The sequence below is a fragment of the Sturnira hondurensis genome, unplaced genomic scaffold (assembly GCF_014824575.4).
Source record: "Sturnira hondurensis isolate 20B ecotype Veracruz unplaced genomic scaffold, ASM1482457v3 Scaffold0002039, whole genome shotgun sequence".
In the NCBI taxonomy this organism is placed as follows: Eukaryota; Metazoa; Chordata; class Mammalia; order Chiroptera; family Phyllostomidae; genus Sturnira; species Sturnira hondurensis.
Window position 1 is genome coordinate 1,353,583 of NW_028074670.1, and position 288,358 is coordinate 1,641,940.

At 39.6% G+C, this 288,358-nt stretch overlaps 3 protein-coding genes, 1 long non-coding RNA gene and 4 pseudogenes across 8 annotated transcripts; 3 read left to right on the forward strand and 5 right to left on the reverse strand.

Moving 5' to 3' along the window:
• Nucleotides 1-9,543: 9,543 nt before the first annotated feature.
• On the reverse strand, nt 9,544-20,093 carry LOC118982575 (60S ribosomal protein L4-like; annotated as a pseudogene).
• A 43,286-nt stretch (nt 20,094-63,379) lies between these two features.
• Nucleotides 63,380-85,638, forward strand: RNF103 (ring finger protein 103). Of its 2 annotated transcripts, XM_037038946.1 has the most exons (5): nt 63,380-63,487; nt 63,600-64,049; nt 66,224-66,363; nt 78,646-78,761; nt 83,501-85,638. In XM_037038946.1, the coding sequence occupies exons 2-5, from the start codon at nt 63,824-63,826 to the stop codon at nt 85,071-85,073; spliced, it is 2,055 nt and encodes a 684-aa protein (XP_036894841.1). In that variant the 5' UTR covers nt 63,380-63,487; nt 63,600-63,823; the 3' UTR covers nt 85,074-85,638. The 2 variants fall into 2 exon arrangements, with proteins under 2 accessions (XP_036894841.1, XP_036894844.1); XM_037038949.1 differs by lacking the exon at nt 83,501-85,638 and adding an exon at nt 76,099-76,183 and having other exon boundaries at nt 63,380-64,049; nt 78,646-78,754.
• Nucleotides 63,900-107,177, reverse strand: LOC118982076 (uncharacterized). The gene is made up of 2 exons (XR_005065479.1): nt 106,926-107,177; nt 63,900-64,202 (listed from the first exon to the last, which is right to left on the reverse strand). It is a non-coding gene; the product is annotated as an uncharacterized LOC118982076 (long non-coding RNA).
• CHMP3 (charged multivesicular body protein 3) lies at nt 106,672-168,637 on the forward strand. 2 transcript variants are annotated; one of them, XM_037038971.1, is made up of 6 exons: nt 106,672-106,841; nt 125,297-125,357; nt 135,308-135,487; nt 157,383-157,504; nt 160,467-160,581; nt 167,445-168,637. In XM_037038971.1, the coding sequence occupies exons 1-6, from the start codon at nt 106,797-106,799 to the stop codon at nt 167,591-167,593; spliced, it is 672 nt and encodes a 223-aa protein (XP_036894866.1). In that variant the 5' UTR covers nt 106,672-106,796; the 3' UTR covers nt 167,594-168,637. The 2 variants fall into 2 exon arrangements, with proteins under 2 accessions (XP_036894866.1, XP_036894856.1); XM_037038961.1 differs by lacking the exon at nt 125,297-125,357 and having other exon boundaries at nt 106,673-106,841.
• On the reverse strand, nt 117,792-118,439 carry LOC118982071 (zinc finger CCHC-type and RNA-binding motif-containing protein 1-like; annotated as a pseudogene).
• Nucleotides 124,030-124,431, reverse strand: LOC118981765 (40S ribosomal protein S16-like; annotated as a pseudogene).
• A 13,373-nt stretch (nt 168,638-182,010) lies between the features above and the next one.
• LOC118982585 (40S ribosomal protein S28-like) lies at nt 182,011-183,220 on the forward strand (annotated as a pseudogene).
• Nucleotides 183,221-211,289: 28,069 nt separating this feature from the next.
• Nucleotides 211,290-262,316, reverse strand: KDM3A (lysine demethylase 3A). Of its 3 annotated transcripts, none has more exons than XM_037039005.1 (26): nt 262,227-262,316; nt 261,458-261,673; nt 254,897-255,052; nt 253,935-254,045; nt 248,700-248,802; nt 247,865-247,989; nt 247,329-247,401; nt 247,136-247,224; nt 240,696-240,859; nt 238,728-239,245; nt 235,592-235,796; nt 231,479-231,693; nt 228,445-228,597; nt 228,212-228,307; nt 227,720-227,847; nt 225,836-226,031; nt 224,414-224,586; nt 223,796-224,032; nt 222,528-222,699; nt 218,203-218,290; nt 217,414-217,544; nt 214,593-214,712; nt 214,372-214,511; nt 212,966-213,142; nt 212,749-212,883; nt 211,290-211,994 (listed from the first exon to the last, which is right to left on the reverse strand). In XM_037039005.1, exons 2-26 carry the CDS (start codon nt 261,641-261,643, stop codon nt 211,914-211,916), a joined length of 3,972 nt encoding a protein of 1,323 aa, XP_036894900.1. In that variant the 5' UTR covers nt 261,644-261,673; nt 262,227-262,316; the 3' UTR covers nt 211,290-211,913. The 3 variants fall into 3 exon arrangements, with proteins under 3 accessions (XP_036894900.1, XP_036894907.1, XP_036894915.1); XM_037039012.1 differs by having other exon boundaries at nt 262,183-262,275; XM_037039020.1 differs by lacking the exon at nt 262,227-262,316 and adding an exon at nt 262,013-262,136.
• Between the last annotated feature and the right edge of the window lie 26,042 nt (nt 262,317-288,358).

Consider the following 288,358-nt stretch of genomic DNA (forward strand, 5'->3'; position numbering starts at 1 on the left):
TCCAACCCCTGGCCTAGGTGTAAACCTCCAGCCAATCCGGTCTAGAGGCCAAACCAATAGTCTCCCTGTTGGAGGGGGTGACTTCGAGAGCTTACCGAAAAGCAAGTCATTTGTGGAAAACCATGAGATAAAACAAAACAAAAATCTGAAAGTCTAGTTTTCATAGAACTTGTCCCTGGCCATAAATTATTTCACCTGTCTATCACTCCAAAGTACGGTCATTCAAAGTTTTGAAAGACGAACTCGCCGCCGAGGTCGAAAAGCCCAGGCAGGCCGGGCGCCTACTAGAACTAAAGGCGGGTGGTTCCGGGAGCGGTGACGAAAGATACTTGCTGGCTGAGCGGTCGTCGCCCCAGGGAGCTGGGGCGTGGCCGACAGACCTACCCTGATGCCAGCGACACGGCTAGGGCACATCCCGCACCCCCAAACCCCGGGCAGGCCTCTGCCCTTTGACTCCGGTCCTGGAACCTTTCCTGACCCGTTGCCTCTCACCTCTGCCATGCCATGTACAGGCAGCTTCACGGAATGGATATTGGTCCTATAGCCAGACAGCCTAGCTGATCCCTGCCTCTTAGGCGCCTTATTGCATTGAATCAGAACGACTTGACCCCGTTTATGTAACCCCTTCTCCTGATTTGGTGGTTTCAAGTGGCCTATTTGAAGGCCATTTGGCCTCCAACCTGGCTCAAAAAGCTTCATTCAGCTGCACAAGCCTTAGCATTGCTTAGGTGCCTTGGGGCCTCTGAGCACCCAGCCTTTTTCTTGGCCTATAAAACTTCCACCTTTCTCCTAAAGTTCTCAGCTCACTTGTCCTCTCAGAGGGTTCACCCCTGACCACACTGATACAGCTTCCACCTTCCAGCAACACCATCCTCCGTTGCTGTATCATATTTATTATAATATCACTTATATCACTAGTTTTATTATTTTCTCAGCACATTAAATCTGAAGTGATCTGATTTATTTACTTGCCTGCTTTGTTTTTTCCTGTCTGCACCACATCCGTAAAAGCTCCATGAAGGTTGTTGGCTCCTGGCATGTATTGTTCTGTGCCCAGAACAGAGCCTGGCAGCATAATAGGCAATCTCTTTTTAATTACAACAAAAACTTTTGATCTCCATTTTCCTTTTTTATAATTGGAACTATTAGTACTTCATTAAAGTCTTAGGAAAATTAAGTGAGATAATGTATGTAAATGCCCATATTAAGCACACGGTAGTGACATGATAGATGGTGGTGGTTGTTACTGTTGTAAGCTCCCATTTAGCCTTTCCTGGATATTTCTTTCCCCAGGTTATATCCTCAACCTTCTCTTTTCCCTTTATCTACTGGACTGGGAGAAAACATTATAATTGCCCCCTCCAGCCCTGATTTGCCTCATAAATTCTAACTTCACATTCCCTTCAACGAGTAAGACATCATCACCCAGAGGACTCTTTTCCTCCAATCAACATGACAAAAGCACTATTTATATTCCTTTTCCCAAACCGACTTTCCTTAACTCCTCAGTTTTTGTCAGCATACCTGAACTCTTCCAGGCCTTCTGCCACTTCCCCATCCTCATCTTTAACTTACCTGTAGGGTTCTTGAAAACCTTTTCTCTCTCAGACTCCTTGACTTCACTGAACTATTTCCATTGCCACTGATCTACATCTTTCTCAAGATACTTTTGCTAAGTCAAGTGCCTTAGCAAAACCCCGGAATCATTGGTGTTCTGCAGGATTTTGTCCTCATCAGTATCCCTAAAAATAAAGATTGTCTCACTCCCCTTTTCATTCACCCTCCCCATATAGTCAGATATCAAGTTTTATTGAGTCTAACATCTTCAGTGGGGCTTTTTAATTTCTACATTTTCACCTTCATTAGTACCTTTGACAAGTTTCCAACATTATAATTGCTTCACTTATGTGCCTTTGGTCTCTTACCCTTACAGGGCCACCAAAGAAATCTTTATTTGCCCCAAAAGGTTGTTATAATAATTAAATGAGATAATCTATGTAAGGCATTCAGCATAATTCCAGGCACACAATGAGAGCTATCTGCTGATCAGAAATTTGCTGATTATACAGATACTAAAATCATTACACTGTACTCATGAAACTACTATAATGTTATACATCAATTATACCTCAATTCAAAATAAAAGAAAATAACCAATGACTCCCCATTACCTACAGCTTCCAATCCTAACTCTCAGATGCATGATCTATACAGTGTAGCTAGCCATCATGTAACAGGATGCAGCCAAGAGAGCACCCCCCCCAAAAAAAAGGGGGGGATTTGGAATAGGGTCCAGAACTCAAGGTGTCCAGAAATACTAAGATGTCCTCATCCATTTCCCCCCTACACAGGTGTGAGTTGGGGGAGGGACAAATGGAGCAGGGCCATTAAGAGCTGTTTTGTACAGCAAAGGCTTTGCAGATAACCTCTGGCATGGTTGTTTAACATATCTATAAACTTTAACTGGTTACATAGATACGTTAAATAGCTGTGGTCATGCCCTGAGCCAGGGAGGATGGAAGTGACTTTCACCCAAGACTTAACTGCAGGGAGGTCCCCTGAGTTACAGCGCCTGTGTAAGAACTTGGAGTTGATTGGTTCCATGCCATGGGGCCGTACCTACCCAAACTCACTATGGCAGCCCTGTAAAGCTGGAAGGATATGGGAGTGCCAGCAAGTGTAGCCGATTGTAGGAGGAGTCGGAAATGGGGTTGCAAAGGAGGACTGGTGTGGGGATTTAAACCCAGATGCAGCAGCAATTAAAGGAGAGAGAACCACATGGCTGTGGCAGTCTAGAGCGAGAGCCACGCGCTTTTGAACAGAGTGGGGACCCCCGCAGCTGGGGGTAGAGAGAATCACCATTCGGCTTCGCCAGTGTGGCAACCCTACCCTCTCCATAGCTCTGGTGGAGGAAAAAAACATGTAGTTTTGGCCAGCGTGCAGACCCCTGCAGCTCTGGTAGAAGAGGCCCACGTGGCCTTGGGGTGCTCCCTTTGGCCACGTGGCCTGGAAAGCAGGAGAGACTTTGCCTGGAAAAAGGGTAAAAGAACTCTTTGCCAGTAGACCGTGAGAAGGTGCCACATGGCTTCAGAGTAATTAGAGATCCTGCCTGGACGGCGACACAGCTGATGGTGCCAGCAGCCTGAAACACAGACATGTGCTCTTTTCCTGAGTTATGGTACCCTGAATTAGGGCAGGGGGAGAAGGAAGCACTGTGGGTGTCTGTGGGTATCCTAAAGGACTTTGATATTTTAATGGGGACATTGGGTCACTACTTTAAGTCTGTATAGCTTTAAATAAACTTTTCCTTTCCTTTTCAGAAAACTCTGGCATTGAGAGATGTCTTTCCTCTGGCGGCAGACAGACGAGCCCAGTAGGTGGTCCAGACAGTATTAGTATTCCAGAGTCCAGGCCCCTGTGTGTCTGTTCTGTAACAATCACAATCCCTCATCCAAACACTGGGTACTTTCATACTTTGCGGTGTGAATTGAGCACAACTCATTTATGCTTTTTCTTCTCCCTGAATGCCTTTCTTTATTAGTTATTCAAATCCTCCTCCTTCTTAAAGTAACAGGACAACACCTCCTTTAACTTTAATACCATCCAGAGTTTGGCCTGCACTCTTGAATATGATAATTACCAACTATACAAGGAAGAGACATCAAAAAAACATGGAATCACTTCCTGGAGGGTGGGCCCCTTGTAGTACAAGCTTCCCCTGTTAGGCGAGTGTTCTAGGAGCCCATCTGTATCAGTGTACCAGCTGGCATTGTTCTGAGAGACTGCATTTGGCTTCAGAATTTTTACTTGGAAGACTGTTTCAGCACATTTGCCCATTTCACGATGGCTGATTCATGAGCACACAGGCCCAACAACGCGGAGTGTTCAGCAGTTTTTGACCCAGATGGCATGAACCCCCCTGCCCCACCCTCCCTATTCACCTAATCTTTCCCCAAGCAACTTTTTTTTTTGTTTCCCTGAATGAAAAAAAGTCCTCATAGGGAAACATTTTGCCAAAGTGGAAGAGGAGAAACAAAAACACAGCAGAATTACTAAAAGGCATCAAAATCAATGAGTTCAATAACTGTTCTGAGCAGCGGAAAAAAATGTCTCAGTAGGTGTATTGCATCAAATGGAAAGCGCTTTGAAGGTGACTGAAGTTTAAACATGTAAGAATGAAAACACAATTTTTTATAAATTAATTCTGTTTTTGTGGATCCCCCTCATGTATAGCCATTTAAATCAAATTAAAAATTCATTTCTTCAATCATACTAACCATACTTTACTTAGTAACCACATATGGCTAGTGGCTACTGTGCTAATCAGCACAGAAGGAACATTTCCATCACTGTAAAATGTTCTATTAAGAGGTGCTGCCCTGGCTAGTATAGCTCAGTGGATTGAGCGCAGGCCTGGAAACCAGAGGATCGCGGTTCAATTCCCAGTCAGGGCACATGCCTGGGTTGCAGGCCAGTTCCCAGCAGGGGACCCATGAGAGGCAACCATGTATTGATATTCTCTCCCTCTCTCCTTCCCTTCCCCTCTAAAGAAAAACAAATAAAATCTTAACCAAAAAAAAAGAAAGAAAGAGGTGCTGATCTAAACCATTATCACACAGTATAAACTAACCAGCCACTCCTTAAACTGCTTATAAGACTTCTCTGTGTTGTCATTTAACGCTTAGGTGCACACTGCCCCTCTCTTTTTAAAATATTTGCCTTATTAGCTCAACTACATTGTTAGCTCCTAGGTCAGGGCTACTTTTCTTTTTCTCCCCCAAAATCTAATAGCATAGGAAACAAGTAAGAGAAGGGGCTTCGAATTCAACTGAAGGGAGAAAAATAGTGCTAGTGTGGAAAGGGGTCTTTGTGTTCTCTTCTCACTTTGTATTGGCCTTTCTACCCAGTGCGTAACTGTTTTACGCTTAAACCCTGATTTGTCAGCAAAAGGTCTCTAGAAGCAAGAGGAAAACAATTCAGTTTTCAGAACTATAAATTCAGTTGTTTTTTTATGATTGTATTTCAGCACACAACAAAAACAGAATTTACACACACAAATGCCACTCCAGTATCAGATGGACTCTTGCCCACATTTGGTTGACTCTGGAGAACCTTTCATTTGCAATCATTCTGGACCTTGCTCTTCTCCTCTCCTCTCCAAATTGGATTCTCTGTAACATTTAAGTAAACATTTTATTTTTAAAAAGGGGACCAAAATACACATCCACTGTAAAAAAAATTAGAAAATGCAAAAGAGTAAACAAATGATCCCATGAAATCCCAAAACCCAGGGGAAAAAATCAGTTTTAACATTTAGGGTGAATTTCCAGAGTTTTTCCTGTGGATACACATCTATATGTGCATTTTTATAAATGGTAACTGTCACTATATGTAACTACTTCACAGACTGTTATTGATATTCACTTCAACAGCATTTCTCTAACAAAAAAACCTCTATGGAACTGCTTTTGACATCTTTTTGAAATGTTAAATAGATGTTACACATAACTATCTTAGCACTTACCCTTACTCAATATATTTCATGTATTCTTTGCACTTTGGTTTATTTTTAGAGCCCTGAAACTAGGCAGAGGCAAGACAGAAAAGATCAAAATTTTATCTTTTAAATTTGAGAATTTATTTAAAAATTACTTTAGAACTGCACCTGTATGCAAAATACACTTTCAGATAAGTGTAAAAAAGAGTATGTTTATAATTATAATGGTTAAAAAAAGGCCTTGTGGAAAAGACTTTGCTAATTTACGAACTATTCTAATTGACAGAAAACATAAAACCAATGGTCACCTGACAAAATGTGTTCTTATGAAATACTGAATTCTGAAAAATGTCATTCATTCTCATCATTATTTAAAATTTTCATTATTTTCAAGCCAAAAAAACAATCTCTACTTGAGCCATTTGTGGAAATGTCTCATGTGGAGACATTTGCTACTTGCTACTAAGAGCAGTTTAAGATTTGGATGAAAGCACAAGTACTGCTAAAAATATTAATCTAAAGGTTTTCTACTACTTTTTTAATAGACATTTTGTATTTTCTTTTTTTAAGATCCTATTTATTTATTTCTAGACAGAGGGGAAGGGAGAGAGACAGAGAGGAAGAGAAACATCAATATGTGGTTGCCTCTCACGTGCCCCCTACCGGGGACCTGGCCCACAACCCAGGTGTGTGCCTTGATTGGGAATTGAATCAGTGACCCCTTGGTTCACAGGCTGGTGCTCAATCCGCTGAGCCACACCAGCCAGGGCTGTTTTCTACTTCTTTCACATCTCCTGTGTGGTTTGGGGCATGTTGCCACTTAAATGACTGTTTGGTGGCTGGCTGGATGACACTTGCCCCCATTAAAACCTACTTTTAGGGAGTGGATAGGCAGTGCTAACAATAACACCTTTTCTTCTGCATCTACTACCCCCTTCCTTTGGCCCCACTAATGTTTCTAGAAGACACCCTCTCTCACCAGCAAAGCCCTCCCAGTGTAGCCTTCACCACTTTTGAAGGCCAGGGCACTTCTAATTGGATACCTATCAGTCAATCTACTCCCATATTTTTCACATATATATATGGATGGTATATAGGCATTTCCCTCCTATGTGGTGCTCAGCCTGTAGGGCGGTATTTATACCTTTTGGGTCTGCTCCTTCAGGGTCTCATTGATCTGAATCTTTTCCTCTCTGGAGTCTGGGGTGTCTTTGTACATTTTTTGTTTTCTGCTTACTCATTTATGTGCTTTACCAGGTGTAGCAGGAAGGGTATTGCACTGTAATCCTAAAGTAATTCATTCAACCTCGCCCAGCCTCAGTTTCCTTATCTATAAAATGAGAAGCTTGAAATAGATGACCTTTAAGTCCCTTCCAGTTAAAATTACAGAGATGGCAATGTCTATTAAGCAACACGTGAGGTGCTACACACCAAACAGGAATGGACAGATGCACCCTCCCTGCTTCTGGAAGTTTTGAGTCTGAATCATTACTTCCTCATTGTGGAAATGCAGTGGGGTTTTTTTGCTTTATTTATTTTTAGTAATAATAACAATGATAGCTACCATTTATTAAGCCAGGCACTTTGCTTTAAATGTGTGATTATCCAATAGAACCTTTTAAGGTAAATACTGTAATCATCGTTTTACAGATTAAGAAACTGAGGCACAGGTGAATTTAAGTAAGTTTTCCAAGATTATACAACTTAAACACGGTGGAGTTGGAATTTGAATTGAAATCTCTGACTTCGGAATCCATAAGGTACTGTACCTCAGAAAGACAAAATCACGCTCCATAATGACTTGTCAAGCATGAGATTTCTAATAGAACAAAGAATCATTTCCCATAGGTCGTATGGTTTGGTAATAGGATCCCAGGGCCAAAATCCACAAAACTCGTAACACTTCTACTTACCAGCTAGCTCTGCAACCTTAGGCAAGAAATTTAACCAAACAGCCCCTCCCGTTTTAAAATAACAATACCTACTCCACCTATCTTGTAACATTGTTGAGAGTAACTTACATATACATATAAATGCATGCACTTAATTAGTAAATGTTTGAAGTATATTTATATAGAAGGTGTGTATTAAATAGGATCCAGAGCCTTATCTGTAAATCATGAAGCCCTACATAAATTTAGAGTGCTGTTATTCCTTTTATTAGGAATGCATTTGATTCATCTGTTTGTGTATCTTACTATGCATCTGTTCAGGACAGAGTCTCAGCTGTAAATTACTGAAATACAAGGTTTATGGCTTTGGACAACCTGGAGGAGACTCCAGGTGGTAAATTAAGCAAGCGTTTAAAAAATGGCTTTTTGAGGGGACTTCCCATTCCACTAACATGAAATAGTCCCATTCCACCCTTAAAACTCTGGACACACACACACACAAAAGCGTGGGGTTGCTGTGAGGTGTAGAGAGAAGTTGGGCTACATAGGGATCTTGGCACTTGAGGAACGGCATAGTGGTAAGTTCCTGGGTTTTTTATTTTCTGTCTTATCTCAGACAGGGCCCTACAAAAGCCTCAAATCCAGCACCATAAACAGACACAGATAATAAAAGCTCCAAAAAACTTGTTTCCCCTAGCCAAACGATGGGGAAAAGGTTGGCATTACAATAGACAACCTTATTTGGCAATATCTGTCTTATTCCAGTCAAACACATAGAGACTGCACTCTCTCCCACAGCATGATTTCAGCAGAACTAAGAAGGGAGTCATTTTCCCACTTAATTCCTCTAATGCATGGATGAGACCATCAACATTCCAATTCTCCTGCAAAATGGTTTTGGAAGGGCTGAGTGGGGAACTGACCTCCCACCTTCTGCCTGGCAAAAATGGGTGGGACGCCAATTCCCCCAGCAGGTGGGATCAACAGGTTGAGCTCAGTGCTGAGTTTATACCCTGACTCAGAGACCAGACAGTGGGAGTCTGTGCCCCACTTTCACTGGGAAATTGTCGATGGAACAAGGGGCAAACTGAACTCCCACCTCGTCCATTCACAACAAAGCAGTGTGATTCAGTGCTCTACGTTCGCCAAGGTGGTGGTGGTGGAGACCAGAGAAAATCTAAACATACACACCCAGCAGCCCATGTGCTAAATCTCAACAGGGTACTACATCCTAAAAGAAAAATAAGATTAAATAAAACCCAAAGCCATACAATATACTACCCAAAATGTTCAGTTTACAATTTTTATAAGTCAAAGCATGAATGAGAAAAGACACTTGATGTATGATAATGATGAGACGAATCAAAGGTTGAGATTATCTGACAATTACGTTAAAGCAATTGTAAAAGACTTCAACAATCATTTACAAATTCTCTTGAAACAAATTAAAGATTAACGATTCAGCAAAGAAATAAAAATGATCAAAAAGAACTGAATAGAAATTATGAAACTGAAAAATACATAAATAAAATATTGCTGTATGGACACAATCATAGGGTAAAAATAACAGAGATAGAATCAGTGAACTTGAAGAATAGACCAATAGCACTTACCCAATCTGAACAACAGAGAGAAAATACTATGAAATAAAAGGAACAGAGTCTCAGGCATTATAGGATTTTTTTGAGGTAAAAATCATATCATTGTAATCACAGAATGAGAAAAATGTGAGAGGAGAACTGAAAATGTATTCAAAGAAATAATAGCCAAGAAGTTCCCTAACTTGACAAAAACCATTAACCTACAAATTCAAGTTGAACAAATCTCAAATAAAATAAACCCAAAGAAGTCTACTCCAAGACACACGGCAATTAAACTTCTGAAAACTAAAGACGAGAAAATAACTTGAAAGCATCCAGAGAGAAACGATGCACTAAAGGAGAACACAAGTAGGAGTTACAGCATCTTTCTCTCCTGAACTGTGAGGGCCAGCAGGACATGGCACAACTTTTTTAAGTGCTCAGAGAAAAGAATTGTCAACCCAGTATTCTATATCCAGTGAAAATAATTTTTTCTCACTGCCATTGATTAGGTTTTTATTCAAAATTAGCTGTTCAAAGTAATTCAACCACTAGGGAATAAACAAATTTAACTTTATGCCACAGGCTTCTTCTCTTCTGTGGTAGGATTTCTTTTCTGTGGGCTTCTTTTCAGCTTCTGATTTCTTGGCAGTGGCAGCTTTGTTCCCCCACTGAATGCTTCTTCTGCTTCATAATGCCAACAGTCTTTTCCTTTCTTCTCCACCCTAAGCTTCTTGTTGGAACCCATGTCATCCCATTTGGCTTCTAGAGCTGCTGCTGCGTTATCCACCTGGAGCTCAGCCTGCCAAAGATTGGTGTTCTGGCACCTGGTCTTTGCGTATGGACTTAGCTTCAACATGATTCTCAGGTTCTTCAGTGGATTCTTCTTCAGGACTCTGCAATAAATCTCCTTGCATAATGCTCAGAAGATTCTTCAAATCTCTGGGGTTTTCAAGATTCTGCTAATGTCTGTATTGAACATCTTGTGCATGGGAAGCTGCAGTTACTCTTGAGAGAGGCAGTTTATGCCAAGGTCTGTCCAGATTATTTAACTTACAGAAAGCACTTTCAGTCCAAATGGAGAAACAGCCCACATGCCCACCAAGGAGCAAGCTTCAAAATGATCAGTTTGCTTACATTAAGCAGAGTAATTCCATGATTAAATCTCAGCATTATTTTTCTACTTTCTCAGCTTCCTATTTTCTATTAAAACCTTGTCAACATAAGAAACACCAAAACCTGTAAATAATTTTAGGAGTTTATTTGAAAACAAAAAAAATTAATTTAAACAAACAAAAAAGAGTTTGTTTGAGCCAACTGACAAAATATGCATGGGACCAAGATCACAAATGCTCCCCTGGGGATGTTTCTGGAGGCTTCGATGATATTATTTTCCTCATTACAGATGATACAAGGTCCTCTGTACTGGATACAATGACAGTTTCTCATTTTGCCCTTCACAGCTTTTATTCACTGAGGCTCATAGACCTTTCTGATATTATTCCAGGCCTTAAATTTCTTAAGAAGCAAAACAGCCTCTTGGTCACCTTGCGGCCTTCAACTTTACCTTTAACTGTGAAAGGAAGTTCAGGTAATGTTTTCATATGACGACCTTTAGACATGACCAGCACTAAGACCAAGCCTGCCAGGGCGGAGCAGATGGCATATCGCCTCCATGTTGTGTTCACTCTGCAGTGCCAACAGCACCAGTTTGGTGGTGCAAATGTGCAGCCCCCACGACACATATGTCCAAAAGGACCATGGCCAGAGTGATGAGTTTCCCTACCTGGAACTCTGGGAATTGGACCCACAGCTCTGCCTATACCCCAAGACTCAGCACTGGTTTGAAGACCTGTGATTTCTCCGACAGCACAGGACTGTCTGTTGTTTTTGCACAAGTTGGTGTGAGCAGAGTTCATCATATCTGATTGAGTGGGAGCCTTGCACACAGTAGGCAAAGTGACACTTTTGTCAGATGATTCCCTCTGCTCAGAGCACACTGATGTTTGTGGCCACACTCCTCTCAAACTGGTGGCTCCCACAGGAAAAGGGAAAATATTCTTTAATAATGAAAGGGAAATCAAGATATCCTCGGAAGAAGAAAAACTACGAGAATTTGTCATAAGCAGCAGACTTATCACAAACAATGTTTTTTAAACAGAAAGAAAATAATAACCAAAGGAGACTTGGAACATCAAGAGGAAAGAAATAACACAATAAGCAAAAACATCAGCATATATAATTGACTTTCCTTTCCTACTGAGATTTCTAAATTTCTAAATTAACGGTAAAAGCAAAAACTATGAAAATGTTTGATGTGGTTCTAAATGAGGTTCTGAATGTATAGTAAGTATGTTAACATAAGAATGTTCAAAGCTGTAGAAAAATCTTATAAGACTTTATTTGAATCAAACAGAGGATACACATGGAAGCTAGATCTCAATGGACTGAGATAAACGCTACCAAGAAAATGACAGTTGCCAGCTTCTTCTGTGCATTTGAAATTAAGGAAGGAATGAATGTAAGGAAGATTACACGGAAGTGGTAGAAAACAAAACAGGGATCAGAAAACAGGAAAGTTCAGATTACTGCTCTCTTGAGGACAGTCAGGCTTTAGTAAGAGGTGTCTGAAAAAGAGGTATTTCAACAGTGTGTCAACCTAGATGTGCAGAAACAAAGAGATTCTGTGGCAATTAACCTCATGGAATTAATGTCATTGCAAATAGGGACAGTATTAGCTCCTCCTTTGCAAATGGTATACCATACCTTTTATTTCTTTTTCTTGCTGTAGTGGACTGGCCTGAAGTTCCAGGTACCTAACTATAGTGGTGATACTGGACATTCTAGGACATCTTGAGGGAAAAGCATTCAGTCTTCACTGGTATGAGGTTAGCTGTAGGTTTTATAGGTGTTCTTTAACAAGTTGAGGAAGGTCCCATTGATTCCTAGCTTATTGAACTTCTTGTCATGAACAAATGTTGGATGTTGTCAAATGCCTTTTCTGCATAAATTAATGTAATTAATAATTTTTCTTCTTCAGCCTATTTATGTAGTTTTTGAATTATCTTGTATTCCTGAAATCAACCCTACTACACCATGTTATATAAAGTACAAACCTCTTTATATGTTGCTAGAATTGATTTACTACTTCGTGAATATTTTTGCAACTAAGTTCAAGAGAGATATTGGTCTATAGTTTTTTTTTTTGGCTTCCTGTCTTTGTCTAGTTTTGGTATTGGGGTAACACTAACTTCACTGAACAAATTGGGAAGTATTCTCTTCTCTCATTTTCTGAAAAGAAATTGTATAGAATTGGTGTACATTCTTCATTAAAAGTTTGGCAGAATTCTCCAGTGAAACCATGTGAGCCTAGGAATTTATTATTTAAGAGTTTTAAAATTATAGACTCAATTTTCTTAATATAGGGCTATTCAAATTATCTGTTTTATATTGAATGAGTTGTGCTAGCTTGTGTTTTTGAGGATAGGTTTATTTCATCTAAGTCATTGACTTTATATGTTTAGAGTTGTAGCAGTATTTTCTTATTATCTTTGTGATATCTGCATGGTTTGTATTGATATGCCCTGTTTCATTCCTGATATTGGTCATTAGTGTCTTCTCATTTTTATTCTTTGTCTAGAGGTTTGTTAATTTTTTATCGATTTTCCTCTAATGTCTTCATACTTAAAATTTTTTGGATATCTGCTTTTGCATTTATTATTTCTTTCCTTCTGCTTGTTTTAAATTGATTTTGTGCTTCTTTTCCTAGTTTCTTTTTTTTTTTAAGATTTTATTTATTTATCTTTAGAGGGGAAGGGAAGGAGAAAAGGAGAGAAACATCAGTGTATGGTCACCTCTAGTGAGTCCCCTGCGGGGAACTGGCCTGCAACCTAGGAATGTGCCCTGACTGGAAATCCAACCGTGATTGTGTGGTTCGCAGGCCTGCGCTCAATCCACTGAGCTACTCCGGCCAGGGCCTTTTCCTAGCTTCTTGATGGGAGACTTCTTTGACCTATGCTTTATTTAGAAGGTGTTTAGTTGCCAAGGATTTGGGCATTTTCTTGTTATCTTCTGTTATTTATTTGTAGTTCGATTTCATTATACTTGGACAACATACTATAATTTTATTTCTTTTAAGTTTAGTGAAAATTATTTTATGACTGATGAGATGATTGATCTTGGTTTATGTTCCATGGACATTTAATAAGAATGTATATTTTGCTGTTATTGGTTGGAATATTCTGTAAATGTCAATCAGGTTGTTAGCAGTGGTGAGTTCTTTTATATTCTTGATGATTCTCTAACTAGTTGTTCTAAAAATTGTTCAGAGAGGGGTGTTGAAGACTCCAACTATTATTGTGAATTTGTCTATTTCCTCTTCTAGTTCTATCAGTTTTTTAGAGATATTATTTATTCATTTTTAGGCAGAGGAGAAAAGAGGGAGTAAGATAGGGAGAGAAACATCATTGTGTGATTGCCTCTCACATGCCCCCAACTGGGGACCTGGCCCGCAACCCAGGCATGTGCCCTGACTGGGAATTGAACTGGTGCCCCTTAGGTTCTCAGGCTAGCACTCAATCCACTGAACCACACCAGCCAGGGCTAGTTCTGTTAGTTTTTATTTCACATATTTTGCTGTTATGTTTTCTGGTACATACATATTTTGAATTGCTATGTCTTCTTGGTGGATTGGTTTTTTTGTCATGATGATATGGCCATTTTTATCTCTCATAATTTTCTTTGCTCTGAAGTCTTTTAAATGTAATATTAATATAGCTTTTTCTGTTTTCTTTTGATTAATGTTTGTATGATAAGTGTTTTAAAGTTATTTTGCCCTGGCTGTTGTGGCTCAGATGGTTGGAGTCAGGGCGCATATAAGAAGGCAACCAACTGATGTTTCTCATTCTTTCTCTCTCCCTGCCTCTCTCTCTCAAAAAAGTGATGAAAATATGTCCTCAGTTGAGGATAAAAAAGAATTATTTTACATTCAACCTGCTTTTTCATTGTATTTGAAATAAGCTTATTGTAGACATCATATAGTTAGGTCAGGTTTTATTTAGAGAAAGAGGAAGAGAGAGAGAGAGAGAGACAGAGAGACAGATAGAGAAACATCAATGTGAGAGAGAAACATTGATCAATTGCCTCCCACACATGGCTTGACCCAGGGATGGAACCTGCAACCTAGGTATGTCCCCTGACCAAAAATTGAACCCCAAACCTTTTGATGTGTGGGACCATGCTCCAACTGACTAAGCCAGAATGAAGTCATGTTTTTTAATCCACCCTGCCAACCTTGCCTTTTAATTGGCGTACTTCGACCATTTACATTTAATGTAACTATTGATATGTTAGAGTTTAGGAGTGCATTGTATTTTTTGTTTTCTTTGTGTTTTTGTTTTCCATTTCTCTAGTGTGTTTTTTTTCCTGTCATCCTATGGGTTACCTGAACATTTTTGAAGAGTCCTGTTTTGATTCATCTATTGTTGACATAAGAAACCTCCAATAATTCTCCAAATAGAGAATTTTAATGAGTTTGAGCAAAACTGATGACATGTGGCAGGGAGCAAATGCTCCTGAAAATAACGGTTTTGCAGCTTCTTTTATGCACTTAGAATTAAGGAGGAAACGTGAAAAAGATTACGTGGAGGTGAGAGGAAACAAGGTGGGAACTGGATTACAGGACAGCTGAGAACATTATTTGTTCTCTTGACAGGTGATTACAGGTTATTTCAGAGGTATATTAGCCTAGATGCACAGAAACAATGGACAGGGCTTGCTAAAGGCAAAGATAAGCCTTGTATTAAAAAGTTATATGCCTGAGGCATGTCTACACACAGACCTGCCCAGTCAGGAATTGACAAATAATCACCCAACATTTGTTCATGACAAGAAGTTCAATAAGCTAGGAATCAATGGGACCTTCCTCAACTTGTTAAAGAACACCTATAAAACCTACAGCTAACCTCATACCAGTGAAGACTGAATGCTTTTCCCTCAAGATGTCCTAGAATGTCCAGTATCACCACTATAGTTAGGTACCTGGAACTTCAGGCCAGTCCACTACAGCAAGAAAAAGAAATAAAAGGTATGGTATACCATTTGCAAAGGAGGAGCTAATACTGTCCCTATTTGCAATGACATTAATTCCATGAGGTTAATTNAATACAAGATCAACACAAAAACCAATTGCATTTCTACATACTAACAACATATGGGAAAAAATGAAATTTAAAACACAATGCCATTTAAAATTGTTCCAAAAATACTTAGGTATAAATATAATAAAGCACATACAGTATTTGTAGGCTGAAAATTGCAAAATGCTGATGAAAGCAATTTAAAAAGACCTAAGTAAGTGGATAAACAGGCTACATTCATGAGTTGAAAGACTCATTATAATAAAGATGTCAATTCTCCACAAGTTGATTGCTATAGATTTAATACAATTCTGATAAAAATCTCAGCAAGATACTTTCTAACATAGACAAGCTTGCTGTAAAATTTATATGAAAAGGTGTAGGACCTAGAATAGCTAAAACAATGTTGAAAAAGAAAAAAGTGGGAGGACTCATTCTACCCAATGCTGTCTTAATATATAGCTACATACATAATACATGGTGTAACATGTAACCAAAACTATGATAATGGAGCAGGAATAGACAGATAGATTAATGGAATAGAATAGAGAACCAAAATCAGTCCATGCAAGTATGCCCAAGTGATTGTTAACAAAGGTGCAAAAGAAAGTCAGTAGAGGAAAGATAGCCTTTGTAGAAAATAGGGCTGAAAGGTAATTGGGCATTAGGCATTCATTAGGAAAGAAAGGAAGGAAGGAAGGAAGGAAGGAAGGAAGGAAGGAAGGAAGGAAGGAAGGAAGGAAGGAAGGAAGGAAAGAAGGAAGGAAGTAAAAAGGGAGAAAGGGAGAGAGAAAGAAAGAAAGAAAGAAAAAAAGAAAGAAAGAAAGAAAAGAAAGTCAACCTAAATTATCTCAGAAATGAATCACTGACTTAAATGTAAAACAGGTAAAATAAAATGTAAAATAACAACAACAAAAATATAGGAAAAAAATCTTTGGGACATAAGCGAATAATGCTTACATTTGATAGCAAAGGCACAACTTATAAAATGAGAAATCAATAACTTGAACTTGAGAGAATATTTGAAAACTACATATCTAAGGAATTGTATCTGTATCTAAAATACATACAGAAAACTCACCAGTAACAAAAAACAACACAAAAACAATCACAGAAAAGCAAAAGGCACAAATATTTATGTCACTGAAGAGGAAATACACATGGCAAATAAGCACATAAAAAGCTGTTCAACAATCATTAGCAGTCAGCAAAATACAAATTCAAACCACAGTAAGACATCACTACATACCTATTAGGATAGCTAAAATAAAATATAGTGATTTATCAAAAAGCAGCTGAGGATGTACAAAAACTGGTCACTCATACATTGCTGGTGGGAACATAAAGTGATACAGGCATTCTGGAGCAGAGTACGGCAGTTTCTCACAAAACTAAACATTCACTCTGGCTGGTGTGGCTCAGTGGACTGAGCATCCACCTTTGAACCAAAAGGTCTCAAGTTCAATTCTCAGTCTGCACACATGCCCGGGCTGTGGGCCAGATCCCCAACTGCGGGTGTGTGAGAGGCAACTGATTGATGTTTCTCTCAGACACTGATGTTTATTTCCAACTCTTTCTCCCTCCCTTCTCTGCTCTCTAAAAGTAAATAAAACTTTAAAAAAAAAAACTAAACATGGATCCCAGCAATTGCACTTTGGGCATTTATCTCTGAGATTTGTGTACAGTTTTTTTCACACATAAACCTGTCCGCAAATGCTCACAGAAGTTTTATTTGTGATGGCTCCAAACGGAAAACAACCCAATTGTTCCTCAATGGGTGAATAGTTAAACTGTGGTAATCCATACCACATAATACTATTCAATAATAGGAAATGAACTATTAACACACACAACAACATGGATGAATCTCAAGAGAATTATGCTAAGTTGTGGGGGAATCGTAAAAGGTTCCTTTTATATAGCATTCTTGAATGCCTAAATTATAAAAATGGAGAACAGACTGGCTGTTGCCAGGCATTAAGAGCAATAGGAGGGACAGCAGTGGCCGTAGCTTATTGCTCATAACAAGCTCATGAAAGAGTAACACGAGAGATCTCTCTGATGGGCTCTGCTGTATTTTGGTTGTGGTGGCCACGTAATTCTACACATAAGTGATAATATTGCATAGAAGTAAGCTTGAGCCCCTGGGTGTGCACACGCATGTGAGTGCACATAAAGTTGGTGAAAACTGGGTAAGTTTGACAGGTTGTACCAACGTTAATTTCCTGATCGTGATATTGTACTATGTAGGATCTCTCTGCATTGTCTCCTACCACTGCGTGTGAGTCTACAATTATCTCAGAAAATGTTTTTAAACTGGTCTTTTGAGGATAGTTATGATAATGAGGAGGAAAGGCAACCACTCTCTTTTTGTCCCTAATTATTATATTATAAACAAAAAAGTTTCTTCTCTTTGTTTATAATTACCTGGTTTACTTTTTCCAGTGATTAATTCTAAGCTTTGTCTAATCACCCCTTTATGTCCTCTCCATTTTTCCTATCAAATAATCAGTAAGTTATTTGTTCTGATGCAAGATTATTTCAAGTTACATTTAAATATAGAAACTTGATTGCAGTGTTCAAACTGATGACTCATCTTCCTCATCAGCCCAAGGGCAGGGACAGCATTACGGTTTTAGATACTCTCTAGTGGGCAGCACATGGGAAGTCTGTAAAAAGTCTGCTTCTGTTGCTACAAAAGGCAAATGCCCCATTACTTGTCCTATGTGTGTTGAAAGGGGTTTTCTGCCAAACCCATTCTGAGCTCCTGCCTTCGCCCTTGGTTGAGAACCAATAGTTATTCTTTTCTAAAAAGAGTCCTGGCTTACTAGAATTCAGAGAGGATAGTGTTTACCAATAGAAATAAAGGTCAGAATATGAAAAAGGCCATAAAACGGATTACAAACATTTGAAAGGAATAGTAACATATGTTGCCCTAGCCAGACAGCTCAGTTGGTTAGAGCATCATCCCAGTATATCAGTGTGGTAGGTTTGATCTCCCATCAGGACACACCCAAGGATCAACCAATGAATACATAAATAAGTGGAACAATAAACCGATGTTTCTTTCTCTCTCTCCCCTCTCCTTTCCTTTCTTTCCCTAAAATAAAAAACAATTATATATGGTAAAATATGTCCTTGGCAAGTATAACATCGTTTTGTGACCCATACCTTAGCATATACTATTCCATCTTCCCAGAATGCCTCCTTTCCATGTTATAAATCCTGTTTAGGTGTCTGTGTGTCCTTCTCACCCCTTTGTTCTACAGATATCATCATTCCCTATGTTGCACTGCATCTATAAAGTGTACAAACTTCTATTGTGGTATATAAAATGGAAATAAAGAGTACAATATAGTGATTAAAAATTTGAACTCTGGCACCAAACAGAATTCGAATCCCAGGTCCACTAGCTGCGTGAACATGAGCAAGTTATTTAACCTCTTGTTGCCTCATCTGTAAAATGGCAATAGTGGTAATACTTAACTGATAGAGTTGTTGTGAGGATTAAATTAATCACATGTATGGTAAATACTAAGTGCTATATGTGTTAGTCATTATCTTTATTTATATGTTTATTTCACTTAATTAGATCATAAGCTACTTGACGGCAATATAAGTTATCTATTGCCCTATTCATATTACTCCAAAACTTAATGACTAAAATAGCAATCTTTATCTCATGGTTTTGTGGATCAGGAATTTTGGAGCACTTGACTGGGTCCTCTGGTTCAGGATTTCTCACAAGCTGGCAGTCAAGGTGTTGACTAGGCTGGCAGGTATCTGAAGGATCAACCAGGGGAGGGTCAAAGGGTACTGGCAGGATTAAGTTCTCACAGGTTGTTGGACTGAGACTTCCTTAGTAACTGTTGGCCAAAGGCCACCTCAGTTCCTTACCACTGGGCCTTTTCATAGGAAACCCCAAACACGGCAGCTGGCTTCCATCAAATGGATAAGTGAGAGAGAGGGGAAGCAAGACAAAAGTCACACTATTTTTATAACCTAATCTCAGAAGTGACACCCTCATCTTTTCTATGTTCTGTTAGAAGCAAGTCACTAGGTCCAGCCCACTTTCAAGGTGGGAGGATTACACAAAAGGAAGAATAAGAGGAGCTTGGATCACTGGTAGCCAACATAAAGGCTGCCGCCCCAATGACTGACATTCCTCCCACATTCAAAATAGACTCCTTGCCTCCCCAAGTCCCCAGAAGTCTCATCCCATTATAGGCCGGGACTGTGTCTTACTCATATGCATAACTATAATCACTTTTCTTACTGATTTAAACAAAAGGAGAAGGGTAATGTTCTTGTTATGAAAGAAAAGTGTAGAATATCATGTCATTAAACATAAGCTATATGAATAAAATTTTATAAATAAAAATATAATAAACAAGGTTCATTACAAATGTAAGGCTTTTCTTAGCCGTTATTTAGAATGCTGTCAAATTTTTGGAGAATTTAATAACTACAAATTTTAAGCATTTATTATTTTATTCATTTTTGTGTTTGGTTTGAGTAATCTTGTATCTTAAATTTTGATAAACTCACCCATATTATGTTTATCTTTTCTATTTATACTTGGGTCCATGATGCTATGGAATATGGATAATTTAAACTTCTCCTATCAAATCAACTGCTGGTCATGGTTGTCCAATAAGGTACAACCAGCTAAAAACATCATTGTATTGAAATAGAAGTCTTCTCATCAAACCATCTCTTAGGGCATTTCTCTGATCTCTGACTATACCTGCATTCACCTATGACATGAAAGGAACACAGTAGGTATATGCCATACCATGTGACCCTTTGCTGTCTCTCCCTCCTCTCGTGATTTATATTACCTTGAAGCATAAGCAAAATCCACAGGTTCTGTGGAGCCTCATTACCATGGAGCCTCTGGTTGGATCTGCAACAGCCCATAGGAGTAGCGCATATGGGGGCTGAGGGGAGGAGACTGCTCCTCATGAAGAGCTGAGACTGACGCCATGAGACGAACCAGAAGAATTGAATCTGAACATGACACTTCTGTTCAAGGTGTATGTTTTAATGGCATAATAATTAAAATGTTTTTTCTTTTTTCCAAACCAGTTGAGCAGAAAACGTGTTCTTCCTTTAAAACATTAGGATTTTTTAAATCAACTTAAGTTTTTAGGCTTAAATTATTGAAATAAAGTTACGTATTCAAGCTACGTCATCTATCAGGGCCAAAGATGCTGGTACTCCTGTTCTGATCTACTACTGCAGGTGGAGGGAAGCATAAAAATTCCTGTACAGACCTTTGGGATAATAGTGTTATTTTTCATGAGAAATTCTGGAGGATATTATTCACAAAAAATTAAACAGCATATTATAAATAATAAATATTTCTGTCCATGGACCACCAGCCTTTTGAAATAACACTTCTAGGGATTTCCATGTACTGCCCACTTATTAAATTCAGTAACCTTCCTTTTCCTGCTCACTATGGATGACCCATTAATCCTCAAAAACTACTTCCCAGCATGAATCTTCAGTTCTGATCTCAATCAGTCTCATTTCCTCTGATCACATTGTTCTTACTGCCGTCCCACCCCTCTGTAAATCTAATGTCCTTCTCCCAATCCCTTGAAGTCTAATCCTATGCTTCATAGCCCAACTTAATTCATTATTTTTCCTTGAAGCTTCCTCACTTCACGAGAGGCCCCATGGATTTCTCCTTTCATGGACTTCTCTTATAGATAAAATTGTCAGCATTTAATTTGTTTCTTAACAAAATACTCTATTTTTACTTAACATATGTAAAATATGATCTCCAAGGGATGGAGAAAGAGAGGGAGAGCAATATAAATGTGTGGTTGCCCCTCGAGCACAACCCAGGCATGTGCTCTGACTGGGAATTGAACCAGCAATACTTTGGCTCACAGGCCAGTGCTCAATCCACTGAGCCAGCCACACCAGCCAGGGCTGTTTTTATACCATTTTACTAAAAATAATGTGTGCGTACACATGCATGTGTGTCTGTAGTATTCTATGATCCATATGGTTTCCTTCCTCATAGTTTCTGTTTACATTTTTTAATTTTTCAATTACAGTTGACATACAATATTATATTAGTTTCAGATGTACAACATGGTGACTCTAGATATTTACATAACTTACAAAGTGATCACCCTGATAAATTTAGTACCATACATAGTTGATGCAATATTATTGACTATATCCCCTGTGCTGTGCTTTACATACCCATTACTATTTTTATAACTGACAATTTATACACCTTAAGCCCTTCCCCCCTTTTTAAGCCCTTCCCCTTTTTCATCCATCCCTTAAACCCCCTTTGGTTTGGCAACCATTAGCTTTTTTCTGCATCTATGCATTTGCTTCTGTTTTGTTCATATTAGAATCAATATACAAATGAAATCACATAGTATATGTCTTTCTGTCTTACTTATATTACATAGTATAAACCCTCTAGGTCCAATCATGTCACTATAAATGCCAAGATTTCATTCTTTTTTATGACCAAGTAATATTCCACTTAATATATGTAGCACTTCTTTATCATTCATCTATCAATGAACATTTGGGTTGCTTTCACATCTTGGCTATTGTAAATAATGCTGCAGTAAACATAGGAGTGCACATGTCTTTGCAAATTAGTGTTTTGGATTTCTTTGGGTAAATACCAAAAAGAAAAATATTGCTGGGTCATGTGGTGATTCTATATTTCATTTTTTGAAGAATCTCCATACTGTTTTCCACAGTGGCCGCACCAATTTACAAACCTAACAACAGGGCACAAGGGCTCTTTATTCTCCACATTCTCACCAGCACTTGTTGTTTATTGATTTATTGATGATGGTCATTCTAACAGGTATTGGATGCTATCTTATTATAGTTTTAATATGATAATTAGTGGTGGTTTGGGCATCTTTTCATATGTCTATTGGTCATCTGTATGTTCTTTTTAGAGACATATCTATTCAGGTCATCTGTCCATTTTTAACTGGATTGTTTGTGTTTATGGTGTTAAGTTGTATGAGTTCCTTATATATTTTGGATATTAATCCTTTATTCACTAATATATCATTAGTGAATATCTTCCCTTTAACATTACTTGTAATTCTGGTTTTGATGAACTCCTTTAGCCTTTTCACATCTGGGAAGCTCTTTATCTGCCCGAGTCTAAAGGACAGCCTTGCCGAGTAGAGTAATCTTGGTTGTATGTGGGGGGCTCTGCCCACAGGGACTGCCCGCCCCAGTCACCATGGATGAGAATGAGTCTACCAAGACACAGTCTGCTTGGGGAGGAGAGGTGGCCAATCTCAAAAGACAAGGGCCAAGAGCCTTCTCCTCGGTGGGCTTTTATTGGGTTCAGTTTGCACAGGAATACAAGTAAAACTCATCAATTATTGTCAGGCAGTAAGGATCAAACAATAGATAACATGCAAAGAACTACGAAGGTTTATTCTGAGTCAGGGTCTGTTAGCTAAGGTGCTACAAAACTTTGGGAAACAAACTTATTTCCTGCTCAGACTCTTATCATTTAATTGAGAGCATTCTTAGCAAAGCAGGTTACACAGGATTTTATGCATTTTTTCTTAGCCCTGATCACCCTAGGGAACTCACCCTTTCCAGCACAGGGCTGCACTGCCTTCTGTCATTGTTTAAGGCTTAAGTCAGGCAGGTGAAGTAAGGCAGCCAAGAGATTAGGAGACTTCTCCCAGACAGAATGAGGACTCAAGCTATGTCAGAGCCCCGGGGCAAGGGTCCATCACCCCTTTTTGCTATAGTCTCCCAAGTCCTTCCCTGGGGGCCCCCGCGATCATGCCTGTCTTATGTCATCCCTCCCTTGAGGAATCTTACCCGTCGTTGGCTAACCAATCATGCATTGAGGGCCAGGCAGCGTGAAGTAAAAGGGCTAGAGGCAGTGCCCCTGCCAGGGCAATAAGCTTTGTCTCCTTAATGGCTTATGGTCCCAAGGTCACTCACTCAGCCTTAGCCATGGGGTGGGGGCGGGGGTGGGGGAAGGTGAAGGTACACCTGAAACTAGGCGGGGTGGTTCCCAAAATTGAAGGTCCTTGTTTTTCATTCTTTGAATATTTTGTGCCAATTCCTTCTGGCCTGAAACGTTTCTGTTGAGAAATTGGCTGATAACTATCAGAGCTCCCTGATAGTTAACTAACTGCTTTTCTCTTCTTTTAAGATTTTATCTTTGTCTTTTTTTCATCTTTATCTTAATATTTGGCACTTTAATTATGATGTGCCTCAGTGTTGGCACCTTTGGGTTAATCTTGTTTGTGATTCTCTGTGGTTCCTGGGCTTGTATGTCTATTTCCTTAGCCAGGTTAGGGAAGTTTTCTGTCATTTTTCTTCAAAAAGGTTTTCAACTTCTTTCTCTCTTCTCATCTGGTACCCCTATGATGCAAATGTTGTTACACCTGATGTTGTCCCTGAGGCCCCTCATTGTTTTTTTTTCTTTTTTCTTTTTCCTATTCTAGTTGGGTGTTTTTTGCTACTTTGTATTTCAAATTGCTAATTAGATCTTCTGATTTATCTAATCTACTGTTGATTCCCTGTAATGTATTCTTCATTTCAGTTATTGTGTTCATTTCTGGCTAGTTCTTTCTTATGTTTTTTACTGTAACCATGGAGAAACTCTATTTTTTTAAATAAGACCCTTTTTTCTTTCTGTTTTCTTGATTCAAACTTGCCTTGTTTGTTGAATGGCACCATCACTCACTTGCCTCCTCTCTTTTTTTCCTTATACCTTTACAGCCCTTGGAACATTAGGTTCTGGTCAGTGTCAATCTGTCTTTAGAAAAAGCCTCAGGTCTGTTGATCAAGGAAAAAGAATTTCAGTCAAACTAAAGATAACATCTTCACCTCCTTGTGTTTCAGCCCCAGGCTCATGAAACCAGCATGGCCCCATTGGCCACACCCACATGAACCTGGACAGAATGGCACCGTGGCTGACAGCAGGACCTGATACAACAACCAACTGCTCCCTACCCTAACAAATCAGTACAGCCTATGACCCTAACTCCCTTAATCACCATGAATCACTTTTTCCTTTATATAATCTGTGCCCATGTAGGCCAGGGGGGAGCCAGGTTCTACACCACTAGTTCATCCGTGACTCCAGGATTGGTGCTATTTCCTTAAATAAACCCTTACTTTCTTTGCTGCAAACTGTTGTGTGTGCTTGACTGAACCTGATGCAAGCCGGCAAACAAACACCTTTAGTTTCGTAACAGTATTTCCATTTTTATGTTTCCTATCTCTTTGTTAATATTTTCACTGAATTTATCTACTGTTTCTTCTAAGCCCATTGAACATGCTTATAACCAGTGTTTTGATCTCTGCATCTGGTAGATTGCTTGTTTCCATTTCATTTAGTTCTTTTTTTGGAGTTTTGTTCCATTCTTTCATATGGGACATGTTTCTTTGTCTCCTCATTCAGGCTGCATCCCCTTCTTTGTTTCTAATTATTAGGTAGAGCTACTAAAGCTCCCAGTCTTAATGGAGTGGCCTTATATAGTTGGTGTCCCATGAGGCCCAGTCTCTAGTCAACCGAGCTAAGTGCTCTGTGGTGTCTCTTGTGCGTGCCCTCTTATAGATGAGCCTGATTGCTGTTGGCACAAATGGGAGGGGTTGCCCCTCAGGCTGATTGGCCAAGAGGACTGGTTGTGACTACAGTGGAGGAGCTGTTGTATAAGGCTGACCCCACATAGCAGGATTCGCTTTAGCAGGGCCCTGGTGCATGTCTAGTCTGCTCTTTGGGTGTGTCATTTGTGGAGGTGATTGGTTGCTGTTCTGGTGTGCTCTGAAGCTGCCCACCCAGTGTGTTGGTTTGGAGACTTCTTGGGAGGGGCTCTGGTGCAGGCCAAGGTAGGCCACTGCCTATGCCCTGCTGGGGCCACTTGGTATGAGCCACAGAGTGATCTGCAGATGGTTGCCTCTAGTGCTGGGCTTGGAAGCATCTGGGAGGGGCTAAGCTGTGAACTGAGGCTGGCTACCACTAGCCACAGGCTACCACTAGTGCTGGAATTGGGGCTTTAGCAAGAGGTTCAGGGCATGCTGAGGCCATATGCTAACTGTTTGGGGTTTGTAAACCTTTGAGAGATTTTAGGAATGCCTAAGGCCTGAGCCAAGAAGGCTGATTATATGGAAAAGCCACTGGAAGTGGCTTGGGTCGGCCTGTAAGTTGGGTGTGGCAAGGTCTCAGGGAATCACAGAGGGGTGGGGATGGGTTTATGGAAAGTGACACTTGCTTGGTACCCACCTGTGCCTGAGAGCTGGGTGCGAGGGAGGCCCAAAGAACAATGGCTTCTGCCACCACTTCTGTTTGAGAGAGAACTGCCCCCCAGCCCTGGCCCTGAAGCTGGACTACATATATTCCTGGTGCTTTTTAAACTGCTGCCCCAGCACCAGAGCTCAGAGAGAGCAAGTCCCTGTGTGGGCCCTTTAAGAGGAAAGACCTAAGTCTCTAGCAGCCCTCTGTCTCACCTGGATGGAATCCCCACTGATTCTCACAGCCAGATGACATGTGGGACTTCTCTTCCCGGCACTGTGCTCTGGGCTGGGACGCCCATTGTAGGGCTGGGTCCCCTCGCTCCTCAGAGTGCACCTCCACAGCTGAGACATCCCTCCTAATTTTTAATCACTACACATAAGTGTGGGACCAATCCAGTTCAGTGTCTGTGTTCCTCCTACCAATCTCCACGGGCCTTCCATATATCCTTAGTTACAGGATTTCTGTTTAACCAGACTTCATGAGGTTCTCAGTGACGGTTGTTCTGTAGTTTGGTTATAATTTTGAAGGGTCCTGGGAGGAGGTAAGTGCAGTGTTTACCTAATATGCCATCCAGACTGGAATTCTAGCTCTGAGCACTTTATATGTATTAATGAGTATTATTCCCAAAATCCATCATTCAGTGTGTTGCCACCCTTCAAGGCCAGGCAGGTTCATGGTATTCATGCAGACAGAAAAATATTCATGGAGCCGTTGGGATGCCTGGCATGCCTTTATTCGTGGGTGGGTGAGCCATGCACACTGCAAGCTACGTGTCTATCTGCATGTCTCATGTCATGGGCCCTGTGCCCAGCATGTCGCCCACCGTGGCACCTGCCCCCTTGCATGTCTCTCATCATAATCACCTCCAGCAGGGAGTCCCTACCTGTTTAAGTACTAGAGGGGAACAAAGCTGGAAAACTGCCAAACCCTTATATAACATACTAGTTCTGCACATGCGAGCCACTGTGTGTTATGGGAACAGTCTGTCGGATCCAGTCTCAAGGCTGTGAGAACACTGGTTATCAGGCCCTTTCTATGCTATGGGAACACTGCTCCCCTCAGCTACCCAGACACCTGGGTGAGGAAGCCAGACTGCCTCCACTTACCCTACATGTAGGCACTACTATTCACCCTACTTTATAGATGAAGGAGCTGAAGCAAAAAGAAAACAGGAAGAAAATGAAGCAAAAAGAGAAAAAAGGAAAAAAGTTTAGGTGACTTCATCAAGATTACACAGACTTCAAGTGAACTAGCTCAGACTCAAATATCAACATTCTGTCTCCAGCATTTATAATACATAAAGTATTTTAGGTATAAATGGATTAAGTACTGCAATTAAAAGGCAGAAGTTATTAAATTATATTAAAAATCAAGATTCAATTAAATGCTCTTTACAAGTGATAGACTTTACATTTAAATACACATGTAAGTCAGTAGTAAAAGAATAGGGAAAAATATACCATGCAAACATTAATATTAAGAAAGCTGGAGAGGAGGAATTAATATCAGACAAAATAGACTTTAAGACAAGGACTATGAATAGAAATAAAAAGCGACATTTGAACAATAAAAGGGTCAACTCTTCAACACGACATAATCATTATCAATGTGTGTTGCACCCAGTAACAAAGTTTCCCATACAGTAAGCAAACTGCAGAACCAAAGGGAGACGTCGAAAAATCCGCAATCGTGCTTAAAGACTTTACGCTCCTTTTCCTAGTAATTGATAGAACAAGGAGTCAAGAAAATCAGTAAAAACACAAAAGATTTCAACGATACTATTAAGCAACTTGATCTCATTGACAGTGATAAAACATTGCCTACTAAACACAGGGTACGCGTTATTTTAACATGGAAATCATCATCATAAAGAAAATATTGTGCAGGTTCATTTTTTATAATAGTAAAACACTGAAACAAATAAGACTGGAAGATTAAAAAATTGTAGCATTTTTATAAAAGAATAATCACACAGCAGCTAAATAATCAGAGCCAATTCATTCACATTGATTAATATTGATAAGTTTCAAAAATCTAATGAGTAAGAGAAGCAAGTCACAGAATGAAAAGTGAAGCACCAATTTATAAAAAGTCCTTAGGCACTCTCCCTCGGGGAGCCCGCTGCACCTTTCCCTCCCCCACCCCCCACCGCCGGCACATTACCTCTGCCTTCCCCTCCCCTAAGCTCCATTCAAGGGACCTTCTTTTGCTTCTGTAAATTGTTACCTGGGCTTATGCAGCCCAGCTGGCTCAATTCTACTACATCTGTAACTTTCTAAATAGACCTTCTCTTATAATTTGAAAAGAAAATAAAAGTATCCAACATACAAAACAATGTTGTATATAAATTATGGATACTAACTACTTAACAAAAATGCATTAGATGTGTGGGGATGACATATTGCCAGTTCAGGACAGCGGTTACCCCAAAGGAAAGGGGGAGAGAAAGTATATCAGGCTTTCAGGTGTATTAGTAATATTTTTTAAGAACAAAGAAACTGATGAAAAATGACTTTTGCCAATATTTAATATGCTGAAAAACTAAAAACTATCTCAGTGATCAACAGTAAGCAAATCCAACATTCCACCTACACCCAAGTTGCAGAAAACTTCTGGGACAGACCACACCAGGAAACCACCCCACAATTGATTTTCATTTTCTGTTGCAGTCTTAGCCTTCTGGTCTCAAAGGACAAGATGGCCTTCTTCCTATCCAATCCCTTTATCACTGCATTTAATGCGTATCTCCTACTCCCAACTCCAGGGTCCCATTCCATCAGTTATTGCCTCCCTCCAATGCTTGTTCAATCTCTTATTCTCTATAGCCTGCCAACAAGCTCAAATATTTATCACTTTAAGAAACAAACAAACAAACAACTAGAACAGGAATCTTAGAAACGGAGATATCATGGAGGGTTATCAGCAGGGATGGGGAACGGGGAGAATGGGGGAAAGATATAGGGAATAAGAATCATAAATGGTAGGTACAAAATAGATGGTAGTGGGTGGGTGGGGGTTGTTAAGATTAGTATAGGAAATGGAGAAGCCAAAGAATGTATATGCACAACCCATGGACATGAACTAAGGGAGCTGTGTTATGCTCGAGGGGGTGGGGGTATTTGGCGGAGGGGGATAAAGGAGAGAAAAAAATGGGACAACTGTAATAGCATAATCAATAAAATATACTTTAAAAGAAAAGAAACAGAAACAAAAAAACAAAAAAACTTCACCTCACCTTTCATACCATCATCTCTCTTTTTATCTGCAGCTAAATTTTTTGAAAGGAAATTTAGTCAACTTCCACCTATTTTCCTCAACTCTGCAATCTGGTTCTCACTCCTATTATTCATTTGAAACTGCTATGGAAAGTGTAAGGTTACGACAAAATGGAAAATGCAACAAGGTGTAAAGCAGGATGTTATTGCTTAAGGCTGTACTCCCCGCCCCCAGAATGTTCCAGGAAGATGGGATGAGTGGTTAGCCAAGTAAATAGCCAAATAAGGTAAATATGTGGAGCAAGGCAGACCGCCAGAATCTGCCCGCCAACGAGTAACCCCGCCAATCAAAAGAAAAAGCTGTGTTCAATCGCACCAATTGCTAACAGCCACATCTGCTTCTGGATACTGCTTGCTTGCTGCGCTCTATAAAACCCCTGTAGTCTGTAAGCCAGGCGCGACTTCCATATTGCAGCTCTGAGGAGCTACGTGACTCCGGTCACAGTTGGGGAAGTTCGCCCCTGCGCAGGTAAAGCTTTTGGCCAATAAATAACATCACGAGCTCTAAGTGCCTGGACATTTGGTTTCTCGCCATTCGAATACAACAATAGTCCACCTATTATCTAATTTCCAAATCCAGAGGTTACTTTGCAGCCCTCATCTCCTCACCTACCTCTCTGTAGGTTCTCCCTCTCTGAAACTGTCAACCATGGGCTTCTGAGACCCACAACTTTCCCATTTGTCTTGAGCCTTTCTTCTTCAGCCTCCTTGTTTGACTTCCCTTCTCAATGCCCACGCCTTCCACCTCAGTTATTATTCTGACTAACCTTATTTACCTTCTACAATCTTCTTCCACTTTTGTGCTGTTGAGCTCCCAAATCTCTATCTGTAGCAGGACCACTTCCAGAACTCTACACTGACATATCCAATTGACAAATAGTCCTTTCCACCTGTACATGCCATAAGTATCTTAAAAATGAACCAGTTGTCTTTTCCATGGTGCTATATCCTCTTGCTCCCATCCTCATTCCTTATCTTAATGCATCCGTTGGGAGCCCAGTTACCCAGCAGAAACCCTTAGTTAGACCTTCCTACTTCCTTTTGCCGCTATGTTCGTTGAGGCCCAGCTCATGTCTCACCCACGCTACTGCCATAGTCTTTCTGCCCACACACCTTTTAACCCTAGGTTTTCACTCAAACCATTTGTTCTCTCTCCTGCCAGATTTATTTTTCCAAAATGCACATTTATGTTCCCTTCCTTACTTCAAATCCCTCAGTGACTTCCCTCTGTCCATGCCACACAGTCCAAGCTTCAGCGTGTCTAACAGAGTCCTTTGTAATCTGGTTCTCACTCATTCAAGCTCATCTCTAGTCCCTCCTCTGCTACACTCCAACAGTAGTTGAAGAAATTAATATTGAAACACCTCTAAGGTACCATTTCACACCTATTGAACTATTAATGTAGGTGAATAGCACCAACCTGAAAATTATCCCAATGTTCACAAGTGAAGGATGGATAAAGAAATTGGGGTATACTCATTTAATGAAATAATATTCATCAATAGGAAGAATAAGCCACTGCCACACACAAAAAGAATATGGATTAATTTCGTAGATATAATGATGAGTAAAGGAAGGCAGGCACACAAGAGTGCAATCTGTAAGATTCTATTTATACAGAGTTCAAGATCAGGCAACACTATCTATAGTGATGGAAACTAGAATACTGGTTACTTCTGGGTGAGGTGGTGACTCCGAGGGGCACAGAGAAACTTCTGGGGGGCTGAAAATGTTCTGAATCTTCATTGGAAGGTGGTGGTTACAAGGAGTCTGTCTATATAGCTCTTTATCTGTATCTATCTGTAAATGTTAATCAAGATATATAGTTACTATTTGTATACTTTGCTCTTTATACAGTACACCTGTATAAAGCAATTTAAAAATTGCTAAGTGTATAGAAAGTTTGCTAAGCAGATATGGGAAGATAGGTATGCTGCTGGCTGCACTGTAAATTCATAATAATGTTTTGTAAAGCAGTTAGACAATATGTAATGAGAATTAATATGTGGCATCCTTCACTTACTGATTTCACTTTTGATAAGAAAATTTCCTAAGAGAATAACAGGGGAAAAATAGCAACCACCTGTACAAAGATGCCTAGAATAATACTACGAATAACTTCCATTCAAGGTGGTAGCCTAGGTAAACACAACTTGCCTCCTCACACAACCACATCAAAATTACACCTAATTTATAGAACGACCATCATGCAGAACTGTCAGAATCAAGATGAATGGAAGTCTGACAACTATGCTATTAAAGAAACCACATCCATCCAGATCACTAGGTGGGGCAGATATGCAAAACAGGCTGGTACCACATCAATGTGTGGTGGATAAAAATTTGAAAGGGATATCTCAAGAGCCAGGGGTACCAGCTCCACAACAGGCCCCTCAGCTCAGGGTTCCAGTGCCGGGAAGATAAGTCCCTATAACTTCTGGCTGGAAAAACAAGCAGGCATTGAGTCAGTAGAAGAAACTTCTGGAGTCCCAAGTAGTTCCTTTTCAAGAACCCACACATGGACTTACTCAGACTCACTCCCTCTGAGCTCCAGCACTGGAGTAGCAGCTTGAAAGGCACCAGTGGCATACAGGGAGGAACTGAAGTGTCTGGCATGAAGGTGAGAGCTGGGGGACAACTTTCTCCCTGACAGAATGCATTCAGAGGCCATTGTCCATTTTGTGAACCCTCCTCCCACAGAGCCACAGAGCCACAGAGCAGGCAGGCAAGTGCCATATCTGTTACTCCATCAACCAGGTTAACACTGTTCACCCTGCCCTGGAAATTCCCTGAGACTCCATTCTACCCAACTTAGGGACCCACTCAAGCAGTTAACAGTGACTTTTCCGTATGAATGTCTGGTCTTTGCTCATGCTTCACAACTTCCTAGATCCTCTCAAATCAGCAAAAGCTGACCTCAATGAGCCTCCAACCCTAATTCCTCTTGCTAAATATCCCCAGGCCCAGCACTAACCACAGCCAGCCTACACTCACAGTTTGGCTTCACCTGGGAATCTATAATCCCACAGCACAAGTAGCAGCCATTTCAGATTGCTTTATAACTCAGGCAGAGTGGCTCCAGACAGAACACGGGTGGGGGCTGACCTTGGCCAGCACCACCCAGGAAACCCTAGAGCCCATGCACCCAGTGGGCAGCTACAGGCCACATTGGAGCATCACTACCTTGCCTCTGTACAGCTGATCTCATGCAGGGTGGAGGTTGGTGGCCACAGCCAGTACTCACAGCTGGCTAGCCTGGCTAAATGCCTCCCATTGATCTGCCAAAAACAATCAAGGATTAACTATAAGAGGAGGGTGTCCTCAGCCCACATGAAGGGCATACCTCAAGTACCCAACTTGGGTGATAGAAGAGGCTGTGCACTGGGCCCTACAGAACACCCACTACATTAGGCCCTGATACCAAGACAGGGAGTCATAGCAGCTCAATCTAATACATGGAAACAAACACCGGGAGGCCGCCATAATGAAGAGACAAAAATCATCATCTAAATGAAAGAACAAATGAGAATCCAGAAAAAGCAAAATGGAGATAAGCAATCTATCAGATGCAGAGTTCAAAACACTGGTTATAAAGATGCTCAAGGAACTTAGTGAGGACCCCAAGAACATAAAAAAAGATCCAGTCATAAATGAATGATACACTGATTGAAATAAAGAGCAATTTACAGAGAAACAACACTAGAGTAGATGCACCCAAGAATCAAATCAATGATTTGGAACATAAGGAAGCAAAAAATAAGCAACCAGAAAAAAACAAGAAGAAAACAACAAGAAGAAAAAAGCATTAAAAAATGAGGATAGTATAAGCAGCCCATGGGACAACTTCAAGCATTCTAACATTAGCATCATAGGTATGCCAGCAGGAGAAAAGAAAGAGCAAAAAATTGGAAATCTATTTTAAAAAATAATGAAAAAAATTTCCCTAATTCGGTGAAGAAAATAGACATATAAGTCCAGTCCCAAACCAGATGGATGCAAAGAGGTCCACTCCAAGATATATCATGATTAAAATGACAAAGCTGGAATCTTTGTCATTTTCTCTCTAAAGAGAGAATCTTAAAAACTGCAAGAGACAGAAGTTAGTACCTATGGGGGAGTTCCCATGAGACTGTCAGCTGATTTTTCAAAAGAAACTTTGTAGGCTAGAAGGGATTGGCAAGAAATATTCAAATTCATGAAAAGCAGGGACCTACAGCCAAGATTGCGCTACCCAGCAAAGATACTATTTAGAATCAAAGGGCAAATAAAGAGCTTCCCATACAAGGTAAAACTAAGGGAGTACATAATCACCAAATCATTATTTATGGTATGTTAAAGGCACTTATTTAAGAAAATGATAATCAAAATTATGAATAATAAAATGGCAATAAATACATGTCTATCAACAAGTAAATCTAAAAAACAAAGTAAGCAAACAAGAACAGAGACAGAATCATGGATAAAGAATGGTTTTTGATGGCTGCCAGATGGGAGGGGGTTGTGAGAGAATAAGTGAAGAGGTGAGGGGATTAGGAAGTACAAATTGGTGGTTACAGAATAGCCATGGCGTTGTAAAGTACAATACAGGAAATTGAGTAGTCAAAGAACTTTGATCTGTGGACATGAACGAGAGTGTGGGGATTGCCTGAGGAAGTGCGGGGTGCTGGATGGAGGGAGGCAAAGGGGAAAAAATTGGGACAATGGTAACTGCATTATCAACAAAATATAATACAAATAATGAATAAAAGGGTTTATAAAAATAATAATATTACCACCCTAACTAGGTATCTCACCTGTTTAGGGCATTGTCCCTATATGACAAGTTTGCAGGTTTGATCCCCAGTAAAGGCACACACAGAAATCAACCAATGAATGCATATATAAGTATTAATAAAACAACAAATCGATGTTTCTCTCTTTTTCTGTCTCAAATCAGTAAATCAAAAAATTTTAAAGAATAGTATTATCCATAAGATGGAAAATTGTATACAAACCAAATGTTTAATTATTGGGAAAAGTGTAGATAAACTATGGTAAAGTAATAAAATATAACTGCATATGGTCATTTTAAATTGTTATCTCGCAACTCATCAAAACACATCAAAATTATAACCAATATAATGACAATTCCAAGTTGCAAATATTATGTACCCAATTATATCAATTAAATATTATTGCATACAAATTACCTAAAACTTAGTGTCTTAAAAAAACAACCATAATTTTATTTGCTTACAATTTTGTGGGTTAGCAATTGGGCTGAGTTCAGCTGCATGGTGTGTTAGCTGGCCTTGCCTGGGATTACTCATATGACTGTAATCTTCTGGCAGCTTAACTGGGGCTGGACGGTCTCGGATGTCTTCATTCACAAGTCTGGATTTTGTTACTGAGTGAAGGATGGTTCTTTATATCTATACATGGTCTCTCCTAGGAGGGAAGATAGGTCAAACTTCTTTGCATTTTGGTGGCAGCATTAAGAAGGCAAGAGAAGATACTACAATCTTTTGGTCAAAGCCAGTCATAGGCCAGCTGAGATTCAGCAGGAGCAGCAATAGGCTCCATATTTTTTAAAGATTTTTTAATTTATTTATCTTTAGAGGGGAAGGGAAGGAGAGATGGAGAGAAGCATCAATATATGGTTGCCTCCCGTGTGCCTCCCCATTGGGAACCAGCCCACAACCCAGGCATGTGCCCTGACTAGGAATTGAACCATGGTTGTTTGGTTCCCAGGCCCGCACTCAATCCACTGAGCCACACCAGCCAGGGCTAGGCTCCATATTTTGATGGGGAGAATATCTAGGTCACATTGCAAAGAGATGGGTGCTCATTAAACAAGTCACACACCAATGATTCACAGCCAGTCTCACAAGGCACATTAAGTCATGTATATGTACACTATAGAAATTGAACAAATATCCAAAAGTTCTACCAAATTGTTTCATATGTATTTTTCTATAAAATTGTTAGCAAATTTTTAAAAAATAGAAGAGCAATTTACATTCCAAAATAAATTCATTTGACTGTATCACAAGGGAACACAGAGGACTATTTTGTGTATAAGGAGCGCTCATAAAAGGCACCAGACAAATAACTTCAGTATCTTAGATTCCAATATTAAAGCAGATAGGGCAGGGATGAGATTGACATTCCTGGTAGCTGTAAAGTTTTTCTGAAAGATTTCCCACAGCTCGTTACAGAAGAAAATGCTACATACTTTTGCTTATGAGCAAAGGTTTTTATTGAACCCAGAACTTCTTTTTTTAAAGTACATTTTATTGATTATGCTATTACAGTTGTCCCATTTTTCTTCCCCCCTTTCTCCCCCTCTGTCCTACACCCCCACTCCCTCCAGCATTCCCCCCTTTAGTTCATGTCCATGGTTGTACATATAAGTTCTTTGGCTTCTCCATTTTCAATACTATTCTTAACTTCCTCCTGTCTATTTTGTACCTACCAATTATGCTTCTTATTCCCTGTACCTTTCACCCCTATTCTTCCCTCTCCTCCTCCCCACTGATAACCCTCCACATGATCTTCATTTGTGTGATTCTGTCCCTGTTCTACTTAATTTGTTTTTGTTTTTTAGGTTCAGTTGTTGATAGTTGCTTGTTGTCATTTTACTGTTCATAGTTTTGATCTTCTTTTTCTTAGATAAGTCCCCCTAACATTTCATATAATAAGGGCTTGGTGATGATAAACTCCTTTAACTAGACCTTATCTGGGAAGCACATTACCTGCCCTTCTATTCTAAATGATAGCTTTGCTGAATAGAATCATCTAGGTTATAGGTCCTTGGTTTTCATGACTTTGAGTACTTCTTTCCACCCTTTTCTTGCCTGTGAGGTTTCTTTTAAGAAATCAGAAGATAGTCTTATGGCAACTCCTTTGCAGATACCTGTGTCCTTTTCTCTTGTTGCTTTTAAGATTCTCTCCTTATCTCTAATCTTGGGTAACTTAATTATGATGTGTCTTGGTGTGTTTCTCCTTGGATCCAATCTAGAACTTCTTAGTGGCATTGCCTGCACTACTAAAATAGCCCTCGCCATTGTTTTTAGACTTCTTCCACTCAATGAACATGTCCTGACATCCTTATTTCTAAACACTTTTTACTTCACACCCATGTTCATTTGATACTCATTATTGTATTTATACTACCATTTTGTTCTGATCTAGGATTTCTGCTAGATATATGGATACACAGCTCCTAAGACTTAGGGTGACTGAAACTGAGTTCATATTGCCCCGCAAGCTACTGGACTTCTTGCCTCTCTCTGTTAATGGCACCCTTATCATGCTCATCCAGGCTCATAACTCTGGAGTCACCTTTATTTCTTCGCTCTTTCTCTCCTGCTGACATCAGTTTGGCTTCCTCAGCCAGCTGACTTGACCTCTGAAAAGTCTCTTCTGGCTGCTTCTATTATCATCTTCAAGAACCCTTGTCAACTCTTGCTTGATATAGCTTCCTCTCATCTCTTCATGATTGTTTTCTATGACTCATACTGACATATGTGTTATCTTTTTAAAATAGATCCACAGGTAACCTGATGAGGAAATAAGTACCAGTTGTCTTTTAGGTCATCATACCCTTGTGTTTTGTGTACTTAAATCTTGGACACCAAGTCTGAGCTCTTGAAGAGACAGAGGAGAGGCAGAGGGTTGAGGCTGAGATGCATTTACATCATGGGGTAATGCTTTGTGGATCAAAATGTGATCTGCAGACCCCAGCACCAGCAGTACCAGGGAATTTGCAGAAATGCAGAATCTCAAGTGCTACCCCAGATGTAATGAGTCACAATATCCATTTTAGCAATATCCCGAAATGATTTATGTGCACAGTAAATTTTGGGGAAAATTCCAAGGAACACCCCTTACACAACACTTTAATCCTGCTGTCTTACTGGTGGCCTCATGTCTTACTCCAACAATAGGTAGGAGTGATCAAGTGTGGCCAACTCACCTATTTATCTATATATTGCCTTGGCTTCTTAAGCTCCCTGTTTCTCCCACTCTTGCTTCTAGGTCAACTTTCTACATAATTACTGCACCCAAGTCCTTGCTTCAGCTTCTACTTTCAGGAAAACACAGGCTCAGATAATAAGAATGTTGAGGAGGGCCTGAGCAAGCAGGGCAGCAGTGCTCTGAAGGTGGCAGAATCACAGCTGGTGTGATGAGGGGAAAGCCCAGAGCCTCGGCAACAAGCAGCAAGCTCTGAGGGAGACACAGTGGAGACTCCTGGAGCTTAGTTTGGCAAAGAAGTGTATGCCGCTGGAGGTTGCCAGCCCTCAAGGCAGGGACAGCTTTATGGGTCTGAGATCTGTGCAGTCACACAGAGTCCCAGATGTAAAAGGACCCTGCCCTAGGTTTAATGCTCTGCTGTCACTATCTTGAACTTCTTCATTTTTGAACAATGGCTCTTCAGTTTCCTTTTGCACTGTGTTCTGCAAATTATGTAGCTGGTTCCAGGGTAAAAAGAAACAGCAAAGCTGAGGCTGGTTGATTTGTCTTTAGGTCACCAATAAGTTCCCAGAACTTTTACATGATCCAGAGTTGGGAGGGTGGGGAGAATTCCTCCCCAACACCACCATTTCCAACAAATCTGGGGCTTCACCAATTGTGGTAAGTGGGGAATGAAGCAAATTTGATATCCTTTTAAAAAACAAAAGGATGTAACATTTCTTGCACTTCACACGTTACAGAGAAAATTCTTACCCTTTCCATGAAAATTTTATTTCAATCTTCTGTTTAAAATTCTGTAGTTGTTCTTTCCCTGACTGGGTGGCTCATCTAGTTGGAGCATTGTCACATGTGCCAAGAGGTTGTGGGTTCCATCCCCCGTCAGGGCACATACCTAGGTTGCAGTCTGATCCCCAGTTGGGCCACAGTACTAGAGGCAACTGATTGATATTCTCTCATTCTCTCTCTCTCTCTCCCTGCTCCCTCCTTCCTCTGTCTCTAAAGATCAATAAATATATCCTTGGGTGAGGATTTAAAAATAAATAAAATAACATAAAATAAAATTCTATAGTGGTTCTCCATTTCCTAGAAACTCAAGTACAAAGCCTGTAGTAAAGCATTCAGGGTGTTGCACGATCTAACACCACCGTAGTACCACTGCCCGCTGGATTCTTCCTCGGACCTTAAGCTCTAGTCCCAGCAGCAAGTCTTCTCTACACCCTCGACCGCCATCCACCCAGATTCCCTACCCAACTCCAAATAGCCAACCGCCGAGATCAGTTTCTTGTAAGAACACAGGAAATTTAAGCAGTTATACACTCAGACAATGCTAAAAATGTAAACATTTAGGTACTTTATTTTCCTTTTGTATAAAAGAGGTGGTATGCTGCATCCACTGCTCTATCCACTCTTTTATTTATGCTGCTGCCCCTGGCCTGGGATGTTTTTCTATACTATCTTCATCGGTAAGTCAAGCCGTCTTCAACACCCATTGCAAACACCTCTTCTTGAAGCATTCCCAAATCCCAATAATTTCAATGAAAGATTAAGTTCCTGGAAAGTTAAACAGGAACTTTATAATTAAACTGCATTCAGCTGTTTAATATCTCAAAGTATCTTGTTGTTATTCTGCATAACAAAAGACAGACTCTATATATTAAAGAAAACCATATGAAATTGCTGTTATTTGACAGTTTTGACTTAAAAATGGCAATTCATCTGGGTAATCTAATGGATTTAAGTTTAAGTAGGACTTTTCCCTCACCTCTTTAGTTTCCTATAAGATTCTTTCTTTCCCTACCAATAAGCATAGCATTTAGTGACCTATATTCTTTTATTCCAATATTCCTATATTCTTTTATTCCAGCACTAATCTCATTCATGAGGACTCCATCCTCATGACCTAATCACCTCTCAAAGGCCCAACCTCCAAATACCATAATAATATTAACTTTGTAGGAATCTAAGGCTTCCTAGGTTTATAACTGCCTTTTATTTTCATATTACATGTGGCTTTTACTGAAGAGTAATGACCCTTCTTTCACTAACTCCACCATCCTTTTTGCTAGTACAACCTGTACTCTCTCTTGTCAACTTTATAACCCACTGTTTCACTGAGCAAAGCATGAAGTCACTCAGACATTGCAGGCTGGTATTGCCTTCCCCTATGTTTCTCCTGCTCTGCTTGCTAGTTCCAGATGAGGATGTAAAAACAGCAGTTGATGCATCAAACAGATCATGCTCTCTATTAATTCATCACCTCATAACTAATTCACATCGAGAACATTTGTGCTGAAGTCCTGCTCTTGGACATGGACTCTCAATGCCCAGCAGGGAGCATGCCCTCCAACAATTTTGGGTTTATAGAGAAAAAAATCAGTGACCAAAAGAGAAGAAATGAATATCAGTCCAATTAGAAAATGTTTGGGCAAGCATTCTGATTAGTTTCTGATTCTGGGCAAGAATTTCTGATTGTCCTACCTAGCATTATATGCCCATCCCTGGACCAGTCACAGTGGCCAGAGGGATAGACTATTTCTGCCCACTGTTATAACCAAGGACCAGGTTACCAACAGAAGATGCTGGGGAGGATAAGGCATTCTGAATAGACAACAACACATTACTACCCCATGTTGAATTTGAACCAGATTCTCCTATCTGCACCTTCAGTGCTGGGTTTTGTTTTACCTCTTGTGTTACATAAATACTTGTCACATACTTGCTATATAAAACAAGCTTAATCCCTTTTCCATAAGAAAATGCTCAACTATGTTAACAGTGCAAGTGCCCTCCCTGTGTCTTCGCTTCTCCAGCCAGTGACCTCACTGCTGGTTTCCTCCTGGGTATTTGGCCATTCCTTCTTTTTTACCTTCTCTGGCCCTTCTTCCTTGGTTGTTACCCGGCCTTCAGGTGTTGGCCTTTTCCCGATTTTTTCTTAGCCCTTCTCTTCTTCACTACGGACTTTCTCCCTGGGCCAGTTAGACATTACCATCAGCACACTGCCCCCACCCCTCAGCATTTTGGACTCTTTAATACTCCATGTACTTTTTTTTCAGATACAAGCAAAAGTTTATTTAGAAATCAAGAGTAGAAGAAATGAGCCATGGAAGAAGTGAGTCTGCTGGGCTGCATGGGCTCAGAAAATAAGTTACAGAGGCAAAAGAAGGGCCTCTGGAGCTCCGAAGAAAGGCAGCAAGAGACATGCCTAAAGGAAGAAGGATCAAGAGAGAGGGTGGATCAAAAGCACCTCATGCTTTTGCTGACAGGGCTTACTTTGTCACAGTTACATAAAATCTTGCAACCCCGGCCCCTTAACAATTTTATAAATTATTTCATCATTTGTAAATATTAGGATTGCATTTATCACATAAAAGATACATGGCGTCTTAGTTTGTTTGGGCTGCTATAACAAAAATATCATTGTCTGGGTGGCTTAAACATTTATTTCTCACAGTTCTGGAGGCTTGGAAGTCCAAGATTAAAGTGCAGACTGATTTGCTGTCTGGGGAGATTTCTGGTCCATAGATGGCAATCATGGCAGAAAGGGCACTAATCTCATTCATGAGGGCTCCATCCTCTTGACCTAATCACCTCTCAAAGGCCCAACCTCCAAATACCATCACACTGGGGATTAGGTTCAACATATGAACTTTGGGGAACACGAATATTCACTCCAGAGCAGCTGACTGCTGTGGTTGAAAAAGTAAGTGTTTTCTATCCCTCACATCACAAGAAGTTAGGAGGTGGTCAGTGCAGTGCTAGTGTAGAAGTCCCCCAGCACCATCCATGACCACGGTCTTACTACAACAGATGCCCGACTATTCTCTGCACTTCATTAAGTGTACAATCATACCCCAATATTTGTTGACTTCAGAACACATCAAACTCTGTACTTGTTGCATTTTGACAAAACAAAAAATGTTTCAGCACCTACTTGGGACTCAGCCTCACACTTCCTAGAAATTGTATGAGTCATGATGCAGCCCCACAAAAGAAAATGCTTTGTCACTCATCATTTTCTCAGTATTCATCAGTTTCAGCACTCATCATGAGTTCCAGAACGAATTAACGATGAGTACTGAGGTACCACTGTATTTTGTAAACTATAAAGTGCTGTGTAAGCATGAATTGCTAACAACCAATCCTTAGATTTTTCTATCTGGACTTCCGGACATCCTCTCTCTTCCACTGGCTTCTGAGCCTCAAGTCCCTTCCTGGCTCTTTTGCCCTCCAGCCTTGGAATGACCCCCTGAAGCCCCTTTGTTCTTTTGTAAAACATATATTGATAAAAGCAATTTTACAGGATAAGTAAAAATACACTATTGATTGCTTCACCTTTCCTTTAGTAGGCTTTTCCTTTCTTCTTCTATTTTTATGCATTGTTTTATGTTTCAAACTCCCAACTCTGGAGAAATCCATCTGCCTAGCCCTGATTATCTTGAGCTACCTACCCTATTCCCACTTTAGATGTAGAAGGCCATTCCATTTGCACTGTATTTGACTCACAGATGAAAGGGACATACATGAGTTTATAACAATCTTCTTTTATGGAGCTTGTCTTAAAGTAACACTGGCAGGTGTTACTGTTAGGTATACTGTTAGGTACACTGGCAGTGAGAATGATATTTCAGTGCAAGTTCTTTGAAGGGCAATTTGACAAATACATCAAAATATCTTTTAACTGCTCACATCCTTTGAGAAGGCAATTCCTCTTTTAGAAAATTTCTCCTAAGGAAATTACCACTGAGGGTAATATGTACAATCATGTGGTAGAATCAAAGATGGTCAACAAAGCCTTATTTGAAATTTCAAAATTAGAGCATTGATTAAATTGATGATTATATATCTACATAAAGACTACTGATGTTATAGGAATGCATCAACTAAAATGAAAAAAATTTCAGAATATACTGCCAAAAAAGCAATTTATTTAAAAAGTGTGTATTATGATATTATTCTATTTTTGTTTCTTTTAAAAATGCATAGGAGTTCTAGAAAGGTTTCCACTAAGGTTCTTATAGATAAGTAAGATCACAAAGTTATGATTATTATAGTCTCTTCTTGCTTGCTTGTGTTTTTCTGTTTCTCTGAAGATCACCAATTATGGAAAAACAAGTCTTCTCATGTTACACCCTGACCATCTCTGCTCAAACAGCTGCAAAACTATCCAGAATTACAGGTTTCACAGCTTAATGCTTTGATGGACAGTTTGCCCCAATTTCAACAGATTCATGTATTTGCTAAAGGAATGAAGACTGTAAATCTCACTGTCTCCACAATCCAGTAGTATTTTATTAAAATTTGATATTGTTTCCTTAAAAAAAGAGCTCTCCACTTTTACTTCTCTAAGATACATGACAAAATATGGCAGAGTGTTCTGTGCACCCTAGATTTTCTCAATTATAGCCTCTCTCTACACAGTTTTTGAAATAACATTGGCCTACAGTAAAATCATTATTGTCACCCTGGCTGAGTGGCTCAGCTACTTAGAACATATTCTTGTACATCAAAAAATGCTGAGGGCTCACGATCCCTGGTCAGGGCACATGCCTGGTTTTCGGGTCTTGTCTACTACTGGGAGGCCACCAATTGCTGTTTCTCTCACATTAATCTCTCTCTCTTTCTGAGCCCTCTAAAATTGATAAACATATCCTTGGGTAAGGATTTTTAAAAATCATTATCATCAGCAGTCACAATATTGAGTACATACAATATGCTAAGCATTATACTATGTACATTATACGCATTACTCAGTTTAAACTTCCCAGCCCAGTTGGAGCTTTGAGGTAGTTCAAAATATATTTGAGTCAGGTTTTATTATTGGCCTCTGTGGTGGATAAATATAAATGACCAACTCAGCACTTCATTTCTCTCTTTTCTATCAATACCCTGAAAAATGGGGATAATGAGAGTATATAACTCAGGATATTTGTGAGTTTTAGCTAAGTGAATACATGACGATTACAAATAAAGCTGCTATACACATTCTTGTACAAGTCTTTGTAGAGATATATGCTTTCTTTTCTCTTGGGAAAATAGCTGAGAGTGGAATGGCTGGGTGAGCTTTAAATCTTAGTCTTTCTAGTGAGTGTTAGTGGCATATCATTGTAATTTTAATTTATCTTTTACTAATGGCTAATTACATTGAGCAGCTTTTCATATGTTTACTTGTCAAACATATATCTTCTTTAATTAGTTGTCTATTTAAATTTTTTGCCACCTTTTGCCTGGGTTGTTGGTTTGTTTATAATTGTGTTTAGAGAGTCTTTATATATTCTGATTCAAGACTTCTACCTAATATATGATATGAAAATATTTTCTCTCAGTCTGTGGCTATGCCTTTCATTCTCTTTACAGTGTCACTGGAAAAACAGAAGTGCTTAATTTTTATTAAATCTAATGTATTAATTTGTTTTTTATGTACAGCACTTTTGATACATATCTAAGAAATTTTTAATTCAATTTACCAAGGTTAATGCCTATCTTTTAAGAAGTTTATAGTTTTAGATGTAAGATCTACTTTGAGTAAATTTTGTATATAGTGTAAGTATGAGTTGAAGTACAGTTTGTGGGGGCTTTTTGCATGTAGTACCCAATTGTTCCAGCTCCATGTGATAACAACACTATTATTTTTCCACTGAACTGCCTCACATCTTTGTAAAAATCAGTTGTCCATATATGTATGGATTTATTGCTGATTTCTGTGGTTCATTTCACTGATATAGTTTTCTAATTTTGTGCCAGTACTACATTGTCTTGATTACTTAAGTTTTATTTTTGTAATATGTTTTTTAAAGATTTTATTTATTTATCTTTAGAGGAGAAAGGAAGGAAAGAAGGAGAGAAATATCAACATATGGTTGCCTCTCGTGTGTCCCCCGCTGGGAACTGGCCTGCAACCCAGGCATGTGCCCTAACCAGGAATCGAACTGCGATCGTGTGGTTCACAGGCCCGCACTCAATCCACTGAGCTATACCAGCCAGGGCTGATTACTTAAGTTTTATAATAATTTTAGAATTAGATAGTGTTAGTTCTCCATCTTTGTTCTGCCTTTTCAGTATGTTTTCACTTTTTCAGGTTTTTTGCATTTCCATAAATTTTAGAAATAGCTTGTCGATTTCCACCATAAAAAAAACTAATGTGGTTTTGATTAATATTGCATTAAATCTATGGATCAATATTAAGTCATCTGACCCATGAACATACTATAGCTCTCTATTTTATTAATTTCTTTGGAGAAAGAAACAAGTCTGTGACATGCTTAGACAGACATGCTTTGTAGTTTTCACTGCATAGGTCTTTCATAATTTTTGCCAGATTTATCACTAACTATTCAATATTTTTAGTGTTATTGTAAACACTAATTTTTATTTCAACTTCCAATTGTTTGTTTCTAGTATATAGAAGCACAATTGATCTTTGTCACTTCAGCTTGTATTTCACAACCCAGCTAACTAAACTCACTTACTCTAAACCCACAGTAGAATTGAGAGATTCCATTGGATTTCCCACATAGACTATCATGTCATTTCCAATATATAAAGTTTTCCTTCTTCCTTTCCAATATGGATACCCTTTATTTCTGTATCTTGCCTTACTGCACTGGCTAGAACCTCAAGCATAATGCTAAGTAGAAAGGACAAGCATTCATTTCTTCCACCGGTAAATGTGATGGTATTTGTAGACTTTTTGTAGATTCCCTTTACCAGGTTGAGGAAAATCTAATGAATATTAGATTTTCCCATGTGCTTTTTCTGCACCTTTTGAGATAAGCAAATGGCTTTGTTTCTGAGTTTATTAATATGCAAATTACATGACTAATTTAAAACCAATTTTGTATTCTTGGGATAAAACCAAAGTCTGTTTGGTTCTGATATCAGAGAAGAATTTGTATAATATTTATTTCTTTTTTTAAAATATATTTTATTGATTATGCCATTACAGTTGTCTCATTCCCCCCTTCACTCCCCTCCACCCTGCACACCCCTGCCCCACCATTCCCCTCCTTTCGTTCATGTCCATGTGTTGCAAGTTCTTTAGATTCTGTATTTCCCATAGTATTCCTGCCCTCCCCCCTGTCTATTTTCTATCTATCGTCTATGCTACTTATTTTCTGTACCTTCTTCCCCCTTCTCCTCCTCCCACTCCCCTGTTGCTAACCCTCCATGTGATCTCCATTTCTATGTTTCCACTCCCAATCTAGCTGTCCTCTTAGTTTGCTTTTGTTTTAGGTGTGGTTGTTAATAACTGTCAGTTTGCTGTCCTTTCACTGTTAATATTTTTTATCTTCTTTTCCTTAGATAAGTCCCTTTAAAACTTTCATATAATAAGGGCTTGGTGATGATGAACCCCTTGAATTTGACCTTATCTGAGAAGCACTTTATCTGTCCTTCCATTCTAAATGAAAGCTTTGCTGGATAGAGCAATCTTGGCTGTAGGTTTTTGGATTTCATGACTTGGAATATTTCTGTCCAGCTCCTTCTTGCCTGTAAGGTCTCTTTTGAGAAATCAGCTGACAGTCTGATGGGCACTACTTTGTAGGTGACTGTCCCCTTATCTCTTGCTGCTTCTAGAATTCTCTCCCTCATTTTCATCTTGGCTAATGTAATTATGATGTGCCTGGGTGTGTTCCTTCTTGGGTCCAAGTTCTTTGGGACTCTCTGAGCTTCCTGGATTTCCTGGAAGTCTATTTCCTTTGCCAGACTGGGGAAGTTCTCCTTTATTATTTGCTCAAATAAGGTTTCCACTCGTGGCTGTTCCTCTTACCCTTCTCGTACCCGTATAATTCGGATGCTGGAGCGTTTAAAGATGTCCTGGAGGTTCCTAAGCCTCTCCTAATTTTTTTTTGAATTCTTGTTTCTTCCTTCTTTTCTGTTTGGTTGTTTTTTCTTCCTTCTGGACCACTTCCTTGAACTGAGTCCCAGTTTCCTTTCCATCACTATTGGTTTCCTGTGCATTTCCCTTCATTTCAATCAGTTTAGCCTCCATTTGTTCCTCTAATTTGTGGCTAAAATCAACCAATTCCGTGAACATCCTGATCACCAGTGTTTTGAACTGTGCATCTGAGAGGTTGGCTATTTCTTGGTCACTTAGAATTATAGGCTCTGGGGCCTTGAGCTGTTCTTGAGACATATTGTTTGGTCTGAACCCACCTGTTATGTATGAGGGGTGAAGCCGTAGGTGTTCACCAGGGTGGGGCGACCCAGGTCACTGGGTTATGACCCTGTGTGTGGGGGCGAGGTCAGAGAGGGAAAAAAAATGGCGCTTTGCTCCACTCTGCTCTCTCTCAGATTTCTGTCCCCTCTGCGGCTTCCCACAAGCAAATTGGGCCCCTCTGGTGCTGGTTCCCGGGTATGTGGGCCCGTGTACTCTCCAGGACCCTGTGGGTCTCTCCAACGAACTCTCTGTGACCCTCGGAGCCTCTCCCGGCCCCTCGACCCCAAGAAAGTCTTCCCAGTTGGTGCTTTCAGGCTCTAATTCCCGTCCCTGGGGCCCTAGCCTGAGCGGTCTGTCTCACTGTTCGCTCCTTCGCTTGGTTTATCGGTCTGGCTGAGTGGTTCATTGTTGTTGGACTTCTGTGCAGTTCAATTTTCACTGTTTTGGCTGCGTTTTTGTTTCTAAAACTTCGCTGTCTTTAAATTTAGTTGTGGGAGGGGGCGCAGTGTTTCCACCTACGTCTCCATCTTGGCCAGAAGTCCCATTTATTTCTTAAATATTTGGTAAAGTACACCAGTGAAGTAATCTGGGCCTGGAGTTTTCATTGTGTAATGGTTTTTAACTACAAATTTAATTTAATTAGCAGCTATAGGGATATTCTAGTCATCTATTACTTCTTGAATAAACATTGGCACTTTGGGTCATTCAAGGAATGGGACCATCTCTTCTAAGTTGTTGAATTTATTGGCACAAATATGCTTATTATTCCTTCATTATACTTTTATTATCTGTAGAATATGTAGTGATGTCACCTTTCACTATGCTATTGTTGTCATATATTTTACCTATATATGTGGCATAAACTCCATAACATAGTTTTAATTATTTCATAATTATTTTCATTAATTTTATTTTAATTGATTTCTTTAGAGAGAGAGAGGAAGGGAAAAAGAGAGGGAGAGCAAGAGAGAGCAAGAAACAACAATTTGTCGTTCCACTTATTTATGCTTTCATTGGTTGATTCTTGTATGTGCCCTGACGGGACTGAACCTATAACCTTGGCCTTTTGGGATGATGCTCTAATCAACTGAGCTATTCAGATAGGGTATTATTTTCATTGAAAAAGTTGCCTTTTAAAGATATTTAAATAATAAGAAAATATCATGTATTTACCAGTTATCATTTCCAAAGCTCTTTATTCTTTCATGTAGATCTAGAATATATTTCCATCTGGTATCATTTTCCTTCATTTTGTAGATTTTTTTTCAACATATCTTAGAATGCAGGTCAGTGCATGATAATTCTTTCATCTCTTGTATGTCTGAAGTCTTTGTGATTTTTCCTTTTCCTTTTTGTTTCTAAAAAAATTGAAACAGAATTCACATATCATAATATTCACTGTTTAGACGTACACAAATCAGGCACTGGCAGCGTGGCTCAGTTGGTTAAAACATCATTCCATACACCAAAAGGTAGTGGGTTTCATTCCTGGTCAGGGCACATACCTAAGTTGCGGTTTCAGTCCCCGGTGGATGTGTGTAAGGCGGGCAACATCTCACATCGATGTTTCTCTCTCTCTCCCTCCCTCAAATCAATAATAACATATACTCAGGTAAGGATTTTTTTGGTATATGATTCATTGGTTTTTACTATCTTCACAACATTGTGCAATTATTGTCAGTATCTATTTCCAGAACATGTTATCACCCCCTCAAAAATTTCCATTCCCATTAGTATTCACTCCACATTCTCCCCTCCCTCCCAAACCCTGGTAACCACTAATGTACTTTCTGTCTCTATGTCTTTCATTTTTTAAAGATATTTTTATTGCTTAAAGAATTCTAGGTTGAAAGGACTTTTATTTACAGTTCTTTAAAAATATTTTTTCACTGCTTTCCCATATTATTTTATTTTTTAAATTTCAATTACAGTTGATATTCAATATTATTTTACATTAGTCTCAGGTGTACAGCATAGTAGTTAGACATTTATATTGATATAATTTACAAAGTGATCACCCTGGTAAGTCTAGTACCTAGACTTGGTGATCTAGTATTATTGACTATATTCCCTATGCTGTACTTTATATCACCAAGATTATTTTGCAACTACCAATTTGTACTTCTTAATCCCTTCACCCAGCCCCCAACTCTCTCCCCACCAATCTGGCAGCCATCAGTCTATTCTCTATCTATGATTCTATTTCTGTTTTGTTTGTTCATTTCTTTTGTTCTTTAGATTCCATATATAAGTGAAATCATATGATGTTTGTTATTCTCAGTCTGACTTACTTCAATGAGCACAATACCCTCTAGGTCCATCCATGCTGTTACAGATAGTAAGAGTTAAGTTTAGGACCACAAAATAATACTAACTCTTCACAAACAATTCCAAAAATATCAAACAGAAGACAAGGGCTCCCAACTTATTGTAAGAAGCCAGGATTATCTTTAAAATGAAACAAGACAAAAACATTATAAGAAAAGAACACTATAGATGAAAATCCCTCATGAACGAAAGTTCTATACAAAATTAAATTCAACAACATATTAAAATCACAAAACATCATATGACCAAGTAACATTTATCCCTGGAATGCAAGGTTGGTTTAATACTTGAAAACCAATCGATATGCATTAATATATGAGCTAAAATTAAAAATCATATGCTCACCTATATAGATGTCAAAAAAGCATTTAACAAAATTCAACATCTACTCTTTTAAAAAAGATTTTATATATTTACTTTTAGAGAGAGGGGAAGGGATGGAGAAAGAGAGGAAGAAAAACATCAATGCCAGGGGATCTGAACCACAACCCAGGCATGTGCCCTGACTAGGAATTGAACTGGTGACCTTTTGGTTTGCAGGCCAGTGCTCAATCCACTGAGCCACACCAGCCAGGGCTCAACATCTATTCTTGATAAATACTCTCCAGAAACTAAATTAGAAGGGAACTTCCTCAGTCTCGTAAAGGTCATCTAAAGAAGTCTATTGTTACTGTTATACTTAATAGCAAAAACTTAAATATTAATACTTCCCACATAAGATGACGAGTCAGACAAGATGTCTTTTCTTATCACTTTAACTCAAGACTGTTCTAGCCAGTGCAATCAGGCAAAATAAGAAATGAAAGCCATCCAGAATGAAAAGTACGAATTTAAACTGTTTTTATTTGTAGATTACATAATCACCTATGTAAAAAAATGATGAAATCTTTAAAAAAAGTTAGACCTAATAATTAATACAATAAGGTTTCAAGATACAAGATCAGTATATAAAAATCAATTGTATTCTCTGTACTAGTAATAAGTAATTAGAAATTTGAATAGAAAAACATTAGCATATACCATAATATAGAAATATGAAATACTTAAGAGATGAACTCAACAAAGAAAGTAAAATATGTGTACACAAAACCTATAAATATTGCTAAAGAAATGAAAGAAGAGCTAAATAAATGGAAAGATATACCTTGTTCATGAATCAGAAGATTCAATATTATAAAGACATCAACTGTCCTGAAATTAACTTACAGCTTTATGCAATGCCAATCAAACAACCAGCAGGGCTTTTTGTAGAAACTGACAAATTGATTCTAAAATTCTTATGGAAATGCAAAGAATGTAGAATATCCAAGTCACTCTGAAAGACAAACAAATCTGGAGGCATAACACTCTTGATTTAGAGAATTATTATAAAGCATTATTAACATAAAGTTAGAAAAATAGATCAATGGAATAAAACAGAAAGTCCAGAAATAAACCCAATTGTACGCATATGTCTGGGAAACTGATTTTTGACAAAGGCATGATAAATGGTAATGAAGTGGAAGGGGGGGTAATCTTTTCAACAAATTGTGCTGTAACAGTTACATATACATATGCCAAAAAAAGAACATTGATCGATCTCAGACCAGATGCAAAATTTAACTCAAAATGGGTCATAGACTTAAATGTAAAAAACATAAATCTATAAAACTTTTGGAAGAAAATAGGGGGTAAATCTTTCTGACCACGGGTTAGACAGACTTCTTAGATATAACATCAAAAGTACAATTCATAGCCCTGACCAGTGTGGCTCAGTTGGGTGTCTTCCTGCAAATCAGACCACTTTGATTGATGGTCAGGGTGTGTGTCTGGGGTGCAGATTCCATCCCAGGTCAGAGCACGTACTAGAAGCAACTGATTGATGTTTCTTTCTCACATCAATGTTTCTCTTCCCATTCCCCTCTCTCTAAAAATAAATAAATAAAATCTTTCTTTAAAGTACAATCCATAAAAGAACCAGTTGATCAACTGGGTTAAAATGTAAACCTTTTATTCTTTAAATGACACTCTTAGGATAATGAAAAGACACAGGCTAGGAAAAATATTTGCAAAACACATACCTGTTAAAAGACTTGTAATAAGAGTACATATTTTCGAAACCCAATAATGAGATAACAAACAATGAATAAAGAACTGAGTAAAAGGTTTGAACAATTTAAAACATACAGCAAATTAACATAAGAAAAGATTCTCAACACCATTAGTTAATAGGTAAATGCAAATTAAAACCACAGTGAGACAACACTAAATCGCTATTAGAATGGTTGAAATTAAAAAGATTTACCGTACCAAGTATTGAGGAGGATGGGAAGAACTGAAATTCTTGTGAACTTCTGGTGACAATGTCCATATTACAACCATTTTGGGAAACAATTTGGCAGTTTCTTAGGTTGAACATATAAGGAACATATGATCCACTCAGTCCACTCTTAGGTATTTGCTCCATATAAAGAGTTGTACACAAATGTTTACAGAAGCTTTATTTACAATAGCCCCAAGCTGGAAACAGCTCAACTGTCCATGAAGAGATGAAAGGATAAACAAACCAGCCAATTCGTAAAATGGAATACCACTCAGCAATAAAAATGAATGAACTATTGGTATCTGTAGCAACACAGGTGAATCTTAAAATGATCATGCTAAGTAAAAGAAGCCAGCCAAAAAAGAATACATGCTGTATGATTAAACTCTAGAGAATTCAAAACAAATCTATAACAACAAAAAGAAGAGTGTTGGGTACTTAGAGATAGGGGATGGTGGGGGGTGGGAGGGAGGGATTGCAAGAGTGCAAGGGAAAAGTTTTGGAGGTGAGAGATATGTTCATATCTTTAGCGATGATTTCACAGGTGTATACTCATATAANTTAGAGATAGGGGATGGTGGGGGGGGGTGGGAGGGAGGGATTGCAAGAGTGCAAGGGAAAAGTTTTGGAGGTGAGAGATATGTTCATATCTTTAGCGATGATTTCACAGGTGTATACTCATATAAAATTGTACATTTTAAATACATGCAGTTTATTATAAACTATATAAGCTTTAGTAAAATGTATGTGCATGTAAACTTTGTATATAAAATTATACCTATTTATTGAGATGTAAATGACTTGTAAAAAACTATATATAAAACTTTTGTTTTCAAACATGGTCTCAGAAGTAAAAATGTTACTTCCTCTCTTGTTTCGTTGGCCAGTGAAAATCAAATGTTCACCTCTCACTATAACTATAAGGGGCCAGGAAAGTGCATTCTTAGCACATGCCTGGATAGAGTTGAGTATTTGTGTTTGTGTATAGTTCCAATGAGTCCTAATGACTCAGCAGTAAGCATGCTAGTTTTTACAAATAGAACACTTGCCCTAGTTATTATGCAATAGAATTCACATTTATTTGTACAGCCAACAAACAATAGTAGACTTAGCAGCCCTCACTCAAAAGTCCTGCAAAGGTTCAGTTGTTTTGCTTATACTAGTAAGGAACATGAGTCAAATCATACTGGCCAAGTAACCTAGACCTTTACCTACTAATCCTGAAATTAGTGTTTCTTAGAATCTAAAAAATAAATAGAACTAGGAGAAAACATGAATAAGCATTTGGCCCAGTTCCTGTCCCAATGGGATTAAATTTAATGCCATAAAAGAGAGCTGGAGGGTCAGATATTTTATAATGATAAATTCAGTCTCCTAAATTTATTCTCTTTATAGTCAAGAAATTGCTTCTCATGTCCAACTAAAAATGTTTTTTTCATTTAAACTAATTTATTTTGGTTCTGTTCTTATCAGTCACCATGATGAGTTGGTCAGAAATATTAAAGCAAAAGTTCTGTGGCAGAGAAAAGATTAACACCTGTATTGTACAAAAGTCTCTCGCACATCAGTAAGGAAAAAATATAAACAATTTACGCACATCAGTAAGGAAAAAATATAAACAATTTACTTTTTTCTAGCAACTTCGCACATTGTATTACTACAGCCTCTGCCTCACTCACCCCTAACAGGCCTTTTTTGGAAAAACACATAGAAATGCGGCACCTGCTCTAATATTTCCTGTAGTTTTTCATTTATGCTTTAACACACTTTTAGTTTTTTGAAAGAAAACAAAAATCTTGATTAAAAGTGGTCCATGGACACAGGCAATTCTGAAAGGAAAACTTATATGACGGTAAACATATAAAATGAGAAAAGAAGTAATTTATTATTCAAAATAGTAATTTAAATAAAAATAGCAAGGAGATGCAATCTCAGCTGTAAAATTAACAAATATATGTTAAAAATGAAAATAATATTCTTAAGGGTATCAAGCCCATACCTACAGTAAGATAATCAATTGGTACAAACTTTTTCATTGTGTGAGAATGAAGGGAGCATGCATATTTATAATTTTTGGCTAGTACCATATTTTTCAGACTATAAGACACACTTCCCCCCCCCAAATTTGGGAGGAATATGGTTGTTAATGCTGCTGTTGAGTACTGTTTACGTTTACATTGGTAAAATATTATGTTATTTATGTTATTAAATATTTTACCACATTTTTTGCTTCAAAAAATTTTTTCCTATTTTCCTCTTCTAAAACCTAGGTGTGTCTTATAGTCTAAAAGTACATTATATACTTTTTAAGTTTTCTGCAATAAACATGTCCTACTTTTGTAACTAAATACATACTTTTAATTGAAAGCAATATTGCTATTTTAAAGTTCTCTCTGACCTTTCTCTTCCCCAAGCTCACCAACTCCAATTTTTTTCATCTTTCCTTACAAGGCTTATGTTCATACTGAAAAAAGTATTTTTCAGGGGTTTCAGAACTTTTTTCATTTTCTCCATGTTCTTAATTCAATTGAGCTGAATTTCTGAATTCGTCTACCATTACAGGTTTGAATTTTTGAAAAACACTTTTCTGGCTTCTCTTTTAGATTGTAAAGTTATATCTGCATTGCATATCACCTAAAGCATCTATTAGCTAGATTGACATTTAAAAATATGTTCATACTAACTTTATTCTTTTATTCAAAAATACATATTAAATACCTTTTATATACTCTGGTACTGTCCCTCTGCATGCCAGCAGAGATGTATGGGTATCCGTGTATGTGGGTATATAAATTATATGTGTATATCCAATATGCGTGTATATCCAATACATGTATAAAACATGTGCCAGTCACTGGGCCTAGTGCCCAATAAGCTTTACTTCATTAAGTCTTCACAGCAATCTTATGAGATCATTATATTATTTCTATTTCATGGATAATGTTTAAGAAGAGCTGTAATATTCCAAAGAATAATTGGTTAAAGTAGAAAGCTCAGCCTCGCAGATGGTATCCAGGAAGGGAAAAAGGTAGAGAAATGAAACTGTATACGAGGCCATATGAGAAATGCCACAAATGTGATTTAAAACAAAAAACAAAAACAAAGAACTTTCTGGACCTTCACTGGTTTCAATAATTTTATCGCACATGGCGGGCTTCAGGGGTGTGTGAACAGAACCGTCAGATAGACCCCGCATTTGGTGTTTAATGCCACCTTGAAATTCTAAGTATTTTTTCTTTAAATTTCTGCTTCGTAAATGAAGTCTGGCAAATATTGGAAGCCTGTGCCCAGAGTCTTCAGCTCCCCAGCCATCTGCTGGCCACAGCTCCCCACTTTCTGGCAGCCAGCTGTCCATCACCTGGTGCCTGGGGCTTTGCCCCACCTCGCCTTCCATGCCGGGACTGTAACCACTGCTGCCTTTCACCCAGCCTGGCAACCGGGTTGTGTTGTGCTGTGAGACCCATGTTATGAGGTCCATGTTCTTTTGTGACCCTCTGCCTCCAGTGGGGCCCAGGAAGGTCAGGGTGGGTTACATGCACCCCAGGAATGCTTTTCGGCAAGGGTGGGTGACAGCAGTCATCCCTACCAGGGCTGATAGGACCACAGCTGTTGAGGAGAAAGGGGTGGACTCGCCAGGGAAAGGCCTCTTACCTGCCCCCAGCCCAGGTACTGAACATGTCCTGGTACTGAGGTTGCAGTGGGCTTTGAGACTCACCGGCTGCTGCAGGGGGACTGCGGCTAGAAGGAGGGGTCCGTGGCTGGAGGGACGGGGTCCAGGTGCCTGGTAGCACCTATACTTACCCTACAAGTATCCCCTGTCCAAGGAAATTACATTAAATAGCAAATTGAAAAAAACATGACAGGTCAAGAGAGCAAGTGGAAAACAAAGGAAAAGCTTCACATAGTACCACTAACAGTGCATTTTTTCCTGTTTTTTAAACAAGGGGAGTGTATTTTCATTTTACACTGGACCGGAAAATTATGTAGCCAACCCTGCTGTCCTATGGTCAGACCACATGTCGTTGTAGCTGCAGATGCCAGAGAAGGGAACAGTTTACTCTAAGGAAAGGTGACTTATTTGATTACTCCACCCTTATTTACCTTTGTCTTCAAAATGTTTATACACAGAGTCCTACTGCTTGCTGTTCCTGGTATTGGAAGATGACGTACTGGTGACTGCTATCTGGCTGGCCAGCCAGAGGAGAAGGCCTGTTTATTATATGGACGGCAGTGTACTGGGTAGAGCTGCCCCAGGGTACATTCCTTTCAGCTTTCTTGAAAGCCACTTTCTGTAGGGATCTCTCTGATGAAAAGAGGTTTTCCCTTTGAAGATGCTTGCCTGAGTACCAAACAGTTCCCTGAGCACTGCTTCCCCAGCATTGCTCATTCCTGCAGATAACTGCCTTAATGCACCGGAAAAAGCAACCTGGTACCGATACTGTCATGACAGTCAGTCAACAGGATCATCTCAGCATAGAAAGGACAGATGGGACAGACAGTTCCCAATCACAGCAAGGCGCGTCCCTGAAGAAGGCACTCTTGGGTTAGTTGGATTTTCTAACACAAACAATGTAATATCGTTATGTAGCTACATACCTAAGGGTTAATCTAAACTCTTCTATTTTAATGACCATAAATGCCATATTCAAAAAAGTGGTGAATATAATTATATGCTGTCCAATAGTAAACTTTTAGAATGTAAATCAGTCTGATAATAAGAAAATACATCTTACAAATTTTCGGTTAATTTTGTTTCGCTATTTAGGAGATTCCTCCAGAAGGGAGCTTATGCATGGATGCAAAAAACAGGGAGGAAGGGGCCATAAAAGGATGGAGGAGCTATGGGCAGGGAGGGGAGAATGCAGGGGGCAGCAGCCTCCAGGGGGTATGCGCTGCCTGGCATCACCCCGTAACAGTGTGTACCTGGCAAAGAGCTCCCAGGAGAAATTGCTGAAGAGTGAGCTGCTCTAGGTCAAAGGCTACCCTGTCATAATTTTATTATTAGTTATTAAGAAACAGGCATTTATGGCCTTGAAGTGAGAAATCAAATATGTTTTTATGCTGGAGATCAACTTAAAAATCACTCTTTTACCTGCCTCAAATCTCTGCTTAGCTGGGTATAACCAGACATAAGATGATAAACACCCAACTTATCTACATAGGACTTAGATTTTTTGTCATTTTTAACCCCTTTCTAGACATTTCAACCCACCCTCATCTTTATTATTATTTTTTTACCAAAATGTGTGCTTGATAATGCAGTAAGAAAGAAAGGTAAAGAAAATGGTGTTACTCCTTTCCATTTATCAGCCACTCTCTTTGTGCCCATCAGAAGGCAAAGTGTGAAATGTTGGGATGCCTTTTCCTCTGCTCCCTGACTATCATTCTGAAGTTTCTGTAGATCCCACCCTTCCTCCTCTAGCTCTGTAGAATTGGTTATGTCTTAGATGAAGAGAGTTCTATGGTTAGGAAAAAAAAAAAAACAGAGGCAAAAAAAACAGAACAAATCCCAGGGGCAAATCCCAGGGGCCCTAGGACCTGCTGTAGGACAAAGGTCTCAGGTCCCACTTCCTGGCCACCCAGGTCAGAGAAGACTGGTGGCTGTTTATAAGGGCCAGTCCTGAAAGGGGCACATACACATCACTACTTGCATCCTACGGGCCACAGTTCAGTCACTTGCAGAGCCTAACTGCAAGAAAGGCTAAAAGCTGTGGTCCGTGGCACTGCCTCTGCCACACTAAACAGTGGTGCCACAACACCCCGGAAAAGTTCAGAAATTGGAAGAACACCGCTTTGGAAACCTAGAGTGATGGGTGGGGCTGAAAACTGGAAGATTTGCTAACAGTTTCATTAGGTACAGTTAGACTCTGTGGAGCTAGGCACTTGCCCTTCTCCCTCCCCAGAAGCAGATGGAAAGTTTCTCCTCTGAAGTGGACTTGCAGGCTGTGGACTTGGAAACACCAGCATAGCAATGTGAAAGAGATAAGAAACCCTACTGAAAACCCTGGTATTAAGGGTTCAAGCCTAATGACTAAGACTTCATATTTCCAGCCTCTTTCTCCCACTCAGTTCCAGGATGCTAAAAGCCATACTTGAACTTTCCAAGCAGCATTCCTTTTCAACAAAAGCAAATAGTCTAGGACTTACAGACTATAAGGACTTATAGATCCTCCTGGTGAAATGGCTGCTCCCTGACCATTCACCCGACAGTGAGCCCCACGCACACTCAGAGAACCTTCCACTGAGCTTTTTAGTGCCTCGCATTCAGGAATGTGTGAACAAAGAGAAAGCCAAGAATTACCAAGTAATTAAAGAGAGCCTCTAAAATGAAAGACAAAGCCTAAAATACACAAATAGAAAATGAATTCATATCTAAGAGGAAATATAAAGAGCAAAAGAAACCTTAAGGGGGAAAACATTATTAATTAATATCTTCAGAGAGATATGAGAATGTATTGCATACACAAAACAAAAAAAAAACAGGGTTGCTATTAAAAAGCTCATCCTTGTGATAAGCAAAGCTTTTGAAAATTAAAAAACAGGATAGACAAAGTTAAGAATTTAGTAGAAGGGGTGAAAGAAAAAGTCGAGAAAGTCTCTCAAAGAGTAGAACAAAAGGCAAAGAAAAGAAAATAGGAGAAATAAGAGAATAAAATTATAGGATCAGTTTAAAAGTTTCAACATCTCACTGATGAGAATTACAAAAGAGTGAGATAATGGACAGGAGGTATTATCAAAGAATTTCCCAGAACTGAAGGTCATGAGTTATACTGAAAGGGCCCACTAGGCATTCAACACAATGAAGGAAAGGAGACTTGCAGTAATGCACATCACTGTAAAAGTGCAGAACACCAAGAATGTTGAAAAGAGTTGAAAAGCCTACAGAGACCACAGACAAGTCACAGCAGAAGCCAGGAGATAATGGCAACACAAAGAACAAACAATCCAATAAAAATGGGCAAAGGACCCAAATAGAAACCTCTCCAAAGAAGGCATACAGATGGCCAATAGACATATGAAAAGATGCTCAAAGTCACTAATCACCAGAGAAATGCAAATTAAAACCACAAGATATCACCTCACACCTGTCAGAATGGCTATCATCAATAAATCAACAAACAACAAGTGTTGGCTAGGATGTGGAAAAAAGCGAACCCTCACGCACCATCGCACCATCGGTGGGAATACAGATTGGTGCAGCCACTGTGGAAAACAGTATGAAGATTCCTCAAAAAATTAAAAGTGGAACTGCCTTATGACCCAGCATTTCCACTTCTGGGTATATTTCTGAAAAAAACCCAAAACACTAATTCTAAAGAATATGTGCACCCCTATGTTCATTGCAGCATTATTTATAAGAGATGAGATTTGGAAGCAGTCCAAGTGTCCATCAGTAGATGAGTGGATAAAAAAGCGATGGTACAAACCCTGGCTGGTGTAGCTCAGATGGATTGAGCGTAGGCCTGTGAACCAGAGTATCGGGGTTCAATTCCCAGCTAGGGCACATGCCTGGGTTGCAGGCCAGTTCCCAGCAGGGGACCCATGAGAGGCAACCATACATTGATATTTCTCTCCCTCTCTCCTTCCCTTCCCTTCTAAAAGATAAATAAATAAATTTTTAAAAAAAGAAGTAACACTATTAAAAAAAAAACTATGGTACATTTACACAATGGAATACACTCTGCTATAAAAAAAAGGGAAGTCTTACCCTTTGCGACACCATGGATGGACCTGGAGAACATTATGCTAAGTGAAATAAACCAGTCAGGGAAAGACAAATATCATATGATTTCACTCATATGTGGGATCTAATGCTCATATGTGGGATCTAATGAACAAAATAAACTAACAAACAAAATAGAAACAGACTCATAGACAGAGAACACACTGACAGCCATGAGAGGGAAGAATGGTCACAGGGCTAAGTGAAAAGGGTGAAGGGATCAAACCAAAAAAACCCCTCATAAATGTAGGGAACGGTGTGGTAAAGACCAGAGGGGAATGAGGTGTGGGGGAAGGGAGAGGTGGGTAGGCGGGGGAGAGTGGCGAAGGAGGTAGAGCTGGCTTGGAGTGGTGAACACACAGTACAATATACAGATAATGTAGTATAGAATTGTACACCTGAAACTTATATAATTTTATTCACCAATGTCACCCCAATAAAATTGAAAAGTAGAAAAAAAAGATAATGGATGGATGCCTTCAAAATTCTGAAAGGAAATGATTCCCAATTTATAAATCTATACTTGTCCAAACTATCATTGAAATATGAAGGGTAACTGCAACTAACTCTTAAATGGTTCAAGAAAAAATAAGCATATACAATAAAGAGAAAAGCCGTGATAAAGTAAATACAGCACAAATGTTAAAAAATGGTGAATTGCTAAAGGTGTTAAGGAGGTTTGGGTAACAGTCTTGTAAGTTTTTAGGTTTGAAAAAAAGGATAAAGGTAGAATAAAGGAATTTTGAGATGTGTAAGGTCTCTACACCACTGTAGAGTGGGATGTGTTCCACGGAAACAAGGAGGTAAAAGAACAAAGTACAACCACGGGATCGAGAGAACAGAATCCAGCTGTGTAGTTTGTCTGGAGAGTGACCAGTCTAGCCCAGAGCAGGAGGGCCAGGGACAGGGGCTTATTTCCAATAAAACCTGCATTGATAGATTAGCCATCGGGAGGAGTTTTATAGTTCAGACAGAAATGACTAAGTGGACAGGACCCTAGAAAATAGAATAAAGCAAAATTCGAGTTAATTATTAACTCCAGGGAAAATGAACAATTGCCTAAGAATGGAGATATAAATGATGTGGTTCAGCCATGAACAAGATTTATGTGGTCATAATAACATAAAAATGAATATATAATATAATCACAGTGGAGGAAAATGGTATATTAATGGTGGTATAAAAGAGGCCATTCCTCACCCTGGCTGGTATGGCTCAGTTGGTTGGAGCATCGTCCTGCAACAGAAAGGTTGTGGGTTCAGTCCTTGGTCAGGGCACACGCTTAGGCTTCAGGTTCAATTCCCAGGCTGGGCATACAAGAGGCAACCAATAGATGCTTCTTTCTTGCATCAATGTTTCTCTCCCTTCCCCTCTCCCCTTCACTCTCTAAAATATCCTTGGGTGAGGATTAAGAAAAAGAGATTATTCCTCATATTCCACAGAAAGAAATCAATAAATAATGTATAAAACGGAAAAATCAAGACAAACAGTAGAAACTTATTGTTGGAAATACAGGGGTAAACATGACAAAACAGTTAAAGAATTGTTTCTGAGAAATGGGAAACATAGTGGGTAGGGATAAGATCTATTTTTGAAATTTAACCTTGCCCAAGGATGTTTTTATTAATTTGAGAGAGAGAGAAGGGGGACTCAAGGGACAGAAATATTAACGTGAGAAACATGGATCGGCGGCGTTCCATACGCACCCCGACTGTGGGGGTCAATCCTACAGTTCAAGTATGTACTCTGACTAGAGCTGAACCCACAACTGTTTGGTGCATGGGACAGCACTTCAACCAACTGAGTCACACAGGCCAGCGCAAGGATTTTTTTTTTTAATAAGTAGGGTTTTTCGGGGACAGACCTAGTTTAGCTTTGTGAGTCTAGCATAGTTTTATTATTATTGCCCATTTTGCTCTCAAGAGCATCCTAATTTGGAGGAAGCCTTGAAGTGTAATTTGACTTTTAAAACTATGTATGGTTAAAAATTGGATAAAATATAAAATAAAAAGAGAGGGTTCTTTGGATCCTAAATAAAATAAATCTCTCTCATCCAGCTCAGCCAAAGACTTTAATTTTATTTTCTTCTAAAACTAATTCTTCATTTAAAATTAAATACAAGCAGTATGTCTGTTTCAAAGTACTTTTTACATTCACTGCCTCATTTAATCCTTACAACAGCTTCATGGGGTAAACATCCTATCCCATTTTATAGATGATAAAAGTGTGGTTTAGAGAGGTCCTATGACTTCATAACAAGGTGACACAATGTATAGATAATAGCCCACACTGGCCGGGGTCCGCTGATGACAGCTCTCATGCTCATGCCAATTTATGAAACAACACGGCGTTTAAGCCATCCCACACATGAACAGAATCTGAGGTGGAAAACCAAGAATCCAGATTAATAGCCTAGCTGTTAGAAAAACAGATTATGAAAAATTCAAACATCCTTTTGTCAGCCTGGTCTTGCAACAAAAATTCTAATTAGTTTACCCAGTTAGGCGTAGTAGAAACTGAATCACCGTTTTGGGAAGACAGCCCATACCTCTCTTGGAGTCCCAAAAAGGATGACTCTCTGCTACCAAACCTCCAGACCAGGGAAGCAGTTCTAATGGTTGTCTTATTTTTAGAAACACACTTTAAAATTATCAAAGTGGTACATAATTAGTTCAGAAAAATAATAAAATAGAGGTAAAGTACAAAAGAAAAATAGAAATCATCTAAATCTCCTCACCTAAAGATGAATATGGTGACTATTTTAGTGTATTTCTGTCCTTTTCTTATACAAATGCAAAAATAGGATCATATCATGCACACTTTTCAGCAGTCTGCTGCTCCCCCCAAAAGCTGCATTTTGGATGTGGTTTCAAGCCCATAATCATGTGTCTATATCTTTCTTTTTAGTGGCTGCCTAATAGTTCATCTTTTGGATTACGCTCTTTGACCAATCCTCTATTGCTAGATACGTGGATTGCTTTTGTTTTTTTCTTTTTTTTTCTATTATTAACTTTACTCAACAACAAAACTCTACATGCACATGTCTGTGTACACATCCAATTATTTCCTCAGGATAGCTTCCTTGGAGTGAGACTACTGTGCAAAAGTGTAAGAATCTTAGGCGCCCTTCTAACTCACATTGTAAATTGCCCTTCTGCAGGTTACACATTCCCATCAGTAGAGGATGTAAATGTCCATATCTCTATATCTCTCAAACCCCACAAACAAGAACTGTCACGAGTTCTTTAATTCCTTCTTTCTCTAATATTTTTCCTACCTGACATCAGGCCTGACTGGTTCTATCTTCAGCTCACACCCCAACTTTCCCCATCTGCCTCTCTTATATTATTTGAATTTGGGTCAGTCTTTCCTCACTTGAGAGTACATCCCTTTGATGTGAAGAACTTTACCCTGTACATCAAGGTCTGGACAGCAACATGCCCAGTAACAGGGGCACTGTGACATGCCCAAGAATTCTGAAATTTCAGAACCAGGTTTGTTAGAATTAACTGTTTAATATAGTCTCCCACATTGATTTGCCAGTCTTGGAAACAAAGCCACATTGAAGCTAGTTAAGACATAGGAGCAGAGGCCAAGAGCTGCTTGTACATTCCTCCACCTCCTACTCTGATTCTTTCTCCCTGCCCCAGGGGCATCCCGTCCTAAGTCCTCCTTCGCTGGCTGTGCACTGAAATGCTTTTGTTTGCTTTATTTTAAAGGGGTACCATTCAGAGACTGGTACATTCACACAGTCCATTCTTTGTTTCTCATTGCTCATTTCGTCCAAAAGTGAGGATCACACCTCCATGCTTCCTAAAACTTTCACTCCTCGTTCAAGATATTTGATAGCTTTGCACAACGTTTGCCTAACGTTTCTCTTGTAATTCTTGGGTCTTTTCCTTCATGATCAAGAGGGCTGGTAGAACCAGCCGTGTTTAGTTTGTGTATGCAACCCTCTCCTCCGTCAGGACTGGCACAGAGATTGTCATAACGAATATGCTCCAACGGGGTTAAATACAGAACCAGGTACTGCATGCTCTCTCACACTACTCATTTTATAGAAGTTGCTCTCGCTGGCTTGCGGTGCTCACACTCAGGAAGGGTAATGAAAGAAAACACAGGTTAACTTTGCACTGGGACATATTAACATACAACAGTCTTTATCTTGGGAACTGAGCGTTTCCGTCCCTGGCTTTTAAGAACCCTCAGCCCGAAGAGAGGAAGGGAAGAAATTGTAGGACGAAGGGGACCAGTGGACCTAGTTCTAGCTGCTCTTTCGGGCCGAACCTTTTCTAACACACGGGTACAAACTACATTCTCACCTAGAGACTGAAAATCACTGTTTTCTGGGTTTCACCCTCTACTACCTCACACCAACCATGCCCAAATTTAATCAATTCACCAGGACCTTGTATAAACATACTTTTCTATTTTTACCGATTTTAGGAGGATAATTAAATGACACATTTGTACAAAAAAACACACAAAGCGATACAGTCCAAAGTCCAACACTCAGAGAAAATCAATTACTAAACATCTGCAGGGCAAAAGGAAAGAGGGCGGAGACTTTGGAGAGACACCTCTGGGAGCTGTTTGGAAGCCCAGTGAAAGCTGTAGTTCTACCGCACCCCCAGCTAGGCAGCCGGAGCTAGGCCGCCCGGGTCCTCCCTCCGCTAGCCTGGAGAGCACTCACGCTGGGCCCCGCCCAAGGCCCCGCCCCTCCTCCGACGTCACTTGTTATGTCTCGGCTAGGGTTGCGGCCGAAGCCGTCCTCTGCTCAGGAGACGACCGTCGCGGCCTCGCGAGGTAACCGCGGCGTTGGGTTCCCGGGCCGAGACCCGCGGCGGCCATCCGAGCTTGGCGGGCGCAACGTGGCTAGGGGACAATCCAATAGCCACCCAGTGAGCCATCTCGGGCCTGTTTTTCCTTTATTTCTCCAGGACCTTCGCTGTGCGCGCCCCATTGCCCTCTGCAGAGACCGCGACGCTCCCTCCCGGGTCCGGCCGCTGTGCCCGCCCGCCTGAAAGGCGCCGCCCGCCGGCCGGAGCGAACCTGGAGCCGCCGCCGCCGCCGCCGCCGCCGTGCCTGCCGCGCCTGCCGCGCTTCTCGCGGAGCCTGGGTGGCCAGCGGGGCCTGGGCCCTGGGCACCGGGCGCGGCGCTGCGGCGTCCACTCCTCTCCGCGCGGGGCCCCGGGCCAGGCCCTGCCGAGTGCCGCGCCCTCCTGACTCTCCGCCTCGGGATCCCCGCCTGCCCCTCCGGCCCCGCCTGCAGCCCCGACCCTGTTTCCTTTGTGGATCGGAAATATATTTTTGGCTTCCCCGTTCCTCTTGATATTACGGTGCTGGAAGGACGACCCCGCCACCTCGGTCAGTGCCCCCTGCCTGGGCGGGCTCTCTCTGCGCTCCTCTCCTTTCGGTGTTTAATTGATGGGGCTTTAAAACTTTTTTCCTTTTATTTTTCTCGCCTTTTGACTGGAAGGCCTGGAGTGAGGCTTTGCGCCTGTGCCCCTCGTCGTCTGGCCCTCACCCCCCAGATACCCAAGTCCACCTGCCCCGGGCCGGGGATGTTCCGACAGTGACGGCGGCGAGGGCAGAGCCGCACTCTCAGATCGTGTCCTCACCCAGTCCGGGGTGAACACGAACTCACCCACCCCCCTGTTTTTCCCAGTCGGAGCTCTCTGCAAAGAGAAGACGCCGGGAAAGATGTGGCTGAAGCTTTTTTTCTTGCTCCTCTATTTCCTGGTCCTGTTCGTCCTGGCCAGGTTTTTTGAGGCCATTGTGTGGTATGAAACTGGCATCTTTGCCACTCAGCTGGTGGATCCGGTGGCGCTGAGCTTCAAGAAGCTGAAAACCATTCTGGAGTGCCGAGGACTGGGGTACTCGGGGCTGCCCGAGAAGAAGGATGTGCGGGAGCTTGTGGAAAAGTCAGGCGAGTATCGGGCTACGCTGATGTCTTGTCCACCCGGGGTGGCGAGGGACCTGTACTTCCTCGTACCTGGTGGTACCCCTAGAATGAGGCCTTAGCTGGAAAAGTTAAGCGAATTCCTCCGAGAGCTGCCCAGTTTTTCTTTGTCTAGGTTTTCTACCAAAAAAAAAAAAATGCGAATCCCCGTTTTGAGAAGGAGTCGAGTTATTTGTAGGGATTTGTGTGTCTTTTCAAGGTTATTTTAAAGTATAACAGTTTAAAGTGCACCTTCTTAGCATTGTTTAATACGTTCACTGATTTTCTCAAAATTCGAGAATTTACAAACTGGAAAGCATTATTATTTGTCAGTTGAAAATCATAAGGATATAAGAAAAACCACCGAACTTGTCTGTAAATAGCAATATCTGTGACTTTAATAATAGCGAGTTATCTACAGGGAACATATCATTGAAATACTTAATGTCAAAGAGGCATTTAGGCCTAAGATTTAAATGTAAAATAATGAGTTTAAATAGAATGTGTGCACTGTACAGTGTTAGTTTTTCATACTTTAAGCGTGGTGAAAATGAGGTGAATTTTTTTTTTTCGTGAATGCCTACCTTGTTTGTTTTACATTTCTGTTACGACTTTTTTAAAAAATACCATGTATTTTGGACGTAAACTTTTTTCCCCCTTCTGTGTCACAGGGTAGCAAGGTACTGCTACATCAACTTAAATGAGCTGGGAAATAGAATTGAAATAGTGCTAAGAGAATACCATGATAAAGAATGCATTTTCAATTACTGTTGGTTTTGGGGTAGGATTGGATAAAAACTATGGTTAATTTTTTCCACCCCTGCATAAAGCATATCCTTGTTTAGATATACTTTCTTGAAGGGGAATGTACTATCATTTAAGAAAGGCATTCTAGATTGCTGTAGATAACAGTTGAAACTGATAGTTATCTTTTTTTGTTGTTTCAGGCATAGCTGTCAGCTGTGTCTTTCGCAAGAAAAATATTTTCTTTATTTAGTACCCTATAGCTATACAGTATGATGGGCAAGAATATTAACTCCAGAGGATTTAGCACTCACATACTTGCAAGTTAAGAGTTATCAAATTCATATATTCCTACTGGGATAGGGGAGGGAACCCTCTCTGTAAAAATGATATATTTTTCTTCAGAGGAAACATAAAATTGTCTATTATTCTTGCCTCCTGTTTACTAACTGGTTGATGGTGACTTTTATATCTGGGTGGGGAGAATGGAATAAAGTAGAAGATCTCTAATAACTCTCTAGGTTTATAAATGTGTCTTAACTGCCAAAGCCAAATCATCTTTCATGGTACAATAGTTTGATAACACAGTTTTTTTCCTTTTGACTTTTATTTAATGTTGCCTTCCTTTCAGCCTAAAAATATTTGTCACTTTTCATGGTACAAGGGTGTGCATATCACTTAAGTAAAAATATAGCCTACAAATATATGACTCAGATTACACATTGTATAGCAGAGAGGTCTTGGTGTAGCAATTTAATTTTATAATTTAAATATTTGTTGTGTGTGGTTTTGCTACTCTGATGATAAAAGTGCTTATTTTCTCAGGTTTAAAATTTAAGGCAAAGGTTAAAATGATTTGACATTAGTGTTTTTCTTTACTTTTTATTAGATGATGTAAGCTCTAAATTTATAGTTAATTTGTGTTTGAATATGGAGTTTGATCTTATAGGTGATCTTTTTCTCTAACCTCCAAGTCATATAAGCTCTATTGCTATTTTAAGCATATGGTGATGGCAAATTCTGGAGACTCATTGCTAAATGTAAGTCAGAAGTATATAAATCATACTGTTTAAAAATTACTTGAAGCCTGGATATGTTACATATAAAGCTAAGTAATATTTTGTTAGCTTTTGGATCAGTAGAAATTTAGTAATTTCCTAATAAATTATGTGATGACCCTCCCCCTCCCAGTTTATAAACCCCACGAGTAGATGGATTTTGTCTTTATCCAATTTTGCCTGGCACGTGATGTAGTAGGTTCTTATTATATATTTACTGAATGTATGGATCTTAAATGGAAGTATTCATGTTCTACTCATCAGTAGAGTACAATGAAAGTATAATAATGAAATTAATCTTTGGACTTGAGGAACGAGGGATTTTTGAAATCTTACTACTGTTGTTTTTTTCGTCTTCAGGTGACTTAATGGAAGGTGAGCTCTATTCTGCACTCAAGGAAGAAGAAGCATCTGAATCTGTTTCTAGTACCAATTTCAGTGGTGAAATGCATTTTTATGAGCTTGTAGAAGACACAAAAGATGGCATCTGGCTGGTTCAGGTATCAGAAACAATGATAAGAAGTGAATTTATTTTTACCAAAATAGCATTCCCCACTTGGTAACACTTCTGTGTACTCATGTCAGGTTTCTTAAACATAACTCATTTCTCATAGGGATGCTCCAGTGTCCCCTTAAAGAGGTGACGGAGACCGAGGAAAATGAAAATTGAAGAGTAGGGGATGGGAAATGTTGGGGAAAGAGGTTTGACTGCTTTGTAGCATCAGCAGAAGCAAATCCATTTTAGTTGTTGGATCTGCATTAAAGTAAGAAGCTCACATATATATTCCTTTAAGTTAGTGAGTTGTACTATTTTTCTTGATTTTGTTAAAATCCAGTTTTTAACTCTGCGATACAAATAATTTTTATATCTAAAAGGAAGAACCTAAAGTTTAAAAAAAAAGGTAAGAGAATCCTTCTGTAATGAGATAGCCAACTTTTGTGAAACTATTGTAGGGAATGGTGGGGGTGCTCATTACTTTGCTTATGAAATTCATGATACTATAATTTTAAGCCCTAGCTCCATGAAAACTATGAGGTTTAATTAGCATATTAGACTTTTAGAGCTTTGAAGGACTTTAAAAATAATTTCTTATGTTCCCAGAGTATAGTTTTTGTACCATTCATGGTAAATAAGTAGGCACATATTATCTATCATTTACGTATTTTAATGTAAATTAGAAAAATCAATATATCGAACATATAATTTCCTAAATAATCACTTAGGGCTAGGCTAAAGTTATTTCAATTTTTAAAATGTAAGTTTCTTAAAGTATGATATTAAGTAAATAAACAGCATGAATTCAGCTAAAATTATGATTTTGAACTAGGATCAAATCCCAGGTCCCCTCATTTCTTGTCTAATGCTCTTGTCATTGCACAGTGGTGCTGGCAAAGTTTGATTCAGGGTATTAAAAAAACAAAATAGCTGTGTTTTCATATATCTTTCAGTATGGGAACAGGACTGTAAAATGTGGTAGAAAAGCTGAGTTCAAAGACCTTCGTTGCAGATCTGGTTCTCTCACTAATTTCTTTATAATGGTGAATAGCCTTTCTGTTGCACATGGTCTCAAATAAATACATACATATCTAAAGAGAATGGAATAGTACCACAGTTCACTAGGCTACTGGGCAAAGGTTTGAGGATTCTTCAGGTGATTACATTGGATATCCATGACCTTTCCCTTACTTGCAATCTTCCTCTTGTGTTTGACTTACTACCCTCCAGATAATCTAATTCAGTAATTTAAAGTGAATTTATTTTCCAATTACAGTTGATATACAATGTTAGTTTCAGGTGTACAAGATGGCGATTGGGCATTTGTATACTTTACAAAGTAATCACCTTGATAAGTCTACTATCCATCCGACACCGTATGTGGCTATTACAATATTATTGACTATATTCCCTATGCTGTACTTTACGTCCCTGTAACTATTTTTATAACTGGCAATTTGTACTTTTAATTTTTTTTTCTTAATGCCTTTCAACTTTTCACCCGTCCCCCCACCTGCCCTCCCATCTCGTGACCATCAATTTTTTTCTCTTTATCTGTGAGTTTGTTTCTGTTTTGTTTATTTTATTAGATTCTCTATATAAGTGAAATCATATGGTATTTGTTTTACTCTCTCTCTGACTTATTTCATTTAGTATAATACTCTCCAGGCCCATTCATGTTGTTGCAAATGGTAATTTTTCATTCTTTTTATGGCCAAGTAACATTCTATTGTAAATATGTACCCCATCTGTGTCCAGTTGTCTATCCATGGACACTTAGGTTGCTTCCATCTTGGCTATTGTAAATAATACTGTGTGGACATAGGGATGCATTTTCTTGTCAAATAAGTGTTTGGGATTTCTTCAGATAAATACCCAGAAGTAGAATTGCTAGGTCATACGGTAGTTCTGTAATTTTTTGAAGAACCTCCATACTTTTTTTTCAAAGTGGCTGCACCAGTTTGCAGTCTTACCAACAATTCAAACAGGTTCCCCTTTCTCCACGTCCTTGCCAACAGTTGTTTACTGATTTATTGATGGCAGCCATTCTGTCATGTCAGGTGTGAGGTGATACCTCATTGTGGTTTTGATTTGTATTTCCCTGATAATTACTTATGTTGAACATTTTTTCATGTCTTTTGGCCATCTCTGTTTCCATTTTGAGAAGTGTCTGGTCAGGTTTTCTGCCTATTTTTAAATCAAATTGTTTGTTTTCTTGGGTGTTAAGTTGTATGAGTTCCGTATATTTTGGATGTTAACCCCTTATCAGATGTACCATTGGTGAATGTCTTCTGGTTAGTAGGTTGTCTCTAGTCTTTTTGTTTTGTTGATGGTTTCCTTTGCTGTGCAAAAGCTTTTTGTTTGATGTAGTCCCATTTGTTATGCTTTCTTTTGTTTCTCTTGCCTAAGGAGATATATCAAAAAAATACATACTAAGAGTGATGTCAAAGAGGTTACTGTTTATACTTTTTCTAGTTTTCTGGTTTCAGATCTTATTACTGGCTAGTTCATTTTGAGTTTATTGTTGTATATGGTATAAGAAAGTGAACCAGTTTCATTTTTTGCATGTATCTGTCCAGTTTTCCCAACACCATTTTTTGAAGAGGTGTCTTCACCTAATTGCATATTCTTGCCTCCTTTGTCATAGATTAACTGACCATATTGGCATGGTTTAATTTCTAAGCTCTCTCTTTTGTTTCATTGGTATGTGTCTGTTTTTATCCCTGTACGTATCAGGGAGTGTGATACGTACAACTTTGTTGTTCTTTCTCAAGATTGCTTTGGCTAGTCAGGGTTTTGTGATTCCATATATATTTTAGGATTATTTATTCTAGTTCTGTGAAAAATGTCAGTGGTATTTTGGTAGGGATTGCATTGAATCTGTATATATCTTTGTAATCAGTAATTTTTTCAGCAAAGGGAGAACCTGGGAGGGTATAGTTCATGCCTTCTCCATCAAATTCTAGTTATTTCTGTGTTAATTAGTTGGTATTAAAAAATAAACTGTAGCACTTTTAAAGTTTTTTTTATATTTTTTTAAAGATTTTATTTATTTATCTTTAGAGGGGGAGGGAAGGAGAGAGGGAGAGAAACATCAATGTATGGTTGCCTTTCATGCATCCCCTACTGGGAGTTGGCTTGCAGGGAACTGGCCTGCAACCCAGACATGTGCCCTGACTGAGAATCAAACCGCAATCGTCTGAGTCGCAGGCCCGCGCCCAATCCACTAAGCTACACCAGCTAGGGCTCCACTTTTAAAGTTTTATAAGTAAGTTGTTATTCTACTTCTTTTCCCAGATATTTATTTCTGATAGTCTAACTAAGGAGAACTTACTGAGTTTGATAACTTTAGTTTTATGACTGAGGTTAAGTTGAATAGCCAGTCCTACTGCCCCGTGTTCTGTGTTTAAATGTTTGTCCACACATTGAATGTTACCATAGAGATAAATGATAAAAATGCTGAGCGCCTTCCAAACCCGGGAAAGCCAGGTCAAAAGTCTGGAAATCTTTTGGTATGTATATTGGGCGTTGTTACCTGTACACAACAAACGTATCCTGGTTCGCTAATTAGCAATTTATTCTTGGCTTATAAATTATCTAATATTTTTTAATGCCCCATTAAAGGTATCCATGGATTTAACTCCCTTATTATGTGACAAAATTTACAAAATATGTATATGCAAGACCCTCAAGATGTATCAGGAACATAAACCAGGCTGAGTCCTTGCTCATTCAGGCAGCTTGAATTCCATTTGGGAGAGTTAGGCTCTGAATACATAAATACTTTAATATGACATCAGTTTGGGGAAAGTGCTAAGAAGGAAATAAGCTAGGTCAGTTCAGGTCAGAGGATGGGGAGTGGCAAAGAATTCTCTGATAAGGTGACACTTGAATGGAGGGAAGATGAAATAATGAATGATGGTGAATGTTAGCGTTATAAATTCTAATCACTAAATTGTTATTGTCTGAATATTTTTAAACCTCATAGGTATTAATACTTTCAAATGATTTCTTAGAAAAATGGAATGTATTTATGTGGTTTTCGGTGTGTTAATGATGTAGTAGGAGACAAACATAAACACACTTAATTCTTCCAGTGACCTTCAGGATTTGAATTTACCAGCAGTGTCTGGTTTGTAGTCATTGGGCCGAGTGGCTTTTATCTGTCAAATGGCTGAGCTGGGTTGAGAGAACAGTCTCTGGTAGGACACTGAGAAGACTGAGATTGAAACCCTGTCTTTTGTACTCTGAACTTACCAGCTTACCTATCAGCACAGAAATGGGTGTAAGATCTTAAAAGGAAGCTTTTTTTTTTTTTAAATTAAAAATATCTGCTAGAAATAGAAAGGAGATATTGTCTTGGTTGCTGGTCATTCAACTCAGGTGATACTTATCTAATCTCTTATAAAAGATAACTTTCAGCCCTGGCTGGTGTAGCTCAGTGGATTGAGCTTGGGCTGTGAACCAGAGGTTCACTGGTTCAATTCCCAGTCAGGGCACATGCCTGGGTTGCAGGCTGAATCTCCAGTGGGGGCCACGTAAGAGGAAACCACAAATGGATGTTTCTCTCCCTGTCTTTCTCCCTCCTTTCCCCTCTCTCTAAAAGTAAATAAATAAATAATTTTTAAAGATTTTTAAAAAGATAACTTTCAAAAATTTGTTTTTAACAGTTTAAATTACTGTTCTTTCATTATTTTAGAAGAAGCTGTGTAATTTGCCCTTTTTTGAAGTATATTTTAATGATTATGCTATTACACTTGTCCCATTCTTTTTTCTCCCCTTTATCCTCCTCCACCCAGTACCCCCATTCCCTACATCATCTTCCCCCCGCCCTTAGTTCATGTTCATGGGTCATACTTACAAGTTCTTTGGCTTCTCCATTTCCTATACCATTCTTAACTTTCCCCTATCTATTTCATACCTACCAATTATGCTTCTTATTCCCTGTACCTTTTCCCCCATTCTTTCCCCTTATCCTCCACCTCCCCACTGACAACCCTCCACATGATCTCCATTTCTTTGATTCTATTCCTGTTCTAGTTTGCTTAGTTTGTTTTTGTTTTTAGGTTCAGTTGTTGATAGTTTTGACTTTGTTGTCATTTTATTGTCAATAATTTAGTCATCTCCTTTTTCTTAAATAAGCCCCTTTGACATTTCACATAATGAGGGCTTGTTGATGATGAGCTCCTTTAACTTGGCCTTACCTGGGAGCACTTTATCTGCCCTTCCGATCTAAATAATAGCTTTGCTGGATAGAGCAATCTTGGCTGTAGGTCCTTGCCTTTCATGACTTGGAATACTTCTTTCCAGCCCCTTCTTGCCAGTATAGCTGATAGTCTTATGGGAACTCCTTTGTAGGTAAGTATCTCCTTTTCTCTTTCTGCTTTTAAGATTCTCTCACTGTTTTTAAGATTCTCTCATCTTTAATCTTGGCTTATGTGATTATATGTGCCTTGGTGTGTGCTTCCTTAGGTCCAACTTATTTGGGACTATCTGAGTTTCCTAGACTTCCTGGAAGTCTGTTTCTTTTGCCAGATTATGGAAGTTCTCCTTCATTATGTTTTCAAGTAAGTTTTCAATTTCTTGCTCTTTCTCTTCTTCCTCTTCTTCTGGCACCCCCGTGATTCGGATGTTGGAACATTTAAAGATGTCCTGGAGGTTCCTAAGCCTCTCCTCATTTTTTTGAATTCTTGTTTCTTTTTTCTGTTCTGGTTGAATGTTTATTTCTTCCTTCTGGTCCAAGTGGTTGGTTTGAGTCCCTGTTTCATTCCCTTCACTGTTGGTTACCTGTGTATTTTCCTTTATTTCACTTTTCATAGCCTTCACTTTTTCCTCTATTTTGTGACCATACTCAATCTTCTGAGCATCCTGATTACCAGTGTTTCAAACTCTGCATCTGATAGGTTGGTATCTCTTCATTGCTTAATTCTAATTTTGGAGCTTTGATCTGTTTTTTCATTAGTGCCTTTTTTTTTGTCTTGATACAGCCGTTATGTTACAAGTGGGGGAGCCTTAGCTATTCACCAGAGTGAGGCAACCCACCTCATGGCATTGTGGCCCTGTATGTGGGGGAGGGGTCAGAGAGGGAATAATGCCCCTTGCTGTCCCCTGCTTTCAAGAGACCAGCAGTTTCTCCCACTGCCACAACCCCCTCAGGTTTTTACGGCCAGAGATTCTGAGGCTTTATTTCCCCCAAGTTGGAACCCAAGTTTCACTGTCTGTCTTGCCACCCAGTTGGTCCTCCTGGTTTATCTATCCCCCACCCCTACCCCTCTGCCCAATGTGGCCCCTAGTCCATCACCCACAGCCTGGTCTTCCAGCCACAGCCTTGCCACATGTCCTCTCCACCCTGGCTGCCTGTGTTCACCCCTCCTACAAGTCAGGATGAATATTTCTTCTTTAACTCTTGGTTGTTGTTTTTGGTTTTTAAATGGGTTGTTTCTTTTGATTGTGCCAAGAGGCAAAGAGTGTCTACCTACTCCTCCATCTTGGCCGGAATAGGCCAAAAAAACTCCGCTTTTTTTAATCTGTGAGGATGCAAAGATCCCGGCCAGTTCAGTCCTCTTCAAACTGCTTTTATTTTAGATATTCTGTATAAGAAATAGCTAAGCATACCCCGGTTCTCTCTTCTTTTGCTCCCAGTTTTCTAGTATCATCTCTGTCATCCTGACACAGATGAATTATAGTTAGTTTTTTTTATTTATTGAGAAAAAATGTAATTAAGTAGCATACAACTGATAATTAGCACTTTAAACTTCATATGTTATTTTACTGAAAGGATGTGTGGATTTATTTATTTAGGGAAAATATGACTTTGATAAATGAGCATATGAGCCCTGGCTGGTGTGGCTTGGTTGGAGTGTAGTCCCGTAACTGAAAGACTGCAGGTTCAATTCTTGGTCCGGTCACAAACCTCGAGGTTTCAGGGGCTGTCTCCGGCCTGGGTGCGAATGGGAGGCAACCAATCAGTGTTTCTCTGTCTCCCTTCCTCTTTCTCTCAAAAATCAGTGAAAAAATGTCCACAGGTGAGGATTAAAAAATAATTAATAAATGGGTGTGTGACAGCTATTCTATTATTTGTCCAGTTCTTTATTTTTCTGGAATGGATTGATTGATAGTCTAGGCTGACTGTCTTTTTTGGTGACACTTCATGTGGAGTGACACTACAAAAGGAAAAATGCATTTCAATTGATCCTATATCCTTATGACATCTATCTTCTCTACAATTCATGCGTCTGTTTTCTGAATAGTACATGTTAAAAGATCTTTATATTTCCTCCTCTTAATTGTTTGAAGATTCGTGCTCATGAATTATCCTTTTGTTAAAATAGAGTATTAGGGTACCCCTCTTCACATTAAACTTTTCTGTGTCCATCTTACACTCTCTATAGTGTGAGGTGAAAGGAAGTAACTTGTTTTCTAACAGTTCTTTCTAGCATTGTTAGTTCCTGCTTTGTTTCTAGACCAAGCTTATTTCATTAGCTGTTTTTCAGTTTTGTGGATTCTTTGATTCTGTTGCCATCCAATCTTCTTAGCATCACAAAACAGAAGACAATTACTTTTTCTTTCAAAATATTCTTAGGCAGATAAACAGTGGATATACTTCTGAAATGGAAAAGTTTGCATAGTTTGTGGGTTTTAGGGATGTATCCTTATCTTAACATTTCTATTTCTGTGTTGTGACTTTTGTTCAAAGAAGTGCAAAGAAAAATTGTGATATTTGTTCCCTACTGGCTTTGTCATATTTTAAGGAATTTAACATCACTGGAATTGAGATAGCAGTGAAAAGCATCATAGTATTTGAAGTAAAGCTTTGGGTCAGTATCTACTGAAATGTTATGCTAATCTATTTTCTCTTGGACTGGAAAGAGTTAATAGCTGTTTTAAAATTTGTTCATCTTTGCTCCTAGATAATAGTTGTCCAGGGAGAGTCTAACCTGTTTATTCCTTTCTTGACACTACTATAAATGCAAAATACAGTCAAACCTCAGTTCTCGAACATCTTTGTTCTTTCTTGAACAGCATGGCCCTTGACCGAGTTGTTCACATACACAAAACAATGCCTCACTTGTCCAACAAAATCTGGGGTCTCAATTATCAACCCTGTTAAGCATAAAAGGGTACCTGTATGATCAGCCGTGTGCCTCTCAGGCTACACACAAAGGAGATTCAGTTTTCGAAAAAGTCACTTATCAAACAGTTTCCAGAATGAATTAAGTTCGAGAACTGAAGTTCCAATGTATATGGCCAGCCATTTTATCCTTTATTTTTTTTAGTGAAAAACTTTTGTTTTTACTCATAAAGAGAGTTTGTGAGAAAACCAAAGAAACAATTAAATGACATTGAGTTTTGTTTTTGTCCATCACTTTTCTGCACTTTTAATGTTTTCATAAAATTTGGGTATATTTAGGTGATTCTATGATTTTGAAAGAAGAAATTTCCTGTTAAAATGAAATATTGAGAGATGCAGAATAATTATTGCACAGCACTCCTGTTCTGTGCAGTGATGTTATTTAATTTAGCCTAGATGTTGTATGGGGATTAATAATAATAAAAGGCATATGCCAAATGTTCTGATTAGTAATAAAATCCACCTTTAAAATCTAGGCAAAAGGGTCTGGCTTTTTCTTCCACCAATGTAACACCTACAGTACATGTGGAAGACAGTAGGCAATAACCTGAGGTCCAGTTTTTCTTTGTGAGTTTAACTGGACTACACAGGTTGACATCAGAAGATACGGGCACTTGGCATCACACACTCTCCAACCCAGTTCCATTGGGTGATATGCTGGCGCCAGCTCATACTGTTTCACGAAGGGCGATTGTTAACATGTCTTCCCAACTCCATATTTAGAGATGTCATGTTGCTAACTTGAAGTCGACCATCTGGGCATATTTACACTAAGGAAATCAGCAAATCAGAGCCTCCTGCTTCTTCTGGAGAGCTAGTTAAACATTTATCAGCAAACCACTGGTTCCATTTATTCATTCAGCTGTCTAACAGATATTCAGATCTGATGTCTGCCAGTCGAACCTTGAGGTGAGCACTGAGGGCACAAAGACGAATAATGATAGTCTGTGCCATAAAACAGCTTGTAGTTTGGTTAACTGAAATGTGTGGGCCAGCAAAAATCTTAGTGTATGGATGACTATCTTTCCCATCTGAGTTAGGTGGTGCATGGTGGTGCTAGCATCTTAAGGGGTCCTAAAGAAGTATATTAGACAACGAAGTGGAACCTAGGAAAATTGCAGTAGTTTTGCAATGGAAAAAGTATATTTTTAAATATACTAGATAGGAAGTCTTTATGTTTGGGATTAAAAACACTGATATACAGTTGCATAGCAAGATACTATTTATGATAATGCTTGTCCGGAAAACATTCTAGATAACAGGTCATTGGGATAGGGACTTTTGTTGTAACAGTAATTAAAAACTTGGAGACTTTAGAGAATCTATATAATCAGAAGTAGAAGAATGAGTTACTAAACCATAAAAAGTTAAAATTGTTTGATTCAATATAAATATTTAACGAGTACCCAAATGAGTTAGGCTAGCTGCGTTACACTGGCTGCAGAAAATACAGTGGTGAGCAAGTGTCGGGATGCCAGCAGATACGGTGGGGGTGGGGGAGTGAAAAGATTGCTTCACTTGTAGCCTTTTGCCAAATCTGTCCCAGACTTGGAACTTAGGCTATACTTTTATCTAGTTTTTTTCCAGTCTCTGATATTATTCCCATAGAGAAGTCAACTGCCAAGAAAGATGCCTCGTTTCTTAATAAGACCAGAGTGTGAACGCCTCTGGGAATCACTGTGCATTCTGTTGGGTATGAGCCGGAGTTGGGAACTCTTACTGGTGCAACACAGTAGTAATAGACTTAGTTTTTGTTATGCCATGTGACTCAGATAGATGAGTTATTTTGTGAAAATTAAGATTTTAGTGGCTGTTTAATTCAGCCTCCACCACATTTAATTTATGCTAGCCCTTTAGTTAAATGATATGACTATTTAGGACATTGGACAAAATAATTTCTAATTGCATAAACATAACTCTAGAGTCAAGTAAAATGCTTTTATGCCATGCCTAGTAGATCTTTCATTTTTGTGTGGCTTTCCCAGTCAGGGATCATTAAACTCTTCAAAAGCATGTGTTGGAACAGCTTGCTGAAAGATAGGCTCTAGGGTTAAACATTGTCATGTACTTGCCACAGGGGTGTTCCTGCCTCTCTTCACTCACGTCTGTTGTCTGTGCTGCAGCCTGAGTGCCTGGGAACAACCCCGTCTCATTCTTACTTTCCTTTCCCAGTGCTGGAGCTCTTGTAAATCTGAAAGGCACCTGTGCATTGATCAGAATCTTTACTGAAAGAGGCCCCTAGACTTATGGCCATAACTCATATTGATTAAAGCACCTCTTGATTAATCCCTTGATGCAATATCATTTTAAATACAGACCTGAAACATTTGGGTTATTTGCAGCCTTGAAATGGGAGTGAAAGGGAGTTCCTTTTGTTGTTGTTGACACTATTAAAGATGTCCCCCATCCCCCCACCCCTTTAGGTAGGAAGGCAGAACAGGCAATGTGGTGATATGATTGCACAGACACTTCTTAACCCTGAGCAATTGAAAAATAACTTCAAGATTTCTTTGATTACTTGACAGAAAAAACTGTTATTGACTCTTGAATGGTAGAAAAAAAAAGAAGAGAAATGCCTGTCTTGCTTGATCTCTCTTATTCTTCAAGTAAAATTTATATAGCACATTTAGACTGTGAAAAAAATGCAAAGCTAGGGACTCAAATGTAACCAGCATAAACCGTCTCAGAAAGAGCTTTCATCTCCTAAAACCATGTCCTCAAATTGCCTTCTTTCTGGTTACCTCAGCCATCTGAGCATTTGAATAATAACTTGTGTCTCCCTCAATAAGATCATTTATTGTCACTAACAAGTACTAACAAAACCATTTGTTTATGTCCTAAATTGTGTGTTTATTAAGCATCAAAGTTATGTTACAAAATGTTACACATGCATGTATGTCTGTAGGTTTGAGGATGATGACATCAGTGGTATATGGCAGTGTTTATTGGACTGTTGGCACATGTGGTGTTTTTCCCCACCGTGTGCTCTCTCTCCTGCTGTTGCCCTTGCAGATCTGTCGGACTCCCAGCAGAGGGGCCAGAGATGAGGTGGCTGTACCAGCTCCTGCCTCTCCCTGGGAGTTGACTGTTGGCACTTGGTTCACACACACCCCTGCAGTGTCTCTTCCTGGAGGCTTTGTGAACATGAAAATAGCCTTTCCTTTTAGAAAGATTAGAGGCCCTCAGAGTATTTATTGTGTTATAGTTTTGAATTAAATAGTACTAGTAATATAGCATTCATGAAAAATAAAGTAGAGTATATACACCCTAGGCTTAAAATAAATCAAATGGATGTTTTCACGAGGATGTTTTTGGCTTTCCTTTAAGTTCCTATTTAGTTATTTTTGTTTGTGTTTTTGTTTTTAATAAGTATTCTTTTATTTTTATTTTTTACTGGTATCTTTATTGCAATTCTGCCTTCATTTAAAGCAGGAAAATTACAGAATAAAGGGAAAAGGTATAAACAAAGGCTAAGAAAAAAACTCATTATATATTTTGAAGGTTAATTTACTCAAGTTAATTTAGTTTAGGTTTTTTTTAAGAAATATTTTTTCTTATCCCACTCTTAATTGTGTTTGAAAGCTATTTGCAAGTTTGAAGTAGCAGTTCAAAAATGTAGAATGCATGATGGTGTTTTTTTTTTTATCTGTTAGAACCGTTTGTGATTGTTATGAAAGGAGAAGTATTGATTTTAGTCAAAGCACCATTTAATAGAAAACATGTGTTTGACTCTGGCTCCATAACCATACTTATAAAACAGTGAAATGTGAACTCATCAAATCCACATGTGATCATGTTAAGTGAGCTTTACTTGGATTATTGTTTTAAATTTTCAGAGCAAAGAAATGACTTCAAGAGCCATTTTCTTACACCGTAGGGTGGAGAAAGGATGTGGCTGGCTTTTCAGTATGGCTTTGACTCCCCTTTGTAACTGCCACAGAGTGCGGGGGTTTAATGAATTGTATTCAGTATGGTAGGTCTTTCCCAATTGGACAATTAGTTGCTTCTTCTGCAAGATTTTAATGATAATGTGATACAGTAAAAAAGAGCTAGGAACAGAATATCTTTTTCAAAGAAGTGAAGTAATGTTATAAATGGTTGTTTTGACTCTAGTTTAGGTAATTGAAATTTCTGTTTTTCTTTTGCAAAAAATAGGTCATAGCAAATGACAGAAGCCCCTTGGTGGGTAAAATCCACTGGGAGAAAATGGTGAAAAAGGTGTCAAGATTTGGAATACGGACAGGCACTTTCAACTGTTCCAGCGACCCCAGGTAAGCTGATGAGGCAATTTTTAGAATTTGAGTTCTGACGAGAATTTTTAAAAATAAAGACAATGGTACTAGAAGCTTCTTTAAAATGAAAGCTGTTTACAACATTTTGCATACTGTTAGTTACACAGGTGCTTGATTAATAGTTTTTGATAAACTGGCAGTTATTTACTTTTTCTCTGAAATCTCTTTTTTTCCTACCTGATTCTTCTGTGTTCTTTCTAGTGGGAAGACTCCTAAGGGCACACCTTCAGTCCGTTTTGTTTCACTTTTCTTTCCCAGAGGGACTTCAGCACATTTATGGCTTTAGGTGACACCTTTGGGCTGACCTAAGTCTTCCGTAACTCAGATCTGTGGTTTGCATTGTGGCACTCATTTTCATCTGCCTTATTCCTAACATACCCTGTTGGCTAAACCCAGGGTTCAAATTCACATTTATTCTCTCTTTCTTTTCTTTAAAAATTTTTTTTAATTTGTTCATATTTAGGGAGAGAAGGAGAGAGTGAGAGAAACACCGATTTGTAGTTCCACTTATTTATGTATTTATTAGTTGATTTTTGTGTGAGCTCTGACTGGGGATTAAACTTTCAACTTTGGCTTATTAAGATGATGCTCTAACCAACTGAGCTACCAACCAGGGCATCCTCTTTTTCTTTAATAAATCCTATGCCCTTTCTACCTTTCCTTTTCTGTCTTTTATTGTTTATTTGTTTGTTTTTTCCATTTTGTCAGACAGGAATCCTTGTAGGCATATTTGTTTTTCTTTTTGTCATCTCCAGTATTTAGTCTGTCAGATGATTTCTTGTTTTATTATTCCATTATTTGTTCTTTATAATGCATTTTATTTCATTTTCTGGTGCCACCAAGTTATAACTTCAATTTGTCTATTTATTAATTATCCATTTAATAAATAGCATGGATAGCATGTTTTATTTAGTGCTAAGGAAGGGGTATATGATGTGTATGTAGAAACCCCCACAACATAAGGCAACTTCTAGTGTAGGTAGATATGCCCCATTTATCTCCCAGGTGGTATAACATTGATTGTTCTCAATTAATGTCCCTATTTGATCACTGTCAATTTCCTGTGGTCTACCAGAGCACCTTCCAGCATGAAATCTCTAGCATGAAACTTCGCAAACCACTTCCGACTTGTTCAATCAGTCACAGCCCCTTCTCCATACACTACACAAATTTTTTTTTGCATTTGAGTTGTGTTTTTACCTTTCTTGAAATAATAAAGCATATATGCCAAAACATTGCATATTTTCTTCCATCTTCAATATTAAAGTGTCTACACAAAATTTCACTGATTTTGTTACCTTGTTTTAAGTGCACGCTGACATGGCAGCTGTCAACAATACAATCTAACAAAACTGCTTTGAATAAAACTGAAGACAACCAAGTGCTACTAGAGCCATCTTACAGAAAAAATCAAATGGACTTTTTGGCCAACCCAATGTATTAGAAATATCAAGTAAAAACAAAATTACAAAAATGTGAAGTTGAAACACATATTACAGTCTAACATTTAAAGTTAGATAACATTAATAAAGAGTTCAAAAATAAAGTAAGCACAACATAAAATGAAGATAATCTATTAAGCATGAGACATTGAAGGAAATAGTAATATTTTATTTTTCTGGTGTCATCTTAATGAAGCAGAATATATCAGAAGCATCATAATTGAGGCCAGTGGATTTTAGTACAGATTTTTCCAGCTTCTTTTGGAAAAGTTTTTTTTGATTCTGTACTAGCTGAAGAATGGTGAAGACACATGTAAGCTACCTCTGTACATTTTCCTCTAAATCCTTCATTTTCAAATAACCCCACCTTATTTATGATAAAGAGATATATTTTTGAGAAACATTTTGCTGTTTTGTAGGTTGCAACTATAATTTTTTGTTATTAAAGAAGCACTTTATCTTAATTTTCATCACAAAGGTAAAGATTTTGATGCACAGTTACTTGTTTCGGTTCTAATAATGTCATATTCATGTTTCCTTTTATTCAGAAAGTCTTCCAAGATAAGAACTGTTCTTGCTATGGAAGCTGTGCTTAGTCGGGGTTTTTTCTTTCTTGCTTCTGAGGATTGTGGAAATACAGAAGAACAAAATAGTAAGAAGAACTGGCCAGGGAATAGTGTTATTCAGCAAGCATTTTAATCATGTTTTGAATAATCAAGTCATCATTTTGATCCCAGATTCTTAAAAACACCAAATCTCTCTACTCCACTGTCCTGTTGCCTTCTTTACTGTAGCTCCTTCTCTGGGTCGCTTCCGGGACATCCTCCTCTGTCTAGTGGGCCAGCCCATTGCACAGCAGTACTTTCCTGACCTGTTTCACCCCCTTAAGCCCATTTGGGACCACCACCTCCTGGCAGTGTCTGACTGCCATGGCAGAAGTCCTCATTCCTCTACCTACGCATCCAACTTGCCTGGCAGTAATCTTGTCATTCCCCAGACAAGCGATCTAGCTCAGACAGTTGAGCCTTTCAGCCATCTATTCTCTGCTCTTTTTTTAGAGAAGTAGTTGTATAATCTTGTGGGGGTTGGAGAGATCAAGGTAAATGGGTTGGGGGTACCAAATGTGAGAGCCTCGGGTAGGGGCCCGTGGAATAAGCAGGGTAGGAGAGATTGGAGGAAGGGCCAGGAAGGCCAAGGAGGCTGGTGACTTTGTCTAAAGAAATCGTATTATATAAACAATATCAAGCATGCCACACCAGAAACCGGAGGACCAAAACTCACAAGCCATGTTTTCTATCATTTTTAGTCTTCACATTCTCTAAGAGATCTCAGAAGATTTACTTTAAAAACTAGAGGATATTTTCATGGTATTGTTACTGAATTTATTTAGGCCTTTAAAAAGCTTTTAAAATTTGACAGTGAAAGTTTTTATATGGGTGATGAAAGGTAATATAACATTCTTAAAAATAATATGTGCATTACTCTTTATTTCTAATGTTTAGCAGTAAGGTTTAAATTAATATGATATACTTTTTTGTATTGGATTTCTTTAGAAGAAAGATAAATAAGTTTAGATAAATGTGTAATGGTAGCCTGGTGTTTTATAAGTACTAGAGTGTTTTCAAGTCTGGAAGACATGATTTAATTTGAAAGATACATGATAACATACAGGCTTATTTTTTTCTGGCTCTTAAATTCTGTCTGGAATGATAAACCTTAAAAACTATCACTTAGCTCTGAACTGAAAAGAAAGCACATAGTACTTTCTACATAGCACATTGTTTGGACTCCAAAAAAGAAAATGTATCCAGGTGGTAGATTTTTCTCAACTTTTACTGAGGTAAATTTTCGTAGCATAAAATTCCACAGGGTGGGTTTAAAAAAAATAACTTTTTCTTAAAGATAACTATTTCATTTATAATCTCACCACTGTAATCCAATGACCATTTTAATTTTTTTAGTATTTCTTCATTTGTCAATTAGAGGGAAAGTAATGTCACAAATATTATAGTAAGAATCAGTCTATTTCCTAAAGGACTAGAGTTGTGACCCTACGGGGTAAATCTAAACAAGTGATTTAATTTTAGATAGTTCTTCTGTACTTACTCTTATAAAATGGGGTCATCATTGGACTGAATCTCTTCTTAAGTCTTACTATTTTTGTTTCTTCTCTGTTAAATACTCTTGTTCATGTTCTTTAATAAAGAGATGAGCGAATAAAAGACAATGTGGGACTTGCTGTTTTGTAGGTGAGCTTTTGTGCACAGTACTCTGTAAAGTGCCTGCGTGCATTAGGCATTGTGGTGGGTGCGTAGGTTGGTATAAATAGACACAGCATGGCACCTCTCATCACAGAGCCTGCACTCAAGTCAGGGACCGAGGCTGTAGGATAATCTGTTTCCTTTTCTCTTCGCTTATCTGCATCTAACCATTCTTAAGACCTAGTTTTGTTTCTAAACCTTTCAGGAAATTTTCACCAGTTCAAACTTAACAATGATACTTCCCTTTTTGAACTTTTTCTTAACATTATTTAGAAATAGAATATATACAGTTTTATACTTCTTTTATTTCCTTAATAAGATTTTAAATTCCTGGTGATCAGGAATTATTTTCCTATTATCTTCTGGATCTTTGTCTGTTGTATAAGTGGCTTTTTATTATTATTTTTAATTATTTTACCATTGTTCAGTTACAGTTTGCATTTCCCCCCACCCCAGCCAAACCCACCTCCCTCCCTTGCTTCCACCCTCCCCTTTGTTTTGTCCGTGTGTCCTTTACAGTAGTTCCTGAAAACCCTTCCCCACTCATTCCCTCCCCCTTCCCCCCTCCCCTCTGATTATTGTTAGATTGTTCTTAATTTCAATATCTCTGGTTATATTTTGTTTACTTTTTTCTTTTGTTGATTATGTTCTAGTTAAAGGTGAGATCATATGGTATTTGCCCCTCACTGCCTAGCTTTTTTCACTTAGCATAATGCTCTAATGCTGAAGTATTTGCTGATTTCCTTGAATTTTCAAAGTACATTTTTCTTTTTTTAAAAAAAAAGTAGAGATATAAGGCATAATACAAAAACAGACCTTGCTTTTCCTCATGTACAAGCTGCCAGATATTGGTACTGCCTTTGATTTTGTAGAGGTTATTTGGTTTGGGGGAGAGGGAATCTTAAGCACTAAAGAAATTTATCAGGGGAGGAGAGATTGTTCTCACAACAGTGAGGATGAGCAAGCTATCTTAGCTAGCAGCCTGGCTGTTTACTTACAGTTTACTTTTTTATAGATACTGCAAGAGAAGAGGCTGGGTACGATCCACACTCATTATGTCTGTTCCACAAACGAGTACTTCTAAAGGGAAAGTCATGCTTAAAGAATACAGTGGACGCAAGATTGAAGTAGAACACATTTTTAAGTGGATAACTACTCATGCAGCTTCTCGGATCAAAACTATTTATAATGCTGAACATTTAAAAGAAGAATGGAACAAAAGTGATCAATATTGGGTAAAAATATACCTGTTTGCAAACCTTGACCAACCCCCAGCTTTCTTCTCTGCATTGAGTATAAAGTTTACTGGAAGAGTTGAGTTTATTTTTGTTAATGTGGAAAATTGGGACAACAGGAGTTCCATGACAGATATCGGTGTATATAACACGCCATCATACATACTTAGAACTCCTGAAGGAATTTACAGATATGGGAATCACACAGGTGAATTTATATCTCTTCAGGCCATGGATTCATTTTTGCGCTCATTACAACCCGAAGTAAACGATTTGTTTGTTTTGAGCTTGGTTCTAGTTAATCTTATGGCTTGGATGGACTTATTTATCACACAAGGAGCTACCATAAAGCGATTTGTGGTTCTCATAAGCACTTTAGGGACATATAATTCTCTATTAATTATTTCCTGGCTACCGGTGTTGGGCTTTTTACAGCTCCCTTACTTAGATAGCTTTTATGAATATAGCTTAAAACTGCTGAGGTACTCTAATACAACCACACTGGCTTCCTGGGTCAGGGCAGACTGGGTGTTTTACTCTTCACACCCGGCCCTGTTTCTCAGTACGTACCTTGGACATGGTTTACTAATCGATTACTTTCAGAAGAAGAGACGGCGCAACACCACTGAGGAAGTCAATGCCAATAATTTAGAGTGGTTATCAAGTCTGTGGGACTGGTACACCAGCTACCTCTTCCACCCGATTGCTTCTTTTCAGAACTTCCCTGTAGAATCAGATTGGGATGAAGAACCTGACTTATACTTGGAACGATTAGCTTTCCCTGACCTTTGGCTCCACCCTTTGATACCAACTGATTATATTAAAAACTTGCCAGTGTGGCAGTTTAAGTGTCTGGGAATCCAGTCTGAAGAGGAGATGTCGGAGGGTTCTCATGATACCGAAAATGACTCAGACATCGAGAGCACAGACACTTTTAGCAGTGAGAAGGATGTTTTTGAAGATAAACAGGGCAGAGTTCACAATTCCCTAGGAAGAGCAAGTCACTGTGGTGCTGAGGCTTGTTCATGTGCCAATAAAGACTGTCAGACCAGCCTATATGAAAGGAAGAGGAGGTCATATGGGTCATCCAACACTAATGAAGATATGGAACCTGATTGGTTAACTTGGCCTGCTGATATGCTGCACTGTACTGAATGTGTTGTTTGTCTAGAGAATTTTGAAAATGGATGTTTGCTCATGGGGTTGCCTTGTGGTCATGTGTTCCATCAGAATTGCATTGTGATGTGGTTGGCTGGTGGCCGACATTGTTGCCCTGTTTGCCGGTGGCCTTCTTATAAAAAAAAGCAGCCATATGCACAGCATCAGCCCTTGTCAAATGATGTCCCATCTTAACCATGTGCAATTTGTCCTTTATAAGCTTTGAGTATCTTACAGCTTGCCTTTTTAATGTTAGTCACAATGTTTTTGTGGTTTGAAGTTTAGTTTAATGTTAGTGCAGTGACAGGAAATACACATTATGCTAATGTTGATGAAATTACTTGGCTGTGTGTCAATTGAATGCATACTTAATTGTAAAGATTTTTATTTACAACATTGGCAATTGAGAAGTTAATGTTTTGTTTTGTTTTGTTTTGTTTTTGTAAGCACAAAAGAAGTATGGTAGGAATTTATCCTAGCAAGACTTTATAAAGTAGGATCAAATTCTAATGGAATTGAGGCAATTTCTTATCCTAAATGTTTCCCTTTTTACAATCTCTGTCCAGCATCTCTTGGTTAAATAATGTATGCTCTGAGACATGAAATTAAAACGGATCTATGAAATAAATTATTTTAAAACCAGAAGATTACAGCTTTTCTAGTGTTAAATTATTTTTGATAAGGTGTCTGAATTCTGTAGGCATTTTATTGATTTATTAGTTTCACAGATAAGTCAAACATGATTCATGACTCATGTGGGGAAAAAAAGACAAAAATTATGTTGCTAACTCTGGCCAGAGGTGACGTTAAGTCTGTCTTTTAGGGCTGGTTAGCTTTAATGGGAAGAAATTTAATGGTGGGCTTTTTTTTAAGTATTAAATCATTTGTGACTATTTAGAACATTCATCTAAGTCAACCAGCTATAGCAATTAGCCACCTATAGATTACTTTATATCTTTTTCCTGACTTTTTGTTTTGAAAAAGTTCAAAACTACAGAGAGGTAGGAAACACAGTATAATGAACACTCACTTCTTTACCTAATTCACCAAGCATTTTACATTGTTAGATTTGCTTTCTCTCCTCTGTGCATATTGATCATCTTTCTTTTCTCTGGTTTTCTTTTTCCTAATCCCTTTGAAAAATCTTAATAAATTTCAGTATTCAGATGCTAAATATATCACTACATAGCTCCCAAGAATAGGGCTTTGTTTTTTTTTGACACAATCAACCATACCATTATCATTCCCAACAATTTTAACATTGATTTAGTAATATCTAATATATAATCTATGTTCCTCAATTTCTTCCAAAATATGGAAGCAATTTTGTATTTTTATGTGTTTGTTTTGTTTTCATGAACTCAGGCAAGGTTTATGCATTGAGGGTAGTCTCCTTCCATTCTTTAGAGCAGTTCTCTGCCTTTTTTAAAATTTATTTTTCATTTTATTTTATTTTTTTATGTCTTAACTAATACTAACATTGTTGAAGGGTACAGACTAGTTGACTTACAGACTGTTCCACATTCTGGGTTTGTTTGAATGTTTCTTCATGATTAAATAAAAATGAAAGATTTTGCCTAGATAAAAATGTATTCCATCTGCTTGACATCAGGAGACACAGGCCACTTTATAATTAAAAACGAACTTGTGTGAATATCCTGTTTCTCAATGACCTTTAATCCAATGCTTTTAATATCCACTGTTGATTATTAACCCGAGTCAGTTCTTCAACAGTTGTAACATGGTGTTTTCTAATTTCATCCTATATTTATTAGCTGCGTATTTGTGTATGTGAAGAAGAGCTTTCCATTTTCCACTTTCTCACACTTTAATATCACTATGCACTTACAGATTCTTTTTATATCCAATGTGCCAAAATTCATTTTTTTTATGTTCAAATTATCCCAGATTTGGTGAGAGCCCCCCAATCCAGCTTTTATGCCCTATTGGCATGTCCTTTTCAATCTTGAAGAACTTCCTTGCTTTCATTGTAAAGTATTTCAGCTCACTTAGAAGTTTCCCTGGCCCAGTCCTGTAATGAAATCATCTCTTCAAAATGTTCAAGTTTCATGGTGGACTTCCATTGTCTGTTCCCCAAAACAGTGAGAAAATTTTTCATTACAGATTTCTGCTGGGTCACTACCAGAAATATTTCTTTTCTTCATGATGCATTTGGCCTCATTTTGATACACTAATGGAAATAATGAGGACTAGCAGTTACTTTGTATTGATATTTGGGAGCTTTTAAACATTTTTTTAAAAGGCAAACACTTCTCCTTGTACTCCAATTTTCCTTTTGAAAAAAGAGTCATCATTATTGTAAATGTCAGTGTTGCTCTGAGTTCTACCTTTGGTCACGGCTCTTTTCTGTCGTGCATTCAGTGGATGTCCCAAATCCACATGTCCAGGTGGATGGAGGCCTGTGCCCAGGTCTTCACTTTTATTTACAGCTGTCTGCTGAACAGCTCCTCCTGGATGTTTCTAAGTACTTAGTGAGTCTAAAACAGCTTTTCATTCTCTCTGTACCCCAGTCCTCTCACGGTCCTAATTTCACTTAGTGAGTCATATACATAGAAAAATGTCCATTATGAAATATATACAAAATATAGACATTTTAAAAGACAATTAAAATTTCTCCTCCATCGCTGGGCATACCAAACTTTGGAAACTACTAGCCTAGAAGATAAACCAGTCTCCCTAATAGTGACTTTCAGGGCCCTTCATCATCTGTTAATGATCCACATCTTAGACTTAACTGGGACACTCTGTACTGCTTGTCACTCCAGGGCCTTGCTTTAGTTTTTCTCAGCTTGGTGCTTGGCTAGATCCCCTCTGCCTGGTATTTTCACCCCTTCCACTATACCAGAGATACCTTGTCCTTTCCTGGTGTGTGCACACCCTTAGGTCCCAGGGGTACCTTGGACATGCCTGTCATGCTTGGCCGCATTGCATTAAAACCGCATGCATCTTTTTATCGGGTGACGCTCCCTTAGAATAGGAACTGGGCTTTATTCACCTAAATATCCACAGTCACAGCATAAAGTAGAGATAATACCTTTTGTATGTTAGACAGGCAAAAATATTACGTGAGGTCACAGAGAAAATAATTGCCAAAGGTTCAGTTCCCCAGGGAAGCGTGACTCATCCCTTAATTATTAAGCATAGCAAATAATGCTTTTATCAGATTTTCCTGGAGGTGGACAATTGGAAATATTCAAAGTTGACAGACTCTAAACTTTAATTGTGTTTAAAAGGAGACTGAATTCTAATTAAAGAATCCTAGTAGATTTAATGAACTACACATTCCAAGCTGTGGGCTTTGACATTACTGAACTCCATGGTCAACTGTAATAGTAGGACACACAATTGTTCTGCTCAAGAGTTTCTTTACTGTCTAATTATTTCTTGTGTAAGTCTTTTGTTTCTTTAAGGATGATAAGTTCCCTGACGTCAGGAGTAATGCTATAACCTATTGTAACATCCTTAACATGTTAGACTCAGAGTAGATTTTCACTGGTGGCTTACATTTTTAAAGTCTATTTTAATTTTTCCCTTACCAAACTTTTTACCACCCATCTAGTAAAGTAGGTAAGTAGTGTAATGTAGAAAAGATAAAACAAAAGAGATTATATTTTTAGTACCCATTTGTAGTGATAAAGATAGCAATATTTTTGGTCTGCTCCAAGACAAAAATTGTAATTTTTTCCTTGTAGTCACATACTTCTTTTCATCTCTTCTTTAGATTATTTGAGAGCCTGGAATATTAGTCATATAATCTTCCTCCTCGCTTCTACATTTTTTCCTCTTGGCTGTTTTATTATTCCCTAAAACTCTACCTAAGAAACAAAGGTGGAGAGAGGTAGAACATTGGGTTGTTTTGCTATTGGATCTGATAAAAATTTTGGAGTAAAAAAAGTGGAAATTTAATTGTTTAATTAAAATTATATTTTTAATCTGTGCTTGAACCATTCTATTCTTGTTCTTTATAGTTGATAATTTAAGTATATTGGTTTACGATCAATTTAGGTAATTTATTAATTTTTTAAATACTATTTTTTACCAATTTTTATTGTTTCATATATAGTAGGTCATTTTTCTTCCTAATAACCCTGTATAACTGGTAGAACAGAAGGAATTTNACTCCCAGCAGGGGACGCATGAAAAGCAACCATACATTGATGTTTCTCTCCCTCTCTCCTTCCCCTCCAAAGATAAATAAATAAATAAAATCTTTAAAAAAAAAATTTAGGTAATTTATTAATTTTTTAAATACTATTTTTTACCAATTTTTATTGTTTCATATATAGTAGGTCATTTTTCTTCCTAATAACCCTGTATAACTGGTAGAACAGAAGGAATTTCAACTTAATGTAGAATCAGAACTCAGGACAACCAAGATATATAAATATGTGACTAGGACACAGCTTTCAAGTTTGAACGTCTTCAGGGCCCAGGGAAACTGTTTGAGTAAGGAGTGGCGGGAGCAACCATATATATGCTCCACCTAAAAAGGAATTTAGATAGCCCTGGCCGGTGTAGCTCAGTGGATTGAACATGGGCCTGCAAACCACAGAATCGCAGCCCTGACTCCCAGTCAGGGCACGTGCCTGGGTTGCAGGCCAGTTCCCAGCAGGGGACTCACGAGAGGCAACCATGCATTGATATTTCTCTCCCTCTCTCCTTCCCTTCCCCTCTAAAAATAAATAAATAAAACCTTTTAAAAAAGGAATTTAGATAGCATTTTAGAAGATTGTATCAGCAAACCACAGTTGGTGGGAGCCTCTTTGTAGTCTCTGGATAATATTCTGTTTTCCTCAAGGCTCTTCCTACCATATTTTTACTTAGAAGTGTGTTTTTGGAAAAGGCAACTATAGGAAGCTGCCTTGTGTCAAAATTATGTTACCCTTTATACTGGTACTAAATTGCGTACTTGTTATTGTCAAGTTCTCTTAGTTTACGTGCATGATGAAATAATAGACTTTACATTAAACAACTGGTGCTTGAATATTCTTATTTATATCTGTTTTAAAATGCACTCAGTATTGGCACAGAGGATATCTAACTGAATTTATAATGTACTTAATGAAGAGTAACAGTAAGCTTAAAAAGAGAAAAACATGTCAAAGTTCAAGCACTAGTGTTTTCTTTTTTTGTCTGTTGTTTATTTACTTTTTCAAGCTTTATTGAGATGTAATTGAAATATAGTATTGTGTAGGTTGAAGGTTTACAATGTGTTGATTTGATGCATTCATATATTACAATATGCTTGCCACTGTAGCCTTAGCTAACACCTCCGTCATGTCGCATAATTAACATTTCTTTTTTTGTGCCAAGAACATTTAAGATCTACTCTCTTAGCAACTTTCAAATATATAATACAATATTGTTAACTAAAATGACAATGTTCTGCATTACCTCCCCCAAATATATTCATCTTTTAACTGGGAGCTTGTACCCTTTGACCAACTCCCCATTTCTCCCTTTGGATCTCACATAGAAGTGATACACAGTTTTGTCTTTCACTATCTGACTTATTTTATTTAGCATAATACTCTTAAGGTCCATGCATGTTGTCACAAGTGGCAAGATTTCCTTCTTTCTCACAGTGAATAATAGTCGTGTAGTGTGTGTGTGTGTGTGTGTGTGTGTGTGTAGAGAAAGAGAGAGACAATATCTTTTTTATCCATTCCTCAGTTAGTGGACACCTAATATTTTCCTATAACCACCTTCTGAATGAATGAAGAGCAATGCAGATTCTTAGGGAATATTTATTCTTACTCTCCATAGAATTTGAATGAGCTTGGTGATCTAACTTCCTAGTCTATAGAAGAAAAGCTCCACTTAGAGACTATGGAGTAGGGGTGGAGGCTTCTTTGCAAGCCAGGCAAAGAGTTTATTACAATAGTTTGATTGTAAGGGGTAGAAGGGATTAAGGGGGGGGAGGGGGAAGGCCAAAACAAAAAACAGTAAGTAGTTCATGGCCATGGAGTGCAATGGCAAATAATTTTCTGAGAGGATATCACTCTCTCGCCAACCATGCCTCTGTTGTCACACACAAAAAAATTTACCAGTATTATTTGCACAAGAAGTCAGGAAAAGTCATTTATTCATTCATTATTGTTAACTTTAATAAAATATTTTAATAACATGAAAAGTTTCTGTTTCTTGGAAAACTTATTTAGGGGCATGGAGTGGGAAAGACAGAAATCTTGTTCTTTGTCTCCCTTATAAAAGATTAATGCTTAACAGCCTTACTTGTTTTGCCATAAACCATGCCATCAGCTACGTAATGACTTTTATAGACAGTGTATCTAGTCAGTGTCACGACTGTTAGTAAAATCTGCATTCATTTAATTTGGTTAATGTACTTTGAGACCATTGTCTACTAGTTGATAGAACAGAATCTGGTGAGCTGTTTCAGAAGGATGACTCATTTGGAGTTTTGTGAAGTCCTTTCACAGAAACAAAGTAGGGTTTAAGACACAGCAAAAATGAAATTACAACTCTGATATTATCAGGCTGCTTCAAAATTATAACTCTAATGTTTTCAGGGCTGCTTCTGTTTTTGTTGTTTAGTTTTACTTAATCCTTGAGCCAAGCGGCTAAACAACAGATTTCTGGAACAGAATACCTCAAGCTGACTCTTGGCTTTGTTGCCAGAGGTTTGTATAGGAGATACCACCTCCTAAATGCCAAACACAGCAATAGCTTTAAAAACGGTACTGTTCAAATTGTTAGTTTTGAATGTGGTGAATTGTGACCAATTTTGATGTATATTGCTTTACTCCACTTTAAAACATTTCATTTTGTTTGATAAGAGAAAAAGTTTTTTACAGTTTTTTTCCTATTAAAATAATAGGAAATCTAAGTGTCAGAAGCAAAAACTGTCTTCTCCAATCTTCTGCCTTAGATTGTTGATGACCCTGTTAATGACTGAATCGGCATGCTCATCACCTAACAAAAAGCATGCTACATTTGCAAAAATCTATAAACAGTCCACCTGCCAGGATCCACAGAAAAGCATGTAGTTAACTGACAACATAACAATAGCAGGTGCCGGATGGAAGCCAAGATTTGGACACTTAGTTGGACACTTTCCCTGTCACCACCTTTGGGAAAGAGAACAAATCAGGAGTTCATCTGTTGAAAAAGCTACTCCTAATGTAACCTACTTGATTTGGAATGTAAATAAATATTTACATTCATTCACCAAACATATACATATTTAACCAGGATTTTTATTTAGAGAGAAACCTGTGAACTGTATGTACAGTATTAAAAACCATCCTCGTGAGTTGAGGTCCAAACTCATTCCATTACCCTGGATACCTCCAAAGCAGGGAACAGACATGAGAGCAGTTTTCTTCTGGGTTAGCCAAGCATATTCTCTGCTGTGACCTAATGAAGGCAGATCTACACAGACTCTGCTATCTTTTCTTGACTATGGAAAGGATGAGAGGTAATAGGACCAAAGCAAAAGACAGTTTATAGCATAAAGTGCACAAGATAGGATTATACAGAAATTGGGTAAACAACCCTTTACATTTTCAAAGTTTTCTAGGGCTAAAAAAGACTGTAATAATTTAATTAAAAAGACTGCAAGTAATTTAGTTACATTCCTTTAAGGAAAAATGTATCTAACTGACTCATTTGGGAAAAAATATGTAACTTATTTAAAATCTGGTAATCAGAAACCTAGAGTTCAAATAGCTTAGTGTTTTTAGTCAAGGAGACTGTGGTGTTAACTATGTTGCTTATTTATCGGGGAATTATTCCATTGTTTGAATGTAGAACTAGAGTTTTCTGAAATACTATCCCTATAGGGCAAACTAATGGTGGGAAGTGGAAAAGGCTCTTGATGCCTCATAACATGTACTCCTCAATTAAAAAGGAGAGGAGTACTGGCTTGTGCGTGTGGCACAGTTGGTTGGAGTGTAGTTCTGTAATGAAAAGGTTGCAGGGTTGATTCCCTGGTCGGGGCACAAACCAAGGTTGCTGGTTTGATCCACGGTCTGTGTGTGTACGGGAAGCAACTAATCAATGATTCTCACATCGATGTTTCTTTCTCTTCCTCTCTCTAAAAGCAGTGAAAAAACATGTCCAACTTATATTTCTCAGCCCACATTGTAGTTAGATGGGAACAATGCAATTCTTGACAATGCAGTGTAATGCATTCTTGACAATGCAGTGTAAGCAAAAGTGATGCATGCCACTTCTGGATTTTGACTTAAAACATTGGTTAGCTCTGGCTCGTGTGGCTCAGTGGATTGAGTGCGCCTGTGAACTGAGAAGTTGCCAGTTTGATTCCCAATCACTGCACATGCCTGAGTTGCAGGCCAGGTCCCCAGTTGGGGGTGCAACTGGAAGCCGATCTATGTATCTCTCACACATTGATGTTTCTCCCCCTTCTCCCTCCCCTCTCCTCTCTCTAAAGATAAATAAACTAAAAAAAAAACATTGTTTATGTGTATTATCACTCTCTCTTCTCTACTTCCAAACCTGCACGATATGGTGGTAACTGATGCAACCTTCAAAGTTGGACCAATACACAGAACTACCTCACCAGCTTGGGTCCCTGCATTACCTGGTAGAGCAGACTATGGAGATCACTGGACTATTCCAAAAATAAAAACAAACTTCTATTTAAGTCACTGTATTTTGGGGTCTCTTCATTAGAGCAGATTATTCTTTAACTATTACAGCATTTCAATCATATCATATCCAAGTTTTACTCTCATCCATCCACCTAAATAACCTGCATCTATAGTTCCAGTATGAGTAAAGACTCATGCAGTTACCTACTCATCTATACTCAACTCCTACACCCAATTTTCCTAGGTGCAGTTCATATGACTTCCTGAAAACAATTCAGGATTTCTACTTCTGGCATGATTGGGTAACTGGTATTATACCAGCTCTCTTATAAATAACTGTAAAAATAAACAAAAATATGTGGGGAAATTGTTTTCAGGCTGTGGACAATAGGCAGTAGAAGACTGATCCCTAAAAGAAGGGAGATTAACAGGGTTAGCCCCATGATTACCCAGGGTTCTGCACAGGGCAGTTTCCTGTTTGTGGCACAGAACGCTCTAAGCGAAACACAATGGTCCTGCTGAGATTCAGCCATGATGTGGCATGTACCTATAGTTTATTTTTGTATTAGTGTGTAATATATCATTGTATGGATATATTACAATTTACCCATTCATTTAGTTGCTGATAGACATTTGTTTATACTTCTTGCTATTATGAATAAGCTGCTGTGAATATCATTGTACATGTCTTTCAGTGGACGTAAACACTTATTTATACTTAGTATATAGCAAGGGATGGGATTGCTGTATCGTAAAGTCTGTATACATTTACTTTTAATAGATATTACTAAAATATTTCCCAAATGAGTTGTACCAACATACACCCTCACCACCAGTGAGTAAGAGTCCTGGTTGCTCTATATCATTTTCCAGCATGTAATATTGTCAGTGCTTTTAATATTAAACATTTTGTGGGAATGTAGTGGTATTTCATTATGGTTTTAATTTCTATCTCTATAATGAAAAATTATGTTGATAATCTTTATTTTTCTGAAATTTATTTTTAATGTTTCAAATACAGTTGTCTTTCAATATTATGTTAATATAAGGTAAACAGGACTTCCACCAAAATGGAGGTGTAGGTGGAAACACTGTGCCTCCTCGCACAACCAAGTTTAAAGTCAACAAAGTTTCAGTAACAAAAACACAGCCAAAACACAGAAAATTGAACTATACGGAAGTCTGACAACAATGAACCGTTCAGCCAGACCGGTAAGAGGGGTGGAGCCAGCAGCAGAGTGGGGTCAGGCAGGAAAGATCTCCAGACACAGGTGCGTAGGCAGCCGTGGGCGGATCCCAGGTGTGGGGTAGCAATAGGCGGACCCAGTGAGGGCGCAAGGTGGCAGGCTGACCGCAGTCACACATTCACGCGCGGATAAACCAGCGAAGGAGCCAGCAGTGAGAGACTGTGCAGGCCCCAGTGGCAGGAAGCAGCAGAGGGGACCACCATTTCCCTTCTTGGACCCCACCCCCACATACAGTGTCACAACCCAGCCACCTGGGTTCCCCTGCCCTGGTGGACACCTAGGGCTTCGCTCCTCATACGTAACAGGTGCAAATAGACCAAAATATGGCTCAAGAACTCAAAGCACCAGAGCCGATAACTCTAAGCGACCAAGAAATAGCCAACCTATCAGATGCAAAGTTCAAACACTGTGATCAGGATGCTCACAGAACTGGTCGATTTCAGTCACAAATTAGAGGAACAAATGAAGGCTAAACTAATTGAAATAAAAGGAAATGCACAAGAAACCAATAGTGATGGAAAGGAAACTGGGACTCAAATCAAGGGAGTGGACCAGAAGAAAGAAAAAAATGACCAAACAGAAAAATATGAGGAAACAAGAATTCAAAAAAATGAGGAGAGGCTTAGGAACCTCCAGGACATCTTTAAACGCTCCAACATCTGAATTATAGGGGTACCAGAAGGGGAAGAGGAGCAGCCACTAGTGGAAAACTTATTTGAACAAATAATAAAGGAGAACTTCCCCAGTCTGGCAAAGGAAATAGACTTCCAGGAAGTCCAGGAAGCTCAGAGAGTCCCAAAGGAGTTAGACCCAAGAAGGAACACACCAAGGCACATCATAACTACATTACCCAAGATTAAAATGAAGGAGAGAATCCTAGAAGCAACAAAATAAGGGGAAAGTCACCTACAAAGGAGTGCCCATCTTATTTTATTTAGCATAATACTCTTTGGTTTTATGCTAATTTCTCAAAAGAGACCTTACAGGCAAGAAGGGGCTGGAAAGAAGTATTCCAAGTCATGAAATCCAAAGACCTACAACCAAGATTGCTCTATCCAGCAAAGCTTTCATTTAGAATGGAAGGACAGATAAAGAGCTTCTCAGATAAGATCAAACTCAAGGAGTTCATCATCACTAAGCCCTTATTATATGAAATGTTAAAGGGACTTATCTAAGAAAAAGAAGATAAAAAATATGAACAGTGAAAGGACAGCAAACACAATTATTAACAACCTCACCTAAAACAAAAGGACAGCTAGATCAGGAGTGGAACCATAGAAATGAAGATCACATGGAGGGTTAGCAACAGGGGAGTGGGAGGAGGAGAAGGGGGGAGAAGGTACAGAAAATAAGTAGCATAGACGGTAGGTAAAAAATAGATAGGGGGGAAGGCAAGAATAGTAGGGGAAATATAGAATCTAAAGAACTTGAGACATGTTGACATAAACTAAAGGGAGGGATGGTAAGGGAGGGGTGTGCAGGGTGGAGGGGAATGAAGGGGGGAATTAGAACAACTGTAATGGCATAAGCAATAAAATATATTTTAAAAAATATAAGGTATACAGCATAGTGGTAAGACACTTACATCATAAAGTAAACCTTCTGATAAGTCTGATACACACCCGACACCTTACACAGTTATTACAATGTCATTGACTATATTCCCTATGTTGCACTTTACATCCTCATGACTATTTTTTTTAACTGCCAATTTGTACTTCTTAGTCCCTTCACCTTTTTCACCCAAACTTTCAATCTCCTCCTATCTGGCAACCATCAGTTTAATCTGTGTATCCATTATGTTTTGTTTGGTTATTTATTGTTTTTTTAATTCCACAAATAAGTGAAATTATATGGTATTTGTCTTTCTCTATTTTACTCAGCATAATACCCTCTAGATCCATCACTATTGTCCAAAATGATAAGATTCCATTCTTTTAAAATATTCTATCACATATATGTACCACATCTTCTTTATCCAGTCATCAATATATGGAAACTTAGGTTGATTCTGTATGTTGGCTATTGTAAATAATTCTGTATTGAACATAAGGATGCCTATATTTTTTAAAATTAGTAGTTTTGGATTTCTTCAGATAAATACCCAAGAGTAGAATTTCTGGGTCATATGTAGTCCTATTTTTAATTTTTTGAGGAACTCCATACTGTTTTCCACAATGGCCACACCAATTTCCAATCCCAACAGTACAAATGGGTTTTCTTTTCTCTACGTCCTTGCTAAACACTTGTTTGTTGATTTACTAATGATAGTCATTTTGACAGGTGTGAAGTGATACCGTGGTTTTAATTTGTATTTCTGACAATTAGTAACTTTAAGCATCTTTTCAATATGTTTATTGGGAATCTGTATGTTTTCTTGGGAGAAATGTCTATTTAGGTTCTCTGCCCATGTTTTAATGGATTATTGTTGGGGTCTCTTGGTGTTAAGTTGTATGAGTTCCTTATACATTTTGAATATTAATCCCTTATTGGATGTATCATTGGTGAATATCTTCTCCTATTCAATAAGTTGTCTTTTCATTTTGTTGATGGCTTCCTTTGCTGTGTAAAAACTTTTGGTTTGAAATAGTCCCATTTGTTTTTTTTTCTTTTGTTTCTCTTGTCTCAGGACATATACCCAAAAAAGTATTATTAATAGCATTGTCAGAGGGTTTACTGCCAATATTTTCTTCATGTCTTACATTTAGGTCTTCAATCCATTTTGAGTTTATTCTATTATATAGTATAAGAAAGTGGTCTAGTTTCATTTTTGCATGTATCTGTCCTGTTTTCCCAACAACATTTATTGAAGAGGCTGTCTTTACCCCGTTGTATATTCTTGCCTTCTTTGTCACAGATTAATTGATTACATTGTCATAGGTTTATTTCTGGGCTCTTTATTCTGTTCCATCGATCTATATCAATCATCAACTGCTTTTTTTAATCAAATGCTTTTTCTGCATTGACTGGTATGCTAGTACCATGCATTTTTTATTTCTCCAGCCTTGTAGTATAAGGTACTTTAATATATATAAGCCTTTAATATAAGGTAGCATGGTACCTCCAACTTTGTTCTTCTCTCTCAAGATTGCTTTGGCTACTTAGGGTTTTTTGTGGTTCTATATAAATTTTAGGATTATTTATTCTAGTTCTGTGAAAAATGCCATTGGTATTTTGGTAGGGATTGCCTTGGATCCATAGATCACTTTGGGTAGTATGGACATCTTAATAATGCTAATTCTTTCTATCCATGAGCACAGGGTATGCATCTATTTATGTGTATATTCTTTAATTTCTTTCTTCAATGTCTTACAGTTTCCAAGTACAAGTCATTTACCTTCTTGGTTAAATGTATCCGTAGGGTATTTTTATGCAATTGTATATGAAATTGTTTTCTTAATTTTTATTTCTGATAGTTTATTGTTGTATAAAAGTGCAACAAGTTTATGAATAATAACTTCATGTCCTGCTGCATTACTGAATTTATATGTCAGTTCTAATAGTTTTTTGGTGGAATCTTTAGATTTCTCTCTATAGAGTATCATGTCATCTGCAAACAGTGAGTTTTACTTCTTTTTTCCAATTTGGATGCCTTTTATTTCCTTTTCTTATCTGATTGCTGTAGGTATGACCTCCAATACTATGTTGAATAGAAGTGGTGAAAGCAGCCATCCTTATCTTGTTCCTGATCTTAAGGGAAACACTTTCAGCTTTTCATCATTGAGTATGATGTTAGCTATGGGTTTGTCATATATGGTGTTTATTATGTTGCAGTATATTTCCTCTATTTCCACTTTGCTGAGATTGTCCATCATAAATGAGTGCTGGATTTTATCTAATACTTTTTCTGTATCTATTGATATGATTATATTATTATTATCTTCATTTTGTTTATGTGGTGTGTCACATTAATTGATTTGCAGATATTGGATCAAACTTGAATTCTATGAATAAATCCCACTTGATTATGGTATATTATCCTTTTTAATACATTACTGAATTTGGTTTGCTCATATTTTGTTGAGAATTTTTGCATCTATGTTTGTCAGGGATATTAGCCTATATAGTTTTTAAATGTCTTTGTCTGGTTTTTGAATCAGGGTAATGCTGACCTCATAAAGTGAGCTTGGGAGTCTTTTCTCCTCTTGAATTTTTTTTTGGAATAGTTGAGAAGAATAAGTGTTAATTCTTCTTTGAATGTTTGGTAAAATTTCACAACCTTTTGCTTGTGGAGAATTTTTTTCATTATTTATTCTATTTAGTAGTTATTGGTCTGTTAAGATGTTATGTTTCTTCTTTTGCAGTCTTGGAAGATTGTAGGTTTCTAGCAATTATTTCTTCTAGGTTGTCCAACTTCTTGGCATATAATTTTTTGTAGTGTTTTTAAATAAACTTTGTATTTCTGTCATGTCAGTTGTCACTTCTCTTCTGTCATTTCTGACTTCACTTATTTGGGCCCTCTCGCTTTTTTTCTTGATGAGTCTGGTTATAAGGTGATCAATCTTTTTGTCTTTTCAAAGAACCAACTCTTAGTTGCATCAGTGTTTTTTAATTTTTTAATACTCATATTTATTTCTGCTCAGATCTTTATTATTTCCTTCTTTATACTCACTTTGGGCTGTGTTTATTCTTCTTTTTCTAGTTCTTTTGCAGATTTGTGTTTTCTTCTCTTGAGGTAAGCCTAGTTTGTTATGAATTTCCCTTTTAGAACTGCTTTGACTATATCCCATAATTTGGGGTCATTGTATTTTCATTATGATTTGTCTCAAGGTATCTTTTAATTTCTACCTTTATCTCATTGTTAACCCATTAATTGTTTAGTAGTATGTTATTTAGCCTCCACGAGTTTGTGCATATTTCACTTTTCTTCTGGTAATTCATTTCTAGTGTCATACCACTGTGCTTGGAGAAGATCCTTGGTATGATTTCAATATTCTTAAATTTATTGAGACTGGTTTTGTGACCTAACATTTGCTCTTACCCTGGAAAATGTTCCATTAGGGCTTGAGAAGAATGTATTTTCTGTTGTTTTGGAGTTAAATGTTAAAAATGCCAATTAAATCCATCTGATCTACTATGTCATTTAAGGCTGTGGTTTCCTTTTGCTCTTCTGTCTGGATGCTATGCCTATTGATGTCAATGGGTATTCAAGTTCCCTGTAAGTACTGTATTACTCTCAATCTCTCGTTTTATGTCTGTCAGTATTTGCTTTATGTATTTAGGTGTTCTTATGTTGGGTGCATAAATGTTTCCAAGGGAAAGTCTGTTACAATGTTTCCAATGTTTAGTCTCTTGTTGGATTTATCCTTTCAAGTCTCTGTGTGTGTGTGTGTGTTTTCATCTGAAGTGGGTCTCTGGTAAAGAGCATATGTGCAGATATTGTTTTTTTATTTTAATTTTTATTTAATTCTTGTTCAAGTACAGTTTTCTGTCTTATATTCCCAGCCCTGCCCCCAACAGTGCTCCCCACCTCCCTCCCATTTCCACCCCCCCCACCTTACTTATTGTCCATGTGTCCTTTATGCTTGTTCATGTGAGTCCATCCCCTTTTCCCCTATGATTCTCTCCCCTCTCCCCTCTGGACCCTGTCAGCCTGTTCTGTATTTGAGTGTCATTGGTCATATTTTGCTTGCTTGTTTGTTTTGTTGTTTAGATTCCTGTTAACGGTGATATCATATGGCTTATTCACTCAGCATAAGGCTTTCCAGTTCCATCCATGATGTTGCAAAGGGTAGGAGTTCCTTCTTCCTTTCTGCAGCATAGAATTCCATTGTGTAAATGTACCATAGCTTTTTGATCCAGTCATTTACCCATGGGCATCTAGGTTGCTTCCAACTCTTGGCTATTGTAAATTGTGCTGCTATGAACATTGGGGTGCATAGGTTCTTGTGGACAGATCTTGTTTTTTTCCCATTCAGTCATATTTTCCTTTGATTAGAGCATTTGTTTTTTTATTTTTTATTTTTTAATATATTTTATTGATTATNTAATGTAATTATGATGTGCCTTGGTGTGTTCCTTCTTGGGTCCAACTTGTTTGGGACTCTCTGAGCTTCCTGGATTTCCTGGAAGTCTATTTCCTTTGCCAGACTGGGGAAGTTCTCCTTTATTATTTGTTCAAATACGTTTTCCACTCGTGGCTATTTCTTTCCCCCTTTTGGTACCCCTATAATCCAGATGTTGGAACGTTTAAAGATGTCCTGGAGGTTCCTAAGCCTCTCCTCATTTTTTTGAATTCTCATTTCTTCATTCCTTTCTGGTTGGATGTTTTGTTCTTCCTTCTGGTCCATTCCATTGATTTGAGTCCCAGTTTCCTTTCCATCACTATTGGTTTCCTGGACATCTCCCTTCATTTCAATTAGTTTAGCCTTCATATGTTCCTCTAATTTGTGACTGTAATCTACCAATTCTGTGAGCATCCTGATAAATAGTGTTTTAAATTGGGCTTCTGAGAGGCTGGCAATCTGTTGGTCGTTTAGAGTTATTGGCTCTGAGACTTTGAGTTCTTCTTGCGCCATCTTTTGGGCTGTTCATGCCTGTTCTGTAGCAGGATCAGAGCCCTAGGCATTCACCAGAGCAAGGCAACCAGTCGCTGGGTTGTGACGTTGTATGTGGGGGCGGGGTCAAAGAGGGACAATGGCTTCCCTCTGCTGCCTGCTGCCCCGACCCCCACCGGCACCACCGCAGCCACCACCGTCACCAGGGCCACGCACCCCGCTCCACTGCACTCGAGTGTGCCACCGCTGTCAGCCCTCCACCACTGGGTTCGCCCCCTGGGGCCTGCGTGGTCCGTCTCACTGTGCGCGAATGTGGGACCTTGGTCAGTCTGCCCCACACCCCGACTGGTTCCGGGCTGCCTGCTCGCCTAGGTAGGGGGATCTGTCCTGCCCGACCCAGCTCCGCTGCTGGCTCCGCCTCTCTTACCGTAGCTGTCGGACTTCCATATAATTCCGTTTTCTGGTCTTTGGGTGTGTCCTAGTTCTCCAAAACTTTTGTTGTATTCAAACTTGGTTGTGGGAGAAGGCACAGTGTTTCCACCTATGCCTCCATCTTGGGGGAAGTTCCTGATTAGAGCATTTAATCCATTTACATTTAAAGTGGTTATTTAAGATATGTAGTTATAGCCATTTCATTATTCATATTTATGTTCTTTGAATAAAATTCCTTTTTCTTAAAGAAGTCCTTCTAATTTTTCTTGTCATGCTGGTTTGGTGGTAATGTACTCTGGGATCTATCTCAGTTGAATGTTTTTGTAGTGTAATGTGGATCAAAGGTCACTTTTTTCCTTACTGATAACTAAATTGACCTAGCAAAACTTAATGAAAAGATCGTCATTTTCCTCACTGATTGATTGTGATGGCATTTGTTGGAAATTAGGTGACAACATATATATACAGTTCTGCTACTGTGCTCTCTATTCTGTTCCATTAGTCTCTGTAATAATTATACAGCATCACCACACTTATTTTATTTTGTTTTTTATACCTTAAGGTTTTACTTATTTATTTTAGAGACAGGAGAAAGGAGGGTGAAAGAAAGGGAGAGAAACATCAATGTGTGAGAGAAACATCAAGTGGTTAGCTCTCATATGTGCCCCACCTGGGAACCAAACCCGCAACTCAAGTGTGTATCCTGACCAAGAATTTAACCGGTGAAGTGACCTTTTGCTTTGTGGGACGACACCCAACCAACTGAGTCACACTGCTCAGGATGCCACTGTTTTAATTATTAGAATTTTATGATACAGTTGATTTCTGGTAGCATAAGTCCTCCAACTTTGATATTTTGTACTTCCACATTAAATTTGCAAATTTGCTTACCAAAATCCACCACAAAATCTTTTCTGGGGGGTTTTAGTTGGAATTACATTAAATCTATTGATCACTTTTAGAGTCAATTGATAGCATTACAATATTGAGTTCCATTTCATGAATATAGTATAGTTCTACATTTATTTAAATATTATTTAATTTTTATCACCAGTGTTTTATAGTTGACTGTAAAAAGGTCTTATACATTTTATTTATCATTAGGAACTTTTCTCATGCTGTTGTATAAATAATAATGTTTTATTAATTATTGATTTTATGTAGAAACATAATGTATTTTTCTATATCAATCTTTTTTGTTCGAGTTTTATTAAATCTTTATTTTCATGTGGGGAGCACTGACTTATTCACTATGTTGTCTTTCTAATTCATAAACATTGTATATGTTTCCTTTTATTTAGATCTTCTTTGATTTCTTTCATTAGTGTTGTATAATTTCCTGCCTACAAGTACATATTTTCTTAGATTTATACCGAAATTTTTTATTTTTTATTACTTTAAAGTCTATTTTGATAATTACTTTAATGTACTGTTAGATTTGGTGTGCTAATATTTTTTGAGAATTTTGGCATCTTATGTTCATCAAGAACATTGGCATGTAATTCTCTCTCTCTCTCTCTCTCTTTTTGTAGTGCATTTGTCCCATTTTTGATATCATGGTAATTCTGGCCTCACGGGATGAGTTTTAAAGTGCTCCTTCCTCTTCGATTTGTTTTGGAATAGTATGAGAAAGACAGGCATTAATTCTTTAGTGTTTGGTAGAATTCACTTGTGCAGCCATCTGGCCCTAGGCTTTTGTTTGTTAGGAGCTTTTTGAGTACCACTTAAATTTCATTGCTAGTAATTGTTCTGTTCAGATTCTCCTTGTTTGCCTGATTTAGTCTTGCCAGGGTGTATGTTTCTAGAAATTTATCTATCTTTTTCTAGATTATCCAATTTTTGGCATATAATTGTTCATAGCATTCTCTAATGATCCTTTGTATTTCTGTGGTGTTTGGTTGTAATCTCTCATTTCTGATTTTATTTGTGTTCTCCCCCTTCATTTTGCTTGATAACTCTTACTTGAGCCTTGTCAATTTTATCCTTTCAAAGAACCAGCTTTTAGTTTCAAGTGATTTTTTTTCTATTTTCTATTTTATTTATTTCCTCTCTGATCTTCATTGTTTCCCTCTTTGTACTTACTTTGGGTTTTGTTTCTCCCTCTTTTTCTAGTTCCTATATATGTAAATTTTTTCACTTACAGATTTTATCAAATACATAGTTTATTATTATTTTTGGTGGCAATATAATGTTATAGAACCCAAAATTTGAGGATACTTTAATAATTTTTAATTTTTTCATATAAATTTGACACAAAATATTAGTTTCAATTGTACAATCCAGTGATTAGACACTGTATAACTTACTAAGTGATCATCTTGATAAATCTAGTACCCTCCAATATTATTGACTATACTTGTATGTTCCTCTAAGTGTGGAGCCCAGATGTACAGTGCTCTTATAGTTACTGAGAAGCAACTACATTGATGCGTTTATAGGTTTCTGTATTTCACTGACATGCCACAGATCAAATCAAACCTTCCTCCACACTCTGTTTGGCCTCCACTTTTGATGACCAACTTTAGAAATTCTAGAGTTCACCTTTAAGATTAGAAATGCCTGTGGTCCAAAACTCCCATCTAGAAACCAGGAAGGCTTTTCTATGTGCTCTTTCTTTTGTGCTACTCTTCTCTCTGCTAGCTCATCACTCAGGTCCCACCTGCCCAGGAAAGATTCCCTGATTGCCATATTCTTCTTAATTGGCAGAGTTTTGCACATTTGTAGTAACTCACTCAATTTTATTACCATTGTTTTTATTTATTACCACTGTCCTTCTCCCCAGATTGTATGAAATCCTTTTTTGCTCACTATAGTTTTCCTAGAGTTTGTAGAATGCCTTACACATAGTAGACATTTTCATAAATATCATTGAGTAACTGGAAGTACGGTGTCGTCCAATCTGCAAAATTGCTGCTTTATAGTTCATTCTCAAGAGAGAGAGAGAAGTACTTAAAAGTTCCACAGAACTCTCATTTCAAAGAGCTGCTTCCCATTTAAAAAAGAAAAGGAAGGAAGGAAGGGAGGGAGAGTAAGAGGAAGGGAGACGATTCAATGGAAAATGGGCAAAGAATATAAAGAGGCAATTCACAGAAGAAATTCAGAGAGCCAACAAATATGCAAAAAGGTGTTCACTTAGACTATTACTCATAGAAATGAATATTAAAAATATTTTATACCATCAGAGTGGCAAAAATGTAAAATGTTGGTAACAGTCATTGTGAGGAAGCATTTAGGGAACAGGATGCTCTCATAAACTGTTGGTAGTTCAAAACTCTGCAACCTGTATGAAGGACACTTGTAGGGCATTTAAAATTGAAACTATCTATATAGTACTTAATACGGAAAAATGATAAATCACTTATTATCCAATAAATTGTTAAATAACTTTTAGGACACTCCTGCTATGGAACCATTTAGCTATAGATAATTAACATCAGTTAAAATCGATGTAAAACTTTTTAAAGAGGGAGATTGCAGAAAAATATATATAATATGTACAGTATTAAGTAAAAGTGTATTCTGCAAAGGAAAAGGTCTCAAAGGATTCACACTATTTATAATCATAATATTATAATTTTGACACTAACTATAGTGAATCCTTTGAGATTTTACCCCTGAAGAAGTGTAAATGGGAGGGTTATTTTTTTACAATGAGCATGTACTGCTATTTTAAAAAGAACTTTATTGAAGTACGATTGACATAAACTGCACATATTTAGTGTCCAGTTTGTTTTGTCATTGCATACATTTTTTAAATCATCACAATTAATTTCCATCACCCCTAAAAGCTTCCTTTCGTCTCTCTGTAGTTCCTCCTTTTCTGAGCCAACCTCTCTACCCTAGCAACCACTGATTTACTTTGTTACTATAGATTAGTTTCCATTTTCTAGAATACTATATAAATGAAATCATACATTATGTAATTTTTTCTGGCTTTTTTCACTTAGCATAATTATTTTGAGGTTCATCCATGTTGTTGCATGTATCAATACCTTGGTCCTTTTATTGATGTATTCCATTGTATGGATCATACAATGTATCATAATTAGTTTATCCATTCAGCTGTTGATTGACATTTGAATTATTTTTAGTTCTTGTCTATCACGAATCAAGATTCTATGAGCATGTGTGTACAAGTCTTTGTAAGGCCATATGCGTTTTCTCCTGTTGGGTAAACAGTGGAATGACGTAAGATAGGTGTATATTTAGCATTTTAAGAAGTTGCCAAAATATTTTCAAAGTGGTTTTGCCATATTACCATACATTCCCACCAGAGATGGAAATATGGGGTTAAGGCGCTAAATGTGTGGTCTCTTCACCATCACGATGTGATTTAATGACAGCAACCATCAGCTCACAGGTACAGTTCAGAGTTTGGTGTAGTTCAATCAGAGATTGGCGTCCTAAAAGGTGTATAGTTCATTTTTGTCAACGATTCTTCTGAGACTCATTAAGGTCATATTCTATTTGGAGTTTAGGAACACACACACAAACACACACACTCACAAATGCCATCCACTTTTGAAATGGCCGTGGTCTGAATAAAAGCTGTGACACTAGAGATGGAAAGCAAAGGGCTAGAGTTCAAACACTGAAGTTACAATAGTCGAAAACGTGGTAAGACAGAAAATAAGGCCCAGGTTTTACGTACTTGGTGATGGGGGTGACGACAGAGGGGCGAAGTAGCTGTGTTGGTGGCTACCTGTGAGTTGCCTAACCCAAGGTGAAGCCCTTCAGAAAGTGGTTGTAGTTGTACATGGTCTAGGTGGAGTTTGACTTCCGGTTCAACAACATATACGTGTTGCCAAGAGCAGATGTAATCACCAGGCATAAAGTGCCAGGAGCGGATGTAATCACCAGGTGTAATCAATAAATTCCTGTTCTAGATGAATCACCTCACGCAAAAATACCTAATCTGCCACCTCCCTCTAGAAATCCCCTCCCAGAATATGCGCAATTGCGTCAATCCTTCTGACACAACTCCGCCTGTCCCAATTTTGCGCATGCGTATTACCCTATCTGCAGCCGCTCCCTTCTCTGGGCGCCTGGACTCTTTTCCTCCCACCGGCCCCGCCCAGGCGGCTGCCCGTGACCTGCCTGGGCGCAGGGAACGAAAAGCCGGAAGGGGCAAGACAAGTACCGTAAGCAATGGGGCTGTTTGGAAAAACCCAAGAGAAGCCACCCAAAGAGCTGGTAAGGGCTACGGTGGCGGCAAAAGAATGGGTGGATTTGCTGGGGGCATAGTGGAGTTGGTAAAGCTACTGGCCACTTTCCCACCCTGTCTGGCCAGGTACCACTCGGCCGCCATTTCCGGGGCTTCCCACTCAACTGAGGTGCCGGAGGGAGAGTCTCTAATAACACGACTCTGGCGAAAGAGAGTCTCGGTGTCTCAGCACTTGCACCTCAAAGGAGCGGAGGGCTAGAGTAAGAGTTCCTCCGCCTCGGCACAGGGCGCGGAGGCAGCAACGCAGTCCTAGTGTCGGAGGATCCCTTCCCTGCGTGCGTGCGTTGGTACGTCCCGCCCGGAACTTTTTCCCTGATGCCGGCCCCGCCCCCTTGTGTCCTACCTAGAACTGACGGACCTGCCTCAGTCTCGAGGTTGTTCCCCGTCTCTCGCGGGAAGATTGAGGCAACTGCCAACTCTTCCCCACCTCTCTTGCTGTACTGAGAGGAGGCTCTTTTTTCCCGTTTCCGTGACCTACTGTATTATGTTGCCCCGACACGTTATAGCAAGACCCCACTTGGAAGAATGGTACTGAAGATAACCGACCCTGGCTTTGAATTCTGATCTGCCTGTTCACTGAGATAGTGTAATGGTTAAGAGTGCCAGCAGAGTCAGTCTATTTAAGTTTGAATACTGGTTCCCCACAATAGCCTGGTAATCTATTAAAAGTTCATTTATCTCTGAATTCGTCTTGCATGTCTAGTAGAAATGATAATAGTATCACCTCAGAGTCACTGAAGATGAAAGTATGTAAAGTTTTAACTAGTAGTGCCTAGAGTTGATTCTTTTTTATTTTTAGAGAGAGGATGGAGGAGAGAGAGAGAGACATGGGTTTGTTGTTCCACTTATTTTTGCATTAATTGATTGCACTTATTTTTGCATTAATTGGTTGCTTGTATGTGCCCTGACTAGAGATCGATCCTGCAACTATGGTGGATCAGGCCTAAGCCCTGACCAACTGAGCTACCTGGTCAGGGCCTAGGGTTAGTTCTTTATAAACTTTATAACCTTGCTATCCAAGTGCACACCAACAGCATCAGCATCACCTAGGAGCTTGTTAGAAAACTCTGGTTCTACCCCAGACCTGATGAGTAATAATTTGAGTTCTGAAAAGATCCCTAACATCCTTTATTTACTAGGTAATCTCATTTATCTGTGGCAGGCATATTTTTGAAACCAGTGTCATGCATCATGAAGTTGGTGGCATATAATGTGTTAATTTTTATTTTATTTGTTAATTATTGGTTCTAGAACAGTAGGTACTCATTATTGGTTCCCTCAGGCAGTGAAGTATTGAAAAATCAAGATCCTGGAGAAGAGAGAAACTTAATTACATGAACCCAATTATTTGGGACCACTTTGCTTCTAAAGAGATCCTTTAATTCTAAATGCAGTGGTTGAGAAACTGAGAATTTGAGTAGAAGTTTTGAGAAATCCTGTGTTTAGGGCATTCAAAAATTGGAGTGCACTAAGGATAAGGGACTCAGGTAAATCCTGGATTTTTGTTGGGACTGTGATTCTTCTTAGCAGTAGCAGTAGTAGTGAGCAGGAAATAAAACGGGCTTTCACAAAGACTGACGTCCACTTTCAAATTATCTCTATCCCTGTTTGGATTCATTAAGCTTAATTAAGAACCAGTTCCCAGTGCTCTTATGTTAGTTATTTACCAGAAGCAAATGTTCAGTCTTATCTGGTAGAAGAGGACATCATCCAAAGACTTAGATTATCAAACAGATTTTCATATACAATGTTCAGAATTCAATTTAAAAAAGAAAAAGGCATTGATCCAAAGGAAATCTTCTTATATTCTGGATACAGGTCTTCATAAATGCTTTTTATTTTTTACCATTTACGTGGTTACAAATACTGTCTCCAAATTTGTGATCTTTTTCCTTTAAGTGGTGTCATGCATAATGAATAAAAAAATTTATTTCGACATAGATAAAGCATATCAGTCTTTTCCTTTATGCTTGTTGATTTTCAGTTTTAGAAATCCTTTTCTAATCTGAAATCATAAACGTATTTTTCTACACTGTATTTTTAAAATAAGACAGTTTTGCCTTTAACACGTAAGTCTTCAGTCCACCTAAAATTCTAGTGAATGATGGTAACAGTCAATTATTTTGTTTTCCATTTGGCTTACCATTTGTCTCCATGCTATTTACGGAGAATGCTTTGTTTGTTTTAGTTTCTGTGCCTAGTTTTCATGGCATGTAGTAGATTCTTTATGAATGAATTTGAATAAAGTATATATCTTGATGGTGTGAAAGTCTCTAGATTCTTTATGGTTTTCACAGCATATTTGATTTACAAATAGATGTTTCTATATACTGTACTCCTTATTTATGTTCTGTTTTACTTGTCAAATATAAATGTTTCTAATTCAAATATAAATGTTTCTAATTTATTACTAAAATGATTGGTTGTAAATAATTGTCCAGTTTCCTTTTTATCTTTCAATTTCCTGTTGTTTATTGTAATCTTTACCACAATGAGACTTATTTGATAGATTTTCTTGAGCTTTTTGTCTTAGGCTCACAGTCAGACGTTGGTTCTTCCAAAGGAATTTGGTTTTTTAGAGAGAGGGGAAGGTAGGAAGAAAAAGAGGGGAGGGAGAGAAACATCCATGGATTGCCCCTCTTGCCCACACACAACCAAGGTCCTGACCCAGAATCAAAACTGCGACCTGCAGCCTTTCGGTTTGCAGGATGACACTCAGCCTACCGAGCAACACCAGTCAGGGCCACCTAGAGAGATTTTGAGTACTAGCTATCTTTTGGGCTTCACTCCTAGCCCAATTAAATTGTTTTTTTTTAATATATTTATTTTTTTAAAGATTTTATTTTTTTATCTTTAGAGGGGAAGGGAAGGAGAGAAAGAGAGAAATATCAATGTATGGTTGCCTCTTGTGAGTCCCCTGCTGGGAACTGGCCTGCAACCCAGGCATGTGCCCTGACTGGGAATCGAACCACGATCGTGTGGTTCGCAGGCCCGTGCTCAATCCACTGAGCTACACCAGCCAGGGCAAATTGGCATTTTTTTAAAGTTTCCCACATGACTTCCATGTGCAATCAGGTTAAGAATCACTAGTCTGGGACCTGCTGGATAATTTTGGCTATTCCCATTTCTCTTAGGTAAGATTTTCTTTTGTGCAAATCCCTTTTGATTTTGTAAGTTAAAAAATATTTTGGACAGATTTTATGAAACTTTTTCTCTGACATTTAAAAACATATAGAAAGTGTCTGTGTATTTTTGTTTATGTTACTGATGGCTGAAATTTTATGTTCCTTCTCCACAACACATATTCCATGCAGTTAAATTCAACAGAGAGTTATTCAGCATCTGCTTTGTGCCAGACATTGTGCAAAGGCTTAGTGAACAAGAAAAGGTCTGACTTTCTGGAGCATGGGGTCTATAATTATTAGTGCAATATGATTTATAGAAGAAAGGAGGTGTAGGGTTCTGTGTAATTGTACTGCATGGGAATTTCATCTATCCAAGGGGTCAAGGAAGCCCTCCCAAAGGAGCATTTAAGCTGAGACTTGAACAAGTTCGGAAAACGTGCTCTTTATTTTCCTGACTATTGCTAACATTTGGGAAAAGAAATATTTTCTGTGGGTCATGTGAAATTGTTCTGTTAGCTAGTTGCCACCTTCTGCGTAATTATTAAATTGTTTCAGTTCCTGCCTCAGTGCTTCTGATAATAGAAATACTTCAAGTATATGCATAAGGTAGAATTTGTCATTTTCAGATGTTAATAAAATGGAGATTGAGTTTAATTAGCATTAACCTAGAGATTTAAATTTAGGCGATTTAAAAACAACTAGTTTGCTTCAATTACTTGTGGAAAAGTATCTTATATAATCAACAGTTGCATATATTTGTGTGGGTGTAATCCTAGGCTCTCCTGTTTCATTGATCTATGTGTCTACAAGGTGTTTAACTAATACTATTTCTTTCTTTTTTTTTATTTTAAGAGAGAAGGGATGGGGCAGAAAGAGGCAGAGACACATAGATGTAAGAGAATAACATCAATCTGTTGCATTGTGTAAGCCCCCTGATAGGGGGCTGAACCCACAACCTAGGAATGTGCCCTGGCTGGGAATTGAACCAGCAACTTTTCGCTTTGTGGGACAGCACCCAACCAAGTGAACTACACTGGTCAGGGCTCTTGAATACTGTAGCTTTATATTAGGTTTTGAAAGTGGGTATTTGAGAAATCCTCTAGCTTTTTCTTCACTATTATATTGTCTATTGTAGGTTATTTGCCTTTTTGTGTAAACTTTAGAATCAGTTCGTTGATATCTATAATATAGATTCTGGTGGTTTTGAATAGGCATTGAATCTACAGATAAAGTTGGAAATAGTTGATGGTCTGGGTCTTCCAATCCATGAACATGGAATATCTGTTCATTTTTATGTCTTCTTTGGTTTGTTTCATCAGTGTTTTGTAGTTTTCCACATGTAGATCCTATACATATTGTTAGATTTATACCTGAGTCTTTATTTTTTTTGTTTGGTGCTATTGTAAATATTTTTTTACATTTCAGAATCCAGTTTATTAATGTTATATTGGGAAGCAGTTAACTTTTGTATATTAACCTTCTATCCTAAGACCTTGCTTTACTTGCTTATTAGTTCCAGGAGGTTTTTTTTTTTCCATTGATTCTTTGAGATATGTAGATTTTCATTCAATATGCTAACACTGTTGAGGATTTTTACCTCTCTGTTCATGAGAGTTACTGGTCCATAATTTTCTTTCTTTTAATGTCTATCTAGTTTTGGTATTAGGCTATTACTGGCCTCACAGAATGAGTTTAGAAGTATGCTCTTATATTTTTTCAAAGATTTTGTGGAAAATTGTCATCATTTCTTCCTTAAGTGGTAGAATTCACCAGTGAAACCAGCTAGGCCTGATACTTTCTTTGTTAGAAGGTTATTAACTACTGATTGAATTGTTTTAATGTAGGCCTATTCATATAATCTGTTTCTCCTTGTGTGAGTTTTAATAGTCTTTCAAGTAACTGGTCCATTTCCTCTAAGTCAGGGGTGTTAAACTCATTTTCACTGGGGGCCACATCAGCCTCGAGGTTGCCTTCAAAGGGCTGAGTATAATTTTGAAACATATAAATGTAACTACTCCTTAACTAGGGACAAGGAGCTTGGCACTGCCACAGGGTGGAAACAAGGTGCTGGGCCAGATAAACAAGGTGGAGGGCAGATTTGGCCTGCGGGCCTTGTGTTCGCCACCTGTGCCTTAGATATTTCAATGCTTTGTTATTAGGCATGTGTACATTAAAGATTGTTAGGAATTTTTGTTGAATTGTGTATCATTATGTAACATTCTTCTTTAGTTTTGATAAGTTTACGTATTCTGAAGTCTGCTTTGTCTTAATATAGCTAATCTCCCTCCTTTCTTCTATCTTTTTTATTGAGATAAAATTCACTTAACGTAAAATAAACCATTTTACCCTGAACTGTTCAGTGGCATTTGGTACATACCTAACATTATGCAGCCATCTCCATCTAGTTCCAAGACATTTTCCTCACTGCAAAATAAAACCCTGTACCCTCTAAGCAGTTACTGCCCATTCTCTTGTCCTCCCAGCACCTGGCAACTACCAATCTGCCTTCCTGTTCCAGATATTTCTTTAAAATGTAATAATACAATATATCACCTTTTATGTCTGGCTTATTACATTTAGTATAATGTTTTCAAGATTCATCCATGATGTAGTTTGTAATTCTTCTTTCTTATGGCTGGATAATATTCCATTGTATGCATATACCACAACTCATTTATCCATTCATTCACTGATGGAGATTTCAGTTGTTTCAATCCTTTGGCCGTTGTAAATAGTGCTACTGTGAACAGTGTGTACAGGTATTTGTTTGAGTACCTATCACCAATTCTTTTGGGTATATACTTAGAATTGTTGGGTCATGTGGTAATTGACCCAACAGTTCTAAAAAACAATTTATAAGCGTTTATTTGAGTGAACTGATGACATATGCTGGGAACAAGTTCTCAAATGCTCCAGAGAATAACAGCAGAATACTCATGTTCAAAACTAAAATACTCTTGAAAATTTTAGTAACAATTTTTTAAAGATTATATTTATTTTTAGAGAGGGGAAGCAGGAGAGAAAGAGGGAGAGAAACATCAATGCATGGTTGCCTCTCGCACACCCCCTACTGGGGTCCTGGCCAGCAGTCTAGGCATGTGCCCTGACTAGGATTTGAACTGGTGACCCTTTGGTTTGCAGGCCAGTGCTTAATGCACTGAGCCACACCAGCCAGGGTAAAATTTTATTAACATTTAATGATAAATTATTCAACTTTTCATAGTCTCTGTGAAGTTTTTTTAACGTTTTTTAAAAGATTTTATTTATTTATTTTTAGAGTGGGGAATGGAGAAAGAAAGAGGGAGAGAAACATCAATGTGTGGTTGCCTCTCATGTGCCCCCCCTCACTGGGAATCGAACCAGCAACCCTTTAGTTTGCAGGCTGGTACTTAATCCACTGAGCCACACCAGGCAGGGCTGTATGAAGTTTTGGATTTAAGGATGAAATTTATTTTAAACATCCTTATATAAACCATTCAGACATAAATAAACTTTTGTAATGAGCTCGCAAACAAATCTTTTTTCAAAAAAGATTTTATTTTTCTTTTTTTAGACGGGAGAAGGAAGGGAGAAAGACAGGGAGAGAAACATCAATGTGAGTGAGAAGCACTGATTGGTTGCCTCTTGTATGTGTCCCATCTGGGGACAACCCGAAACACAGTCATGTACCTTATGCGGGAATCAAATCTGTGACCTTTTCATTTTGCGGTGCAACAGCCAACTGATTGAGCCAAACCAGTCAAGGCTTAAACAAATCTTTTTAATGTCTTTTTCTTGGGATGAAAATAGAATTACTGTGATAGTATTGTTTTCTTTTTTATTCAAATAAACTTTTAAATAATGATTATTAGCAAATCTTGATTTTTGTAATTGTTAAAGGAAGATAGAAATGTGATACTTTAAATATTCTTTACAATTACCTATGAACTATTTTATAGTAAAAAAAATTAGTTGGTACTGGTTTTTTGTGTATATATGTCAGACAACTTTAAAATTGTATTTTATTGATTATGCTATTAGAGTTGTCTTGATTGTTTCCTCTTTGCCCCCCTCTGCCCAGGAACCCCCACTCCCTCAGACAATCCCCATACCATTGTTCATGTCCATGGGTTATGTGTGTAAGTTCTTTGGCTACTGCATTTCCTATACTCTCATTTACATCCCCATGGCTATTCTGTCACTACCTAATATTTCTTTTAAGATTTTATTTATAGAGAGAGGGAAGGGAGGGAGAAAGAGAGGGAGAGAAATATCAATGTGTGGTTGCCTCTCATGTGCCCCCCAGATCTAGCCCACAACCCAGGCATATGCCCTGACTGGGAATTGAACTGGTGACCCTTTTGTTCACAGGTCTTCCTTCAATCCACTGATCCACACCAGCCAGAGCCGTATTTGTACTTCTTAATCCCCTCACTTTTTAACCCATTCTCTCACACACCCTTCCCATCTGGCAGCCACCCAAATACACTCTGTATCCATGATTCTGTCTCTGTCCTTGTTTACTTAGTTTGTTTTTTACATTCAGTATTTGATAGATTTGTATTTATTGCCATTTTATTGTTCATAGTTTTGGTCTTCTTTTTCTTAAATAAGTTCCTTTAACATTTCATGTGATGATGAACTCCTTTACTTTTTTCTTCCCTGGAAGCTCTTTATCTTTCTCCTACTCTAAATGATATCTTTTCTGGGTAGAGTAATCTTGGCTGTAGGTCTCTGCTTTTTGTGACTTTGAATGTTTCTTGCCAATCCCTTCTACCCTGCAAAGTTTCTTTTGAGAAATCAGCTGCCAATTCTATGGAAACTCTCCCATGTTTTTCGGACCATAAGATCATGTAGGTTTTAGAGGAGGAAAATAGGAAAAAAATTTGAAGCAAAAAATGTGATAAAATATTTACCAACATAAATAACATAATATTTCACCAATGTCAATGTAAACAGAACTCAACAGCAGCATTAACAACCATTATTTTTTCCAAATTGGGGAGTGGGTAGTGCATCTTATAGTCCAAAAAATATAGTAACTTCTTTTCTCTTGCTGCTTTTAAGATTCTCTCTTTATATTTAACCTTTGGCATTTTAATTATGTGTCTTGGAGTGGGCTTCTTTACATCCATCTTGTTTGGGACTCTCTGTGCTTCCTAGACTTGCATGTCTATTTCCTTCACCAAATTAGGGAAGTTTTTTCCATTAATTTTTTCTAATAGATTCCCAATTTCTTACTCTTTGTCTTTTCCTTCTCCTACCCCTATGGTGTTGCAGATCACTCTGCCTGGTTCTAGGCATTGTATCTTGACCCCTTGTGGCTAAGGGCGAGGGACGACCTTTGGAGTGCCAGCCGCAGGAGACAAAGCTTGTCTCTGGTAGCAAATGCTGCCTCAGTTTCCTCTCCCTGCCCCCAAAGCTTAGTCACAAGTCAATGACGGGTAAGACTCCTCACAGAGGGGGGCAACCTAAGCCAGACTTGATCACTTGGGAGGCCTTCATGGAAGGACTCAGAGGGTTGCAACAAAGAGCAATGGAATCTTCTCCCCCCTCCCCCCTCCCCGGGCTTTGACAAAGCCCAAGTCCCCATGTTCTCTGGGAGAAGCGCTTGCTGGCTCTAATCCCCTTAAGCCTGAATACCTGTTGGGGAGAGGTGCAGCTCTTTGCCTTGCTAGAGCCTGTCCTGGGGGAAAATCTGGCATCACAAAGACTTCCTGATAAACCTGTGAAATCTGCTCTGCTAAGAGTGCTTTCATTCATATGTTAAGGGTTCGAGCAGGAAACTGATAGACTCTGTTCCTGATAGACTCTGACTCATAGTAAGCCCTCAGATTTCTTTGAAATGTTATCTACTGTTTGATCCTTGCCGCCCTGTATTCCTGTGTATTACAACCCAATAAAAGGCCCTGGAGGAGGGGGCTGGAGGCCTTTTTCCCCTGAGAAACTGGCCACTGCCCACGTCCTGTTTCCTCAGGGAAAATGGCCACTTCTCCTCCCTAATCAGATCACATCATGTCTCAGTCATATTTACTCTCATCTGTGGCACATGGGGGGACTTGCAAGGAAATTGCCCCCACACTATGGTGCAAATGTTGGACCTCTTGAAATTGTCGCAGAGGCTGTTAATGCTATGTTCATTTTCTTGGGTGCTTTTTTACTTCATGTTGTTCTGATTGGTTGTTTTTTGCTTTCTGATGTTCCATATCATTGATAGGATTCATGGCTGCATCCACTCTGTTGTTGTTTCCCTGTAAATTGTTCTTCATTTCAATTAGTGTATTCTTCATTTTTACTGGACCTTTTTTATGCTATTGAGGTCTCACTAAGTTCCTTAAGCATCCTTATATCCAGTGTTTTGAACTCTGCCTATGATAGATTGTTTATCTCAACTCCATTTAGTTCCTTTTCTGGAGTTTTGATCTGTTCTTTCATTTGGACCATGTTTCTTTGTCTCCTCATTTTGGCATCCTCCCTTTGTTTGTTTTTATGTATTAGGTAGAGCTGCTTTGACTCTGTGTCTTGGTAGTGTGGCCTAATGTAGTAGGTGTTCTGTAGGGTCCAGTGGCACAGTCTCCCCTTTCACCCAAGGGTAGTGTAAGTTCACCCTTTATGTGGGCTAAATACACCCTCCTCTTGTAGTTGGGACTTGGCTGCTATTGCCAGATCAATAGGAGAGATTTGCCCAGGCCAATCAGCTGCAAGGATTGTCTGTGACCACTGACAATGATGTTCCACTGTCAGTGGATCAGCTGTGCAAGGCCAGGGTGGTGGTGTTCCAGTGTGGTCTGTAGCTGTCCACTGGGTGCACTGGCCCTGGCGTTTCCCAGGTGGTACAGGCCAAGGTCAATCCCCCTGTGTTTTGCCTGGAGCCACCCTGCCAGAGCTATAAAGTATTCTGAGATGGCTACTGCTCTTGCTGGGCTTAGAGATCCCCAGGTGAAGGCAAGCTGTCAATCTAGACTGACTGCTGCTAGTGCAAGGCCTGGGGCTCACTGAGGCCAGCAGTTGCTTGTTTGAGAGGATTTAGGAAGTTGTGAAGCATGAGCCAAGACCAGCTATTCATATGGAAAAGCATCTTGGGTGGGCCCATAAATTGATTGGGTGGAGTCTCAGGGAATCTTTAAGGCAGGTCAAACAAGTGTTAGCTAGGTTGAAGGAGTCTCAGATATGGTGCCAGCTTGCCACCTCTATGGGAAAGAGTTTCGTAAAGGGACAATGGCCTCTGCTCACCTTGATGCCAGACACTCCAGTTTCTCCCTGTATACCACTGGTGCATTTCAAGCTGCGTCCCCAGTGCTAGAACTCAGTGTTACTTAGTAGGTGAGTCCATGTGTGGGTTCTTTAAGAGGAACTGAACTGCTTGGGACTGTAGAAGTTTGTCCCACTGACTCAATCCCCACTGGTTTTTTGCAGCCAGAAGTTGTGGGGGACTTACTTTCCTGGCACTGGAACCCTGGACTTGGGGGCCTGGTGTTGGGCTTGGACTCCTTGCCCCAGAGATATTCCTTCCGAATTTTTATCTACCACATGTGGGTGAGGTACTAGCTTATTCCATGTCTGTGCCCTTCCTACCAGTTTGCATGGATATGGTTTCTTTCTGTAGTTGTGAGACTTCCATTCAACTTGATTTCTAATGGTGCTGAGTGATGGTGGTTCTATATTTTAGTTGTAATTTTGATGTATTTGTGGTAAGAGGCAAGCCATGTCTGCCTATACCACCATTTGACCAGAAGTCCTTAAGTGTTTTTATGATCAAATTCTAAAAGTAATCTTTAGTCTGAAGTAAACCTGGTACTCCCAAGATTTAAAAAAAAAATTGTATTGATATTTACACAGTAAATGCAGTTTTAATCACTGTTACTTGCCACCACTGAAAGGTGTGCTTTTCTTTCTCCTTGGGCATCTTGAATTATCTGATGATGACAGACTCCCTGAACTGGGTTTCCATTTTTTTTGTTCTTCATTTTAGCCTGATTGGGGCTGTCAGGAGCAGTACCTTCCCCCTTCATCTCCACTTTCTCCTACTTCACCTTCTTCTAGTTTAGGAATTTTCTCTTTTTTCTTTCTTTCTTTCTTCTTTGGCGTTTCATGTTCTTCAGGCATATTTTTTAGAACAGGCATAATTTAACTGTCTTCCCACATTCATAACATGTAGATTTATCAAAAAGTTTTGTTCAGATGAACTCAGCTGCTCTTCAGTTGTTAATAGCAATGCTTGCTTCTATCGCTGTACCAAATAAATATTTGTTGTTTATTGCCCTGGTACAGTTTTGTGCAGTCTTTATCCAAAAATAAAATAAATGCAATCCCTTCACTCTTCCTGGTATTTTTATGCTTCTTTATAGTAACTTTTACAACTTTGCCATACTTGAAAAATCTCTGGTGTAAGACATTGTAAGGGAAAAGGGCAAGTTGGATATATACACTGTGGTTTTTACTTGGAGCCAGTCCACCACTCATTTCTTCAGGTGGGGCTGACCAAGAGATCGGAAAAGCTGGAGCCCTCGGCCCTGCAGTGGCTTTGGCATCACGAGTGCTGGAAGGGGTCAAGCACTGCAGATGAGAAGGTAGCAGCAACAGTGCCTCTTCCTGGCTCTCCTGGTCATTTTTAATGTACCTTTTTGAGGAACTCACAGTAGTTTCACCATTTTGTAGTCCTACCAGCAGTGTGTAAATAAGTGTTCAGTTATGAAACGGAATTGTAATTTGGGTTCACCATTTGACCATTTTGAAGTTTTGAGTGTTTGTCTAACAGAGACCATGACAGTGGCATGATCTCTGGCAACAATGTTAAAAAATATTAATGTATGTTTTTAATATTACAAAATAGAATTTAAAAATATTTCTTTCAAAGATGACTTAAAGCAGTTTATGAACTTGGTGTTTTTATAACCCTTTAAAAATTTTTATTAAAAATGTTTCTTGAAATAGGTTATATTTGTACATGTTGTAAAACTCAAAAAGCAGCAAAGTGTATCCTAATTAGAGTAAACAGTAAATCTCCCTTTTCACACCTGTGAATTATTTAAATTCCATCCTTGAAAGTAGTCTCATTTCTTGTGTATTGTCCCATTTATAGTCTGTAATGCATGAACATATAAAGGTCTGTCTCTCCCTTATTCTGCCTCCTTCTCTTCCTCCCCTTCTCCTTCCCTCTCTTCTTTCTCCTCTTCCTCATTTTCTGTAGTTTTTTCCCTTTAACAGGTGTAATGTCATTCTGTACATGTTTATTACCTTGCTACTTTCACTTATATTTTGAGAATTAATTCCAATGGTAGTCCTTATTGTGTTGCCTTTTTCTCTTTAGCTAGAACATATTGTCCGTTTATGCAAATTTCCTTTGGTAATTCCTAGTTTTGCTACTGCAAACAGTGCAGTGGTGCATTTTTACAAAAGTCATTTCTCCTTTGTCATTTATTGCTTAGATTGAATAATCACCCTTAAGGAGAATGAGCAGTTAAATACTATAATAATTAACTTTAAAACAACCATTTCTTAATTTTCTTTCAAGCTTCTAGATTCATTTAATCTCATAACCTTAAAAGAAGCTATAATCATAAGTAGATGTAATAAGGTAGTTTCTTGTTTCTCTGAATTAGACTTTTCTCAGTACTGAAACATGCATCACCAAATATTGCAGATTCAGTCCCCAGATGGAACATGTACATGAGGCAGCCGATCAGTGTTTCTGTCTCGCATCAATGTTTTTCTCCCTTCTTTTTCTTTCCCTTTCCCTCTCTCGATAAATACTTAAAATCTTTAAAAACAAAACCAAAACCTATTGTAAGCGAACTAAGTGAAGTTGCGGGGTTTCGTGATAAACATGAAAAAAAATCAGTTTTATTTTACACTCGCAATGACAAGTTTAAAAAAGAAATAAGGAATAAATTTAACCAAGGAAGCAAAACGTGTACACTGAAAACGAAAAACATAGCTAAAAGAAATTTCAAGTTTATGGATTGCAAGACTTAGTATTGTTAAGATGGAAATAAAACCATGATCTTTAGATTCAGTGCCATGGCTATCAAGATTCCAAATGCTTTTCTTGCAGAAATAGGAAAATTTGATCCTCAAATTTATATGAAATACAATAAACTCCAAATAGCCAAAATAGCACCGAAAATGAAAAACAAATTTGGAGAACTCCCAGTCATATAGGCACATAGAGTAGAATTGAGAGTCCAGACCCATACATGCATGGCTGTTAGATTTTTTACAAGGTGCAAGTCCATCCAGTGAGGCTAGGATAATCTCTTCAATAAATGGTGTTGGGACAAGTGACTATCCACATGCAAAGGAATGAAGCTGGATTCCTACCTCGCCCTATGTACAAAAATTAACTCAGAATGGATCAAAGACAAATTAAAAGTCTTTGACATAAAAGCATAAACTCTTAGAGAAAAACCTGGGGCTAAGTCTTCATTACCTCCTGTCTGACAATGGGTTCTTAGATGTTACACCAAAAGCACAAGCCACAGAATTAAAAACAAATTGGAATTCATCATAATTAAAAGATTTTGTACATCAAATGGCATTATCAAGAAAGTGAAAAGATAACTTAGAGAATGGGAAAATATTTGCAAATTATATGTCTGATAAGATTCTAACATGAGACTATGTAAAGAACTCAACAATAAAAAGACAACTGAACTTAGAAGAAATGAGTAGATACTTTTTCAAAGGAGTTGTACAAATAGTCATCAGCACACGAAAAGATACTCAGCTTCACTGGTCATTAAGTAAATGAAAATTAAACCACAACCTGCTTAACAGGTCCAGCAGATTAACTATAATAAAAAAATAATGGAAGATAACAAATGCTGGCAAGGATGTGGAGAAAAAAGAACCCCTGTACATTGCTGGTGGGACTAGAAATTGGTGTAGTCCCTTTGAAAATCAGTTTTGGAGTTCCTGAAAAACATTCCTAAAAACAGAATCACCATATGACCCAGAAATTTCACTCATAGGTATACTTGTATATCCAAAAGAATTGAAAATAGGTACTCATACTTGTACACAAATGTTCATAGGGCATTGTTCACAGTATTGAAAGGATGGAAACCACCCAAATGTCTACCAACAGATGAATGGATAAACAAGTTATAGTGTACACAAACTTCAGCCATAAAAAGGACAAGTATTGATACATGTTACATGGATGAGCCTCAAAAATATATTATATATATATATATGATAGAAGCCAGACAAAAGGTCACATATGATATGATTTATACAAAATTCTCAAAATAAGATCAAAAGAGAGAGAAAGTCACTTAGCGGTTGCAAAGGAATGGGGGAAATGGGAAATAGATTATTTAAAGGGCGTAGAGTTTTCTTCTGATATGTTGAAAAAGTTTTGAGGCTACGGAGAGTTGGTGATTGCAGAACATTGTAAGGACTCTAAATGCTGCTGAATTGTACTCTTTTTAAGAAAATATGTTTTATTGATTATGCCATTACAGTTGTTCCATTTCCCTTCCTTCACTCCCCTCCACCCTGCACACCCCTCCCCCACCATTTCCCCCATTTTGTTCATGTCCATGTGTCACAAGTTCTTTAGATTCTGTATTTCCCATAGTATTCCTGCCCTCCCCGCTATCTATTTTCTACCTACCATCTATGCTACTTAGTCTCTGTACCTTCTCCCCCCACTCCTCCTCCCAATCCCCTATTGCTAACCCTTCATGTGATCTTCATTTCTATGGTTCTGCTCCTGATCTAGCTGTCCACTTAGTTTGCTTTTGTTTTAGGTGTGGTTGTTAATAACTGTGAGTTCACTGTCCTTTCACTGTTCATCTTTTTTATCTTCTTTTTCTTTTTCTTATATAAGTCCCTTTAATATTTCATATAATAAGGGCTTGGTGATGATGAACTCCTTGAACTTGACCTTATCTGAGAAGCACTTTATCTGTCCTTCCATTCTAAATGAAAGCTTTGCTGGATAGAGCAATCTTGGATGTAGGTCTTTGGATTTCGTGACTTGGAATACTTCTTTCCAGCCCCTTCTTGCCTGTAAGGTCTCTTTTGAGAAATCAGCTGACAGTCTGATGGGCACTACTTTGTAGGTGACTGTCCCCTTATCTCTTGCTGCTTCTAGGATTCTCTCCTTCATTTTAGTCTTGGCTAATGTAATTATGATGTACCTTGTTGTGTTCCTTCTTGGGTCCACCTTCTTTGGGACTCTCTGAGCTTCCTGGATTTCCTGGAAGTCTATCGCCTTTGCCATATTGGGTAAGTTCTGCTTTATTATTTGTTCAAAGTTTTTCACTTGTGGCTGTTTCTTTCCCCCTTCTGGTACCCCTATAATTCGGATGTTGGAATGTTTAAAGATGTCCTGGAGATTCCTAAGCCTCTCCTCATTTTTATGAATTCTTGTTTCTTTGTTCTTTTCTGTTTGGTTGTTTCTTTCTTCCTTCTGGTCCACTCCATTGATTTGAGTCCCAGTTTCCTTTCCATCACTATTGGTTCCCTGTGCATTTTGCTTCATTTTGCTTAGTGAAGCCTTCATTTTTTCATCTAATTTGTGACTAAAATCAACCAGTTCTGGGAGCATCCTGATCACCAGTGTTTTGAACTGTGCATCCAAGAGGTTGGCTATTTCTTGGTCACTTAGAAGTATTGGCTCTGGTGCTTTGAGCTGTTCTTCTTCTTGAGCTGTAATGTTTTGGTCTGTTTGCACTTGTTATGTATGAGGGGCAGAGCCTTAGGTGTTTACCAGGGCCAGGCAACCCAGGTGGCTGGGTTGTGACGCTGTGTTTGGAGGCGGGGTCAGAGAGGGGCAATGTTGTTTTGGGGTTTTTTTTTTGGTTTTTTTTTTTTGCTCTCTCTTGGATTTTGGTCCCCTCTCCTGCTTCCCACAAGCAAATTGGGCTCTTTTGGTGCTGGTTCCCAGTTGTGTGGGCTTATGCACCCTCCAGGACCCTGTGGGTCTCTCCAACGAACTCTCTGTGAGCCTGGGAGCCTCTCCTGGCACCTAGACCTCAAAAGTTTTTCCAGTTGATGCTTTTAGGCTTTAATTCCTGGCATTGGAGCCCTGGGTTGCACGGTCTATCTCACTGCTCACTCCTTTGCCTGGTTTATCTGTGCGTGAATGTGTGACTACGGTCAGCCAGCCACCTTGCACCCTCACTGGGTCTGCCTATTGCCACCCCATGCCTGGGATCTGCCTACCGCTACTTGTGCGCCTGGGTCATTCCCACCACTTTTTCCTGTGCGACCCAGCCCGTCTCTGCCACCACTGACTTCATCCCTCTTACTGGTCTGGATGAATGGTTCGTTGTTGGACTTCGGTACAGTTTAATTTTCTCTCTGTTTTGGTTGCGTTCTGGTTTTTTAATATTTGTTGTTCATAAACTTGGTTGTGTGAAGACCTACACCTCCATCTTGGCCAAAAGTCTCTTGAATTGTACTCTTTAATGAGTAATTGTGTTATGTGAAGTTTCACTTAAAAATGTATATTTACCGCCCTGGCCAGTGTGGCTCAGTTGATTGGAGCATCATCCAAAACCAGTTGTGGGTTTGGTTCTTGGTCAGGGCACATACCTAGGTTGCAGATTCAATCCCCAGTCCTGGTGTGTACAGTCCCCAGTCCAGGTACATTCAGGAGGCAACCAATGGATTGAAGTTTCTCTCTAAAAGTAATGAAAAAATGTCCTCAGGTGAGGATTTTTAAAATAAATAAATAAATGTACATATACCTAACATTAAAAATTTTTAAATTGTATAATCAAACAGCTTTAAGTGCCTCAATATTTCTTCTGGGTGGAGTTATTATACTTGTTGCATAAAAAATGTTTACAAGTTTTATTAAATAATGACCAATTAAATGATTAAAAGTCAAATTTATTGGAAATATATCTTCTCTTAGTGGTATGGATTTTTTATGCCATAGACTTCATGTATCCATGAATGAAAGCTAAGGGGTTCAACCTCAATTTTATTCCTGTTTTATTTTATTATTTTTAACCTTAAATCTGACAACCATTGTTTATTATAAAGGTGAACCTGATTCTCACAGTGGGCTTTTTGGTAGGATTTCTGGTAGTGATCATCAGCACCACGGTCTACACATTTTTGGATCTGCAGCCAGGGAGGTTAGATACCAGGATGGTGTGGTCATACTGGATGAGAATGCCTTTGATCTCCTTCTTGGAAGCCTATCCACGTATTTTTGGCAATAGGCCACCAGGGTTTTGAAGGTGGACTGGCAGATTGCATAAATCTGGACCATGTGACAAACTACACTTCTCATGGACCCAAAGCCAGCTAATCGTTCCTTGCCCAGAAGCAGAATAGGTTCCCATAGGTTGTATTGCAGTGTGTGGTTGGATCATGTCCAGGGAGCACCCCTTCATTTAATGAGGCAGTCGCCCCATTTGCAGTGTGCCACGGCTCTGGCAGTTTTCTTGTGTCCTAAGACCTGCACCAACTGCAGAGGAGCCTTGGATGGCATGGTTGCGGGTGTACACGAGATACTTGCATAGTGAGGCACTGCAACCAGGAAAAAGTCCTAGTTCATGTTTTCGTAGACTCCGGCTGAGAAACATTGTTAATATAAATAACTCAGTTGTAATGGACATTTTGTTATATCATTGTTGCTCAGTTCTTTGAATGGCTGTGTCATATGCCAAAAAGCACATAGTGAGTTAATGTAAAATTTAGTTCTAATGATTTATCAGTTGATAACTCACATTTTCTTTCAATTTTTTGAAACTGAAGAATCGGAAAACACTTTATACTAGCATAAGAGTTTGATAATTATTAGGCAGTCATTCACTAGTTTCTTCACTATACCAGTATTTCCAGTTGTCTTTATTTTATTGCTTTAGGGATTTTGCCTCTCAAGGAAATATATCAAGGTAATAAGAGACAAAGATAGAGGAATATCTTTCTTTTGTGCAGTGAAAAAGCATTATTAAAGGGGAGAAGGAAAAGGTGAACTCTTATGACAGGGAGCAGTTTTTGAAATAATTATCTGTAAGTGTTGGAAAATCTTCTGATACCCTTAAAACCTGTCTGTATCCATATAACTCTTGAAATATCTTTCTGTACCTGCAGGGTACTGAACTCTCTCTGAGATCTTGTATAAAATGCTTTTTACTGCCTGCCTTCAGATAAGAATCTCTGAATAACTTGGGACTTCTAGGTACTGTGGTTAAATAGATGAAAGAATAGAATTTGCCCTAAAGCTCTTTTTTGAAAATGGCCTTATTTATTTTGCTCCCAGAATAAATGTAACATTAATACAAAATTCTTTAGAATTTGGTGAACTAGGAAGTTGGCTTCTCTTATAATTCCTTTTCTAAAATCTTTCCCAGGTCAATGAGTGGTCATTGAAGATAAGAAAGGAAATGAGAGTTGTTGACAGGCAAATAAGAGGTAAATTATCATTTTGTGTCTCCTGTTCTTCCCTCTCTTGGTGTATTTTGCATTAGTTCATAAAAATAAACTGCTTCTATATATCGTAAGATATAGTTGATTCTTTTATTATTTATAACTATCTAATTATTTTGCTTTCTAATCATTATAAGAAAAGCTAGACTCTAATGAACTCAAAGAAACTTTATATTTTGTTGGAACTAAATCTTTCTCTGGTCTGGAATTCAGCTATTTAAGGGAGAAGAGCCATGTTCATTCATTTGTGATTTTCCAGAACGCAGGTTAGCATTGGAAATGGCACAGGTACTCACATACTGTGATAGACAGAATAATGGCCTCCCAAAGATATCTACATCCTACTCCCCAGAACCTGTGAATATGTTACCTTACATGGCAGAAGGGGGTGTGTAGATGTAATTAAATTGAGGATCTTGAGGTGAGGAGATAATCTTGGGTTATCTGGCTGGGTCCAATGTAATCACAAAGGTCCTTATAAGAGGGAGGCAATGTATTGAAGAAAAGTGAGTGAAAAGAAGATGTGACCACAGTACCAGATATTGGAATAATGTGCTCTGAACATGGAGGAAGAGGGCCATGCTCCAAAGAACACAGTTGTCCTCTAGAAGCTAGAAAAGACAGGAAAGTGTATTCTTCCCTGAAGCCTCCAGAAGAAACACAGTCATTCCAACACATTGATTTTCAGACTCTAACCACCAGAATTATAGTATAATAAATATGTTGTTTTAAGGTAATTGAAACAAAGAACTAAAGAAACCTCTTCCTACTTACAAAGAAATTATTTTATAGAATTCACATTAAATAAACTGTACATAATAAGTAAGGAATGAAATTCCATTTTCACTAACCTATCTACTGTAGCCTACCTGTAAATTGAGAAAAATATATATATAAGTAAAGTTCATCGTTGTAAATTACCACATAAAATTAAGGTGACTTGGCCCTGGCCAAGTAGCTCAATTGGTTAGAGTGTTGTCCCAGTATGCAAGGTAGCAGGTTTGATCCCTGGTCAGGACACATACAAGAACCAATCAGTGGATGCATAAATAAGTGGAACAACAAATCAATCTGTCTCTCTGAAATCAATTTAAAAAACTAAGGTGAGATAAGAGATAATAATATATTTAAAACTTAGGATTTTTGCCACTTTCATCCTTGGAGAAAAATTAATACTATAAAGAAATCCCAATATTACTTCCTTAAAAAAAGAATTGGAGAGGGGAATTCCATTCCCAGCCATGGTGGAGTAAGGGTTTCAGACTTGCACTCCCATTGTAAATAAAGAAAGAACTGGACAAAGTCTATGAAACGTCTGTTTGCAAACATTGAACAACTGGCAATGCATAATTTTGATTACTGAGAGTAGGGAAACAAAGGGAGAGAACCCTAATGTGTTCTCGATTTTCTACCTTGAGAAACTTTCTGGATCATACATAGTACGTGGAAGGGGATTCCAAGCAGAACATGGTGATCTCATTGAGTTGAGGAAACAGATCAGGGAGGCTGCTATGGCTGCAACTTGTGGGGCAGAGTATCAGAGAGAAGGTCACTGCTCAGAGAAAAAGCTCCAGATATCTACATGGGGTCCCATTGAATCTTTAGGTGAATACTAAGCTGTGCATGCTTAGAATGTGATTCCAGGGGCTTGGACAAAGAACAATTACTGAGGACAGAATAACCACTAGGAAGCTATAAGCTAAGTAGTTCCCAGTGCTAACAGTTGAAAGATGGTAGAGTTCTGATCCTACACAGTTATGAGACTGTTGAACATCAAGGACATTCAGAAGATACCCCAGAAGAGTCTTGCCTTAATATTGAGGCTAAAGTAGCCCTAGATTGAAGGCTGCCGTTAAGTTCACACCAACAGAGCTCAAAATCAGGGCTTGAAAGCTGATCTGCAGGCAGTTTAACTGTCTTCCAAAATAAAGCTGAATGCTCTTTAAAAGAAAAAAAAATTAGACATTCAAGAATTAATGAAGAAGCAGAAAAGTGGGACCAAAAATCAGAAAAATTAGGAAATATAAATAGACCCAGAAAAGAAACAGATGATTGAAAACAGACAAGGATTTCAGACAGCTATTATAAATATCTTGAGGAACTTAAAGGACAGTATGAAAATAATAAAGATATAAAAAGAAGATACGGAAGAGAGCAAAATGGAACTTCTAGATATGAAAAGTCTGAAATAAAGTAAAGTAAAATAAAGACTTTGCTGAATGGGCTTAACAAGCAGAATTAGAAACTACAGAAAACAAGATCAGCAAAACTGAAGATAGAAAAACTATAGAGGAAAAAAAGTTTTCAAAACTGAACAGAGCATCAGTGACCTATAGAATAATATCAATGGTCCAACATGTAATTTGAGTCTCAGGAGAAGAATCAGGAAAGGATCAGATAAAATGATAAATAATGAAAGCTGCAAAACCACAGATACAAGGGATTCTTCAAACAGGATCAACACAAAACCATACCAAGACATATCACAATCAAATTACTCAAAGTTAACAAAAAGATAAAACAGTCTGAGGAAAAAGACATCAAATAAGAAAACAATAGGAATAAGGATTTCTTATCAGAAACAATACATGTTTAATATGATGAAAGAAAAACCCCCACATTATTCTAGAATTTTATATCCAATGAAAATAACATTTAAAGGTGAAGGTAAAGATATTTTCATACACAAGCCAAGAGAATGTGTTGCCAGCAGATCTACAGTACAAGAAATGTTAAAGCAAGTTGTTAGCTGAAGGAAAATTATACCAGATGCAAACTTGGGTCTACCCAGAGGAATGAAGCATGCTGGAAGTAGTAAGTGTATAAATAAATATAAATATTTTTCTTCTTTTTAAAAAATTTCTCTTAAAAATTATTGACTGTTTAAAGTAGAAATAATACTATAGGGCTTATAACATGTGAAGAAGTACACTTTATGACAATAGCACAAACAGTTGATTGGTGTTTTTTTAGAAACTTTGTAAGTTCAGTTAGTGTCTCAGGAGCTTTGTTTTATTCCTGCTCGTTGTGTACCTTCTCACACCTGTACCTCACTTATCTTGTTAAATGATCTTCAAACCCTTTCTCTTTGTGGTACTTCCTATTATTTCTCATACATAGCAGTTTATTAGTTAACTCTGAAATGGTATCAGAAATAGATTATGGGTTTGGGAGTTTTAATACTACCAGGTTTAAGCCCTGTCTTTGCTATCAGTTAATCATCTATCCATATTAAAATTTTTTAAATCTCATAGAATTGTTGTGACAAGTAAATCCACAAATGTATGTGAAGTGGTAGAGAGTTTACTATATTGATGCTGACATACACAAAAAAAGTACTTTAGACAAAATAGAGAATCTTTGAGAAAAACTTTGAGATAATGTGATGGCTTTAAATGTTTCTTACATATGCATATCATAGAAACACTTTTAACCCCTTTCAGTTGGATTTTTTAAAAAATTTTGTTTATTGCCCTGGCTGGTGTAGCTCAGTGGATTGAGCGTGGGCCTGCGAACCACATGATTGCAGTTCGATTCCCAGTCAGGGCACATGCCTGGGTTGCAGGCCAGTTCCCAGCAGGGGACTCACGAGAGGCAACCATACATTGATATTTCTCTCCTTCCCTCCCCCTCTAAAGATAAATAAATAAAGTATTTTTTTAAAAATTTGTTTATTGATGTTAGAGAGAGGAGAAAGGATGGGGGAACAGAGAGAGGAGAGAGAGAAACATCAATTTGTTGTTCCACCTATTTATGAATTCTTTGGTTGCTTCTTGTATGTACCCTCACCAGAGATTGAACCCACAGCCTGAGCATATTGAGATGATACTCTAACCAAATGAGCTACCTGGCCAGGGCTGTTTAGTTTTATATTAGCAGTCACAATGACTGGATTTTTATATATTTTGTATACATATATATATATATAAATATATATATAAAAACAAGTACCTGCAATACTCTGATCTTAGAAGTCAGGATATTGGTTACTCTGGTTGGGAGCATGGCAAGTTAAGGGGGGGCATAAAGAGAGATTATGGCATATTGATAATGTTCTCTTAAGCTGGCTCCTAGTTACATGGGTGTGTTTAAGTTGTGAAAATTTATATAGCTCTACAGTTTTATGTACTTTTTTGGAAGTACGATATATTTCCAGAGAAGTTTAAAGAGAAAAACAGTAGTAACTTCAGTAAAGCAAAGTATAACTACAGGTCCTTCAAATATCATGGAGGACTCATGGTAGCTTTCAGTCAAATGTAACATATTCAGAGCACTCATGATAGTTAATATTGGAGTAAATTTAGGTCATTTTGCCCATTTCAAAGGAATATAGTTAGCTTGCTTCTCCCCTCCCCATAATTATAATACACATATTGATGCAGAGAAATGTAAATAAGACAGCTAAAATTGCTCTGAAATCACACCATCCAGAAAGAACATTTTGGTGATCATCCTTCAAGATATATTTCTATCTATAGTTGTAGTTAAATTACACCCAGACACTTGTTTATAAATGGATTATAACATTGTTGCTGCTTTATTTCTTATAGTAAAATATACATGACATAAAGTTGGCTCTTTTAAATTAACCATTTTTAAGTATACAGTTCAGAAACATTAACTCTATTCACATTGTTGTATAACCATCATCACTATTCATCTCCAGAACTAATCCTTCATTCCATACTGAAACTCTGTACCATTAAACAGTAACTCTTCATTTCTCCCTCTCCCCTTTTCCCTGGTAATCACTGTTCTACTTTCTGTCTCTATGTATAATTTGACAATTCTAGGGACTGTGTATTACTGGAATTAAACACAATTTTTTTTCGCATCTGTGTTGTTTTACTTACAATAATGCTTTTAAGGTTCAACCATATTATAGCATATATCAGAATTTCCTTTTTAAGACTGAATAATATTCTATCATATGTATAAACCTCATATTGTTTATTCTTCTATCAATGGACATTTGGGTTGTTTTACCTTTGGTCTGTTGTGTTTAGGCTGTTATGACCATGAGTGTACAAAATCGGTTTGAGTACCTGCTTTAAATTCTTTTGTCAGTATACTCAGAGGTGTAACTTATGGGTCAAATGGTAATCCTCTATTTAAATTTTGAGAAACCACCATGGTGTTCTCCACAGGACTACATTATTTGATATCTTTAACATCAAGGACAAGATGCAAAGCGACCACATATAAAGGAGAATATAGAAAGGTCACTGTGTGTGCCCAGGGAAAGATGCTGTCTCTGAAAAGACCTGAGAAGTCTTTAAGTTTACACCTTAAAGCTTACACCGTAAGCTGGTTTTCAGCAGAGACACCATAAAACAATAAAAACAAAAATGAAAAAAAACCCCAGCAAATCCTGGAGGAGTGGGAGAATCTGATTTCCAGAGTTATCATGTGATCATTCAATGCCCATTTTCAACAACAACAAAAGAATCACAAGCCATACAAAGAAATAGAAAGTATTGCCCATTCAACAGAAAATACATCCACAGAAAATGTTCCTGAGAAAGACCAGATGTCAGATTTACCAAAAAAAAAAAAAAAAGACTTTAAACAACAATCTTAAAGGTATATAAAGATATGGAGGCAATCAAGGAAATAATGTGTGAACAAAATGGGAATATCAATAAGGAGATAGAAAGGAAAAATAATTGAAATGAAAAATTTGATAGAGTTGTTTAAAAACAGATTTGAGCAGCCAGAAGAATCTAAACTTGAAAAATAGTAAATTGAAACAATCAATTCTGACAAACAGAAGGAAAATTTTTGAAGTAAACAGAGCCAAAGGGACCTGTGGTACACCATTAAACACCTAAACGTACATATTGTGGGAGTTCCAGAAGAAAAATAGAAAGTGGCAGAGAGATTATTATTTTGAGAAGTAATGACAAACATTTCCCAGATTTTATGAAAGATATGAATATAATCATCCAAGAAGCTCCACACACTCTCAGGATAAATTCAGAGACCCATGTCGGGGCACATTCTGATCAAACTGCAAAAAGACAAAGAGAATATTTAAAGCAGCAAGAAACAACTCATCACATACAAGGGATCCTTCATAAGATTTTTAGTAGATTTCTCATCAGAAGTGTTGAGGGCTAGAAGGCAGTGGGTTGATATATTCAAATACAGAAAAGAGTCTTATCAACCAACAGTCCTATCTCCAGCAAAGTGAGAGAGAAATTCATTCACACATAAAAGTGAGGGAGCTTGTTACTACTAGACCTCCCTGGCAAGAAATGCTGAAGGATATCTTTTAGGTTTAAGTGAAAGGACAATAGTGACTTGAAGCCACATGAAAAAAAGCCACATATATCCGGTAAGGGTAAATACATGGGCAATGGTAAAACTAGTATTGTTGTAACTTTGGCTTGTAACTCCATTTTTTATTTTATATATGATTTAGGAGACTTGTGCATTAATAATTATGAGTCTTATGTTTTTGAACACAGTGCATAAAGGTGTAATTTTATGACATGAATAACTGAATGGGCCTGAGAACAGAGTTCTATAGAAGTAAACTTTTTGTATGCTGTTGAAGTTAAGCTCATATAAATTCAAATTAGGGTTATACCTTTAGGATATTAAGTGTAATCCTCATGGTAACCACAAAAAATAGCTATAGATTATACACAAAAGCAAATGAGAAGGAACTTGAACAGTTTCACTATAAAAAAGAAGCGAGTAAACACAAAAGAAGACATTAATACAAGAAGTTTAAGCCAAAAACATACAAAGGTCTACAGAAAAAAATGACAAAATGGCAGAATAAAAAAATGACAAAGTGGCAGAAGTAAGTCCCTCCTTAATTCTGTGAAGAATTAAGTGAATACATTAAATGTGAATGAATTAAACTGTGCAATTAAAAGAGCTTGGCAGAATGGATTTTTTTTAAAGACCCTATTGTTATGCTATCTAGAAGAGACTCACCTTTTTTCTAATTTATTTATTTATTTGTTTTTTAAATCTTCATACAAGGATATGCTTATTGATTTTAAGGGGATGGGGGGAAACATCAATGTGAGAGAGAAACATTGCTTGTCTTCCATACACACCCCGACCAGGGATTGAATCCACAATCTAGGTATGTGCCCTGACCAGAGATTGAACCCACAGTCTTTTGGTGCACAGGAGGACACTCCAACCAACCGAGCCACCAGGTCGGGCATAGAAGAGACTCACTTTAGATCCAAAGATACAAATAAGTTGAAAATGGAAGGGCAGGAAAAAAGATATTTCATGGAAATAGTAACCGAAAGAGTAGAGGTTGCTATGCTAATAATATAAGACAATTTTTTAAATAAAAAAAGATTCCAAGATTTCAAAGAAGGACATTATATGTTAATAACAGTGTAATACAATGGGAAAATAACAATTATATGCATGTATTCATCTAATAAATCATCAAAATGTATGAAGCAAAAATTGACAGAATTAAAGGGAGAAGTAGTTCTACCGTAATAGTTGGAGACTTTAATAATCCAATCTGAAAAGCAGATAATAACAACCAGACAGAAAGTAAAAAAGGAAATAGAGGACTTGAGCAACACAATAAATCAAGTAGCTCTAATAGACATAAAGAGAATTTCTACCCTCAAACAACGAAATACACATTCTTCTCAAGTGTACATGGGACATTTTCCAGGATAGACTAAAATGTTAGGCCAAAAATCAAGTCTCAAGCATTTTTAAACAATAGATATCATATAAGGGGTCTTCTCTGGCCATACTTTGGTTGGTTAGAAATCAGTAACAGAACACTGGAAATTTCACAAGTATGTAGATATTAAACAGTGTTACACAACAAAAAATCACAAGGGAAATTAGAATATACTTAGAGTTGAGTGAAATCCACAACACAACATCCCAATTAAAATTTATGGGATGCAGCAACAGCGGTGCTCGGAGAAATTATAGCTGTAGCTGTAAAAAACACATCGAAAAAAATGTCAAATCAACAACCTAAACTTTTCAACTTACAGATGAGAAAAAGAAGAGCAAACTCACCCTAAAGCTAGCAGTAGAAAGAAAATGGTCATTAAAGCAGAAATAAACAAAATAGAAAATAGAAGAAAAATGAGAGATAAGTCAAAAGTGAATTCTTCAAAACAATCAACAAAAAATTGATGAACCTTTAGCTAGATTAAGACTCAAATTCCTGAATCAAATGAAAAAAGGAGCATTACTAATGATTCTACAGAAATAAAAAATACTCTAGGAGAATACAGTGAACAGTTGTATTGCACACTAGCAAACTGGATAACCTAGATGAAATAAACAAATTCCTAGAAACACAAAATCTATGAAGGCTGAAATATGAAGAAAAAAAACAAAATAGATCAGTCATCAAAAATCTGACAAAGAAATGCTCTAGACCTAATGTATTTATTCACTGTTTTTTTCTACCAAACATTTAAAGAACTAACAGCAGTTCTTCTCAATATTTTACCAAAATAAAACAACAAAAAAACTGAAGAGAAGGAGAGTGGAATAGATGCATTTTGCATGTAAGAAGGACATAAATTTGGGAGGGCCAGAGGTAGAATGATATGGACTGAATGTGTGTGTTTCTCTCAAATTTTATATTTCAAAACCCTAATCCCAATGTGTTAGTAGTATTTGGAGGTGAGATCTTTAGGAGGTAATTAGATAGTATGGGTATAGTCCTCATTAATGGGATTAGTTCTTTGATGGGAAGAGACACAACAGAAGATCTCTGTCTCTGGCCATGTGAGGATCCAGCAAGAGGCCTTCCATTTACAAACCAAGAAGTTGGTTTTCACCAGGAACCATACTAGTTTTGGGCACCTTGATCTTAGACGTCCCAACCTCCAGAACTCTGAGAAATTAATTTATGTTGCTTAAGCCACCTAGTCCATGGTGAAATAAGCATGTACACAAAAGATTTGAAATCGAGGTCTCAAAAATATTTATATACACAAGTTCATAATAGCATTATTCACATTAACTAAGGTGCTCGCTTTGGCAGCACATATACCAGTAGCTAAGAGTTGGAAACAGCCCAGGTGTACAATGATAGGTGTATTCAATTAAAGGTGTATTCAATATAAATTTTTGTTTATAGGTGTATAAACAAAATTTGATATATACATGCAATGGAATATTATTTAGCCTTAAGAAGGAAACTGATATGTGCTGTAATGTGGATGAACATTGAGGGCATTATACTAAATGAAATAAGCCAGTCACACACACAAAAATAAACACTGTATGACTCCCCTTATATAAGGTGTCTAGAATAGTCAAATTCATGATGACAGAAAGTAGAATAGTGGTTGCCACGGGCTGGTGGAAGGAGGGAACGGGGGGTTACTGTTAAATGGGTTTGAGTTTCGGTTTAAAACTGGAGGTGGATGGTGGTGATGTGATGGGTCACAAAAGTACTAATATACTTGATACCACTGAACTGAGTACTTAAAATGGTTAAGACAGTATAAATATAATCTTGACTGTTCATAAAGCACATAATATAGACATATCCTAACACTAGTTGATGCTGTTATGATACTTTTAATATGTTTGGGTATTCCTTAAGTTGCAGACTTTATAAGTCTTGAGTGACTGCAGAGATTGTGCTCCTACAACTGTAGCAATACTACTTACTGATTATTAGAGCAAGCTTTGGAATGCATTTGCAGAATTAAAGTTCCTTAGTTCCAATACAAACAAACATTAGGAAGGGTTCGCCAAAGCAGTTTTGAAATTTTGTCTTAGTGTAATAAGCTATATTTTTATTCTTAATGTTTTACCTGTAAATACCAAAGTTGTGGATATCCACCTACCTGTTTTTCTATTTAATAGACATATTTAGATCACACTAAGAGCAGATTCAAGTACCAGTACATCTCCTGATTTGCCCTTAACTTTTTGATGTTTTGTGTTGTGCTTTAAATTAGATATTCAAAGAGAAGAAGAAAAAGTGAAACGGTCTGTGAAAGATGCTGCCAAGAAGGGTCAGAAAGACGTCTGTGTGGTTCTGGCCAAGGAAATGATCAGGTCAAGGAAGGCCGTAAGCAAGCTCTACGCATCCAAAGCTCACATGAACTCTGTGCTCATGGGCATGAAGAACCAGCTGGGTAAGATGGCCATTACCTTACAGGCACCTAATTAATGCTGATGCTCTTGCTACTATCACTACTGGTTTCCATGAATAGGAAGAACAGTCTTGGCTGTAATTTTTTTTTTACCATCTTACTTTGGGTATTATACAAAATGCAAAATATTACTATCATTATTTTATTGTTATTTATTTTCTTTTGCTCATGTTGTTGCAGTAATGGCAAAATCTACACATAAAACTTCTTGGTTTAAAAGTTAGAATGTATTCCCTCATTTGAACAGTTACAGAGTGACTTGAGAGTTGAGACATAGGTTAAATTTTATACCCAGTTGGTTTCTGTTCTTCCTTAATTTCTATTAAATGAAGGAGTCCTAATTCAGAATTACAGTTGCTAAGAATGGCAGCAAGTGACTGCCAGAAATTTAGACTGAATATGTACTCAGAAATTATGGAGAAATTTTTCACTAAAGAGTATTTTCAAATCTGTCAGATACTATATTCAGTTAGAAGACTAAATGTTTCCATTTAAAAGCTGGTGCCAAATTAGTACCTAATCCATTATATAGTTGTATTTAGTTATGAAGGTCTTGCTTTATGTTCAATTTTAATTTAACACTTGGATATGGTTTTTAAACATGCATAATAATTAATATATTATCAGTTTCTTTCTCTAGATACTGAATAAAATAATCATGCATTAGGAAAGAGTAAAGATATGACAAACTGTGTCACATTTTCTTAACTTTAAAAAAACTATTATTCCAGCCCTAGAGTAATATATTTAGGCTCTTTAAAAACTGGATATATCACTTAGCTATAAGCCTTTTCAACAAGCCAAGTATTCAGTAAGGTGAAGAAATAATTTAATCTTATCTGTCACTTTGAAAGCTTATGTACATACTCTGACCTTTTACAGCCAGCTTTGAAAGCTTCTTGTTTGTCCATTATTTTTATTCTCTATTTTTTTGTGTAACATACTGAAAAGATGTATGCATGTTCAGTTGACCATGAGAAACTTATTTTTTAATTTTTTACTATTTTCTTTACTGAATCAACATCAGAAAACATTGCTTATTTTGCCTTTTTTCCCTACATGAATAAATCACTGTATGCACAGTCTCTTTTTGCCTCCAGTTGAAGAGATAAAGTACACAGGATAGTACTTATGATGTAGATGCTTATGTACCTATCACCCAGAACCAATACAGTTTGATACTTTGTTATATTTACCTCAGTTTTTAAAAGAAATAAAACATTATTACTAAACTTGAAGCTTCTTTAATATGTTTTCCCAGTTCCATCCCCTTCTCTCTCAATCTCTGGAGGAAACCAATATCATGAATCTTAAAAATTTGTGTAAATGATATTATACTATACATACTATTCTATGCCTTTTTCTCATTCATTACTGTATTTTTGATATACACTCATAATGATAAATATATATTTTAACTAGTGGATGGTATTTTATCACATGGATATATCATTTTATTTTTCTTTCCCCCACTGATGGACATTTAGGCTATTTTCAGCTTTTTTAAAAAATATATAGTTTATTGATTATACCATTACAGTTGTTCTATTCCCCCCTTCATTCCCCTCCACCCACACACTCCCTCCCCCACCCTTCTCCCCCCTTAGTTTATAACCACGTGTCTCAACTTCTTTAGATTCTTTATTTCCCCCACTTTTCTCGCCCTCCCCCCTATCTATTTTCTACCTACCATCTATGCTATTTTCTGTGCCTTCTCCCCCCTTCTCCTCCTCCCACCCCCCTTTTCTAACCCTCCATGTGTTCTTCATTTCTATGGTTCCACTCCTGATCTAGCTATCCTCTTGGTTTGCTTTTGTTTTAGGTGTGGTTGTTAATAACTCTGTGTTTGCTGTCCTTTCACTGTTGATATTTTTCATCATCTCTTTCTTACATAAGTCCCTTTAGCATTTCATATAATAAGGGCTTGGTGATGATGAACTCCTTGAACTTGACCTTGTCTGAGAAGCACTTTATCTGTCCTTCCATTCTAAATGAAAGTTTTGCTGGATAAAGCAATCTTGGCTGTAGGTCTTTGGATTTCATGACTTGGAATACTTCTTTCCAGCCCCTTCTTGCCTGTAAGGTCTCTTTTGAGAAATCCGCTGACAGTCTGATGGGTACTCCTTTGTAGGTGACTGTCCCCTTATCCCTTGCTGCTTCTAGGATTCTCTCCTTCATTTTAGTCTTGGCTAATGTAATTATGATGTGCCTTGGTGTGTTCCTTCTTGGGTCCAACTTCTTTGGCACTCTCTGAGCTTCCTGGATTTCCTGGAAGTCTATTTCCTTTGCCAGACTGGGGAAGTTCTCCTTTTCTATTTGTTCAAATATGTTTTCCACTTGTGGCTGTTTCTTTCCCCCTTCTGGTACCCCTATAATCCGGATGTTGGAACGTTTAAAGATGTCCTGGAGGTTCCTAAGCCTCTCCTCATTTTTTTGAATTCTTGTTTCTTTACTATTTTCTGGTTGGATGTTTCGTTCTTCCTTCTGGTCCACTCCCTTGATTTGAGTCCCATTTTCCTTTCCATCACTATTGGTTTCCTGGACATCTCCCTTCATTTCAATTAGTTTAGCCTTCATGTGTTCCTCTAATTTGTGACTTTGTTCCTCTAATTTGTGACTGTACTCTACCAATTCTGTGAGCATCCTGATAAATAGTGTTTTAAATTGGGCTTCTGAGAGGCTGGCAATCTATTGGTCGCTTAGAGTTATTGGCTCTGGGACTTTGAGTTCCTCTTGTGCCATCTTTTGGGCTGTTCGTGCCTGTTAAGTAGCAGGATCGGAGCCCTAGGTTTTCACCAGAGCAGGGCAACTCAGTCGCTGGGTTGTGACGTTGTATGTGGGGGCGGGGTCAAAGAGGGACAATGGCTTCCCTCGGGCGCCCGCCTCCGCCACCCCCACCAGCACCGCAGCCACCACCGTCACCAGGGCCACGTGCCCCGCTCCACTGCACGTGAGTGTGCCACCGCTGTCAGCCCTCCACCACTGGGTTCGCCCCCTGGGGCCTGCATGGTCCGTCTCACTGCGTGCGAATGTGCGACCTTGGTCAGTCTGCCCCGCACCCCGACTAGGTCCGGGCTGCCTGCGTTCCTAGGTCTGTCCTTCCTGACCCTGCTCCGCTGCTGGCTCTACCTCTCTTACCGTCCCCGTTGAACGGTTCGTAGCTGTTGGACTTCCGTATAATTCGGTTTTCTGGTCTCTGGGTGTGTCTTAGTTCTCCAAAACTTTTGTTGTATTCAAACTTAGTTGTGGGAGAAGGCACAGTGTTTCCACCTATGCCTCCATCTTGGCGGAAGTTATTTTCAGCTTTTTGCTGTTACTAACAGTGCTGCTCTGAATGTCTGTTCACTGTTGCACATGTGTAATGGTTTCTTCAGGACAGTTACATATTCAGAAGTGGAGTAGCTGGATTTAAATTATTCTTGAATTATAAAATGGTTCTCTAAAGAGGTTTTATTAATTTATATTTCCAACAGCAGCAGGTGAGGGTTCTTTTTTCCTTATATTTTTTAAAAAATATTTTTAATCTATTTTTAGAGAGAGGGGAAGGCAAAAGAGAGGAAGAGAAACATCAGTGTGTGGTTGCTTCTTGTATTCCCTCTACTGGGGAACTGGCCTGCAACTCAGGCATGTGCCCTGACTGGGGATTGAACTGGTGACCCTTTTGTTCACAGGCTGGCACTCAATCCACTGAGTCACACCAGCCAGAGCCCTTGTCTCTTGATATCATCAGACTTCTTAAGTTTTGAGAAGTGTTCATCTTATTTTAACATTTCTTTGGGAGCTAGTGAACTTGATCACTCTCTTCTGTTCACCTTTTCTTCCTTTGTACTGATTGCAAAAGACCTTTTCAAGCAATTATAGCTCAAAAATAATCATTAATATACATGAAAAAAAAACCTTTTCTCCCATAACACGTACTTTCAGTAGTAAACATAACAGAAGCTCTCTGTGTACTGCACATGAGACAAGAAGCGGTTATCCTTTAAATATACCTTTGTAACAATATATAATGTTATTTCAAATATATATTATTTTGTGGCTTTATCACAACTGAAAAGTAAAATATCTATCCTTTGATTTTTAAATGTTAGGAAAGAAGGGGAAGGGCCTAGCTAAAGAACAAGTATAGGACTTCTGGCCAAGATGGAGGCGTAGGTAGTCACACTGTGCCTCCTCACACAACTAAAAGAAGGACAACAACAAATTTAAAAACAAAAAACAACCAGAACTGACAGAAAATCGAACTGTATAGAAGTCCAGTAACAAAGGAGTTAAAGAAGAAACATTCATCCAGACCTATAGGAGGGGTGGAGACAGGCAGCCAGGCAGAGAGTACTCTCAATAAGGTGGAGGCTGGAGGACCAGGGCAGGCAGGGCAGTGGCTGGTGGAGTGGGCAGTTCCACATTCGTGTTAGATAAACCGGGAGGAACAACTCCAGAGTGAGACAGACCACGCAACCCAGGCTTCCAGTGTGGGGAAATAAAAGCCCCAAACCTCTGAAAACACCTCTGGGGGTTGAGGCGGCAGCGGAAGAAACTCCAAGCCTCATAGGAGAGTTTGTTGGAGAGACCCACAGGGTCCTAAAATGTACACAAGCCCACCCACCCAGGAACCAACACCAGAAGGGCCCAATTTGATTGTGGGTAGTGGGGAAAGTGACTGAGAACAGCAGAGAGTGGAGCAAGCTGCATTCTTTCCTCTCAAACCCCTCCCCCACAGACAGTGTCTCAATGCATCAATGTTGGTTGTCCTGCCCTGGTGAACACCTAAGGCTCTTCCCCTTACTACCTAACAGGCACACCGAGACCAAAAAAAATGGCACAAATGAAATAACAGATCAAAACTCCAGAAAAAATACAACTAAGTGACAAAGAGATAACCATCCTATCAGATACAGTTCAAAATACTGGTGATCAGGATGCTCACAGATTTGGCTGAATATGGTTGCAAATTAGATGAAAAAATGAAGGCTACGCTAAGTGAAACAGGAAAATGTACAGGGAACCAACAGTGATGGGAAGGAAACTGGAACTCAAATCAATGATTTGGACCAGAAGGAAGAAAGAAACAACCAAACAGAACAGAATGAAGAAACAAGAATTCAAAAAAGTGAAGAGAAGCTTAGGAATCTCCAGGCCATCTTTAAACTTTCCAACATCCAAATCATAGGGATGCCAGGGGGAGAAGAGGGAGAGCAAGAAATTGAAAACTTATTGAAAACATAATAAAGGAGAACTTCCCCAATCTGGCAAAGGCGATAGACTTCCAGGAAGTCCAGGAAGCTCAGAGAGGCCCAAAGAAGTTGGACCCAAGGAGGAACACACCAAGGCACATCATAATTACATTAGCCAAGATTAAAATGAAGGAGAGAATTCTGGAAGCAGCAAGAGAAAAAGAGACACTTACCTACAAAGGAGCGCCTATAAGACTGTCAGCTGATTTCTCAAAAGAAATCTTGCAGACAAGAAGGGGCTGGAAAGAAGTATTTGAAGTCATGAAAGGCAAGGACTTCCATCCAAGATTACTCTATCCAATCCAGCAAAGCTATCATTTAGAATGGAAAGGCAGATAAAGTGCCTCTCAGATAAGGTTAATTTAAAGGAGTTCATCATCACCAGGCCCTTATTATATGAAATGTTAAAGGGACTTACCTAAGAAAAAGAAGATAAAAATATGAACAGTAAAATGACAACAAACTCACAGTTATTAATAATCAAACCTAAAACAAAAACAAACAGCAGACAACTAGAACAGGAGCAGAATCACAGAAATAGAGATCACATGGAGGGATATCAGCAGGGGAGTGGGTGGGGAAAGAGGGGTAAAAGGTACAGAAAATTAGTAGCTTAAATGATAGGTAGAAGATAGACAGGGAGCGGTTAAGAATAGCATAGGAAATGTAGAAGCCAAAGAACTTATATATATGACCCATGGACATGAACTAAAGGGGGGGGGATGTGGGTGGGAGGGGGTATATAGGACAGAGGGGAATAAAGGAAGGGGGAATAGGACAAATCTAATAGCATAATCAATAAAATATATATTTTAAAAAGAACAAATATAAATGACCCGTGGACATGGACAACAGGGTGGGGATTGACTGTGGGAGGTAGGAGGGGCGGGGCAGAGTAATGGGGGAAAATTGGGACAACTGTAATAGAACAACAGTAAAAGAAAGTGCCATAAAGCTCTCTGTTCCAGATCCTCTGCTATTTTCTTACTTCATATGCATCCCCAATTACTCCCTGTATTTTCCTCTGGGAAGCCAAGGCAGCATATAGTTTCAGTAAATGTTCCACATGGATTTCTAGAAGACAAGAATTCTAGCCCTTCTGTTCTTTGGTCTTTCTGTTTGAACACTTACTTTGTTAGCTTTCCTATTTTCTGTTTTGGAGACTAATAATAGTACCTTCCTCACAGGGTAGTTGTGAGGCTCAATTCCGTGCCTGGTACATGGCAATTGCTATATACTGTAGGTACTAAGTATTATCATTGTCATCATCAATTCAGTTTTTTCTACTTTCTGAGAAGTTTCCTAAACTCTATATCCGTTTGTTCTCTTGAATATTTTATTTTGACTATCTTAATTTTTATTTCCAGGACAGAGTACTCTGATGGTTCCTTTTTAAAAAATCCCATTCTTGTTTCATGAATGCAGTATTGTCCCTTATTGATAGTCTTTTTTTGAAATGTTTTGTTCCTTGCATTGGTTCTCAAAGCTCTGTCTCCCTACCATCTCCTTCTTCCCTACCTCTTTCTTCTTTTTTAAGAAAGAGAGATAGGAAGGGAAGAGAGGAAGGTAAATGTGGGAGGCCGGATTAAATGTAGGCTTCATAAGAACTTTCTACGGTCTCCTCAGCAAATAGACTAAACCATAAAGAGCAAGATGCAAATACATTTAATAAATATATTTCTTTTAGCACCTATTATGTGCCATATACATTGCTGGGCACTGGAGGTAAAATAGTGAACATTACAGGTTGCCCTCTAGGTATAGGGTAAAAAGCAAATAATTGGGTAGTTCATAAAAATAAAAATCAAATTAATGTATATTTGTAATTGTGATAAGCACTAGGAGACTATAAAAGGGAAATGCAGTCAAAGATGTCTCCTTATAGGCAAGGGTGAAATCTGAAGGTGGATGAGCAATTAAGTGTATGTGTTGGGGCGATATTCCAAGTAGAGTGCCAGCATGTGTAATGGTCGTGGGGCCTGAAGAACAGTGCACTCCAAACACTGAAGGTCGAAGGTCTGGGACATTGGGTACACCAGCTCTCAGGTTGATGGCCAGTGAGGATGAGCAGGGGAGTGAAGAAGACAGATTTTATAGCTGTTAAAAGCAAGGGTTCTTAGAAACAAGTTCATGTTGAGATGTGCTATGGTGATGGTGCAGATAAAATGCAGTGGGAGTTCAGAGGAAGAGTATTTGGGGGAGTATCAGGGAGGCACCTGAGTGGAGGAACTGGGGTGCACAAAAGCTCAGATGAATATTTCAAGCTGTGTTCAGCCAGCAGCACTTGGTTCAGTTTGACATAAGTGCATTAAGGGGAGCAGTGGGAGGTGAAGCTGGAAAGGTAATTTGGAGTCAGTTTTGAGAGTTAAGCTAAGGAATTGTAACTACCTCCCATAGGCATTGGAGAGCCTTGGCACATGGTACACACAGACGGCAGATGCAGGGAAGGACTGATGCAGCAAGATGGGGGCAGTGGGACCTAGGAGATAATGGGTGGAACCTGAATAGGTGAGTCTAATGGGATGGAGTGGAAGAGAGGACAAGAGGAAGAACTGTTCTTGGATGCAGAGTAACTGGGACTTGGTGAAGGTATAAACAAGCTTGAGATGCTCCAAACCCTTGAACATGGAAAGAGGAAAGACTACAGAGCCATTAAAAGACACTGGAATGCTAGGGAGAGGAACAGACCTAAGAGAGAAAGGAGATTCTATTTGGGGCTGTCCAGATTCACCAAAATAGGATCACCTGGCTTCTCCAGCACCAAAGACACTATCCGGTTGGGGGAAACCCCAGGGAGGGTTGTTGAGAGGGTTTATAATACAGTGTTGCTTGTTGGCAAGTTAAATACAGCAGAGAAGGTAGGGTAGACCCCAGTGCAGGCAAGAGGGAGGAGTCTACATTTAGGAAGTGAGAAAAGAGAAAACCAGAAATAGTGTAATGGGAGTTACCGAGAGGTCTTGCTTTGAATGTGCCTTATCCCACCCTCCACCCCTCACCTGTTGGTGCTTTGAGAAGCCACCATTTGATGCAGTCATTCCTTTTCCTTAAGATGTTCCTCTATTAAAATGCAAGTGTCTCTGGGAGGGATAACATGCTAACAAGCCTTGTCAGCTATTAATACATTATCCTCATTAGATGCCTTCCAGGTGATAGCTTTCTGACAGTAGCTTCTTACAGAATAAAACAGATGATGAGTATGTTTTGATTGAGAGAAAGGTTAACAAAAAGGTTCAAAGTTGGGCTGGAAATAAAATTACCATATGATCCTGCAATTGCAGTTCTGGGTATATACTCAAAAGCATTGAAAGCAAGGATTCAAACAAATAATTTAGCACTCATGTTCCGTAGTAGCATTATTCACAATGGACAAAAGGTAAAGCAACCCCAGTGTCCACTGAAGGATGGATGGATGAACAAAATGGGTATGTACAGACAATGGAATGTCACTTTACCAAAAAGGAAGGAAAATCTGACACATTACAAATGGGTGAACCTTGAAGGCATTATACTAAACGAAATACACCTGTCACAAAAGGACGAACACTGTATGATTCCACTCCTGCAAGGTACCTAAACAGTCAGATCCAAGAAGACAGAAAGTATAATGGTGGCCTCAAAAGTTGGGAGGGGGGGTCAAGGGTTAAGGTTACAAGATTCCAGTTTGAGAAGTTAGAGAAAAGTTCTGGAGATGGATAGTGGTGATGGATGCACAACAGTGTGAGTGTACTTGGTGCCACTGAACTGTACACTTAAAACTGGTTAAAACATTACATTTTGTTATACATGTTTTGCCACAATCAGAAAAAAAAGTGGGCAGTCCTGGGTGCTCAACCATGATGGGGTCCTGGTGACGGAGACAGAATAGGAGCTCTAAGCCCTTGAGCCGTGGTGGCAGTGTCTAGGGGGACAAGAAAGGCATCCGGGGAGAGCCAGGCTGGGGCAGTCCTTCTCCCTGAGCACCTTGTTGTGGTTTCCTTCTTCGGCTTTGTTTCTTTATTTCATTTTGTGCTTTGATTGGAATACTTGAAAGTAAGTTTACAAAGTATGTATCTTTGAGTTAAAATAATAACATTTGTGAAATTTTAACTAATTTGTTGAATGAAAACACATTTTAATAATATTTTAGTATTTTTAACTTAAAAGTTACATAGGCATACTGTAATTTTCATTCTGGTTGCAGTAGCTCTTCCCGCTTAGGTCAGTGATTCCCAATCAGTGGCAGTTTTGCCCTTTCCGGGACATTTGGCAGGTTTGGAGACATTTTTGGTTGTCAGACCTGGGGAACGGGGAATGTAGTTACTGGCATGTAGTGGGGAGAAGCCAGGGATGCTGGTAAACATCCTAGAATATGTAAAACAGTCACCTACAATAAACAGAAATACACAAAATGAAAAATAAATGTCCATCAATTCCCCTGTCTTGGTTTGAGCCCTCTTACCCACCAACTGTTCTGCAGTTTTCTTTTCTCAGTCTCACAGTATGTGTGTGTCTATGTGTATATGTACACATAGACACACACATTTACAGTATTTATTACCCAGGTATTTATTATCCAGGTCTACAACTACAAGCCCTGAAATAAACAAATAGGAACAGACTGTTCCCTTTATTTGGCATTCAATATTTAATTGTCATCTAGCATATAAAAGATTAAAATTCAGTTTTTTAAGGCTGGTTTGGCAATAATATTCTAAAATAAATATATATCTGTATTATGTATTGTCCATAGCAGTGTTTATTTAGTGGTTTTAAATGTTTTCTTTCAAAACTTTTACAAATTCAAATTTATAGTGCGTAATTATCTTTTCTAAGTAAAATATTTTTCCTTGCACAATATACATCACTGAAATTTTTTAAAGGGTGAGAAACATCTACCTCCCTAACAAATTGATAGTTTGCAGTCGTTTCACATTCGATTTCAGCTGTTATTCATATGAATCCTTCTTTTACTCTGTTGTAAATATAATGTAAGAATGCACAATTCGCATTTGTGTCACAAGTGAGAGTGACATGAGATGGTCATTCCTCTAGAATTTTAAAGTCCTGTTCTTGTAGCAAACTGTATCATCAGAAAGCTTCATTTTCACGTCACCCGGCCACCTTAGCTTTGCTTCCCACAGAAATCCCTTTACTGAGCTATGTTTTTATAGTATTTCTTTGCTTTTTTTAATGGATAAGAAATAGCCATAATTAAGAATATTTCTGTAACTTCTGTGCAGTTACTGGTACAGTCAGTAAAGATTGTGGTGAGATACTCAGTGCTAGAAAAAAAAATATCTTTCCCAGTGAAACAGTATGATACTAGCAGGGAGTGTCCTACGGCCTCAAACATTATTAACCCCTGTGTTATAGCTGTTGAGACACTTAAAGCTAAATTTAATGCCAGTTGCAATAGCTCTTCCAGCCTAGGTCAATGCAGTTTTGCCCTTCAGAGGACGTTTGGCAGTGTTTGATGGCATTTTCAATTGTCAAGATTGAGCTAAGGAAGATGTTGTCATTGGTAGCTCATGGGTAGAAGCTGAGGATGCTGATAAACATCCTCGAATACATGAACAGCCACCTACAACAAAGAATTATCCAGCCCAAACCATCAGTACTGGCACTGTTCAGAAATGGCTCCAACTTTTGAGCTTTTGTGTAAATTGCTTCAAATTACTTTTTTCAAGTTGTAGCATATAAATTATAGGTAAAGTTGACTTTAAATTTTGAAAGTTTTCCACATATGCATGGTCAGTGATTCCCTTTTATGGTCATTGGCTTGAGTTACCCATATTACAAAATGTTTATGCACTCTTTTATCTTTCTCGTTTATATATTACATTGGGTATTTCCTTGTATATCATTTATCATTTAACTGTTTTTCTTTGTTATAAGGAAGAAGTATCTTATTCTCTCTAAAAATACTCATTTTTGAGGATCAAAGGTTTTTAATACTATTTCTCCAAGGTTTCACTTGTCGTTATTGTGAAATGTCATTGTAAGATTCCATATTTACTTAAAATTTTATTTATTGTGTTTGTAATTGTAATTTGTAATGTTTAAGATGGCTCTTAAAATCCAGTCTGGTTTGTGAATGTGTTGCTCCTCTGGCCCCTTGCTCCCAAGGAGCTGCATTATTTAGCTTTTTTCTGCTTTTTAAAAATTTAACTGTGATTCCCGGAAAAGCCTGTTATAGATAGAGAGTTTTGTGTTTTTGTTGCTTTCTTTCATCACTGCTGTCAATTCTTTTCCAAATATTTCTGTTTATCTTTGCATCAGTGAGTTATGAAGCCAAGTCTCTATTTGGCTTGTTTTCTTTTTTAATTTATTTTTTAAAGATTTTATTTATTTATTTTTAGAGAGGGGAAGGGAGGGAGAAAGAGTGTGGGGAGAAACATCAGTGTGTGGTTGCCTCTCGTGCACCCCCTACTGGGGACCTGGCCTGCAACCCAGGCATGTGCCCTAACTGGGAATCAAACTGGCAACCCTTTGGTTCACAGGCCAGCACTCAATCCACTGAGCCATATCAGCCAGGTGTATATATCTTTTTTGATAAGGTGTCTGTTTATGGCTTTTGCTCATTTTTTAATTGCACTTATTGTTGAATTTTAAGAGTTCTTTGTAAATCTTGGATAACAATTTTTTTCAGATAACTCTTTCGCAAATAACTTTCTTCCTGCTTTTGGCTTGTCTTCTTATTCTCTTGAAGAGGTAATTCTTTTGTTATAAAATGATTTTTTATTTGGCACACCTGCTTTCTCCCTGTGGCACATAGAAAATACATTTTAGTCCCGTGTTTTATTTATCTCTGTATATGGACCTTTTTTGTTTTGAGTTTCCAGTATACAACGTACATTTATTTGGGCCTTTTAAAAATTCATTTCTGAAGAGATCCAAGATGGTGAAGGCATAATAAGAGGATGCTGAATTCACCCCCTCCCACACACACACTGAAATACACATCTGTATAAAGAGCAGTTACTCCTGAGAGACTACCGAGTGCTAATTGAACAGCTTCTGAACAAGTGAGAGAAAGACAGAATAGAGGAAACCGCAGGAACTCTCCGGGATCTTCAGGAACTCTCTGGGATTGGAGATGCTGGTGAGCATCATTCTTTACATCTCTCCACCTTGATAGGTTGGGCAGGAGCCATATCTGGGTGCTTTTGTTTACCTGCAAGAGGAACACAGCATGTTGCCAACCACACTACCTACATCCCATTTCAGCTCTGAACAAAAGGAGCAAGCAGCATAAACAGTGTGTTGCCACATGCACCTGGCCTCTCCACTCCGCTACAACCACCCTGCCAATGAAACCCAGCACACATGGCCTACACAGAGGTTGTTACTACACAGGACCGCTTTCTGTACAACAAACACAAGAGAGACCATATAGAGAAGGCTGGGGAACTTCAGAAGGTCTCTGAGAACTGCTGAAATTCTCAAAGTTCAGAAGTGCCAGTGAGCGCCATTGTATGCATTCCTCTCCACCTTGATAGGGTGGGTAGGAACTCAACTCAAGTGCCCTGGCCTCCATGTAAGGCTGCTACAGCATGTTCCTGAATGTATTGCTCAAGCCCAATTTGGCACTTAATAAAGGAAGCAGGCAGGACCAGTATCATTACTACAGACTCCTGGCCTCCTTGCCTGGAGCCATTTCAGCTTGGTAGGTCAGCACCATGGACATTGTAAGTATCCGCTCAGTTCCAGCCTGTCTGCCAAAACTACCTGGTACATACAGCTTACACAGAGGTCAAATCTATGCAGTGCCATTTTTTCAAGACTTGGAGAGAGAGCAGTTTTGTCTAATTCATATAAACAAGGAAAGAAAGTCAAATAAAATGAAAGAACAGAAGAATATATATCAGAGGGGAAAAAATCCCTTAAAAATTCCTCATGAAATGGAGATAAGTTATTTGCCTGATAAAGAATTTAAGTCATAAGGATGCTCACCCATAGAAGAACTTGAGGAGAATTTTAACAAAGAGGAAGTATAATAAAGAACCAAGCAGAGATGAAGAATATGGTAACTTAAATGAAAAAATACATTAAAGGAATCAATGACAGATTAGCTAATACAGAAGAATATATCTGCAGCCTGGAAGACAGACTAGTGGAAATCAATCAATCAAAGCAGCCAAAAGGAAAACAATTTTTAAAAATGAAATAATATAAAGGACCTCTAGAACAACAATATGTGCACAAACAGTTGCATTATAGGAATCTCATAGGGAAAAGAGAAAGGAACAGAAACTTTATTTGAAGAAATATTGTCTGAAAGTTTTTCTAATCTGGGAACGGAAACAGACACCCAGGTCTAGGAAACAGAGAGTTTCAAACAAATTTACCCAAAGACACCCACACCAAGACATACTGTTATTAAAAATGGCAAAAGTTTAAAGGAAATGAACAATTTTGAAGTCAGTAAGAGGAAAGCGAGTTACATATAAAGGAAACCACATATAGATATCAGCCTGTTTCTCAGCAGCGCATTACAAGCCAAAAAAGGAGTAGAATGGACATATTTAAAGTGCTAGAAGAACACAACCTAGAATAGTTTACCCTACAAGGTTATCATTCAGAATTATAGAAAGAGGAAGTTTCCCAGAAAAGCAAAAACTAAAGAAGTTTGTTACCATTAAACCAGCTTTACAAGAAGTGTTGAAGGGTCTTCTTTAAGTAGAAAAGGGAAGGCCATATCTAAAAATAAGAAAATATGAGGGGGAAAAAGTCACAGGTAAAGCCAAATGATTAAGTACAGCTAATTAGACATTTAAAAGCTATTATGAAAATCAAAAGATAAAAGTACCAAAATCAACTGAAACTACAATAAGTACTTAGGAGATGCACCAAACAAAAAGATCTAAAATCTAACATCAAAAACAAAGTGTGAAGGAGGGAGTAAAACTATAGTCCTTTTAGAATATATTTGAACTTTATCACCTATCAGCTTAAAATAGGCTGTTTCAGATGTAGAGTGATATACATAAACCTCATGGTAACCACAAGCCAAAAACCTACAGAAGATTAACAAAGCTAAAGAGAAAGGAACAAAAAAAAAAACCACTTAAGAAAAACCAAACCACAAGGGAAGAGATGAAGAGAAGAAAGGAACAGAGGAAAACTACAAAAAATAAGCAGAAAACAGCAAAATAGCAATAAGTGCATATTTATCAATTATTAGTGAAACATAAATTAATTAACTGTAAATGGGCTAAATGCTCCAATCCAAAACAAGGTGATTGAATGGGGTTAAAAAAACATAATTCATCTATATGCTGCTTACAAGACACTCACATCAAATTTTAAGACCAGGACTTCTGGTGAAGATGGTGGTATAAGTAAACATGGTAAATACTTGCATCCTCCCATATCAAAATTACAACTGTGGAACAACTGTCATTCAGAACCATCTGAAATCTAGCTGAATAGAAGTCCTACAACTAGGGAATTAAAGACACATCAAGACTAGTAGGAGGGGCAGAGACATGGAACAGGCTCATCTTACATACCCATGTGGATGAATACAAATCGGGAGGGATATCTCAGCTGTGGAGATCCCCCTGAGTAGCGAAGGGTACCAACCCCACCCCAAACCAGGCCTTTAAGCCCAGGGTTTCAGAGTTGGGAAGAGAAGTCCCCATAAGTTTCGGTTGTAAAAAACAGTTGAGTGTTGAGGCTGAGTGAGACAGAGAGCTTCTGGAGTCTCAGGCAGTTCTTCTTAAAGGAACCTGCGCACAAGGACTTACTCTGAGTTACTCTGAGCTCCAGCAGCTCTAAAAGCACCAGGACGAATGTCAGAAACAGAAATGTATGGCATCAGTGTGAGAGATTGGCAAGCGGAAGGTCTGCTTTCTCCCAGACAAAAGTGCTGGCAGAGGCCTTTATTTCTTCAATAAGACCTCCCTCCACAGAGCTCACAGGTAGGCGTCATATCTGAGTCTCCAGCAATCTGGCTATCACTTTTAGACCCATCCTGGTAATTCCATGAGACCCCAACCCACCAAACTTACGGGCTCACCTATGCTATTTGCAGTGCCTTTTCCATGTGAATGGCCTATCTTGCCTCATGCTTCAAACTTTCCTAAAATCTCTCAAGCAGCATCTGGCTCTAACTTCACCGTACTTCTAAGTGGTCCCAGGCTTGGCATAAGTAGCACCCAGCATGGTTTGCATCTTGGTCTCTACTTGAACCTTCCAAGCCCAGACAAATAGCTGGCAGCTACAGATCACTTTGTAGCTTAAGCCAGGTGGCCTTGGGCAGAACACACACAGTAGCTGATCTTGGCCTACACCTCCCAGGAATCCCCAGAGCCAGCTACAGACCACACTGAAATATCACCCAATCATCTCCATGGCAACACAATTAAGGTGCAGGCTCAGCAGGCACTAGAGCCCCACTGAAGTGAGTCCTGCTGTATGAGGCACGCCCCCACACAGCTGATCTTCCATGATGGAGGGTGGTCACAGCCAGTCTTTGGAGAGGATTGCCCTGAGGGCAAATCACTCCCAATGTGGTGCCAACAGCAATCAAGGCACAGCTACAACAGGATGCAGTACACAGCCCATACGGGGGATGGGAGGCGTGCAACTCGAGTGACTAGATTAGCTGATCATGGTAGCTGTGCAACTGGACCCTACAGTGTGACACCTACTACATTAGGCCACTCCACCAAGCCCAGGAAACATAACAGCTTGACCTAATACATAGAAACATGAAGAGTCAAAGAAACTCATCCCAAATGAAAAAAAAAAAAAAAACAGAACAAAACTCCCAGAAAAGAACTAAACAAAATGGAGACAAGCAATCTACTATCATACTGGTTATAAGGATGCTCAGTGAACTTAGAAGAATAGAAGATCTTAGTGAGAGCTTCAACAAGATAAAAAGGGCATGGATATGATAAAAGAGAACCAGTCAGAAATGAAAGATACATTAACTGAAATGAAGAATAATTTACAGAGAATCAACAATAGAATAGATGAAGCCAAGAATCAAATCAGCAATTTGGAAAATAAGTAAGCAAAAAAAAAAAAAGCTCTTAGAAATTATAACAGCAAAGGAAAAATTTAAAAAATGAAGATAGCATAAGGAGCCTCTGGGACAACTTTAAGCATACCAACATTTGTGTTATGGAGGTGCCAGAAGAAGAGAGGCAGCAAGAAATTGAAAACCTATTTGAAAAAAAATAATGACAAAACTTTCCTGACCTGGTTAAGGAAATAGACATACAAGTTCAGGAAGTGGAGAGATTTCCAAGCAAGATGAACCCAAAGAGGCCTACACCAAGACATGTCATAATTAAAATGCCAAAGGTTAAATGTAAAGCGAGAACCTTAAAAGCATCAAGAGAAAAACAATTAGTTACCTACAAGGGAGCTCCCATTAAGACTGTCAGCTGATTTCTCAAAAGAAACTTTGCAGACTAGAAGTGATTGGCAAGAAATATTCAAAGTAATGAAAAGCAGGGACCTACAACCAAGATTACCCTACCCAGCAAATCTATCATTTAGAACCAAAGGACACAAAAAGAGCTTCCCAGACCAGAAAAAGCTAAAGGAGTTCATCACCACCAAACCAGTTTTATATGAAATGTTAAAGGGTCTTTTTTAAGTAGAAGGAAAAAAAGATAAAAAATATGAACAATAAAATGCCAACAAATATAAATCAACAAATGAATTTTTAAAAAACCCCAAGTAAATGAAGGAGCAGAACAGACACAGACTCATAGATACAGAGAACATTTTGATGGTTGCCAGATCAGAGGGGGATTGAGGGGTGAGGAAAAAGGTGAAGGAATTAAGAAGTACAAATTTGTTGTTACAGATTAGTCATAGGGATATAAAGTACAGTGTAAGGAATATAGTCAGTAATATTCTAAATACTATGTATGGTGTCAGATGGCACTAAATTGATCAGGATGATCACTTAGTAAGTTATATGTCTAATCACTAAGGTGTATCCCTGAAACTAATAAAATATTGTATGTCAACTATAATTGAAAAATAGAAGTGACTTAAATTTTAAAGAATTGCAAGACCAATAAAATGACTGCAAGCAAGGGAATAGAAAAAGATGCATGCAAGTAATAACACAAAGAAAGCTGGGGTAGCAATACTAGTATCAGACAAAATAGAATTTAAAATAAAGAATGTTTAAAAGTACAAGAGGACATTACATAATTATAAAGGGTCAGTCCAAGAGGAGGATATAAATTGTAAATACACCTCTAACATAGGAGGACCTAAGTGTATAAAACATATATTAATAGACATAAAAGGAGAAAATAATAATAAAATAATACCAAGGGATTTTAATACCCAACTTACATCAATGAATAGGAAAAATAATAAAGAAATAATGGCCTTAAATGTTACATTGGACACAGTTGGTTTAATGGACATTAATAGAACATGTTATTCAAAACCTGCATAATATGGCCTGGCTGGTATAGCTCAGTGGATTGAACGTGGGCCTGCAAACCAAAGGGTCACCAGTTCAATTCCCATTTAGGGCACTTGCCTAGGTTGTGGGCCAGATCCCCAGTGCAGGGCACGTGAGAAGCAACCACACATTGATGTTCCTTTCCTTCTCTCTCTCTTTCTCCCTCCTTTTTCCCTTTCTAAAAATAAATAAGTAAAGTATTTGAAAAAATAAAAAACCCTGGATAATACATATTTTTTCATGTGCACGTGAAATATTACCCATGATAGATAATATATCAGGTCAGCAAAAATATCCTTAATAAATTCAAGAAGATTAAAATTATATGAAGCATATTTTCAGACTACAATGGCATGAAACTAAAAATCTAGTACAGGAAGGAAACTGGGAAAAGACAAACACACAGAGACTAAACAACCATTGCTACTAAACAACCATTTAAAGAGAATATCAAACAGAAAATCAAAAACTACCTTGAGACAAATGAAAGTAGAAACACAGCTTTTCACATTTTATGGCATACTGTAAAAGCAGATCTAAGAGGGAACTTCATAGCTGTGCAGGCCTATAGCAAGAAACAGGAAAATTCCCAAATAAATAATCTAATGTTATTCCTAAGGGAACTAGAAAAATAAGAACAGACAACCCCAAAGTAAGTAGGCAGAAGAAAATAATTAAGATCAGAGTAGAAGTAAAAGAAAAAAATGAAAAACAGTAGATCGGTGGAGCTAACAGACTGTTCTTTGAAAAGATAAGCAAAATTGACAAATATGAGGTGTATTCATCAAGAAAAAAGAGCTCAAATCAATAAAATCACAAATGAAAGAAAAGTTCCAACCAACATCACAGATATGCAAAGAATCATTAAAGAATACTACAGTTAGCCCTGGCTGGTGTGACTCAGTGGATCAAGTGCCAGTTTGCAGACTGAAAGGTTGCCGGTTCCATTCCCAGTCAGGGCCAGTCATGCCTGGGTTGGGAGAGTGAGAGAGGCAACTGATTGCTGTTTCTCTCCCTCTCTCTCTCCTTCCTTTCCCCTCTCTAAAAATAAGTAAATAAAATCTTCAAAAAACCTATTAAAAAAAGAATACTACAAACAATTAAATGCCAACAAATTCAACAGTCTAGAAGAAATTGATAAATTTCTAGAAGCTTATAACCTTTCTTGACTGATTCTGAAAGAAATAAGGTATCTAAATATCATGATTACTAGTAATAAAATTAAAGTAGTAATTGTAAAACTCCCAACACATAAAAAGACCAGACTGTCTCACAGGTGAGTTCTACCACACATTTAAAGAAGAATTAATACCTCTCCTTCAAAAAAATTGAAGAAGGAATGCTTCCAAACTTTTCTATGATGCAAGCATTACCCTGATACCAAAGTCAGACAAGGGCATTTCAAAAAAAGAAAATTACAGGCCAATATGCTTCATGAACACAGATGCAAAATAACAAAATATTAGCAAACTGGGTTCACCAATACATTAAAAGAGTTTTATGCCAAAATCAAGTAAAATTTATCCTAGAGATGCAAGGAATGTTGAACATCCATAAGTCAGTTAATGTGATACATTAAATCAACAAAATTAAAGATAAAAATTACATGATCATTTGTATAGATAAAGAAAAGCACTTAATAAAATTTAATGTTTTTAGTGGTAAAAACTCAATAAAGTGTATATAGAAGGAACATACTAAAGCATAGTTAAGGCTGTATGTGGTAAACCCACAGTTAATATCATATTCAGTGGTGAAAACCTGAAACCTTTTTCTCTAGATCAGGAAAAAGACAGGGGTGACCACTACCACCTCTTCTATTCAGCACAGTACTGGAAGTCCAAGGCACAGCAGTCAGACAAAAAAGAAAAAGAAAGAAAGAAAAGGCATCCAGATTGGAATGGAAGAAGTAAAACTCTATTTGCAGGTTACCTGATACTGTATATAGAAAACCCTGAAGACTCCACCAAAAATCTATTAGAGGCCTGGCCTGGTAGCTCAGTTGATTGGAGCATTGTTCCAATACACCAAGGTTGCAGGTTCGATCCTTGATCAGGGCACCTGCAAGAAGCAACCAGGAAATGCACAACTAGGTGGAACAACAAATTGATCTCTGTCTGTCTGTCTTTCTCTCTCTCTCTCTCTCTCTCTACCCTTCTTTCTCTCCCCACTTCCCTTCCCTCTACCTCTAAAAATCAGTAAATAAAATTTGTTTAAACTATTAGAACTAATAAATGAATTCAGTAAAGTTGCAGAATACAAAATCAATATGCAGCACTCTATTGCATTTTCATATACCAATAACAAACAATCAGAAGGAGAAGTTAAGAAAATAATCTCACAATTGCATTAAAGTATACCTAGGAATAAATTTAACCAAAGAGGTAAAAGGCCTGTACTCTGAAAATTGTTAGACATTAAAGAAAGAAATTGAAGAGGGTACAAATAAATGGAAAGATATACCATGCTCATGGATTGGAAGGATTAATATTGGTGAAATTTCCTTACTAACTGAAGCATCATACAGATTCAGTGCAATCTCTATAAAAATATCAGTGCCATTCTTCTCAGAATTACAACTAATCCTAAAATTTATATGGACCTGCAAAGTACCTCAAACAGCTGAGAAAAATTTGAAAAAGAACAAAGTAGGAGATACTACATTCCCTGATTTCAAACTGTACTTAAGAAGCTACAATAATCAAAACAATATGGTACTGGCATAAAAAAAGATACATAGATGAGTGCAATGGAATAGAGAGCTCAGAAATAAATCTGGGCTTACAGTCAGCCAATCTACGACAAAGGAGGCAAGGATATACAATGGGGTAAAGACAGTCTGTTCTAGTAGTGGTGTTGGACAGATACATGCAAAATATGAAATTAGACCATTTTCTTAAACCATACTAAGATTAAACTCAAAATGGGTTAAAGACTTAAATGTGAGACCTAACACTCCTAGAAGAGAATGTGGGCAGTTAAAATCTCTGACATCAGTCTTAGCAATATCTTTTACGTCTCTTCGGGCAAGATCAAGAAAAGAAAAAATAAACAAATGGGACTACATCAAACTAAAAAGTTTTTGCACAGGAAAGGAAACCATCAACAAAATGAAAAGACAGCCAGCCAAATGGGGAAAGATACTCATAAATGATTCATCCAGTAAGGGTTTGATATCCAATATAGGGAACTCATACAACTTAACACCAAGAAAACAGTCCAATTAAAAAATGGGCAAACAACCTGAGGAAGCAAAGAGCACATACAGATGGCCAACAGATGTGTAAAGATGCTCCAGATAACTAATCATCAGGAAAACTTAAATTAAGGAGCTATCACCTCACACCTGTCAGGATGGCTATCAAAAAATCAACGAATAACAAGCACTGATAAGGAGGTGGAGAAAAAGCAAACCCTTAGGTAAATTTGTGCATCCACTATGATAAACAGTGTGGAGATGCCTCAAAAACTTAAAAATAGAGCTGCCATACAACCCAGCAATTCCACTTGTGGGTATTTATTCAAAGAAAACAAAACCACTAATTTGAAAAGACACCCCTATGTTCATTGCAGTATTATTTATAATAGCCATGATATGGAAGCAGCCTAGGTATCTATCAATAAAGGAATGTATAGAACATAATTGTCATACTTTATATATACATATGTATGCATATGATCTCAGAATATAGGTAGTTTTCTCTAGCAAGGAGTTGTAGCCATGTTACAGGGACACATGCACTCACTGTGTCTTACACGGACCTCTCTCCTTTTCCCAAGGACCAGCAATAGGTTCATCACAGTGCAGCTGTGGTCTGTAGGCTGGTTTGTAAAGAGCACTACTTGGGTAGCCTAAAGCCTGTTTTCCAGTTTGGCCTTGGCAAGGTCCTTCCCACATGGGACTTTAACCTGGGTGTCATGGTCATTCAGAGCTGGCTTCCTTCCCTAGAGGTCAGCTGCAGGCCTTTAGGCCACTGTCCACATTGGCCACTTGTACAGGCTCAGAAAATTTGCACCAGTGTTAGCAAAGCAGCACACAGTTTAGAAGTGTCCGTTTCTCAGTCAACTACTGCAGTAACATATTCCACAGGCACATAAATAGCTTTAGGAGTCCACATACTGCTTTTCCCTTTTATCAGAATGGCTCATAATTCCACTCTCTTTTCCATCCTGCATCACCTTCGCTTGAGCAGTCCTGACTGTTACCTCTCTCTTTCAGCTGTTTTGCGCGTGGCTGGTTCCCTGCAGAAGAGCACAGAAGTGATGAAGGCCATGCAGAGTCTAGTGAAGATCCCGGAAATCCAGGCCACAATGCGGGAGCTGTCCAAAGAGATGATGAAGGTGCCCTGGGACTAACCCTGAATCCCATTCTGAAACACCAAGCATCACTCTCAGCAAGTGGCAGGGTCTAGGGCCTGGGTTAGGCAGGCATGGACAGACTATTGTTGCCAGACACTGAGTGAGGACAGAGGAGCAGCTGTCAACATTGGTTGAAACCACTGGAGCTGAGCAGCATGACAGAGGCTGGGTCAGATTGGCTGGGTCAGATTGCCAGAGTGCCTGCCCCTTAGAAGTAAAAATACCCAGAGCTTTGGAGGAGGTTGGGGGATCTAGGGAGCAAGGGTTTGGGATTCAGGGAGCTGGGGTTTACAGGCTCTGACATGAGTAAGGAGAAAGGAAAAAACGCCATTTCTCTGTCTGCTCCAGGGGAATGTTAGTGAAGGTGGCATGGGAGGTCCTTCTACCTCCCTCGCCAGCAAACTTTTGGCAAATTTTTTCTGTAAAGGGCTAGATTTTAAATGTAATTTCTACTTTGTGGGCCATATATCTTTGTATAACTACTCAACACTGTTTCGTAGTGTAAAAGTAGCCATAGATAATATGTAAACAAGTAAGAGTGACTTGTGTTCCAATAAACCTTTATTTGCGAAAGCAGACAGTGGACTAATTTGATCATGTGGGCTGTAGTTTTCCGATGCCTGTTTTAGACTAGAAAAGGAGAGACCGAGAACCAAATAGAAAGCAATAAATAACCTGCCATCCCCAGTATTGGGGCCTGGCAAGGACTGTACTGATGGGCAGGGCTCAGGATGGTATTGTTGCTGGGCCCCCTGCCAAACAGTGGTGCATCACAAGTTCTGTCCTATCAAGTCCATCTGGCGACCCTGTGAGGTACGTATTTTTATCCCCATTCTGCATAGGAGGACATTGAGTCCTGAAGTTGCCAAGTAACTTACAGGTACCATTGGTAGTAACAGATCGGGGGTGGAGCACAGATGTCCGACCTTATTGCTGAGCTGCCTCAGAGTAAATGGTGATAGGAGCTGCCTCCTGCAGCTGCTCATTCATGCTTCAAATGTATGTCCTGTGAGTCAAGATTGTATACCTCAAATTCTTGTATGTAATTTGTAAAGAGAGAAATTGTCTTCCTTCCTCCTAGGGAATTTCATTCATGAGCTTAAACTATATGTGGATCTCTAGGGCATAGGAGAGAAGAACTAGAGAAGAAAATTGATGGAAAAGAAAAGAAACATAAAAAGCCAAGTTCTTTGGGATGAGAACTCCTTGGGTAGTAGCAGTAGGAGGGAACCAGGCAGGAGTGCATGTCCTTTAAAAGGGTTTTGTGGATGTCTCAACCCCCCAGTTGGAATGAATTCAGTCCTGCTCGTTCTAGCTCAGGTAGCCATTGGGATCTGAGGGGAACCCCTTGTTTAGAATCTGGGACCTTTTCCACAACAGTTTCTGAATACTGAAAGTAATAGACTGAAGGAAGGCTTTCATGTTGTGAATAATGAGTATTTATGGAATTCATCCAGCGCTGCATCCCCAGGTGCAAATGGAAGCCTCCAGTGCAGGTTCAGTTCTCAAGGGCAGGGATATGGTGGTCATTTCGTTTGGCCTGTTGGATGGCACAGCGCAGGCCTGTGACAAGTGGTTGCTGATTCAGTTAGTGAATGGCAGCTTCTCACGCCAGGGTGTGGACAGCTATTACAGTCAGGTTTCCAGTAGGCTCCTTTAGACAGTAGATAACCTCTTTTACATGGCCTCCAGCACTAGGTGACTTCCAGAGGGCTCCACCCATGTGGCCTGGAATGTGAATTAGTTTGTTCACAATGGGTCTGAGAATGGGCAGAATGTGGTACTAGCCAGATTTATGTCATGAAGTACTTGAGTAATCTGGGAACAGAATGGCAGGGCAGGAGAAAGCTTGTTTTAGATTTGACCCCATCACATGCTCAGTTAGAGCTGTGCCCTGTCTGAGTGCAGGGGAGCCAGAGCGGGAGCTGCCACACGTAACCTGCTGCTTGTTGAAACATTGGGATGTCGGGGTACAAAGCAAGGGGCTCAGTTCTTGTAGGTTGCAAAACAGTCAGCATTTTTCTCTTCTAGCAGCTTCTAAGAAGCCTGAACTTGGGCTTGCCTTCTACCCTATGCCACAGCTGCTCAGCCCTTTTCTGCCTCTTCTGCCCAGGGATGCCGTTCACCCCCCTTTTTGACATTGTAGGGTGTTGTTTCAACCTTTTGCTTTAAAAACAAATACAGTCTCTGGGAGCTGAGGACAGTGCTAAGCAAGGAAGATTGCAGGGAGTGCTCGTGTTGGCCAGTGTTAAGGAGCAGCTTTCTTATGTTTTCTAGTAGTGTAGTGGTGCCACACTACTCTGAGGACAAAGAGCTGACTGGCTGGCATCAGACTGCCAGACATAGGGCTTCCAGTAGAGAGTCTGGGCATCACCTCATTGGGTCAGAAATGCTGCTGTAACAGTTCTCTGAGGAGAGGATGGTCATGCTTTGGTGAACTGACTCATCCTTGCCAGACCCACCAGATTAACCGTGTGCTGCTTAGCTGTAACCTGGACATGCTGAAGTGCTCTTCAGGCCTTTGGGGGGGTCCCAGGAAGACCCATCCTGCTCTTGGTATTTATCATCCTGTATTTACAGATTATATTTACAGTGGTAGGGCAAATGCCAGGACAGATCAGGGCATACACTCGCCTGTCAGCAAGTTGTTCCCCACGTGCTGCCATTATACTTTGTGAAGTTACTTTGTGAAGCTTTGCTGATAGCCATTAGAGGCCCACCTCCAAGCTTGGTGCTAAACTTAGAGAGCAATTTCCCACTGGCCTTGTGCCTTTCTGCAGAGAAGGCAGCAACTGGTATTTCCTGGGGCCAGCATTCTTGTGTGTTAGCCCTCAAAGGGTGGACTGGACTTGGAGACATTAGAGTTCACTTGGCGCTGGCCTTAAAGTGTATCTTTTGGGGACAGGTTAACAGCTGGAAGTAACATGGTTTATTCTGTGTTCAGGCTGGGATCATAGAAGAGATGTTAGAGGACACTTTTGAAAGCATGGATGATCAGGAAGAAATGGAAGAAGCAGCAGAAATGGAAATCGACAAAATTCTGTTTGAAATTACAGCAGGTATGACCCTGACTTTCATCCCCTTTCTCGCCTCCTTTTATGGCCATTCTTCCTGTATTCTCTGAGTTAGCTAGTAGCTTTTTCTTTAGGCTACAACTCCCTTCTACATTTTAAATTTTAGATTATTCCAGTTATTTCTTGAAAGATAAGCACAGTATCTGTAACCATCTTTTTAAAAACAGATCAAGAATTTAGTTCCTAGAGTTTCCAAAGTGGAAGGAAGGTGAAACATTGCTGTCACAGACTACATTTGGAAGCTAAATTGGTAGAGAATTTCTGAAAAGTAGTTTGGCGGTAGCTCTCAAAAGCCCTTGACCCGAAGATTGATTGACTTCTGGGAGTTTAGTGAGTAAGGATAGCTAAATGATTTAACTCAAGGATGTCTGTAGTAGTCTTACTTATGAATATTGAGAAGTTTGAAACAAGCTAAATGCCTAATAACAGAATATTTGTTGAGTCAATTATGTTATATATGTTTAATGGAATACTGTGTTGTATTATAGTTGTGATCGATAATATAGGAATCTACTGACATGGAAACGTGGTCACAATATATTATGAGGGGAAAAAAAGCTTGTTATGAAAATACATACTTTTATGTAAAAACCACATCTATGGAAAAATAGTAGTTACCTCTGAGTGATGGTTAATGAAATTTATTTGGTTACTTTTCCTGTTTCTTTTCTTTAATTTATTTTTCAATTACAGTTGACATAGAATATATTAGTTTCAGATGTACAACATAGTGCTTAAGACAGTTATATGCCTTATGAAATGATTATCCTGATAAGTCTAGTATCCATCTGCCACCAAATACATATATTATATGTGCTATACTTTATATCCTTGTGACTATTTTTGTAACTGTGGTAATTTGTACTTTTTCTTTTTTCACCCATCAGCCCAATCCTCTCATCTGTAACTATGAGTTTGTTTCTGTTTTGTTTGTTCATGTACTTTTTTTTATTCCATGTGTAAGTGAAATCATATGGTATTTGTCTTTGTCTGATTTATTTCACTTAGCATAATACCGTCCAGGTCCATCCATGTTGTTACAAATGGCTAGAGTTTATTTTTTTGTGTGATCAAGTAATACTCTGTTGTATATATGTACCACATCTTTATCTAATCATCTATTGCTGGACACTTAGGTTCCTTTTATATCGTAGCTATTGTATGTAAAATGTCCTTCTTTGTCTTTTGTGATAGCCTGTGTTTTAAAGTCTTACTTTGTCTGATGGAAGTATTCCTATCCCAGTTTTTTCATTTCCATTTTCATGAAATATCTTTTTCCGTCCCTTTATTGTCAGTCTGTGTGTCTTTCCATCTGAAATGGGTCTCTTGTGGGCAGTATATGCATGGGTCTTGTCTTTTTATCCATTCTGCTGCGTTGTGTCTTTTGACCAAAGTATTTTGTTTATTTACCTCTAAGTAATTATTGATGGTCTGTAGGTATTGTCATTTTACTGTTTTCTTATTGTCATGTAGTTCTCCTCTTTCCTTTCTTATTCCCTTGCTCTCTTCTCTTATGTTTCGATGACTTTCTGTAGGGTTATATTTGGATTCCTCTCTCTTTATTTCTTGTATATCTCTTACTGATCTTTGGTTTGTGGTTACCATGCACTTCATAAACACCAAGCTGTCAATATAGCAATCTGTTTTAAGTTGATGGTCACATAAGTTTGAACACATTCTAAAATAACTTGTTTTACTCACCCCTGCCACACTTATGTTTTTGTCATTATTTTTTACTTTTCCTGTGTGTGTGTATAAGCCTTAGTTTATGTTTATAATTATACATGATAGTTCTACTTTTGTCTAATATCTGTACTAGTTTTTTAATTGGTTTCTTTAATGATCACCTTTGTCAATGAGGTTTTTTTCTTTCACGTATTTTCTTATTCATATGTTTTATCTTTTCTACTTAAAGAAGTCTCTTTAACAACTCTCGTAATATTGGCTTAGTGATGTTTTAACTCCTTTACCATTTTCTTGTCTATGAAACTGTCCTCCTTTAATTCTAAATGATAACCTTGCTGGGTGGAGTAATCCTTTTTGTAGGTTCGTGCCTTTCATCACCTTGAATATTTCGTGCCACTGTCTTCTGGACTGCAATGATTCTGTTGAAAAATTATCTGATAGTCTTATGGGAGCTCCTTTGTACATAACTAACTGCTTTTCTCTTGCTAGTTTTAGATTGTCCATCTTTAACTTTTTGCATATTGATCATGATATGTCTTGGTGTGGACTCTTTGTGTTCATCTCATTTGGGACTCTGTACTTTCTGGGCTTATATGTCTATGTCCTTTGCCAGGTTAGGGAAGTTTTCCATTATTAATTGTTCAAATAGGTTTTCATTTTCTTTCTTTCTTCTCTTTTCGTTTGGTATCCCTATAATGTGCATGTTGGTATGTAGAATGTTGTGTTAGAAATCCCTTAAATTACCCTCATTTTTTTAATTGCTTTTTTTTTCCCTTTTGCTAATTGGGTGATTTCCACTGCCTTGTCTTCCAGATTGCTGATTTGATCCTCTGCTTCATCTGGTTGATGTAGATTCCCACTAGTATAGTTTTCATTTTAGTTATTATATTTTTCAGTTCTGATTTGTTCTTTTCTATATTTTCTATCAATATCCTTTATTATGTCTTCTAGCTCTTTGTTGAAGTTCTTAATGAGTTCATCTATTTTTCTTCCAAGTTCATTGAGCATTTTTAAAATATATTTTACTGATTTTGCTGTTTCAGTTGTCCCAGTTTTTCACCCTTTGCCCCCCTCTGCCAGGTACCCCCCCCCACACCCGCAGCAATCCCCTCCTCTTAGTTCATGTCCATGGGTCATGCATATAAATTCTTTGGCTTCTCCCTTTTCTATACTATTCTTCACATCCCCCTGTCTATTTTGTATCTACCAATTATGCTTAATCCTTACACCTTTTCCTCAATTCTCCTCCTTCCCCCACCTCACTGATAACCCTCCAAATGATCTCCATATCTATGATTCTGTTCCTGTCCCAATTGTTTGCTTACTTTGTTTTTCTAGATTCAGTTGTTGATAGTTGTGAATATGTTGCCATTTTAATGTTTATAGTATTGATCTTCTTTTTCTTAAGTAAGTCCCTTTAACATTTCATGTAATAATGGCTTGGTGATAATGAACTCCTTTAGCTTTACCTTGTCTGGGAAGCACTTTATCTGCCCTTCCATTCTAAATTATAGCTTTGCTAGACAGAGTAATTGGTTATAGGTCCTTGCTTTTCATCACTTTGAATACTTCTGGCCGGTTCCTTCATGCCTACACAGTTTCTTTTGAGAAATCAGCTGACAGTCTGATGGGAATTCCTTTGTAGGTAACTCTCTGCCTTTTTCTTGTTGCTTTTAAGATTCTCTCTTTCTCTTTAACTATTGGCATTTTAATTGTGATGTCTTGGTGTGGTCCTCTTTGGGTCCACCTTGTTTGGAGCTCTCTGCTTCCTGGACTTGTATGTCTATTTCCTTGGTTGACCAATTAGGAAGGTTTTCTTTCATTATTTTTTCAAATAAGTTTTTAACTTCTTGCTCTTCCTCTTCTTCTGGCACCCCTATGTTTGGTGTTGGTACATTTGGAGATGTCCCAGAGGATCCTTATACTATCCTCATCTTTTTTAATTCTTTTTTCTTCTCACTGATCTGGTTGAGTACTTATTCTTCCTCATGTTCCAAACTGTTGATTTGAATCCCAGCTTCCTCCCTTCCACTGATGATTTTCTATAGATTTTTCTTTATTTCACTTAGTGCAACTTTCATTTCTTCCTTTCTGTTGTCGCTGTACTCAGTGAGTTCTTTGAGCATCCTGATCACCAGTGTTTTAAACTCTGTATCTGATAAGTTTGTTATCTCTGTTTCATTTAGTTCTTTTCCTGGGGTTTTGTTCTGTGCTTTCATTTGGGCCATATTTCTTTGTCTCCTCACTTTGGCAGCCTCCCTGTGTTTGTTTCTGAGTATTAGGTAGAGCTCCTTTGACTCCCTGTCTTAGTAGCATGGCCTATTGTAGAAAAGGCACCTGTAAATTATGAGGGGTGGAGCCTTAGGTAATCACCAGGGCAGGGCAGCCTGCTTCAGTAATTTGTGTCTGTGTCAGGGGAGAGTTCAGAGAGCGGACAGTGCCGTTGCCTGGCTCCTGGAGGTTTGCGCAGCACTCACCCCATTTCCAGTCTCTTCACCCACTTCTCGTATGCTACTGGCACCCTTCCAACTGTTGCCCTGGTGGTGAATCTCAGTGAGGGTGGGTTTGCATGTGTTCGAAGACCATGCAGGCCCTTTAACCTGAGTCTCCTGAAAATCTGGCAATTCCTTCTGCCTCCCCAAACCCCACTGGTTTTTTCAGCCATAAGTTATGTGGATATATCTTCCTGGTGCTAGAACCCTAGGCTGTGTGGTCTGGCCTGGGGCTGGGATTACTTACTCCCAAGGTATGCCTCCCAATTTTTATCTGCCACACGTGAAAGGGGGATTATCTGTTCCTCTGCCTCCACTGCCACTTCTCTGTGCCACACTGCATCTCCACACCTCCACCGGTCTCTGCAACTCTGCCCCTCCTACCCGCCAGGATGAATGTGGCTTCTTTAAATCCTTGGTGTTCAGACTTCCATACAGGTCGACATTCTGATGTTACTTGTTTTGAGATCTAGTTGTAATTCTTTCTGTGGTTGTGCAAGGAGGCAAAGCCTGTTTACCTACGCCTCTATCTTGACCAAAAGTCCTCATTGAGCATTTTTACACCCAATGTTTTATACTCTATATGTTATAGTTTACTTGTCTGCATTTCTTTTAGTTCTTTTTCAGGAGTTTAGTCCTGGTCTTTTTGGGGGGACACATGTTCTGGCTCATTCTGGTTGATTTCTTGTGTTTATTTCTATGTATTGTATAGATCTGCTGCGTCTCCCAATCTTGATGGAATGAAGTTATATAGAAGGTGTTCTGTGGGGCTCGGGCACAGTCTTCTTGGTCATCTGAGCCAGGTGCTCCAGACGTGTTCCCTGTGCGGGTTATGTGTGCCCTCCTGTTGTAGTTAGGCCCCAAATACTGCTCACGAGACCATGCTCTGGGTTGAACTTCAGGCTGACTGGCTGTAAGTGCTGGTCATCAGTAGAATAGACAAGGGTTTGTAAAGGCTAATCCCACAGAGCTGGTATCACTTGTTGCCAGTCAAGTCCAACCTTGGGGTGTGCTGGTTGTAGAGCTGGTTGGTAGGTCTGCTCTGATCTGAAGCTGGCCACTAGATTTGTTGGGTCTGGAGCCTCTTGGGAATGGCTCTGGTATAGGCCAACATTAGGGACCCTGGTGCAGGCCAAGGTCAGACACTGCTTATGCTGGGCTTGGGACCACTTGGTACAAAGTGATCTGCATCTCGTTGTTGTTCATGCTGGTCTTGGAGGTATTTGGAAGAGGCTACACTGCAAAGCATGGCTGGCTGCCACTTGTGACCTTTTGCTGCACAGCATGATGTGAGCTCAGGTGAGCCGCCACTTATATCAGGCTTGGGGCCACGTGATGTGAGTTACAGGATATACTGAGGCTAGTCACCATTTGTGCTAGTCTTGGAATTGCTTGGTTGGAGCTACAGTGCATGCTGCAGCCAGCTCTCTGTCATGTGTGTGGGATTTGTGGACCTTTGAGAAAGTCTGCAGTGCAAGTCTAGGGCACTCACTGCTCATGTGAGGTGTGCAGGTTTGGGGGGGAAATCCGTAGCTTGAGCCAAGGCAAGTTTCTTGTGTAGAAGAGCTGCTGGAAGAGGCGCAGGCCAGACAAGAGACTTGGGTGGGGTTTCAGAGTCACTAAGGCAAGTCAGCTAATTTAGAGGAGAGTGCAGATTTGATACCTTCTAGCACTTCTGTCCCATGAAAAGAGTTGCCACCTCGGCAGCCCCTCACCCTAAAATGAGTCAATTTAGTTCCTCCCTGTATGTCCTTCGTGCTTTTCAAGCTACTGCCCCTGTACTAGGCCATAGAGCAAGTGAGTTTGTGAATGAGTGAGTCTGTGTGTGGGCCCTTTACAATCAGCACCTAGGCCTCTAGCAGCCCTTTGTCTTTCTCAGAAGCAATCCCTGCTGATTTTCACAGCCAGAGATTATGGGGACTCCTCTTCCCAGCACTGGAGCCCAAGGCTGGAAAGCCTAGTCTGGGGCTAAGACTCCTTGCGCCTCAGGAGGGACCTCTGCAGCTGGGATATTGCCACACCGTGGTTGTGAGATCTGCCCATTTCCCATCTCCACCCCTCCTACCCCCTTTATATCCCTAGTTACAGGAACTCTAGCCAGCCAGTCTTCGGGTGGTTCTCGGTGATGCTGTTCTGTGATTCTATTGCAGTTTTGGTCGTGGGAGGAGGGGGAGGACAGCATTTATCTCCTCTGCTGTCTCAAAAGTCAAGTTTTAAGTCTTTATTTTTACCTCTGGGTTTTCTGAGTTTTGTGTTTATTAAAAAATATAATTGGTAAGGTTTAATTTTTATTTATTTGTTTTAATTTGTTGGGGGTAAAAAAGACTAGTTATGCCATTCTCCAGAAAAACATTTTATGAAGACTTAGAAACAATTTAGTTAGATTTGAAATCTTCATGAATCTTGAAAATTTAATATTCAATGTTGTTTAGGAATAGTAGATCAAGAGCTTCAGAACCAAAATTTTAAAATCAGAATCTCTTTACAGTTATTACAACTTTGTTATCATTACAAGGTGGTGTTGCACCTTTGTCACAGTGAGCTAACCTCACCAGAACAGCTTGTTTTATTGCCCCTTCTCTGACAGACTGATGCAGGTATGAAAGGCTGGAAGATGATGGATTAACAAAACCAGTATTTTGTTCATCTGTTCACTGTGTTTGTTTTCAGGGGCCTTAGGCAAAGCACCTAGTAAAGTGACTGACGCCCTTCCAGAGCCTGAACTTGCAGGAGCAACGGCCGCCTCAGAAGATGAGGAGGAGGAGGAAGAGGAGGCCCTGGAGGCCATGCAGTCCCGACTGGCCACGCTCCGCAGCTAGGGGCCGCCCAGCTGGGCCCTCAAGCTCTTCTCGTGGCCTGTCCGCCAGAGGTGCGCACACTCCTCTGAAACAGCAGCCATTCATGTATCTCTTGCACTACACCTCTGTGATGAGGCTTTGCATTCTAGAGAAGGTTTTCTTCACTCCGCAGAGGTTTTGGGGATTGTTCTTGAGAGGTGGTGTAATAAACACATCATTTTCAGGAGTATAAACAGAAGTATCTTTTTTGGAGGGAGGGCAAAAGAATTTGGTCTTCTTGCAAAACACTTCTGAGAATGGAGTTCATTGCCTGAATGTTGAAGACTGTACATTTTTTGGTCTATAAAACACTATATAAATGGATTTTAATAAATTTCTGCTTTAACACATGGTCTTATTTTAGATTGTCATGTGCAATGAACTTTCAAGGTTTTTGCTATTCCAAATTATTTCATATGTGGCCTTGGAAAGAGATGCATGAGGCTTAGAAGCTCAGGAGAAGGGGCTTTTCTTCTGTGGGTGCTTCTCCCCAGTCTTCAGACGATGTATGGGAGCCATTTCGTGCTTTTTGACATCTGTTCGACTAAAAAGATGATTCGGGATTTTGACTCTGTCCTGTTTGGACAGATGTATTATGTCCTGAGAGGTATGTGTAGGGAGGGAGTCAGGGGACTTTTCCTCCCTTCCTTCCCATTGTAGGTCGCACCCATAGCAGACAACTATGAGATGAGGACACTTTCTCTGACTGCCTGCCGCTGCTTTGGGCCAGTTGTCTTGGACGCATGAGATACGGGCCTGCCCACAAGTGCTTTCTCAGAGCCAGGAGCTGGCCAGTGAGAGGCATGGTCTGGTCATGCATTAGAAACAACTCTCATACATCTGAAATATTCCTAAGTTACATTTGTAAGTCATTCAGCAGCAGCAATTTATATTTGTGTTTGACAGTTTATAAAGCTCTTTGACATATGTGATCTCATTCAATCTTAACCAAAAAGGAAAACAGCTCTCGTTGTACAGCTGGGATTCGACCCAGATACCTCCGGTCCAAGTCTTATGTGTAGTGAATCAGGCAGAAAAAACCCCCCCACTCGCTCACAGGCTGCCTGGTGCAGACTGTAGAGATCCTGACGTCTCCGGGGTCGCTGCACTGAGGCCTTGCTAGTCTCATCAGGCAAAATGGAAATCTTGAATCCAGGGACAATCTTATTACTCTTGATTTATCTTCAGGATACACCTTGTTTTTTAAGTAAACATGTTTTAGAGCAGTTTTAAGTCTATAGCACAATTGAGTGGAAAATGTGGAGTTCCCAAGTACTGCCTGTCCCAACATGTGCCCAGGTTTGCCCACATAGCATACCACCGCCCCTCCCCCACCACGGAAATAACGTTTGTTGCTGACATCATGCAGTGTGTAGCCTTTCAGATTGGCTTCTTTCAGTTACTAATATGCATGCAAGTTTTCTTTATGCTTTTTGAGGACTTAGTAGCTCATTTCTCTTTTTTGCCGAATAATATTCCAGTATTTGTACGTACCACACTATCCACTCACCTGTTGAAGGACATCTTGGTTGCTTCCAAGTTTTGGCAATTATGAATAAAGCTGTAAACATTCATGTGCAAGTTTCTGTGTGGATGTATTTCAGATCATACGGTAAGGGTATGTTTAGTTTTGTAAGAAACTGCCAAACTGTCCTCCAGAGTGGCGGGGCCGGTTTGCACCAACGCCAGCACTGTGTGAGTGCGCCGCTGCTTCGCGTCCTCGGCAGCTCAGGCGGCCGCGTTCTGGACTTCGGCCGTGCACACGGCTGTCTCATTGTTTCTGTTTCTCATTGTTTCTCATTGCTTGTGGTTCCCTGATGACATGATGCCGAACACCTTTTCAGGTGCCTTTTTGTCATCTGTATATCTTCTTTGGAGAGGTGTCTGTTTAGGTCTTTTGCCCATTTTTAATTGGGTTTTTCGTTTCCTTATTATTGAATTTTTGGAGTTCTTTGTGTATTTGGGATAATAGTTCTTTATCACATGTGTCTTTTTCCAGTATTTTCTCCCAATCTGTGGCTGTCTTCTCATTCTCTTCATGTTTTCACGTAACAGAAGTTTCTGATTTTAATGAAGTCTAGTTTACCAGTTATTACTTCCACGATTGTGTTCTTGGTGTTGAATCTCGAAAGTCATTGCCACACCCAAAGTCATGTAGATTTTCTCCTATGTAACGTTCTAGGAGTTTTATTGTGTTGTTTTTTACATTTAGGTCTGTGATCCATTTTGATTTAATTCTTGTGAATCATTTAAGGTGTTTGTCTGGATTTTTATTTTTGCACGTGGATGCCCAGTTGTTTCAGTACCATTTGTTGAAAAGACCATCTGTGTTGTATTTTAGTATCCTTGTTCCTGTGTCAGAGATCAGTTTGCTATATTCATGCTGGCCTGTTTTAGGGCCCTTGGTGTTGTTTCATTGCTGCATTTGCCTGTTCTCCTCCAATACCACACGGCTGCCTTCCGCACTGTTGACTAGTGAATCTTGATGGTAAGTGTTGAAGTCAGATAGAGTCCATCCTCCAGCTTCATTTTCCTCTTTGCACATTGTGTCAGCTAGTCTGTATTTTTTTATCTCTCCATATAAACACTAGAATTGATTTGTCAGTATCCACAAATTAACTTGCTGGGATTTTGATTAGGAAATCATTAAATCTATAAATGAAGTTGAGAAAAACTGACATGTTGACAGGATATGGTTTTATGATTGCATGTATCTGGCTAGTTTATTCACAACGTGATACTGGAACTAAAGGATGCTCTTCATCCCTGGACGTTTTCGTTCTGATATGAATAATCAGAATTTGTCCAGGTGGATGGGTGGACAGTCAGAACAAATAACAACCGACAGCCACTGATCCAGCCATTCAAGTAAAATGATCTAAATGTAGGGGGAGGTTTAATTGTTTAAGGAGGTTCTGTATTCTCCATTCCTGCTTGGAGGCAGAGGAAAGAACATTGTTGGCTCCTTATCATGAGAGTATTCCATTTCCCCTCAGGACTCTGATGGACATCAGTGGAAACAAAGGTGAGTCAGACACTCTCCTGGCCCTGGAAGGGCCCACGATCTGGGAAAGGGAATTATGGTGTGAACAACTGCAATAGAAGTTCCTTCAACATAGGTCCAGCACCAGTGGTACCAGCTTCCACTCTTCCCATTTTAACTGTTTGGTGCCCTCAAAGTAAATCAATTTCAAGGGTATTCAAAACAACATTCCACACCATTAACCTATTTGTTTTGTTTTTAAACACAGCTTACTTTTTAAAAGCACTGCCTCGGTTATGGTAATCACCCAGCACTTTACTCTGGGTGGATGGTAACCTCACTTTCCCTGTCTCTCCCCCTCCCGTGTTATCTGTCAGAGACGCCTTCCTGAGTGCTCACAGCTCGCTGTTCTTAGGCCCCCTCCAAGGTGTGTCTCAGAGCTTCTAGGGAGAGGAGGTTATGACTCATTTGTGCTCAATTAACGCTAGTCATGCCGCCTCTTCACCTCTCCCTGACAACTGTGAAAAATCTAAAGCTTTGAAGAACTGGGACCATTTTTCGTGTTTTTTTTTTGGGGGGGGGCATTTTTCTTGTCCTATTCTGTGACCGATGCTCTTCAAATGCTAACATGTATGACCAATAAGAAAGGCTTGTAAGTGAAATAAACTTGGGAAATGTTTGGTTAAAATAAACATAAAGCAGGTTTTTTTACAACTTTGCAGAGCTTTTCAGATGCTTTTTCCAATTTTTTTTTACTAAAATGATTATTTTTGAGATACCAGAGTTAATTTTTCAGCCACTTAAGCCATTTTAGAATGCAAGTCTAAACCACAGTAGAGAAGTAACCTTTTTTTTAAGCTAAGGAAGTTCTACACATAATCAATTATAGTTTTAAAAAATAATGTCACTAACACCCTGGCTGGTATAGCTCAGTGGATTGAGCGCGGGCCTGCAAATCAAAGGATTGCGGTTCGATTCCCAGTCAGGGCACATGCCTCGGTTGCAGGCCAGTTCCCAACAGGGGACGCATGAGAGGCAACCGTACATTGATATTTCTCTCCTTCCCTTCCCTTCCCCTCTAAAGATAAATAAATAAAATAAAAAAATAATGTCACTAACATGGTGCAATAGACACCTCCAAAGAAACATTGAAAAAAGAGCCAGAAACTGTCAAAACCAACTTCACCAGAACTCTGGAAAAGAAAAGGTTTACACCATCCAAGTGATTGCTGTATTAAGAAAAAAGAAATTTAGAAACAGAAAGCTGTGGCACGTTTACTCTCCTTTGTCCCACCTGTTTCCAGGCTGGGCAGCAGCCTGCCTGAGCAGCCAGACTGGCCTGGCAGTGGGACCAGTGGGAGTAGCTCGAGAGGCCAGTGAGGCAACCCCAGTGGACCAGACTGGGTGCGGGTGACTTCCTCAAGAGGCAGCACATGGGGTGATGGGATGGGAGTCCTGCAGGAAGGGACTCCTACAATGGTGGGCTCCAGCATTGGTCTTAAAGCCCCCCTATGAACTGGTCCAGCCTGCCTGATGAAGGAAGGGTTGCGTGCAACTTTCTCCAGGTTCCAATGGACTTCTCTCACCTCTATCTTGTGCTGGAGAAATGTTGCAAAGTGATGGGCAGCAAGTAAAATGGGCATTAGCAGGCAATGGGGTTTGCTGAGAATCATACCATCTTGTGGCCTCCCTGCACAGCCCTCTTCACCTGGTCTCGGGGTCTCAGGTCAGGCGAGGTCCAGGGCTGGGCCTAGCAGGGCCACAGGAAGGAGCTCCAGACTCCAGCCAGAGGAGTCGCTGGGCTGTGCCCGGGAGCCAGTGCCTGAAGAGCAGGGAGCGCACCAAGGCGGGAGGCTCCAGGAGGAACCAGGGCGTAGACCATCTGCTCAGCTGTCCATTCACAAACCGGCCCCTGGCAAGCCTCAGAGAATGGGAGACAAGGTGTGGTCTCTTCACCGAAATGGCCTGGAGCTTGGAGAAGCAGACCCCTTCCTGAAAGAAGGCAAAGGGTCTTGTGGAAGACTTCTGGCAGGAAGCCCCGGCTCAAGCAAGGAGTGGTGATGTGCAGAACAGCACCCAGGAAGGGCCTGTGTGGGCACCGGGAAGAGGTGCATGACTTCTTTCCCAGTAGTTTTTTGGTGTGCACGCAGTTTGCGCACTGCAGCGCAGGCTGAGAAGTGCCCTGGAGGTGTCAGAAGGCTCCGTCAGCAGCTTCTGGTGGGTTCCAGTCGCCCAATGCTGAGGTGGCAATGGTGCTGAGCCACGTCAGCTTCCCTGTGGGTCCCTGGGTCTACATCTCCTGAGTGTGGAAGGGGTGAGGGGGTGGGCCCTGAGAGCTGTGGGCCCAGGGGATCCATCAACCTCTTCAGGAGCGGCCTGGGTAGCAAGAACAGGGCTGCTTCCATCAGAGCCTGAATTAGCCACTGGAGTTCATTTTGAGCTCCTCATCAGAGCAGAAATGCCCAGGTTCTGAGTAAGGCAGGATGCAGGGCAGGGGCTGAGGGTGAAAGGTCTCGGGGAGAACCTGGCTCCCAGATCCAGCCCAGCATCCCTCAGAGAGCACAGCAGCCCTGCTCAGCTGGCCTGTCCAGTCTGCTGACCTCGTTCATGTCCTCACCCAGTTTGGCCCTTATGTACTAAACAGTTCCGTGGTCACTTTAGATCTCCGACACTGTGTCTTTTCAAATTATAATATGCTGGTGTCCAACCAGCCTATTAGTCATCATTTCCATCTTGTTCAATAACAGGGCTCCTTCTTCCTGGTCTGGGGTTGTCGGGGGTGGGGGTCGTCTGCCTTGGAAAGGGACCGGTTGTCTTCCTCTCCATGGCTCACTTCCTCTCCCCTCACTAGCCTGGCAGAATGCCCAACAGGGAGAAGCAGACGACAGCGGTGAGGGGTGCAGGCCAGCTGGGAAGGTTTCCAGGTGAGGCCCCTGCTGAGGAAGGGCTTCGCGCTTCACAGACCTCGCAGCCCTCCCCTCAGGCCCTCTGCCTGGCAGGCCTTGCTACAGACAGAGCTTCTCTGCTGGCTGCTGCCAACCCCCTCTGACTGGCAGGCCTTCCCTGGGCAGGACCCCACATACCAGGAGGCCACCAGAGCCCCACCCCAGCCTCATGGCCACACTCTATCTGAGGCCAGGTGCTCACCACCCCCTCAAAGAGAGCCAGGGCCCCAGCCGGTCCTTGGGAATTTCCTTTGACAAGCTGCTCTGTTACAGGATTCCTCTTGGGGCTCCCATCACCTTTAAAAACATTTTCTAATTAATATTTATATGATGGGATTGCTTGTTCAGACTTTCACTGGGCCACACAGACGGTTTTGAAGCTAAGAGGACTTAGGAGATCAACTGGGCCAGCTCCCTAAACTTACAGATAAAGAAACCAAGGCCCAGGTTGGGAGGGGGATGCATAAGGAGATGGTTGGTTGTGGAGAGAGCAGGGCTGCAGTGGAGTCCCTGGAGAGCTCCTCAGGTAAGCCCAGGGATCCTCAGCCCCTGGCCTCTGCCCTGCTTTCCTCACCCCAGTCCTTCGTCTGCACTGCTCTTTTCGAACCAGCGGTGAGCTCTTTCTGAGTCCTCTCCCCACCCTACCAGAGCCCATGGACTCAGGAAAACCTTCTCTGACCCCTCACTCACCATCCAGTGCCCCAGCAGACCACACTTAGCCTCACCTTCACTGGCCAGTCGGGTGCGGAAAATCAAAACAACCAGGTGCACAGTCACATATCAGGTTAGCAGAAATCCCAAAGAACAGTGCCACCCTGATCACCCAAGTGTGGGTGCAGGGCCAGGCGTGCACAGTGATGGAAGCAGAGTTGCTCGGTCTTTTTGGAAAACAGTCTGACGATATCCGTTAAACTTAAAACACCCATGAACTCTCTGACCTGGCAATCCACTCTGCAGATTTTGTCCTATGAAAATAAAGCACCACACAAGGAGGCAAGGAGATTTATTACAGGACCAAGGGCGGTGACACACACTTGCACACGTGCACACGTGCACACTCAAACCTGTGAGTGACATAAGGAGGTCAAAAAAGATGAAGACTTTTTCCCTTTTCATTGAACTTACTGGGGCAACACTGGTTAAAAATTACACAGGTTTCGGGTGCACAGTCCCACAACATGTCATTGGTGCACTGTGCTGTGTGTGCAAGGATCCGTACAAGATGAAAACCGTTGAACAAATCGCAGCTATGGGGTTTTGAGCAGCTCTTATGAAAAGGTGATGTGTGCCTCTAGGAGGGATGGACACAAGTGAGAACTGCTAGCTGTGGACATGTGTGACAGGATTCTATCTGTGACACATACAACCCTAAAAACTCTCCCATGTCCAGAGTTGGGCTGTGCCCACCCCGGTGGGGGTGGGGTAGGAGATAGGAAAGAGAGGAAGATGGCTTTGAGGGTGCAATGAGACTCTGCAGCCAGGGCTCTGAGACTGGACTCTAAAAGGAGGTGAGTGCAGCCACTGGGGCTGGGGTGCAAGGCCAGGGTAGGCCACGCAGCAGCTCACCCAGGCCAGACTGCAGAGCTCCTCCTTGGCCCAGGATGACCGTGGTCCTGAACTATGGCTGGGGTGGTTGGTGGTGCTATAGTTGGAGTGAAGCTTGACTCAGCCTTGGGTTTAGGGGTGACTTACATCACCCAGACCTACCCTCTCAATGAATTTCATCATCTTGAGCATGGATGGGTTCAAGGATAGGTACTTAACTTTACTTGTGCCCATTAGATATCTAGGACTCAACCTGAGCTCTGGGGAAAGAAGTCTGTGTTCACCAGGGGTTCAAAGTTGTGAGAATGTGAAGTTGGAGCTGTAGCAGTCCTTTTGGCACCATGAGGAGACTTCTTGTCTAAGACGAGAGCGACCCAAGGGAATGGTGATAGGAAAGTTGGAGGGAAAGAGACATTTCGTTATGTGGACATCATTTCAGATGTCTCAGGCCACTTCTTAATTTTGTGAAACAAATTCTTCTTTTGCCCAATTTGGTCCAAGTCACTTTTTGTCCCCTGCCATACAGTCATGACTGGTCCACTAGTTCTTGTTAACCTCTGTCCCTTCTTGTGACTGGGAAAGGCCTCTCTCCTGTCCTGTTGTAACCAGACAAAACAGAAGTTCAGCTGCCTGCTGCAACAGAAGCCAGACTCATGAGGCAGGTGCTGGTGCAAGAGGAAAGGTTTTATTCAGGTGCCACCCAGCCTGGGAGAATGGCGGACTCCTGTCTCAAATACCACCTCCCCTTCCTGCTCAAGCCCGTGGTTCTTATATGGTTAGGGAGGCCAGGGCTTTTCTTTCTATCCAATAATCTTGCTAGCTTTTAGCGTACTGGGGGCCCTATCCATTCATTTTTCTAGCTTTTGGTGTCCCTGCTGCTGCCTTGGCAGATGGGGGAAACTCCACAGTGCTCTGACCATCTCTGGTAACACTGGGGCGGGTCTGATATGAAGTGGGCACCCCACTTATTTATGTATAGTTCTGGTCCCCCAGGTCTTCCCGACTTCCACCCCCAGAGCTGAAATCGGCCTTCAGGCAAGACTTGCATCCAGTCTCCACAAGCTTTGCAGGAGGCAGACACCGGGGGTACCAAGTGGGAGGGTTTATCAGAACATCTTCCTCTAGAAAGGCAAACTGAGCATTGAATCTCTGTGACCTAAGTTTAATTTAACTGACAATTTGAAAAATCAAAACCAGTGGCTGGGGCATTTAGAATATCTACCTTAGTTTAGTTTCACAGGGATCCGTTTATAACTTTTGATAAAATGTTTCATTTTAAAGGACCCATTTCATCAAAGCAGGCTTTTCCTTTACAGGGTCAGCTCAACTGATAAAAGACATTTTCATTAGGGAAAAGTGGTACCTGGCTTGGGCTTAAGTGTGAGTTCCACAAGAACCAAACATTAGACGGGACAAGGCTCTCAAGGTCTGGGCAATCCTACATGTTATCACTAATTGTTATTCTTGTAAATGTTAAAATGTAGCACAGAGTTCTGCAGACCTGCCGTAAATAGGATGAGCTTGGCAGTAACTCAAGGAATGATGCAGCCAACTGCAAAGAAGAAGTCAAGGGGTATGTAACTGACCACTAGCACATACGAGTGATGGCTAAACCTCTGCGTGGGGGGGAGAGAGCTTTGAATATAAATCCCATCTTTTTTTACCTGCTGCAAGTAAATAAAACTACCTTGTGACAACCACATCTTGTTCTTGACTGGAGCACCCCAACACATGAACCCCCCTTGCATTCAGTATCACAAGGGAGATGGTTTACCCAAGAGGTTTGCTAATTCACCAGTGAAGTTGACCCTGTGTCACCCCGAGCCCAGCATTTCATCTTTCCACTTCAACAGGCTGGTGCCTGGGAGGAGTCTGCAGGCAGGAAGGGGGGAGAGAGCTCACTGTGGTAGGGGCAGCAGGCTCGGTAGGACAGTGCCTCTGGGCTCAAGACCTCGCTGGAAAAGAGGGATTCCTGCTGGGGGTGGGCTTTGGCAGGAAATTTGCTCCAGGATGGAGAGGTATGCCTGGGACTCTGAGTTGGAAGAGGTGCGCAGAATGTGGAAAAGTTTTTCAGGCAGGGCCAGGGGAGAGTCGGTTCCAGGAGGCTAGATGCCCAGGTGGGATTCGCGACAGGTGAGGGCTGTAGCCTTCCTGTGCTCTAGGAGGGAGGCCAGGTCTGGATGGAGAAGGGTGTTCTCTCAGGCTGCAGTGAAGGGATGGGGACGCAGATGGAGGGGGACAGGGTCTTCAAGCAGAGAAAAGTCGGGGACTGCGGGAACCTGCCTCTATGTGGAAGGGTAAAAGCTTACCTTTGGGGTAGCCCCTGCAGTGCATACACCCTCCTATAAAGCCATCTCCTGGCCTTTGGGATCTCCATCTCAGGCTTTCCCCACCTCCACTCATCCCTGAGCCTTGTCCAGCCCTAGGGCGCCAAGATAGGACTAGGTGGCCCCCTGTCCTCCAGGGATGCCCGGTGGGAACCAGGTGTCCTGAGGAGGACTCTCCGGGTGGGGATGCCTGGGCGCCCACAGCTCTTCCCAGATTCTGTGCTAGGAGGGCAAGGGGCCAATACTGGTTAGAGGTGGGTCTCCCCCAGCCTGGCACTGGCGCTTGTTGCCACCTCAGGGTGTCTCTGCTTTGCTGACCGCCAGGAATGGCGGCAGCAGCGGCAGCAGCGGTGATGGCGGCAGCTACGCGAAGAAGCGCGGGATCATCGCAGGCTGAGGCTCCAGATGTGCCCGCCATCCCCGCGCTTGCCTTCTCCCTCCCCGCGTCCTCCCTCGGTTCCCCGCCTCCCTTTCCGCCCTTTCGCTCTTCGCCTCCGCACTCTCCCTGCGCCTAGCCGCCCCCCACCCACGTACTGTTGTCCCCCTGCGTGCTAGGCCGCACGCGGGAAACTCTCCCGCAGGTTGCAAGGACTGGGCCCCGACTGCGGTCCAGCAACGGTGCATCCGCCAGCGAGCGCCAATAGCCCCCTGCTTGCGCCGCAACTCTCCCCAGCCTCTGCCGTAGCCCCTGTTGCCGCTACCTGCGAATGCCGGGCTGGCCACAGCCGCCTGTCACCGATCCCGCCCCAGGTAGGTGAGGCCCGGCCCCCATGCCTGGAAACTCCGCTGCCCCCTCCACACCTTCCCCAGGCGGGGTCCAGACAGACTTGAGCGAACTCCGCTCACTCCGCCAAGTTGCCCAACTTAAGGGCCAGATCATTCCTCTAGGGGGCGCCCTGCAGTGCACCCTGTACCTCGAGTGTGTGTGCCGGGGACTTGGGAGGGCGGTGGGGGGGAGGGGGGCGGGTTTACAGTGCAGCCACGTAGCCCTCCTGGCTCCCAAGACATCAAGCTTGCAGTCAGAGGGACCGGAAAGTCCTGGGGGGTGGCGGGGGTGGGGGGTGGGTGCGTACTCACAGCGCAGCCCCTGGGGGTCCCGGGGTTTCAGGGCCAGGCAGTGCCTGGGTTGCTGCAGTCAGAGCGCGCTCCAGAGCTGCTGTGCTACCTATGGCCCTGAGGATTGGTTGCAGCGCCTTGGAGGGGATCCCTGAAGAGCCGAAGGACCCTGCTCCACTCCTCCAAGGTTGGGGGTGGGGGTGGGTGGTCAACCCTCAGCGGGCTCAGTGAGAGCTGGACACAGAGGACAGGCCTCCCGTGCCCTGGGAAGCATAGTTCTCACTGCCGCAGCGGCCACTGAAGGGTAGAAGCACTGGTGTAGGCGGACCAACTGGGAATGGCCTCGGAGGGGCCCCATGTCCAACCAAGAACTGTAGGTTCAGGGGGAAAGGGAATGACTGACAGGCCGTACTCTGGGAACTGTGAAGAGCCCAGAGCCCCAACCCAAAAAGGAGCAAGGGGCAGAGCTCTAGGCACAGAGTCCTAGAGCAGGACGGCCTGAGGCAGCAGGGTTCTGGCCAGGTCAATGCCCTTCCTGGTTGAGAGACGCCAGGAACATGCAGGCTAGTTTCTAGTTGCCTGGAGGAATGCCCTTCCCTCCACAGTGCAGGCTGAGCTCAGGAATGCAGGGCTCAGTGGCAGCTCTGGACTCAGAGGTCTTGGAAGCTCTAAAGCCCATTGGTGTTGCAGGTGGCACCCCTAGGGCATGGATAGGAGAGCATGCTGGAGGTGCCGATGTGCACTGACGCCAGGGCCATCTGTGGCGCATGAGGTCTGAGGCAAGGCCCTGGAGGAGGTTTGGTGCCACAGGCCTGCCCAGGCCTGCCACAGACCCCAGGCTTCTGTTGAAGCAATGAGGACGACACTGGCACAGCCCTTTCTGAGATGACAAGGTCTTCTGCTGAGTCTTGTACCAGAGGCAGTAGCCCTACACTGTGTGGCACCAGGGACTACAGTGGAGTGGCAGGGTGAGTTCAGTGCCCACAATGTGCATCTCTTGCTTGATTGAGACCTGTCTCTACATTGGAGACATGGCCAAGCTGACCGAAGCCTCCTCTGTGGGGCTCAGCAGGTGGACAGGCTGGTGAGTAAGCACTCCTCCCTTTCTGTCCATACCCTCGCCTGGGCTCCCAAAGCTTGAAGCCTGTTACCTGGCTGTCCCCTGGGAGCCTGAGGCCTGCCCTGAGGATCTTTACTGCTATGGACCATGGGTCATCAACTAAAGAAGTTGTCTGGAAGGCAAGTTATTTTGATTGGCAGGGGAGAGGTGTTTTGTGCAAGGGAGAGGCCCGGGGCTCCAAAGAAAAAAAATCAGTGCCGCCTGATCAAGAAACCGTGGTCGTGTGTCTCTTTCAGGCCAAGAGGTAGGGGTTGAGAATCTTAACCAAAGAGACCATTAAAGGGCCATGATGAGGTAGGGGGCCTCAGGTCCCACAAGACAAAAGAAAAAGAACATCTTTACTAAACTGAGGAAAGGTCAACAGTTCTTAGTGCTGTTTATAGGTCAAATAATATGCGACCATTGAATTATCAAAATGGAGGGCACTTACTGACCTTGAAAAAGGCAGTTACTTAGATGGAGGACAGGTTGAGTTCCTGCCAAGATGAAGGTGTAGGTAGAGACCCTTCGCTTCCTCACACAATCAAAAGGAGAATAACAACCAATCTAAAATCAATAAACAACCAGAAGTGCCAGAAAATCAAACTGTATGGAACTCTGACAACCAAGAGTTGATTAAAGAAACAATCAACCAGAAAAACCAGACTGGTAAGGCAGCGGAGCCCACGGGCAACTCAGAAAAACCATGGTGAAATGGCAGACCAGTGGGGCTGGGGCTGGGTCGTGAACTTCAGAGGGCTGCGCGGGAGGGGCTGACTTGAGGGACTCAGACAGGAAAGAGTCCATGGAAAAGTGCCCTAGAGCCGAGCAGGCAAGCTGCACCGTTCCCTCTCTGGCCCCTCCCCCACAGGCAGTGCTGCAGCGCAGCCAGGAGGGTTGCCCTGCCCCGGTGAATGCCTAAGGCCCCGCCCCCTTACAACTTATCAGCTGGGCCAAGACAAAGAAATATGGCACAAAGGAAAGAACAGAGCAAAACCTCAGAACTAAGTGATGAGGAGATAGCTAACCTATTTGATGGAGAATTTAAAGCCCTGGCAATCAAAATGCTCACAGAACTGATTGACCTTGGTCAAAAAATGAAGAAAAAACAAATGAAGGACACCCAAAGTGAAATAAAGCAGAATGTTCAGGGAAACAACAGTGACAGGAAGGAAACCAGGACTCAAAGCAATAATTTGGAACAAAAGGAAAAAATAAACATCCATCCAGAACCAAATGAAGAAACAAGAATTTGAAAAAGTAAAGAGTCTCTTAACAAATTTCTGGGACAACCTGAAACGCTCCAATATATGCATTATAGGGGTGCCAGAAGGAGAAGAACAAACAGCAAGAAATTGAAAATTTATTTGAACAAATAATGAAGGAAAACTTCCCCAATCTAATGAAGGAAATAGACTTCTATGAAGTCCAGGAAACCCAGAAAGTTGGACCCAAAGAGGAGCACACCAAGGCACATCATCACTAAGTTACTCAAGATTCAATACAAAGAGAATCCTAAAGGAAGCAAGAAGAAAGGAGATAGTTGCCTACAAAGGAGTTCCCATAAGGCTATCATCTGATTTCTCCAAAGAAATCTTATAGTCAAGAAGGGACTGGAAAGAAGTACTTGAAGCCATAAAAAGCAAGGACTTACATCCAAGATGACTCTGTCCAGCAAAGCTATCATTTAAAATGGAATAGCAGATCAAGTGCTTCCTAGATAAGGTCAAGTTAAAGGAGTTCATCATCACCAACCCCTTATTATATGAAATGTTAAAGGGACTTATCTAAGGAAGAGAAGATCAAAACTATGAACAGTAAAATGACAACAAACTCACAACTATCAATAAATTAACCTAAAAGAAAAGAAAAACAACAAAAACAAAAAATAAGCAAACAACCAGAACAGGAACAGAATCAGAAAAATGGATGTCACATAAAGGGGTTTCAGTGGGGAGGGGAAGGGAGGAACGGAGAGGAACAGGTACAGGGACGTAGCAGCATGGTTGGTTAGTAGGCATAAGGTAGACGGGGAGAGATAAAAATGGTGTGGGAAGCAGAGGACTCAAAGAACCTATATGTAGAACCTACGGACATGAACTAAGGGGCGGGGAATGCTGAGGGTTGCAAGGGCAGGACAGTGGGAATAGAGGGGGGGAAATTGGAAAAACTAATAGCATAATCAATAAAAATATTTTTAAAAGAGGGGGGACAGAAACAAGATTGGGTTGATTGAAGCACCTTAGAAGTAAGGAGTTCGAGAGGACGTGGAGACTTACCATCTGTAAAAGTGGCCTGTGTATTTAGCCATATTTTTTTAGGTTCCTAAACATCCTACTACAATGTAGAGTTTTGTAGAATTTTAGAAAACTCCATTTGAGGCATCTATGTTCCTTTCCAGCTTGGCAAAAAAGAGAAAATGTATTCCCTGGTGCAATGGCCAGATGCTACTGAATGAATGTTCTGAAATGTTCCAGAGTTTGCACAATGTCTCCAAAAACTGGGTATTCGAGCTTTGATCGCAATTTGGACACCTGGGATGATTTACTTGCACTAAATGCATTTTAAAATCATAGAAGGTAAAAACAGGTGAAGTTTAAATATTAGTAGTAACAGTCTAATGAATGTCACATGGTGAAGGACTTGTTCTACTGTCTCCTTTCCTCCAATCTTCCATGTCTAGAAAGAAAACCCTAAAAGGAAAATAATTCAATCTAAGAGTAGACTATTTTCACTGTTGCAGAGCAGAAACAGTCAAGTAACACTGGGTTTTTTTTATCATGTACAAATTGTTTCTCTATTGGGATATTACTTTTTATTTGAAAAAGAATAATGGGGATATTATTTTGTTAAAAAACAAAAGACTGAAGGTTTTCTTAAAGGTATTACAAGTATAATATTTAAATTTTGGGAGAATATTGCTTTTTTGTCTGACCTAATCACATTAGATTCCTTCCATCTGTGATGTCGTGACGATAAAATATCATTCATGGAACAAATTAGTTTGAAATTTCAATGCACAAAGCAATATGTATTTTTAAAAGCATTTATCTTTATTGTTTACCTTCTGGGGATTTTTTAAAAGATTTCATTTATTTATCTTTAGAGGGGAAGGGAAGAAGAGAAGGAGAGAAATATCAGTGTATGGTTGCCTCTCGTGTGTCCCCTCCTGGGAACTGGCCTGCAACCCAGGCATGTGCCCTGACTGGGAATCGAACCGCGATCTTTTGGTTCTCAGGCCTGCGCTCAATCCACTGAGCTACACCAGCCAGGGCACAATATGTATTTTTGACAACTTAGTATTTTCTTTCACATATTTAAAAATCATTAAATGGCTCTCCACCAAACCACCACCACCATCAGGACACAAGTCATGTGCAACCTCTCATGCTAGCCAGGGTCACCAGGGTGCTGGGCAGGACCAGCTCCCAGGGACAGTGCACACAGGTGCGTGTGGAATTCACGATGACACAAGCCGCTCTATCATCTGCAACGTGAAAGAGCCCGTGCGTGAGGATGATATGCTCACCCCATTGGAGTCAGAGCGAGAGGCTCGGAGACTGCGCTGAGTTGGCGTCTGAGTCCTGGATGTCTAGGTAGACCACATGGCCCCTGGGGATGACATTCAACTGTTAAAAAAAAGTATTTGTATGGTATGTAAAAAAATTATTAAATGGACTAATTAAAGTAACTAAGAAATGGTGCATGGCAGTTCTGGCCGAGATGGAGGCATAGGTAGAAACACTTCACTTCCTCACGCAACCAAAAGGCTAACAACCAATTTAAGAACAATAAACAACCAGAAGTGCCAGAAAATCAAACTGCCTGGAATTCCAGCAACCAAGGAATTAAAGAAACATTCATCCACACAGGTAGGAAGGGTAGAGACAGGAACTGGGTAGCTGAGCAGAGGATGTGGGTCAAGGAGGCAGAACACGGGAATAAGGTGGGGCTGGCTGAATGGGAAGCTAAAGACTCAAAGCTAGCCGTGAAATACTGTGCTGGTTGCCATGGCAGGAGAAACTCCCAGTCTCACAGGAGAGTTTGTTGGGAAGTGGGAATAGAGCAGAGCAAGCAGCAGCATTGTTGCCTCTCCCCCACAGACAGTACCACAACACAGCAAAGAGGATTGCCCCATCCTGGCAAATACCTAAGGCTCTGCCCCCTTACAACATAACAAGTGCATCCTGGCTGGTGTAGCTCAGTTGATTGAGCACAGGCTACAAACCAAAGTGTTGCTGGTTCAATTCCCAGTCTAGAGCACATGCCTGGGTTTGCTGGCCAGGTCCCCAGTATAGGACACACGAGAGACAACCACATATTGATATTTCTCTCTCTCTCTTTCTCCCTCCCTTCCCTTCTCTCTAAAAATAAATAAATAAAATCTAAAAAAAAAAAAACCACCCTCCAGTGAAAGAGCTAAGCCACGAGGAGATACACAACCTATCAGATGCAGAGTTCAAAACACTGTTAATCAGGATGCTCACTGAACTGATTGAGCTTGGTCACAAAATGAAGGAAGAAGTGAAGGCTATACAAAAGTAAAATAAAAAAAAATATTCAGGGAACAACAGTGAAGGGAAGGAAACCGGGACTCAAATCAACAATTTGGAACAAAAAAAAAAAAAGAAATAAACATCTAACCAGAACAGAATGAAGAAACAAGAATTCAAAAAATGAGGAGAGCTTTAGGAACCACTGGGACAACTTGAAGCACTCCACCATCTGAATCACAGAGGTGCCAGAAGGAGAAGAACAAGAGCAAGAAATTGAAAACTTGTTTGAACAAATAATGGAGGAAAAATTCCTCAATCTGACAAAGAAAACAGACTTCCACTAAGGCCAGAGAGTCCCAAAGAAGTTGGACCCAAAGAGGAACACACCAAGGAACATCATCATTAAGTTACCCAAGATTAAAAATAAGGGGAGAATCTTTTTTTTAAAGATCTTATTTATTTGTCTTTAGAGGGGAAGGGAAGGAGAGAAGGAGAGAAGGAGAGAAATATCAATGTATGGTTGCCTCTCATGAGTCCCGTGCTGGTAACTGGCCTGCAACCCAGGCATGTGCCCTGACTGGGAATCGAACCGCGATCGTGTGGTTCTCAGGCCCGCGCTCAATCCACTGAGCTACACCAGCTAGGGGGGAGAACCTTAAAAGCAGCAAGAAAAGAGGAGTTCCTACAAAGGAACTCCTTACAAAGGAACACTTACCTACAAAGGAGTTCCCATGTGACTATCAGCTGATTTCTCAAAAGAAACTTCACAGGCAAGAAGGGGCTGGAAAGAAGTATTCAAAGTGATGAAAGGCAAGGACTTACATCCAAGATTACTCTATCCAGCAAAGCTATCATTTAAAATGGAAGGGCAGATAAAGTGCTTCCCAGATAAGGTCAAGTTAAAGGAGTTCATCACCTCCAAGCCCTTATTATATGAAATGTTAAAGGGACTTATCTAAGAAATAGAAAAAGATCAAAACTATGAACAGTAAAATGACAATAAACTCACAACTATCAAGAAGTGAACCTAAAAAAACAAAAATAAAAACTAAGCAAACAACTAGAACAGGAACAGAACCGCATGGAGATCACGTGGAGGGTTTTCAGTGGGAGGAGGAGGGGAAGAATAGGAGGAGAAAGCTACAAGGAATAAGAAGTATAATTGGTAGGTATAAAATAGATGGGAGATTTTAAGAATGGTATAGGAAACAGAGAAGCCAAAGAACTTATATGTACAACCCATGGGAGGGGAATGCTGGAGGGTTGAGGGGTGCAGGGTGGAGTGGGGTGAAAACGGAGAAAAAATTGGGAAAACTGTAATAGCGTAATTAATTAAATATGCTTTAATAAATAAAATACCTGATATAACTTTCCACAAGCCATAATTAAAAATTTAAAATACTCTTTATAGGTGAGGAAAACAAAGCATTATTTCCCATTAAAAATTAAGTTTTTTATTAGACTTTTTTTTTTTTAGAGAGAGGGGAAGGTAGAAAGAAAAAGAGGGAGAGAAACATCAATGTCCGAGAGAAACATGGACTGGCCCGCAACCCAGGCATGTGCCCTGACCGGGAATTGAACCGACGTCCTTCAGCTGGCAGGATGATGCCCAACCCACTTAGCTACACCAGTCAGGGCAAAAACCAATAAGTTCTTTTAACATGAGAATTTTTTTTTAAAGAAACCCATTAGATTTCCTAATTAAAGGTAATCATTATAAATACATAGACATATATATGCATTTATATATTCAATAAATATAAACATCTGTATATGCATGTGTGTATATATGAAATAAATATATTTATGAGACATATTTATGTAAATGAGTGTGTGTAAAATAAAATGTACACAAATCCTCCGATGAGTGGGTTTTTTTTAGCATTGGCTAACATATGGAAGCAATTTATGAGCCCTCAAAAACAAGTAGACAGCTAGATTGCTTTTGGCTCCTGTGAAGTCCCTGGAAGAGAAGAAAAGAAATTTCTACCTGCTATGATGAGAGGTGCTTTTTGGGAAATTCACACATGTAAGTAGAACAGATTACATCCTCGTCATCATAGAACTCGGGGCGGGAACTAGGATCACACAGGTCACCCAGAAGGCTGCATGCGTGCTGTCCTTCCTCCGCAACTTCGACTCTCCCCACTTCAGTGGGCATCGCCAGCGCTTCCATGTAACCCGCAAGAGTCAGTGAAACATGGAATAATCTCAAATTCTCATAAGATCTCTTTTAGGTTACTTGTCCTTTCTTCTCTTGGTTTTTGTGGTTGCTGTGATATTTCAATATCTATGGAAAGAAAGAAAATAGGTACAAAGGCTGTCATAATTTCAAGTGGGCAAGTTTCTTGGAAAGATATTAAGTCCGCAGCACTGTCAAGGACAAATAGACAGTTGCATTTTATGTCCAAAGCTCACTGATATTTTATCAATTGTGAAGAGAGAAAAGGCGTGATGGGACAGCCTGTTTAGAAACAGCCTGGTTAGTGGATCTCAGAACAGAACAAATAACCTCAAATTCTGCTCATGAAACTCCTTGAAGTTAGAAAGCGAGGGGAAGAAGGTGGAAGCACACCTTCCTAGGTGACATCTTCCTAGGTGACACCTTCCTAGGTGACACCTCCTTGGTGGAGAGCGGGCCCTGAAGCAGGTGCGCAGAGGACAGGAGAGACCAAGCACTCCCAGGGGAGACTGACGCAGGTTTTCAACCAGGGGATCTAGGCAATTGTAGGGCCACACCAAGCAATCCAGTGTCACCTAGGAAGGTGTCAGACAGCTAGAAGCAAGACACAATCAGTTGTTTCTTAGGAAAGAAACAACTTTTTCCATCAAACAACTTTTTCCATCAGAGCTTTAGGAATGTAAAGCTTGAAGTGCAATCAGAGAAGATAAAGTGAGATAGAAGAGAGAATGCAGAAAAAGTCAAAATCAAGACTTTGTTTAATGCAGAATAGTATACAGTAGATGCCTACTTTTGACTGAATAGTTGTGCTTTGTGATTATATTGAAATAATATTATTTCATTACAATCACAAAGCACAACTATGTGTGGCTTCATATATCTCATAAAAGTCTAATTTCAAAGTTACTTTTAAAATGGCACAATAATTAGTCCCAGAATTGTCTGCTGTTGATGAATTATTCAAATTCCTGAAATTGTTTCAATTATTTGGTAAATACTAAAAGGTAGCATATACCCCGTCTGATGGCAGTGGCTGAAATTATGCTTTTAGAATCCTAGTTTCCGTTAGTGAACACTGCTCATTCAAACCACACAAGCCCTGTCATTTTATTACTGAACAAACAGGCAGCAATGAACATAGAAACAAGTACCTCCTGCCTATTTGTACGCAGGAGGGAGGTAAGACCTCTGCACTCAGTGAGCTTATAATTCAGTTGGAAAGATGAGGCAGAAATACTTCGTATAAATATGGGTTAAGTAAACCTTCCGTTGTCCTGACCCGGTGAACACCTAAGGCTCTGCCCCCTCACGGCATAACAGGCGCGACAGAACAAAAAAATGGCCCAAATGAAAGAACAGATCAAAGCTGCAGAAGTGATATAAGTGATGAAGAGGAAGCCAGCCTATCAGACGCACAGTTCAAAACACTGGTGATCAGGATGCTAACAGAATTGGTTGAACTTGGTCTCAAATTAGATGAAAAAATTAAGGCTACGCTAAGTGACATAGAGGAAAATGAACAGGGAACTAATAGTGATGATAAGAAAATTGGGACTCAAATCAATGGAGCGAACCAGAAGGAAGAAAAAAATGACAAACAGAAAAGAAGGAAGAAACAAGAATTTTAAAAAGTGAGGAGAGGCTTAGGAACCTCCAGGACATAGTTAAACGTTCCAACATCCGGATTATAGGGGTACCAGAAGGGGAAGAGGAACAGACATGAGTGGAAAACTTATTTGAACAAATAATAAAGGGGAACTTCCCCAATCTGGCAAAGGAAATAGACTTCCAGGAAATCCAGAAAGCTCAGAGAGTCCCAAAGAAGTTGGACCCAAGAAGGAACACACCAAGGCACATCATAATTACATTAGCCAAGATGAAAACGAAGGAGAGAATCCTAGAAGCAGCAAGAGATAAGGGGACAGTCACCTACAAAGGACTTCCCATCAGACTGTCAGCAGATTTCTTAAAAGAAACCTTATAGACAAGAAGGGACTGGAAAGAAGTATTCCAAGTCATGAAATGCAAGGACCTACACCTAAAATTGCTCTCTTCAGCAAAGCTTTCATTTAGAATGGAAGGACAGATAAAGTGCTTCTCAGATAAGGTCAAGTTCAAGGAGTTCATCATCTCCAAGCCCTTGTTATATGAAATGTTAAAGGGACTTATCTAAGAAAAAGAAGATAAAAAAGATGTACAGTAAAATGACAGCAAACTCGCAATTATTAACAACCACACCTAAAACAAAAACAAACTCAGGAAACAGCTAGAACAGGAACAGAACCAGAACCAGAGAAACGGAGATCACATGAAGGGTTATCAACTGGGAAGTGGGAGGGGGAGGGAGGGGGAAAAGGTACAGAGAATAAGTAGCATAGATGGTAGGTAGAAATTAGACAGGGGGAGGGTAAGAATAGTGTGAGAAATGTAGAAGCTAAAGAACTTATAAGTATGACACATGGACATGAACTAAAGGCGGGGAATGTGGGTGGGAGGGGGTGTGCAGGGTGGAAGGGAGTGAAGGAGGGGAAATGGGACAATTGTAATGGCATAATCAATAAAATATATTAAAAATAAAATAAAATAAACCTTCAGAAAATATGTCTAAAAGACCTTATGCAAAATGAGATGGGTACCTCCCTGCTAACTCATATAATCCGTGCTGTTTAAATCGTCCCCATTCTCTGATCTCATCAACACTCCAAAGGTTTGCTGCTATTTTTAACTCACAGAAGTGGGATCTATTTTTTATTTTTCTCTTGTAAATGGTTATATACGTTACTCATGTTTGAGAAACAAACACTGACATCAACTGGGATCACTATGATTCAGAGGAGAGAACGATTTTTATAGTCAAGGAAAGCTTCACAAAGAAATAAATGAACTGTTTTCGAAGAGTTGATAGGATACGCCCTGGCTGGAGGGGCTCAGTGGATTGCGCACCAGCCTGCGAACCAAAAGGTCGCCGGTTTGATTCCAGTCAGGGCACATGGCTGGGTTGGAGGCCAGGTCTCCAGTTGGGGGTGTGCAAGAGGCAACAGATCCATGTATCTCTTGCACATCGATGTTTCTCTCCCTCTCTTTCTCCCACCCGTCCCCCTCTCTAAAAAGAAATATACAGTCTTTTTTAAAAGAATGGATAGGATATGGACATATACAGAAAAATGACAAGTTCACTCTGTGGAAGGAAAGTGAGGGAGAAGGGGTGTCCTTAGTAGCACATGGATAAAATAATTCTGACAGAGTAAGATATAGGAAGGTGGTTCTATAAAGACAGTTGCAATATTTGCCCCGGACACTGAATACATCAGTGTTCAGCTTCTGAACGTTCTCCAGCGAGGAACGTGGTGAGCAGATACGGGTTAGAGGACGTGGCGTGCCCAACAATCAGGGCCCCAATTATCTTCTCTGATAATCGCCATTCTCTTGTTTTTTTTTTTTACCCATGTCTTTTGTGTGCTTGTTTGTTCATTTGTTGGTTTTTGCTTTCCACCCCACCTGTGAGTGAAGTCATTAATAAGGTTCTTGCCCTTTTCAGTCTGACATGTGTTACTTAGCTTAATGGTAGGCAGCAGGAATGGATATACAGGGCTACTTTCTTGGAGTAATTAGAAGAGGTTTTATGGCTAGTAGGTGGCAGAACAGGAGCTCCTGTCTCCAAGCAGCCCTGAACTTCTCAGTGCTGTCTGGTGACCTCCTGTCACCAGCCCAAGGTCTGGTGGCTGGACCAGCCCCTGGGCTGAAGATGGGAGCCAAGAGAGAATGCAAGGGCAGCCTCCTCTGGGATGCGGAAGAGGCCTGTGGAGGTTCACTCAGGGCAGGCTCTCAGTAGGCGTGTGGATACTGGCAGCCAGCCGGCTGGGGCCAGAGGGGTGTTTGGGAAAGTGTGTGAGGCTGGCCCTGCAGTGCTGTAGGAAGCAAGGTAGGGTCAGCGAGTCAGGGGCATCCCCAACGCCAGGGGTCCCAAGAAGCCCTGGTGTAGGAAAACCACATAGGGCCTATTGTGCACCTTCCCATTTATGCATCACTGCTTTAGAGGGTCCCTTTGCTTGGCTAGGACCCCAGGGCCTCTGGAGAGGTCTCCACTGGGAGGTCTGTGTGAGGGTCAGAGCTCCCCAGTTTCCCTCAGCCTCCAAGGAGCAGACCAGAGTAGGAGGAGCTGGTGGGTGGGAACAGGCTAGCCACCTGCAGGACACATGCACTGACCTGGCCACTGTCTCCAACTGCCCTTCCTGGGCTCCCTAATCTTGGTCTGGGGCTTAACGCCTCCTGTTTCTGGGCTTAAGATGATTTGAAGTCAAGTTTTGTTCACCCTCTGGCTCCTCTCAGAAAAACCGCATAGCTAACAAAATAAAAGCCCCCCAAATTGTCCAGACCCTTAAAACAACAGGTTTTCTCGTTATGCCAATACCTTCCAAATTTAACACAAAAGTGTTATTACCACTATCTAGTTTGTTAGCTAAATTGAACTAAAAGCTAAGATAAATGTGTTCACTTTTTCCTATTTTATGGAGGTTACAAAATACTTTTCATGTCTAAGAAGAATAGATGTAACATGTCAAATGGAGTTTTAATGACATTTTTCATTAGGAAATGAAATGGAATTTCATTTCTGTGGAATTTCTGTGGAATTTCATTTCCCATTCTTTCCCTCCTCCTCCCACGGAAAACCCTCCATGTGATCTCCATGTGGTTCTGTTCCTGTTCTAGTTGTTTGCTTAGTTTTTATTTTTGTTTTTTAGGTTCAGTTCTTGATAGTTGTGAGTTTATTGTCATTTTACTCTTCATAGTTTTGATCTTTTTCTATTTCTTAGATAAGTCCCTGGAATTTCCGTGGAATTTAGGACTACATTTTTCCAGGATGACTTTAGTTTAGATTTTGGTTTTGCCATGTTAATGGGGAGGGGCCCCACGCTCTGTCTTTCATTGGGAAGCAGTTACAGAACACAGCGTGCCCTGCTTCCCCTGGACAGACATCCAGAGAGTCTCATTCTGCCCCAAGTTTTACTGGAAATTTTTTCATCTTTTTATCACCTAATTTGGATACATAGAAATTAGCATTTCTGACAAGATTTGGGCTTATTTATTCCACTGTCTGACTGGGTTCAATTGATTTTTTCTCCACATTAATTAGTTCATGAGTTATTTTCGTATATTTTGTTGTGGTCGGAGTCACATTTGATAGTTAATTTATTGACAATAATCAATCAAAGGAATATTATTAACATTAATGTTACTATTGTTGCCATTTATTCTTAATTCTGTTCCTCACACTAATAAATGTAGCATTTACATGTATATTTTCCCATATGTTTTCACTTTGTGAATGCATCGCAGGCACACACAGATATTGAAGTCATTTATTGAGCACCTACTATGAGAGTTTTAGAGACGTGGTTAAGGATCCCGCCTCTGATTCCAGACACAAAGGTTCAAAGCTTTTGGCTCTTCCACCTACTAGACACATATCCTTGCTTCTCTATAAAAAAATGGAAATAATAATAATAGCCTGTATTTCATAGATCTTTTTGTAAAATTAGATAAGTTAATATGTGACACTTAAAACAATACGTGTGATTTTATAGCTCATAATAAGTGAGTTATTTAACGTGCAAGAAACAAATATTGTACAAGGTCTGTCCGGAAAAAGCCCAGCCATTGTTAAGTCAACGAGAACGGTTTGCATGACATCAACGCAACTTGGCCACCGCACGGGCTTGACGCGCACTTCCCACGGGAACCCGTTGCAGCAGCAGGCGTCCACAGTTACTAGCCACTCAGGCCAGTTCTGGAAGGGTGAGTTCTTCTGTTTCTGTGTGGTGTTCTCGTATTCCTCAGTGGACAAGCTGCAGGGAAGATTTTGTAATGTCCACGCAGGGACACACACATGGACATTGTTTACATTAGCTATGACCATGGCAGTGGTAGAAATAAGTCTGGCATATAAGGCAAGTTTTTATCACTTTATGTTGAAAAATCAGCATTTTTCTTTGCTCCCTTCAGAATGTAGCTGCATCTTCTTGCCCCAAATGATTCTTGAGCAGTCACATGGAATCCATTCAAGAGGGATTCTCAGGGGGGCAGGGCCTTTGAATTTTCAGCCAAAGCAGGAGTGTGAGAGGCCCAATGTGTTCTGGAGCACAGACGTAGTGGGAGGGGTGGCGACAGGCAGACACTGGCTGGCTGGGTGGTCCTTCAGGCCCAGGAGATGCACACTGTCTGCAGCTGTGACCAAACGGCAGACCTGGCCGTCCTCATGGCTTCTGGGAATGCATGGTCAGTTCTGACACTCTGCTCTGGTTCCTCAAACCTGACTGGAAAATTTTGACTGACGTGAAAATTACAACTGAATTCCAGAAACACCATTATTCAGAACTGCCAGAAATCAAGCTGAATGAATGTCCTGAAACTTTGGAATTAAAGAAAGAAAAACCACGTGAAGACTGGTAGGAGGGGCCCACACCCACACGAGGCGGATAAAGGTCGGGAGGGATGTCTCAGCTGTGGAGCGGCCCCAGAAGAGCACGGGGTCCTGTCCCCACACCAGGGCCCCCAGCCCTTAACTTGACCCCGGTCCCCAGGACAAGTTAAGTCCCCTTAACTTGTGGCTGTAAAAATCAGTGGGAATGAGGCCAAGGAAGATGAAATTTCTGGAATCCCAGGCATTTCCTTTTGAAGGGTCCACACAGACTTACTCGGACTCACTCCCTCCAAGCTCCAGTGCTGGAGCAGCTGTTGAAAGACAACAGAGACCTATGGAGACCAACTGAATTGTTCAGTATCAGGGAGAGAGCCCAGGGGCAGGGGGCGGCTTTCTCCCAGACAGAAGTGCTGGCCGAGGCTATCGTGCCTTTGCTGAGCCCTCCCCCCACAAACTCAGCAGGCAGGTGCCATATCCCAGACTCCATCAACCTGGCTCACCCTGTTTGTCCCACCCCGGTGATTCCTTGAGACCCTGCCTCATCCAACTTGTGGGCCCACCCAAGCTGTTTCACTGGCTCTTCCATATGAATAGCCTATTTTAGCTCATGCTTCAGACTTCTCTAAAATCTCTCCAACAAGCAACATCTGGCCCCAGCTTCCCCACACCTCTCACTAAGTGGGCCAGGCCCAGCACTAGCAGCAGCTGGCCTTGGTTCACAGCTTGGCCTTGCATGGGCACCTCCAAGCCCAGCACAAGTAGCCACCATCTGCAGATTGCTCTGGAGCTCATGACAGGTAGTCCTGGGACAAATACAGGCTGTGGCTGCCTTTGACCTGTGCCTCCCGGGAGGCCCCAGAATCAGCACATTCTGTGTACAGCTTCAGACCGCATCAAAGCAGCACCATCCGACCACCTCCACAAGCAACGCACTCAGTGGGCACTGGAGCCCCACTGAAGGAAGTCCTGCTCTGTGGGGTGGGCCCCTGCACAGCTGATCCTCCGTGGTGGTCAAAGATCAGTGGTCAGAGGTCAAAGCTGGCCATCAGGTAGTCAAAGAGGATCAAGAGGGTCGATTGCACCTGGTCCAATAGCTCCACTGCAGTTAAACTGCTTGCCTCCCGCAGAACACAAGGGCCGTGGATGGTCTTCCCTGGAATGCTAGGGCATGGGTACCACCACCTCCATGAGGCTGGCCAGCCAGCATGTCCAAAGCAGCCGCGGGGAGCTCCTCCTGCACCTGAGCCAGTGCCATCAGCTGCACGTAGTGCTCATCCCCTCGCTGGGACAGGGCCTTGCCCAGTATCTGCTCCGGGTTGACGTCATGGCACTCTCAGCCACAGGTGCCTCTGGGGAAGTGTGCCAGCCAGTTGTAGCCACATCTACAGCCTCTGTGCTCCAGGGCTACCACCCAGGCACCCTGTGCCACCTCCTGCCATGCCACCTAGGCCTCCGAGAAGCTCCAGAGCACCTGCTCCAGCAGACACCCAGTGCACCACAGCACACTCCTCGGACCAGGGCCTCCTAGCTGGCTTCCCTTTTTCAGGGAACAGCTGCTGGCGGCCCACACTAGGAGTGCGGGCTGAGGGAAGCGAGTCAGGGGCCCTGGGCTGCTCTTCCCTGCCAGGCAGGCGCTGAGGGATTGGGTTTCAGGATTCTGACAACTTGATGCACAGGGCATAAGCGCACCCACGGTGCCTGCAGTGAGCTCAGTGCCAGCATCCAGGCCCAGCAGTGGCCGAGGCGCCAGGCATCCTCCTGCCTGTGCTCTCCAGGCTGCGCAGATGTCGCCACCTCTTCTAGCTGAGCCCAGGGTCCTGGGGCCCGGTGACAGGCAGGTTGGCAGTTTGTTGGCTCTGGAATTCCAGGAGCTGTGGGCCTGGCAGGGTCCTGCCCCTCCCTGGGAATGAGCCTCATGGGTACATCCCAGATGCTTTCATGTTTTGCCGTGAGATCCTCTATGCGTGTTCTTGGTTCTTCTATTTATCGCATAGAATTGCGTATCAAGTAAGTAGAGATCAATTTAACTAGTTTTTAATAAAAACTGACTCTCAGACGAAAGAATTTCAATCAAGAGTAAAAGTTTAAAAAGTAGTAACTGCTCTCAGAACACAAATTTATATTTAACTCAAGATATAACTCACACAACCATATCTTGTAGGTCTCTAAAGTCTTAGTATTTATTTAACTACTAATAAAATTGTAAAACAAGTCATTCAATAAATGATCCCCAAGGCTTTCCAGATTATTTTAAAATGTTGACGTAATACTTCATTTTTCAGGGCTCTCTGTCAGTAAACAAGCACCTTCTGAGCCATAGCTGACTTTGGAAATCATATCAGACACTATAAGTAACTTTTTCATTAAATCGTAGTTCACTAGTGACCCGAGGCCGAATCCTTGAGCAGTGTCTATGATGACAACCATGAAATTTCCATGATGTTAACTTTGCTTGCAGTTTCTCCTGAGTTTAGGAAAACTACATTCAGTTTTTGTCCCACCTTTATAATTTTGGTTTAGCACTTTAGATTCTGAGGGTCCTTATTATCTACCAAGTTATAGTTGCTTATTTTAATGTGTACTTAATTGGGTCAAGCGTGGTTGCAAGCCAGACATCACATGGAACGAGTTAAGCGTAGGCCCATTGCCAGGCTGCAGCGAGGAGTGTCTCCAGCGCAAACCCCACATCCTGACTTTAGGAATACGAAGGCACTGCCTGCTTTTATACTCTTTGCAGTGACTGTGTAGAAGCAAAGGTGAGTGAGACTGGTGTCTGTGTGGGAATGGAGGCCGGGGCACTGGGCTGTCGCACAGCAGTACAACAGTTGTACAACTACTGCACAGCACAGGACTGTACTGGCAGTCATTCTGTTTTCCACTGCCACTTGCAGCTGGAAAAAACATCTGCTTTGCTTCACATCCTTGCTAAAGCAAGGTACCCTTGCTACCCTTGGTACCCTTCACATCCTTGCTAAAGCAGTAAAAGTCAGTCGTGTTATTAAACCTTGATCTTTCGCCCTGGCTGGTGTAGCTCAGTGGATTGAGCGTGGGCCTGCGACTCAGACGATCGCGGTTCTATTCCCAGTCAGGGCACATGCCTGGGTTGCAGGCTGGTTCCCTGCAGGCCAACTCTCAGCAGGGGACGCACGAAAGGCAACCATACATTGATGTTTCTCTCCCTCTCTCCTTCCCTTCCCCTCTAAAGATAAATAAATAAAATCTTTAAAAAAAAAAACAAAAAACCTTGATCTTTCTTTTTACACTCTGAGCAAGTGGGAAGTGTGCGTCAAGCACCGTGTTCAGGAAGAGCACTTGTGACTCAGTTGTAAGCTGAACAAGCCCATTTTCCATAGAATAATGTTTTCATTTGATAGCACAATTGTCATTCTCTCGAAAATAAAAGTGAGCCTGTCACTTCAACGCAATGAAAGGTGTATTTGTTGTCAATGACACAATCCAAACTAATGACTGGGATTTGGCAAAATGTGTACCGTCTTTTGTGAGCCCGACAGCTTTGCAATGCTCAAAGACTTTTCTGGAAAGATTGGTGGTGATACTCACAACAGTGAGTTTTTATACTGTATAAGGAAATGTGTAGCCATACTTTCCAAATGGCCAACACATAGTATTGTCATAAAATCACGTACAAGTAGAAGAGCCATTCCATGTGCAAGGTTGATCAGCAGGTATTACTTTAATAGAGCCCTTACTACAAAGTCATGGGTATGGTTTGAAACCCATTGAAACTAATTCAAGAAACCAGCACTGGTGGCCTTTCAATAAAGTATTAAAGAATAGTCACAGTCAACTGGAGACTTTTGAAATACTTCTTTTTTTAGTGATATAGCTGCTTGAGGCTGGGTCTTCTTCATATTGTGTCTTCACAACAAAGGACGGGAGTGATTGCTGCAAATGACCACCAACAAAGCGCACCTGAGAGTCACCTGTCTTCTGTCAAGGCAGACGTGGAGAACGTGTGCAAAACTGTAAATAAATGACACGCTGTTTCTTCAGCTTTTCTGTGGGGGAAAATAGCTATTTTTTAAAATACAGAGTTCTTCCCTGGCTGGCGTAGCTCAGTGGATTGAGTGCGGGCCTGCGAACCACACGATCGCGGTCCGATTCCCAGTCAGGGCACATGCCTGGGTTGCAGGCCAGGTCCCCAGTAGGGGACACATGAGAGGCAAACACATTGACGTTTCTCTCCCACTCTTTCTCCTTCCCTTCTCCTCTCTCAAAAAAAAAGTAATAAAATATATATTTTTAAAAACCTGTTTTAGCAGAGAATGGACTTTTTAAATTCTCAATTTTAATTTCTAATACAGCAATTCTTAATATAATCCACATAAATACTCTTTTGAGATCCTCAATGACTTAAGCATTAGGAGCTCCGAAATGGAAACATGATTCACTTCAGTGATGTCATAAAAGCACTCCACAGAGCAATCCAGTGATGTCCATGGTTATTACCTAGTATTGAACTTGATATCTTCTAAACTTATTAGCTGGAATAACAAGACAGGTTTTTAAACGCACCTGTTGCTTGTGTGGTAATATATGGCTATGGTCACACTGTGGAAGAAAAAAATGGTAACAATTGATTTTATTAGGTAAAAAGTTACACGTGGCTTGCTGCATATTTTACCAGATTATCATTCTTAATTTCGTGGGCAAAATAGCAAAGTACTTTGTTAAAATTTTTGGCAAAGCCATCATTTCTTAACTGGACACTTACATGCCCATATGTTTAGTTCAGAAATGACGGCATAAAACTTGTCAGCAGCCCTTGTTCTCTCTAAGAATACTGTCGTCTTGAGGTTGAGGGACCAGGACACTGATGGTGTGTAGCTCTCAGTGGTGCCAAATATATTTGTGTCAGCAGACAATGATCCAAAACGCTGAAGTTCAACTTGGGTGAAGACCAGGGCACTGACTCAAATATATCTTTAACTCAAATAGCAAAATGTTGAAAAATCAGAAAATATGTATTACAGTTGGAAAGCAATAAAACAAGAGATTTCAAGAAAGGCTAATACATTTGTGATTTCTTTTATCAGTATAACCCTTTTTAGTTCATATCTTTTCTCAGACATATGAGGTCTGTCTGGAAAAAGTCCAGCCATTGTTAATATGATGAGAACAGTTTCTGTGACATCAATGTAACCTGGCAGCCATGGAGAGTGGACTGGAGGGCACATGGTGAACAATGACAACTTCACTGTACTAGTCAGTGGGGGTGGTAGATGCCAGTGAGTGAGTGTGTGTACTGTGTGGCCATCATATTCAAAAGGACTGAGTCAGTAGAGCAACACATCTGCATCAAATTTTGCGTTAAGCTTGAACATTCCTCTGTGGAAACTATTTCAGTGATTCAGAAGGCTGCAGCAACTGGTGATTGGCAGCTTCGTCACAACAACACGCCCACTCATGCACCCCATCTTGTGCAGAGTCTTTTGGTGAAACATCAAATCACCCAGATGACTCAGCCCCCTACAGGCCAAATTTGGTGCCTTGTGACTTCTGGCTTTTGCCAAAACTAAAATCAACTTTGAAAGGGAAGAGACTTCAGACCATCGATGAGATTCAGGAAAATATAACGGGGCAGCTGATGGTGATTAGGAGAACTGTGTGAGATCCAAGGTGCCTACTTCGAAGAGGACTGAGGCATCATTGTCCTATGTACAATGTATCTTGTTCAATATTTTTCTATTTCTAATTTTCATATGACATGCCTGGATACTTTCTGTATAGACCTCCTATGTAAAAATACTGTTTTTAAAGCCCTGGCTAGTGTAGCTCAGTGGATTGAGCATGGGCCTGCAAACCACACGATCATGGTTCGATTTCCAGTCAGGGCACATGCCTGGGTTGCAGGCCAGTTCCCAGCAGGGGACTCACCAGAGGCAACCATACATTGATATTTCTCTCCCTCTCTCCTTCCCTTCCCCTCTAAAGATAAATAAATAAAATTTAAAAAAATAAAAATACTGTTTTTACCAACTCTTGGTAGTATCTAATTACTAATAACACTTCACTTTTGAAAATGTAAAAAATCTGTAGTATACTACAGAATTATTCGACACAGTAAAACACCAGTAATCATAGTAATAATGATCAAAGTGGTATCTAACTCTGAGTGCTTAATATGAACTAGAAGCTTTGCTAAGTACTTTTCTGGATTGTTTTATATACACAACCCAACAACCTCATGAAGTAGGAAAAATAATTTCCTAATTACTATTGTATTCCAGTGAATAGCTAAGATTTTTATTAAGAACTGACTGTGTGCCAGGTGCTCTTCTTAGTGTTGTATGTGTATTAACTCATTCATTCCTCACAACTCCCCACAAAGTGGGTGCTCTTATTAGTCTCACTGTAGGGACGAGGAAATCGGGCGAAGTGACCTGGCCAAGGCCACACAACTGTACGTGATGAGGCCGGCACTCGAACTCCTGGCACCAAGCTCAGTGTTTTCCTCACCTCGAGAGCAGCTGCCCAGCACTAGCCATACAGGGGTGGGCAAAAGTAGGTTTACACTTGTGAGTACGTGAAAGTTTATTCTTGTGTTATTTAGTGCATTATTTGTATTGCAACTGTAAACCTGCTTTCGCCCATCCCTGTGTTGTCTTGGAGCCATTTTGTTCCAGGCGCTGTGTTAGGTGATAACACAGTGTTGTCTATCCCTCCCTGAAGGGCTCATTGTTTTCCCACTTTTCAGATGAGGAAAGGAAGGCCACTTGCTCAGGGCTCAAAATCTGGTCTTACCTGCCTTCCAGTCTCATAGGATTTTTATTGTACAGCACAGGAAAAGTGGGCGTGTCTTCAACAGGTGCATAGTGACTCTTAGGGAAAAGTATGTGCACTGTGAGAATTCAGTGAATCAGGTCCTAAAATAGGAGAAACGCCCCATATGCCCTGTAAACACATGAGACACAGAGGAGTTCGGAGTGAGACTCACACTCCGTTTTTTCCCTGCACCTTCCAGGGTGTGGAGAGTGAGGAGGCTACCCTCTTCAGAAATCATCAGCCTAGAAGCCGCCATCTGTCTGTGGCAAGCTTGACTTTTAACAGGCTTGCCCAGGCTCGAAGCCGTAGGGTCACAGTTGATCCTCACAGACCCCATTCCAGTCGTTTCTTAGATTTCTGAGTCCTTTGTTCGGCTCAGTGATTGCAAAAGGCTCAAGTCCCAGGCCAGCAGTTGGAGCCCAAGGGATGTTATTCTTTCAGAGTAAAAGCCAGCTTGTCTTTTTTCCTGTTATTCATTTTGCATTTCCTCTTCCTTGACATTGAACATTGTTTAAGGGACATTAAGTACTAAATTGCAGTAAATTCTATTTTCTTTTTCTTTCTATTCCTTATGGGGTATTCTTTGTTCTTATTTCCTTTTCAATTATAGTTGACTACTACAATTATATTGTAGTAGTTTCAGGTATACAATACAGTGATTAGACATTTGCATACCATAAATTTCTATTTTCTTAAATTACTTTCCGACAGAACATTCACAGCCTCAGCTGTTGACAGAACAGGGTGGCATTGCAGCCTAGCTGGGTGCAGAATGCATGTCTCCTGTTAAATGATGTTTCATTTTCCTGAACCAGGTACATGGTTGTCACTTTTGTTTCTTCAGAAGTTACAACACATTGTTACAACACATTGTTGTAACGATGTGTTACAACCCATTTCTTCTTTCTGAGGTCATCCAGTCTGTCATACTAGAAACATAATCACAAACTGGCTTATAGCCCTTCAGTCCTCAGGGCTCACAGCGCATGCCGTCTGCCCCCACAGGGTGACTGAATTCATAAACACAGAATGGCACACAGAGCCTGCAGATCTCTTTGCTAACACCAAGTACTAGAGCTGAGAGTTTCCTCCCAGATTTATTTACACCCCTTTACCTTATTTCCAGGTTTTAACACTGTAACTTTTAAATTCTTTTTCTGCTGTTGCAGAACCTGAACAAGCAAGCAAAACAGTACATCTGCATATGTGCATGAGACAGTAATTCAGTTGCTGGCCCATTTGACATACGTTCAATTACATTTTTTTTTCTTTTTTAGATTTCCTGGGAAATGGTTACTGTGGAGTAAATTTAGTTCACAGGTTTAGTGCTGCTTCCCTCAGTTGAAATATTTAAGAGCTGGAGTTTGAGATTCTGACAGGTGGTCTTGGTTGAATCAACATTTTGGTAAGCTCACAGTCAAACGTAGCTGCAAAAACTGTCATCAAGTTCTAGGATTAGAAGAGAAGACAGTCTGAGAAGGAGGTAATCTGGTCCCCCTTTTTCCTGGTTCACTTGAGACATACTTTAAAAGTCAAATGAAATAAACCAACACTCCACCATATTTGCATCTAACCAGGAAATTTGTTTTGCAGTTTTTTTAAATGCTCAGTAAATGTTCTAATTGAAGTTTCCCTTTGCTGGCTGAGATCCTATAAACGGAACACAGAAGTGAGCTGAATTCCTTCATTTTTATTCTTCCTTTTTCCTATACACACACACACGAACACGAACGAGTCAAATCTTCTACAATGCATGTAAGGATTTTGACAATGAGAGGAAAAAACACATTAAGTTTATAGGGGAAAGCTATCTGTCTTGTTTTTTTGGAGGACTTTTTTTTTTTGTATTTTTCCATCACAATTTAGCCCTCTTAGACCCCCCTTCCCCCACAGTCACCACACTGCTGTCCATGTCTGTGAGTTCTTTTTCCTTTTGCTTTCAATAAATTGTGTTGTGTTGAAATAAAACATACTTGAAAACATGAATTGTAAAAGATTAAGCCTTGTCCTCTGATTTTAAAAATCATATAGCCTAAGAACATAATCAACCCTATAAAAATAGTTATAACAATAAAAAATTGAAGCAATCTAAATATGCAATATAAAAATAAATGGTATATCCATGAGGAATATTATGTAATCACTTAAATTTTATTTATACTGTGTTTTCAGGTCATGGGGAAATAATAATGACCAAATGTTAATTTATAAAATTAAGCATATACTACATTGTATTGTGGTGTAAGTTCAGCTCCACAAGGACACACTGCACAGCAACAACTGGAGGGGAAGGTACTAAAATGTAAATTGTATTTCAGGTTAATGAACTATTAATATGTTTTTCTTTTTTCCATATTTCAGAATTTATTTCAAATAATGAAAAGGCATTATTTCAATAATTAGAAAAAATTTAAAACTACAAAAACATTTCTATGGAAAATTTATTCACATAAAAGCTCAAAAATCAACAAGTTTATGCATTTATGACCTAAACTAAATCCATCAGGTGGTTTTAAACCACCTTGTGAGAGTCATACAATTCAGTTTCTTTTTTTTTTAAGATTTTATTTATTTATCTTTAGAGGGGAAGGAGAGAGGGAGAGAAACATCAATGTATGGTTGCCTTTTGGGCGTCCCCTGCTGGGATGTGGCCTGACTGGGAATTGAACTGCGATCCTCTGGTTCGCAGGCCTGTGCTCAATCCACAGAGCTACGCCAGCCAGGGCCACAATTCACTTTCTATAATCTCTATAGGCAACTTTTCCAAAGTATAACAATAAAAACATTTAAAGATGACCTACAATTCCTAGCTTTCAGTTTGAATCCATCATGAAGCAGTGAGTTGTGGGAATATGTCTACTTACGTCATATTTTTTACTAGCACTTTTACTAAGCAACCTCTTCCTTTCATCTTCTCCTTCTTTTCTTATTTTGTCTCTTGTTTATTCTTTATCATCTCGTTTATTTTATTTTATTTTATTCTCTATCATCTCAAGTTCCTGGGGTGCTAATTCTCCATTTACCGTGTTTGACTCTCCCTCCTGGTGAACCTCATGCATTCCTGTTTTTAATTGTGAGCACTTCAGAAGGTGCATGTTTTCAGATATCCCATGCACCTCGACTCATGAAAGTGTGCCCAGGAGAGATTTTCATTTGCATCTCTTGGGAATTCCATAGCACCCATTTCTATACTGTTATCTGGGCTTGGTAATCTTGTATCATGTGGCCAGTATAAACACAGATCTTATACCTTTGCTTAGGTTTTTTTTTTTAAGATTTTATTTATTTATCTTTAGAGGGGAAGGAGACGGAGAGAAACATCAATGTATGGTTGCCTTTCGTGGGTCCCCTGCTGGGAGTTGGCCTGAAGGGAACCGGCCTGCAACCCAGGCATGTGCCCTGACTGGGAATCGAACCGTGATCCTCTGGTTCGCAGGCCCACACTCAATCCACTGAGCTACACCAGCCAGGGCGCTTAGGGTTTTAATTTCTCAGAGGATCCCCCTTCTTATGCACAAAGTGCCCAAGGCAAAACTCTTTTTAGGCCATGGTTGTGGCCTACTGCTCTTGTCCGAGGGGCCAGGAACCCCAGGCCTCTGCTCTTAAGCAGAGGTCTTGGTTCCCATTACTTAGCTGGTGCAAGCCCTGGCATGGATACCAACCAAAATGTCAGCCCCGGTCTTGCGAATCCACGTGTTTCCAGAGTGCTCGGGAATTCTTTCAGAGCATCTGACACATGTTTTGCTTTAGTTTTGAGTTCCATCTTCTGTTATGACACCTAGGTATTTCTTTTCAGAAAAAATTACTGCACTTTATCCGAATCCTGTTAAAGTGGGAACAGTTTTGCAGAACTCTTAGAACTTTTGGAGTGAGAAGAATGGCCTCAGATGCACTTCGAATCCTCAGAAGTCTCGTTGACGGGGCTCTCTCAGACTACGTAACTAGCACACCTGGTGTGTTGCTGTCTAGTTGGAGGCGATTCACAGACATTAGTCCTTAACAACAGGGCATCAGTGTTTTTCAGTGTTTTACCTTTTAAATAAATTCAAGTCTCCGTTAGCATGAGCCTCAGCATCACTAAATTCTGTACTGGTAGAAATGTTCTAAAAATGTCATCTCTCACATGGAGGGGGCAGAGGAGCTGGGAAATCACTCTGGGCTGTACTCACCAACTTCTTACCATCATGTAAAGACAAGGGGAGTCCTCCATTAGGCTGAAATGAAAGCACACTAGTAACTTAAAGTCATATGAGAAAAGTAAACACTAGTAAAGGTCAAAATAAAAGCCACTGTTGTAATTTTGGTTTGTAACGCCTTTTTTAATATATGAGTTAAAGGCAAACACATATAAAAATATTTATAAATCTATTTTAATGGACACTCAATATATAGTAAGGCTCTGACAACAATATAAAGAGGGAGAGAGATGTTTAAGAGTGTTTTTGTAGGCCCTGGCTGGTGTAGCTCAGTGAATTGAGCGTGGGCCTGCGAACCAGACGTTCACGGTTGGATTCCCAATCAGGGCACATGCCTGAGTTGCAGGCCAGTTCCTGGCAGGGGCCAGTTCCCAGCAGGGGATGCACGGGAGGCAACCATAGATTGATGTTTCTCTTCCTCGCTCCTTCCCTCCCCCTCTAACGATAAATAAATAAAATATTTTAAAAAAAGACTGTTTTTGTATACTATTGAAATGAAATGGGTATTATTAAAACTAGATTGCTATAAGTTTAAGATGCTAAGGTAGCTACTAACAATATAACTAAAATATACACAGAAAAAGAAAGAAAAAGAGAAGCAAAATGGTACAGTATAAAATTTTAATTAAATGTCTACTGGGTGAAAAAACGCAGTAATGAAGGAATTGAACATAACACATATACAGAAAACAAAGAGCTAAGCAGGAGAAGTCAGTCCTTCTTTACAAGTAATTAAATATAAATGGATTGAGCTCTCCAATTAAAGTTCAGAGAATGGGAAAATGAATAAATAAAACATAACCCAGCTATTATGCTGATTCAATTTAGATACAAAGACACAAAAGATTGAAAGTAACAAAATGGAAAAAGATATTCCATGGGAATAGTGGATGGAATGAATATCTCTTTCTTTAAGAAAATGTAGACTTCCGCCAAGATGGAGGCATAGGTGGAAACACTATGCCTTCTCCCACAACCAAGTTTGAATACAACAAAGGTTTGGAGAAACAAAGACACAACCAAAGGACAGAAAATTGAATTATACGGACTACATCTAACCGTTCAACGGGACAGTAAGAGGGGCGGAGCCAGCAGCGAGCAGAGTCGGGCAGGACAGATCCCCCGACCTAGGCAAGCAGGCAGCCGGGAACCAGTTGGGGTGTGGGGCAGACTGACCGCAGCCGCACATTTGCACATAGTGAGACGGACCACGCAGGCCCCAGGGGGCGAACCCAGTGGTGGAGGACTGACGGCGGTGGCACACTCGAGTGCAGTGGAACAAAACTCATGGGCCCAGTGACAGTGGTGGCTGCGGCGACGGTGGGGGCCGCGGCGGCAGGCGGCAGACAGGATGCCATAGTCCCTCTTTGACCTCGCCCCCACATACAGCGTCACAACCCAGTGACTTAGTTGCCCTGCTCTAGTGAACACTTTAGGGCTCTGATCCTGCTATGGAACAGGCACGAACAGCCCGAAAGATGGTGCAAGAAGAACTCAAAGTCCCAGAGCCAATAACTCTCAGCAACCGAGAAATTGCCAACCTCTCAGAAGCACAATTCAAGACACTGTTTATCAGGATGCTAACAGAACTGGTGGATTACAGTCACAAATTAGAGGAACATATGAAGGCTAAACTAATTGAAATGAAGGGAGATGTCCAGGAAACCAATAGCGATGGAAAGGAATATGGGACTCAAATCAATGGAATGGACCAGAAGGAAGAACGAAACATCCAACCAGAAAGGAATGAAGAAATGAGAATTCAAAAAAATGAGGAGAGGCTTAGGAACCTCCAAGACATCTTTAAACGTTCCGACATCCGGATTATAGGGGTACCAGAAGGGGGAAAGAAACAGCCACGAGTGGAAAACTTATTCGAACAAATAATAAAGCAGAACTTCCCCAGTCTGGCAAAGGAAATAGACTTCCAGGAAATCCAGGAAGCTCAGAGAGTCCCAAAGAAGTTGGACCCAAGAAGGAACACACCAAGGCACATCATAATTACACTAGCCAAGACTAAAATGAAGGAGAGAATCCTAGAAGCAGCAAGGGATAAGGGGACAGTCACCTACAAAGGAGTACCCATCAGACTGTCAGTGGATTTCTCAAAAGAGACCTTACAGGCAAGAAGGGGCTGGAAAGAAGTATTCCAAGTCATGAAATCCAAAGACCTACAGCCAAGATTGCTTTATCCAGCAAAGCTTTCATTTAGAATGGAAGGACAGATAAAGTGCTTCTCAGATAAGGGCAAGTTCAAGGAGTTCATCATCACCAAGCCCTTATTATATGAAATGCTAAAGGGACTTATCTAAGAAAAAGAAGATAAAAAATATGAACAGTGAAAGGACAGCAAACTCACAGTTATTAACCACACCTAAAACAAAAGCAAACCAAGAGGACAGCTAGATCAGGAGTGGAACCATAGAAATGAAGAACACATGGAGGGTTAGCAACAGGGGAGTGGGAGGAGGAGAAGTGGGGAGAAGGTACAGAAAATAGCAGACAGTAGGTAGAAAATAGATAGGGGGAGGGCAAGAATAGTGGGGGAAATATAGAATCTAAAGAAGTTGAGACACGTGGTTATAAACTAAGGGGGGAGAATGGTGGGGGAGGGAGTGTGCGGGTGGAGGGGAATGAAGGGGGGGAATAGAACAACTGTAATGGTATAATCAATAAAATATATTTTAAAAAAATGTAGACACCTTACACTTTAAAAAGCCATGTCTACATTATGGTCAAAGTAGATCTTTTTTTTTTTAAGATTTTATTTATCTATCTCTAGAGGGGAAGGGAAGGAGAGAGGGAGAGAAACAACAATGTATGGTTGCCTTTCGTGGGTCCCCTGCTGGGAATTGGCCTGCAGGGAAGTGGCCTGTAACCCAGGCATGTGCCTTGACTGAGAATCGAACTGCGATCGTCTGGGTCGCAGACCCGTGCTCAATCCACTGAGCTACACCAGCCAGGGCTGATCAAAGTAGATCTTAAATAAAAAAAGATTACAACAAACAAAGAAGATTAAATACTGATTAAAGAGTCACTCCATCAAGAGGATATAACAATATATGCACCTAACAACAGACCCCCATGATGTGTAAGACAAAGACTGTCAGAAAAGCCCTGGCTGGTGTGTGGCTCAGTGGATTGAGTGCCGGCCTGTGAAACAAGGGGCTGCTGGCTTGATTCCTAGTCAGGGCACATGCCTGGGTTGTGGGCCAAGTCCCCAGTAGGGGATGCTCCAGAGGCAACCACACACTGATGTTTCTCTCCCTCTCTTTCTCCCTTCCCTTCTCTCTAAAAATAAATAAAATCTTAAAAAAAAGACTGTCAGCATTGAAGAGAGAAATAGACAATTCTACACTATTAGAACTTTCAGAAATGAACAGGATAGGCCAAGCATATGCTAAGGAAATGAGGACTTGAACACACTATATAGTTACGCCTCACACACATACAGAATATACTACACCCATGACAGCAGAATACACGCTGTTCTCAAATGTAACACTCTCCAGGATAAGCTAATACGTATGACCACAAAACAAGTCTCATGAAATTTTAAAAGTCTGAAACTAGAAAACCGTAAGAGGGGAACTGGAAAACTCACTAATATGTGAAATTTAAAAACGCAGTCTACAACAATCCAAGGGTCAAGGAAAAACATCACAGTGAAAAACAAATATCTTGAGATGAATGAAAATGAAAAGACAACAGGCCAAAACATAGGGATGAAGCACAAAATAGCACCCGGGGGGAGAGGTGCAGCTGGGAACGCTTACATTGACAAAGATGGCCTCAAATCAGCACCTAATTCTACACCTTAAGTAAGTAAATAAAGAAGAGCAAGCTAAACCCAAAGCTACAAGGAAGAAAATAAAGACTAAAGTGGAAATAAATGATGTTGGAAATAGAAAAATAGAGAAAATCAACAAAACCAAAAGACAGTTCTATGAAAAGATGAACGAAACTGATCTCTAGCTAGATCGACTAAAGCGGGCAGAGAGAAGTGGGGGGAGCAGAACTCAGATTACTAAAATCAGAGGGAACACTACTGCCAACTTCACACAAGTTCAAAGATTATAAGAAGATAAAATGAAGAACTATATGCCAATAACTTAGATAACCTAGGGCACAGGTGGCAAACACAAGGCCCACAGGCCGAATCCCGCCCTCCGCCTTGTTTTATCCAGCCTGGCACCTTGTCTTTACCTGGCGGCAGCACCAAGCTCTAGCTCAACTGTTAAGGAGTAGTTACATTTACACAGTCCTAAAGTTACATTCGGCCCTTTGAAGGCAACCTCGAGAATCATGTGGCCCCCAGTGAAAATGAGTTTGATACCCCTGACCTAGATGAAATGAGAAAAATCCCTAGAAATACACAAACTACCCAAACTGAAGAACTGAAAATATGAATAGACCTGTAACAAGAAGAAAATTAGTAAAAACAAAACAAAATTTAAAACACCAACAAAGAAAACCTCAGGACCAGATGGCTTCCCTGGTCAATTCCAACTGTTTAAAGAATTAGCACCAATCTTTCTCAATCTCCCCAAAAACTTGAATAAGAGGGAATATTACGTACCTCATTCTGTAAGACCAACAGTATCTCAATACCAAAGCTAAACATACTATAAGAAAATGAGATTACAATGTCCATTATGGGTATAGCTGCAAAAATCCTCAACAAAATACCAGAAAACTAAATCCAGTGGCATATTATTTATTGGGTGGGCCAAAAGTCCATTATTTTTCCCATAAATAAGTTAAATTTTTCATTTTCACCAACAACTTTATTGTTTTGGAGATTCTGAGTATGTTGGCTCTCTCCCGCTATTGGCTTCTAGTGGGTAGAAGCCAGGGACACTGCTGAACATCTTCCAGTGCATAAGACAGCCCCACAGAAAAGAATTATTTGGCCAAAATGTCAATAGTACCAAGAACCTTCGCAAACCACTTCTGACACGTTCAATCAGTCACACCACCTTCTCCATACACTGCACAAATCTGTTTCAGTTTTTACCTTATTTGAAATAAAGTATAAGCCTAAAATGTTAATTTTCTTCCTCTTCAATATTAAAAATGGCTGCACAAAAATTCACCAGTATTTTTTAAAATGCATGCTGAAGCCCTGGCTGGTGTAGCTCAGTGAACTGAGCACAGGGGCCTGTGAACCAAACAACCATGGTTCAGTTCCCAGTCACAGCACAGGCCTGGGTTGCAGGCCAGTTCCCAGCAGGGGACGAACAAGAGGCAACCATACATTGCTATTTCTCTCCCTCTCTCCTTCCCTTCTCTTTTAAAGATACATAAAATTTTTAAAAAAATGCATGATGTGACAGCTGTCACAATACAATCTAGACTGTTTTGAATGAAGTTAAAGACAACTAAGCAATATTAGAGCCATCGTATAGAAAAAAACTGAATTTGGCCAACCCAATGATTCCCATCCTCCTTCCTCCCAGCCCCAGTAACCATCATTCTATTTTCCGTCTCTACAAAATTTGACTATTCTAGGAATGTAATTGTCATTCCTATTAGTGAAATCATACAGTATTTGTCCTTTTTTATCTGAAATAGTTCACTTAGCATGTTTTCAAGATTCATTCATGTTTTGTCAGAATGTCTTTCCCCTTTGATTGAAAAATATTCTATTGTATGTACATGCCGTTTTGCTTTTTCCACTCATATGCTGATGGACACTTGGGGAGTTTCCACCTTTTGTCCATTGCATTGTAAATAATGCTGCTAGGAACACGGGTGCACAATTATGTTTGAATTCTTGCTTACAATTATTTTGAGTATATACCCAGGAGTAAAATTGCTGGGTCATATTTAACTTTCTGAATAGCTTTACCTAGACTTCTAACAATACTGTTTCATACCACTTTTAATTTTATCCAAGGGTTTAAAATTTCCTTTGTACACCATTTTTTTCCTTGCATGATGTAGCTTAATTTCCTTCCTTAATCATATCCTTAAATGTTCCTTCAGCAAGAGCCTGAAAATAAACTGGTTTTGTTTGCTTTTAGTTTAAAAATGTCTGTGAAGAACAGGGAAAAGAATTGTGCTGTGTTCAGACTTTTGTTTTCAGATATATTCTGAACATACCTGAAAATTAGTAACATCTTTCTTCTGATTTCCATTGTTGCTGATGAGAGTCAAGCATTAGTCACTTTTTTTTTTTTTAAGATTTTATTTATTTATCTTTAGAGAGGGAGTGGAGAGAAATATCAATGTACGGTTGCTTCTTGTGAGTCCCCTGCTGGGAACTGGCCTGCAACCCAGGCATGTGCCCTGACTGGGAATCGAACCACGATCATGTGGTTCACAGGCCCACGCTCAATCCACTGAGCTACACCAGCCAGGGCCCAAGCATTAGTCACTTCTTAAAAAAATATTTTTAGAGAGAGGGGAAAGGAGGGAAACATCAGTCAGTTGCTTCTCACATGTGCCAGAGAGGAGACTGAGCCTGCAACATGGTCTTGTGTCCTAATGGGGAATCAAACCAGCAACCTTTCACTTTGTGGGATGACACTCAACCAACCGAAACCACACCAGTCAGGGCTAATCTGTCACCTAACTTTAAAAAAAAAAAATTTGATTCTAGACAGAGAGGGAGGCATTTATTGGTTGATACCTGTATGTGCCCCGACTGGGGATCAAACCCTCAACCCTGGGGTATCAGGATGATGCTCTAATTGAGCTCCCCCACCACAGCTAATCTGTCACTTTTTGGAACATCATGTTTTCCCCCTCTGGTTGCTTTTAAGAACTTATTTGTGTGGGGTATTCTTTAAATTTATTACTATATACCACACAGGTGTGGATTTTAAAATTTACTGTTTCATTCATTCATCCATCCACCCATCTTGCTTGGGCTTCTTCAATCTGAAGATGTCACCAGTAATGCAGAATTTCTGGTCCCTGAACATCACCCCCAAATTTTCTTGGCTCTGTCCCTGATTACCAAATCTACATTTTTCTGTGTATTGTTTGTAAGTTAACTGTTTAGAGTTTCCTGCTTTTCAATGCTGTATGACCTTTTTACCAGTCTTCTAGCATGTACAAGAATATTTTTCAGCTGTTTTAGTCTAATTGGCACTGCTGTTGTTTTCTAATTTCCACCACCACGCCTTTCCAAATCTGATCATTTCCAGCAATCTCATTCTTCCATCATACTTCCTAATCACTCATTTCTTTAAACATTGTAACATTTCAGAATATAAAATAGTAAGTACTGGGTCACTCCAGAATCTGCAAACTTTGCAAGTTTAATATGACAAAAAGCTTCTCGACTCTTGCTCATGGTGGCTTTCTATTTTTACATTTGTTGTTACAAAATATTTGATTATGAGTAGTCCTTGGAATTGTGACTCTTTTGAGGCCCGACATGAAGGTTAATTCCCACTTCTAAATTTAGTTCGCTGGTGGTGTTTCTTTGCAAAATTGTGAACTGGGTTTCCATTTGGCTGGGGAGAAATTTATTTTCATATTAGCATTGTAATAATCACCAGGAAATCGCTGGAGCATCTAATTTCTTTGCATTTAAGATGAGTTCTCGGGGCAACCTCTTACACCTGTAACATCTGATGAATGGTGCGAAGAATCCACAACCAGTGAATAATGCCAATAAAGTGAGTCAAAATATTATATGAATACTTTAATGCAAAATGCTTAACACTTAAAATTAGCAAAGCTTCATTTAAATTAAAATTTCATTTAACTAAAGATGGTTAACCCCAAGAATTGTACAGTAGTTCATTTCTGCTATATAATAATGCCCGTCCAAATGCCAAAAGGTAAGAATGGCATCATTAGCTGTCATTTCTCTCCGTTGCTCTTCTAAACACTAAGGATGGGGGAGGGGACACTCAGACAGACACAGAACAAATTACAACCCAAATAAACTGTGCAGTTATTCCTAGTAGGTACAACTCATTTTTGCTAAGCTGTCAAACCAAACAGCTAGAGAATAACTGCAGTGTTGTTCCAGAGCTGAGAAGAGGTTTTATTTTTACAGCTTGGTAGAAGTTCTGCACTAGGTGAGTAGTCACAGTTTAAGGATGCATGTTCTGTAAATAGTTACTAAATACACACATTTAGTGTCTGTAAACACTAGAAATATACAAGTAGAGTACCCTCACCAGGTACAGTTTAAAAAAGAAGATGAGGTAACATGAATCTCAGAGTCCACAGGAATCCTGCCTGAAGTTTGAACAGCTGCCAGTATTCACTTCCAACGTACAGGGGCTAATGTGTCCCTGGACCCTCACGGTTTGACAAAACTCGATTCACTGGCTTTCAGAATGGCAACTGCATCTTTGACTGCATGGTAGATAACATTCTTTACCTAAAGAAGTAAAAGAAAATATGTAAGAGAGAATATGGTCAGTTTACTATTAAACCTAAAATCTGTTACTGAACACAAACTTTCCCACTACCAAGTCAAATCCCATCTCAGAATGTAACACTGAATATTCAATATGAAATGTCAGTACTTGAAAGGTCCCTGGGCAGTTTTAGGCCAATAATCCATACACATTCTAGACCGACGCCTCTTTGAAGAACTTCCAAGACCCCTTCCATGGGCTTTGGTGCCACATGGCCCCACCCCTGGCAAGTGCAGGGAGAAGCAAGTCCAAAGGTACAGTTTTATTTTTCAGAGTTTATATTTTCCCCTAGTTTTCCAAACATGAAATTATATGTCATGTAGTAGACTATTAAAAGCCTCTAGAACCCCCACCCTCTCAGACCTGCGTTGGATCCCAGGGACTCTGCTCTGCCGCACCTGAGCTGGGAACACTAAAGCACTGAAGGTCTGTGTTCAAAACCCATCTGGCAGCGGAGCCAGGATCAGAGGTCGGATCCATCCATTTTCAACACTAAAGCCTTTCTCTCTGGGTGCAGTCTCTTACAGAGTCTCACCAATACCAGACCAAGTGACATTTCCTGTCTGTTCCTCCTTTGCCCAAGTACACAGTGAAATTAGATATAAAGCCGTTCATCAACTCACTATACCAAGTGTGAGTTCACTGACTCTGTAAGGTAACTAATGGGCCATGAAGCCAGAGTCAGCAAATGCCAGGAATGAGTACTGTTTTTACCTGTAATTTATCTTCATGATTGGTATGGGTCTGTGACAGATAACGGAATTCCTGAGTAAGCCAGAAGCAGTGTTTAACATGCTCTGGAGAAACAAAATCTTCAGCTACTTTGATACAGCTATATAGATTATGAACCTGAAAAACACCAAGCCACATCGGTCACTAACACTGAAGTGTGTAGTAAAACGAGAATAAGAAACAAAGTAATGGTTCTTGCCTGATGTGGAGCTCCTGCTGGGATAAACACCACATCCCCAAGAAACTGTACAATAGCCCAGCCTTGAACTCCATACTCTTGTTGAAGACGCTTTCTTAGGGATCGGTCTAAATACCAGCTCTGATCATGAATGGGATCATGGTCTGCTGGGTTTTCTTGACCTTGCTCTTCTGATACCTAGAATATATTCAAAACATCATGAAACTGAGCAACATGCAAAGGCCTAGTGAGGGCATCCCTCCCCTCCCCAGAACAGTATGGGCAGCCAGTAACTGTCAGGCCTCCTTTAACACAAATGCCTTGTTGACAGAGACAGGTAGTACTCAAAGACATTAACTGAATGAACTAAGGAAAGCCTGAAAGAAAATGTGGCTTCCTTTCTGTCATTTCCTACAAACTAAGACTAGTGGTCCGTATATTTTTGTAAATACATATTTGGACAATATTTTGGTCTGGACTTTTGAATATAAGTTGGCTCAAGCTCCTTATAAACAGACTTGCTGATTTTGTAGTTAATAAAAACCTGCACTCACTTAATAATCTGATTTATGAAATAGTCACAAAGATAGCTGTGTATTAAACTTGTTTATTCTAGACCCAGAATTAGGCAACGGACTCAGGGTGACAATATCAAAAACAATATAGTGACCAGCAGGTTTTCTCAAAGAGTCAAATGATCCTTAGCCAGAAACGCTTTGATTACAATAAAATGCTGGTTAAGATGTAGCAGTGTTCATATCCATTGCTCATGAACAACTGAAGAATATCAACTACAGACATCTGAGCTGCAACCAGCAGCCTCATTGGCAAACAGGTTACACCCATCTTTCCAGTTAACCAGAACTTCCACATACAGACCTTTGCAAATAACCTGCCAACTATAGGAGACTCTCAGAATCTTCAAAACCCATGCATCTCTTTGACTCTTCACAAGCTAAGAGCCACAAGTAGGGCCAGAGTCCTCCCTGACCTGCTAGTAGGTGAGGGTGGACAAAGCCAACAGGGTCTTCTGTAACTCACTCAACATGGTAACCACAGGGCCCAGGGATGACCTAACTTGAGAAATGCTTCTATTTTTAAGGCACTAAAAACAAATACATGCTAAGAGATGCTCAGAGGAACTAACTTACAACAGAGCATGAAAAAAAATCTCCAAATGCACTGTAACATAAAGCACAGATGTAAGGAAAAAGAGAAGGCCTCCTCTTTTCAGAAGTGTGAGCCAATCAATTAGAAACCTTTGGTTCTTAGCAACTAGCTTCAGCCTATCCAATCTGATGTGAACAAATTTAATGTCTGATGTTGTGGTAATTCTGCAGTAACCCAGTCAGTTCCTGGCATGCAGTCATTTATGATATTGCTATTCTCCATGCCTCCCTTCACATGTGATAGAGTAAAGAGCACACCTTTTTAAGGAATTCTCGTATTTTCTCCGTGTCCTTAGCAGCATATATGTGCCAGAGGGCCCCTGGTTTCTCTTTTCCTTCAATAAATCGTTTTATTGTGAGTTCATCAGAGTCTCCATCTTGAATAGTTTTAAGAACTTCTGGAGCAAGAAAAAGCAAGTATCAGGTCACAGCCTCCAGCTCAGAGAGTAAGCCCCACTTCCATGCTGTGCATACCCTACCTTCTTCCTGGTCACACTGTCCTTTGGGAATTCCCACATAGACCATGACATTGGCTGCATCGGATACATCTAAATGAAGATTTGTTGTCCCATATTTCCGATCTTCTGGAGTAATTAATCCTGCAAATGGAAAATGCCTTAAATTTACTAAAGATAACAAAGGCTGCCACAGTCCTTTCCACTCCCTGGGGGACACCTGGTCACAAAATTTAAAAGCTGCTCCTCTAATCATGTAAAAGAGAACAATATCTAATATTAAATTATTTTAAATTTTTAACTATAAAAATTATTTCTTAAATATTTAATTATAAAAATAATGAACCAACTTCTAATATAAGGACTCTGGCTTCTTCTGATAGGCAAAATGGGATAGACCCTCTAGCTGAGAACAACTAAAAATCCTGGATCAAATTATTTTAAAAGAAGTTTTTTAAATGAATCAACATGCTAGCAAGGAAAGAAATACCCAGAAGCCACGACAAGAAAGCAGGACTCGGGAATGGTAAAGTGGACTAGTGAAGCTGGGGTTTGGCAAAAGGACATTTGCTCACCCAGGTGAGCTCAAGCGTTGGTTGTCGCCGTCTAGCAAGGCTCTGGTGCAACACACCAACTCCGTGGTGCACTCACAAGGTGCAGTCTAAGAGAAATGCCCTCACACACACCCAAAGCCGAGACCACCAACAGCCGTATACTCTGTATAAGAGGGCATAATGCTTAACACGTTCCCGGGTCCTCCCAACCAGAAAGGAAAAGTGGGGAGCCGAAGCCTGCAGTCCCGACTGTGCTCGCAGTCCAAGGGCTCCAGACACCAATCCGAAAAATGACTGCTGTTTAATGCTCATGATAAGGTAACGAGGGGTTTGAAAATGAACACATACTTATTATTTTCAATCCCTAACCATCCCATTTTTCTGTATATAATGCACACTCACATTTTTGCATTACAGAAGGGATAATGTGACCATTATACCCAGGTATAATGCACAACCTTATTTTCCCCTCAAATATTTGGACAAAAAACAGTACTTACTCTAGATGGAAACAAGTTTGTCATAGGAAAAGCTTTGCACGGCAATCGCATAATCAATAAAATATATTAAAATTAAATAAAAACACAACTGAAATGCAAAAAAAAGAAAGGAAAGAAGGAAGGAAGGAAGGAAAAGCTTTGCAGAATAACACTGCCATCTATCTATTGGTATCTAGAGGGAAAAGATCTGCCGCTAAGCTACTCAAAACAAACAAGAATTACTTGGAAAACTTCTCAGATGACCACTTCTAACCTATAAAGGTTCATTTTATTAAAACATGAATAACAATGTACCATAGCATTACACCATTTACTTTAGCAGAAAAATGCTTTCATTTACATAAACTCACTGTAAACCCTACTGTGAACAGAGTATCTCCTGAGTTCCCAACTATGCAGCTACTTTGAAGAGCTTGAGGGAAACAACATGCTACAGACCCACACACATATTCAAGACTCTCCAACCTGAGACCTGAGAAGCAAAGGGAATAAATAAGCAAGGGGACTTCTTCCTGCCGTGTCCTCTCTCCCACAGACATTTCTCACCCTACACTGGCAAGACTATGGCAATGCCCTGGGGGAGTTTCCTGGCGCTGCCCTGGGCCAACCCCACCATGTACCAGAATGGTCATACTGAGGTCCAAGCTCTTGATCCCACCCTCCTCCCCAAAGCTCTCTGAAGAACAAGGCAAAGACACCAAAGACTCAGCCCTTTCTTCAGGAGAACTCCCATCCCATCCTCAAGTCTGAGAGATTGCAGTTGGGATCTGCAATTATGGGAGGAAGGAATAAAAAAAGTAACTTATAAAAGGACTTGAAAAATGGGGGACAAGTAGTATAAACACTACATCAAATTCACTGAATAATTCAAACTGAAACTTCATTCAACAATAAAGTGGTAAATAACCCTTTCAAAATGGTCAATTCTAATCCAGACCTGGACAGAGACCCTAAAAAACTGGTCAAGGTCACAACAATCACAGAACAAGCTGGTAACTATAGACACCAATCTTGATCCTGATCCATCCTCCTTGTTGAGTTTGCTGAGTCATGTACAAACCACAAAAACCTAATTCAAAGGGTACCTTACATACTAACTTTAACTACTTAGTACCTACCAACACAAAACACTGCATTTATGAATAGATGTTAAAACAGCTGGAATGCCTGTGGAATGACCTAAATGTTCAGCAACATTGAAATGGCTAGTACAATTATATTCATCCAGTAATGTACCATGCAACTATTAAAAATTATCTTACTAAGGACTATTAAAAGCTAATATGATAAAGTCAAAATCATGGAGGAGTGAGAAGACTCTTTTGTTTCTCCTCTTAAATTTACCTCAAGTAGGATAACTTGTAAATCATATAAATGTCTCACAAGTATGCTGTGAACCTGAAACTAACACTAACAATATGGAAATAGAAAAAAATTAAAAAATAAAGTTGTATACCTGAAATTTGTGTTTTTAACCAATGTTACCTTAATGTTTAATTTTTAAAAAACCTGAAAAGGACCATTAAGTAACATGTAAAGATTTTACAATGTAGTATTAGGTACAGAAAAGAAAAGTGGACAGTCGCGTACACCTGATAACTACAACTGTGAAAAGGAAACTCAGGCACATGTCCAAGGAATGAAAGGAAACATGCAACAGGAAGCGCTGCTGTGTGAAGGGTTAGGGTCATACATGTGTTTCACCTCTCCCTCTCCCAAAATCAACTTCCTAACATCTGATTTGCTTTATTTCCATTATAATTTTTTTCTAGTTAGTCATTTCCTCCTTACCATAAGCATTATACATCTTGGGACCCAGATCTGGCCTAACAAAGTAGTTTGGCAGCCTGGAGGCCAGGTTCAGTTTGCCGTCTCTCCGTGTGTACTCGGGCAGCGGAATGTTGGCCATTAGATCATCAAACCTGGTATAGAACACAGAATTGGAAAGATAAGCCTGCCTTTCTAATTCATTATTATGTGATTTTCTTGTTCCTTCCACACAAAAGGAATAAACAAAACACCTGTGCTCATGAAGATGGAGACAACTAAAACATTAACAATATTTAAAATCAGAATTAAAAGTTTATGAATTAAGTCTTCTTCCTTCCTATACCATACACATGCATCAAAATGATCTGGAATATTTCAGACAAAAAATTGAAGCAATGAATTGTAGACATGCAAGGATTTATTTATGCCTTCTGACAATCCTTTTCAAGGTTCAAGCTCAAATCAGGAAAACAAATCTACCAATCTAGTTATCTTGTTATCTAATGCAAGACCTGACTGTAGCACACTGAACCCTGGCACGTGCACATCTGAGCCAGCTTTTCCCTGGCAGAGCACTGCAGGGCAAACGTGTGGAGCTTTCATTAGTCAGCCAGATCTAAAAATCACTAACAGTAACTTTGTCTCACTTAAAAACACACATCTCTAAAGTTTATAGACTAGAAATGAAAAATCAGGCCCAGTAAAACTATGGGAACTTTGATATTTCCCTGAAAACTATTTTCTCACCATCTCAAAAAAAGAATTTATCCTCCCAAGTCAAGGACTGAATCATCAACATCCAAATCATACCTGGAAGGCATCATATCTCTAAAATCTTCTCCTGGTGGCCAGTCCTTAAGTTTCAACACCATTGGTTCTTTCTCATTTTTCAGTCGATCTGAAAAATAATCAGAATAACTGAATTGCGGGGACTTCCGCCAAGATGGAGGCATAGGTGGAAACACTGTGCCTTCTCCCACAACCAAGTTTGGATACAACAAAGTTTTGGAGAACTAACACACACCCAGAGACCAGAAAACCGAAATATACGGCAGTCCGACAGCTACGAACCGTTCAACAGGGACGGTAAGAGAGGCAGAGCCAGCAGCGGAGCAGGGTTGGGAAGGACAGACCTAGAAGCGCAGGCAGCCTGGACCTAGTCAGGGTGTGGGGCAGACTGACCAAGGTCGCACATTCGCACGCAGTGAGACGGACCATGCAGGCCCCAGGGGGCGAACCCAGTGGTGGAGGGCTGACAGCGGTGGCACACTCGCGTGCAGTGGAGCGGAGCACGTGGCCCTGGTGACGGTAGTGGCTGCAGTGCTGGTGGGGGTCTCGGAGGCGGGTGCCAGAGGGAAGCCATTGTCCCTCTTTGACCCCGCCCCCACATACAACGTCACAACCCAGCGACTGCGTAGCCCTGCTCTGGTGAAAACCTAGGGCTCCGATCCTGCTACTTAACAGGCACGAACAGCTCAAAAGATGGCACAAGAGGAACTCAAAGTCCCAGAGCCAATAACTCTAAGTGACCAACAGATTGCCAGCCCCTCAGAAGCCCAATTTAAAACACTATTTATCAGGATGCTCACAGAATTGGTAGAGTACAGTCACAAATTAGAGGAACTTCGTCACAAATTAGAGGAACATATGAAGGCTAAAATAATTGAAATGAAGGGAGATGTCCAGGAAACCAATAGCGATGGAAAGGAAAATGGGACTCAAATCAATGGAATGGACCAGAAGGAAGAACAAAACATCCAACCAGAAAATAGTAAAGAAACAAGAATTCAAAAAAATGAGGAGAGGCTTAGGAACCTCCAGGACATCTTGAAATGTTCCAACATCCGGATTATAGGGGTACCAGAAGGGGGAAAGAAACAGCCACGAGTGGAAAACTTATTTGAACAAATAATAAAGGAGAACTTCCCCAGTCTGGCAAAGGAAATAGACTTCCAGGAAATCCAGGAAGCTCAGAGAGTGCCAAAGAAGTTGGACCCAAGAAGGAACACACCAAGGCACATCATAATTACACTAGCCAAGACTAAAATGAAGGAGAGAATCCTAGAAGCAGCAAGAGATAAGGGGACAGTCACCTACAAAGGAGTACCCATCAGATTGTCAGTGGATTTCTCAAAAGAGACCTTACAGGCAAGAAGGAGCTGGAAAGAAGTATTCCAAGTCATGAAATCCAAAGACCTACAGCCAAGATTGCTTTATCCAGCAAAGCTTTCATTTAGAATGGAAGGACAGATAAAGTGCTTCTCAGATAAGGGCAAGTTCAAGGAGTTCATCATCACCAAGCCCTTATTATATGAAATGCTAAAGGGACTTATATAAGAAAGAGATGATGAAAAATATCAACAGTGAAAGGACAGCAAACACACAGTTATTAACAACCACACCTAAAACAAAAGCAAACCAAGAGGACAGCTAGATCAGGAGTGGAACCATAGAAATGAAGAACACATGGAGGGTTAGAAACAGGGGGGTGGGAGGAGGAGAAGGGGGGAGAAGGCACAGAAAATAGCATAGATGGTAGGTAGAAAATAGATAGGGGGGAGGGCGAGAATAGTGGGGGAAATAAAGAATCTAAAGAAGTTGAGACACGTGGTTATAAACTAAGGGGGGGGGAAGAATGGTGGGGGAGGGAGTGTGCGGGTGGAGGGGAATGAAGGGGGGAATAGAACAACTGTAATGGTATAATCAATAAACTATATAAAAAAAAAGAATAACTGAATTGCTCCTATTTTTAACTCAGAAACAGACCAAAATAATTGGCAAATTAAGCATTTTATGCTTAACAACACAAATAAAATTTATCTCTGCAAAATCTTCCTAGTCTGATACATTTTATATATAAACATTATTTTTCTTTAAAATTCCCCTCCATCAATTGCTAACCATTTTCTACAGTGCCAAGAAATCCATTTGTACCCAGGAGGCAGCAAAAAAGAAAAAAGATCAGCAACTCATTTGTATCAGGGTCCTGTTTCTTCTAGATGCTTATTAAACAGCTACTCATTCTTTGAGATTTCTGCCACTCCCTTTGGCCCATTACATACAGTGGTGTTTTGACAGGTGTCCCCCTCACTCAGATCCAGTCTCCTCCTGCATACAGAATTCTGGGAGAAGGGTATAGCTCCCCAACTAATAAACAGCAATGCACTGTAACAATCAAAGGCCACAGTGAGGGGTGGAAAGTTTTCTGAGACTAGCATGGAATAGAAATGACTTGTTTTACTCTCACTAAAACTAACTGATGTTCTGTCCATGGAAAACTAGGACCAACAGCACCTACTCTCTGCCCCCCAGCTTCTGACGACACACACGGTTTAATCAGAACTATTTTCTTGTTAACAGTCAGAACTAATACCTGTTGTTGGTAATGCCAAGGAACTAAAAACTATATCTAATTGGAAGATGTACTGATAATTATAATTAACAGCAATGACAACCATTATTTCATTTATTGCCATGTTCCAGTCTCTGCTAAGTGTTTTAGTAATTTAATCCTTATCATTAAACCCAATATCCCAATAAGATTAAGCAGTATTTAATATTCTCAGTTTTAGATGAGGAAACTGACAGATGCCCAAGGTCATCCAGCAGAATGGGAACTGCAACGCAGGTCTGCCTTCGGAGCTTGTACTCCTGAGGACTAATATTTGTATAATGTTTTACAGTCAACCAAGCACTGTTCCACAGCCCAGTTTAAACACTGTACACTCTAGAGTGCAATAAAGACAGGAAATCACAGGATACAGTAGATGTTCAGAACACCAGCAGCAGTTCAGTGTTAGTGCCACACTGGGGGTATGCACAGCAGATCATAAGCATGGAAAAGACAAGTTGTGGTTGACTCTGGAAAGTGTGAGCCCCAGTAAAATTAAACCACCGAGCTCGTATAATAGCAAGCACACATAAGCAGTTGGAGTTTGAACCCAAGTCTAACTGGATAGCACATTGTGGCAGATGTGTCATCAGATCCCCTTCAAAAGACTTGCTGCCCAGACACAGCTTTAGGGTCTGCCTCACTGAAAAGAGCTGCCTCAGCGAGTCACTGCCCTTCCCAGGGCACTAGTCTCTAGAAATGGAGGGAGGTAGGTGGGTAAAGGCCCTGACATCTCCCACTTCAGCCCAATCTGAGACAATAAGGGGCAATACTCGCTCCAGAACTCCCTGACACACTGGCTGAGCTCTGTGGAGTCTGCATTGCAGCTGACTTCTTTTTCATGTCCAGTCCAACTTCTCACTTCTCTTTATTTCGCTGATGTTGATCCCTAGGTAAATATCTTACGTCTGAAACTCCATCTTAGCATCTACGGAAAACCCCATCAGGTCTTACATAAGAGTTAGCTATAACTTTATTATAAGGTATGTTTGATGTATGGGCCATGATCTATCAATGTGGGTAACAGAGAATTAGGAAGCAGATTAAAAGGTGAAAGTATGTCTAAAAAGAATGAGAGTGATGAATGAGCATACCTGAATTAGTGACTCTGAAGAATGAATGGGCCAAACCTTCCACCAGGAATGGGGGCACAATGACCCACTGCTGAGCTGATGTGAACCTCAGGGCCCTGTGTGCACTTCATATTCTTGGAAATAGTTTAATGACTGGCCAATACACAGGAAGGGCCAAACCTCAGCATAATACATATAAGCCTTCTTACTGCCATAATCGCCCCTCACCCACATGAAGCAGACAGTGACCAGGAGACTCTGTATTATATGAATTCACATTCCCTGGCACCTTCGAGCCTATTTACCTTGCTAAACAATTAAAAAAAATAGTGAGACACACATGAAACCACCAGTGCTGAGTCATAAACCCTGGCTGTGTGTTCCCCTCCTGCTGGGCACAAGTAGAAGCACAGCATTCCTATCACAGGATGGACATGGACACAGCTGAAGAACAGATGCCCAAAACCTCACCTTTATAAGAAACTACAAGATGAATTTGTCTCAGATCAAAAACATAAACTTTGTATAAAGAAAGGGGGAGAGAAGATACTAATTTTAAACTCCAAAATCCTGAAAAAATGCTGTTGTTGCCACCAGTGTCTCAGATTCCTGCTATTCCTATGTGCCTCCCTTCACACCCTCAACACCCCTAGAAGGTCTTTAATACATACTTGGAATATCTTCGAATCCATCCCAGAAGTCTCCTACTGTGGCTCCCGTGATGATTTCATTGGTCCTACAATTAACTAGGTCGACTTCCTGACCTCCAAACTCTTTCCTGAAGGATTCAGGTTTCCAAAGTTCAGTGTTCAATTTGTGATGCACTCCTGACACCATCACTGGCTAAAGAGAAAAAAGGCGTTAGTTTAAACTCCCCAGGCTCTGACCCCGTACCGGTGCAGCTCCTGGTTTGTTTCTCTGTGGGTCACCTTGTTGCAGATCCTCACGGGCCAGCCTAGACTCTGAGCTCCCACAGCATTTTCTGTCTTCACCACTCTTCTGCTGCACACACCCCTTGCTCTCAAACCAAGTCAGTATAAGCTTCTAGGAGCAAGGATCACACCTTCTGACTCAGCTCCCTTTATTCACAGAACACAAGCACCAGGGCTCAGGGCCAGGCAGAAGATGTGTAAGACAAGGTCAGCAGGAAAGCCCCGTTCAAGTGGGGCACTGCCATGGCCTCCACTCTATTGTTGGTGGGAGTATGGACCTGAGGTTGCCAAATCCTTACCCAGGATGAGTCATGTGTTCAATTTAAAAAACATTATGTTTTTCATGCTGGTGGTCTAAATACAGTCTGTCACTGTCATTATGAGCAAATCTTATCAGTATACCTAAAAAAGCTTTTAAAAAATTTGGGGAGTTAACTATGTACATTTTTCTATATGACAATTCTCTAAGAGCAAAGTATTCCTATAATGAGGATTCTATTTAGCCTAAAAAGAGAAGCCAAATTTCAGAAAACAAACCAAAACCTAAACTATCAACCAAAACTTAAGATGGAATAATGTTGCCCTGTAAAGGAGACCCCTTGGGAAACTATACAACAACTATAAGAGGAACCACTTGGCTCTAGCCCACCTACAACTGCCATCAGCACAAGACTTTAATTCACGGACTACCACACTCTGCCTAAACCCCCAGGCCCATCAGCCTCCTGGTCCCACTCCCACGCCTCCTGTTGAGGTTTAGCACACAAGAACAATTGAGTCCGGAATGCTCCCATCAAAACCCAATTACTAGTTGGAAGCAATCAAAACCTCACAGCCACACACTCTGCCTTAATTATATTCACCCTAAATTATAAAATACAGTAATAGGAGATAAAGAATATACAACTTATATTTGGAGGGGGATGTGAGGAGGGGATGTCAAGTCTGACAAAGGAACCAGAGAAGGGGGCTCTGATGTGGACTGAGGGAGTGGAGGACCCGCCTACCTGCCCTTGTTTCCAGCACTCCCTAAACACGTTCCAGTTGCTCTTGTTGTTGGGATCTTGCAGGCACAGCAAGCGATTGTCACATAACCAGTAGTGAGGGGTGTCAAAGCCTAAAATGCTGGGCTTGATCGTCAGTCCTTGAGGCCTTTTAGATAAATCAGAGGAAGTCTTATTTTGCACCAAAGAGGCAAAGATGTCATCAAGAATTTTTGGTGTATTCTTGACTCCATTTTCTGTCTGAATTTGAGAAAAAATACAAGTCTTCAATATGTTGTTCCCTATCACCAAAAACCCATTCCTCTAATGGTGGGACAAATATACGTTGCATACTCAGAAAACAGTCCAAGCGAGGACCCTGAGACAAAAAACTAAGTCTCCTTCCCCAACCTGACAGCACAACTTACAGAAGTGGGTACAGGAAAAAGTATGACAAGGAGAAAACTGCCCAGCCTTGTACTATGACCCTGCAAAGCCCACCTGCCAATGACATGGCCCCTTGTGTACCCACAAGGGAGAGCCTAGGATTCACATGATTCATTTCTACTTTCTTTTTCAATTTTCCTAGTCTCATCTATTCATCTTTACTAGGCAGAGTACAAAAACCAAACAAATAAATACCTTTCCTGTAGAGGAATTCAAGAGATTTCGGAGGAAGCCAGAACTGTTGTTGCTTACAGGTGTCAAAATTGTGCTGTTGAAAGTATGCAGGACTGTGCTGGATTTGCTTAAAGGGGGGAGAGGTGGAAGGCATTTGATTTCATTCTTTAAAATCGGCATCATTGGTTGTTTTTCTAAAAATAAAACCAAAAACATCCAGATGGAAAAGCATTCTGAAAGGCAAATCCCTTACTAGTTTTCTATTAACAGACTCACTTTGGAACCTGTTTTCATTTATTGGAACCAAAAAACTTACTCTGGATAAATACTAATGACATTACCGGTTTAGATAAGAATTTCCAACTGGTATGAAAATAACAAATATCTAATATCCAGGGTGTTACCATGGTAAATGGTATTTTTTAAACTTCTGTTTTCTATTTGTTTGTTCCTGGTGTGCAATATACAACTGATTTTTGTAATTAGCAACCCTAACAGAGGTTTATTAAAAATATATTTTTAGATTTTTCACATGTATAATTAGATTGTCTACAAATTTTAACAGCTTTATCGCTTTCTTTCCAATTCTAATATCTTCTTGTGTTTGCCCTAATGCAATAACCAGTATTTCCAGTAAAATGTTTAATGAAAGAGCGTTAGCAGGTATGCTCATCTCTTTCATAAACATAGGGGGAAACTAAAATAACAACAAAAAAACTATTCAACCAACTTAAAAAATTCAATCACTATTTATGATGATGTTTCCTATCTGTTTTTTATTGTAGAAGCTCGTTACATTAAGCATATTCTATTCTAATTCAAGATTTTTTCTTTAATCACGAATACATACTACGTTTTACTACTCTTCTGTGTCTCATCATATGATTTTTCTCCTATATTGGCACTTCTATGACACCTGTTCATGCTGCATAATTTCTTTAGTTATAGTGTTGAATTCTATCCACCAATATTATGTTTAGGATCTTTGCATGAGAGAACTTGACATGCAATGGTTGTTTCCTTTAACACATAACCAGAAAGCAGAATCATGTAAATTCTAATCTAACTACCTGATTCCAAAGGCCGTGTTCTTTATACTATCATCAAACACAGATGAGAAAACAGCACAGATTTAAAACAAAAAGCTGAAGCCGGAACACTGCAATTCAGACAAGAGAGGAACTATGCGTAAAATAAGAATAAGAAGGCAAAAGAGTTTCAAGTCTCAACACTACCCAGCGTTCCACCACCAACAAAAGTTCTCCTTGCTAGTGCTCCATTTTGAAAACACTTGCCTTTGTGTCAGGTCTCAGGGTGACTATAACCACTTTCCATTCTACATGAACTCCAACCACTCTGTTCTCATAGCAACTTAGGTTGCCAAGTCTCTCCCCAAATGGACTAAAGTTTCTAGGAGCCCACAGGAAAGTAGGAAACGCTCACCCTTGTTTTCCTTGTTGACATTCCCACCGGTCAGGTCTGCCAGCCAGTTTAAAGGAGATGTGCTGGCTGGACAGGCTGGCTTTATGCTGCTGGCTGGCTTGGAGGCAGTGCCCCCGCCCAGGGCCATGGGCTCCAGCACCAAGGGGTTCTGCTGGAGCATGGTTCCAAGAGTTGGTTTTTCTCCAGCTAAGGAATTCTGAGTATAAAAGGAGAATTTCATACAAGGTGAAAAATAAAATTTTCCTTTTCTTACCTTCTCTCCTAACAGCTCACCAGTAAGAGACAAATATCTAAAACAAAAGCAGCTGACAGCCCTGGACCATCACCACAGTTGTAGTAATCTTGCAATTATAGAGGAAAACTATAAGATAGGAGAGTTTTTAATATTTTAGCTTTTATGTATTATTAGTGAAAACAGAAGGTATGGTAAGAATTTAAACACAGTAAAATATTCCCCCCCCACCCCTTTATCACCCATCTCACACTCGTACATATCCAGGTCCCTTCATCTACTTGTGTTGCTTTAAAATGACCAGTTTGTGCCCATCTCTCCTGTGAACTTATCCCAATATCCCGAATAGGCACTTGAAACAGAGCTGCCGGATGAATGAATGAGGCAGGACAGGAAAAGTACAGCTGTGATTTCAGAAGGAAACAAGATGCGCGGAAAAGAAAATGCCCAGATTTACACAGTGAAGCAGGCTTTAAAATGTAATGAACACCTCTTAAAAGAAGTCAAACTGAAAAAAAAAACAAAAAACAAAACTCTGGAAACGGCACATAACGTATCTGTTACTTAAAAAATCTACCTTGACAACTCAACTGGTGAGGTTATACATGCACATCAAAAAGAAAAAGGCTGCTCAGTGTGGCTCAGTTGTTTGGAGCATTGTCCTGTAAACGGAAAGGTCTCGAGTTCTATTCCCAGTCAGGGCACATACAAGAGGCAACCGACTGATGTTTCCTGCTCACATTAATGTGTCTCTCCCTCTCTCTCTCTTCCCCTCTCCCTTCCCTTCTCCCCAAAATCAAAAAGCATGTCCTCAGGTGAGGATTAAAAAAAAATGAAAACGATAATCAAATTCTTGTTTGGAGTCCTGGCCCTCCTTTTATACGTGATGGAATTCTGTGATGCCCAATTTTCAGTTTTGTTTATTATTTCTCAATTAATGATGAAGAAGCTGAAGCACATAGAAATCAGTTAATTTGAAACAAAGTTATGCAACTAGAAAGTGACAGGAAGCAATTCAAATTCAGCTGTGACTCCAGAATCACAACCCTTCTACTCATGCTGCCTTTTATGTAAAAGTAATACAATTTCTAATTAATAAACACAATGTGGAATAATGCTTATCGGGGTAAGAGAAAACAAAGGAGACAGTGGGGGTAGATGTGCTGGTGGAGACAGATAAAGGGGATGCCTCCAGGAAGAGCGTGAGCACCAGGAAATGGGTATTTTATGTTGAGTGGTAGGGCACAGAGATTCGCTGCAATATTATTTCCTTCAACTCTTCACATACATTACAGGAAAATACACTAACTAATTTAAAAATTTTTAGAGTTTATCTGAATCATTTTAACTCTAAAACGTTAAGTTTTTAAAAACCCATATAAACTCGACAGTAACTAATTAGATAAGACCATAACAGAGGAGGTTTTTGCTTTTTTAAGAAAAATTTAAAACCTACTGAAAGATGCTACAGATGAGGTCCACAAAAGTAATGTAAGAAGAATGGGCCTATGAAGTGTCTTATGAAATATGAATTCTTCCCACTGACAGCTGTCCCCCATGTTCCTTTCAAATATGCTACAGAAATCCTTGGTTATTTAAAAGCAGACAGACAACAATCACGAGGATGGTGAATCTAGCATAAACAGTAATACCTGTTTTATGTCTTCCTTTGAGGCTGGCTTGGAAAAGAGTTTGAATTGCCTGTTTGAACAGGGACAATTTGCCTTTATTCCCCATTTTGCTCTTACAGAATGAACAATGTCTCCAACATCATAGAGGGCTAAAAAAAGGGCACAGGCAAACATCTGAACAAGGATATTAGGTATTTCGAAACCTCAACATTACAAAGCAGAAGCTGATGTTTCCAACAGTATTATTTTTTAGCAGCATAGGGCTTACACTATCTCCTTTTCATCCTGCTAAGTTTGTCTTCCCCCAAATGCGCCATTTTCTTTCCTTCTATAAAACTATTTACAAGACCTCAATCAAAAAGTTTTGCAGCCATTATTTAACACACTTCTGGACTACAGTACACACCTAAATAAGTAAGCACATAATTATAGTACACCAAGTAAAATTAAATTACCAGCCCCTTTGAGCTAACCAAAACAAGGTGGAAACAATCACTGCACTGTGTGAAATACCTTTTCCAGGAATGATCTGTGTAGGCATTAGGTTCTCTGGTTCATGTATCTGACTCTTTACACATCTTATCCAAGAGAAAGTCTTGTAGGCAGTACCTGCAAATAACCAATTTGTAGTGAATGCTCTTCATGGACTCTGGCCCCAAATACCTCAGGAATTCATTATGACAAATCAATAAAAGGCTTCATTTAAGTGTGTAAGGGGCCAGGAGGAGAATCAAGTCAGTTCTCACCCTGTTGGCAGTTTTTCCTCTTCATCCGGTAGCAATCTACACACACTCCAAACCCACACCGAGGACACACCCAGTGCAGATTGAAGATGGTGGTGTCACACACATCACACATTTCTCGAACACCTTTGACAGCCCGCTTCCAAGCAACCTGTCCTATAAAAATCAATAAATCACTTAGTCTTGAGAGGAGAGGGCTTCTGAAATAAAATGCACAGGGGGAAGGGAGTTGATGTTATTCCTCCCTCTGACTGGAGTTCCTATTACCTCTGTTCAACATCCAGAGTCCATTCCAAGTCCATTCCAAGTCCACCCCACCCTCAGGCCTCTTCACATCATAAACAGTTGGGTACAGTCTGGGAGATGCTCAGGTTCTGCCCCCCCCACATCCCCCCCCCCGTCCAAGGAGCTCTGCACGCCACTGGTGTACAGTTATCAAGCACTGCTGAATAAATCAATGGAAAAAGCAGTGGCTACACTGGAGTTCAGACACAGGCACCACCCAGCAGGGGTTCTTCACCTTTGGGGGTCCTATGAGGATCTGAAGGCAGCATGGACAATGCTTTCTCCAAAAGAAAATATAAAGATACACAAACCTAACATTTGGTGTAGTCTCAGGTTAAGCATAGGTATCCTGAATCCACTGAGATCACCCATTAAAACCCTTAGGGCAGAAGCAGCCCATTTTCTTAATGGGAGGGGAGAAGGCCACCACAGTCTACAATTGGTTCCCTTCTGGGACAGAGCGAGAAACTCAATTTTGTTAGTGCCAGAAGTGATGTGGGCACCCAAGATGGACTCATACTAATCAAACATCCAACAGATTAAGGTACAATCCAAAAGCACACAACGTAGCATTTTCCAGTCCAGTAGCCAAGCCCTGATAACTGCAGGAAAGGGCCTCCCGACACTGGGCAGGACATGTACCCCTCCACCTCGCCCACCTATGTAAATGTCAGATCAGGTGACCAAATCAATATCAGAAAGCTTCGAGTTCTGGGTCACAGCAAAGCCACAGTCTGCTCATCAGAACAAGCGTTTCTGCCTCTCTCTCCCCTGAACAAGACAGATCAATACTCTCACATCCTTTTTCAATGGAGAACACTTTTCCCAATCCAGTTTGTAGTTAATTCATTCATTCTTGAGACTGACTGCAATGCAAATGACGGAGTTCATTTTGCACTGAATGAATCCAAATGCCGAGTGAACTTCTGCCATTTCATTAAAACACAGTAGCTCACTGCACAATATACACAGAGCTTCAAGCATTTTGTAAATTAGATTTTATGAAGTTCACCTTGTTCACCTGGATTAGACTGTTTCATTAGAGAATATTCTTAGGTCTCTAAGCCACCATTTAATGATTTTTTTGTCATTTAAAAGACAAAGTAAGAGTATAAAAGTTGAGATCTGCGTCCTAATGTCAGAAGGAGAGGGCAATGCCCCTGGGAACACCTTGTGGTGGCATCTTTCAGTATCGCTCAGTGAATTCCTCTCTCCAACTCAGCAGCTAGTCAGAGTAAGTAAAAAGGAACCGAGTAATCCAAAAGGCAAAGAGGAAAAGTTAATCACATTTAAATTTTCAAGGACAGAATTTCTCAATTATGACTATTTCTGTATGAAAAAAAGAGTTTCTTGCAGATGACTCACTTATAGCAAAGAAAAAACGTTGGTTCCTTAAAAAAGCCCTGCTGATTCAGGAACGAAGTTACTAATATATTCCAAAGAAGTGTTTCTATATTCCAATCATTTATGTACCACCTTCTGGCAGTTACTTCAATTTTTTTCTCTAAATGTATTACTTTCATTTAAATGCATATAATAAAGAAACTTTGTATCTCTACCAAAATCAGAAAACCAGTATCACTTCTAAATAGAAGATTACAGGAGAAACAACTTGAATAAGAGTCTTGATTTTATTAGAATCTCTGCTACCCCAAGAGAATGGAGTGATTCTAAAGCTGCTCTTCTCTTCAGCATGACTTTGGTTGCCCCCAGAGCTCACGATCCCATTTCCCCACCTTGATCTGAATTCCTGGCTCCTGGGAATGCCCCAAATCCCATTCCTTGGATTCTGAGATGTAATGGTACCCATGCCTGCCCAGTAAATTGTTTTTGTTTTTAAGCTAGCTTCAGTTAGTTTCTGGTACCTATAATAAAAATTCTTAACACTGGTAAGTGTAGATGCTTATATGGAAACACCATTTGCCTATGCAAAGTTTGAAAAGATATCCACCAGAGGAATGGAAAGGCTTTAACTTTAAACTTTCAACTACTTGGGGGAAAAAAATGATGGAAGAAAAAGTGAGACTTAAAAGATAGATGCCCCTTGGTGCTTGTGGTCAGTTGTCTCACTTTTACAGAGGATGTGTACAGAGTGAGGTGTACTGTCCTCCCAGACATCATACCTTGAGATGTAACAAACGAGCTCTGGCTCTAATGTGTCTGTCACCCACACTGATTGATCCCTGTCATGCACTGGGCTCAGATCAGTGTGAGAGTAGAGGACACCTGCACACCCCCAGCTGAGATGCTAAATATTTCCTTATAACCTTGACTCTAACAGAATCATTTTTATCTGAGCTTGTTCCCATTCTCATTCCTGGGGCCCAGCCCACCAGACTAATTCAGTAAGTCTAGGGTACAACCTGTCCACTCCAATTTTCTTTAAAATATATTCCTAATTAAGAATCTTTATCTTAAAATAAATGAGCCTGAGGCCTCAAACCCCTTTTGGTGAACCTGCACTGCTGGTAAGGTTGTGCAAATTTCACCACCACCTCAACTTCACCTTTCTTAACAAAAAGGAGTTCCACTCCTTTAGTAATCGACCCACAGCAAAACCCACAGATAGGCAACTGGCTCTGATAAAACCAACAGGTAGAATCTGTCACAAAAAGAAAAATGCAACCTCATTACATCAAAGTCATCTAAACTTTGAGTAAAAACAAAACCCATGCAATCAAGACTTAAGCGTCATTCGGGAACAAAAATCAAGTTGGACTAAAAAATCCTAACCCCTAAGAGGTGCTCTTACTGTGTGGCTCAATAGTTGACATAGCTTCCTTTTCAGAAATCACCATTTGACAGAAGTGGTCTCCAATGTTGGCCAAGATATACTTTGCTGTGTCCAAATCTGTCCCCACAATGTTTTTGGTTAAAGGCAACCATAAGCCAATTGCTTCATTGTCATACTTGTTTGGTGTTAAGAAGCCTGCTACCCGCAACACACCATGTTTGTTGAATTGTAACCTAGAGCAAGTAGAAAAAAGAAAAGTCCATTTCACATACACGAAAAATTAATTTACAACTTATAGTTACTATTTAAATTATCAAATTCCTTCCTAGTTTTCTATAATCTCCGTGGTTAATTACAGCCAATTGTTATTTGGCAATGTCAGTAGAAAGATAAGAAAAAATCTGCAAAACTGTGATGGTAAACACCTGCCAGGCTTGGGGACAAGAACAATCAATCACAAGTTAAGAGAGAAGTAAAATGATGAACAGAAGGTGGTAAATAACCTGATCAGATCTGAATACAAAAACTGCTTCAAGAATAATGCTCAGCAATGGAAGGCTAACCCTGGACAGTCATTGAAGCCATGGCCACATAGATCCCTAAGGCATTTAGCACCAATATGAATCCTAGCTGCAAATTATGGTGCAAGCTTCTGGAGTAACAGGCAGTGTTAAGATGGGCCTCAGTACCTAAGAAAGAGAAATAAAAAGCAGAATACTTTCTCAGTATTCCATTTCAATATTTTAAACACTTGAATGTTTTCTCTAAGCTATGTGTTAATTTTTAATTTATTTTAAATAGAACATTATATGTCTAGTTGGAGACACACAGAAGTGGACAGTAAACACAGTGGTGTAGGAGATGACAGGTATAATAACACTCATTAAATTTTACAGGAACCAGGAGGAAGTGTTGATTATGGTGTGCCTGGGACTAAGGTAAAGACAGAAATAGTAATTAAGCTTGAGAAGGCATGGCAAAGAGACGCTACTTCATACAAAAGCAAAACAAAGCAAGGGTCTTGATGTCTTTGCTAGTCATTGGCAGTTACTAAAGCTCTTAAGTCTATGAGACACACATAGGGTTGCATTTTAGAAAAAACATTTATATAGAAGAACTTAGAATGAACTAGATATACACTAAAAGCTGCGTAACAGATGCAAACTTATTTTAAGCATTCCAAAAGAGAGATGCAAGTTTTTAATTGCTTAAATTAGAGATAGTTATTATCCTAAAACATGAATTTGAAAGCCATTCCAAAGGCATCAGAGATGGCCAACAGGGCTTTACACTGAGACCCCGCCCCATCCCTTCCTATTTTATCTGTAGGAGACTTTAATGAGAAACAAACTTGACAAGAAAGCTAGTGACAGCTTCCCTCTTCACCCTAAATATCAAGGGGGGAGGGGAGGGAAGCTCTGTTTTTTAAAATTATTATATTCTTTTTAAACAAAGGAGTCTGTTCTAGTTTCTATTGGACTAGCTTCTACTACAGAATATTAAGCAAAGGCACCTTCCCTTTCAGAGGCCAAAAATGGGAAATCAGCTAAGTCATAAAACCAATGATTTCTAGACAGTTACAAAATAGTAATTTTTTTCCTTTAATAATATTCAAAAGAAAGAAAAATTATCCCCTCCCTGAAGTGTCTCTACAACTTAAACCCAAACCAAACAATCTCTCACACAATTAGTCCAGTTATACCTTTCACATCAGAAGAGCTAATGACATGAAATCAAGCCTGTAATAGGAATACAGAGATCTGAACAAAGCATTACCATTTTGTGCTTTCTTCAAAACAGATACAAGTACCCACAAATATGTATACACCTTAACACACTTACCTGTGTCAAAAATTTTTTTTTTACCTAGACAGGAAACAGAATAGAGCTAACCTTTACTGAGAAATTAGTCTGGGTCAGGCGTTATTCAGAATATATACTAATATATGTGTATGTTAACATGCCAACCGTTACCATAGCTCTAAAGGCTACACACAAAATTTATCATGGCACTTTTGAAATTTTCTCAGGAATGAACAGGACAGGACAAACTACTACCTAAAAAATTCTAGTTCATTAACTAAACCTCGATTTAAAAATTACCAGCACTGGTTAATTAAATCTTTCACCTTTTACTAAAATGCCTATGCACTTAATTCAGTTCATCAGCAACTTTTAGTCTGGATAAAACTAAAAGGGAAAAGAAAATGGGAAGAAATTAAAGTCAACACTTAGGTGGGGTTTATGATTAGAACCAGTTGAACCTGAAAGTACCTAGATTTCTGAGAAAGTCAATCTTATCTAAAGTTCATCTGTAACTGAACACACTATTACAGATGAACTTGAAAACCAAAAACCAAAAACCAAAAAAGAAGATATGGCTGCCTTTTTTTCACTCGGGATCAAAAAAAAAATTTAATCTGGCTTTTAATAAATAAAATACACATGCCCTGGCTGGCGTAGCTAAGTGGATCAAGCGCAGGCTGCGAACCAAAGTGTTGCTGGTTTGATTCCCAGTCAGGACACATGGCTGGGTCACAGGCCAAGTCTCCACTTGGGGGCACACAAGAGGCAACCACACATTGATGTTTCTCTCCTTCCCTTTCTCTCTCTCCTAAATATAAAAATAAATAAATAAGTAAGTTATATATATATATATATAAATGGAAGTTTTCATCTATAAAACCGGAAAGGATTTTCTTTAAAGATATGCCTCTTCTTGCTGGCAAAGGTACACAGAAACAGGGATGTTCAAACCCTACCAATGGGAACACGGCTGCAGGTGCAACCTTCTTCCTGCAGGGCAATATGGCAGAACAAGAGTATCAAAGCCTTAAACATGTACAACTTCTGGCCCAGTATTGTCACTTTCAGTAATCCTTCCAAAGTAAATAAACAGAGATATGAAAAAGGAGATGATAATTTCTGCATTATTTTCAGTGGCATAAAATAATTCTAACACCAACCAGGGAATTGGTTAAGTGAATTATCAAACAATGTTATTATGGATTCTTACATAGTTATTCAAAAGTATTTGCAGAAAAAGTCAACACGATCAAGTGGTGGTTCCTACTATGGACTGGGAAAGTATTGCGAGTGAGACTCAAAACAGTCTTCGCGAGCATAATCTGGGGGTGCTGTGGGTTCCATTCCAGACCACCTCAATAGAACAAATATTGCAATAAAGCCAAGTCACATATATTTTGTGTGCATATAAGTTATGTTTACATTATACTGTAATCTATTAAGCATACAATAGCATTTTACCTTAAAAAACAATATATAAAACCCAAGCTGGGTAGCTCAGTTGGTTAGAGCATCATCCCAATACGCCAAGGTCAAGGGTTTAACCCCTAGTCAGAGCTCATACTAAAAACCAGTGAATGCATGAATAGTTCAAACAAAACTGATGCTTCTCTCTTTTCCTTGCCCTTAAAATTGATAATTTTTTAAAAAACGAACATGCCTTAAACTTTATTTCTAAAAAATGCTAACCATCATAAGCCTGTTGGAAAAATGGTGCCAGCAGACTGGCTTTACTTCAGGTCCCCTCAAACCTTCAATTTGTGTGTGTGTGTGGGGGGGGGAAGGCAGTATTTGTGGAACACAGTAAAATGAGATATGCCTGTACAATACACCAAGTAGTATATATTTGGTGTATACACCATTGTGTATACACCAAATATACACAATACACTTGAATATATTTTATAACCATATATACACTAAAATGCATTGAAAAGTTAACAGTAGTTATTTTTATTAGTTTTCCAGAACCTTCAGGATTTTTCTGCTTGTTAACTTTTAGAAATAGAAATTTTATTTTTAAGCTTCTTTGCTTTAAAAAAATTAAGTAATATGCCGTAAGGTCTAGATTGCCCTGGGCATAGGAGAGCAAAGGGGGAGAAATTGGGACAACTGTAATAGAATAACAGTAAAATATTTAATTAAAAATAAAATAAATATGTATTTATATATGTATATACATAAATATAAAAGGTCCAGACTGCCCAATGAGGGATTAAAAATAATATCACTACTCTTTTTAGTTCTGGATTTATTATTGCTAGGAAGGGGGGAAAAAGTATGCTCTAGGACCCAGATTATCTGAGTTTTCTCCCACTGCCTCACCTTCTAAAGTGAAAGAAGCGACAAAACACAGGTGAATCTTTCTGTTGTTCTTTATCCTTGCGGAGACTGTCCAAGCGACACTCCCGGCACTTGGGCAGCTGTGCAATAATGTTCATACAGGAGTCATCTTGTACAAAGGCCTCCCCACTCTGCTGCAGCTTCTTGAGTTTGGCTGGGTCAGTCAAAACCGACTTCCGGGAATGGACTAGCAAAACAAAAGATTCAGGCAGTGGATCTCAAATTTTTAAAATATGACATCAATGTGTTACTAAAATTTATTCAAAAGGCCAGTTATCCCAAAGTGAGCACTCGTAAATAACTGGTTCAATTGTCATTCCTAAAAATGGCTTCACAGAAGACAGCTCTCAGAGCAATTAGAAGTTTTATTCTCTTTATAAGGTAATTTTCATTTGGTGAACCTATTTGGCAACTTAAAACCCCAAATTCAACAACCAGATTCAAAATTCCAAGAAGTGTATACTTCTTTTCACAAACCTAGATAAGAGAAAATTTCAGGAAGATTTTCCCATGCCAGACCCTTAATTCAAACTCACTGCAACATTAGCAGTGCACAGCGGTGGGTTCACCTCATCCAATACAACACTGTACAGAGGTCAATCCTGTCACACTCAAAAAAAAAAAAAAAATTACACTGGCTTAAGGTGTGTTCTCTGCAAAAGCTAACCATTCTAATAAAATAAAATAAAATAAAACCAAATAGCTCTCCTGCACAGGCCCTTTGGTCTACAAAAATAAGAGCTATCTTCTAAATGCTTCCATGAGATGTCACCTGATCCCTTGACATGTCTTCAATTTCCTTCAAATATATATTCCATTCAGGGTTATGAGCACTGGCTAATGACAGGATTAGGATTCTAAGTAAATGTATGTTTGAAGTTTTAACTTGTAATGGACAGTAGAAATGAAAAGAAAATGTTAACATGGTTTCTAAAGAAAAAAAGTAGTGATGAAACAGGAAACAGCAATCCCTGTGTTGGCCTAAATAATACAGAAAGGAATCCATTCATAAGCCAAGAGCACTGAAGAATATTTCATATGAAACTGACAGAAAAGACCTTTTCTCCTCAGGGACCAAGGGAGCTGAGAAAAGGGAGGTAGATTCTTAGGCAAACAAATGGAAAACACACAAAAAAACCCTTAAAACAACTTCTGGGGAACGAGCCAGAGATGAGTAGGAAAGAGTAGTGGTTTTTGAGGAAATTGAAAGAAAGATCTCAAACCAAAGAAGGCTTTAAATAAATAAGCATCTTCAATATTGCCCTAGAGGTAATCTAATCTTACCTCTCTTTTAAAGCAGGACAAGAGCACACTGTAAAATCCTAAAAACATGCTGTCAGGCCTTGATCCCTTAAACATTATTACTCAGTAATAGTGAAAGAGAAGGTAAAGAGATCACTAGCTCAAGGATGGAATTTTAATTACTCATATTGAAAAGGCATCACCCTTTGAATTGAACCAGGTTTTCAGACCACAGGCAAAAAGTCCAAAGGTTATCTTATCTGTTCGGTCCTGGCTTAAAAGAGGAAATATCTAGAAATAAGCAAATTGAACTATCTATATCCAGCTCTCTACTGAGGAGAGTAAAGTAGATCCTATCAATGATTCTCTATTCAAAGCAGAGCCCAGAAGAAAAGCAATGCCAGCTTCTGGGGAGCCACACAGTGATCTGACAGGAAAAAGGCTGTTGCTCCTCTCTAGCCCGCGTTAGCCCCCAGGCAGAGCGAGGGTGGGAGAGCCAGGAACAGCCAAGCCACCAGCGGATCTTTCCATACCCACCTCGACACAAATGGAATCTATGCAGAGATCCTGCTAGGCTTCTGACCACATTCTCACAGGCCTCAGCCAAGAAGTCCCAGTAGAGAGGAAGCATAGAATGTAACTAAGTTTTTCTCTTAAAATCACTTTAGGTGGGACACAGTTGCACAGCCTACCAAGTGAGACAAAGCGAGACTCCAATTCACTTATCTACCTATAATGTGCTTACCAATGTAGAATTTTTACTGTTTTTTCACATGATATTAAAATACTTTGCCTCAAAACCTAGCTGAATGTGAGGGCTGATGACTCAAAAAGAAAAGAAATAGAACAGGGATGTGGTTATGAATATTCAGTTTCTTTTGGGAGTTATACAACTCCTGAGAACAGTATACTCTTATGCAATTAATTTTATGTAAATTAATAGCTATATCAATTTCCACCTCAAGAATAAAGCTGGATTAGAAGTACCATTAGGCAAAAAAATTTTTTTTCTATTTCTCCTATTCTATATCAAAAAGGCCCACAGTTGAATTCATCCATCTTGTCCTATAGTTTCAGAGGTCTCCAGTAAAAGCAAGAGTGTGGATCATACTCATTTTTTACGTAGCCAAGTGTTTTTTAAGTTATCAAAACCCACATAAATTTCCCCACACAGCTGACAATTATCAAAGGTACTTTTAAATTTTAACACCTCTCAACCTTTGACATACTGAAGCCATTTAGTTTTAATTCTAGTAAGAAAGCTTCTGATAACTACCACCATTAAATGCCTCCTTAAACTTAACATATGTAAATGAAATACAGTGTACCATTTTCTCACTAATAAGAATATTCAGTTTTAAACTACAGGTTCAGCAGGACATTGCTCTTAAGCAAACAGACTCTGCAGGTGTTTCAGCCCTGTCCTTAATATCTTTAACTAAATTCCATTTTCTAGACATGGTGATGCAATTCTCTAACTTCTAAAAAAAATTCAGATCTGAACTACCTATGTGAGCATAAAACCTGGATGTTACAGAAAAATGTGTTAGGCTGAAGATAAAGTAATTATCAGATTACTTTAGACTTTGTTCCATTTAAGTCATATGGTAAATGCATATAATGGAATTCTGGCCTTTAAAATCTTGATCCTTAAAACACAGGTTATCTGTATTTCTATACACAGGAAACCAGATCCAGCAAAATAATAACAGTAATCATTTCTGAAGTCTTGGAATTTTACCTTCTCCTTTGAACTTTTCTGACTGTATGAACTTACTCTATAATAATTTCTATATTTTTTCCTAATAAGGTAAGATAAACTATCATCTCTTAGTTTATCATCTCTCTACTAATAAACTTATGTAGAAACACTCACCATTCTGGATTTTATTGTTGCTTCTTGTACAATAGCTTTCATTATCTACTTTTACTGAAGATTCCTTTAAATTCTGTGATTGGCAACTTAAGGTCGAAGGTTCTACCTTTTTTTCCACACAACTATTAGGGTTATCACCATTGATAGCAGCTTTCCCTTCCAGCTTATTTGAAAGAAAATCAGATGTGGAAGGTGCAAGTTCTAAGTGCTTCTGCAGTTCAGGAGTACTGGCAATTTCCAATTCTGCCACAGAAGAAGCTTTTGTAGGTAAGCACGCCTTCAGAAGGCCAGTTGACGGTTGTGGAACAGATTCCAATTCGTTTTCCTGATCAGCACTGGTCTTCAGCTGGGTACAGCTACCTTTTGGTTCACTCAGCGTTTCTAAGTCTCCAGTTCTAATCTGAGAGGACTCTGAAGGGAGTAACCCTACATTGCAGACATCTGGGTTTGTTTTCAGTATTTGCGTCTTCATATTTAGGGAGGAAGAAAGTTCTTCTGGTAAACTCTGTTTATGACATCTAAAAAAAAATATGGAAAACTAGTATTTTAGGCCTCTTTTGTCTCTTCCCTAACAAAAACCATTGTCTGGTTCCCTAAAGCAACCAAAATAAAAGAGAGGGAAAAAAACACCCTACTTTTATTAAAGAATTAAGGATAGGTTCTTGTGAACTAGAGTTGGAATTAAAAATATTTGAAGCTCTGCAAAAATATTTCGAACATTCAGAAAACTAAAACCTTAAATTCTATCTGCATGTGCTCATGAATCCTGAATTCCTTCAATTTAGTTCTACTTCTTACACCATAAAGAACTTTAGCTTCCCCTCAAAACAGTGTCATAAGGAACCAAAACCACCACCAGCACAAACCTCTGTCCTGCTATGAACAGCATTTAACAGCACCAACACTGGAAAATTTCACTGTTGTTTGATCAGGGATCAGGACCCAAAGTAAATAGAAGAGCTAACTGACTACACTTCCTTGTTCACAGAATGAACTGGTAATCACCCCCCTCATTTTAATAGGGGTACCCTTTAAGAAACTTTTTGTTTCTCTGAAATTCATCCCAAAGTTCTTTCCCCAGCAAACAAAAAGTCCTCTGTCCTGTTATATTTTTTCCCCTTGCCTCTAAAAAAGGATTTCATCCCGAGAGGAATTTCACATTAGCACTCTTATTAGATATCTTTGCCTGGGTACCACTGAACTTCTTACTGTTCCCTCTCTCTACTCAGAAGACTGCTCTCCCTTCCATCTAACCACCATGTAGTCATCCTCCAAGTTCTATCCCACGGAGCCCACTTTCTTCCCAGTAAATTAATGTGCTCAAACACTGTCCCACTTTTTGCAGTAGTCTTCCAAACTACTTCTATGTCAGTCTCTCTGTCCATATCTCAAGTCTTTACCAACTATCTGCACTCCACCACCATTCCTCAGAGAGATCCTTCCCTTAAAACTCTTCTCTCTGTGAACCTACCACATCTCTCACCTAGACCCAGGGTCTGGGCTGATGATAACCATGTTTCCCTCTTCTCCACACTCCCAATGACCCTGGTTTTCCACACACAACCCATCTTATCCTTTTTCCTTGAAGGCATGCATTTGTTCTACAACTGCTGCAGTACGTCAATTGAGCATTCTCACTCTATCAAGTTAAAGCTGCTCTTTCTTTATTTCTGTAACCTTTTCATTTCTGAAACACTTTCTACATTCTTCTGCAGGCCTACTCACTTTACACTTCCGAAGGCACCTGACCAATTTGGAAACTAATAAACTTCCCCCTGCCCAGACAACCTGAAATATAGTGAATGGCAGGTCATTTCACAAAATTTTAGCTATACTAATTTCTCTGTCTATGAAGCACTGAATGTGAAAAAGTCTTACCACCTGAGCGATGTAAGTTCATTTATGAAGAACTGTGGCTAAAATAGTTTTCTTCTCCTTATTATCTTTTCCAAAGAACAAATAACTCACCCTTGAGGAATTCTTGCTCCAAGGTTAGGTGGAGAATTGGCAGCTTGGGGAGTACTCTGCTGTCTTGGGTCCTTACCCGGTGGAGCTGCTGGAGTACAGCTGAGCAGGATATCCTTACAAACTGTTGTGTAGACAGACTGCACAGAACAGGTACTGGGAGAAGCCTAAAAGATACCAAATCAACAGATAGTAAAAGGATAAAGTCCCTATTTGGGGAAATATGAAGTGCTAGCAAGATTCAAGTTTATTTGTTTGGTTTAGTACTAAACAAGCATAATACCTTCACCAAATAAAAAGGACAGGAGAACAAGTGATAAATCACAAAATTAAGGACTTATATCTGAAGGCTGTTAATTAATCACTCTGGCTTTTCACAAAATGACTCTTCCTATAAAAAGTTAGAGCAGGTCTTTTTTCACAGACCTGTGAATCATTATGCCAGGAAAAAGCAGCCAAGTGGCAATCACTTTAATAATGCAATGCACAGAAGTGAGCTTTTAACAGTCTTCAAATCGTGGCAGCTTCACATGCATTCAGTTTAACATTACTTGAGTGCCCATCACGCACTTACTGTGTAGACTGGCAGGAGACCAGACCACATAGGACTCTTGTAGGCAGTGGTGCCTACTGGATACCAATATAAGCCTTTACAATGCAGTAAAGGTTGAGGACACGGTTCTTGTTCTTATGTGGCTCATCAAGTCACAAAGGTCATCCCATGCTGCAAAAAATATCAAGTCAGGGCTGTGGGACAAAGCTGGGACACCCATCCCCTTCCCTTTTCATATAGTTTTATCTTTATAAAACTGTATGGAGTGGACCCACTCTTCTTCCTAGTTTGTACTATCCACAAAAATAAACTTTCTACATGGGAAGAAAATGAAGAGATTAAACTCAACTCCAGACAACTAAATAATCTATGGCTAAACTAGGTGAAATCCATTCACCATCTTCATCAGCCTCAAGTCATATGCCATTCTCAATCCTCCCTTTCACACCACAATGACCTTTAAATACACCTCACTGCCTAACCTAAAGTTGAAACATCTTTCAAATTTTTTCACTTTCTAGTTAACTTCTAAAGTTTGATGTAGACCTCACAATTCTGAGTATATTTATGTGTTGTCTACCCACAAGTCTTTTCCTCAGACATTTACTCTGGAGACCTTGAAAAGACTAATATATGCTAAATAGAAATATATTTTAAAAATTTACTTAATCACCATCAAAGTTTTGGCATAGCTTCTAACTACTTTAAAGTACTAAATTACCTGATTATTTATTATACTACTTTATTTTATTTTTTTAATATTTTTTATTCAATTCTTGTTCAATTACAGCTTTCTGTCTTATATTATTATACTACTTTAGTCAACTTTAGTTAAATAATTAGTTTAGTGTTCTCCAGAAGGGTTTTGCTGGGGAGGCTTTGGTACTGTATGTATATCCTTGGGATGAGTCAGCTTTACCTCCTTGGGCCTCAGTTTCCTAATCCCTAAAATGGGGACATTAGATAAATGTATTCCTAAATCCTATTTAACTCAATTTTATAATTCTCCAATTAAAGATTAATCTCCTGAAGTTTAAATGCCAAGTCATTTCAAAATGCTTATTCAAGGCTCACTTTTACTAAGCATCTTCCCTCATCTCATCTTCCTTTCTCTTAATTATGTTTAGCATTGATGCACTAATACAATACCCTTTCTTAAATTACTCTCCTGAGAATAATACCAGGTCTGTCCAGAGACACTGTTGAGTGAACAAGTGTACTGTGTGGTTGCAGCACTCACAATAACTGATCGAGTAGAGCAACAGATCCGCATCAGGTTTTGCATTAAGCTTGAAACTATTCAGGCGATTCAGAAGGGCACAGCTATGGGCAGCTGATGCAGGTCTGTGGTAAATGACAGCTGCATCACAACAACACACCCACTAAGGCATTATGTCTCATGTAGAGCGTTTTGGCAAAATCTCAAATCATCCAAGTGACTCAGCCCCCCTACAGCCCAGATTTGGCACCCTGCGATTTCTGACTTTTCCAGAAACTAAAATCACTTTTGAAAGGGAAGAGACTTCAGACCATTAATGAGATTCAGGAAAATACAATGGAGCAGCTGATGGCAACTGGAAGAACTATGTGAGGTCCCAAGGTATCTATTTTGTAGGGGACTGACGTGTTATTGTCTTATATACAATGTTTCTTGTATCTTCTTCAATAAATATCCCTTATTTTTCATAGCACATGGCTGGATACTTTCTGGACAGACCTTGTTGTATACTTAAGAAATTTAGATTACAACCTAGGCATCAATTTTTATTTTATATAACATCATTGAACTGATCAAGTCAAAAAATCCTCTGTCTCATTTTTCATATCCAATCAAAGAATCAGTAAATACTGCCTTTATTTCTAAACTATTTGTGGAATCTATCCCTTTCTATGCCACCACTACCACCATCTTTCCCCTACATTACATGTCTCCTAACTGGCCTGACTTCCAATTTTTCCCTGAACATTCTGCCCAAAGTTAATTCTACTAGAGAGTAATCTTTATAAAATATGAACCAATCAGATTATATCACTCCATTGCCTACAAAACTCTATGTGGTCTGGTCTCCCCCAATCCTCTCTACTCACTCCATTCCATTTGTCTACACTGCTCCAACTATACCACCTTATTTTCTGGGTTTCAAATGTTCTAAGTTCTTTCTTGTTTGTGTTTTTGTACCTGCTATTCCACCTGGCTGGATAGCTTTCATGTGACTGGCTTGTTCCACCCCTTCACCCTCATACCTGCTCAATTGTCACCTCCTCAGAATCTCTGATGACTCTTTCCAAAGCAGTACCTCACTAGCCACCCCTTTATCTTTACCATATTACCATGTTTGTGTCTTTTATTACATTATCACACTGTGAAAGTACCTTTATTTAATGTTAGTCTCCTTGCAACATAATGTACACTTCTAAGGGCAAAGACCCTGCTTGTATCCACTGTTATACCTCATAAAGCCAGCCACATAGTAGATGCCCAACAAGTAAGACCAGTGGAATGTGTGTGTGAACAAATGCTGTTAGTACTTAGTATTTCAAAATAACTATAATTGTTATGAGTTACCCCAAGAGCCAGGCAGTAACACTCACCAATGTTTAGCACACATAAAATATTCAATAAATATTTGCTGGAAAGAGGGATGGAAGGATAGAGGAAGGAAGGAGGAATCTGCTGTTTGTTACGATGGTTGCTCACCACACTAAGAAAAAGATCTGGAGCACAGTGGCAACAACACAGTGGTAAAGAGTACTGGGTGTTGGTATCAGACCTCGGTTTGAATCCAGGCTCTGACACTACCTGGTACATTATTTAACCTCTCTATGATGCAGTTTCCTCCATCATAAGATGAGAGCAATGAAGCATACTTTATAGGGCTGTGCTTTACACCACAGTGCCTGGTACATGGATTAGCTGTCTCAAAGCAGAAAAGCATCACAAAATTTTTTTCAGCTCAGTCACCATAACTTAGGATGTTTTTCCTTAAAAACTGAAGTATATCACCCTACAACTTTCCTAAGGGTTAGCTCAACAGGATAGGGCTTCAATTCCCAACCTCATCTTCACATACACACTGCTGCACTGGCCTCTGACTTGACAAGGGTCAAAGTTTCTTCTTACCTGAAGAGTTTTCCCTGAAGGTCTTCTATACCAGTCATGGCAATAGTTCCTCCCTGCCAGCAGACGGAGATAATATAATTGAGTGTTTGACGATATTCTAAAAAGAACACTGCTGGCTCACTCTTCAGCAAACTCTCCTAATTAACCAAGCAACGTCCTAACTCTGAGGAACAGTCTGCTAGGCAGAGAAGACCTTCAAGGAGCCAGATGTTACTGGCAAAAATGTTTATCTTATCCAAAAATATTCATCAGAGCAATCAAGCGTCTCCTCTACCTACTTCTGAACTCCTGTCATTCAAGACCACCCAAAAGTAAACACTTTGCCAGTCCACACAACTAGGAAGTGCAAACACTATGAGATGTGTGCCAAGTGTGTTACTGTACTCATCTTTCACTCACACATTCAAATAAACTCTCTTTCCCCACTTGTTCCACTTGTTCCACTACCTCTCTAGCTGTCTCAAAATCTAAGCCAAGCCAGGGTTTCCAAAACTTGCCTGATTACAAGAATCACTCAGGATAAAAAAGAGTATTTACTGATATTCACAATATCCTATAAAGGAATCAAGGAGGCAAAAAGAGCACGATTTTTGGTTTAAAAAGGGGGGAGGGCTCCATGAATATACAGTTAAAAAAAAAAAAAGACAGGTATCCCAAAATATAATAGTGAGAGTCACTGAGAAGTATGATTACAAGTGAGGTTTCTTTACTATGCTTTTCTAGGTTAACAAAAAAAAATTAAACAATAACTTTTTAAAATGTGATCATCTTTATTTTGACAAATAAGATCAGTAGAAAAGAGAACAGATTGTACAGGGCTTAAGAGCTGAGACAATTTTTTAAAACATCAAATTTAGTTTTTCATTTTTGATGAAGACTCAAAATAGGTTTTTAAAAAAAGTTTCTAAGCCCAACAATTAGTTCAGTAGCACACAAACCTTGTTCAAACATATTGAACTGAACAATATGTTTAGAGAGATCAAAAAGACATGTTCCCTGTCCATAAGAATGTAAATCAGGTAAAGAGGACCACTTATTAGGTATATATTACCACATTTCACAAGTACCTCCTTGAAGGTTTTAAAGTGACTTGCTCAATTACCGATCCTACCACTGATAAACTTGACACTTTGAAGAACTGGTGTACCTTCCCTACAGCAGGTCCCCACTGACCCTAGTCCTCCCTCTCCACCAGGTTGATTCCTCCATGATCCATCAGGATACTATTTCCTATTGCTTGGCCCCTCCCCCAACAACATCACGTAGCTCTCCTTTTCATTAAGCAAACCATTTATACTGATGAATTCTCCCTGATGGGCAATATCCAATCAAATTCTTCAAACTGACCTGTATCACCTCTACCCAAGATCACTAAAAATTTATCCAATGTCAAAACATGACATTATTATTTTACTGTTTCTCTTTCAGCTTCTAACACTGTGGATTACTTAACAATATCCTCTGTGAGCTTAACTCTTAAGATGCAATAATCACTTGCTTCACATCCTTACAATAGTTTTCCTTTCCATGGTTTCAGTTACCTATGGTCAACCAGTCCAAAAATATGGAAAATTCCAGACATAATTAATAAATTTGAAACTGCACACTGTTCTGAGAAGTATAATAAAATCTCGCTCCATACCACCCAGGACGTGAGGCATCCCTTTGTCCAGTATATCCACACTGCACATGCTATCCAAATGCTAGTTCCTTAGGAGTGGGGTAGGTTATCAGATTTACTGTCATTATATTGCATTATTTGTGTTCAAGTAACCCTATTTTACTTAATAATGGCCCCAAAATACAGGAGAAGTGATGCTAGCAATTCAAGTATGCTAAAGAGAAGCCATGAACTTTATTATGTCTGTATAGGAAAAAAACACAGTACATATATAGTTTGAAACAATCCATGGTTTCAGGAATCCACTGAGGGTCTTGGAATGTATCCCCCCATGAATAAGGGGAGGACTCCTGTACATTACTTCTCCCTTGTAAGCTTGAGTGCAAAAATGAAAGGTAGCAATACTAATTTCCATAATTACCTCTTCATTCTTTTCTGAACAACCTAATCAGGTCTACACACTTAGAAAGAAGACTGGTATTAGATACCTTGATTGTAAAAGTTCCTGTTGCCTGTATAAAGGTTTACAACTCAGGAACGCCATATACCCAGATTCTTAAGTACTTATATAACAGAGGAATATGTTATATTCCTGTTTCTGTCCTATTTCAGAATGGGAAAGAATTAAATCCAATACTTGAACTCACAGTGGCATTTATAGAAACCTATACTTTTCTGGGCAAGAATTAGTAATGACAAACCAACTATTTCCCTCAAAAAACAAGTTATTTGTCTACCTGATCAAAAATGACCAATCAAACCCTGTTATTATTGAGGAGGTGGTGGTCCTATTTCAACACCAAATCTACTCTAAGATTCTTACTCTCTTCGCATTACAGGCACTCTTCAATTTGATACACACAACTCAATTTATTTTCAAGAAATCTCTGTATCTTGAAATTGTCAAATCTACAGAGAATTTCAGAAAACATCAAAATGCACTTTTACATAAAAATAGTGCCATAAACTTATATTATCTCCATCTGCTTGAGCGTAGAAATTATGGCCAAGATCTGGAACTAGAGAATACCAGACAAGACAGCAGAAAGGACCAGAGAAGACAGTTTTATAATCACTAAAACAAACTGAACATGCACTGTTACAGTTAAGGAAAGCTTCGGGCAAGTGACAAAATAAATCTAGGTTACCTCAGAGCAAGATTTTGCTTGTTTGGAAACCAGGCTTCCATTATTCTCAGAAGACTTGCGTTTTACGGTTCCAGTTCTTGTAGAATTACCTAAAATATTTAAAAATAGTTAAGTTGGCTTCCTTGTTCCTTTAAATGAGAAGAGGTAAAGACAGGAAGGAAAAGAAAGACTTTAATCAAGCAGTGTATCTTACCACATGTCACCAAGTTATCATGTACAACTTCAACATGAATCAGTGATGGATCAACAATTTTGAGTGCTGGAATCTTAAAAATAAAAAAATAAAAATACTGAAAAAAAATGCTCTGGAACATATAAGAAATTAGCTCTATTAACATAACAATAGGACCTTCTTACAAATACTTTTTCTTTTTTTTATTTTAAAGACTTATTTTATTTTATTTTTATACAGAAGGGAAGCAGGGGAGGGAGAGAAACACCAGTGTGTGGTTGCCTCTCACATACCTCCCACTGGGGACCTGGCCCACAATCCTGGCACGTGCCCTGATTGGGAATCAACCAGTGACCCTTTGGTTCACAGGCTGGCGCTCAATCCACTGAACCATACCAGCCAGGGTACAAATAACTTCTTTTAAAACAACTGTGATATTTTCCTTTCCAATCTAGTATTTTAACATAATATTCATGTTTAGCGCCTACAAGACATCATAATTCCTTTTTATAATTATCTTCCCCTGTCATATTACATGCAATTGTCATCATCTTTACCTCCTCACAGTTGACTTGAAGAGTTTTTGATGTTGGGTTTCCATTTACAACGGTTGCAGAAAACCACTGAGTTGATGGGTCCAAGCTATAAATCTTTACTTCGGAACCAACTAAGTTTTTGTCACCTTAAAAGAAAAAAATCCATAGAGCAATTTGGATTATCTCTCAACAGCACCATTATCCAATATAATCTTTTCCTAAGTCTTTTAAAAATGTAGTAGACAACATAAACATTAACAGATAGTTCTATAAACAAGAGAAGACATTTCCGCAAATGCTAGGAGGAAATTTAAACTTTTTATTTTAAAACTCCATTCTTCTATTGATTTTCTTACAGTGGCTATATATATTCTAGCATTAGTATCAGATCAAATAGTATCAGAAAAGTCACTGAGACCTAACTCACTGTCCTCAGAAGAGTTTTAAAAGATTCAAATTTAAGAACTCCAATACAACTGCTAACTGTGATCAAAAGACTTTGCGAAACTGACCAAAAAACTCAGTAATAGTAAATGGGAAGCTCAGGATTACCAAATTAATGTTTTATCAATTTTGTAAGACTGAAATTCCAATTATATCAAATTCCATGTCCAATATAGCTGAACTTTTAAAATATCTACTTTACTTTTACAGTTTTCACATAATCCCTGAACTGTCCAAATTTCAGAGGCTTTACATATTATACAATATAAAGTCCTTCAACCACCTAGTTGCATGGGAGAAAGCAGTAAAGGGGTTTCTAAAATATTAGAAATTTCAATGACAGAATGAGGGAGAAAGTCTAAAACATAGCTTTGTAGAAGCTAATCAGTCAACTCATGAACTATCCACATACCTTGTAAAAGATGGCTTTCATCCAAATGTTTCACAATCAAAGCTTGAAATTCCTTACTGACATCATGATTATCCATAAGGGAAAGTCGAAGATTGTTTACATCCTAAGAAATGGAAGATCATCACATTTTAAGGTAACAAAAAGAGTTGTTGAAATTCCAATGGATATTTTAATCAGTTTAATCAGAAAGGTTAAAGTGGTGTCAATTAGCCATTTATTTGATGGCACCAATGAACAGACAGACCATAGAAAGAAACCATCAAATAATCAGAGATATAAAATAGACTGAAGTGAAGTCACTCCAAGATAAGAGTGGCTCAAATACTAAGAGTGCCTCAAAGCAATTTTAAATATGGGATAAACTGGCTACGTGAAACATAATAAGCAAACAAAAGGGCAGGTGAATCTGTGCCCAAAACACTTTATTCCAAACACTAGGGATTACGGAATTCAAAGATCCAAATCCAAGAGGCAAAAGACATAGAAACCAGAGACCCATACTGTCAACTCACTGAAACTGCTGTTTTTAACATGTCATTGCACACAGATTTCATTTAACCTAACTAGGATTCCAAATTCTACCATTTACAAATGGTAAAGGGGTCTAGGGTGGTGGTGACAAAAAATCTGAATGAACAGCCTAAATCTTCGGGGAGCCAGTTCTGAAATACACACTTTTTACAGCATCTTCATTTTGGGCACTATTCTATAGTCTTCTGGCTTTGTGCATACACTCAGTTACAATAAATGTATACAAAAGCTGTCTATAGGAATAACCTGCCAACCCAAACTGTATAGCACAGACCTTTCAATAGCAGGCCTTCATGCATTTCTGCCACTGTGAAATGCACACTAGTGGCCAAAATAATTTATCCATTTCTCCCATTAAAAAGGAAAACTAGACTTCCAGCCAAGATGGAGGTGTAGGTGGAAACACTGTCTCCTCAACCAAAATTAAGGACAACGAAGATTTAGAAACAAAAACACAACCAGAACAGACAGAAAACTGAACTGTATGGAAGTCCAACAACCACTCAATCAGATGGGTAAGAAGGGCGAAGTTGGCAGCCAGGCGGAGAAGGTTCGAGGCAGGAAAAAGTGGTGGCTACCAGACCTGGGAGCGCAAGTGGCGCAGGGAAGAATTAGGTCACACATTAGCGCGCAGACAAACTAGACAAAAATGGGCAGCAAGCCAGACCATGCAACCCAGGGCTCCAGCACCAGGAAACAAAGCCTAAAAGCACCAATTGAAAAGGTGCTGGGAGAGACTCCTAGCCTCACAGGAAAGTTTGTTGGAGAGACCCACAGAGTCCTGGAGGGTGCACAAGCCCACACATCTGGGAACTAGCACCAGAAGGACCCAATTTGCTTGTGGGAAGCAGCAGAGGGGACCGAAATCCAGTAAGAGTGGCGCAAGTACCATTGCTCCCTCTCTGACCCCACCCACACATACAATATCATAATCCAGTGATGGGGGGGTTGCCCCGCCCTGGTGAACACCTAAGGCTCCACCACTCATATGCAACAGGTGCGACCTGACCAAAAAAGTATAAATCAAAGAAGAACAAATCAAAGCCCATACTTTTAAGCGACCAAGAGACAGTGAACCTATTGGATGCACAGTTCAAAACACTGGTGATCAGGATGCTCCCAAAACTGGTTGATTTTGGTCACAAATTAGATGAAAAAAATGAAAGCTACACTAAGTGAAATGAAAGAAAATGCACAAGGAACTAACAGTGATGAGAAGAAAACTGGGACTCAAATCAATGGATTGAATGAGAAGGAAGAAACAACCAACCAAAGAGAAAAGACAGAAGAGCCCTGGCTGGTGTAGCTCAGTGGACTGAGCTCGGGCCTGCAAACCACATGACTGCGGTTCGATTCCCAGTCAGGGCACATGCCTGGATTGCAGGCCAGTTCCCAGCAGAGGACTCACAAGAGGTACATTGGTATTTCTCTCCTTCTCTTCCTCTCTAAAGATAAATAAATAAAATCTTAAAAAAAAAAAAAAAAAGAAGAAACAAGAATTCAAAAAAAAATGAGGAGACGCTTAGGGATCTCCAGGACATCTTTAAATGTTCCGACATCTGAATTATAGGGGGTACCACAAGGGGAAGAGGAAGAGCAACAAGTGGAAAACTTATTTGAACAAATAATAAAGGAGAACTTCCCCAATATGGCAAAGGAAACAGACTTCCAGGAAGTCCAGGAAGCTCAGAGAGTCCCAAAGAAGTTGGACCCAAGAAGGAACACACCAAGGCACATCATAATTACATTAGCCAAGATTAAAGTGAAGGAGAGAATCCTAGAAGCAGCAAGAGATAAGGGGACAGTCACCTACAAAGGAGTTCCCACTGGACTGAGAGCTGAATTCTCAAGAGACCTTACAGGCAAGAAGGGGCTGGAAAGAAGTATTCCAAGTCATGAAATCCAAAGACCTACAGCCAAGGCTGTTTTATCCAGCAAAGCTTACATTTAGAATGGAAAGGCAGATAAAGCACTTCTCAGATAAGGTCAAGTTCAAGGAGTTCCTCATCACCAAGCCCTTACATGAAATGCTGAAGGGACTTATCTAAGAAAAAGAAGATAAAAAATAGGAACAGTGAAAGGGCAGCAAATTTAGTTATTAACAACCACACCTAAAACAGAAGCAAACTAAGAAGACACCTAAAACATGAGTGGAGCCACAGAAATGGAGATCACAGGGAAGTTGGGGGGAGTACACATAATAAGTGGCATAGATGGTGGGGAGAAAACAGACGGGGAAGGCAAGAGTAGTGTGGGAAATGTAGAAGCTAAAGAATTTATGACACATGGACACGAACTAAAGCGGGGGAATGTGGATGGGAGAGGATGTGGAGGGGAATGAAGGGGGGAAATGGGACAACTGTAATGGCATAATCGATAAAATATATGTTTTAAAAAAGGATAAGTAGTCTTTTAGAGGCCATTCTGGGAAATTGCAAGTGATGTTAGACTTAACATAGGGTCTTCATAAGAGCTCAACATTAATTACCAGAATAGGCAATGTGTGTGGTTTTTTTTCCCTCATGCTACTGTAATTTTGAACAATCTTAATGTGCTCCTACCACAATTAGATAAAACAGCACATTAATGGGGAAAGCCACAAATGACTCTTAAATAAACTAATTCATTCTATTCTGCCTAGGAGAGTTTTAAGGCTCATCAAAAGTACCAGAGAGTGGATCTGGATATTCATCTTTTTTTCTTAACCAGGTAGGTGAGCCAAATTCAAATTCCAAAAGGCAGACCTTATGCTTCAATTCCATCTTTTGCATAAGCCAAATGATTTTCAGGTTCTCTGTGCATTATTTAGGGCAAGTGCCCAGCTGTGGTAATCACATCCCTCAACACAGCTTCTCACAGTAGAAGCCTGATGTGATCATCCATATCTATTATACAAGACAATGCCCTGAAGCACCAAACTTTTGACTATTATCATCAATGAAAGTCAACAGACACATCATAGTCTCCCTCAATTAATATTAATAACATTCACACTGATAGCCTATAGTGCATCTCCCTCAAGAACAGACTTACTGATTGAGATTTTTTTTCACTATCAGTAAACAAAATTGAGTTCTACTTTAACCAAAAAGCTTGAAAACATGCAACATGTAAAACAGAACCATTCAGCAGAAAACATTGCTAAGAAGTAAAAACTACTTTATCACTCAGTAAGGCAAGATATTCACAGCCCCACCTTATTTTCCTTGGTTCCTTAGGGCAAGTCATTCTTTCTTAAGGAAAAATATCAAGATGCTTTATCTGAGATATGAAGGTAACTTGCATCTGAAATTAAGTAAAACCATCTTCCTCTGTTCCATTATAAAATCAATTTTAGAGTATGAACCTTCTTTTCACTCACTTCCAGGATATGAAAGTAAAATTGAGACTTGAGCAGAGAAAAAAAGCCAGTGCTTTAGCTTTTCCAATACAGGACCAGCAAAGGCAATGTCCACTGGCCCTAAACTGCCTTTAAGCAAATAAACAGGTTTAATTATTCTACAGGTCACAGAAGAAGCAAGTAAAGGGGTTTACAAAGCTTTGTAAAAATACCTAAAAGATGAATGTTATTTTAAGACCAACATTATTCCCAAGGTGATCTATGGTGATAAATTATTCTGTGGGTTCTTCCCCTCCCCTCCCAACATTTTCATAACAAAGGAAATTACATTATGAGCAAGACTCAGGAGCCTAAATGTGAGGAAAAAGGTGACTTTTACAAACTAATTAGAAAGAACACACACAAACTCACACTTGGTTCTCATCGTTCATGGTAGTTACTTTCTATTAAGTCACCACAAACACTGAGCTAGTGCATACCAAACCATGCTCCTAAGGGAAAGATAGGAATAGGTTCTTTCAAGCCTGTGGTCACAGTATTTTCATCAACCAATCAACACATAACCTTGTTTTATGTGTGCTTCTGTTGAAAGACACATTTTTTAGTATATACTGTATCAACCTTGAACTCAAAACTAACAGCTTATTTAACACATGCTTTTTTCTCCCTAAGACAAATCACAGCACTCTTCCACTTAGGAACACTAGACAACACTTCAGCACTACTTTTGAGGGCCATTTAAACAGTGAAATCATCAACACACAGCACCCAAACTCAGCATTAAGCAGGTCCTGAAATAGACTTTTTAAAAAACATGAAGGAGAAAACAAGAAGGCAGAATGTTGCCTTTTTTTTTACCTCAGCTGGGAACATGTGTCAAACAACTCAACTTTTTTGCTACTCTCTATAAATGTCTGTGAATGACTGTGAAAGTATTGACTGTAACCCCCAAGTATTGATTTTGGGGTTACAGATATATTTTAGCAAGTAATCAAATTCACAAATATAGAATCCATAATTAATAAGGACTGACATGTATGTGTGTAATGTATATATGTATAAATAGATATGAATGAGTCAATTATTTAAAAATTTCTTTTGTATCACCTAGGCACTTCCACACACACACACACACACACACACACAAACTGTGGTACCTTTGTCCTTCCAGCTTCATAGGGATGACACCAAGCCAATGACTAACACCGAGGGATAATGTCTAACAACTAACTGTTGACAAAATGGGTTCTTTTCTCTGTTAGATATTTAAATTAAAGCAATCAACATCAATATTTTAGTTCTCATGCTAAAGAAAGGTTTTTAAAATTATATTTTGCGGGTTTAATATTGTTTCTGTGTTATACCTGTATAGGCTTCAAAAGGTCTTTAGACAGAAATACTCTCTGTTGATCTCCTAGAAAGCGAATAGAAGTAATGGATCCCAAACCAGCTTTGTCCAACAAAGATTTATATACCTAAAACAAAACAAAGTATTTTGGCATTATAACTGTTCTCAGCACAATTCTGAAAATGGGGACTGGTAATATTCCACACACATAAGAAGAAATAAAGCCATTAAGTTTTTTATTCACTGCAAATACCTCATTAACAACTATTTATGCAACCACAGTAAGATCACACAATTTTTATCCAATTGATAATTTAAACCAGATACACATTTGAGAATCATTAACATGACTCTGAGCCCAGAGATATGTGGCTTCCTCAAAATTTATGCAAAAAAAATTATGTGTATGTATATTTTCCTAGAAAAACAAGGCCATATTTTCAGCAATTTCTTAGTAGTAGTTGGGAGGAAAAATATATACAGATCTGTATGTCTGTATATGTTTGCTAGTTTCTGACCTGACTGAGACTTCCTCACATTACCTCTACCCCCCAGTTTTCAAGTGAAGAAAGTGAAGCCCCCAAAAGTTAAGGGCCCAGAGTTCCTAGCAGGTCTAAGAGGAAATCAAGATTGCTCTTCTGACTCATCTACATTGTCATATATCTATATAATTTTCCAGAGGGCCGAATATACACATTACATGTAATTACATACATTTTATATAGGTATACATATATACATATATGTGATATATGTATTAGTATACATATATCACATATATAACATGGCATTTTGCTGTGTACAATACACATCCTTAGTACTACCCATGTATAATATGCATCCTTATTTTTCCCTCAAAAGTTTGAGCAAAAAAAGTGGGCATTATACACAGCAAAATACAATATTTTTCTTATTTCACTCATAATGGATGAAATACCCTCTTCTCACTGTCTTCAATAAACCCTGGTTTGTACTCACTATCGCAGGCCACTGTACAATTCGTTCAGAAATTTCAGGACATTTTCGTTCAGCCAAAACTAAGTTATGTTCTACTAAAAATGCTCTCCTTAGAAGGCCGTAGACTTCTATCCATCTTCTCTTTCTCCAAGATTCCCCATCAAACTCCACACACACCTAGACAAATAGAATAGAAAACAGATTTGATTAACAAAAATACAGAAAAAAATGTCCAAGTCGAATTATACCATTATTCTACTCAAATATTTGTATGTGCTGTTCCCCTTTCCTACTCTCTTTCTTACTTTCGCACAATAAACTAACTACATAAGGATCAAGCTTTGGCTCCTAAACCACTTTGGGAAGCGTAAGTCAAGGACTTTGAGGACTAGTCTCTGCTTCCAAATTTACCTCTCAGAAGCCCACAAAGCACAGAACCCCCTTTATAAGATTTCTATATATGTTAATTAGATATCAGAGCTTTTGAAAGACAGAATGTAAAAGTGCTCACTGCTCGGCACTATAAATCTATGTTGACATTGTTTGTGGGCTTAAGATAACTTCAATGACCACAACCCACACTTGCTTCTGAATTCCTCTGGTATCAGTAGGACTTAGCCAAAGGCCTAATACATGGAACTTCCTTAGAAATCCCTTTTAACTGAATAGATTCTCTAAGACTCAGATTCTAAGACTATTTTGCTAAATAGAAATAGACAAATAATTGATAACTGATAAATGACCCCTTGACCTCAGAGGTCTCCAGAACTACTTGTAGCTTCTTATATGAAAGTTAAACTACCTTTGCAATATCACTTTGCAAGTAATTGTGAAGTTTTCTGCTTCTGACCTGCAAAATACATTTTAACCCTAAAGCTAAAACCCTTACAATTTGGATAAATATTTTAGGACGGAAGGAAGCCCCTGCCTTTCCCAAAGCCAAAGCTAAGGCAAAAGCTTTGAAGACCCCCTGCCCCCTGCCCCATCCAAAAAAATAGCAGTGTTAAAAGGCATCCACAGCAACAGCGACAAAAAAAGATCTGCACTTCACCCACCTTCCGGCAGACCTAAGACACTGCAGCTCTGAAGGCAGCCTAAATATCCTTGGCAGAGTGCCCCGAGGAGGAACAAACTTGACCACTATGCCACCCTCAAGTTCCCCCTGAATACCGAGGAGAAGGAGATAGAAGACAATGAAGGAGATAGAAGACAACAATACACTTGTGTTCATTATGGAGGTCAAGGTGAACAAGCACCAGATCAGACAGGCTGTGAAGAAGCTGTATGACAGTGACATGACTGAGGTCAACACCCTGATCAGGCCTGATGGAGAGAAGAAGGCATATGTCTGACTGGCTCCTGTTTATGATGATTTGGATGTTGCCGACAAAATTGGGATCACCTAAATTGAGTGTAGCTGGCTAACTCTAAATATAAAAATTTTATACTATTAAAAAAAACAAAGAATTCAGTCTGAAAGTAGGTCTCTGACTCAGAAGTAGAAATCATTCACAAAACCTTAAGTTCATATAAATGCACCAAAACACCCTAGCTTATTTAATCCATTATAAACATACTATTCAGTAATTCATTCTAAATCTTTAATTTTTTTTGTATTTTAACTAATATACAATAAAATTCCTTGATATTTGGTGTAGTTATCACTATTTCTACCTGATTTTAAATTCTTGCCATAGTTGGTGTGGCTCAGTAGATTGAGTGTTGGCCTGTAAAAAAACAAATGGTCACTGGTTCAATTCCCAGTCAGGGCACATGCATGAGTTGCAGGCCAGCTCCACAGTGGAGAGTATGCAAGAGGCAACCACACATTGGTATTTCTCTCCCTCTGCCCTTCCTTTCCACTCTTTCTAAAAATAACTAAATAAAGTCTTTTAAAAGTTGTTCTTACTAAAGAGTCCTCTCATTTTTGGTTTCAAAAATTAAGTAATAAATCTATCAACAATGTTCATAATTTCATGGATAATAGCTCCTTTTTCTACCTTTAACTAAAAAAAAAAAAAATTAGTTAACCTCCATTTATCTGGCAGAACCAAATTAAAAAATCCTTTCCTCAAAGAAGTATTCCCTTTACCAAGGAGCCTCTCTCTCCCAAGAGAGATCCCCTTGCTAATTGTATTCAAAACCCTGTACTTTTCCTTCCCAGCACTTATCTACACTTTGTGGTTACCGACTGACATTTTATTATAAATTCTAATAGGTCAAAGTCTGTGTCTGATTTTACTTACCACCACGTTTCACTGGTATCCAGTCCTGGGTCAGTACTCAAATACTTGTTGAACGAACAAATTTCTCTCTAAATTAGGCTCCTACGTTCTGTGTCTCTCATCCATTTAGAAGGGAGGAAGTTCCTAACTGATATACCACTAGCCCCAATCCCAAACCTTTTCCAGTTTTATGGCTATCGATAAAATTTAAGACCTACCCTACCCTTCCCCTCCTGCCAACAACAAAATGTGTATCCCTAACCTCCCCTAAGAAGCATATATATCTTCTTGATATGTCAGGCTTTTAACCCTGTAGTTATTAGAGAGTAAGTGCAAATATGTGAACACCTACTATGTGACAAGGCTCCAAGTACTCTCTCTTTGGTTCTATGTATTCCATTCATTTCCATAACCAAGCAAATGTATTTTACAGAGGAGTTCAAAGACTGCCCATCTTCCTGTATTTCTATTCTATTTCCCTAGTCATAGAATCCAGGTCCTCTGATATCTTCTCTTCTGACCCACATCACATCAACCTCAAACCCAAGCTAGCTTTGGATGAGTTTTCCCATGGAAGTAGTTAAGAGGAGTAAGCATACACAAATTTTAGAATCAGAGAAATCTGGGCTTGAATCCCAGCTATGTTTTAGTTTTCTTAGAATGATTTTAGATGCATAAAATACATGATTACAAAGGAAATCAATTAACCTACACCCCAGGTTAAATCTAAGCTCTCTGAATCAATGGAAGTACTAACACCTACCCTCATTGAATTGTAAGGAAGATTTTAAAAACAATGTGTATAAATTACTTAGCAAGAAAATTAGGTAGTTTTAAGACCTCTGTGGTAATTTAAATGTTAATTTATCAGGGTATTACTCCTTCAGTTAAGAATGAGGGACAGAGAATCTTCAATATGATTATCTAACATCTACTCAGCAAATAAATAAGTAAATAAATAAGACCTTAAAGGGTTTCACAGCATTTAAGCAACATCACAATTCTCATCAAATCACTATCTATAAATAACCGAGCTGAGGACTTTGGAGTATTAGGTTGCATTGGCTAAAAACTCACATTAACTTTGGTTTGGGAAAAAGACTTAAAAAAGATAATAATGAAACCAACAAGTTATTAGCTTTCTTCAACTTCTTTCAAGTTTCCTATCAAAACCACGTATGTCTTTTATTTATGGCTGAGGCTTGAGGTTCTATGCATAGGAATGCCACCCCTCACGCCAAACAAAGCCTCTTCTGCAGAAATGTCTATAAAATGACATATCAGTAAGAATTCAAATCCAGGAGGAACTAAAGTGACTTGATTAAGCTCCTGCAAGCTGACAAATGCAACTAGTTCTCATCCCTAATTGCATTCTTTCCCCCACGCTCCCTTGATTTATCTACAAAAACGTTACTTATGCTATCTGACTCCAAAGGCCAAAAAGAAGCTTATCATTTCCAATTTTGCTATTCCAGATAAAGAGAATGTCACTGCTCCAGCATTAGATTTTTATCTAAATTGCTTTTTCCGTGTAGAGATAATAATTTTATGATTCCCTCATTTATTTATTCAAATATTCTGGCAAACATGACACAACAAGCAGTGTTTTAGGTGCTAAGAATATAGAGGCCAGTAAAATAAAGTGTTCAGATCTCACTCTACCTTAATATTAAAACTCAGCGCTTAAGGTCTAGAGACAAATTTGAGCAAATTATTTAACTTCTTTAAGAGTTAATTTCCGACACAAAAAAATGTGGTTTACAATCTAGGATACTTATGAGGATTAAATAAAGTAGCATCTGCCACATAATAAGCAATTATGTTATGTTTTCATCTGAACTTCTTTGTAGTCACCTAGATACATTATATCCACATAACTTTATTACAAAGTCTCTCTCAAGGTGAAACAGTATTAATAAGTCTTGGTCTCGATAATATCAGCCCCAACTAAGCAAATCAGTCTAGACAGGCCTCTACTTCTAATACTAAAAGGTTGGACAGTGTTGAATTTTATTCACTCATATTCATCTCTGTCCTCAGTCCTGTACCACCCAAAACTCAGTATCCCTAAACCCAACTGTAAGGAAGAATAGTCTCGGTTACTTAGTTTTTGCCTGCATCTCACCAAGCACAATTTGGTTCTATCACCATGAAGTTGTTTTTATTAATCAAACATGCCTTTAAACCTAAGCCAGTTACTTCATCTTCTACTCAACTAAGGAAGGTGGCAATAAATCATAATTAGAAAAAAAGAAACCAAGTAGATTTATACTTATAGGAGACTGAGTTGTGAGGTCTGCAGGTAAAAGCAAAAATCCAATATTAAGTCAAAATTCTTCTTGTATTTAAAATTCCCCTGTCTCCAGGTCAGGCCCCTTAAAGACACACAGCAAAACATAGACTCAAATCCTCCCTCCATCACTTAATAACTCATTAAGCAAGTCTAAACAAGACTCCTTTCCCCAATTCTATTACCTCATTCTGAAAATGAGCATATTGCCACCACCTAAAAGGTCAGCGGTTAGTGAGATGTGGAGATTAAAAAGTGTACACATAAAGAACCTCTAAGATTGCTTTCCTAAACTAACAGGTATTCAATCACTGTTGGGAAAGAACACCTAGTCCCTCATCATCAGCAAAACAACTAAAGACTGTAAAGTTTAAATCAAACCTTGTGTCCATTCAAATCAGAGAAAAATAAATACACAAGAGAAAACTTTATTTGGCAGGTGAAATCAACTGCAACAACTATGGTTGAAATCTAGTACACAAAGCCCATTTTATGGAGAAATATTAGCCTAAAGCAAGTAAGTTGACCATCTCTGTATACACTACATTCTTTCCCTAATATCAAAACCTGGTTTGCTAGGAGGAATGAAACAGAGGAGAAAAATCAAACTTCACAGCATATGACAAGAGTCCTTTATGGTACAGTCCTTCGATCAGGAAGTATGGTAATTAAGAGAGTGAGCTCAGAGGGCAAAACCTCCTGGGTTAGAACACAGGCTATGCCAATTCCTAGATATGTGACCTGTGGCAACATACTTAATCTTCCTCAGCCCCAGAATTTTTATCTGTAAAAGGGAGCAATATTGGTAACTAACCCCAAAGAACTGCTGTAAAGAGTAAATAAAATTATGGCTGTGAACTGCTCAGCATGATTCCTGGCACATGGTTAAATGCTCAATGGCCACTCTTCTTTTTCACATGTAACAAGGAACACTATGAAAGCTTTAAAAACACATAATCCCACATCTTTTTCCCACAGCTCTCTGCAGAATAATACAGGTTTAGGCATGCATGGTCACCTCGAAAGTATTCAAATGAACAGTTTCAGAAATCAACACATATTCAACTGCCAGTGCTAAAACTTACTTCCCTTATTTGAGTATAGTTTTCAAGAACAAGCAAAGATGATGAGCAAGTACTGAAACACCCATTACCAAAGGTTAGAAATCTCTTCTGTTCTGACAAGCTTCCTTCACGTTATCATCACTTTGGAGTCTTTGTCAGGGACCTTTTTCAGCTATTTTTGCACAAAGAAGTCTTTGTTGGTACAATGGCTTCCTCACTGGTTGTTCCTAGACAATCCTTTCACTCCAATACTTCTATTAGGGAGTACGATCAGAATTCATTTGTTTTTAAAAAGGTCTAATTAGAAAAGGTTGTGGGTGTCCTTGTAATTACAACTCCTTGGTCGCACTTTCCTCACTTCTCTCCCTGCCCCTAAACACCAGAGGTGGACTATTTCGAAGCCATAGCACCTCCAACACTCCAAGTAAGGGGCAGCTGGCCCCACCCCATCTCTCCATATATGGTCCTGTCCCACACCCACAACCAAGAACCCACTCCTGCCCCGGGCCCCCATATATGGACAAAGACCCACCCTAACATACATAACAGAACCAAACTCCTCCCTCTACACGCACACTTCAGTTTTATCAGGGCCAAAAGTTTAAGAAGTTGGGTGAAGAAATTAAGAAGAACAACAAACGAAAGCACTTCCAAACACTAGCCCTAAATCCTTAATGATTCCAATTGCCACCCTGTAGCCCAACTTATATTAAGAACAAAACTCTCCCTCCGGAAAAATTGTTACACCTCCTAATAGGGCACAGCACCCACAACACCGAAGCATGCCTGAACAACCCTAAAGCCCATTTTTAGATACTAGCAACTCCGGGCCAAATATACATCGGCTCAACACAACCATTTCAAAAACTTTTAAGGTCTAGTTTTCTGCACCTTCAAATCACATGCCAACTTTCTGATCAACCTTTTCACAAAAGGAGAGGACGATGCCGGCTGTCTCATGACCAAGGTAACGAAACGTCCGACTGCCGAGGCCCGGTTTTACCTTCAGATCCTTCTTGGTAACGTCAGTGTGGGAGACGGCTCGAATGGTCCCGGAGAGCCAGGGCCACTCCGCGACGCGCTCCACGTCCCAGCCGTCGTGGCCGCCGTCGCTGCGGTCGGCTGCAGACAGACTGAGAAATCGCTTCCCTACCAATACTGGCCAACTTTCTCCGAGCGTGAGCACCATGGTTTCCACGCCTGCAGGAAGGGCTCCTCCCTGAAAAAAAAAAAAGGGAAAAAAAATGCAATGGGGGCGGCAGGTGGTAGGGGGCCAGCGAGAAATGGGCGGGGGAGGCGGGGACAGAGGAAGAGGTCCTAACCCTAGTCTGGGGAGCAGACAGCAGACGGCGGCCCGAGTAAAGGGGGACCCCTCACCCAACCCCCCCAACCGCACCCTCTCCGCCCCCCATCCCTCCCCCACAGCAAACACGGGCCCAAGCGCCGCGTGACCCTCGCTCTCCCAAGTTTCGCTTTTTCCAAAACCTTAACCTAAGCGCAGAGAGCAAGAGGAGAATTATTTGCGGCTTAAGTGGATTTCAAAGTGTTCGTCCCTCACCCTAGGAAGGAGAAGGCCCCAATGCAGAGAGCCCGTCCCAGGCGGCCGGCTCCCCCACAGTTCCGCACTTGCCCCGCCCGACACCCCGCTTCCCGGACGGCGATACTCGGACGCTTCTCGCCCCCGCCTGCGGCACCCGGGCGGCGGGGCCGCAGGTTCAGTTCCCTCACCTTCCTTCCTCCTCTCCCCGCAGCCGAGGCCGCGACGCTCTTACCCCGCCTCCCTGAGTCACCCGCGGCGGCCGCTGTTCCCAACCACCCAACCGACTCAGGATCTGACTTGGTTCAAGAGCTCTCAACGAGACACGCACAACCTCCCAGACCCGCCCCCTCGGAGCCGCTTCGGCCGCTCATTGGCACAGTCTAAGGAGCTGAGCGAGGCTCGTGGGGACAAAGCCCGTTGCTATTGGCCGGCCTGGCTAGGGCGGGGCGCGAGGAAAAAACAATTCCTTGGCCGCCTCCTCCCTCAGCCCTCCCCCTGCCGACTCCCGGACGACCCCCATTAGGTTAAAGTACACAGAAGCGAAAGATCCCTCCGCCACAGCCATTCTTTTCATTTGTTGCCTCATGGAACGCAAAAAAGTCCGGCGAAAGCGGTTATCAACTTTAAGGCTCAGAGGAAAATTGCAGTGTTGCACAGATAAGACTGAACGGCGAACCCAAGGGCTGTAGGTGCCCACTGAATTTGCTCAAGTGCACGAGCTGTCGAACGATGATGAGCTTTCTACTTGGCGGAAGAATCTCACAGGAAAGGGGTAAAGGCGGTGCAGAGTCCGCGGGGGAGGAAAGAGACTGGAACGTGCGGTTTCAGGCGTACTCAGCTAGAGGGTGGAGCGACAGTGTTCTGGAGGCTCGTGCGCAGGCGCTTTGTGGAGCAGAAGCTAAAGCTTGGGCGGCTGGATGAAATGGCCGCGGGAGGCGCAAGCGCACGTGGTGCTGATCAGGGAATGTCTAAAGTCCGCCATTTTGAAAGGAAAATGAAGAAAGGCTTGGAGTCCCTCGGAAGTGACGTTCATTAAATTTAGAGCCAAGGAGGCCATTCAATGCCATGCTGAATGGAATTTTTTTTTGGCGTAAAGGAAGGATGAGGAGGTATCCTGAGACTTAAAAATTGAAACATTAGGTGAAGGCCAAAATAATGCAAGAGATATGAAGAGGTGGTAATTTTGAAGGACAAAGGAGATAAGAAGTGATTGTGCCATTTAGACCTGAAGTCTCTTGGTGGAATTAAGAAGAAATGGAATGAAAGAATTGAAAACCTTGCCCTTTATAAGGGCTGTTACTTGACACAGCATCGCATTTAATCCTTAACCTATTGAGTAGAGAATTTGTGCTCTCAATTCTACAAGTGTGATGTCTGAAAAATCAGAAAAACTTAAGAAATGTATTGAAATGTATTCAAGGGATTACAGATGCAAGTTAACTCCAGGTATAGCTTTTAAACATATGTTCTGAATAGTTGATGATAATTTTGTTTATGAAGAGTACAGCCTGAAGAATTAAGTTGGATTTATAATTTACGGACCATTCAAAAGGGGGTAATGGAGCAAAGGTAACCTATCCAGTTTTAAAAAAGAAAAAAATGGAAACAAGAAAAAAAATAGAAGTATGGTAAACAGAAAAAATAAAGTGAGAGGTGTAAGTCCAAACATTGCTATTTACAATAAATATAAATTGGTTAATTTTATTCATAAGTTAAAAGAGATGTGTATTATAAACAAAATCCAAAACAAATTAACTACAAGTAAACAACAACACAGAAAACTTGAAAATACTGGGTTTAAAGATTTTTCTAATCAATGGTAATGAAAGGAAAGCAATATACTGATAGTAACGTAATTGAAAGCAAAAGCAGTGAAGGAGAAAAATTTTATATTAATAAAGGATAAAGCCCATGGAGTCAATAATAAACTCTTGAACTGTTATGAGTCTGAAAACAAAGCCTGGTCGAAACTAAGACGGAACTATTAGTACTATGAGGAAATTGACAATTTGTAGTTAGAGTAGAAAATATATCTATCCCAGAAGTAGGCACCTCAGATAAATTTGTAAAATAAGTGAAGTTATGGAGGACATAGATTATATCGTTAAATACTAATTTGAAAAGCAATAACGGGACACTTTCTACTAAACTTCATGGAACATATAATTTCTATGTTATATGTGTGTTTCCAGAACTTAGGAAAGAGGTAAAGAGATCCAATGCCTTACTCTGTTACCAAATCTGAGTCAGGAAAACACAAGAAATGTCAACTATAGTCCAATTACTTGTGAATTATGATGGAAAAATTTTATATAAAATATCAGCAAATTTAATCCAGTATATTTTCAAAATAACCACCATGATTAATTAGGGTAATCATGAGTACAGGACTACTTTAAGATTAGAAAAATTACTATAACTTAACCACAAATAGATTAAAAGTGAAAAATAATGTTCATTTTAATAGAGGCTGAAAGAGTACATAGTCATATTGAATACTGAACTACCTAGAAAACTAGAGGATAAATATAAGGTCTGTCCAGAAGGTATACAGCTGTGTAATATAAATATTAAAACATTTAATGAAAAAGATACAAGATACAAGAATCATTGTACCTAGAACAAGGATACCTCAATCCCCTTTCACGTACCGTATTTTTTCAGACTATAAGATGCACTATTTTTACCAAATTTTTTGCTTCAAAATTTTTCCCATTTGCCTCCTCTAAAACCGAGTGCATCTGCAGTCTACACCATAAGACAGACCTAGGTTTTAGAAGAGGAAAATAGGGAAAATTTTTTTGAAGCAAAAAATGGTAAAAAATGCATCTTACGGTCCGAAAAACACAGTAAGCACCTTGGGACCTCACACAGTTTTCCCAATTGCCATCAGCTGCCCCATTGTATTTTCCCGACTCTCATATATGGCCTGAAATCTCTTCCTTTTGAAAGGTGATTTTACTTTTGGGAAAAGCCAGAAGTCACCGAATCTGGGCTATAAGGGACTGAGTCACCTGGATCATTTGAGGTTTTGACAAAAAAAAACTGCATAAGTGATGCATGAGCAGGTGTGTTTGTGATAAAGTTGTCCATAGCTGTGGCCTTCTGAATCATCTTAATCGTTTCTTCAGAGGGCTGTTCAGGCTTAATGCAAAATTTGGTGCAGATTTGTTGCTCTGCTCGCTTGGCCATTTGGAATGCAAGGCCACACAGTACACATCCTCACTCAATGGTGTCTACTGAGCCCTCTGATTCACACAGTGAAGTCATCATTCTTGCATGGGAATTCTAGTCCACTCTCCTTGGCTGCCAGGTTACATTGATATCCCACAAATCGTTCTCATTATATTAACAATGGCTGGACTTTTTCCTGTCAGACCATATATTCAATACCTATTCATGATTTCAGAAAATAATTTTAAGCTTTCTAGAAATCTAGGAATATAAGAAATCTATGTTAGAAAAATACCCACACATATGTGAACTAGGAGATATTAGTGTGTTATTCATTTTGCTTGAGTTTAGAGCATACATTAAACCACTGATTTTCACTTGAGATATAAACACAATACACATATAATTGTATGAAAAACAGTTTTCATAAGTCATGTTACATTTTACAATATTGGAAATTGAATATCAAATTATGATTTGCATTTTGACTTACTGGAACCAGAGAAGAACATTCAACTAGGAATGGTTATACTGATGATAAATAGGTATGTCTTCCTCTCTGTCTGTATTTACACAGGCTACACAACATCCTGAGAGGATTCATTATGAGAAAAGTGTCAATTGCAGCTTTCAGACATTACCGTGGAAGGAACTAATGAGAAAGCAAATTAGAAGGCAAGATTTTATCTTTGTTTTTAAATAAATGATCTTAATTTTTCTTTCTATAAAAGGTTTTTAGTTCAGCCATGGCTGGTGTGACTCAGTGGTTTGAGTGCTGGCCTTTGAACCAAGTGGTCACTGGTTCAATTCCCACTCAGGGCACAAGCCTGGGTTGTGGACTGTGTCCCTAGTGGGGGGGGTGCACGTGAGAGACAGGCACACATTGATGTTTCTCTCTCTCTCTTTCCCCTCCCTTCTCCTCTGTCTAAAAAATAAATAAATAAAATCTTTTTTAAAAGTTTAGTTCAGTTTATTATAAATATATCTAAACCATTAATTTTCACAGCTTTCTGGTAGAGTTCAGCAAGCCTTTTATATTAACTCCTTTTTGTAGATCTTGCAATGCAGGTCTGCTGGAGATATTTTTTTCAGCTTTCATCATTTAAAAGTCTCAATTTTACCTGGCTAGTGTAGTTCAGTGGATTGGGCACAAGCCTATGAGGCAAAGGGTCACTGGTTTGATTCCCAGTCAAGGCACATGCCTAGGTTGCAGGCCAGGTCCCCAGTCCCCTGTGAGAGGCAACCACACAATGATGTTTCTCTACCTCTTTTTCTCCTTCCCTTCCCCTTTCTCTGAAAATAAATAAATAAAATATTTAAAAAAGAAAAGTCTCCATTTTTACCTCCATTTTGTCCTTCAGGTTTGAAGGACACTTTTGCTACATATAGAATTATTGATTGGCAGGGATTTTATCCCTTTATCTTTAAAGATGTGAATGCATTATCTTTTAGTCTCTATTATTTCTAAGGAGAAGTCAGACATTATTTTTATTATTGTTCTCTTGTGGGTAATGTATCTTTACTAACTGCTTTGAAAATATTTTCTTTATCTTTGGTTGTTAGCAATTTGACTCTAATGTGCCTAGGTATGATTTTCTTTGTATTGAACCTACTGTAGGATTACTGAGCTCCTTAGATCTATAGGCTAATATTATTAATTAATTTAATTTGTTAGATAGAATACTCATAAATTTATAAAAGTGGCTAAAAATAAATAAACAATAAAACTGTACTTGGACCAGAACTGCTATCAGAAAGGTAAACATTTCAGAGTCATGTGATTGATGGTTTTCAGATGGAATTAAATATTTTTAGATAGCATTTCTGTTTTCTTATCCTGATGTACCTGTAAGATTTACCTTTTTTCATTTTCTAGTCCATCTTATTTATCAACTTTTAGAAAAATTCTCTGTTATTATCTCTTCAAATGTTTTCTGCTCTAATTAATATCTCTTCTCCTTATGCGACTCCATTCACACATATGTGAAACTGTTCAACATTGTTCTACACAACTCAGATGTTTTGTTCCTTTTCATTTTGATTCCTTTTCCTACTTCTATTTTGGTTAGGGTGATTTCTAATGACTTATCTTCAAGTTGGCTGATGCTTGTGTCTGACCTGCCTTTTAAAATAATTCTTTCTCTCTTATATTATGTTTTTAATTTCTAACATTGGCCTCTTTTTATAGTTTTCCTCTCTCCAAAAACCCCATGTCTGTTAACATAAAGACTTTTTCCACTAAGTCTTTTACATATTTATTTTAAATTATGAATTTTGATTATGTTAATATGTGGGACAGTTCTGTATCTGGTTCTATAGCCAGCTTTCTCTCTTGACAATGGATTTAATTTTCTTGCTTAAAAAAATCTGTGTTGTTTTTCATATCCCTATTTTATTTCCAATCTTTTTTATTTCCTTCCTTCAGCTAGCTTTGGATTTGGTATGTTTCCCTTTCCTAGTTTATTTTTCCCCCCTCTTTCTCATAAGTAATATGACATAACTTTTACCTTTTCCTACTCTCTTAAAGGTTGTAGTTATTGATTTGAGATCTTTTATTTTCCTCTGAGCACTGTTTTTGCTGCATCCCATAAGTTTTGGTATGTCATATTTTGTTTTCATTTATTTCAAGATATTTTCTAATTCCTCCTGTAATTTCCTCTTTGATCCATTGATTATTTAAGAGAATTATTTAATTCATTTTGCGAATTGTCTCATTTTTCCTTCTCTTAATGATTTATAGTTTTATTCTATTGTGATCAACATGACACTTGGTATGATTTCAGTCTTTTAAAATTTATTGAGACTTGTTTTGTGGCTGCTCCTGATCTAGGAGGTGGGGGATAGTAGGTGGGTAGGTTAAAATGCCACAATGCTCTATTACAGAAATGTAACAGATAGAGTTGGGAGATTGGAGAGGTCATGGAAGCTAGAGGTCATGGGCAAAGTGCCAGAGGAAAAGTTACAGAAAGAAAAAGTTCTGGATAAATGTAAAAGGTCCACCTTGAGTGGTTAGCTAGATGCTGATCAGCACATATAAGTAAGTAAAATTACCCAAAGTTAGGGAAATAATTATCTGAAAGGAACACAATCACCAGAGCTCACAGAGAGCCAGGAATAGTCCATGATTTTACCATGTGGAATAGAATGCACGGGGAATTGAGTAGTGTCCTCAAAAAGGCTTATAAGCTTTAGACTAATTGCATAAACAGTATGGTGAAATTTACTTTACTGTGAGAACTACTTGTTTCTATTGAGTTGGCTAAAAAGTTTGTTACGTTTTTTCCATTTGATGGCTCTAGTCGTGCTTAGCTGTCTTTAACTTCATTTGAAACAATTTTGTTAGATTGTATTGTGACAGCTGTCTTATCAGTGTGCACTTAAAAAAACATCAAAATTGGTGAATTTTTGTGCAGCATATTATTATTGAAGATGGAAGAAGATACACAGCACTTTTGGTATATTATGCTTTATATATATTTCAAATAGGATAAAAACACAACTGAAACACAAAAAAGATTTTGGCAGTGTATGGAGAAGGTGCTGTGACTGATTGAACATGTCCAAAATAGCATGGTCTGCGAATTAAAGGTTTGCCAGTTCGATTCCCAGTCAGGGCACATGCCTGGGTTGCAGGCCAGGTCATCAGTGGGGGCCATGTGAGAGGTAACCACACATTGATGTTTCTCTCCCTCTCTGTCTCCCTCCCTCCCCCTCTCTAAAAATAAATAAATAAATAATATCTTTAAAACATAGTTTGTGTAGTTTCTTGGAATAGTTGACATTGTGGCCAAATAATTCTTTGCTGTGGGGTTGCATTGGAAGATGTTTAGCAGCACTCCTGCCCTCCGCCCACAGAAGCCAGAGCAGGAGATGGCCAACATACTCAAAATATCCAGGTCAATAAAGTTATTGGTGAAAATGAAAAATGTGTCTTATATTTTATGGAAAAAACATGATGGACTTTTTGGCCAACACAATACTTAACAGAATTCAAATATGAGCCTCAAAAGAATAAAACTGTCTTTAAGTAACTGCATTTCATAAAAAAGCTTAATAATATTTTTAGGAATACAAAAATATCCACACCCAGCAGAGCACAATTCAAAATTTCTGGCATCTGATTTAAGAAGAACAAACCCTACCAGACATAATACCCATTGAGAGGAGAAAACCAATTAATTGAAACACCTAAAAGCTCTCTCAAGAAAGTAAGCTGGGGCATTTGTAGGGCTTGTGTTTCCCCTCTGTCAGTGTAGGAAAGGATTCAAATGACAGTGGGCGGCAACAAATAGGATTAATTTTTCCACAGCAAAAACTGGATAGTCACCTGAAAAAGAACAAAGTCCAATTCCTACCTCGCACCTTACACCAAGTCAAAGACTTAATCAGGGAAAAAAAAACTGTAAAGATACTAAAAAAAACCCCAAAACCTAGGAACATTTTTAAAATAACATTTTCTTGCTTCTCTATCTTCTAACCAAGTATCTAAGAGCTTATAGGTCTAAAAAAAAAACACAAAACAGCATTAAAACAGGCAAATGAAATGCTAATGAACTGTGAAATAAACACAAGTTGGACAAAGTGGATTGCCTTAGGCATAGATAGTACTAGTAGGATCTATGAGAAGTGTTTCAGAGTCAACAAAGCTTCCCCATTTATTTGGGAAAATATCCACAACTAATCAGATGTGCTTCTGGGTCTTACTCCCTAGTGTCTCCACTTCTGTCATTAGGTACATCTCCCACAGAGTTCCTTTAGCCCCTTCCTTCCTTCCATCCATCCATCTTTCTTTTTTCGTGTGTTAGTAATAGTGTTGTGAGAGGTTCTTAAATGCATTGGTGGAACAACAGATGTAAGGAGAGTTGCACAGTGCAAAGAAAATGGCCTTTGACCATGAGCCCTGATGTGCCTTGGTTTCTTCTATCAGTTACTGAATAATTGGGCACGTGATGGTGCACATAATCTTTATGGGATTCAGTTCCCTCACAGATAATATTGTTTTAGTAATACCTACAACACAGGGTTATTCACGAGGACAAGATAAAATAATGTATTATATAGTTCATGAAATTCCTCCTTGGAGCAAGAACAGAAATTGGGGGTCCAGTTAGAAGGCTATCGCTGTGGTCCAGGTGGGAGATGGAGGATGCAGTGGAGGTGGAACAAAGCAGTCAGGTTATAGATGTATTTTGAAAGCTTTGCTGATGGATTGGATGTGAAGTGTGAGAGAAAGAGAACAGTCAGGGATGCAATCCATGCTGATGTAACATCCAATTTTCACACAGCGGCCTAACTCAAAGATGCTTTTCATGAGTGACTTTCCCTATGTCTGTGTTCACTTGGGTAGTTCACCACGAAGTCTATTTCTATGAGAATCTGAGCTTGACACTACCAATTGTGACATCTCACCATGAAGTAACTGATCTGTGCTTCTATCATTTTAGTGCGCGAAGCATGTACTTTCCAGGCTTATATGCTGCAAATACATACTTCTTTTATTCTCCCCCAAATGTTTCTCTTTCTCTTTCCTCTATGAAAGCCTCCACTCCCACACTATTGAACTGAGGAATAACATATGTTGGCAGAAGTAAAGTAGATAACTTTGAAGCAGAAGCTTTAAGAACTAGATTTGGGGGTCATTGGTTACCACAGTATAATCTAGCCCATCCTGACTGTTGTGCTCATCTAAGGACATATCACTGATAAGCAGGTTGCTGGGATTCTGGGGCTCAAACCTAGTCAGTCTGGCAGTAAAATGCAACAATTACCTCTTTATACAAACACAAGAGTTGCAGTATACAGCAGCTTGGGTAAGCAACAGGCATCAACTTTTTAAATTATTCAACTTCATTTCTGTTTCAAGGTTCTGCTCCACCAGGGTGTTGTAAACACCAGTGCAGGATTGGAGCTATATCACTGTATCATGGACATACAGTCTTCCCTCCATATCCTCGGATCCCATATCTATCTGTAGATTCAACACACTGCAGGTTAAAAATATTTGGAAAAAATGTTACATTTTTGCTGATGTGTGCTATGTATTTAGACCTCTGATGGGTGCATATGTACTGAACATGTACAGACTTTTCTTCCTTGTCATTATTCCTTAGACAATAAAGCATTACAACTATATAAATAGCATTTACACTGTATTGGTTATAAGTAATTTCAGGATAACTGAAAGTATATGGGAGCATGTGCATTTGTTATACGAAGATACTACACCATTTTATATACGGAACTGGAGTACACACAGATTTTGGTATTCTGTGGTGGGGGTGTTATAGAACTAATCCCGTGAGGATACTGAGGAATGACTGTGTTTATAAGTTAGTAGATACAGGTTTATATCACTCTCCTGTTTAAAATTCTTTAATGACTTTCATTATATTCAGAATAAAACCCAAACCCTTCCCATGGCATGTACATCATCTTGCATTAGTCCTGCCTCCCCCTGCTCTCCTCTCCTACCTCCTGGCACTATCCACACAGGCCTTCAACCACTGCCTAGATCTTAGACAGTTTCCACCTGGGACCATGCCACTTGCAGTCAAGGCTGGAACTTCCTGTGCATGAAGGTCTCAATTCAGCATTTATTTCTTTAAAGGGGCCTTCCCTGACAAGCCCTTCTCTGTGCTCCATTCCCTTCCCCCACTACTCCCCATTGACACATCTATTTCACTTCTGGAACTTATCATATCTTGAATTATCCTGTTTACTTATTTACCCATGTATTATCTATTCCTACCTTCCTTCATACACCAGAGAGAAACAAATGTGGCATGTTGTGTTAACTGCAGAAAACCTGGCCGAAGCCCTGCAGGAAAAGGTCCTAGTACGTGGTAAATGCTCAGTTGTGGAAATATTCTTAACATTTTAAAGTCTTGATGCATATTGCCAAGATGCTTTCCAAAAAACTGGACAACTTACATGATTTCCATGCACCCTTAGTGGTATTAAATAAGATTCACAAATTCTGTCTTTGCTGATTTCCTAACAGCCACATTTGAATCTGGTTGTTTTAAATCTGCTTTTCTTTGATAACTAGTAGAACTGAATATTTCTTTCCCTTTTCCTAAAAATTGTTAATCATATCTTTTGTCCATTGATCAATTAGTTAGTTCATGCTTATATTACTGACATATGTGCCTTCTTTATAATGAAAGATAACATACTAAAAACTTGAAAGCTATTTTAAAACACTTCACAGGAAGCCCAGGATAAACATATGATCATAAACATGGTTTGTTTTGTTTTTATGTGTTTGGCATTATTGGAGAGAGGAATGCATTCCTAGTTTATAAGCCATGTCAAGGAGGTAAACAAAATACTTTTCACAATCTGGTAAAACACCTCACTGAAAATAGGAACTTACAAAGTAAGTCTGATAGGTAGGCGGAAGTCCTGGAGCAGGCTTCAAAGTAAGATTCAAGGTAAATTCCAAAGAGGATCACAAACTGATGTCTCCTTATGAGACCAGGATTAGATTATGGCTAATTTAAAAGGTAATTCCTTCTATTGAATGTTGATTAATTCTTAAATCATGCTTCTTAACTCTGTATACTTGAGCTTTTTAAAATACTTATATTTATTTATTTTTATAGAAAGGGAAAGGGAGGGAGGAAAAGAGGGAGAAAAATATTGATGGATGTGAGAGAAATATCAGTTGGTTGCCTGTCATATGCACCCTAACCTGTGACCAAGCCTAGACAAACCCGCAACCAAGGTATGTTCTGTGATCAGGAATTTAACCGGCAACCTTTTGCTTTGCACAGAATGACGCCCAACTAACTGAGCTGCACCGGTCAGGGTCACTTGAGTTGTTTTAATGAAAAGTTGATTTGCTGGATATTTTTTTATTTGTTCCTCCTCCACATTGCCCTCCTCTTGTCACTGAGCCCCAGGGGGGCTAACCTCCTATTAGGTAGGAAATCGGAAGGTAAGAGTAGAAAGAAGTTGGCATGTTCTTTCCCCAGACTCTTCTTTCCCTGCTGGGTCCCAGTTTAACTGCATTCCTTCGGTGAAGCTACAGCTGAGCAGTGCTCTCCTACAACCACAGCATGTCTTTCCCTTCCCTAGTAAGTTCTTTTTCCTCTCGTCCCTTGAGGGGATGGTCCACATTGTTGCTTGCCTTGTAGTACTACACCCTCCCTGTGGTTACCTGTGACCCTGCCCTCATCCGGTAACAAGTCCCTTCATTACACACTCCTCAGTTATGTCACTTGAGCATGCCATCTGTTGCCAGGATCCTGACTGATAAAATGATGTTTCTTATTTTTTAAAAAAGGAAGAGAGGAAGGAAGGAAGAAAGAGAGGGAGGGAAGGAGGGAGGGAGGGAGGAAGAGGTCCAGATTTAAATGTCACTTGTCCAATGTGGTACTAGTACCAACTGGTGAAATCATAAGTATCCAAAGGGGACAGAAGGAATCTGGTCCCTGGGCCCATGACTCTTAAACAATGGAAAAACAAACTCTTATTTTGTTCAGGCTATTGTTATTTTGGCTTCTTTTACAGCAACTAAATCTGTATCCCAACTAATTCACATCTTTTTCCTTCTATATATTTTCTCGTTCATCCTATCCTCTCCTCTTTCATCATCTTTTTCAGAGTTCTTATTTCCAGCTGAAATATAATAATGTTTTTTCTTGAATTTATGTAAGTTTTATTCATAGTTTTAAAAGATGACCCATTAAATATATAATTACTATATGACCCTGGAATTTAACTCCTAGGTACACACTCAAAAAGAATTAAAACAGGTATTCAAACAAAAACTTGTAGATGAATGATCAAGCAGCATCATTCAAAATAGCCCAAAGTTGAAAACAATCTAAATGTCCATCAACTGATAAATGGATAAGCAAATGTGGTATATCCATGCAACGGAATGTTACTTGGTCACAAAAAGTAATAAAATACTGATACATGCTCTAAAATGTGTGGACCATGAAAACATTATCCTAAGTGAAGGAAGCCAAACTCAAAAGTTCACACATTATATAATTGCATTTACATAAAATACCTAGAATATGACATTCTATAGAGGTACAAAGTAGATTAGCAGTTGCCAGGAGTTAGAGGATGGGCAAATGGAAATGACTGTTTAAATGGATATGGGTTTTCTTTTACGATAATGAAAATGTTCCGGAACTAGATTGTGATGATAGTGGAAGAGCATCATGTATGTACTAATGCCGCTGAGTTGTAAACTTTAAGACGGTTGAGATGGTGAACTTTATGTTATATGCATTTTGCCTCTCTCATCTCTGACTCTCTCTCTCTCTCTGTCTCTCTCACACACACACACACACACACACACACACATGCACACACGCACACACGCACACACACGCACCATTTCTGTGTAAATGGAGCTGGAAAAGTGTAGGAAGTTGATTGAGTTTTCTTTTTACTTCCAATGGGTTCTTTTTCCTGTTTTACCTGTGTTGTAATTTCTGGGAGAGCTGGGGCAGTTACATGCCTAGAGCACAGCATCCCCTTAGCTCTCACAACAAACGATTGGCCCCACTCCTCCATCGCCTCTGGAAGGAAGGTTCTCTGTTTGCCACTGGACTGAGCATTGGGTGAAAAGTGAGGGGCAGCATTCTCAACTGCAAAAGGCTTATGCAATAGATGGTCCTCTGAGGCAGATTCAAATAATTTGCCCTTAGTAAGAATTAGGGCTTAAAGATTTAGAGCACTTTAGCATGGATACTAAACTAATCCTTATAAGGGATGTGGTAAATAGAATAGCGACTTCCTAAAGATGTCCTTGTCTTAACACTCAGAACCTGAAAATATGTTACCTTATATGGCAAAGGGAGTTCACAGACATGAGGGCTTTTTAAAAATATTTATTTATTTATTTATTTATTTATAGACAGAGGGGAAGGGAGGGAGAAAGACGGAAAGAGAAACATTAATGTGTGGTTGCCTCTTGCACTCCCCACAACAGGGAGCCTGGCCTGCAACCCAGGCATGTGCCCTGACTGGGAATTGAACCAGTGATCCTCTGCTTCACAGTTCGGCACTCAATCCACTGAGCTACACCAGCCAGGGTGATGTGAGGGTTTTGAGATGAGATTAGCCTGGATTATCTGAGTGGACTTGATGTAATCATGAGACTTCTTACAGGAAATGGAGGCAGGAGGGTCAGAGAGATAGACATGATAGCAGAAATAGAGAGAGAGAGTTTTAAGTTGCTATTCAACTTAAAACTAGATTTGGAAATGGATTAGGAAGAGGTCACAAGCCAAGGGATTTGGGGTGCCTTTGGAAGCTAGAAAAGGAAAGGAAATAGATTCTCCCCAACAGCTTTCAGAAATAATTTGGCTCTGCTGACACCTTGATTTTACTCTGAGCTCCAGAACTATAAAATAATAAATTTATGTTGTTTTATGCAAAAAATAAAAAGTACAGCATGGTTGAACCTCTTCTGGTTCTTCAACTATCCTGGCACCTTAAAAAAAAGGTTTTTCCTGTATAGATATAATGAAAATTTACTTTTTTTCCTCCTAGTGAGTTCATTATAAAGACTACCCTTTGTTGATTGCTTGTAACAAAATTTGTAAGCTTTATCTTATGGTATCTTCAAAAGGCTTATAGGCTTATAAGGTAGATATAATATTCCTTATTTTCTTATGGGAAACTTGAGGCATAGACATGCCTAAGAGCATGTAGCTAAGGAAGGTGAGTCAGTCTGTCTTAAAAGCAGGTGTGTTCATTTACCCCTGTCCTATACTGTTTATGAATGTCTGTGTAAAAAGGTGCCTGACTCTGCCAGAGACCACTACCAACTGCTGCAGCTGCAGCTGCATCTGGGCATGCACAAGGGTTAGATGGGCCTCCCAACTGCCTGGTTGGTTTGATAGATTTGGATGCCAGCTGCTTATTATTGTAGTGTGGTTTCTCCCCTGGAGAAGACTTCAAGGAGCTCCCAAAGCAGGCAGAGGAGAGGGTTATAGCTCCCTTTCTCTGACTTTGCCTTGGACCTGATGCAGATCCCCGCTGCTCGGGTCCTCAGGAAAGGACTTGGGGGACTATGGAGAAAGGGGGTGATGGACCCTTGCCCTAGGGGACCCGCCCTTTCCAGCACAGGGCTGTACCCAACTCCACCATTGTTTCAGGCTTAAGTCAGGCAGGGGAAGTAAGGTAGCCAAGAGATTAGGAGACTTCTTGCAGACAGAATGAGGACTCAGGCTATGTCAAAGCTGAGGGGCAAGGGTCCATCACCCCCTTTCTCCTTAGTCCCCCAAGTCCTTTTCTGAGGGCCCCTTCACAACCATGTCTGTCATAGGTCGTCCTTCTTTTGAGGAATCTTACTCATCATTGGCTAACCAGTCAGTCATCTGCCCAGGGCCAAACAGGATGAAAAGAAAGGTGGCAGATGTAGTGCCCCTACATGTAAGATAAGCTTTGTCTCCTAAGTGGCTTATGGTCCTAAGGTCCTTTACTCAGCCTTAGCCACAGGGGGATTACAGCTTCTGACAACAGGCAGGGCAGTTCCAAACATGGACCCACTTTCTCCTCCCCATAGGGCTGCTTCAGCCCTAAACTCCTTCTTAAACACTCACCCTTGACTATTTTTCATGAGTATGTTTTTCCTTGTTAAGCAATGATTTAATCTGAAATATTTTTTATCTTTTTTAAAAAAGATTTTATTTATTTATTTTTAGAGGGGAAGGGAAGGAGAGAGGGAGAGAAATGTCAATGTATGGTTGCCTCTCGTGCGTCCCCCGCTGGGAACTGCCCTGCAGCCCAGGCATGTGCCGAGACTGGGAATCGAACCTCGGTCCTTTGGTTCACAGGCCCGAGCTCAATCCACTGAGCCACACCAGCCAGGGCTATTTTTTAACCTTTGATTTTTATATTGTTTTAGTATATTTTTCATTCTGATTATGTTGCTTGGAAATATTGTAAACAGTATTCTTAGTTCTATACCCTTCAAATCTTTATCGGTTTTCTGTGTGTCTGTTCTTATGGCAGTACCATACTATTTTGATTACAGTAGCCTGGTAATATGGTTTGATATTAGGTAGTGTGATCCTTTCTACTTTGTTCTTCTTTCTCAACATTGCTGAGGCTATTCAGGGTCATTTACACCCCAATGTTTATAGCAGCACAATTCACAATAGCCAAGTGCTGGAAGCTACCTAAGTGCCCATCAGTAAACAAATGGATCACAAAACTATGGTACATTTACACAATGGAATACTATGCAACAGAAAGAAAGAAGGAGCTCTTACTCTTTGTGACAGCATGGATGGATCTGGAGAGCCTTTTGCTAAGAGAAACAAGCCAAGGGATAAGAGAGAAATACCATATGATCTCACCTATAAGTGGAACGTAGTCAACAAAACAAACAAGCAGGCAAAATACAACCAGAAACATTGAAATAAAGAACAAACTGACAGTAACCAGAGATAAGGAGGGAGAGGGAAAATAAGGGAAAATGGGGGGGGCATCAACGAACATGTATGAAGGACACATGGACAAAGCCAAAGGGGGTGGGTTTGAGGGTGGGAGGTGGGGATGAATGGGGCAGGGGGTGTGGTGGGATGAAAATAAAGACAATTGTACTTGAACAACAATTAAAAATAATAATAATAAGTAAAAATATCAGTTTTCTAATTTTAGCTTTTTAATACTTTCATATTTGTTTTGCTTTAAGTGTTTTTTAACTATTGTGTACAATTTTAAAATATTTTATTTTTCTAACACTGTGTTTGATTTTTAATCTTTTCTTCCATTTTTCTCCATTTAATCTTTTTTTCCCTGCTATAGTTTAGTAGTCACTATTTTGTCTTCAATATTTTTGATTTTCTGGTGTTACTTATTTCAATCTTTTAAGAAGTTCTTTACATTTTAAATTAGCTTCCTTGTTTTATTTATATTTTCATTATAAGCTTTTAGTTTCTTTTATTATCTTAACACATTATATTAGCTTTGAGACTTATTCTTAAAGATGTTTTGGTACTTTTTGTTGGTATTTATTTTTATATTTTACATTATTTTAAATTTCTTTAAAATAATTTTATGTTTAAATTGTACCATTTGGATTTAATTCATTTGAACCATGATTCTTTCCCTCTCTTTTTCATTTTACTCCTTTATCCCCTTCTTATTCTTAACTTCTACCTTTTTACTGTTTGTTTTTAAAATGGTTATCAGGATATTGGTGGGAGATTGAAAGCTTTGGCAAAAACTGTCACCGTAAACTGGGGAGCTTTTTCTATTCAGTGCTGGCTACAGCTGTCCCTCTGGTTTCTCTTAATAGATTTCACATGTTCCTGGGTGCTCAAAAGACAGAGAAAAAAACCCCGAAAAGACAAATTACCCCTCCTGTAATGAATGCCCTTCTGGCTGTGCATCAGCTGAGGGGTGTGGATTTAATGGACACCTTCACTGAGCTTGGAGAGCACAATATTAGGATGAAGCCATGGAGGTAAAACCAGAACTACACGTGGAGGCAAGCTATGGACAAGGGCCAAAATTATACTTGTCCCCTCTTATCTGCAGGGAATGCATTCCAAGACCCTGAGTAGATGAACTTCCGAGCCCTGGAAGAACTTGAGCACTGCACTATGTACCAAGAAAGGAAAACAGTTCTCTGGTCCTGTGACTTGTTTTCATTTTGACTGCTTTGAATGCTGTGGAAGGGACGCAGTGTGGCTTTAAAGGTCAGGTTTCAGGGGCATTGTACTTTTGTTTTCAGTGGAATGCTGCCTTAAGTCCACTGTGCTCTGAGGAGGTCAAGCTAGCCACATGAAACGACCACATGGGCAAGAACCAAGATATCCCAGCTGACAATCCCAGCTGAGCCCAGCTCCCCCGCTGACTTACCAGGCTATGCCTGCATCAGCCTGTGTCGTCTGTGGAGCAGAAAAATCACTTAGCCAACTCATGCCATTGCCAATCGTGGCAATTCATAAAAAACTGCCAGAATTAATAAATTACTAATTTAAACCATGTAGTTTTGGGGTGATGTGTTACACAGACATAGATACCTGATACACCCTTGTACTCTCAAATGCTGGAGAGATTATGTGAGCTAGTGCATTCTATCTGTACATCCCAACCTAGTTCACCCCCAGTGAATGCTTTGGCAATTACCCTCCTTAGAGCCTGCTTCCTAGAACTGATATTGATGTTTGGTATCAATATCTGATGTCAAGTTTCTTGGAAGCAGAGCCTGAGATGGATTCAGGTGCATGTAATTTATTGTGCGCATGCTCTCAAAAGAAAGGGAGTTAGGGAAGGTAAAAAATACATGGTAAAGGAACTAAGAAAGAATGCAGTTTCATCTGATCAGGCTGATCACACAGGAACCTCTAAAGCATGAATTGTACCACTGCACTAGTCCTGCCGTGAGGCAGGAAGCTGGCCTTTAAGAAAACCTAAAAAACAAAAACAGCTTTATTGAGAAATAAGTCACACATCATAGAGTTCACCCATTTTAAGGGTGTAATCAGTGGTTTTTAGTGTATCTATAGACTTGTGTAACAATCACCATAGTCAATTTTAAAATAATCTAGTTACATCAAAGAGGAATCTTATGCCCTTTAAGCAACCATTCCTGCCCCTCCGCCTTTAAGCAACCATTAATCTATTTTCTATACATTACCTTATTGTCAACATATCATGGAAGTGGAATCACACAATGTGTGGTCTTTTATCACTGGCTTCTTCCACTTACCATAATGCTTTCAAGATTCATCCAGGTTATAGATTATACTAGTATTTCATTCTGTTTAATAGATGAATAATGCTCTATTATATGAATATATCACATTTAGTTTATCCATTCATTGGTTGACAGAAATTTTGAGGTTTTTACATGTTTTGGCTATTATAAATAATGGTACTAAGAACACTTGTATGTAAATTTTTATTTGTATGTGTGTTTTCATTTATCTTGGATATATACCTAGAATTGCTAGACCTTATGGTAACTGTATGTATAATTATTTGAATAACTGCCAGACTCTTTTCCAAAGTAGTGGTACCATTTTATATTTCTGCCAGCAGCGTGTGGGGGTTGGACTTCTCAGGATCCTTGACAATCGTTTTCTCTGACATTTTGATTCTAGCTTTTCTTCTGGGTGTGAAGCAGTATCTTACTGTGATTTTGATTTGCATTTTCCTGATAACTGATGATGATGAGCATCGTTCCAAGTTCACTGGTCATTTGTATAGCTTCTTTGGAGAAATGTGTACTCAGTTCCATTGCCCATTTTATAGCTGGGTTATTTGTCTTTTTATTATTGAGTTGTATAAATTCTTTGTACATTCTAGTACAAGTCCCTTATCATGATTTGCAAATATTTTCTCCCCTATTCTCTTTTTACTTTATTGATAAAGTCCTTTGAGGCACAAAAGCTTTAAATTTTAATGAAGTCCAATTTATCTTTTTTTTTCTTTCATTGCTCCCACTTTTGGTGTTATAACTAAAAGTTCAGTGCCAAATCCAAGGTCATGAAGATTTTGTCCTGTTTTCTTCTAAAAGTATTCCATATAAATCTTTGATCTATTTTGAGTTAATTTGGTATGTGGTGTGAGTTTAGGGTCCAATTTCATTCTTTTGCATGTGTTGGGTATAAGGTGCCTGGCACCATTTGTTGAAAAGACTGTTCTTTCCCATGAATGATCGTGGTAATTCTGGTAAAAAACCAGTTGATAATAGATAGATGGTTTTATTTCTGTAGTCTTAATTATATTCCACTAATCTCTATATCTAGCCATGTGCCAGTACCACGCTGCTGTCTGTATTACTATTGTTTTGTAGTAAGTTTTGAAACTGAGAAGTTTGAGTCCTCCTACTTTATTATTTTCAAGATGGTTTTGGCTCTTCTGAGTCCCTTGCACTTTCTTAGAATCACTCTTGTCAATTTCTACCTAGAAGTTCAGCAGGATTCTGGTAGAGAGTGCATTGAACCCATAGAATAATTTGGGGAGTATTGTCATCTTAACAATATTACACCATTCAATTTAGGAACATGAGATGTTTTTCCATTTATTTGGATCTTCTTTAATTTTTTTCAGTAATACTTGTATAGTTTTCAGGGTATAATTTTTACACTTCTTTTGTTAAATTTATTCCTGTTTTTATTATATTTTATGGGATTATAAGTGAAATTGTTTTCTTAATTTCATTTTCATATTGTTCATTGCAATTATATACAAATTTAATTTATTTTATATTGAGTTTATATCCTGCAACCATGCTGAATTTATTGATTAGTTCTTTTTAAAAAATATATTTTATTGATTGTGCCATTACAGTTGTCCCATTCTCCCCCTTCACTCCCCTCCACCCTGCACATCCCTCTCCCACCATTCCCCCCTTTCGTTCATGTCCATGTGTCACAAGTTCTTTAGATTCTATATTTCCCATAGTATTCCTGCCCTCCCCCCCTGTCTATTTTCTACCTACCGTCTATGTTACTTATTCTCTGTACCTTCTCCACCTCCCACTCCCCTGTTACTAACCCTCCATGTGATCTCCATTTCTGTGGCTCCACTCCTGATCTACCTGTCCTCTTAGTTGGCTTTTGTTTTAGGTGTGGTGGTTAATAACTGTGAGTTTGCTGTCCTTTCACTGTTCATATTTTTTATCTTCTTTTTCTTAGATAAGTCCCTTTAGCATTTCATATAATAAGGGCTTGGTGATGATGAACTCCTTGAACTTGACCTTATCTGAGAAGCACTTTATCTGTCCTTCCATTCTAAATGAAAGCTTTGCTGGATAAAGCAATCTTGGCTGTAGGTCTTTGGATTTCATGACTTGGAATACTTCTTTCCAGCTCCTTCTTGCCTGTAAGGTCTCTTTTGAGAAATCCGCTGACAGTCTGATGGGTACTCCTTTGTAGGTGACTGTCCCCTTATCCCTTGCTGCTTCTAGGATTCTCTCCTTCATTTTAGTCTTGGCTAATGTAATTATGATGTGCCTTGGTGTGTTCCTTCTTGGGTCCAACTTCTTTGGGACTCTCTGAGCTTCCTGGATTTCCTGGAAGTCTATTTCCTTTGCCAGACTGGGGAAGTTCTCCTTTATTATTTGTTCAAATAAGTTTTCCATTGGTGGCTGTTTCTTTTCGCCTTCTGGTACCCCTTTAATTTGGATGTTGGAACGTTTAAAGATGTCCTGGAGGTTCCTAAGCCTCTCCTCATTTTTTTGAATTCTCGTTTCTTCATTCCTTTCTGGTCAGATGTTTTGTTCTTCCTTGTGGTCCATTCCATTGATTTAAGTCCCAGTTTCCTTTCCATCACTATTGGTTTCCTGGACATCTCCCTTCATTTCATTTAGTTTAGCCTTCATATATTCCTCTAATTTGTAACTATAATCAACCAGTTCTGTGAGCATCCTGATAAACAGTGTCTTGAATTGTGCTTCTGAGAGGTTCGCTATTTCTTTTTCGCTTAGAGTTATAGACTCTGGGACTTTGAGTTCTTCTTGCGCCATCTTTTGGGCTGTTTGTGCCTGTTCCATAGCAGGATCGTAGCCCTAAGGTGTTCACTAGAGCAGGGCAACTCAGTCACTGGGTTGTGATGTTGTATGTGGGGGCAGGGTCAAAGAGGAACTATGGCGTCCTGTCTGCCGCCTGCCGCCGCGGCCCCCACCGTCGCCGCAGCCACCACTGTCACTGGGCCCATGAGTTTTGTTCCACTGCACTCGAGTGTGCCACCGCCGTCAGTCCTCCACCACTGGGTTCGCCCCCTGGGGCCTGCGCGGTCCGTCTCACTATGTGCAAATGTGCGGCTGCGGTCTGTCTGCCCCACACCCCAACTGGTTCCCGGCTGCCTGCTTGCCTAGGTCGGGGGATCTGTCCTGCCCGACCCTGCTCTGCTGCTGGCTCCATCCCTCTTACCGTCCCCGTTGAACGGTTCGTAGTTGTCGGACTTCTGTATAATTCAATTTTCTGGTCTTTGGGTGTGTCTTTGTTCTCCAAACCTTTGTTGTATTCAAACTTGGTTGTGGGAGAAGGCACTGTGTTTCCACCTATGCCTCCATCTTGGCGGAAGTCTCCATACTCATTTTCTTAGACTCTCCAAGGTAGGCATGCAGATACACACAAGGATACTGACATACACATAGTTACTTTGGCACTCTCCTTTTAGCAGCCCTGAAGAGTATGCATGTGTATACATGTGCTTACACACACATACACACACCTCACACCCAAATACTATTACCTGGAAACAGAAACAATCAAAGGTCAAATTTCCCAAAGCCAAAATTTTAAAGAAATATATCTTGTATTATGTACAAGATGGAAAATAAAAATGGTAGTTTTGAGCTCTTATTTTCCATGGTGCTTTGTGTTGTTTTATATGCCCTGTCATTTGCTTCCCATAGAATCCTATCAGGTAGATATTATTATCCTTATTTCACAGGTGAGTAAACTGGAGATTTAGAGAAGTGAAGCTCATGGCCACAGAGCTAATATATGGATATGGAATTCAGAAATAAACCTGTATCCAGGCTTCTTTTACCATACCTCATGAACCGTGAACTATTCCTGAGTCAAAAAAACAAAAAACAAACAAACAACCCACAACAGTCCATTTATGAGGACATACCCCATTTTTTCCAGAATCCAAAGAGTTACATAGTATCAGGTAAACCCAATTTCACAGGGCTCAACTGTGTGGAGGAAGGTGAGGACCAATTTTACAAGTATAGGATGGTGTTGGTAACATTAGTTTGCCCTGTGAAGACTGCGGAAGATTCAATCATGAAGAACACAAAAAAGAGTTGGGTCCCTGACCATGTGGCTCAGTTGGCTGGGCATCATCCCATGAAGCAAAAGATTACTGGTTCGGAGTAAGCAGAATAGAACCAGAGACACAGAAATAAAGAACAAACTGACAGTGACCAGAGGGGAGAGGGAAAGGAGATAATGGAGGAAAGAAAGGAGAGGGAAGGGTTGGGTCTAGGAACATGGGACTCATGGATAAGGACAATTGTGGAGGAAGACTGAATGTGGGAGAGGGGTGGTAGGCAGGGCAGGAGAGAGTAATGAGGGGATAATGGGGACAACTGTAATTGAACAATAATAAAAAATTAAAAAAGCAAAGATCACCAGCTTGATTCTCAGTCGGGGTGCAAGCTTAGGTTGCAGGCCAGGTTCCCAGTTCGGAACATGGGAGAGGCAATTGATCAGTTTCTCTCTCCCTCTTTTTTCTCCCCTCCTTGTCCCCTCTAAAAATAAATAAGTAAAAGAGTTTTTTTTTTTTTTAAAGAAGAAAGTGTCAGGGACAGCAGGAAGACCAGAGTTATAAAGGAGAAGTGGGTGAAGGCAAAGAGGGAGGGTCAGAGAGTCAGACCCGGTCACCAGTCTTCTAATCTTGTTTTTGCAAGTTGGTGACCACCTTCCAATTCATGTAACCACTTGTGGGAGCCCGCCAGGCCGCAGGGGACCAAGGACAGAGTCCCCCACTGTGAAAATGGTGGAGGGACTTGGTTTCTGGTCCCTGGAGCCGGCGGGTATCTTGACATCTTCCGGACCTTCTCCTTCTCAGCCTTGAAGGAAAGAACAAGATCTTGGCATATGCGTCATGTTCCAAGGAAGTGATAGTCATGAGGACACTGCTATCTTTGGGCTAATGTTCTCAGGATATGAGAACATCTTGCCCTCTTGATAGCTTTCGGGAGTGTACAAACTTTTGTAAAACAACATTGTTCTCAGGCCACTGCAGTTCTGCATATAAGCCAGCAGTTCCTTGAATAAAGTTGCCATTTGCCAGCAGAGCTTATGGTCCTCTCCATTCTTTTAAGTCCCTCGCCTCACCTCGTGACCACCCTTGCTGCTGCGGGCAGCGGCAACCACTGACTGTAAATTGGTATAGTTTTGTACTCTAGGCCACTTCTCCTTCTGCACTGAGTGGACAACAGATGTACTAGCTCTGCCTATTGGAAAGTTTTCTCACCACCCCTGTATTTCAGACTTACCCCTGAGAAAAGATGTAAAACAGCAACTGTTCACTTGTGGCCGTATCATACAAACACATCTGCAACTAAGCCTGCACTTTTTTTTCCTCTGTCAACTAGTCATAATTTCCCATGAGGCTATAGATGTGGCTTGAGAGAGAGGTGGTAATATAGTAAGAGCAACTGTGGGAGGGTGGGTCACTTGCTCTTGTAATTTTCTTGAGTTTTTAGGCTTACTTGAACTTTATACTGCTTCAACTTTATGATTCAGTAGATCAGGTAATACCCAATTCATGATGGGCAGGTTGAGTTGCCTAGTTTCTCACATTCAAGATTCAATCTCTATCAGGGTCTAAACTTGGCCTTGTTCTGAGAATTGGTGCCCAGGGACTTATGGATTCACCAAAGATTCTGAATTCTCTAAAGAAGGCACAGGCCTTCCTGGATACAAAAAAGGCCTTGTACCAAAGCCTAATTAAATATCTCCTTCCCTAACATGGTTTATTTGTTGCATAAACCAGGATATTGATGACTACCATTGTTTTCACTTTGCTATCTTAGTTTAGCTTCACAACAATTTGATGAAGTAGATTTTATAATCTCCATTTAATCAGAGAGAAAAACCCAGCTGGTCTCAGACTGCCACCTGCAACGTTATCTCTTTGCTCAGCCAAAGTAGCTGCCTAATGGCATATTTACATCACCAGCCTCTGGAATCTTCTTGATTCACAGAACCAAGCTAGGCTTATCTACTTTTGGTTAGAGGGAAGGGCACAGGGTAGGGTAGGTAAAGGCAGGATAACATTGAGTCTCAATATAAGCTGTTTGTGTTGAGTTACAAAAGACCACACTCACAAACATGATGACTTTGTTGTAATATATATAGAAGTATTTGTGAATAAAATCATATTGGTCTAAAATTTGTTTTAAAATATCTGGGAAGAGAGAAATCAGTAATGAAGTAAGATTGGTCATGTGTTAATAATTGTTGAAGCTGAGTGATGAAAATATAACACATAATAAAAACTAAAAATTTTTCTCCACATAATAAAAGTAAAAAATGTATTCTAGTCACCAATACAGACCAAATTCTGAACTATAAAGCACACCTTAACAAGTTTAAAAAAATAGAAACTATACAATGTCTGTTCTCAGAAAATGATGGAATCAAACCAGAAATCAATAATAAAAAGATAGCTGGAAAACCCCAAAATATTTGAAGATTAAACAACATACTTCTAAATAACACATGGGCCAAAAAAGGAGTCTCAAGAAACATTAGAAGTATTTTGAACTAGATGAAATTATATGCTTGAATTTATTAAAGTTAAAAACTTCTCCATGAAACACAATGTCAAGAGAGTGAGAAGACAAACCACAAATTGAAAGAAAATATTTGTAAGACACGTCAAATAAAGGAGTATTACCCAAAATATACAAAGAACTTAAAACTCAATAGAAAGAAAATGAACCTGATTAAAAAATGGGCCAAAGAACTGATCCAACACCTCACCAAAGAAGATACATACAAATAACAAGTAAGCATATGAAAGAGGTTCAACATCATGTGATTAGAGAACTGCAAATTAAAACAGTGAGATACCACTACACACCTATCAGAATGACTAACATCCAGAATGATGATGACGTCAAATGGTGGTGAGGATGTGCAACAACAGGAACTCTCCTTCATTCCTGGTGGGAATGCAAAATGGTACAGCCACCTTGGAAGACAGATTGGCAGTTTCTTACAAAACTAAACATATTCTTAACCATACAATCCAGCAGTGATATGCTCCTCACTCTTTATCCACAGGAACTGAAAATCTGTATTTACACAAAAACCTGCACATGGATGTTAATAACAGCTTTATTCGTAATTGCCAAAACTTGGAAGCAACCAAGATGCCTTTTTGTAGGTGAATGTGCAAATAAACTGGTACATTCAGACAATGGAATATTATTTAGTACTAAAAAGAAATTAATTGCTAGCCTTAAAAACATAGGAGAACCTTAAAAATTCCTGAGAGAAATAAATCTGACAAGCCTTCATATTGTATGATTCCAACTACATAATATTTTGGAAATGGTAAAACCAAGGAGACAGTAAAAAGATAATTGATTGTAGGGGGAGTGGCAGTGTGGAGAGGCATGTATAGGCTAAGCACAAATAGGAGGACTTTTAGGGCAGTGAAATTATTCTGTATGATATTACAGTGAAGGATACATTTTGTTATATATGTGTCAAAACCCATAGAATGTAGAACAAGAGTGAATCCTAATGTGAACTATGGACTTTGGGTGATAATGGCAAGTCAATGCAGATTCCTGGATTTTAACAAACATACTATCCAGGTGCAGGGTGTGGAGAGTAGTGTTGGGTGTGTGGCAGGGTGGATGGGGGTATATAGGACTTCTCTGTACTTTCCACTGAATCTTGTTGTGAATCTAAAAATGCTCTAAAAAATAAAGTTGATTAATTAGAAAATATATGTATATAGATTCATTTATGCAAGTGATAGTCCACTTCTAAGAGGGCTGACATAGAATGAGGAAGCTACAAAATCAAACAAATATGATGTGTATGAATCTCAGTTGGCTACATTTATTTTCTTTAAACCAATTCCAATTCTAACTCCAAGGCCTAATCCTTCCTACCAGATGCATCATGGGCACTATTGCCCCCTGCCTCACTGGGGTGTCATGGCACTCCAGAATGCTGATATAGAGCCCTAAGAATCAGAGAAGGGTCTCTACTCTCAGTTCATCACAGTAGCCACTGTCCTCCTCATTGTTCAAGCCCTCAGTGTTTCCAGGTACAAGACCTTTTGGCTTCGAGGTTACTTGGAGGACCCAGGAATCTTTTCTGAGGTTGGAAATTCTCTAATGAGGTCTCAGCCTCCCTCTTTTTCATACTCAATCATCCTCCTGGGGACTGGCTACCATCTCATGGAAGCTGGAGCAGACTAAGAGTGAGCTTTCACAGATCCCCAGACCTCCTTCCCTTCCCGTCCATTGAGATAGGCAGGGGAGGGGTCCTCCATCTGTCTCAAAGTGCCTGCCCCTCCTGCACACTCACCATAATCCCTGCAGTGGCGACCTACGTTGTAACAGCAGACATGTGTCTTAAGACTGCCTTAGTGCTCTGCTTTGAGGAAAGTCCAGGTGGGAAGACCCCATAGTTTGACTTCCTACTTTGACTTGGGCAAACTAGGTTTGTTTATGGTTCCATATAAATTTTTGGAGTGTTTGTTCTATGTCTG

What these genes read in the sequence shown, in the direction of transcription:
- KDM3A (XM_037039005.1), bottom strand. Translation starts at nt 261,643, where the DNA reads ATGGTGCTCACGCTCGGAGAAAGTTGGCCAGTATTGGTAGGGAAGCGA. An exon ending in GGAGCAAGAATTCCTCAAGG is followed by an intron (nt 239,246 to 240,695) that starts GTGAGTTATTTG and finishes ATTTTTTTTTAG; the next exon opens with ATGTCATAAACAGAGTTTAC. An exon ending in ACAGATCATTCCTGGAAAAG is followed by an intron (nt 227,848 to 228,211) that starts GTATTTCACACA and finishes CCCTTTTTTTAG; the next exon opens with CCCTCTATGATGTTGGAGAC.
- RNF103 (XM_037038946.1), top strand. Translation starts at nt 63,824, where the DNA reads ATGTGGCTGAAGCTTTTTTTCTTGCTCCTCTATTTCCTGGTCCTGTTC. An exon ending in ATGGCATCTGGCTGGTTCAG is followed by an intron (nt 66,364 to 78,645) that starts GTATCAGAAACA and finishes TGCAAAAAATAG; the next exon opens with GTCATAGCAAATGACAGAAG. An exon ending in AACTGTTCCAGCGACCCCAG is followed by an intron (nt 78,762 to 83,500) that starts GTAAGCTGATGA and finishes ACTTTTTTATAG; the next exon opens with ATACTGCAAGAGAAGAGGCT.
- CHMP3 (XM_037038971.1), top strand. Translation starts at nt 106,797, where the DNA reads ATGGGGCTGTTTGGAAAAACCCAAGAGAAGCCACCCAAAGAGCTG. An exon ending in GGGCATGAAGAACCAGCTGG is followed by an intron (nt 135,488 to 157,382) that starts GTAAGATGGCCA and finishes TCTCTCTTTCAG; the next exon opens with CTGTTTTGCGCGTGGCTGGT. An exon ending in TGTCCAAAGAGATGATGAAG is followed by an intron (nt 157,505 to 160,466) that starts GTGCCCTGGGAC and finishes TTCTGTGTTCAG; the next exon opens with GCTGGGATCATAGAAGAGAT.